At 42.0% G+C, this 288,358-nt stretch overlaps 3 protein-coding genes across 4 annotated transcripts in view; 1 reads left to right on the plus strand and 2 right to left on the minus strand.

Annotated features, from left to right (window-relative positions):
• LOC148016037 (NADPH-dependent aldose reductase GRE3-like) overlaps nt 1-1,136 on the minus strand; it is a 1,167-nt gene extending 31 nt beyond the window's left edge. The window contains exon 1 of the mRNA XM_087663862.1: nt 1-1,136. This exon is cut by the window's left edge and continues 31 nt beyond it. Coding sequence (XP_087519988.1) covers nt 1-1,136 — 1,136 coding nt within the window.
• Nucleotides 1,137-34,641: 33,505 nt separating this feature from the next.
• Nucleotides 34,642-226,630, plus strand: PHT4;5 (phosphate transporter 4;5). 2 transcript variants are annotated; one of them, XM_087664168.1, is made up of 15 exons: nt 34,642-35,161; nt 41,276-41,421; nt 89,575-89,674; nt 95,657-95,709; nt 119,576-119,650; nt 129,244-129,324; nt 129,528-129,580; nt 140,066-140,187; nt 168,717-168,832; nt 196,559-196,595; nt 196,671-196,766; nt 225,546-225,687; nt 225,792-225,844; nt 225,920-226,006; nt 226,099-226,630. In XM_087664168.1, exons 1-15 carry the CDS (start codon nt 34,775-34,777, stop codon nt 226,192-226,194), a joined length of 1,644 nt encoding a protein of 547 aa, XP_087520294.1. In that variant the 5' UTR covers nt 34,642-34,774; the 3' UTR covers nt 226,195-226,630. The 2 variants fall into 2 exon arrangements, with proteins under 2 accessions (XP_087520294.1, XP_087520295.1); XM_087664169.1 differs by having other exon boundaries at nt 225,546-225,638.
• A 61,480-nt stretch (nt 226,631-288,110) lies between these two features.
• LOC148016039 (small ribosomal subunit protein RACK1-like) overlaps nt 288,111-288,358 on the minus strand; it is a 1,353-nt gene continuing 1,105 nt past the window's right edge. Inside the window, exon 2 of the mRNA XM_087664134.1 lies at nt 288,111-288,358. This exon is cut by the window's right edge and continues 26 nt beyond it. Within this exon, the coding sequence (XP_087520260.1) occupies nt 288,286-288,358 (73 nt within the window). The 3' untranslated portion in view covers nt 288,111-288,285.

Here is a 288,358-nt window from a genome sequence, read left to right on the forward strand (position 1 = left end):
TTGATTATGGCATTGTTCTCTTTAACATGCAGCATATTCCGCATACCTACTAACGATGTCATTACGCCAGGCGTAGTCCGAGCAAATTGGAGGGCACATTGGGCATTTGTACGTCGATCCCCAATCTCAGAACACTTATTTCGCACCTCAAATGGCATAGTCTTGCAAAGATATGCCATACTGAGTGAACAAGAGGTGATAACTTGCACACCAAGTTGATGTGCTGCGTGAAGAAATGGTACCTTTTTGCCATTTACCATCTGGGTGGGTGTGGTAGCTACTTCTTTTAAACTTGCATTATATGGCACCTGAACTACTTTGAAATGATGATTCTCCCCTGCAATCTCTTTGGCAAGTGAAACAACTTCCTCTAAGGAAATGTGAGGCTTCCCAACAGGGTTTACCCTGAAGCCACACCAGGTGGAAATGCCATATGTGGATATCTTCCCTGTGGCGACACAATGCTCCATGGCTCGAAATGCCTTCCTAATTCTTTTCATAAGCCTCTCCATTGGAATGACACTTAATTGTGCTTCCGGATTGTGGATGTAAAAGATGTCGATTACATCCACTCCAAGGTTTTTTCTACAGACATCCACTTGATGTTTAAGGTAATGCCTTGAAAGACAGTGTTGATCTCCAAGAAAGTCCTCCTCTTTAATGATACCTGGACCAATGTACTTTTTACATATCCAGGAACTGGCACTCATAGGCTCCCTATAGTCTATAGCCAAGAACCCTGCCTTAGAACAGACAAGCACTTCATCTCTGTTAACAATCCCATCCCTAATAGCATTCGAAAGAGCTTTTCCAACAGCAAGCTCGCTCCGGGTGCCACGGTATGAATCAGCAGTATCAATAACATTGATGCCCATAGACAAGCTTTGGTAAACGGAATTAACATACTCCTTGTCTGCTGCATCTGTTTCAGGCCCATGCCAGGTGCCGATACCAAGAGACGAAACGAGCAATTCACCTACTCTGCCACCAACCTTAAAAGTGCGGAAGTGGCCTGGCCCTGCATCAGAACCCAGTCTCTGTGCAAAACGGGTAGTGCCTGCGAGATCAGCTCGACCAGGAATGAGACATGGACTGGCTGAGGCATCAGGAGCAGGTGCTTCAGGAGGGGATGCCATGGCTGCCATTGTGGAAAAGAACGAACATGGCCGTTGATGACATCTATAATGCAAAGTGAGTGGCGGTTGATAATGCTGCCCTTTTAGCCGCGAACATTGGTCCGCATAACCCTGCAACACTCCTCTTGGCTGTGTATGTTGGTGATGCTTTTGCTGCGTTTCTCTGAAAGCGGGTGGCTGGTTGTGCTCTGCAATGTGGGAGGCTCCTCTGTTCTGAAGCATAGAGCCTTCGTAATCCCACCAAGTCCTCGGATCTTGCTCGACCCGGGCATTGCTCGTGCTTGGTTGATGCCCACGCTGAGAGGCTGCCATTCCCCACGGAAGCTGCTGATAAGGCTGTAAACACAATCTGCTAGTTCCTGCAGCGCGCTTCACTGGCAACAAGGGTTTAGAAGCGCGACTGAGAGCAGCCATGACGAGAAACCACGGCTACAATAAAGGTCTTCCGGTTGCTCCTTCAAAACCTCAATTTCGGATTACTGCAGGGATTATCTTGCTGTCTGCACAAGAGATTGGAAACCTGCAAGTACTACCGCGTGTGACTCGTGAACAGAGCTGCCGTGGCACCTCTCGCTGGTATACATGCACACTCTTCACAGACTGCTAGCCTGAAAACAACTCTTGACTCCTAAGAATCAGTAGCTCTTGTGCATCTATGCTTGCAATGTTCTTGGCGGCAAGACTCCTATCGGTAACGCGGTCTCCTTCTCTGCTTATGATACGCCAGCACGCAGAAGCCATTGCTAAAACCCTAGAGACCAAGGAATGGTACCTCGCCTCAGTTTGGAACCTGACCCTTCAATAAACAATTTGATGCACTTACTAACAAGGGCCTCCCAAATAGGAGAAGAGACTAGGTTCAAAGGTTCAAAGGTTCAGGAAACAAGGTAATGTATCACATGTTACAAAGGGCCTGCCAAATGAGAGAAGAGACTAGGTTCAAAGATTCAGGAAACAAGGTAATGTATCACATGTTACAAGGGTCCTGCCACATGAGAGAAGAGACTAGGCTCAAAGGCTCAATAAACAAGGTGATGTATTACAAGGTCCTCTCAATTAACATGAATGTCATCACAATGAGAAATGGACTTAATGATTTAATTAAAATAAACTCCAATTCTAGTGCCCCTAGCTCCTGGCACCGTGTGACCATTGCACCAATAATGAAGGATTTGACACAGAGGCATGTGATGGACAATTGTTCATGCTATGTGGCGCAAGGACATCGCAAAACGAATAAGGTGCAATGTTAAAACTTTCATTACTTTAAAGTTTGCACCTTAGATTTTATTATCATTTGAAAATTTCGCCTAGTAATTAGCTCACTTAAGTTATAAAGCATATCTTGAGCTTAAGTTTGGTCTAGTAAGCAACTCACTTATGACTAATTGACCAATTCATTGATTAGCCCTTAATAAAAAATGAGATCGAATTAAGGAGCAACAAGGTACTCATTAAGAAAGCTAATCTTGGCTATTTGGGGCCTCTTTCTCCTTCATTTGAGAAGCACAAGTTTGGAAATAGCCATTCTTCTCTTTGCTAAAAAATTTGCAATTTTCAACTACAGAAGATGAGTTGACAGCATGTATGAAGTCAAAACAATTGCTAATCTTCTCCTCTCCGTATGGGGAATACATTGGGTGGCTCTATAACTTCATTTACAGCAAGGTACGTTGTTGTTTTTCTCTCTTATATAAGAAACACATGTTTAAAGATAACCATTCTTCTAAATTGCAATTTTCAACTACAAAACATGAGTTGATAGCACATATGGAGTCAAGGCAGCGACGGCCAATCTTCTCCTCTCTATGTGAGAAATCCATTGGGTGGCTTTATAACTCTATTTATAGCAAGGCATGTTTCTCTTTTTAACCTAATTCTCATTAAAATACGTTATTGCAACACTATATATTGGAATCCTCTCTTGCACTTTATGGACACTTTGTCATGAAGAAAGTGATTTTCTTACAATATTATCATGATGAGAAATCCCTTGTTTGTGAGAGAAACTGTGTGGAATGGGGACTATACAAGATTGTTGTCAAAGCAAATGTTTCATAAATTTGGGCTCCAATTTAGGCTATAATTTTTAGGATTTGGCAAGTTGAAATGTTCATGTGCATTTTTGAGCACTCTACAGTTGATTGGAGGCCAACATTGAAGGTCACAAAGTCATGGTGCACCTAGGTCATTTATGCCACATGAAATGGCTGAAATACAATCATTCTATTGCAATTATAGTATCGCAATCAATAGAATTCCATCACTATTTATCAATGGATTGTCCCATCTTTGAGATAATTGGGGCATTTACTATGCTTTGATGTATCTTACTAATCTTAGTTTGATCCCCAATGTCTCTTTTATGAGTTTAGGTGTACTTAAGTATTGTCTCCCTTTTCTCAAAGCATTGGTCAACCCTCAATTTGTAGATGAATGTGCTAGTCCTTATATCTGGATCATAATGAGGCCCTTGCATGTCATGAAGTGGATTTGAGTTCTTGTAGCTCTAAAGTAGTCAACTAATCCACAATTGCCTATCAATCCCCTGGTTGTCAAGTATTTGTTGATGAGGTTCTCAAGGTTTATCAATGCTCAAAATTTGAGAGGACGTACTCCCCACATCATTACTTTCGTATCAAATTCTTGTGGTTCTTAGGAAGTGAACACAATTTTATCTTCATTGAGGGAGTCCTTAATGAACACTAGAAGTAGTGTGACTATGAACTGAGGGGGTTATTAAGGGGGTACTATCTACATGACAACAAGCAATGGCCATCCTAAGAATTATCTAATAGAGAATATCCATTTCTAATATACTTACCCTTGTCTCGTTACCAGAAAATTTTATATTGTATTGGTAGCCAAGGTTTTAATGGTTGGAGAATTTCCAAACCTTTCCTCCCCCTATAGAAAATGATTCAAGCCTTTAGGTCGACTGGGAAGTTTTATAGTGCATGAGAGACTTTTTGGTTTTTTATTTTAAAACAATAATATTTCGTGTGTGTGTACATATAAGTATATTTTTTATTTATGTAAACCGGGTGAAAAAGCAGGTTTAGGGAGCCAACAATCATAAAAGTTAGGATTGTACTCTAGCTCAATAAGGGCATTCTAGATCAAAAGGTCAAGCTATAAGCACACATAAATAAGATATTAAGCCATTGAGCAAAGAGAGTCTCTTAAATCAACTCCTCTTTGATCAAGATTTTATCTAGTAGTGGATGATGTTCCAAATCCCGTGGTGATTCAAGTTTACATGATTATATATTAGATCTAAGAGACATTGTCTCATAATACGTGGGATCGTATGGAGCTCTCGAGAGAACACCAAAGAAACAGGGATCTTAATGCAAGAAAATCTATCTTGTATGCAACAACAAGCTTGTTTTCATTCTTTTGTGTAACCACAATAGGAAAAAGAACACCAACCACAACAAATCTTCATGCATCTTCATAAAACGAATCTCCCACGGCTTTATCTTCAACAAAATTGATCACATTCTTCATATTCTTCTTATAATCCATCAAAGAATCATGAAAACACAAAAGAATGCTCCACTTTGAATGGAATTTTATCACATAGTACTCATCTTCAATGTCTTCATAGTCTCCTATGTAGATACAATGTTTTTAGCATAAAAATGGCTATCTCTCACACTTGATCTCTCTCACACATTGTCAAGATTGTGGGAGAGAAGGAAGGAGTCTCACTTGTAGCTTTCTTGCTTGCACAATGGGGGAATACACACAAGGATGGAGGCTGAAAACAGTTTTCCTCTTCTTAGTTGTGTAAGCCAAAAGAACTCTCGTACAAAAGAAATAGAAAAACCCTATATATGGGTCTCAAACCAAACTCAACTAACTAAGGTGGCATACTAACTGAGCCACGAACTAGAGTAGATAAGGATAGTTGTCATCTAGCTATTATTCATGGGCGGTGTACCAACCGCATCTGCAACAACTGACAAGTCGGTGACATAAATGCACAACGATCACACTAGCATATCACGAGTGGAGCTCGATATCTCAACACTCCCCCTCGAGCTCAATCCCAATTCCTGCACACCAAGCAGGTCTCTGAACTTGCACACCTTCTCTGCGCCCAATGCCTTCGTAAATATGTCAGCTACCTGATCCTCTGTGCTGACATAAACTAGATCAATAAGACCTAGTAAAACCCTCTCCCACACATAGTGATAATGCACCTCAATGTGCTTTGTTTTAGCATAATAGACTGGGTTATTTGCCAAGTGTATACTGCTCATGTTGTCACAATAAATGACAATTGGCCCATCTGTAGGCTGATGCATATCATAAAGTAGCTTATGCAACCAAGCTACCTCACATGCAGCCATTGCTACACCCCTGTACTCAGCCTCTGTGCTCGACAAGGCAACTGTAGGCTGTTTCTTGTTGCTCCAAGTGACTGCAGCACTCCCAAAAGAGAACACATATCCACTGGTAGATCGTCTATCAGAAATACTACCAGCCCAATCAGCATCACTGTATCCATGCAACTGTATCTGAATCCCAGTCTCATAAAATAGTCCATACTGCAATGTGGACTTCACATATCTGAGTATGCGTCTAGCCGCATCCAAATGTGGTTTTCTTGGAGCCTGCATAAACTGACTTACCAATCCAACAGCATAGCTCAAATCTAGCCTGGTAATAGTCATATAAATCAAACTTCCTACTATGCGTCTGTACATAGTAGGGTCTTCGAGAAGCTCACTTGCATCTGTGCTCAACTTCACATTCTGCTCCAAAGGAACTGAAATAGGCTTACAGCCTGTCATCCCATATTTGGACAACATGTCCAATCCATACTGCCTCTGCAAGAGCCATATCCCACTTGGTGATCTAATCACCTCAATGCCCAAGAAATAATGCAGCTCTCCTAAATCCTTCATCTCAAACTTCTGCTTCAATAGCATTTTCACATGAAGGATATCTTCATCACTATCACCTGTGATAATCAAATCATCAACATAAATGACAAGCAGCATAATACCTTTCTCTATTTTTCTCACATAAAGTGAGAAATCTGCCTTGGAAATCTGAAAGCCAATGCTCTAGGTGCTTGCTTCAAGCCATACAATGCTTTCTTCAACCTGCAAACAAACTCAGGATGAACAGCATGTACATAACCTGGTGGCTACTCCATATATACCTCTTCTTGCAAATCACCATGCAAGAAGGCATTCTTTACATCCATCTGATGTAAAGACCATTCCTTTGATGCAGCCATAGCAATGACTGCTCTTACGGTTGCCATCCTTGCAACCGGACTGAATGTTTCTTCATAATCAATGCCATATGTTTGTGCATAACCCTTGACTACTAATCTTGCCTTGTATCTGTTCACAAAACCATCTGCATTGTGCTTCACCTTATAAACCCACTTACAGCCAATTGCATTCTTACCTTTAGGCAAAGGTACCAATTCCCATGTAGCATTTGCTTCCAAGGCATCCATTTCTTCATCCATGGCTTTCTTCCATTTTTATTTTCCCATGGCTTGCTCAAAAGAAGTGGGTTCTGGTTCTTGTATTACTTTGACCATATATGCATAGTGAATGGCTGTAAATCCATCATATTTCAGCCTATCCACAGGATACCTAGCTCTGGTAGACCTGTGCAAAGTAGGTTCACTCCCAGATGCTCTCAAAACATCCCTGGTCTTCCTTACTCCAGGTGTAACAATAGAAGGAATACCCAACTCATCATCAATGCTATGTTCTGAGCCACTGGATTCACCATCCACATAAGAGTGACCTGCATTCATATCAAACATGGGCTGATCTACCTTCTCTTTTCCTTTTTGTGATACCTGTATACCACTATCTGCATTGCTTTGAGAAGATTCTCCTGATCTCAATCTGCCTGTCCATGGCGAAGAATGTGAACCACTGCTAGAGGACGCTCCAGGTCCACTAATATCTTGTGACTGCTGCTGTGAATTCTGTGCAGCATTACCATTTTGTGCATCTATATTATCCATCACATTTACTGGTTTATACCAGCTACTCATCTCATAAAAAACAACATCTCTGCTCACTATAAACTTACGAGTAGAAGGGTTATAGCATCTATACCCTTTTTGCTCTACAGAGAATAACCAATAAAGATGCACTTTTCAACCTTTGGATCCAACTTGGATCCCAACTCATCTGGCATATGAACATAGGCAATGCAACCAAAAATTTTCAAATGAGAAATATCTGGTTTCCTACCAGTATACCTCTCCTCTGGAGTCATGCCATGTATTGCTGCAGTGGGAGTCCTGTTCATTATGTAGACTGCTGTAGCAACTGCCTCAACCCAGTAAAAGTCTTGGCAGGTCTTTTTCATTGAGCATGGCACGAGATACCTCTCCAATATGCCTATTTTTTCTTTCTGCAATTCCATTTTGATGTGGGGTATGACTGCATGAATATTGCTGCTTTATGCCATACTCCTGCAAGAACCTTGCAAACTCATTTGAGAGGTACTCTCCCTCTCCATCTGACCTTAGGCATTTTATTTGCAGGCATGTTTCTTTTTCAACCACAACTTTAAGAGTTTTGAAATGCCCAAAAACTTCACTTTTCTTTTTCATAAAATACACCCAAACTTTTCTGCTATAGTCATCAATAAAAGTGACAAAATAATGACAGCCTCCAAGAGATGCAGCTTTAGTAGTCCACACATCAGAGTGGATTAATTCCAATGGCTTCTTACTCTCTTGAACATGTCTAGGAAATGGTTTCCTTGCATGTTTTCTAAACTTACAGGCTTCACATACCTTATGCATTTCTGCAACCTTGAATTTTGGCAATCCTACAACAATATTTTGGGCCCGCATTGATTTAAGTCGCTGTACATTAACATGACCAATGCGTTTATGCCAGATATCAATATCTGCAACTACACCGGTCCCATATGCAAACATTGCTGCACTCAATTCAGGCATGTCTGCATCCAATGTAAACATTCTGTCCTTCTTCTTTCCTTTTGCTATCAAGCGATCTTTATTTTTCATATCCTCAACAAAGCATCCATGGGAATTAAATCTAACCTGCAAGCCCTGCTCAACCATTTGACCAACAGAAACCAGGTTCTTGGTGATATTCGGAACATGAAATACATCCGACATGTATTTCTTTTTCCCATCCTGCATAGACAAATGAATATTTTCAATCTGCACAATAGGATGTGCAGTATCATCACCAGTCTCCACAAATCCCCCTGCCTCTAGAGTTACCAAGTCCTCCTCCATAGGACTGGTTTTCTTGAGTTTGCTGCATATTCTGATTTCTACCACGGCCTCCAGATCGGCCTCCTCTACCTCTGCCTCTACCTCTTCCAGCATTTGAGTAGAAGACAACTTCTTTTGAAGTTCCTCCTGAAGAAGATGCACCACCATTTCTCTGCTCCTCAGAAATTAGAAGAGCAATCAACTTCTCAAAATCAGGAAATCTTTCACGGACGGAAATGGATGTTCGAAACTGTGCATAATCCTTTCCTAGACCATTCAAGGTCACAGAAACTAAATCATCATCTTCCACTGGTGACCCAATGGAAGCAAGTGCATGTGCAATCTTCTTCACCTTCATGTGGTAGTCATTGATGCTCATACTTTCTCTTTGCACATTGTGCAACTCTTGCTTGAGCTGCATTTTCCTGGCTTGCGTATTTGTGCTATACATTTTTGACAAAGTATCCCATGCCTCCTTTGGCGTACTTGCATCCTGAATATGCACAATTATAGAGTCTGAAATGCTGATAGACAGCCAATACATAACTTTCATGGCTCTCTCATGCCATGCTTTAAATGCCTACATTTGCTATTGTTGATTGGGAATATCGGGAAGAACTGGTTCTTCTTCATTTCCTACAACAAATTCCCAATATCCTTTTCCCATAAGGAAATTCATCATTCTAAACTTCCATGCTTGGAAGTTGTTCTTGTCAAGCTTTTCAGTGACAATCTGTGAGAGAGAATCAGACGCCATTACAGAACACTGCAAAAAATTCTGTCACTGCAAAGAACATAGCTTCAGCCTCACAAGGGCAAATCTGCAAAACTGACGAAAGTGGTATTTGACCACACAGTCACTTCCTAGTGACGATTTTGCATCAACATGCAACAAGGATGATTCTGTAACTCCCAATGTCTTTGCACACAGGCATACGATGTAATTTCTACAGTAACTTTTCACCGACCTGTAGAACAGTGGTCGCACAGCATAAAACTGGGCCTTTTCCTCAGTGTGTGCAGAAAACTTCCGCCTCCAAAACAGGCCTCGAAATGGCCTCAAATCAAAAAAATAGGGTCACCAAGGGCTAAAGCCTGTTTCCGCAGCATATATTGTCCTCTTACTTCACCGCGAAGGGCGTCTCAACCTGAGACAATGCACTCTTGCACTTTTCGGCTGTGCTACCTGCAGAGACTTGCTCCCAAAACAGAAGAATGAAAGCAACACTGGTCCTCTTACCAGAACACTGCGAACTTGGCTTGCTTTCTTGAGCTCCTTACCACGAACAAAGCTCTGATACCATGTCAAGATTGTGGGAGAGAAGGAAGAAGTCTCACTTGTAGCTTTCTTGCTTGCACAATGGGGGAATACACACAAGGGTGGAGGCTGAAAACAGTTTTCCTCTTCTTCGTTGTGTAAGCCAAAAGAACTCTCGTACAAAAGAAATAGAAGAACCCTATATATGGGTCTCAAACCAAACTCAACTAACTAAGGTGGCATACTAACTGAGCCATGAACTAGAGTAGATAAGGATAGTTGTCATCTAGCTATTATTCATGGGCGGTGTACCAACCACATCTACAAACAACTGACAAGTCCGTGACATAAATGCACAACGGTCACCCTGGCATATCACGAGTGGAGCTCGATATCTCAACACGCATATCCTCACTCAATAATACAATGGAATAGTCACTTCATTCTTCACTTCAAGTCTTCTTCAGCTACTTCTTTCGCTTCTTTGAGCTACTTTGAGCTTGCATTCTTCCTCTTCCAAGATTACAAAACATTCCCAAGCTAAACATCTATCCCACATAACATTCACAAAGCAAATAGAACAAAGACAAAGACTCTACAAAAGCTCAACAGAGGATCAATAGGAAGCATAAAAACCATACAGCTTCAACCAAAACCACTTCAAACCATCCAAATCCATTAAACCTGCTCTCAATCAATCCTCAAAAGACTTGTTCGCAATCTCAACCTCACCAACTGAAAGAAAACAAATCAAAACAAAGGCAAAACAGACCATAACAAAACCAAACTGACTCATCACAAGACCTATTAGAACATCATATCTCAACCAAAACCCATCATGACTCTTCCAAATATAATTAAACTATCCCAAAATGCTTCTAAAGTCATCCAAATTCAATCTACACACTCTCATATTAGCCAAAAATCAACAAAAATAGCTAAAAATACAGTTATTTCAACACTCAACATATCCCCACACTTAATTAGGGAGTGTCCTCATGACCTTAGAAAAGGAGAATAGAAGCTCAAAATACTAGCTCATCATTTTATCTTCATCATCGATCATTTAGAATTCAAGAACCAACCTCGACCCCATCAACCTTCAAAAGAACATGGATCTAGCAAACAAAGTGATGAAAAAAAATCACCTTAAAGTATAGATCAATCCTTAATATGCCAAACTAAAACCAAATAAATTAGTAAATGATATAAGAGTTTTCTGCATTGTAGCACATAGCCATCCAAAAAATCTTTAACTTCAACCTCCAACCAACTTTGATCAGCTTCAGCTTAAATCATCTTCAATAGCAACTTCATCATCTCCTCGTGACAAGGATAATATACACACAACACATATCATAGAACATAGAACACAACGCCCACAAATACACAACAAAATACAGTCTAAATGTCACCAATCCCCAAAAAAGGAAAGCTAAAAATGAGAATTTTCATAAAAAAGATGGTACATCTAAGGACTACACCACTGCTATGTAGGATGAAGATATTTCTTCTTAAACTTCATACTAATCTTGAGACATAGTAGGGTTTTTCTTTCATCCACAAAATGGAGGGTTACATTCTGAAGGAATTGCAGATAATACATCCGATCCAACAAGATAATAAATCTAGTAGGAAATGCCTGTGCAAAATAGTACATCACATCCATCTAAGCAACGGTCACGTCCTCATTAGGATTTATTGTCAATTTTGGAATGGTCTTCCGAGTGTTCAGATTGGACTGTTGATGCATGAAGGCAAGATACCAACAAAAATGTGCAGCAAGACGTACATAAGTATCTTCAGACTGAGCATGCACTTGAGCAAATTGAAGGTAGGATTTCAGACATGTCAAAGAGGTCTCCCAGGATGTAGGAATAATAGGCCAATTAAATACATGTCTTGTCACAGAATCATGTAAAGTCCACTACCGTCAATAAAGGATGTCATTATCAAATCCAAGAGTATCCAATACATACTAACATGGAAGATTCAAAAATTCCATAAGAGGTGGAATAGGAATGAGGGTAGAACATTGGAGGTGGATATGATAGATCATAGAAAGAGGGAAAGTGTAAGGATAATGATGTTGGAAATGGAGAAAATGATACTAAAAAAACTTTAGAAGATTTTGAACAAAAGGCGGAACGAATAGAAGGAATAATAAGATAAGGATTGGTAGGAGGAGAAGAGGTAGGAGGATCAGCAATATAAAAGGGCAAGGGGTAAAAACTGGAATATGAGGGAATGAAGCAGGGGTAAAATATAGAAAAGAAATGGAATCAGGATTAGTGGTAAGAATATGAATATAAGAATGAAGGCAAGCAGCAATAAGGGATAAAATAAGATCATGAGGATAAATAGAACAACAACTCCTCAATAAACAAGGGATTATCAACAATGTGATGCAACACTTACAACATGCAATTGCTGGATATCAGACTTATAAAAAGTGCTCTATCAACAGTGTGGACCCATGACAATATCATCCAGAGGAGGATGCCAATCAACTCCTCTACACCAGGCTGTGTGCTGATTAAAATTTTGAAGACCATCCACCCCACAAGATCGAACTCCACAAAATGCACATAGAATATAGCTTGCAAAACCACAATCCCCCACATAAATATTCCAATCCTCCTCATCTGGAATCTGCAAGTCTCCTTTAATATACATAAAAGAGAGAAATCAACGTCTAGAGAGATGAAGGAATTTGTGAATCTAGTGTATCTTTCCGTTGTACCACAAACAAATTAGGACATGCAAGGAACGGGGAAAGGGAGCTATCCGACACCCTAGGTATCTGATTCTATACCACAGGGGTTGGAACATGGACGAGATCAGAAGGACCCTGAGTGTGGTGCTTCTTTCGAATGATTTTGATAGGAGATACATTTGTTAAATCAAAATTGGCTTGCATAGAAGGAGACTACTATGGAAGTGGAACAGGATAAGGGACATGAATGCCACTTGGGGGAGGTGTCGATTAAATAATCTTCTGCAGAAAAACCCCATAGGAAATAGTACTGAGTTGACCCTTCTTTACACGTTGAAAATGTTGATCCATTTTAGCCAATAGAAAGGTTGTTCAATTGAACTTCACCCCCTCAAGGATTCTGATGGATGCAATGAATAGTTCTCTGGACAAACACTTGGATGCAGGCTTGCCCCGACATGAATAGGTCCTCGAGGAATTGACATAACTGCTTCCACAAGGGAGAGGAAATATGCGCCAATGATACTCCTGAGCTAGTGATAGCCTTATTTGCTACCAAAGGAGTGGAGGTCTCCTCAGCAACAATGCAAGGATCTCTGCAATGGACAATAAATGGTTACCACTAGGCACAGGGGAAGTTGCAAAGGGTAGGAACAAGGCCTCGTTGATAGTAGCAAGGGATAAACAAAATCGATAGCCATAAATCAAGCCCAAAAGCTTCTTGTAAGTCTCTAGAAAAGAGTAACATAGCTTCGCATCCACTAGAGGGAATTTTAGGGCCACAAAGAGATGAAGTCCAACCTTACAAATGCAATCAGCATCCAACAAGAGAGAATAGTCATGGACTGGAAGGGGAAGATGTTGGATCACAAGCATAGGAGTGTTAGAAGGTGGCAAGTAAAAACACAAAAAACTAGGAAAAGAGAATAGGAATTTTTTGCAAAACACCAATACACAGACCACAACTGAGATAAAAAACTTAAGATCGATAAGATTGAACCAAACAACCTCAAATAATCCTCAGCCTATGGAAAAATTTCGACATGACCTACACACACATGCGACCAAAAGCTTCATGCTTTGCAAACAAATAGGCACCCTAATCCCCCATAATCAAGCAATCCAAATAAAATACAATCAAGTCATTCCATATCCCTGACTCAAACTCAAGCAAAGAAACCATAACAGACTCATGACAGAACCACTAGCAAGGACTAGACCATTGACTGATAAATCCCCAACCCCGTAAGCGCATGTCATCAACCTAAGGTGTGGTGATGTGGGTGGGTGAAAACTACAAAAATTCCTTTTATGGGTGAAAATGTTACTTTGCAGTTTATTATTAAAGTACCCCTTAATGCATGGTGAATAGGGTTATGTAACCCAACCCCACTCAGACTTGGACTGAACTTTGGTCTCTACTAATGCAATTCCTTGTTACAACTTAAATGATGTTTGGTGCAAAGCACATGTATGTGTGATGGCATGGGTTCATTTTATTTACAAATTAAATGTGTCTGCAACATGTGTGTGCATGCACTGTGGACCATCATGAGTAAATTTTAAGTTACAAAATTATGTGGGTTATTGTGCCATGTGCTCGTGCAATGGCAGGGGTTCCTTTTATAAGTTAATGGTTGATTGATTTTAATTTTCAAATTTTATAGGGTACACTATGTTAATTTTGTGGCTGCAACGGTCAAGATAATTACAAATTACATGTGTGTTATGGTGCATGTGAAAAATGGAAAAGAAAATGAAACCTGGTAATGTGTATATGGCACTTGCAAAGTCTGATGAGCACAATGGAAAAGAACCAATACGACTCCCACGTCCCAAAAAAATCCATAAACAAGAGTGCAACAAGTTTACCACACAGAGAATCAACCGCTTGGACAATGATAAAAAACTCGAGGGCTGATACCCATCATTCAAAACAATAAGAGGGTTTGGTCTAGTTTGCGAGTTATGGTTTATCTCTTTTTATTTTTTATTTTTTCTGAATGGTGTTTTTTGTTTTCTTGGTAAGTGTATGTTTATGTTTTTGTTATTTTTCATTTGTGATTTCTTAAAATATTTAATTTTTTAAATTAAAGGGTGTGATTGTACTATCAGTTTGTTTATTTGAATGGATTTATTTATTTATATTGTATGTGAGTTAGGTTATGTTTTATTGGGTTTTTATATGTTGGTTGGTGTTTTGTTTTGCTTTGTTCTTTTTATGTCCTCATGCAGGAACAAGGGCTTAGATGGCATGCAGGCACGAACTAGAAAATCTATGCGCAAACGATCACGAAATAACAAACACACATAATCCACACGAACACCCACGATGTGAATGATCACGAGCACGACATAGAGAAAACCCTGTGGAAGGCGCACGATCCTGGTTGGAATAGGTGGGGCATGTTTTTTTTTCTTCTTCTTTGTCTTTTGTTTGTAAGGTAGGGGAGGAAATTGGGTTTAGGCGGGCCCGCGGGGGGGGGGGGGGGGGGAGGGGGTTGGAAAAGGGTTTTTGGGTGGGTGGGGAGCAAGTTAGGATGTCGGGCGGGTGTGAGGTTGGGGGTAGGCAGGCAGGGTAGGGGAGGTAGGAGCTGGCGACGAGGGGTAGTTTAGGCGGGGGAGGGCGTAGGCTAGCGGGTGGGAGGGGAAGGAGGGTAGGTGGTTTGGAGAAAGGCGTAGCATGGTGGTGGTGGTGAGGAGGAAAGGAGGAGTCGAGGAGAAAGAGGAGTCAATGAAGAGAAGGAGATGGAGAGAGAAGAGGGAGGATAAGAGGGAGGAGGAGGAGAAGAGAGAGTAGAGGAGGAGAAAAGAAGCAGTGTCTATGTCGGGATGAGAGAGAGAGAGAGAGAGAGAGAGAGAGAGAGAGAGAGAGAGAGAGAGAGAGAGAGAGAGAGAGAGAGAGAGAGAGAGAGAGAGAGAGAGATGGGTTCGAGAGGGAATGGTTGGGGAGGGTAATTATTTTTTTGGAAAGGTTGGGTGTTTGTTTTTTAAAATGAAAATCATAAAAATAAGTGTGCTCCCCCTGTCCTTTGCACCAACACAAGATGGGGGAAAAAAATCTTACAGTGATAGGATTAGACAGAAGCGGGGGAAGTAAGTGCAGACTGGATGTGACATGGTGGATGCCTCGACACATAGGACGATGCAAAAATTGGCCGTTCACATGGAAAAATGACTATAATGTGGATGAAAATACACTGGAAATTTAATAATGCAAAATTTGTCAATTGAATCAGAGTGCGAAAAAAAGAAAAATTGTCCCAACAAAGGTGCCTCACATGATTATTAAATTAGAACCCAGTTTTGACATGAATTAGGCACGTTCACATGAAAAAAACAAAGAAATAAAACTTTAAAAAGTAATAACAAAAAATTAGAAATTCAGAATGAAATGTAGCAAGAACGAAAAATGTTTGGATTGACAAGCTGGATAGGGCTATTCAATGGAAACATGGTTTTGATGACAAATGGGGTGGTTCACATGGAAAAAATAATAAAAACACACAAAAATCCAAATGAAGATTAATTCCAAAGAATCCATTAGGCGAAACAAGGGGCAAAAAGAAGGAAAAATGTCCGAGGAAGAGTGGGCAATAAGGCTCTTAGGGCAAAACACAATTCTGATGGAAGAAGGACGCGTTCACATGGAAAAAGGAGCAAAAATGCATAAGGAAACACAATTAAAAATTAATTACAAAAAATCGAGTGGTCGAAAGAAGGGGGAAAAAAAGAAAAAATGTTTAGGGGGACTAACAACTCAACAGGATGTTGTAGTCCACTCCCTTCATGACTATGAAGTTCATTGAGAACTAGACTCTCGATATCTTCACGAGCCAATCTTTCAGCACTCCAAATGGCCTACTTTCATTCCATTGGCCAGTGTGACATTAAACATTGCGTTATCCACAAGTGGGTTACCCCAACCCATTGCTTCAGCACTTGCCATAAGGTTAGATTCTCCCTAAGGAGTTCTCCCAAAGGAAGAATCACAGGGGCCAATATTAACGTCGTGAGCAAGTTGCTAATCGTCCTGCATGTGTGACTTGCTTCCCCCTAGTGGAAGGTTTCTACCTAGGGCACTCGATGTACAAGTATATGATCCCACACTCACAGCATCTCAGGTCGGCCTTGTCTCGATTGGCTTGCTTCCTTTCGGGGCATCGAGATGAGATGTGCCCTGGGGGGGTGACCGCAAGTTTGGGTTCTTGCATCTGTCCTCCTAGACCTCTACCTCTTCCCCTACCCAAGGCTACTGGCACTGGTATGAAATCCATCAAGTTGGGGTTACCCTCTTCATCGCATAAGACATAAGGGTTCATGTATGCTTCGTTCTCATTCAACTCCTTTATGTAATGTATCGGACCGTTGCTTGGTGGATGGGTCACGATGGGTCTAGGTAGTCTAGGTATCCTTGTGGGGTTGATGTCCATCCCAAGGATGGCTAGCTTTGAATCATTGGGTGTTGGGAGATCTAGTGAATTCCTCCTTCTGAAAGGTTATGGTATATTCCCTAAGTAGTAAGGTTGATTGTATGGCTATGAGTATGGTAATCGCCTTGGTAATCGGCAATGCATTGCATCATGGCCAAACCTACCGCAATTGGCAGAGGGTCTGGAACTAGGATCCATGCACTCAGCTGGAAGGTGGTTTCCTCTACAATGCACACATTGCACATGAGCTTGTGTCGGCCTTCTCATCATCTCTTGAAGCCTAGCCAACTCTAGCTTCACATCTACCAACTTCTGTCTTTAGTCAACACTCTTTCCCTTGTCTTGACCCTTCAGTAGCTCTTTCTGAGATTCTAGAGGCAACGTTGTCTCGATTTCTGGGTCTTGAGCTCCTCTCCTTGAGCAGGTCATCCACTCGTATGGCTTCTTCGAAGACCCTAGCCAGCACGTCCCTTTGTAGATTTGAGTTGCTCACTAAGGCCTTGTAAAGCTCTGCGCTTTATATTCTGCTTATGAACAAAGTGGAGACCGCTCATTCACTAGGTCACTCTGCAACAGCTGGCATTCTCTTAAAGAAACTCCACACATGGGCAATGTAGTCTCAAATATCCTCCTTGTCCTTTTAACTGACATTCATCGGCTTGATGGTGAGGTTTTCAGAGTATCCCACCTCAGAGAATCTCTTGATGAAGAGACTCTTGAGGTTATTGAAGTTATTGCGTTCGAGACTAGTGTACTACGTTTGTCCTTTGTCTCCTAACCAAAGTCTAAAAGCTTGTGTGCATTGAGCAAGGTTCAGGAGGCCATTTGCCTTGCACACTTGCGCAAACTGCTCCACAAAGCTATATGGATCATTGTTGGGCTGATACTTATCGAGTTGCTCAGTAACCACAAGTATCTCGGTCTGCCTCTTAGAATTTTGGGTGATTCCTAGTCCTCCCTAGCAATGAAGTTGCCAGGGTTGCTCCGCTCTGTTTTGCAACCGTGTTGTCTAAGAGTTGCTTCGTGATGATGAGTAGCTCGCTCGCAGCCTCTAGTGCTCTCTCTCTCTCTCTCTGTGCATTTGGTCATGTCCTATTTTGGTTGGTGAGTGATAAGTTGCGTTGGGCCTTGCGCATTTCTATGTGTTGTCTCATCTTTTGAGCTCGTTGCTCTTGATTGTAGGCAGCTATGCCTTGCACCACATTCCTTGCCAACTTTTGCTCTTCCTCGAGATTGTTTATGATGTCTTCAGCTAGTCTACCATGATACTCCATTTTAGTTTGCAGGTCATCCCGGGTTATCATTTGCTAGATTTCGATTAGGAATTCTCCCAAGTCATGCTCGTCATTTTCCTGGTTGATGCCGATTCTTGACATATTGCCGGTTTCTTGAGCAACTAGGGTGTCGATCATATTGATCAAGTCGGGTAGAGCTATGTCCCTAATCCTGCTTATCGTTGTTGCTTCCTAGCGGCTCGACGATTCAAGTCTCTCATTATTTAGTGATTGGGATCCTTGGCCACTGTTTGATTTCTGGGGTCTCCTCCTACTAGTGGGTTCTTTCAACTTATCTTATCTTGTGTGAATTCCTTGTTATTTAAAACAATCCTCAATGTTACGGGCACTCATATGCTAGTAGTGTGCTCCTCAAAGTGAGTTGTGCAAAATCACGCTTTCAACTTTTTTGGTGTGCATCAAATGTTCAATTGGTGTAGTTTGCGAATTCAATGAAAATAATATAGTGCAACACACACTTGTCCCGATCCTTTCATGTAGATGACAGCCACTTTAGATGGTTCATTCTAGTCCCTACGACATTTTAGATGGGTGGTTTGAGGGGTAGCACATTTGATCAGTTAGTCTGGGTCTTTATGAGAAACGTGGCTGGGGGTCATTGGCCGCAGTCATTTCTTGGGCTGTTAGGTTGTGATTCATGAGTTTGGTGGCATTGTGAGCCGTTCTACACATTTGGAGGCCTACGGGGGTGTTATCTAGCTTGGGCTTAGGATGTGCGTTCCCTAGGGTGGGTTGCGTAAGCTAGAATATGAAATTTGTACAATCTATTCGAGTGCATGACTCAAACCATCCAAGTTTGAGCAATCAGGATGAATGTGCGCACGGTCGTCGAAGGTCAAATATGCATGCATCTGAATGGACTATTTTGGGGTCTTCGAATTTGGCCCTCCAACATCGAGGTCAACTATCCGAGTCATAGTGGCCATTTGAGGCCAAATAACATTGTCCGAGTTCGAGCCTAGGACTTAGACTAGTATGGTTCACTCGAGTGGACTAGGGGTTTGGATTGTCTGAGCTGTGGTGGGACTCGCACGACTGTGGATCCATTTGAGTAGCGTGGTCGCAAAAGTTTCAAAATGACAAAAATCTTGCTGAATCTCACACGCATCTTGGATCAATCCTTCAACTATGATCCTGGGAACTATCATCAAATACGAAGGCACACTCAAAGCTTACTTGCGGGGCTCGAAGATGCGGAGGTGAAGATCGCCAAGTGGGAAATGGTTTCTAGCCTTGTAGCTCTCTCTCTCACTCTCAAGCTCTCTCTTGACTAAATGAACGCAAATGAGTTCTCTCTTTGCCCTCTTGGCTTCTTAAACCCCTCCTTGCCTAGTCTTTTACCTCTCGCTTCTCTCTCTTTGACATCATAATGCCTTGAAGCTCTCATTTCCCTATTTTGGGCTTGCTATTATAGTAGAAACCCTATTGTGTGTTTCTATGTTTTCCTTGTTTTTTCCTTACCTAAATGCATCCGAATCACAAGTAACCACTCACACTACTCCAACCTACTTACCTAAATCCAAAAACCCAGAAAAACTTACTTGCAAAGGACATCAAATACCTCTTCAAATCCCTCACTTCCTACCTATCACAAGTACCAGTTCGAGGTGAACCCTATTTCAATGCATGATTCGGAGCGCATAAACACTCGAGACTTGAATCAATTGGTCCCGCAATGGAACCAAAATGTGGGAGCCCTCGCTCTACCACCAAGACCCACAGACTGCTTATTGTTTCAAGCATTTCAAGCCAAGTGCAATGGCTACCTCTCACATAGATGTATGTTCTCTTGCACCTACGAGTGTAGTGAGCTTATCTCCATTCTTGATCGAGTTGCCTCCTCCCTCAAGCATTCCAGTAGCACCATGATCCAAGGTGCAAGCTCAAGTAAGCTCGATCCTCAAGCTCTAAGCTTCATGCTCCATTGCTGCACGCAAGAGAAGAGAAGAGAAGAAGAAGAGAGGAAAAGATGGAGAGCTTCTCCACCACGGTCCCTCACCCTCACACACTCACTCCCTCACACTCCCTCTCTCAAGCATAAGCTCAAGCGAGTAAGAAGAAGAAGAAGAAGAGAAGAAGAGAAGAGCTAGTTTTGGCCACACACAAGAACGAGCTTCTTCATTCACTTTTTGCCTTTTATACAAGCCCTAATTCCCTTTCGGCACCCATCCCTTTTTTAACATGACTAGCCATTTTAGCCTAGGTCCTCTTTCCCTATTCCCTTCCTATTTACATTGTTCCATCATCCATGCCCGTCTACATTTACAAACTGCACCACAGGAGGGAGTCTGGCGCTCTTTTACAAAGATTTAGGGTGCCCTTTTGTATTTAAGACGTGCCTTTTCCCTTCTGTACTTGCCTTGGGCTTTAAATTTTCTCCTTGTGCTTTTGGCCCTTTTTTTTCTTATTTTTTTGCCAATTTTCTCCACTTTGTCCTACATCTTTTTTATTTTCTTTTGCTTTCTTTGCACTGGGGTTAACATACAATTTTGTACTTTTTCTTAATTCCTTGGGGTTTGTTGGTACTCTTGAGGAGTACACACTCTATACTTCAGCACAAGTATTTGGATGTAAATTTTTGTTCGTTAGACAACATGGCACATTAGCAGAATAATGATCAAAGTAGCATTTCTGGTGTCCTCACTCCGGAGGACAAACTTGATGGCTCAAACTATCTGTTGTAGAGTTTTATGATCCACATCCTTCTTGTTACAAAGGATTTGTGGGGCTATGTTATAGGTGACTTGCAGTGACTACAAGATCTTGTACCTCAGACACCTCAGCGTCACGCTTGAGGACAAGTTGTTGCTCTACAACTACCCCTCCTTCCCCTCCTATAGAGAATCAGAGGAAATGGGATTCAAAGGATGTTCAGGCACTTTCTTTGATTGCATTGACAATAAAAGGGGACATTATTATGCACATTTGGTCGTGTAAGACCTCAAAATCAGCATGTGACATGCTTGAGTGTATGTTTGCAGCCCGCAATGATGCTAGGATCTCTTACCTTCATAGAGAGTTGGACAATGTGAACATGGATGAGGGTGATAGCTCAATGTTAATGAGATTGTTCGGGATGTTGAATTGGTGAACCTCACACTAAACTCTCTTCCACAGTCATCTTGGTTTCCATACCTCTTTGATATTGTCATTGAGGAGGGAGCAATAGCCCCTTACTTTTGTGGAATTGGAAGGTTTCTTGTTGTAAGAACAAACTTGGAAGAATGTTGCATTGTGTACAAGAGATGTGGCTATGCTTTTCAAGTTTAAAGGCAAAGGTAAAGTCAAGAAACATGCAAAAAATTAGCAAAGGGTAAACACAACTGTCCAAGACTCAAAAAAATCTAAAAAAAGGAAAAATGCCATTACTGCATGAAGCTCAGTCACTATATTGATGAATGCAGAAAGAGATTGGCCAAAGAGAAGAAGAAAGACTCCTATTTGGTTGTCCAAGAGGCATTGGCCACCACCACAGCAAAACAATAGATGGTGATGCTTCAACCAACTTTGTGGAAGAGGATTATGCATTTCTCACATGCAGTTATGATTCTTCTATGGCTGATTGAGAATTTAATGCTGCTAAAATGTAGGAAACATGGTATTTTGATAGTGGTGCATCAAAGCACATTACTTCCAAGAAGTGCTTGTTTACCTCTTTGGATTCAGTCCCTTGCTGGGAGTGTGTCACATGTGCGAATAACAACAGTTATGAGAGTGAAGGTTGGAGCAATTGGATTGGTCAATGCTATCAAATTAGTCTTCCTTCGATCTTGTTAGCCTTCTCACAGACCTTGGGTCACCAAGCTCTCATCCTTTGCATGGGCTCTCCTAAATTCACAAGCATTGATAGGTTTCCTTGGGAAGGATGGGCTAGGAAAAAGAATTTGTGCTCCAAAGATAAAAGACGAATCTTTTTCTTGTCTTTTTGTTGAGTTCTTCTCTTCTCCCTCCCTCTCTCTGAACCCTTCGTCTCAACCTCCCTCTCCCTCTATCTCCCTCTATCTCTATCTCTATCTCCTTCTCTCTCTCTCTCCCCTCCTCTCTTTGTCTAACTCTCTCTCTCTCTCCCTTTCTATCCCTCTCTATGTCTTTCTTATGTGAGCATGGATCTGCATAATGTGAGAGGGGCCCCTAAGACCACACAATACCATGAGGACACTTTGAGATTTTCGAATCACCCCTCCTTGTGTTATGCGGGTTCAATGCAACCATGGACCCACACAATGTAAGAGGAGCTCTCAATATTTTTAAGTACCTCCTCCTCGCATTGTGTGGGTCTATTGCCAAAACAATTCAAGGGGGAGCCCATTATTGTGTTTGAAAAGGATTTTTCGCATTGTGAGCATAATTATCACCTGGCTCCTTTATAGATTGATCTGCTAGTGTTCATTTTGAATAATTTTTAATATCCTAATGGGCTTTTAGAGCATTTAGGATATATCTAAATTTGGCATTTACAAATGTTCAAATGGATAACAAGACACTAAGATATCAGAAAATGAAAAAGATACATGGGAGAAACGGTACAATGTGAGGGGGTCCCCACCCATTGTGCCACTCCTCTTGGGTTGATATATTGGGTGGAGAAATTGGTAAAATGGATCATGCCATTACATCTCGAATAACCAAAACCATCGTCTCAGGTCTAAAAATGCTCAAAATGAACATAGGGAGGCCAAGATATGAGGAAACAGAAGTGTCACCTGAGAGGACCCACACAACACAAGTGGACCCCCAACCAAGACGATCCTCCTAAATTGACATTTTTGGTGTGGAATTTGGCAAAATCAATGGTGCCATTGTGTATGGAATGGACAAAACCTCTACGTAGGCTCAAAAAACACTCAAAATGGAGATTGGAGTCTAAGATATGAATGAAAAAAATGTCACCCAGGGAGGTCCCGCACAACACAAGGGGGCCCATTTGGAGGTCCCATACAACATGAGGGGGGCCCATCCAAAATTGGGGCTCCTTCTATTGTGCGAGATCTACATGAGTTACATTTTGAATATTTGGAGGTCCCACACAAGGCAAAGGGGGCCCATAGCATTGTACGGGACCTCCCTAGGTGACATTTTGGATGGGCCCCCCTTGTGTTGTACAAGACCTGCTTGGGTGACTTTTTTTCTTCATATTTGGTCTCCCAATGTCCATTTTGAGTATTTTTTTACCTAGAGAAGGGCTTTGCGCCATTTAAGATGCAATAGCACCATCAATTTTGCCAAATTTTGCACTAAAAATGTCAACTTGGTAGGACCGACACAATACAAGGCCCCCCCTCCCACCAATTTTGGTTAGGGGGCCCATTGCATTATGTGGGTCCTCTCCAATGACACTTCTATTTCTTTATATGTTGGCCTCTCCATGTCCATTTTGATCTTTTTTGGACCTAAGATAGGGGTTTCAGGCCATTCTAAAATGACTCGAGACGGGGCTTTTAGGCCATTCTAGAATGGCTCAAAATGTGATAAGATATTTTCAAACAAACTGATGGACCCCCCTCTCCCCCTCTTGCATTGTATTCTCTCTAGTCTAGCATCATGTGAGAGGGCCTTGGGCTAGTAGAACACGAGGGGGAACCCTCCAATAATCTTGGAGGCCCCTCTTTGCGTTGTACTGACCCAAGTCCCCCCCTCATGGAATTCACCTTTGGTCATGTTTATCTAAATATGTACTTTCCATTGAAATAGAAAACAAAGCAAATGAAAGCATTAAATGAAAAGTAGGAGTAAGAAGAGTAAATCACATACAAAATTTTGGGACAAGAGACACTTCATTTAGTACTTGAGAGTTTCAAGAAAAAGATAGAGATACTAGAATGAAGGGAGAGTATTTTGATTTAATATTTGAGAATGACAAGAAAAGAATAAGAAGAATAGAAGAGTATACTAGATGATAAAAAATTCATTATCTAGCCTCTTAAATTATTTAGGAGTCTCTTTGTTTTTGTGCCTCAACGAATTTGTCCCCAAATACACCGAAAAATGTTTCATGTTGAAAATGTTTAAGAATGAAATAATACATTTAAAAAATGAAAATTTCTATATTTACTATAACAGGAGCTCTCTCCTTATTGGTTGAGAGGCTTTCTCTCTCTAAAACTAAAAGGCCCAAATGTGAGTCCAAATTTCCCCTAATGCCTATTGTGACAGGTAAATGAGCCCTTTAGAGTGATCGTGCATGGCACGCATACCAAGAATATGTGAGGCTTCCCCCATATCCTTCATCTCAAAGCTCTTCTTTTGCAGAGTCTTCAAAGTATCTAGCTCTTCATGAGCTCTCTCAGCAATCAATATATCATCAACATTAAGTACCAAGATAATAAGGCTACCATCACATGCCTTCTTTATGTATAAACATGGATTTGTATTGGGACTATATCCCTATGAATGCATGAAAGCATAGAACTTATGGTACCATTCCTTAGGTGTCTTCTTAAGGCCATAAAGACTCTTTATTAATTTGCACACTAGGTGTTCCTTGCCCTTTTTCATAAAGCCTTAGGCTACTATATACAGATTTCCTTATGCAAGGTCGAGATCTAATTGTGCAACCAAGTCCAAGATCAATTGTAGGATAGTCATCTTGACTACAAGATAAGAGACTTCATCAAAGTCAATACCATCCTCCTGCAAAACCCTTAGCAGTCAATCTACCCTTATATGCTGGCTTGGGTCATCCAAGGGTACTCTTCAATATGGACACCCACTTGCATGGCAATGCATGTTTCCCACTAGGAAAATAAACAAAATCCTGTGTATAGGTTTTCTACATTGAATCAAACTCAAATTGTATGGCCCTCTCCCAAGAGTGACTACCACCTCTGTGCATCGTCTCCTCAATAAGTAAGGGACTCATGAGAATCTATCACCATAACATAGTCAATAAAGCATGCAAATCGATCAAGCTAACGTCTATCTCTAGTACACCATCTTAAAACACACTGGGGCATGTACATCCTATCCAATATCATGATCATGGGCTAGTGGAATATCAATTGTATGCTATCTAGCTTGTTGTACGGTAATAAGAGGTTCCTCTTGAAAGATCACATTGCATAGCTCAACTACATGCTCAGAACGCTTATGCATTTTCTCCTCATGGAAACAACATCAAAGTTGTAGATAACCTTCCCAACTTGTATATCTCATAGACAATAGCCCATCTCACCTACATCCCCATAACAAATAAATATGCATTTAATTGACTTAGGATCTAGCTTATTGCAATTATCCTTGGGAACATGGTAGAAAGCTTCACATCCAAAGAACTCAATACACACATATGAGGGTGGCTTTCTAGACCATACCTCCTTTGCAACCTGACAATCGATAGTATTGCATGGGAATCTATTTATAAAATGTAATGTAGTTGTAACTACTTTAGCCCAAAAATGTTGTGATAAGCCTACTTGACTAAGCATACTATGGATTCATTCCTAAATGGTCCTATTTATGCGCTGTGCAATACCATTTTGGGGCGAAGTGTATCGGTCGTTCAAGTATAAACTAACACTTAATGCCCCTCTCATCACAAGTTACTCAAATACCTTAGAAACATACCAAACCCCGATTGTCAGACCTTAGGTATTTCAGCCTATACCCAGGTTGGTTCTCAACAAGAGAAAGCAAAATCTAAAATATAGATAAAACATCTGATTTCTACTTAATAGGATATGACTAGATCTTACATGAATAATTATCGATAAACACAACAAAGTACTTTAGGCCACCCAACGATGATTGATAAAGCATGGGACCACTTCTTATAAGAACTATGGGTCTATTTGCCATAAAGATAATGGGTGCAAATATCAAAATATAAGATAATGGGTGCAAAGATCAAAATATTTGCGAATGAGTAAGCATTTCATTCCCTTTAAGGACATATACCCAAGGTGATAATGCCATAAAGTTACATGTGGTATATCAACCATTGTCCAAACATGGTCAAGAGACCTAGATACAAATAAAGAATAGAGGTTGCTAGCCTTGGCACCTCGAGCAAAGACAATATTCTTAAGCGTAATCTTCCTTACAAAATCACCAAAAGATACATAATAGCCTGCATCACCCAATTGTCCAATAGATAGAAAGCTTTTGGTCAAAGCCAATACATGACATACATTATGTAGAGAAAAAGCGCTACTTGAAGGAAACTCTAGGCATACATCCCCAATGCCAATAGTATCCAATCCCAAGTCTAGTCTCACAAAACTTATCATGCTATGATAGGACTAAAACCATTCCCTATGTGGGGTAACATGAAATAAAGCCTTGGAATCAAGCAACCAACATTGAGAATATGTAGGTGGAGCATCAATCATCTAAGAAGTACTAAGAGAGAAAGCTACTAAGATGTAATCATCATATGACTCAGGCTATACTATATTTATCTCTTCAATCTTTACACTGAACTTAGTAGGGACAATATGGTGATCATCAAACTTTTCCTGCACTTTGCCCTTGCCTTTCTATTTGCACTTATCATCATGCATCTTATGGCACTACGATCGAGTATGATACTACTTTCCACAATAATGACATGTTAGAGACAACTTAGGACCACATGAGTTACTGTGAGATTTCTTGCAAGACTAAGACCTATGTGAGTCTCTACCATGGTGGCCATTATCGCTCTTACCATCATGTCTTCCCCTAACAATGCATGAGAAGTACAAGAGCCATCCACATTCTTTCTGTTTATTTCCTCTATGAGTAAACACCCTCACTATACTAGAGTTTCAAACCATCCTTAGGTATATTAGCGCACATGATTGTATAGAAAGCATCCCATGACTTAGAAAGTGTCACGAGCAAGCATAAGGGAGGTAGATTATATTTGAACTCAATGCCTTGCAAAGTGAACTAGTTGAAAGTCGAATGAAATTAATTTAAATGTGAAGACACTCTAGTCTCTTCCTTCATGTGAAGGTCCAAAACTTGGCCAAAACAAGGGTAAAATAGGAGGGAATACTTAAATATAGAGCTATCCACCAATTGCAAACGTTACATTGCAACAATACAATATCTACTCTCTAAGACAATGCTGAAAATTATCATTACAATAACATTAAAATAAATACAATAGTATATGTCAATCCAAATGTGGGTGAATTGCCAAGAAAGTAAGCTTCCACTACTAGGGATATCCAAGTAGCAATTGGGATACAAAGAATGTAACTCACCAACAAGTGGAGAACAAAATTGGGAGCAAGCTAGAATAAGCCGAGAGAAGGGAAGACTCAATATAGACCTTGGGAGGAAGAAACAATGTTTTCCATGAAACCTTGAGCTAAAGCTTTCAATCCGGGTTGAAGCAACAGATGAAGAAGCTTCTCAAATGTCCACTCTAATATCGGCTGAAAGATAGAGCCTGAGTGGAAGCACACAAGTGGAAGCAAGAGCTATGGCAAATGGAATAAGAGACTAGGAGTGACAGACACCACATGTGGGAACTCCAAAAGTCATAATGGGTGATTGACCTTATTCAATAGTCATTGAAAGAATAAAGAATAAAGTAACAGTGATGGGCACCTGCCACTTGTAGTATACATGTGTGCAATCATGATGCGTGTAGGAAATATAGGGCAGCATAGGCAAAGCACCTTAACAATTAGGGTTTCAAAGGATGCCTACATGCTATAAGTTTGTATTGATGCTTTGTGAATAAGTCAAAAATGATCAATCGCTTCCTCACCATCTTTGTATCTCTCTCTTTCTCTTGAATCTTTGCATATACCCTTTGGGGGTGAAACCAATCCCCCCCCGGCTCCCCATCCCCCCAAAAAAAATACCAAGTTTGCTTTGCCAAGCATTAAAACATTGTACCTAATGATACCTACCATAACACTTAGTGTGAAATAAAACTGTAAGCCGAAAATGCCCACCTCCCAAATAGACTTAATTAAAAAATATTTTTCCATAATAATTTTGATAATAATTTTATTCTATGATATTTTTAAGCAAGAAATAGTTTTTTTTTTTTTTTTGAGAGAGAGAGAGAGAGAGAGAGAGAGAGAGAGAGAGAGAGAGAGAGAGAGAGAGAGAGAGAGTTATATTAATATCTACAAAATGCCAAATTGCCTATGAGGCTGAAATGTTACATTTGAGAAGTTTGGGAATTTTCCATGTCCCAAAAAAGCTGTCATCTAATGCTATGCCTAACTAAATGGAGAATAAACATGGAACAATACATAGTTGATGAGTACAAAATGATGTCCAAGCTAGTTACAATGTGGAACTACTCTAGGGGTAGTTATTCCAAAATGTCTCTCATGGGTCTATCTAGCATAGAGAGGTTGAAGCAATGAGGTAGGGTCCCCCGGGTGGCGGTGTAGTTTCCTCTGTATCTATAGATGATGCCTCCTGCAAGGGCATGGACTAGTTGGGCGTGTGTGACAAGCTCTCCACCTCTCTATATGGCTATGTCTAGGGCGGGTCCCCATGGCAGAGGTGTTGGTCGATTGACGAGGGCTTTGTGGTGGAGGGAGTATTTTGTCTTTGAAGAACTCCCTGAATGCATGTTGGTGTGTGCTCCGTGTCTTTGCTACTGCTAGGTCCATAAGAGGTACTCTTCGTGGTGGCGTAGCTCCAATAAGATGAGCCTGAGACGTCTCTCATTTGGGAAATCCATAACCCTACATAGTAGCCCAAATCCCTAACAAGAAATGGAAGTGCCCTCAGATCTCGTAGTACATTGGGCATCTACATAAGTAGTGCTCCTCCAAGCTGACAAAGGTGGCGAACCCTATCCTCCGAGGGGAGGGAGTCTGCATCGTATTTACTTGTCTCAATTTAGAGCTGATGTGAGGATGTAGGGAGCTATCCAATGGCACATCGTACACCATGAGATGTGTGCATCCATGTATCTTGGGAAGACAATAAAGCCATTAGGTGGTAAGTGTAGAAGATGCTTCCGATAAAAAGCCATCTTCGTCCCTAGCTCCCTAGTAGGCGTCACCCATGTCGTGGCAATGTGTATCTGAATAATGCCCATCTTGATGATGCGGTTTAGCTCCTCTTGACTAAGCTCCAAGTGAGGGCAGTCCAGGCTATACTATAGTGATGGAAGGTGATCCATGTGTAATCCATGCAATTGTAACCATGCCTCTACCTAGGCATACTAGCACCCAATATCCCCTTGTAATGCTAATTGTCTAGATGACTCTAGTGTGAGTCAAGAGTACCTTCGTCTCAACAAGGTCTAGAGCCTACGTAAGAAAGTTACCATCTTAAAGAGAGACTCTACCACTATGGGTGGCGCTCTCATATGTGTTCTCATAATATCATGTGGTATCGAGGGTTTACTTTGAATCATCTATGAAATCATTAGTACCAGGGGTCTCTCCATCTGCTCCCACCCCTCATATATCTCCTCCCCCTTGGGCAGTGGTTAATCATGTGTGGCTCTCCTCATGTGGTATAGAGGCTCGATCCTCATATGAGGGCCCCATATAGAAGTGTTGGTGTGACCAAAGTGTCAAGTAGCCATAGCTCCATTTGAGGCTTCTAAAGCTATATGCATACACCTTGGCTCTCCATCGACCCTAAAGCCACATAGCCTTGTGATAATCTATCCTCCATTGCTCTCGCCAAAGTGAATCTTGGCCCTGAAAAAGTAATCCCAAAGTAAACATATCTCTGGACCACCTCCATTATCTCTTCTTCGTATGTGAAATGGGGTATTGATTGTTGAATCCACTAGGAAGAAGTGTTGAATACTTAGTTTTGGTTTTCTCAAGATTCACTACCATGAGATCCTTGTCCTGAGACAGAATACATGTAGTGCATCTAGGTGGCATTGCAATCCCTCTAGTGTGCTAGAGATGAGGACAATGCCATCATCATATAGTAGTATGGGTATTAATGTCCCCTAGAGAGAAAGAGAGAGAGAGCCCTATCCTCTTAGGGTCTAGAGTTGCCTCTCTCTCTTTCTCATACATGTACATACACGCACACATAGACATTGGGAATATATATAGATAGGGAAAGGAAAAATAACACCTTGCATGTGTGTGAGTCATGCATGAAGCTATAAATGCACATCTATACTTAAGATGCATCATCTAGCATCATTGCCTTGCTTCTACCTAGTGGTTGTACTGCTCACTCCAAGTTCAAAATCCCATTGAAACTAAACAGTCATCCACTTGTAATATTTATATTCAAAGTGTCCTTGCACTTATTGAGAAAATCAAGCCTAATTTTGTGGGATGAGACTCCTGTGATGCATTGATATGCCTTTGAGGTAGTCATTGATGGATATTATGATGTATAATAAACCATTTGTTGGAAAGGCTAGTTTGTTCATAGGACATTTTAGAGTTGTGTTCTTAGTTTGTGATCAAGGGCTCCCACAAAAACATTGTTAATGTGAGTCTATGCTACTCTTATTTATGGCAATATGTTAAGATATTAAGATTCTTTGAGAATATATGTATATCTACAAATGCTTGTGTAAAAGATGATGGTTTTAGTAGTTGGATTCAAGGGATTGGGCAATGTGATAAACATTACATATGATTGTGAAAGTTGTAGATTCCATATAGCATGGTGTTGAAAATATTATCTATTGAAGCATTGGTTTAGTGTATATCATTGAGTGTTCAATTTGATTGATTTTGGAGCATATTTTAGAGAGTGTGCCATCCTTGAATCATGTAATATAGAGATTTCCACTTAAAATCATCATACATTGCAATTCATGTCGAGAGAAGTTACACAATATCATACTGCAGATTTAGTTGTAGAGATAGATGATAACTCGTGCTTGTATTTTGTAGAGTACTTGAATGCCCAGGATTGGAAGGTGGATTCTCTCCTCATTTTATATTGTTGAAATTGATGCACTTATAATTCTCCTTTGAAACTTGAATCTATGAAAGGGATTGTGTAATGCCATAGGATTGATATTTTCTGTGAAGTATAGAAAATGCCAAAATAAGTGAAGTTTTCATAGCGAGCACAAAAACTTTCAATAGGTAAAGTCTAGATGCTCTATAGACTCTATATGTTGAAACCAGCCAAGACTCTCTCCTTGAGAGGTTAAACTTGTGCATTTTTATAACCACCACTTGAACCACAACATTCACATCACATGCTTTGTCCTATGCATAGGAGTCTAGTCCCATCTCTCCATCTTTGATAGCTCTCAACACCTTGGGCTTCCCATCGCCCATGTGATCTTGAGCCTTGCTTAAGTTCTTCCCTTGCATGCACACCAACTATACATTAGAAGTAATGACAGCCTAGCCATGAAGCAATTCAAATTCTTAGTCTTAAGCTTTGCTCTCCTCCAACTCTTGGAAGGATTTGATTGATTTTTGAAAATTTTAGCTCTCTTTTGGCTTCTTGATAAGGATTCTTTTCCATATGGATTAGCATATTCCGTCTTCTAGAAGTGCAACATACTATCATATCATGATTGATGTTCATAATTGAGGTAAACACTTATTCTAGGCTCCTGACACTCTGATCACAAGTGGTTGCCAATTTGCTTAGTCACATACAAAACACCTTTGGTGATAATCAAGCTTTGAACCCCTTTTCCCTACGTAACATGTATAAGATCTAAAACCACAAGGCAAATCATCTCGTTATGCAATTATTATTAGACATTAAAAATAGGCATCTCATTTGCATGAGATACCCTTTTCCCTCTTTCCTTTATGAAGGTGGTTGCTCCAAACTTCCCATCAAAATTTTCACATTGGCCTTAACATCTCGAGAATTGCGTTGCTGATTTGGCTACATCACAGAGATTATGGGGGAAAAGGAAGAATATTAGAAGCTCCTCCTTATACTTGAAAAGGGGAGGGGACAATGGCATTTATTTTTTGTAGTTGAAAAGGGGGTGACATTAAACTATTCCCCCTTCTTCATCATACCTCTCCTCTTTCATTTACATGCATAATCTTTCCCATTACACTTTGCAAAAATTACATCCTCCCTATTACAAGGGTTTTATTCCATCTCTTTTTGCTCAATATCTTTTCATTATCTAAAAGTTTTGTATTATCTTTCATTGATCATTCTTCAATGCTTTTGCTTTCCCATATTGTTGTTTCCCACATATACCAAAAATAATTTATTTTGAGTGGTTCCTTATTTCTTGTGTACAAGCACATTCAAAAGTCTATGTGCATGCCAAGTGGCTCTAACTTGTAATCACATAAATCATCAAGCCTAAAAATCGAGTTTTTTTTCCATATTTGCTTATTATTGTCATGAGATTTTGGGTTTAATTCTTTCTTGTGCTCTTGGCTAATATTTGGAGGAGAGATGCCCCCCCTTATGGGTATTTAGAGGTGGATGTCTTACTTCAAGATATAAAAATAAGAAGAAATGTTATCCAATAGCTCCATCCCACTATAAGAAGATGTGAATTTTGATAAATGTCTCAAGGATGTGTCAAGTGTTTTAACTCAAGCACTAGGATAAATAAGTGATAAGTCTACATACTTATCATAGGGCCCATCTACAATCTTATTGCTATATTATTTTGGTTGTAGCTCTGAACCTCGAGAGGGCTTCCCAAACCTACCCCATTCGCAAACCTCTCCTTTTATCAAAAGCCAAAAGCATGCAAAAAGGTGATAAAAGTGATCAAAAGCCAAAAGCATGCAAAAAGCTTTTTATTTTTCTCATGTTTAATCACACACTCTTTCTTCCCCCTCCCCTTTTTAATTACTCCCTCCACCCCCCCCCCCCCCCCCCCCCCCCCCCCATCTTTTAATTTAATCAAACTTTTCACTAACGTCTCTTTCTCCTCCTATTTAAACCAAAACTCTCTCTCTCTCTCTCTCTCTTTCTCAGATATATTAAACTTTTCTTCTTATTTTTTTACTCCTCTTTTAATTAAATATTTTAAAAAACCTTTTTAAAAATTCTTTTTTCAAAATTAAACATTTTTAAAGTTGTTCTTTGAGAGAGAGAGAGAGAGAGAATTATGGAGAGAATAAATAAAATTTAAAAGAGATAGATAATTAAAAAGGAAAAAAGGATAAGAGAGAGAGAGAGAGAGATAGGAGAGAGGGGCAGAAGAAAAGGGGAGAGAGAGAAGGTGTAGAGAGAAGAAAAGGAGAGAGAGAATTATAGAGATGACAATTTAAACGAGAAAAAAGAAAAAAATGAGAGAGAGAGAGAGAGAGAGAGAGAGAGAGAGAGAGAGAGAGAGAGAGAGAGAGAGAGAGAGAGAGAGAGAGAGAGAGAGAGAGAGAGAGAGAGAGGGAGAAGGAAAAGAGAGGAGAGAGGGGGAGAGAGAAGAAAAGCATGGAGAGGAGGGAGATAAAATTTAAAAGAGAGAAGAATTTTTAGAGAGAGAGAGAGAGAGAGTACTAAAATAAAAGGGAGAGAGAAAGAGATGAAGGAGAGAGAGAGAGAGAGAGGGGGAAGGGAGAGAGAGAGGGGGCAGAGAGAGAACTATAGGAGGAAAAATCAAATTTAAAAGAGAGAGAATAAAAAAGGAAAAAAGAGGAGAGAGAGAAAAGGAAAAGAGAGGAGAGAGAAGAAAAGCAGGGAGAGAAGGGAGATAAAATTTAAGAGAGAGAGAGAATTATAGAAAATTCAAATTGAAAAGAGAGAGAAAATAAAAAAGAAAAAAGGAAGGGGATAAGAGAGAGAGAAGAAAAGTGGGGAGAAAAGGAGAGAGAGCAAAGATTAAATTTAGAAGAGAGAAGAAATTTTTTTAAAGAGAGAATGAAGAGAGAGAAAGAAGAAGAAGAAGAGAAAAAAAAGGAAAAAGGAGGAGAGGGAGAGAGGAGAAAAGGAGAGGAGAGAGGGGGGAGAGAGAAATAGAGAGAGAGGGGTCTCTTTCTTTCCCTTTTTAAATCAAAAGTTTCTCTCTCTCTCCCCCTCTCTTTTCCCCCTCTTTTAGGTAGATTAAACTTTTTAAGTTAAACTTTCTTCAATTTTTCTATTTTTTCTATTTTAAATAAATATTTTTAAAAGCCTTCTTAAATTTTTTCTTTTGATTAAACATTTTAAAAAGCTTTTCTTTAAATTTTTGATATACTTTTTCATATACTTTGAGTGAGAGGGAGGAAAGGGAGAGAGAAAATTATAGAGAGAGAAAAGGTAAAATTTGAGAGAGAGAAAATAAACCAAAATAAAAAGAAGTGAAAGAAAAAAAAATAGATATAGAGAATTGGTAGAGAGGGAGAAAAAGAGAGAGAAAAAATTAGAAAGAGAGGAGGAAACGAGGGTAGAAAAAAAGGAGAAATGGATTATCGAGTAATTGCACGACAACTTCGCTTGCTGCTTTGTGGGGGCTATCACGAAGCAGCCTAGCATTCTTAGTAGTAAATATATATATATATATATATATATATATATATTTATACAATGCATGAGACATGCTTCTATATTTGAGGGTTTTTAAAATTTAAAAGTAATTTCCTTAGTGAACCCACATAAACAATCTGCTGCCAAAGGGCCCCTCCTCGAGGGGAGGCCAAAAGGTTAAATAAAAAACTTTGACAAAAGCCAAAAGCGTGCAAAAAGGTTAAATAAAAGACTTCGATAAAACCCTTGATAAAAGCCAAAGCGTGTGCCCAAAAAGGACTTGTGGCTGAGACTACAGCTAACTTCGTGTGACACCACGTGTCAGCTCGTGAAACATTCAGAGAAATGCTGAGCCTGACGATCGATCAGACAAAGGTCCTTCCAGCTTCAGGCCGTCACGCAGCTCCAAATGGCTTACAGCAGCTTGCGCCCGGATTATCTGCACAAATTAGGGTATCCAGTCCCTCAGAACCAGCTGCTGCCACCACAGTTTTCCTGTATAGCCTACAGGAAGGGACATACGTACTCTAGGAAGCTCTCCTGCGGGCCTTTCCTTCCATTTCGTGGCTGCACAGGGAGGTCGAGGAAGCTTTTCGGCGTCTTTTCAGAGTCATCTGCACATCAGAGCATTGGTACAGGCTCCAAAATTAGCCCAGAAGCAGATGAGGAGATTGATGATCTGGGAAAACATGAAGAGGAGCTTACTGCAAATACCGATATTTGGGAGGGAATTCCTCACAGATACAAACTTATCTTCACAACATCGATTGCATTTGTTATTTGTAACATGGACAAGGTATATATAAGATGCTTTCTTGTATGTAAATGATGTGTTTTGAAGATTGCACAGCTGCTTTAGCAGTCTCAATTGTAATTTATCAGTTTGCTGATGCTCATGCCCACTTTTTAATGCATAAAAGAATGCACTAGCACAACTTTCACTGCATGTCATAGCTGTATGCTCATGATTGCATATGAACTTGAAAGCAACTCTCATATAATTGAACATTTTGTCAGCCCTAGGAAGCAAGAAGCTTTTGCTTTTCAGCTGTTCTAAGGACCCTTGCCTAGGGCTTGGTACTCTGAATACCATTGCAAATACTTGCACATCTCCTCGGCCCCCCAAACAACTAGCATTGGCTGAAAAACCTAGGTAAAATTACAACAAGAAATGAGGGAATAGGTTACTGGCAAGACATCTCAGGGAATGAGTGATAGGCATGCCTCTTGTCTTCTATGCATGATCTCTAAATTACCCGGGAGCTTGTTCCCTGTGTCTCTTAGGCCAGGAATATTCTCAGTCCATATGTATGAAGGTGTCATTGAGATGGAAGTACTCTACTGATCTATGGCCTCTTTGCATCTGGCCCTCCTTATATAATAATGCTAGCAATGGTATGGATCTACTGCATGTGTATGGAGATTGAATTCTCTCAGGTGGAACCTACTTTACTTCGGTTTGATGATCAGAGTGCTGTTGCTTGCATGATGCACATTGAGGTTCAATACTGCTATGTTCGAGGGTGGATCTTGGATTTTGAGTTGGAGGTGGTCTATTGTCCTACAGTGGATGTCTTCATGAAGCCTCTACCACAATCTTCCATGCTTCATCACATGCATCTCCTTGGCCTTCAGCCACTCCCCGGATTTGAGAGGGGGTGTTATCACTTTATGTATACATGCATGCCATCTCTTGGTTGTGAGCTTTATTAGAATTTGAAGGAGACAAAGGACCTCTTGCAGTTTTGCATTGCATTTTTGAGTACATAAGTTTGCATTTATGGCAATGTATTCACTTTGTACTGGACAGGAACCATTTTTTGTTTTGTGCATATGTGGCATGCTAGCGACTTTGGGCAGGAGACTCTTTGATCAGGTCCGATCTAATTTAATGCATTCAGCCGCATTCAGCCTGACACATTCAGTAGTCCATGCCTCCATGCTTTTGCATTCAGTATGCTTTCTCAGTATCCTACTGCCTGTTTCGGCGTCCTCATTGATGCACAGCAGCAGTGTGCAGGGACTAATCAGCAGTGTCTTGTATTCAGCCTTCTTTTTCAGATCAATGCAGCTTCATTTGTTCATTCTGTGCGTTCATCATATGTCTCTCCCCTTCCCTTTGTATGTTCGCGATCTTCTTCCATTGCGCACTCTCACACTCTTAGCTTGTCTTTGTTTCTTTGGGCTTCTTTGCTCCGGTCTTTGTCTAGCATTAGTGTGCACATGTTGTTGTTGATGCTGCCTCCTTTGCCTATGCACTGTCTTTTGCACATTGCATCACTTGTCTTGATACTGTTAGCATTGTACATCACTTGGGTGGTAGAGCTCATAGCTAGAGGGCATTTCTTATCTGAGTTAAGTGCATTTAATGCTGGCCAACTGCATTTCAAGCCAAATTTAATGCTGGCTGACCTGACCATTTATTTATATTTTCTCACCCTATTTATTGGCTGCCTCTCATTACTGATCACTGATTCATACAAGCACACTTTCCTTCCTGATGGAGAGAGGAAGATTGCAACTCTTTGCTGGTTGCCCACAGTCGGTGCCTTTCTACACACTCTTGAGCCTTGGTATATGGATTCCATTTCCTAAGTCTATTCTCTTTAAGTTCATGTGTTCTTGTTGTTCTACTCGGTTCTTTTTCTCAATGATAGTATGACCAATGGGCCTTTCTACATATATTTTCATATTCCAAAGTACTCAACTAGCAGTTTAATCAGCTCTGTCTCTTTGTTTCCATTGCTGCACACCATTCGGACATGGTGTCAGAGCTGAAGTTGCGTGTGCTAGTTGCTGTGTATGACTGCTGTTTCAGGTTTGACTGTACATGTAGACTGCCCTAGAGTTTGCGTTTTGCTGTTTTCTTGATCTGGCTGGCCTGGGTGTCAATTTCTATAGCACAGTGCCAGTTTTCAGCATCCAGACAGCCTGATTTTTCAGTGCTGAACCTGTTTTTTGCTGCCACAACTTCATAGATGGACCATCATTTTCACATTAGCTGCTGACATTTTGACATTCTATGCAATCATTTCCCAATTTCTTTTTTGCAGGCCTCAGTTACCTCAGCTTGATCTCAACACACTTCAAGGTAGGGTCACCTGTATTGGTTGAGGTGCTTTCGTCATTACACTCTCTTCACATGTGTGTTGCTATCTTGTCTAAATCGTTATCTTTTCTTGGACTATTGAACTCGTAGTATTGGGGCGTTCATCCTAAGTGTATTCTCTCTTATACCCCTTACCTTATGTTCTTTGCATCTAATCTACAATGGCTCCTTTATACTGCAATATCGATGACAAGTTTAAAAGGCATGGACCATCTAACTTGGGGTTAGCGATGAAAGCTTGGTTTGTGTAGATGCGATTTTGGTACATTGTTTTAGGATCTTCCTTGCATCCTTGAAAACCATCTCCTCTTTCAACCAATGGGATGAAGAAAACTATGACGAGTAGTTCTTGATCAAGACAATGATGCCACCAAGGCATACTCACAACTTTTCTTTGGTGCATCTCAAAGGAAACATTGTTGGTGGTTACATCCTGTAAGACATCGCCAGAGGTGCAAAGAAGCTTTAGCTTGTGTACGAGGCTTTGACGAACATGAGTGCTGTGACTCTCCATGGCCAATTGCAGATTATTTGATTCAAGATGACTAATACGATTCAGCCATTCCTTCTTAGGTTGACATAGATCTAGGATCAACTTTGCCACATGGAGTCGGCTCTTCTTGAAGCCGATCTTGTGGGGATTGTACTCTACAAATTACCTCTAGAGTTTGATGGCATTGCCAACATTTTATGAGCCCAAACATTGATGACACTTATTAGTTTTGGATCGTATGACTTCAATGCTACTTGAGCATGATGCTTCTTTGTGCTTAAAAGTGAGATTACCATCTCGTTTTGGCAATCACTCTTTAGATGCTTTTGTCAGAGGGGTGACAAGTAGAAGAAGAAAAGTTAGTGCTACCATTGTGGTGAGAATGGGTATCCTTGAAAGGATTTCAAGAAACTAGCAATGTTATTGAATGAGAAGGAGAAGTAGAAGAAGAAAAAGGATAAGGACTCCTTCAATGAATCATTGTTCTTAGATTTTGACTTCAACTCTTGGCATGCAGTGAAGACCATGCTGCCCTATGTTTTTTGAGCCCTAGTGGTGTTGTCATCCCTCAAAGTCTCTAGTGCTAGAGAGAGAGAGTATGAGATGGTGGTGGTGGTGCCTTATTTCAGCATGTGGAGGTTGGGAGAGGAAAAAAAGAGCTGTTGCTGCAATTTTCCAGCCATTGGAGGCTGTCAAAGAGTTGCTCCCAATCGATCAAGAGGCCATTGGAGGTAGGTGACAACCCCTATAGGCTATCTACACGTAGGTGACAACAATTTTGGGAACCACAAGGGTAGGTGACTACTTGTGGGGCTCTGGTTGATGGTGAATTGTAGTAAATCAGCCATTCACAACAAGGCAACATTAACTTTTAGCCAATTTTGGCGATGAAACTTTGAAATTTCTCTCTCTTTAGTTTCCTCTCCATTCTCTCAGCCAAATCATAACTTGCCTTCAAATCTTAGCCAAATTTAGTCCTAAGACAGTGCAATTAAAGAATTTCTATTGCTAAACCCTAATTTACAATAGAAATTAGGGTTTACCAGCCATCTTGGGAAGAGTCGTTAGAAATTGGGGCCTAATACTCAAAATTCAGTAGCTGAAATTTTGGGATTTCAAAGAATTTCAAGAGACCAACCAGCCAACACTAAGTTTGGGGCAGAATTTTTCATTCAAGGATTGTATATGGGGCTCTTGTTGATGGTGGGCTGTAGTAAATCAGCCATTCACAGCAGGGTAGCAATAAATTTCAGCCAATTTTGGTGACGAAACTTTGAAATTTCTCTCTTCGGCTTCTCTCCATTCTCTCAGCTAATTCAGAGCTTCCCTCAAGAGTTCTCAGTCAAATTCAGTCCCAAGAGGGTGTAATTGAAGAATTTCTGCTGCTAAACCCTAGTTTATAGTAGAGTTTCTAGCTACCCTAGGAAGAGTGGTCAGAAATTGGGGCCCAGTACTCGAAATTCAGCAGCCAAACTTTTGGGATTTTGGAGAATTTCAAGAGGTTAGCTAGGCAACATCAAGGTTTGGGGCTAACTTTTTCATCAAAGGAGTGGATTGAATGCCAATCGCCAAGAAATTCAAGGAAAAATTGGTTTGAAGACTTGCTTAGTTGCTATGGACAACAAAATGTATTGAAGATTGAAGGAGATTGGGATGAACCTTAGTGTATTTTAACCTTTCGGAATACAAGTTAAAGAAATACCACAAGGGGCGCTAATTTTGGGGCCAATTGGGTGTCCAATGTCGAAGATCAAGTGGTAACATTTGCATTTTCAGTTTATGCAAATATTATGCTTGCTAATTAGTTCTTAATTAGATTATTTACCACCCTATCTGAGAAGGAAGGCTAGTTTCACTAGTCACCCACAGCATGTGTCTTTGTACACACTCTTGTGCTTTGGTATATGGATTCTATTTCCCAAGCTCATTATCTTTGAGATCATGTGTTCTTGTTCTCTTTTTTAGTTCTGTGTGTGTATAATAGCTCTATCTCTTTGCTTCCATTGCTCCACATGATTTTGACATCTTTTGCTTTGCCCTTTTTTATCCTTCCTTTTTCCTAGAAGTATGCATGTTTTGAAAAATTCTTTTGAGGAGCTTTGCTTATCCAAAATAGAATTTTGTGGTGCTCTAGTCATCCAATTATCTAGTTTATGTTGATAATTTCTAGGTATGGTATATTTTGCATGTGTGAGAGTATCCTTCGCAACAACATCAAAATCACAAGATTGATTAACATTCATTAAATGCTAACACACTTGGCTGTTTTTATTTCCTCTCCAAAGAGCCAACGTCCATAGTCTTGAATTACCATTTGCATACATTGTACAAAATGAAACCAAGCAATGCGTATGCCTTCAAAAATCTGTTCATGCAAATAGCACAAAAAGTATAATGCTAATATAACCATGACTTGTTAAGAAAAGGTGCCTATCATATAATGGAGTATCCTTCATGTCCATGCCAAAGAAGGCCCAACTGTAAAGGAGCATGATCAGAAAGCCACTGATCATGATCAGTACACAAATACCAATGATTCAATTTGGTCCATACATAGTTAAGAGCTTCATGATGAAACATAAAGCCTGATTAACCAGGATGCACATGTTGCCATAAATCTAAAGCATTCAATAGAGCATTTCAGCCCCATTTATGCCTTACCAAAATGAGAATATGGTCAGGGCAATCCAAAGTAAGTGCTACATTGTTTCCAAAGAATGCAAGCATATCTAGGGCAAGGTTCAGAAGGGATTGCATGGGGTAATTGTTGCAAAGGGAATGTTTAACATAAACGGAAGGGCTGGTATGATAGAGTCAATGCACGTATGCATTTGTACATGCTTGGTTGTATGTATGTAGAGATATAGGCTTTTGCATGTAGACATGATGTATGCAACCGTTTAGGGTATGAATGGATGTATGCATGCAAAAGATGCATGATGCTGGACACATATATGCATCATTGTGCATATTACTTATCAGCATGTTTCTTTCTTTAATTTCTTTTGCCTCCATTGGTGATTGCAAGTGAGAGTAAGAGAGTTGCTCTCTTTCCATTTCAATGTTTATTAGGAAGGCTTTGAATTTCTCAATTGTAAGATTATAGCTTGAGATTTGCATATATCATCACCATCCTTCTGATAGAAAATGTTGGAGAATCTATTAGCTGCCACAAATTTGTGTGTTGTCTAGATTCAAACAGATAAGTAGTTTCCTGTCGTGCCTTTGTTGCTCGTGTGTTTTTGTTTGTGAAGGAACCACACTTGGAAGATTCTTTGAGTATCTATTCTATTGGTTGTCTTATGAAGGTTAATATGAGCATTGCAATCATTCCCATGTCAAATCAGTTTCATTGGAATGCTTCAACAGCAGGGTTGGTGCAGTCTTCATTTTTTTGGGGTTACGCTTTGAGCCAGTTGCCAGGAGGATGGCTTTCAAAAAAATTTAAAGGGGAGTAAGTATCACTCTCATCAAAATCTCAGTTGAAAGATTTCAAAGTTATTCTATGAACAAGGTTTAGAGAATGATTTCCAAATAGCAAACACCTATTCTTTTAGGTTGTGCTAATTCTGTGAGGGCTAGAAATCAGAGAAATGGTCTTTAGATGGAGTGGAAAAACTGAACTCCTAAATAGTTTAACACTGTTTAGACACAAATAAACAGTTTTCTTTTTCCCCTTTTCGGAGACACAAATAAACAGTCTTAGTAGATTATAATTCACATTTCCAAAAACTAATGTGGGAGTTTCAGTCCATTGCTTTGACCATATATTTCTTTGATCTTAGTTTCATGTTGATAATTCTTTGTAGCTTCACATGCTTTGTTGTACATGTTAGTTATCCTCCAAGGAAAGAAAGGTGTTTTCTGATAAATTGTTGTTTTAGAATCAAATTTCCCCACATGTTTTAGTCATGTTGTTGCTTATATCCCTATAGTTGTGTGCAATTTTTTCTTGCTGAATTTACGGTTAAGCTGAATTAAGTGTTTGCTAAAATGTGGTCTATTGCCCTTTGGGCTTCCAAAGGCCTATTTCATGGCTTTGTTGCCGGGACATCGCTATCTTTGTAATGGAGGTGAGATTGTGGTCATCTGGAGAAGCAAACACATGCATTTTGGCTTTGCTCTAATTGAATTACAGCAAGGTTTTTACTCGCTGAATACGGTGTACAGCAAGGGGCAAATAGTAAAAGATGTCATATAATAGTGGTAATGGGAATGAGGAACATGAATCCCCTCCTAAAAGGCACTCAACACATGGTTTTGAGTCACTAAATGCTGAAAGTGCTTCAAGACAATGAGCAACAAATGCGATCAGTGAGCATTTAGCTCAATCACATGTAAGTCCAAGGTGCTCAAGAAGCCAATGCAATGTTTAGGGCATAGTTGGGCAAGTGCTGTTATCAACTTGCAGTAGTTAATTCAGCATTCCTAATTTACTGAATTTATGCAGTCAGTTCCTGATGTTAAAGGGAAAAAGGTTGCTTCACATTCTAAACGGCCAAATGTGGCTCATGGGTCATCTTTTCAGCTAGAAGTATTGCATACACCGGCACTTGTAATGCTGAATGTGCTGGGAACTCTAGTCCAACAGCATGATTGTCCTTTAGGGAATAATGTGTAGTGTATTCCTCGTGAACAACAAACAAATCCTCAACCATCTATGCATCTAGGTTATTTTGGGGATGGATCAGTGTTTGAGGCTATATATGCTACTACACCCACAAATGTTGGCATGCAAAATGCAGCTGGTTTTCAACCACCTATGTTAGGTGTTCAAGGAAATTATCACGTGGCATTGCCACCCGAAATGCACACCGGCATGTATGGTAACATTGGTATGCAACTAGGAATACAAAGATGTTTGGTCAATTGGGAGGTCCTGCTATGGGCATGTGGCTTGCTTGGGTGCAATTTTTTCGAGCATTCAAAAGTGTCCAAGGCAACCACTTTCTTAGAAGGGAAAGCGCTTTAGTGGTGGACAACCCTTTCATGCAAGCCAATGCATTAGTAACTAAGGTGCATTTTAAACAAGTTTTCTCTTTCCAATGGCTCATAAACACATTTGAAGTGGATGTGATAACAGCTTTGCCTCAAATTGGATGTAATTCATTATGTTGAATTGGAACAGTATACAAACAAATTTTGGGCAGCTTTGCTATTAGTTAGCTCTTTTCACGAGGTTATGATGGTTGAAATAGAGACCCACTGTTGTGGTCTACCCAAAGAAATCTGCAACTATTGTACTAGAGAAAAGTGAACAACATGGGTTAATTGATTGAAAATGCAAATATAGCTTATGCATTGATAAAAGGCCATGCCATAAGATTTAGGGGCAACAAAGATGCTCAAAGAACAATGCTGAAAATAAAAGCAGCAAGATTGAATTTTTGGATAGTAAGTTTAAATCCTCAAAAAAGAGTCAACAAGCTGAATATTAGTCATTTTTTCAAAAAGGTAGATAAGGCAAAAGGTCATTTGCTAGTGCTAAGAAATCTAGCAGAAAAGAAGGCATTGTATGATGCAAAGAAATGCTATGTTTGTGAAAAAGAGGGACATATAGTATGTGAATGGCCTGAACGTTAAGTCTAAAAACCATGTAGATGACAACAAGAATAAAAAAGGCAAGAAGCATAAAACTTTAGCTAGATTGGTATTTGATCTTATTGGTGAGCAACTGTTGTGACAGAGTACAATGGTGTGTGAGACAGGAATGGAGCAGGAATAGAGCTAAGAGTGAGAGTGAGGGAATCCAAGATGAGTGTATCAGTGTGTACAATACACAAAGAATAAAAATGTATTTATATGTTAGGGTACAAATAAGGCTGTGTTCACATCCATAAGTTTATACACACGGAGATCAATGGGACTTTACACCCAATAATCTCCCACTTAAAGGCCCGAAGTGGCATCTTTAAGCTAGCCAATTTCCACTAATCGAATGCAATGCTCACGTTGCAAAACTTTTAGTGAGAACATCTATAGGGCTATCTTGGGTTTTGACCTTAGTCAGTGTGACAAGACCATCATCCAAGACTTGTCGAATGAAGTGATACCGAACATCTATGTGTTTGGTATGTTCATGAAACATGGCATTCTTAGCTAGACATATTGCACTCTGGCTATCACAACCAAGCACTAGAGTATGTGAAGAAAGGCCAAAATCCTTGACCAAACGGCCAAGCCAAATAGCTTCCTTGGAAGCTTTTGTGGCTGAAATATATGTCAGAGGTAGAGTCATCCCCTAGTCAGACAGTGTTAGGGTTTTTGCACAGTACAATAGTATACAACATACGGCAGAGGACACGTCAGCAGCAGGATGCCACGTCAGCACAATAGCACAGCAGCACAACTGCAGTCGGACAGTTTTTTATTGTTTTTTAATGCAATCATTTAATGTAGTCGACCTAGTGCTGGTATTTTCTATTTTCTGGCTATAAATAGCCAGTTGGTGGCACACTCAGTCATTCATTCATTTCAGATTCTGGTCTTGAGATTTGTTGGTTGAGACAGACTGTGCTTGGGCTGACGGAGATCGAGGTCATCAAGTCGGAGACACACACAGATATTTCCTCTGCCCCCGTGTATATTTCTGCACTCTTATACAACATATTAGAGTGCAGATTTTCTGCGTTTACAGTCTCCTTTCTCTCTCTCCTCTCTATGTTCACTCTCTCACAATCTATGTTCTACGCTTCCGCATCGCTGCACTGTGACATGGTATCAGAACGGTGAAGATGGACTGACTGAGGGCTGAACCTATCTGAAGAGGAGATCTCAGTGTGACACAAGACTGCGTTTCCAGGATTCGAGGGCGAGCGGGAGGGCTGCGCATTGGATCAAGGTTGAAGCGAGCGTGGGCGTGCGGGAAAGGTGTCTAATCGGTGAATTTGTTGCAGGTTATTGTTGTTCGAAGGGGAGGAAGGCTGCGTTTGAGGCCTTCCATTGCAGATTTTACCTTTTCATTGCCTCCAGCAGGTGAAGAAAGTTTGGGCAGCGGAGGAACCAGCCCTAGAAGGCTGTGTTTTCATAGTCAGAGGGGGCTGATTTTGCGTTTGTGCAAGTATTGCAGGTTAACATGTCTATAGAGATTGATTTGGAGTTCCAGGTGATCATGGATAGGAAGATGCTTGTCCTACCGGCTCTTCCATTGGATCAAAAGCTTGATGGTGACAACTACCGCATCTGGCGGGTGATGATGTTGGCCATTTTGGAGTCTTATGATTTGGCGGAATTGGTGATGGAGGAGATTAATAGGCCCTCGGTGAGGGATGAGTCCAAACTCTCTTCCAATTCTCGTGCGGAGTTGACCAAGGCCCAGTCTCATTGGGATAAACTGACTGCCAGGATTCGATCTTTTCTATTTCTGTCTTGCACTACAGCCGTGATAGCTCACATCGAGCACTTGACGGTGGCTCGAGAGATATGGCTGGAGCTTGATCAGATGTACAACCGGATGACCCTCATGAAGAGGGTTTCTTTGGAGGTGCAGATGCGGACCTTGTTCGTGAATAAGTTTTCTTTGCTTCGGGAACACATCAACAAGCTTCGGCAGCTTCAGATGCAGGTTCAAAATGCGGGGAAGCCTATTTCCTCCGAAGACATGGTGATTACTTTACTGTCCCAGTTGCTGCCACGATTCGGTACCTTTTATTCCGGTCTTATTGCATCAGGGCGGGAGTCAACTCTTTGGTGGGAAGAGTTGGTTCCTATGGTCTTGGATCAGGAGGAACGGTTGAAGGGACATAATGCTTCCAAATCGGAGGCTTTGGTTGGTCAAGCCTCTCAGAAGAAGGGGAAGGACCAAAAGAAGAAGAAGGAGGAGGACAACAAATCTAAGAAAGACAAGGAGAAGGAATCGACTTGCCGTATTTGTGGAAAGACCAGTCATTGGAAGAAGGATTGCCCTGACAAAGATAAGAAGGACACCAAGAAGAAGGACACAAAGGATTCTGGAGCAGTGGCTGCACCCTCATCAACTGCTTTTCTACACTTAGCCATCATTGAGGACTCTACACTGAAGACTTCTGATACTGCGATGACAGCTCCCCAGGCTCGTGAGTGGATCATGGATAGTGGTGCCTCCTGGTACATGACTCCTTCTCTCGTTGGTGTTGCCCATTTGCGACCTTCGCGTGGGTAGATTCTCATTGGATACAGCTCTTCTGTGTCTATTGCTGCGCGGAGTGAGATGCAACTTATTCCATATGGACGTGGTGGTACCCATACTTCTGAGGTGTTGGATGTGCCAAGTTTGGAGTATCATTTACTTTCGGTCCATAAGATTTGTGCTCTTGGCCTCTTGGTGGAGTTTGATAGTGATACTGTTCGAGTCCTTGATCGTGGATCGAGGAAGGTTCTCTCTATAGGGTATGAGGAGAATGGCGTCTACAAATTGAAGTCTTCTTCATCTCTTACTTCTCTTCTTCTTACTTCTCAGACACAGTCCAAGCTATGGCATGCTCGGTTTGGCTACCTGAACTACGAGTACCTTCGGAAGGCATCGTGAGGGTCGTTTGTCCGAGGATTGCCGGACATAGTGGTGAGCCATTAGCCATGTGTCTCTTGCATTTGTGGGAAATTGCATCGGGATGTGATTCCTAACAAAGCTTCTAGGCGGTCTATTTCACTCATGGAGCTTGTATCTACGGATCTTTGTGGCCCGATGAGGACCGAGTCCTTGAAGGGGAGCTTGTAATTCATGTTAATCGTAGATGACTACAGCAGGATGACTTGGGCCTGTTTCTTGACTTTGAAGTTGGAGGCTTTCTCTCACTTCAAGGATTGGCTTCTCTTTGAAGAGAATCGTTCTGGTCGGCGACTGAAGACCTTGCTTTCGAAAAGAGAGGTGAATTTATGTCTAATGAGTTTGCTCGTTTTTGTTCAAATAGGGGTATTTACCAGGAGTTTGCTAACACCAACACTCTCCAAGAGAATGGTATTTTGGAGCGAAAGAACCGAAGTGTGATTGAGATGGCGTGCACCATGATGGAGCACCGATAGACACCTCAGTTTCTGTGGGCCGAGGCAATGGCTATTGCAGTTTACATCCTCAATCGATCTCCCACTTTGGCTGTTGACAAGATGACACCTTTTGAGGCTTACTTTGGGACTAAGCATGATGTCTCTTATTTCAGGATCTTCGGGTGTGACGCTTATGTACACATCCCGAAGACATAGCATGACAAGTTCGAGGCGGCTTCCCGACAACAGGTTATTGTTGGCTATAGCTCCCAGTCCCAAGGTTATTGTTTGTTTGATCCTGTCAAGTGGGATGTCTACACGAGCCGCGATGTGCGGTTCGTGGAAGTTCCGACCACAGAGGGGAGTCAGGAGCACCCCGTTCTTGGAGATCCAAGGGAGAATTGGGCTCCTGAGACAGCTCCTTTGGAGCCAGAGTCTTTTGATGGATATTCTTCTTCTGATTCCGAGTCTTCCCTTCCGTTGGCCACCCTCGAGGAGATTCTACCAGGTGGATGTTCCTGAGTCTTCTGCAGATGGAGAGCAATGGGGAGAGGTTCGTCCTCCTCCTCGTTGGGCTTGTGACACACTCCGTGATTCAGGGATTGAGGCGGTCCTTGAGGAGTGGGAACCGCAGGATGGACCGCGGAGGTCATGGAGGAACCGGGCACATTCTTCGGAGCTTGTTTGCTCCAACTATTGTTTACTGACCCGTGTTATGCAGGATCGAGAGCCCACTTTAGTGAAGGAGGCTTTGTAGTCTAATCATTGGCGGAAGGCCATGGAAGCTGAGTTGGAGGCTATTGAGAGGAATGGCACTTGGTCTCTTGTGCCTCGTTCCTCTCACAAGAAGGTGATTGATGTCAAATGAGTCTTCAAGACCAAGTACCTTAGCGATGGTTCTTTGGACAAGCACAAGGCTTGCCTTGTTGCTAAAGGTTTTGCTTAGCGCCCAGACATTGATTTCCATGATACTTTTTGCCCCCACTGCTCGGATGGCGACTATTCGAGCTGTTCTTGCATTGGTTGGCCATAGGAGATGGCCTGTCTATTAGTTGGATGTGAAGTCGGCCTTTCTGAATGGTGACTTGTAGGAGGAGATCTATGTTGAGCAGCCTCCTGGCTTTGGATCCTCGGATGGGAAAGTTTACAGGTTGAAGGCCTTGTATGGCCTCAAGCAGGTTTTCCATGCATGGAACGAGAAGATTGACTCGTTTCTTCGGTTGAAGTTGGGATATTGGCGCTCCAAGGCTGATCCGCAGCTTTATGTACACACTTCCGAGGTTGGTCATGTGTTGTTTGTGTTGTATGTTGATGATTTGATTCTGATAGGGGATCATGCACAGAAGGTCCGAGAGACCAAGACAGCTTTACATTAGGCATTTGAGATGACGGATTTGGGGCTTCTTCATTTCTTCTTGGGTCATGAGATTTATCAGTCTCAAAGGGGGATTTTCATCGCTCAGCAGAGGTACATACAAGAGCTCTTGGTGCCTTTTGAGATGTCGGCCCATTACTATTCCTTTGGATTCGAATTGGAAGGCCACTTCACAGTCAGATTCTCCCGTGATGGATGCTTCACGCTACCGTCAGTTGATTGGATCCTTGATTTGGCTTCTCAACACTCGCGTTGATCTTTGTTTTGCTATGGGTCTTTTGGCAGGGTTCATGACTGAACCCAAATAGGTGCATTGACAGGCTGCCATGAGGATTCTTCAGTATTTGAGGGGCACTTCTGACTTAGGGATTTCTTATCCTGTAGGTACAGATGCTTCTGATCTGGTTCTTGCAGGTTGGAGTGACTCGGATTGGGTTGGCGATGTGGACCACCGATGGTCTACTACAGGCTATTGTTTTACCTTGGGTACAGGTGTTATCTCTTGGAGTAGCAAGAAGTAGCTCACGGTAGCCCTTTCTTCTACTGAGGCGGTATCGGGCCGTGTCTTCCACCACATGTGAGGTTGTGTGGCTTCAGAGATTGTTGGAGGAGCTTGGCTGCCCCTAGACTTGTCCTACTCTTCTATGGTGCGACAATGAGAGTTGCATTGCCTTGGTGCGGAATCCTATATTCCATGCCCGGACGAAGCACATTGAGATCCAGTATCACTTCATTTGGGAGAAGCTTCTGGATGGGACCATTGATGTGGAGTACTGCAAGACGGAGGATAATCTTGCAGATTTGTTCACGAAGGCGCTTCCCCAGGCTTTACTTCATCAGCATTCCAGATCCCTCGGTCTGATGCCTCGTCCAGGATCTGAGAGGGGGTGTTAGAGGTAGAGTCATCCCCTGTACAGGCTGTGTTAGGGTTTCTGCATAGTATACAGCATATGGCAGAGGACATGTCAGCAGCAGGATGCCACGTCAGCATAGCTGCAGTTGGACTGTCTGCAGTTGGACAGTTTTTTATTGTTTTTTACTGCAGTCAGCTGCATTTAATGCAGCTGACCTGGTGCTGGTATTTCCTATTTTTTGGCTATAAATAGCCAGTTGGTGGCGTACTTAGTCATTCATTCATTTCAGATTTTGGTCTTGAGATCTGTTGCTGAGATAGACTGTGTTCAGGCTGATGGAGATCGAGGTCATCAAGTCGGGGGCACACGCAGATATTTCCTCTGCCCCCGTGTATATTTTTGCACTCTTATACAGCATATCACACTGCAGATTTCCTGCGTTTACACTGTCTCCTTTTCTCTCTCTCTCTTCTGTCTGTGTTCACTCTCTCTCAGTCTATGTCCTACGCTTCCGCATTGCTGCACTTTGATAATATATTCAGCCTTTGTGGTACTCAGTGCTATGATTTTTTGCAACCTTGAACACCAAGAAATAGCCCCACTAGCCAAAGTAAAGACATACCCACTGGTAGATTTTCTAGTGTCAAGATCTCCTGCCATGTCTAAATCACATAATTCCTATAACTCTTTTGTACCCTTTCCATATCAAGTACACTTGTCTTGTGTACCTTTTAAGTATCTAAAGATACATTTTACAGCTTCCCAATGTGGTTTGTTGGGGTTAGACATGAATCTACTAATAACAACTCCCACTGCATGAGCAATGTTAGGATGAGTTGCAACCATGGTGTACATCAAAGAACCACAAGTTGATGCATAATGTATGCCCTTCATAGTAGTAGCAGTTGCATTATCTTTTGGGCAATTAGCTTTGCTAAGCTTTGTATATGGCGGTAAAGGCATACCAAGAGGTTTAGCATCAGCCATATTAAATCTGTCAAGTAGTTTGCTAATGTACTTATCTTGTGAGAGAAACAAGTGTTGCCCTCTATATCTTTAATGCGCATGCCCAAAATGTGTTCAGCTACTCCCAAATCTTTCATTGAGAAGGCTGAACTCAGCTGACTTTTAAGAGCATGTAGAGTACTCTTATGCTGTCCTGCAATCAGTATGTCATCCACATATAAGACCAGCATAATAAGGCTTTCATCAGCAGTCTTTTTAGTGTATAAGCAATGATCTGCATGACTACGTTTGACTATGTTTGAATCCATGGCTGAGCATAAAATTATTAAACTTTTTTCACCACTGTCTAGCGGCTTGTTTTAGCCCATATAAGCCACGTTTCAGCTTACAAACTAAATGCTCTTTCCTTGGAATAGCAAAACCTTCGGGCTGTTTCATGTACATATCTTCATCTAGGTCACCATGAAGAAAATCAATCTTCACATCCATCTGATTCAACTCTAACTCCAAGGATGCAGTGAGAGCAAACAAAACACGGAGCGTAGTCATCTTTGCCACCGGTGAAAAAACCTGGTGGAAGTCTATGCCTTCCTTTTGTGTATAGCCCTCAGCAACCAAGCGTGCCTTGTATTTAGGCTTCCCATCAATACATTTCACCTTATAAACCCATTTATTAGGAATAGCTTTCCTATCCTTGGGCAAAGGTACAAGCTCCTATGTGTTATTCGCATACAGAGACTGCATATCTTTCTGTATCGTAAGCTCCCACTTTCTCTTGTTTTCACACGATCGTACCTCTGTAAATGTTAGAGGCTCACCTTCATCAGTCAATAAAATGCAATCCAAAGATGGCTGAAACATCTGTGGCTACCGTCTAACACATGTAGACCTTCTTACCTAATGATTTGTATAGTTAGGCAATGGGCCTACATCCTCAAGTATGTGCACACCATCACCTGGTGTGGCTGATTTTCAGCATTTTTTTGCTGCTGTAACCTGTTTTCAGCATGTTCTTCTTGCTGTCCTATTCCATCTTGTGCCTCTATTTATTGTCCATTATCTTCTAGCTGTAGCACAATGTCAGAGTGCAGCGGTGTGGAAGCGTAGGACTGAGAGAGAGAACGCAGAGAGAAGAGAGAGAAAGAGACAGTGGAAGATGAAGATCTGCTGTATAAAGTGTGTTGTATACAAAGATATGCAGATATATACACGGGCGCAGTGCGCTGGACTGCGTGTCTCCACCTCGACAATGCAACCTGTTGTTCACCTCGAAGTCCGCTGCAGTCTGCACCATCTCCTGTCTGAAATCTGTGAACAGAGACGGAATCTGCGCGAGCCTCCAGTCTGTAATCTGCGAGCAGAAGAGTGTAGGCAGAAGGCTGAAAACTCGGCTATAAATAGCCAGAATCAGGACGCATTAAATAGGCAGGTTGACTGCCGACTATACTAGTACAGGTCGGACTGCCACGTGGCAGTCCGACTGTGAATGTACGGCCAGTCTCTGATCTGCTAACACCCTCTCTTAGAGCCTGGGCGGGGCAGAAGCCTGAGGGATCTGGCATGTCTCTGAAGTAGAGCCTGGTGTAGCACCTTCGTAAACAAATCTGCAAGATTATCCTCCGTCTTGCAGTACTCCACGGTGATGGTCTCATCCAGAAGCTTCTCTTTGATAAAGTGGTACTGGATCTCTATGTGCTTCGTCCGGGCATGAAAAACAGGATTCCGTGCCAAGGCAATGCAACTCTCATTGTCACACTGCAGCAAAGTAGGACGAGTTTGGGGGCAGCCAAGGTCCTCCAACAATCTCCGAAGCCACATAGCCTCACATGTGGTGGAAGACGCAGCCCGATACTCCGTCTTAGTAGACGAAAGGGCTACCGTGGGCTGCTTCTTGCTACTCCATGATATAACACCTGCACCCAAGGTAAAAGAGTAACCTGTAGTAGACCGCCTGTGGTCCACATCACCGGCCCAATCTGAGTCGCTCCATTTTGCAAGAACAAGATCTGAACCACCTCTGCTTGTTGGATAATGAATCCCTAAATCACATATCCCCCTCAAATACCGAAGTATCCTCTGGGCAGCCTGCCAATGCACCATCTGAGGTGCACTCATGAACCCCGCCAAGAGCCCAACAACAAAACAAAGATCAACACGAGTGTTGAGGAGCCAAATCAATGATCCAATCAACTGACGATAGTGGGAAGCATCCGCCATGGGAGAAGCTGAATGGGAAGTGGCCTTCCAATTTGGATCCATAGGAGTAGAAATGGTCCGACAATCCTCCATCGCAAAAGAAACCAAGAGCTCCTGTACATATCTCTGCTGAGAGATGAAGATCCCCCTCTGAGATTGATAAATCTTATGGCCCAAGAAGAAATGGAGTAGACCCAAATCCGTCATCTTGAACGTCCAATGTAAAGCTGCCTTCGTCTCTTGGACCTTCTGTGCATGATCACCTGTGACAATCAAATCATCAACATACAATACAAAAAGCACACAACCAGCCTCGGAAGTGTGTACATAAAGCTGTGGATCGGCCTTGGAACACCGATATCCCAACTGTGACTGAAGGAACGAATCAATCTTCTCGTTCCATGCACGCAAAGCTTGCTTGAGGCCATACAAGGCCTTCTTCAACCTGTAGACTTTCCCATCTGAAGATCCAAAGCCAGCAGGAGGCTGCTCGACATAGATCTCCTTCTTCAAATCACCATTGAGGAAGGCCGATTTCACATCTAACTGGTAGACAGGCCATCTCCTATGGCCAGCCAAGGCAAGAACAGCTCGAATAGTCGCCATACGAGCAGTGGGGGCAAAAGTGTCATGACAATCAATCCCTGGGTGCTGTGCAAAACCTTTAGCAACAAGGCGAGCCTTGTGCTTGGCCAAAGAACCATCACTAAGGTACTTGGTCTTGAAGACCCATTTGATACCAATCACCTTCTTATTCGGGGGACGTGGCACGAGTGACCAAGTGCCATTCCTCTCAATAGCCTCCAACTCGGCTTCCATAGCTTTCTTCCATGGTGCGGACTGTAAAGCCTCCTGCACGGAAGTGGGCTCTCGATCCTGCATAACACGGGTCATCAAACAATAGTTAGAGCAAACAAACTCTGTAGAATGTGCCTGGTGCCTCCGTGACCGCCGCGGACCATCCTGCGGTCCCCACTCCTCAGGGACCCCCTCGATCCCTGAATCACGGAGTGTGTCACGGGCCCAACGAGGAGGAGGCCGGACCTCTCCTCGTCTCTCTCCATAAGCTGAAGACTCTGGGATATCCACCGGTGGTAACTCCTCGGGGGTGACCGGTGGAACAGTAGACTCTGTGTCAGAAACAGAATCAGAATCAAAAGGCGTGGGCTCCAAAGGAACTGTCGCGGGAGCCCAACTCTCCCCTAGACCTCCAAGAACGGGATGCTCCTCATCCGCTGCTATGGTCGGAACCTCCACGAACCGCACATCTCGACTGGTGTACACATCCCGCTTAACGGGATCATACAAACGATAGCCTTGGGACTGAGAGCTGTAGCCAACAAACACCTGACTTTAGGAAGCTGCTTCAAATTTATCACGATGAGTCTTGGGAATGTGAACATAGGCATCACACCCAAAGACCCTAAAATAAGAAACATTGGGCTTAGTCCCAAAGTAGGCCTCAAAAGGTGTCATCCCATCAACGGCCGAAGTGGGGGATCGGTTAAGGATGTGGACTGCAGTAGCCACAGCCTCGGCCCACAGAAACTGAGGTGTCTGTCGGTGCGCCATCATGGTGCGCGCCATCTCGATCACACTTCGGTTCTTCCGTTCAAGAATGCCATTTTCTTGAGGAGTGTTGGTATTGGCAAACTCTTGGTGAATACCTTTATCTGCACAAAAACGAGCAAACTCATTAGAAACAAATTCACCACCCTTGTCGGATTGCAAGGTCTTCAATCTCTGGCCTGATCGGTTCTTCTCAAAGAGAAGCCAATCCTTGAAGTGGGAGAAAGCTTCTGACTTCAATGCCAAGAAATAGGCCTATGTCATCCTGTTGTCATCTACGATCAACATGAAGTACGAGCTCCCTTGTAAGGACTCGTTCCTCATAGGGCCACAAAGATCTGTAGATACAAGCTCCATCGGTGAAGTAGACCGCCGCGAAGCTTTGTTGGGAATCGCATCCCTATGCTGTTTCCCACGAATGCAGGAGACGCATGGCTATTGGCTCACCACTATGTCCGGCAACCCTCGAACAAGCTGTCCACGTGACGCCCTCCGAAGATAATCATAGTTGAGGTGACCAAACCGAGCATGCCATAGCTCTGACTGTGTTTGAGAGGTAAGAAGAAGAGTAAAGAGGGCAGTAGAAGACTTCAATTTGTAGATGCCGTTCTCCTCATATCCGGATGAGAGAACCTTTCTTGACCCACGATCAAGGACTCGCACCGAATCACTGTCAAACTCCACCAAAAGTCCAAGGGAACAAATCTTATGAACTGACAGTAGATGATACCCTAAACCTGGTACATGCAAGACCTCTGAGGTATGGGTACCACCACGTCCATCTGGAATAAGCTGCATCTCACCCCGTCCTGCAATAGACACCAAAGAGCTATCTCCAATGAGAATATGCCCACGCAAAGGTCTCAACTGGGCAACACCATCTGATGAAGGAGTCATGTGCCGGGAGGCACCACTATCAACAATCCACTCTCGAGCCTGGGGAGCTGTCATCGCAGCATCAGAAGCATTCGGTGTAGAGTCCTCAATGACAGCTAGATGAAGAAACGCAGCTGATGAGGGTGCAGCCACCACTCCATAATCCTTCGTGTCCTTCTTGTTGGTGTCCTTCTTGTCTTTGTCAGGGCAATCCTTCTTCCAATGGCCGGTCTTTCCACAAATATGGCATGTGGATTCTTTGTCCTTGTCCTTGTCCTTCTTTGACTTGTTATCCCCCTTCTTCTTTTGGTCCTTCCCCTTCTTCTGAGAGGCTTGATCTGTCAGTGCCTCCGACTTGGAAGCATTGTGTCCCTTCAGTTGTTCCTCTTGGTCCAAGACCATAGGAACCAACTCTTCCCACCGAAGAGTGGACTCTCGCCCCGAAGCAATGAGGGCGGAGTAGAAAGCACCGAATCGTGGTGGCAACTGGGACAAGAGTGTGATCGCCATGTCTTTGGAGGAAATCGGCTTCCCCGCATTCTGAACCTGCATTTGAAGGTGTCTAAGCTTGTTGATGTGCTCCCGCAACGAAGAAGACTTGTTCACGGACAAGGTCCGCATCTGCACCTCCAAAGAAACCCGCTTCATAGGGGTCATCCGGTTATACATCTGATCAAGCTCCAGCCATATCTCTTGAGCCACCATCAAATGCTCGATGTGGGCTATCACGGGTGTAGTACAAGACAGAAAAAGAAAGGAATGAATCCTGGCATTCAGTTTGTCCCAGTGAGACTGTGCCTTGGCCAACTCCGCACGAGCATCGGAAGAGAGTTTGGACTCATCTCTCGCCGAGGGCCGGTCAATCTCCTCCTGTACAAGCTCCGCCAAATCATAGGACTCAAGGATGGCTAACATCATCACGCGCTAGATGCGGTAGTTGTCGCCATCGAGCTTTTGATCTGCGGGAAGAGCCGGTAAGACAGGCACCTTCCGGTCCATAATCATCTGGAACTCCAAGTCAATCTCTGTAGACATCTTCACCTGTAATGCCTTCGCAAAAGCAGCCCCCTCTGACTGTGAAAGCTCAGCCTGCTAAGGCTCTTCCGCGTCCCGAAACTTCTTCACCTGCCGGAGGCGATGAAAAAGCAAAACCTGCACTTGAAAGCTGAAAACTCAAACTTCCTCCTTGTCAAACAGCAGTAAACAGCAGCAAATCCACCACCTGGACTCCTTTCCCGCGTGCCCACGCTCGCTTCAGCCTTGTTTCGAGGCGCAGCTCTCCTGCCTGCCCTCAAATGCTGAAAACGCAGCCTTGTGTCGTGATGGAAACTCCTCTTCAGGTTGGTTTTGCACTCAGTCAGCCCTTCAATAGTGCTCTGATACCATGTCAGAGTGCAGCGGTGCGGAAGCGTAGGACTGAGAGAGAGAGAGAACGCAGAGAGAAGAGAGAGAAAGAGACAGTGGAAGATGAAGATCTGCTGTATAAAGTGTGCTGTATACAAAGATATGCAGATATATACACGGGCGCAGTGCGTTGGACTGCGTGTCTCTACCTCGACGATGCAACCTGCTGTTCACCTCGAAGTCCGCTGGAGTCTGCACGGTCTCCTGTCTGAAATTTGGGAACAGAGACGGAATCTGCGCGAGCCTCCAGTCTGTAATCTGCGAGCAGAAGAGTGTAGGCAGAAGGCTGAAAACTTGGCTATAAATAGCCAGAATCAGGGCACATCAAATAGGCAGGTTGGCTGCTGACTGTACTGGTACAGGTCGGACTGCCACGTGGCAGTCTGACTGTATAGTCCGACTATGACTGTACGGCCAGTCTCTGATGTGCTAACACACAATAGGTTGTTGCTCATTTTCAGCATCAAAAGGGACAGAATCTTCAGCTAATGGTTGTTGAATGGCTGGCTGTTCATGTAGAAATTTGACCTTCTTTTTGTCAAGATCACTTTGTGTAGTATTTTCAGCAACTTTGCCTCATTAAATACTATGTCTCGACTGCGTACTATCTTTCTATCTTGAGGAAGCCAAACTCTATAACCCATTTCTCCCTCATCTCCATATCCCATGAAGATGCCCTTGATGGATTTCATGTCTAGTTTAGTCCTCTGATTTACAGGAATATGTACAAAGATATCACAACCAAAGACATGCAAATGGTCATATGAAGCAGGTTTGCTAGACCAAACCTCTTCAGGGATACCATTTTCCAATGCACAATTGGGAGAGCAATTGTATACATGAACTGTTGTTTTAAGAGTCTCTCCCCAAAACTGTTGTGGGAGATTAGCTGTGGACAACATGCATTTGAATCTCTCACAAAGTGTGCGATTATATCTTTTAGCCACGCCATTTAATGCAGGATTGTAAGGGGCTGTCAACTCTCTCTTAATGCCATGCATCTTATAAAACCTTTTGAACTCATTAGAAACATATTTGCCCCCATTATGTGTTCTTATAGCTTTTAACTTGAGCCCTCTCTATGTGGTAACAAAAGTATGAAACCTTTTAAAAGCGTCAAATACTTCCTTTTTGTTCTTTAACACATACACCCATGACTTTCTACTGAAATCATCAATAAAAGTGATAAAGTACCGTGCATTCCCATGTGAATTAATAGGCATAGTGTACACCCATGTGAAGTAGTAGGCCTTTGTACACATTAGAGTGTACTAAGTCGAGCATTAGACTTCTTAATGACACCAGAGTGATAAGGAGACTTCACATGTTTCCCATATATGCAATCATTACAAAAGTCGAGACCAGAGCCTTGTGTATCAAATATCCCTAAAGAGGAGAGAACCTGAAGGCCTTTCTGGCTCATATTGCCAAGTCTTTTGTGCCAAAGTTCCATCTGTGAATGAACTTCAGCCATGGCCAAAAACTTGCCAGGTAATGATTTACAATGCAAATAATACAAAGTCCCCTTTTTGTTGCCTTTAACAATCGGCATAGAGCCTTTGTGGACCTTCCATGATCCATCACCAAAGGTAGTAAAGTACCCTCTTGTATCAAGTTGCCCAATTGATAGTAGACTTTTCTTTATGCCAGATACATATCTAACATCTTGCAAAATCAGCTCTTGGCCATTTTCATGGACCAAGTGAATGGTACCTACACCCTCTATTTCACATGCATAATTATTGCCCAAGTAAACCTTGCCTAGGTAACCTATAGTGTATTTAGGAAATGACTCCAAAGTGTGAGTAACATGAAAAGAGGCACTGTTGTTGACTATCCATGATTGAGACTGTCCATCATGAGCTGAAAGTAAGGCGTCAATTACGTCCTTTTAGTGATATGCATATCACCTGCTATTGCCATAACATCTACACTATTACATGAGGTTGCAACAAGTATCTCTGCAGTGTCAGAGAGCTCTTCAATGACCACACTAGATGCAACATTTGCCTTTGCAACTTCTTTTGAGGGAGAGCTATCATCATCTTTCTTGTCATCCTTCTTTTTCTTTCCTTGCTGTTTCTTTCTTTCTTGCTCTTTCTTGTAGTATTGACAATCAAGATTTTTATGCCCTTTACGTCCACATTGATAGCAAGTAACATCCTGTTGTTTACTTTTGCTTTTACTCTTGCTTTTGTCTTTGTTAAAGCAGGGCTGTTGCTTAGTGAAACAACCAAAGACTTCTAGCTATCAGGCAAAGTCATCAACAAGAAAATAGCTTTCAATTTATCATTGAAGGACTGCAAACCAGAGTCGTGCAACTGACTCAAACTCCCTATAAAAGCACTCAATTGCTCTGATGCTAGCTTAGACTCATCCAACTCCATGTTTACAAGCTTGCGCATGAGATACACTTGATTTACTGGAGTTGTATTTTCATAATTGTCCATCAACTTTTTCCATATGGCATGAGCTGTATCAAGATGCTTAATGTCTGTAAGTACATCATTAGATACAACCATTTTAATATATGCAATGGCCTTCTTGTTGAGTCTAGCCCAATCCTCATGTGTCATAGCTATAGGCTTAACTTCCAAAGGAGCATCATCACAATCCTTGAGAACAAAATGCCTTGCATCCTGTTCTTCCAATAGTCAAAGCTAGTTCCATCAAACCTCTTGATTTCAGGAAGGGATTTAGTGTCACTGCTGCTAGAAGCATTTGCAGCCATTTTTCAACAATGCACCCAAAACATTGATGTTGCAATTTATGACAGCAAACAATGAGCTGAATATTCAGCTAACATCAGCCCAAATTTTCAGACAATAAGTGTAAGATTCAGTCCAAGTACATGTACAGCAGTAGAAGGGCTGACTTTCAGTAGTATAACTGAAATTTCAGCATACATTACATGCATACATCATTGCCAGGTGACTCCCACTTTAGCAATATCACAAAAAATACATTTGCAACAATCTCAGATTTGCAAGTGATCACTAAGACTGCTGCACCATGAATATTCAGCAATATATCAACTCAATGGGAGCTCCCCAATGTACATTTCAGACATCAATTTTTCCAAAATTCTCAAATTTCAGAAAAATCCCTAAAGTTTTACTGACCAATCTTCTCCGATTGCATTAATACATGATCTCAAGAGCATAAAATGAGCAAAATTTGCCAAAATCTTGCAAAATTCCCAAATTTCTCAGGTCCAAATGTGCATGAATGTTAGTAAATCTGGCACAATTGAGCAACAATTCACTGATATAAGAAAAGCCCCAAAATTTTCAGAGCCAATATGCACAATTTTTGCAACTTTTGGGTCAGATTTCCTATTCTGGAACACAGTTCCCAAATCCGGGAAATGCCCTAAAATTTTTGGCCAAGATGGCAAATAGTCCTTGTGCACGCGAACACCTGGTAAGGAGAAGAAAAAATTGTAGATGATTAAAAAACGGAAGATAATGGGCTTGTCAGGTCTTTGACTAGGCTTCGTCACTTGTCGGTTGTGGACATGTGCACACGGTCGCCCGTCTGCACATGCCCCCATGCTGTGGTGTCCATCTAACCTGGCGCCGTCGACCTGGCCTGCATCATCGTTGGCCTGATGCGTGACAGTTTGCCTGTTGTGCATGCCATTTGCCTCACGGGAGTTGTGCTGGTTGTCTTCACCCATGATTTGTGACACTTGGTCCAGTGACCTGTTGCGCAGCTGCCTGTCTTGCGACCTGACACCTATCGATTGCTGCTCTTTATGACTGACAAGAAAAGTGAACGATTTCTTTTCGCATGCAGAACTGACTTACACTCTTGGGAAGTGCGAACACTATAACGGGAGCTTTGATACCAGTTTGTTGTGACAAAGTACAATGGAGTGCGAGACAGAAATGGAGTAGAAATAGAGCTGAGAGTGAGAGTGAGGGAATCCAAGATGAGTGTACCAGTGTGCTATGCATGGTTACTTGGAGTTTCGGAAACGACGAAACGGAAACGGTGGGGAAACGGTAGAAACGGAGTTTCGTCTCCAGGAAGAAACAGGGAAACGGGGATACAAGAAAATATGTAACCCTGATTTAATATATAATATAGATAATAGATGACAATAAGCCACACTTGTCACTTGATCGAGAAATACTTGACATACATGATTAACATATAATTGATTATTGACATTGAAATTTGATACTTGACCACCACGTCCATCTGGAATAAGCTGCATCTCACCCCGCGCAACAGTAGACACAGAAGAGCTGTCTCCAATGAGAATCTGCCCACGCGAAGGTCGCAAATGGGCAACACGTGAAGGTCGCAAATAGAGAAACGTAGGCAGGTGAAAAGTTGACTGGAATGTGGGAATTTGGGGGCACTCACGCGCGGGCCAAAGTTTTGCCCCAAATCACAGTCTACAGAAACGCCGTTTCTTGGGCGTTTCCGTTTCCAGAAACGTTGTAGCGTTTCTAAAACACCAGAAATGGCATTTCGTGTAACTATGCTATGCTCAAAGAATAAATATGTATTTATATGTTAGGGTACATATAAGGGTGCGTTCACATCGGTAAGTTTATACACACGGAGATTAATGGGACTTTACACCCAACAACAACAAACCACAGGTGCTTCAAAGTTATGTTGTGCATGGGACAAAGTGAGGGATCAACATGCTTTAGTTTTCTTTGATGCAAGTGCTCGTGCCAATTGGAATTGGTAGCCAAGTTAGGCATCAAAGATGAGGAGATGGGTCCCATGGGCGAGGCTGGTTTGGCTTGTCTTGGTTGGACATGCAAAGCCTGTCACCCCTACCATTGTAAAATTTTGTATTCATTTGTACTCATATGTGGATAGTGAGGATTTTCATAGTATGCTATTGGAGGGCTGTGATGTATTTTTGGGTATTCCATTGTGTCATAGAGTGCATGCTATGATTGTTGCATATGATAGGAAAATTGCTCACACTCACAAAGGAAGGGAACATGTTCATGATGTAAAGCTAAAGGGAGAGTCAATTCCTCTAGCAATTTCTTCAGTATTGAAATATCATAGTTTTGCGTACTTGGTTTTTGCAAAAGGTATTAGTAAAGATAATGCTAAGTCTCAGTGTACTAGTGACTATAGTTGGTATGCAGATGGGTATGGTTTTTATTGCAGCTCTGAAACTGTACATTTGCATCAGTGTATGATCATTAGAGTATGGTCATCAGATTATGATCATTAGAGGCCAATTATCAGTTGCGTTTTCAGCATATGGTCATTAGTTTTCAGTGGTATTCAGCTGGTTTTATGGACAGCAGCATGTGAAGTAATGCCACTGATAGTTTATGCTTAGTTTGCTATGGATGTTTTGTTAGAACACTTTTGAGATAAAGTTAATGGATGTATCCATTGTGGTTCTGACAGCAATTAGGGTTTCTTTTTGGTCAGCTATGACTTACTTATGAGGGCTGGAAATTTCAGCATGAGTTGGGCGGTAGCATAGTAGAATAGCAGCAGTCAATGTTCTTTGACTATGATGCCTATGCTTTTTTCAATTTAGTATTAGTTTTCTTTCATCACTTGGTGTGCGATTGAGTATGATTGCAAGGATTTCAAGGGGGAGTTATATCATGAGGAGATGTATTTTTAATGCTCAGCAGTGGCGTTACTAAGTTGTGTGCACATTTGTCACTTGATAGCTTGTTTTTGTCATTTTCGGGAAGTATTTATTGCCAAAGGTGGGATGCATTTTATTGGGCAAGGACAACATTTTCTGTACATTTCATTTGTCATTTGTGGGTATTTATGTTGATCCAACTTGCATCAAATGCAAATTGGCCAGTTCTATCATTTTGTGCTATTTATGGCTGTCCTCTCTTTCCACCAATCAGTCATTCAGTCATTCAGTCATTCTTGTGCCATCCCTCCTCATTATTATGTTCCTCATTCTCTTGCCTTTGGCGCCCTCATTGGCTCTCTAAGCTGCATGTAGGGGTTGATTGAGACTAGCCTTGTACCATTCAAAGTTTGCTAATTTGTTCCTTTAGGTCACTACATTCCTTTTGTCTCGTTATCTTTCACTCTGTGTTCATGGTTCCTCTTGGTTGTGCACTCACACAGTTTATTCCGTTGTTAGCTGCATGGCACTTAGACCTCTTGATTGGTTTTCATTAGATCTTGTAATAGACTTCCCCTCATTGTACTTTTTTTTGCTATGCAAGTCCCTAATATGGCTGTATTATACGTTGTATTGTGCCTTGGGATACTTTGTTTTGAGAGAATTTATCAAATTTCCCCCCTTGCAAAAGAAAAATATGCTTTCAACAAATGGCACCACTATTTGTATGGTGCCAAAGTAATGCTTCTATTTGATTAGGATAGCATCAAGTGACTTGCTGATTAAGCTAATATAAAGAGCCTAAGGCTAGATTGGATAAACTTCTTCAAGAGTTATATGATGAATTTAGATATAGAAAAGGGAATTACGTTGTTGTTGCAAACTCTCTTAGTAGGATGCCTATGATTAGCAAATTGAGTCTTACTCAATTCTCTTATGTTCTGCTTAAATCCATTGAAGGGTCTTACATCTTCCAAAAGATGGGAGAGCATAGAACAAGGGGATCCAAATGAAAGGGCCTCAATGGAGAGAGGAACATTGAGGGATTTTCAAGATGAATATTGGTGGAAGAACGTGGCCATAGACGATGACTAACCTTACAAAGGTAGAGTATGTGTCTCAAAAGATCAAGAACTTAGGTGATGGATACTCTTTGAGTGTCACGATAGTTCTAGTGCAAGACACCTCAGGGTTAATATGACTTATGCTCTTAATAGGCATGTTTAGTAGTGTTGAATGTCAGTGCCAAATTACTAAAGCTGAAAGATTAAAATTGGGATGTCTTCTCCACTAATTAGAAATTCCTTTTATTGGTGGATTATGTAGGATATAGAGGGGGCATGATTCCATGTGGATAATTGTGTATAGGTTTGGCTAGGTTTATTGCAAACTCATCTGATCTTAAAAATCAAGGACAGGCTAGATTATTTGTAGAGAACCTACATCAATGTATGGCCTTTCCTAAAACATTGTTTGTGATCAAGATAGAATCTTTAATAGTCACTTTTAGAGAGTTGTGTTTAGGAGGCTGCACACTAATTGTAGCATGAGTACTGTAAATGATCAGGAAATTGATGGGCAAACCTAGAATATCTGCTTTGTGTTTATGTAACTAAAAGGAAAACTAATTGGGAACAATACTTTCTTATAGTAGAGTTTGCTTTTAATAGTGTTAGACACCCTTTTTTTTCCAATTTTTGTCAAAATGTCTGAGAGGGAAAATAGATCTTTCATGGAGATAGCAAGGTGTATGCTATCACCCAACAAGCTGCCCCCAAAATGTTGGTTGGATGCTGTCACGTGTGTAGCATATATACTCAGTCTTTGCCCCATATAAGCATTGGCTGCATGTATGCCTTATGCCTTATGCTTTATAAGGCATGGAAGGATGAAAACCATTGGTGTTACCTATGCACAAATTTGGTTGTTTGGCATATGCTTTGGTGCAACACCCATGAAGAGTTATTTTAGTTACAGGCAAGACTATTAGATTTATTTTTATTGGATATAATGTAGAAAGTAAAGGTACTCTTTGAATCAACCCTTTCGAAACAAGAGTTTCGATAGTAGAGGTGTGGTGTTTACTGAACATGTTGGTCAGCCTTACATGGACTGCACGAATCAGCCAAATGTGGGTCCCAAGGACGTGTTTGACAGTATGCAGCCTTTATTTCAGCAAGGTGCACCAATTTCAACAACCTAATGAGGGTATACAACAGCAAAATGAGTAGCATTCACATGCTGATAAGCAACTTGATTTACAGCCCATTGATTATAGTATTGCTGATGATGAGTGGCCAATGAGAGGGTTGCTATTTTGAAAGCAAAAACAGTCCCTAGATGGTTGTTAGATTCATTATAGGACAGCAAACATCCCGTTCCAGTTCCTGTTAGAAATAGAGCAGCCACTTGCCATGCATAGGATATCTTGATTGCACAGATACTTGTAGCTCTTGCATGCAACAAGGAATCTGTTGCTTTTGAGGATGCTTCACAAGATGAACATTGGATGGCAGCCATGCAGTTGAAGTTGGACTCCATTGACAAAAATGTCACATGGGAGTTATGTGACTTGCCTCTTGGCAAGTGTGCTATAGATACAAAGTGGGTTTACAAGGTTAAACACACATTTGATGATAGCGTTGATTGTACAAGGCAAGGCTCATTTCGAAAGGGTATGCCCAAAAGCATGGGATTGACTATGATGAGACCTTTGCCATAACTTCAAGTATAGCTATCATTTGTAGTATCATTGCTATGGTTGCTCATTTTGATTGGCATATGCCTTAGTTGGATGTGAAGACTTGTTTTTTGAATAATGATTTACATGAGGAGGTTTATGTCACTCAACCTCTAGTCTTTGTTAAAAAAAGATTAGACGACAAATTGTGTTGTTTGCACAAGGCCATGTATGGTGTGAAATAAGCACCTAGGCCTTGGGGCATGGTATGAGTCGCTCATTAGATCACTCTTAGATTTAATAACTCACATACTAAGAGCATGCTCTATGTTTGCATGAATAGAGATGTTTTGTTAATTCTCATTTCTTTATGTGGACAATATGCTATTGGCTGGGTCCATGAAACACAAATTGCAGCCTTGAAGACTGAATCACAACATTCATTTGATGTTAGCCCTTTGCATTACTATCTTGGCATATAGTTTATTCCAGTTGAGGGGGCATTGTTTTGACATAATCTAAGTACATTGAACATCTCCTTAAGGGTTTTAGATGCAAGATTGCAAGCCTATCTCTATTCTAGAGGCCACAACTTTACACTTTGAAATGTAGGAGATCTACTTGATATTCTCTCTATTAGCAGATTGTTGGTTGCCTTTTGTATGTACTTGTGTAATACATGGCCAGATATTCGGTTTAGGTTTTCTAAATTGACACACTTCATGTACAACCCCACACTAAGAATTGGCAAGTAGTAAACATGTATTTTGATATCTCAAAAGCACTTGGTTATTGAGCTTCTTCTACTCTTGAGGCAGTTCTCTTTGCTTGTGTGCATTCATAGATAATGATTGGGCTGGTTGCTTTGATATCTAAGTATCCACTAGTGGTGATTGTTTCGTGCTTGGTGGTCCATTAATCTCTTGGCTAAACAAAAAGCACTCTATAGTGGTCACATCCATTTGTGAAATTGAATACAAGGGCAACATTTACAGCTACAAAGGAATGTGTATGGCTTAGATGCCTTTTGGTTGATCTTAGTGTCAGATAATAATCACCCACTCCTATCTATAATAGTAGTCAAAGTGCCATGACACTTGCGAGGAATCTAGTGTTTCATGTTCACACTAAGCACATTGAGATGCATTATCATTATGTCAGAGAGAGGCTTCATATGGGGGAGATTGACTTGCTTTATGTCTCTACGCATGACAATTTAGCAGATGGTAGTTACTAAGGCTCTTTCAAAAGAAAAATTTAAAGCCATTTGCAAGGCTTTAGGCTTACGATATTTGGGGATTGTTCTACCCTTGTATACATTCACGTCATTTATTCCAGAAGGGTTTGTTATACTTATCATGTCCTCCATTCTTTTGGGGCGAACGTTTCATCATATACAAGCGGTTTTACCTTCTAGTTGGAGAAGGTTTTTTTTTCCTTGTGTGAATATCATCTTTGAGTATAGTACTATAGTACCTTATGGATTATACTTTTAGTGTTTGGTGGTGGAGTCTCTCTATTAGCAGATTGTTGGTTGCCTTTTGTATGTACTTGTGTAATACATGGCCAGATATTCGGTTTAGGTTTTCTAAATTGACACACTTCATGTACAACCCCACACTAAGAATTGGCAAGTAGTAAACATGTATTTTGATATCTCAAAAGCACTTGGTTATTGAGCTTCTTCTACTCTTGAGGCAGTTCTCTTTGCTTGTGTGCATTCATAGATAATGATTGGGCTGGTTGCTTTGATATCTAAGTATCCACTAGTGGTGATTGTTTCGTGCTTGGTGGTCCATTAATCTCTTGGCTAAACAAAAAGCACTCTATAGTGGTCACATCCATTTGTGAAATTGAATACAAGGGCAACATTTACAGCTACAAAGGAATGTGTATGGCTTAGATGCCTTTTGGTTGATCTTAGTGTCAGATAATAATCACCCACTCCTATCTATAATAGTAGTCAAAGTGCCATGACACTTGCGAGGAATCTAGTGTTTCATGTTCACACTAAGCACATTGAGATGCATTATCATTATGTCAGAGAGAGGCTTCATATGGGGGAGATTGACTTGCTTTATGTCTCTACGCATGACAATTTAGCAGATGGTAGTTACTAAGGCTCTTTCAAAAGAAAAATTTAAAGCCATTTGCAAGGCTTTAGGCTTACGATATTTGGGGATTGTTCTACCCTTGTATACATTCACGTCATTTATTCCAGAAGGGTTTGTTATACTTATCATGTCCTCCATTCTTTTGGGGCGAACGTTTCATCATATACAAGCGGTTTTACCTTCTAGTTGGAGAAGGTTTTTTTTTCCTTGTGTGAATATCATCTTTGAGTATAGTACTATAGTACCTTATGGATTATACTTTTAGTGTTTGGTGGTGGAGTGGCTCAAGATAATTCTAGCTGATCAAGGTGGCAGCACTTGTGGAAGGAGTGTGCATTGTGGAGGGATCAAAACATAGTCATTTGTGAAACTCTCCCTAGGATCCAACGTGTACATGAGATATTCACAAATATAGAGAACTGGACATTAGACTCATCACTCACCTCGTAATCATAGAGCCAAATGGGCTCACCCTTGAGCTCGAGAGCTAGTAGCACTTTGGTTCATGACCATACCCCAAGGGTTGGCATCCCATACCTCCAACCCACATTTGTCCCAAAAGTTCTTTGAAATGACTAATGCGGAATATAGGGCGAACTCGGATTTTTGATAGTAATTAAGCTTGTGATATACACTACTTATATTCTTAGTGGAATCGATTAGGCACGGAGATAGAGGTAGACAGACCTTACGCTCAGTGAGGGAAACAGAGAGAGTGCGAGTGAGCAGAGTAGAGAGTAAACACGTTTTTTCGGTATAATGACAAGTGTACCACTTTATGTTTTAGATAGATATATGTATGAAAGTACAATGTGCTAAGGGTGTGTTCACACCCGTGCACATATAAAAGGCACGATGGCCCTTTATTCCCAACAACCTTCCACCTAAAGGCAATGTGCCTTAAGAGGAGAAAATAATCAGCTAAGTCTAAGTATGTACAAAGCTGAAATAAATATATCTATCCAACTCTCATCATCTGTCGGCAATGAGCAAACCGCTCTGTTGGAAGACCCTTCGTGAGAAGGTCTGCAGGATTATCATCTGTATGCACCTTGACAAGCTCAATGCTCTTGCTGTCAAGTACATCTCTAATGAAGTGATACTTTACCTGTATGTGCTTTGTCTTTGCATGAAAGACAGGATTCCGTGCTAGCATGATAGCACTCTGACTATCACAATGGAGAACAGGTAACTCTGTGATGCCAAGCTCTCCCACCAAACGTGAAAGCCATAAAGGCTCCTTGCATGCCTCAGTGGCAGCTACATACTCTGCCTTTGTAGTAGACAATGCAACATACTTTTGTAGCTTGGAGATCCAAGAGACCGCTCCTCCTGTGAAAGTAAACACATATCTAGAAGTGGACTTCCTGCAGTCCGCATGACTAGCATAGTTTGCATCCGTAAAGCCAACAACAAATGCTTTTTGCTTTCCAAAGCAGATGCACAACTCCTTTGTGCCTTTGAGGTATCTCATAATACCTTTCACTGCATCCCAATGTTTCTTGCGAGGGGTTGCTATGTATCTGCTATCCACTCCCACTGCAAAAGAAATGTCAGGACGTGTAGCAACCATAGCATACATCAAACTGCCAACAGCTGAAGCATATGGTATCTTAGCTATTTTAGCCTTCTCATCATCAGATGTAGGGCTGTCCTCTGCACTGAGTTTCACATATGGAGGTAATTGGAATGGAACCCCAATTGTTTTCCCCCTCTCCATATTGAAACGTTGCAAAACTTTGGAGATATACTCCTACTGAGATAGAGAGAGGAAGCCTTTAGATCTATCTCTGAGTATTCCCATGCTAAGAATGTGATTTGCATCACCCAGATCCTTCATGTTAAAGTTGCCATGAAGACTTTGCTTCAATGAATCCAAGGCATGAGTATGCTTGTCAGCAATGAGCATGCCATCAACATACAAAACCAAGATAATCAGGTTGCCATCTGCTACCTTCTTGGTGTACAAGCAGTGATCCACTTGACTTCTATGAAAGCCTTGGGACTGCATGAATGTATCAAACTTATGATACCATTCTCTTGGTGCTTGTTTCAGCCCATACAAACTCCTCTTGAGTTTACATACCATTTGTTCTTTTCCTTGTTCAACAAACCCTGAAGGCTGCTGCATATATATGTCTTCATGCAGATCACCATGTAAAAATGTAGTCTTTACATCCATCTTTATGAGCTCCATATCCTCAACTGCAACCAAGCCCAAAATGGTTCTCAATGTAGTCATCTTGACTACAGGAGAGAAAATCTCATCAAAGTCAATTCCATGCTCCTGTTTGTACCCCTTTGCAACCAATCTTGCTTTGTACTTTGGTGAGGAACGAGAAGTGACCTTCATTTTGTAAACCCATTTGCATGGAAGGGTTTTCTGCCCTTTAGGCAACTGCACCAAGTCCCAAGTGCCATTTTTTTCAAGAGATTCCATCTCTGACAGCATGGGTTTATACCATTTCTTGCTGTCCTGTCTGTCCATTGCTTCCTTGAAGCAAGACGGTTCACCACAGTCTGTCAACATGACATACTCAGCCACATTAATTGCACCAGGAACAAATCTGTTGGGTTGTCTAGTAGCCCTAGACGATCTCCTAACCCAATGGTCATTGTTTGCTGGCTGTTACTGCAAATTTCCATTTTCAGCATGCTGTCCTGGCATTTCAGCGTGCAAATCAGCATTAACAACTTGCTGTCCTGGCTGTTCGTGCACATGTAATGTCTCATTTTCATGGGCAATAGCTGGCTGATCATTTCCTGCATTTACAGGTTCATTTACAGCAGGTATTTGCTGCTGTACAGCGGGCACATTTTGCTGTCCAAAAGGTATTTCTTCCCGGAATACAACCCAATGGATCTCCTCAGTCTTTTCGGGTTGTTTGTGCATGCGATCTTCTCGGAAGATAACGTCATTGCTGCGTACTATTTTTCTTTTCTCGGGATCCCACAATTTATAGCCCATTTCACTCTCGTCACCATATCCTAGGAAAATGCATTTACAGGACTTTGACTCAAGTTTGCTGCGTTTTTCTTTACGAATGTGCACAAAAGCCTTGCAGCCAAACACTTTCAAATGAGCATATGAAGGTAGCTTGCCCGACCACACTTCTTGGGGAACTCCCCCCCCAAAGACCTGTTTGGTGACTGATTAATCAAGTGAACGGCTGTCATGACAGCCTCTGCCCAAAAACCATGGGGTAATGCAGTATGAGATAGCATCGTACGGACCTTATCCTGAATGGTCCGATTCATACGCTGTGCAACTCCATTTTGGGGTGGATTATGAGGGGCAGTGAGCTCCCTCTTTATCCCTTTGCTGTCACAAAATGCCTGAAAGGCTTTGGACACATATTCCCCACCATTGTTAGAGCGAAGACACTTAAGTGTCTTATCTGTCTGATTTTCAGCCAATGTCAAGAATTTTTTAAACTTGTCAAGCACTTCATCCTTGCTATGAATAGGGTACTTTCCGTGTAGCATCATCGACAAAGGTGACAAAATATTTATTTCCCCCTAAAGATAATCCTGGCATTTGACATATATCTGAATGTACTAAGTCTAGAGGAGAAGATTTCAAAGAAAGAGACTTTTTGTGAGAAGTCTGTGCATGTTTGTCATAAATACAATGATCATAGTGCTCAAAATCAGCATAACAAAGACAAGGCAAGTAACCCAAACGAGAAAGCACTTTCATTCCTGTTTGACTCATGTGTCCCAACCAGCCATGCCACAAAGAAACACTTGGCTGCTCGGTCACGGCAACAACATAGTCACACACACTAGATACATGAAGTGGTTACAACGTATCACTCTTGCAACCTTTGGTAATAACCCTAGATCCCTTACAGATCTTCCATTTTCCATCACCAAAGGTGGTATGAAAACCATCATCATCTAGCTACCCTGTGCTGATCAAGCTCTTCTTGAGCTGAGGTACATGTCGTATATGCCGAAGTGTAAAGACAGAGCCATGCTGAAACTGTAACTGCACATTGCCAATACCTGCAATCGCACATGCATAGTTGTCCCCAAGATGGACAACACCATGTCGACCCCCTGTATATGCGGAAAACCACTCACGATGAGGGGTGACATGAAAGGAAGCACTTGAATCAAGAATCTAGGTATGCATGTCATCATCTGTATCTGCAAGTAGAGCATGTGCACCAAAATGTGAAGAGACAAAGAGTACATCACTCCCACTGTCACTGTCATGAGTGACTACATTCACCTCTTCAATTTTTACACTACTTTTCTTAGGCTGACTGTCCTTCTTCTCTTCCTTGCAATCATCTGTCTTCTTGCCTTTTCCTTTCTCTTTCTTCCATTTGTAGTAGTCACGTTTAAAGTGACCCTTCTTGCCACAATGATGGCATTCAACATCTTTGCCACGTGATTTACTTCGTCCCTTGTCATCATATTTGCCCTTTTGCTGTGATCTGCCCCTAGTATGCAAAGCACTGTTTCCCTTGCCATCATATTTAGCACGTGATTTACTGCGTCCCTTGCCATCATATTTGCCCTTTTGCTGTGATCTGCCCCTAGTATGCAAAGCACTGGAAGACTTACTGGATGCATTGTTCTACCGATTCATCTCTTCCATAAGTAGAGCACTCTCTACATCAGCATATAAAAGGATCACATTAGAATTGCTCATAGCAGTCCTGAATGTATCTCAACTCTCTGGTAGAGTGGAAAGCAAGAAAGTAGCCTTAAATTCCTCATCAATCATGAACTTCAAGGCAACCAACTGGCTGAAAATGGAGTTAAACTCACTCAAGTGAGTAGACATTGCTGTACCTTATTTTATGCACAAATCCATAAGTTTTTTCAGCCAATACACTTTACTTGCAGCGCTCTTCTGTGCATACAGTTCTTCCAGTCTAGTCCATATAGCATATGCAAAATCCAAACCTTCAATGTTGAAGAGCAAGGCATCAGAAATCGATAGCTCTATGGTTGAGCGTGCAAGCTCATTCAACTCATCCCAATCGTCCTGATCCATGTCCGCAAGCTTTGCCCCTTTAGCTTTGATCGGCTTTGCCTGCTTCTTTTGTAACAGGATATTGTAGTATTGTTTTTGCTGCACTGCAAAAGTATGTGCGCCTTCAAGCTTCTTTATATGCATCAAATTACTGCTGTCATTGCTGCCAGCCATGGTTTTGAGCTCAAAAGTGACCAAAAAACCAATAAATGCAGGCCCAAATTGTCACCCAAGTGACCAAGGTACAAACAAGTACCAATCAACAATAAATGACCATGCAGAAGTATAGATTTCAGATCTGTAATTCAGTTTTCAGAAGCACCAAACCAAGTGCTACAGCATTATCCAACTGATTACAGCTGTTCCAAAGGGCATGTGCATCACATTACATGAGAAATCCCAAAATTTCAGATGCAATTTCTGTTGTACGTGTACCCATGGGCATAAAATTTGACACGAACGGTTAAAAGTCCCAAAATTTTGTGCTCAAAAGCATCAAACACACATCTACATTTCCTCTGTCATGCATAGGACAGTCCAATTTTGCCAAAATAAAGCAATTTCAGCAAAACCCCCAAATTTCACCAAGTGTTGATGTCCAAATTGCGCGGAATTCAACCTGCATGTACATAAAATGACCAAATGCTGCACAAATTTTGCCCAGATCGCAAAAGCCCCAAATTGCACGGGGTCCAATGTGCCTCAATGTCAAGAAATTGAGTTAATTTCAGCCCAAATTGCACATATACATTAAAAGCCCCAAATGTTGGGGACACAATGTCACAAATTCCTGCAATTTCTGAGACAGATTTGCTTGTCCTGCATCGAATTCCCCAAATTTGGGAAAAGCCCCAAATCTCTGGCTTAATTTTGCACAAATCTGCACACTGTGCTTGCGCGCGCAAATGCCTGGAGGAGAGGAGTTTTAAAAAAAGATTTTATAAAAAAAAATTTGGATGACGGGCCCGTTGACCCATCAAGCCTGTCCTCGCCTGTCCCACTGGTCCTGTCACGTGTCGCGCGCCCCGTCAGGCCTGTCCTCGCCTGTCCTGCTGGTCCTGTCACACTCGCCCGATGACGAGTGGCCTCACTGCCACTTCAAGGCAGCGCGTCTACCATTCCGCCACATTCGCCCAAGCCTTGGCGCACAGCTGGAGCCTGGCCCTCGCACACTCTCCAGAGCCTATGCGCTTTCTGCAGCTTACGACTGCCTCAGCCTGACTGACGATCGTCTGCAGCACCTGCAACACCTTACGCTCTGATACTAGTTTGAAGGAATTGATTATGCACGGAGATAGAGGTAGACAGACCTTATGCTCAGTGAGGGAAACAGAGAGAGTGTGAGTGAGCAAAGTAGAGAGTGAACACGTTTTTTCGGTACAATGACGAGTGTACCACTTTAGGTTTTAGATAGATATATATATATATATATATATATATATATATATGAAAGTACAATGTGCTAAGGGTGTGTTCACACCCGTGCACATATAAAGGGCACGATGGCCCTTTATTCCCAACACTTAGTAATTTGGAAAGGACCACAATACCTCGAAGATAACTTATAGCACCTATTGGTGGTCATAAAATGAGAGCCCTTTAGGAGTTTAAGGTAAATCCACATGCCCTCCTGGAGCTCTCGAGGAGTATGATGTTGGTTAGTATAAAATATGGTAGGATCCTAGGCCGTTTTAAATACTTTCATTTACAATCGTTAGAATTTCTTGTATATCGTGTAGAAAGTTGACCATGGGCTGCATTTTCATTCCCTTGAGCCCAATAACAATCTTGGTGGTTTTGGCTTATAATTGTATATAGGCATAAACAGGCTATAACTAGTAGCTAAATGCTTAGCATTGTTATAAGCAAACTCAATTTGAGGAAGGTAATGATACCAATTAGATTGTCCACAGGAGACATATGCATGTAGCATATCCTTCATCGTTTGATTTGTCGTCTCGGTATGTCCATCGATCTTAGGATATACTTTGATGATGATGTGGATAATCTTATTTTCAATTTTGAAAAGGTGTTTACTAGAAGTGGTCAATAAACTTAGAATTGTGATCATTGACTATTTTGTTAAGCAAACCATAAAGTTTGTAAAGATATTCAATAAAGAGACCAACTAGCTTGTGGCTTTTCATGGTTGTCTTTATAGGAATGAATCAAGCCATTTTTATCAATCAGTCGATCACAACTCAGATTGCATCATGACCTCAATTGGTATGGGATAATCCCACTACAAAATCCATAGAAATGCTACTTTACTTTCTATTGGGAATTTGTAGAGGATGTAACATCCTTGCTTGTTTAAGTTATTTAGCTTTATTAAGTTGACACTATGGGCATTGACATACCTAAGACTTGACTATAGTCTTGATGTGTGACCGATTAAATTAGGGAGTAACTAAGGCCAAAGTCAGTTGTATGTTAGATGTCCAATGCTCGATGCATCATGATACTCGTATAAAATTTTATTGTGGATGTCTTGATCATCGGACATACACTTTTGCCTTGTTTAAAAAGTATTCCATTATGAATAAATTACCTTTTCACCATCTTTCTCTCAGTAGCCAACTTTTGGCATCTAGACAGCCAAAGCCTTCTGGGCTACTAGGTCCCTTTTGAACTAGTTGCTAGGTTTTACCAAGTGAAGATTATTTTGGCGATGCCCTTTGAGAGAAAATAGAAATCAATCAAAATTTTGGAAAAGAACAAAGCATTAACTTCAAGAATCCGACCAAGGGCATCAACAACTATATTAGTTAGGTTATTTTGGTAATGAATCTTGAAATGAAATTCCTACATAAGCTCAGCCTCTTGCCTTACGGCCTAGGAGATTGGGTTGATTACGAAGGTATTTTGATGAATAGTGGTGAATTTTCCAAATTCCAAATAATGAATCGAGTGCTCTAGAAATAATGATGCTATATTTTAAGCTCATAGATGATCATTGACAATTCTTTTTGTTGGGTAGTGTTGGTGTAGTAGTGATCAGTTGTTTCAATGTTTGAAAACATTCATTGAGCTCACTAGTCCAAAGAATTGGCAGATTAATGTGATTTTTCTTGCTTTGGATATTTCTAAGCAAATGTATTAAGGGTTTAGCAACATGAGTATAGTCCTTAATGAACTTCAAAACTTTTGGAGATCAATCCAAATGCCATAAATTAAGATGAAATATCCAAGATACAATAGCTTCGTGTGAAAAAATTTACACTTGGATATTTTTGCAAACAATTGCTTCTATCTTCAGAAACTTAAGACCGTACACAAATGGTTTGCATGCTCCTCCAATGACTTACTATAGATAAGTATGTTGTTAAGGAAAATGACTATCCACTTTCTGAGATGAAACAAATTATTTATCATTTACTAGACACCTATGGGAGCATTCGTTAATTCAAAAAGTAAAACAAAAAATTGAGTATTCATACCTCATTTGAAATGTAGCTTTTGGGACATTCTCTGAAGCTATCTGTATCTGATGGTAATTTGGGCTAAGATCGATCTTGGTGAAATATCATGCACTACAAAGCCGATCTATAAGGTCATCCATCCGAGGTAAGGGATATTTATTCTTGACAATCATCTTATTGAGACCTTTGTAATCAATAGAGGCGCATCGTGGCATCCTTCTTTTTAGTAAGAAGGATAGACATGCTCCATGGAGATTTAATTTGTTCAATAAAACTCCTAGCTAGGTAATTGTGAAGTTGCCTAGCTATTTTGTCCTTCTCTTTTGGGTCAAACCTATAAGTTGGTGAGAGACGGGATGGCTACTGGTCAACCTCTTGATCCTATTGTCTAATGTACCACAAGATAGTGGAAGTTTGTCATTGCGGACTAATTTAGATAGAGAGATATCAGCGCACTCATATAAAATTAGATCCAAATATTTATTCATATTTGAGTTCACATCAACATTATTATTAAAATAAATGGAATTATATTGTAAATCAGATGATTAAAATTTTGTAATGAAACAAACATGAGTAATAATATCTGGTTTAGAAAAACATCTACGAAATCCCAAATATGATATTATATATTCATTAGTTTCAGTGATCTTCAAGGGTAAATAGCTCAATCAGTTGAGAGTGACCATCCAATTCAAAAGATAGTACATGAGTTTTATAGTCAATGTTCAAAGAGGAATATTTATAAAAAAAGCCATCCCATGGCAAGAATGACATTGACATAGGTCAAAGCTCATTAGTTGGAAGTCCAGGGGGTCATGGTATTGTTGGATTGGAAGAACTTGGCTTGGCACCATCTGATTCCATCGATCCACAGTGAGGCCCTCTGTATAATAAACATGATAAGATCGGTTAGCGGGTATTGTGTGGAGTTGCAATTTTTGCATCAATTGAGAAGAAAGAAAACTATAAGTAGAGACATTATGGAACAAAATTGTAACTTCTTAGCTATTAATATAACTCGTGATCTTTAAAAGGTCATGTGGATCAAAAAAAAATCTATCTATGAAGCAACCATTACAACTACTCACATTAACAAAATAGTCTTTGAATAAAAATTCAAAAAAATACTTGGAGCTTTTGTAATATTTACTGAAGCCTTTAAAGTAGACTTTGCCTTCTTATTCTGAGGACACTCTTTGTCACCATGAAAGAGCCTCATTTGGTGGCAAGCAAAGCAATGACTCTTAGAGTGATCCTTGCCACACGTTCCTTTGCGCTTACCATTCATATTCTTGTGCAACTCTGAAAGTGACTAATGAATTGCTACTGGGATAGAAGATTTTTTTGGCTTGAAGGTGGAAGTAGCTTGATAGGAGCCACCCGTTGATTGGCTACCTCTACTTGCAGCCCAACTATTATTTAAGTTTTTGGAGTACCTATAAACGTCCTCTAATAAATGTAATGGATTGTGGAGAACTCATTCTGGTAGTCTGATGGCAAACCGAAAAGATAACACATGTAGAAGGACGCCCAAGGATCATGCAAAGTCTTTGTTTTATGAGAAAGATCTTTAAATTCCTATGCATACGCATCCAAGGTCTTCTTTCCCATATTGAGCTTAAATAATATATGGGGATTTTCAATCCGATCATCGGTTGTGAAATGTTTTCCAAAAATGGATTGAAAATCTACCCATGTTTTCGGCTCGGGGTGTAGCCACGCCCACCAAGCATATGCCTTCCCCTATAATACAATTGATATTTATCCAATATGTTGAGCCTCATTGAATTGAATCAAAATAAGCCATCCATTTGGCTAGCCATGAGTCGATGTTGGTCTCATCACATCCCTTCTTCTCCCCTTTAAGTTGATCGGGCTGGAATTGAAGAGGCAACGTCCTCCTAGCTATGGGCACAAATGGAAAATGAGGGGTCAGCCAATTGCCATTGCATGTATTTAGGTTGAGCTTGGAGAATCATCACTAGCGATGAATCGCCATCAAATTTCATGAAAGAAGATCCTTCGGGATGTTGCTGGTGCATGTGTTTGGGCTCGGGAGAAGTTGGATGAGCATTGTCCATATGTTGAGGTTCAATATGATTAGATATATCAAAAATAGATACTCCGTGGGAAGTCATGGTGTCCATAGAACAAAGGATTGTAGAAAACGAAGAAAGTTTGGAAAGATAGAGAGATGTGAGAATTTAGAGGTCAAAGTATGTAAGAGAGGAGAGTAGAATATAACAGAGATAATTTGCATTTAATGTGAAATTGGGCCTTTAAAAACAAAAAATAAGCAAGGGTGGGGGGCAGGGGGGAGCTTAAGAAATTAAGCAGTTAAGAGAAGGGAGAAGAAGAAACATTTGTAAAAAGTATTTTTAATTCTCATTGAATTGTGATATCTACGTGTCATATAAAACCAAAGGCCAATGAATCACATCTGCTTGCCATGTGTCTCTAGACTCTCCTAATTACCTTGAATAGTTGGATCATGAAAGATCTTGAAGTCAGTATGGCCTTGTGGCCATATTCTGCCTAGCCACTGAGGGCTAGGCTAGCCACCAAGCCAAACGCCCGAGTAGGCGCACAATGTGGCCAAAAAATCCCACAATATTTTCTGTTCTCTTGTCCCTTGTGGAACTTCTTGCCAATTACTCCCTCACTCTTTTCCACACATCATCCTCTCTCGCTCTCTCTCTAGACATCACTCTCTTTCTCTCTTTTCGATATCATTCTCTCTCTCCCCGAGACCTCTCTCTCTCTCTCTCTCTCTCTCTCTCTCTCTCTCTCTCTCTCTCTCTCTCTCTCTCTCTCTCTCTCTCTCTCTCTTCGAGACTTCTCTGTCGTGACGGGCGAATGCTCTGACGTGATGGGCGTGACGAGCGTGCGTGACAGGCGAATGCTCTAACGTGTGTGACGGGCGTATGCTTTGACGTGATGGGTGTGACGGTCGTATGCTTTGACGTGTGTGACAGGCGAATGCTGACGGGCGTGACGAGTGAATGCTGACGGGCGTGACGGCTGCTGTGTGACGTTGGCGTGACATATGACACTGACATGACAGACGTGTGCCTGGCGTGACATGTGACGCTGACGTGATGTGATGTGTGCCTGGCGTCACGGATGTGTCTATCCACCCTCTCTCGCTCTGACGTGATGGGTATGCTTTGACGTGACGGGATAGGTTGTCAAGTCTGATGCAGGACAGGTCATCAGTAATGCAAGCGTGATGCAAGATAGTAATGCTGTATTGACGAATGTCGTGTGATAAAAATACATGTTGTGACGAATGTACTGTGACAAAGGAGAATGCTGTAGTGAGAATGTTGTGATGAAGGTACTGATGCAGGAGCACTGAGAATGCTGTAAATGTACTGACGCAGGAGTACTAAGTGAACAATGACGGGATGTATCTGCAGTACAGTGGTGGGCCTTGTGAATAGTATCTGCAAGGATGTGCAGTGATTGATAGGACAGTTTTGTGTCGTGACTATGACTGTATAAAAAATATGTTGACTCTTTCAGATTGACGTGAATGCTGACATGTGTGAATGTACTGAGATTGCAGATGTACTCAGACTGATGTGAACCTTGCCGTGCTGTGTAGACTGGAGACCTACGTGAAATCAGACTGACGCACATTAACATTTCATGCTACAGTGACAGTTTAGGTGAGATTGACAGTTCTATGCTACATTGACAGTTTATGCTACAGTCATATTTTATAATGCAGTCACATTGACAGTTTATGATATACTGACAGTTTATGCTATTTACTGGTTTACTACTCTAGTCAGTCTGTAAACAGTTTTATGCTATAACACATACTATAATCATAATGGAAGAAACTGACAATGAAGGAATCACAAAACCAACCATGGAAACAATGTTCTATACACCGCCAAAGAAAATGAGATACAAAACCTATGGGCGTAAAACGCGAGATTGGAATGTCTCTCTAGGGTCAAGTAGATATGGGAAGACATCCCGCAAAATTAATGAAACACTATATGAGGAGATGTTGACCATACTCCGTGCTGAAATGCGTACCATGAGGAAGGAAATGGAAAATGATATACAAGAGTGGGTTCGAGCTGAAATGATGGAAGAACTAAAAAAGGAGATGCAACAAACATTGGATGCACACATGGCAGAGAAAGACTCAATGATCTCTAATCTACAAGAAGAACTAGACAAATGCAAAAAGAAACTGGACGCACAAAAGGAACCACAAATCACACCGGAACTACAAAAAGAAATGGATGTTTTAAAAAAGGATATGCACACCTATGCAAGTGTGGTGGAAGGCACCCAAAAGAAAATGGAGAATGTTGAGAATATTGTCAAAGAAAATGCAGAATGGATAGATGTGGCAAAAAAGAACAAAGGAATGCATGGCAACAAAGTGGAAGTTATGAATGCCACCTTGGAAGAAGAGGCAAAAAGACGGGTACGCGCACTCCACGTAAGAGTGGTTGGACTAGATGAGAAAAGCTCCCCAATTGAAGATGCTACAGCTCTTGCCACCAAAATTGGGGCTATAGATGTACCCATCATTGGGGCTTGGCGAGTCGGGAAAGCTGACACAAAAGCAAAAGTCCTCATCTTGAAGTTTGGAGACTTCGAAAAGAAGAGAGCCTTCCTCTCCAAGAGAATCCCTCTCAAAGGAGAAAAGATCTACCTAGATGAAGACCTCACCCCAGAGAGGAGAGAGAGAGAGAAGAAAAGTGCAAAGAGAAAAAAAGGAGAGAGAGAGAGAGAGAGAGAGAGAGAGAGAGAGAGAGAGAGAGAGAGAGAGAATAAACTAAAATATCTTACTACTATATTATTTTAGCTATAGGTTCGGAAAGCCCCAAACCTCTAGAGGGCTTCCCGAACCTACCCCATTTTCCAAACCTCCCTTCCTTTCCCCTCCCCTCTTTCTCATGTGTAATGTCTTATTTTCTCTTCCTCCTCCCTTTTTTTAGTAAAGCTTCCCCTCCCTCCCCCCACATCCCTCTCTCTCTCTCTCTCTCTCTCTCTCTCTTTCTCTCTCTCGGAGAGAAGAATTATAAGAATAAGAAAGAGGAAGAGGGATGGGAAAAAAGAGAAAAGAGAAAAGTCTTTTTAAAATTTAAATATTTTTTGAGAAAGAGAGGAAGGGAGAAAGAAGGAGAGAGGGGGGAAGAGAGAGAGAGAGACCCAAGAGCACTCCGAGTCACAACCATACCCCAATGGTTAGCGTCTCGTACTACCAACCCATACCATCTTGGTGTATAGATGTGTTTGCCAATGGACCAAGAGTCCAAGAGTGGTGATCACACAATGAATGCACAATAGGGCCTTGAGTCCTATAAATAGGGCTCAGCTACCCTAACCCCGAAGTGTCCTTAGTGCATTCGCACTTAGTCACTTCATAACCAATGTTAACAATGCTACTAGCACCCATCCGGGTATTTAAGGATATAAAAATTTGGGTAGGTGGATGTTGAAGAAGACACTAGATGAATGTGGAGAGTGGTGAAGGGAGTGGAACTGTAACCAGCCTTGCTCCTCGGATAGGGTGGTAAATAACCTGATTAAGCACTAGCACAAAGCTTTGGCTTGCAATCAGGTGCTTCGGACCCACCAAATCAAGGGATTGAGTGGTATCCTGGCAATGAAACCATGTAACCGAAAAATTAATCTAATAATTATTTTGGTGCCCTGAAAAATAATCTGACTGGCCAATAATTAAATTGACTAGGCAACTTCCATTCCTGAGTATCTCTGCGCCATCTTTGACCATCAGATTGGTGTTAGGTACCATTAAACGCCACTTCTCTAGTGTCACCAATTGACACTTATGGTCAAATAAATGACCTAGGCCAACAATTGGCACTAGATACCACCAAGAATCTGTGCGGCGGCATAACTCATAGCAACTTTTGCCTTTGATATCCTATGATTTCCTCGGGTCCCCGGCTTGCAAATTTATTCTAACCCCAGTTACACCTCACATGTGCAACAATTACTTAACCATGTGATTAAAAATTAATCCACATGTTAAGTGAGGTTTCAAAAATATATGTCCTCATGACAACCCTCCCCCTTAAGATCCTTGCACTCATCATTGATCGCACTGCCAAATGCATTAAAAGCAAAATAGTCGATTGGAATTTCCACAAGGCATCATAGTTAACACAACATTATACACTGTTGCTCAACCATTCCATACTCCCAACACATGCTGAAAATTACTAGCAAATCATAATATACCATAAGACTCACAAAGAATCTTATAAAAAACATTGCGAGATTATCATGTGACATGTCTATTTCTCATGAACCTCATCTGGCAAAACCAAACCATCATAAACTGATCACTTGCTGATCTGAGGATTGATCACAAACTGCTGCAAATGTAACCCCAAACTGATCACAAACTCATTGCAAAAACTGATCAGCAATCAATGCAAAAACTAATCCATAAAGTGACCATAAACGGTTCTCAAGCTGATAAAAAACTGAGTTGAAACTAATCAGAATTTTTGTCTCAAAATTGAGGCAAAATTCTTGCCAAATTGATCATAAATTGATGTAAAATTATAGTTCTAGTGCTCGGGTGAAACTCACACTCATTTGCATACATCTCACAGTGAATAGTACACTAAGTAGTGACCTCATGGCAAACATACTGTCAGCACAATACCTTGGATGCATGTTGAATATATCCGAGATCCACTACATATGAGAGCTATCCATAACTAGAGGAGTGGAAGTGCTATCTCCCCCTTGAGCATCAAGTAATACTCCGGACCCTTGCTCTGCTAAACCTAACAGAGCCTAAATTAAAGTCAGCTCTAACTGAAAGGCATTTAAGTAAAGTTGCACCAACTGAGAATGGTTTGCCAAGTCATCCTCTTCCATCCATTTGGCATCCATTGGTGAATAATTCTAAAATTTCACTAAGTATCTCCTGGAAACTTTATCTTTGAAATTTTTTTCCTTATGTGCCAAAATCTACTTGGGTACGATAATCTCATCTAGCTTCTGAACCTCAGGCTGAATTTTAGCAGACATATCCCTTGGCACATTACCATAAAAAGGCCTCAACAAATTGGCATGAAAGACATTGTGTATCTGCCAATGTGGACGTAATTTCAGCTGATATGGCACATCACGGATATTCTCCAACACCTGGAAGGGCCCATAGTATCTCATACTCAACTTGTGATACAATCTTTCTCTTCCTTTCATCTTTTTCAGTCTTGCCTTTTCAAAACGCAACAATACACTATCATCCTCTGCAAGTTGCAAAGTACGTCTGTGGCGATTAGCTATCCTCTTGCTTTTCTTGCAATCTCTGAAGTGCATATTTTATCTTTGCATAGGCTACATCCAAGTTTTCCACATAACGATCAGTCTCAAAGATCTTATTTTTAGTTTGGAGAATAGTGGTATCTTCTTGCCACCCTTAACCACCTCAAATGAAGCTTTGCCGGTAGAACTATGCACTTTGTTGTAAGCAAACTCAACCAAGGGCAAATACTGCTTCCACTGTGTCTTGTGGTTTGAAACATAGCACCTCAAAAGATCTAACACTGTGGAAATTGCTTCGTGAGACTAAGCATCTGTATGCAGATGGAAGGATGATGAGAATTTTAGCATGGTACCCATATTCTCAAACAAGCCCTTCCAAAATAAGTTGGTCATTTGGGGGTCTCGATCACTAATGATTGACTCTGGCATACCGTGATACTTAAAGATGTGTTGCAAAAACAATCGTGCCATATGATTAGCTTTTATTTTCTTCCTCACCGGAATGAAATGGGCTTGTTTGCTAAACTTGTAAATGATAGTCCATATCCCATCATTTCTTGTAGATGTCTTAGGAAGCCCAAAAATAAAGTCCATTGCGATTCTCTACCAAGGCCTTTTTGGAAGAGGCAAGGTTTGTAACAAACTTGGTATCTTTTGCCTATCATGCTTTACGTTCTGGCATACGACGCATGTCTTAAAAAACTATTCTACATCATGTCTCAAAGTTGGCCAATAAAAGAAATGCTCCACTGCCTTGACCATGGCATCAATACCTTTGTGTCTTGTATACAGAGGAGCATGAATTTTAGTGATAACTCTTGGTCTTAATTGCTTTGTGACATAGGCATCCATGCATCATCAGAAATCCATCTCTTAGCACAAAGTGTTCATGCCTTTGGCCATTGCAAAGCTGATCATAAACATTAGCAAAGTCCGAATCAGCAACATATTGCTATTTCATGGCATCCAACTCGGTGTGATAAACCATATTGATGGCTGAAATTTGTGGCTTACGTGACAGTGCATCAGCCACAACATTCTTTTTACCATCATTAATATGTACAATCTAAAAATGAAACATAGAGAGAAAATTTTCCCATCTCATATGCTTCTCTGACAACTTTGTTTGCGTTAGAAAGTATCTCAAAGTTTGATGGTGTGTTTGCACTGGAAAATCAGCCCCCAACAAATAATGTTTTCATGTAAATAGTACATGAATTACAGCCAAAAGCTCTATCTCATAGACTTGCAACTTCTTTTCTTTGAGTTGGGTTGAATCAACCCTTTTTCTAATAGCTCATCTCCTTTTTGTTCTCCAGTGCTTTTGGTGTAGAAAAAGGATGGTTCATGGCATATGTGCATTAATTATCGTGCTTTGAACAAGATCACAATAAAGAATCACTTTACAATTTCTCGGATCGATGATGTTATGGATACATTTAGCCATATAGATTTGAAAAGTGGGTGTCATCAGATACATATTAGACTGGAAGATGTGCCTAAGACAGCTTTTAGGATATCTTTTGGATTCTATGAGTTTCTTGTTATGCCTTTTGGACTTACGAATGCTCTTGCTACTTTTAATCAGATAATGGATCGTATCTTCAAGCCACATAGAGGATTTGTGGGCACTTTCTTTGATGACATGATTGTCTATTCAAAGAACGAGGCAGAGTATAGAAAATATTTGGACATTATGTTCAATGAACTGTGTGAGCATAGACTGGTTATCAACAACAAGAAAAGTGAATTCTTCTTGCGTGAAATCCACTTTTTGGGACGTATTGTATCGGCTGATGGTATTCCCATGGACCCTGCAAAGGTTGAGGTAATACGATCATGGCCACCTTTGAGGAATGTGCATGAGATCTGCAGCTTCTTGGGTTTATGTACTTACTAGAGGAAGTATGTACGTGGGTTTGCTGAAATTAATCTCCATTGCATGCCTTGCAGAAGAAGAATGTGCCATTTAGATGGACAGTAGTGGAAATTTCAGCATTTGAAAAGTTGAAGGAAAAGATGACTTCAGATCCTATGCTTGTGTTGCTCGATCTAAGGAAGTCATTCATAGTTCAATGTGATGCCTGTGGTAACAACATTGGGGTTGTTCTTATGCAGGACGGTGGAGTTGTAGCTTATGAGAGCCAAATTCTTTATGGTGCAAAAAAGAATTTGCAGGTCTATGAGAAAGAACTTTTGGCTGAATGCACTGTCTATGTGGAAACATTATTTGTTGGGGGCTGATTTTACGGTGCAGAAGTATGTACGCTAGCTTACAACAACACAGTGAATAGTTCTATGGGAAAAGCTCCATTTGAGGTGGTTGAGGGTGGCAAGAAGGTACCACCTATTCTGCAAACCAAGAATAAGATCTTTGAGGCTGATCATTATGTGGAAAACTTGGATGTAGCCTATGCAAAGATAAAATATGCACTTCAGGGATCGCAAGAAAAGCAAAAGAGGGCAGTTGATTACCACAGATGTGCTTTACAATTTGCAGAGGGTGATTATGTATTGCTAAATTTTGAAAAGGCAAGATTGAAAAAGATGAAAGGAAGAGAAAGATTGTATCAGAAGTTGAGTATGAGATACTATGGGCCCTTCTAGGTGTTGGAGAATATTAATGATGTGGCAAATCGGCTGAAATTACCTCCACATTGGCAGATACACAATGCCTTTCATGCCAATTTGTTGAGGCCTTTTTATGGTGATGTGCCAGAGGATATGTTTGCTGAAATTCAGCCTAAGGTTCAAAAGCTAGATGAGATTTTGATACTTGAGCAGATTTTGGTATATAAGGGGGAAAAAGTCAAAGGTAAAGTTTCCGGGAGATACTCAGTGAAATTTCAGAATTATTCACCAAGGTATGCCAAATGGATGAAAAAGGATGACTTGGCAGACCATTCTCAGTTGTTGCAACTTTACTTAAATACCTTTCAGTTAGAGCTGACTTTAGTTTAGGCTCTGTTAGGTTTAGCAGAGCAAGGATCTGGAGTATTACATGATGCTCAAGGGGGAGGTAGCACTTTTCCTCCTCGAGTTATGAACAACTCTCGTATGTAGTGGATCTTGGATGTATTCAACATGCATCCAAGGTATTGCACTGACAGTATGTTTGCCATGAGGTCACTACTTAGTGTACTAGTCACTGCGAGATGTATGTAGATGAGTATGAGTTTCACCCAGGCATTGGAACTATTCTTTTGCATCAACTTATGATCAATTCAACATGAATTTTGCCTCAATTTTGAGACAAAAATTCTGATTAGTTTTAGCTTAGTTTTTGATCAGCTTGAGAACCATTTATGGTCTCTTTGTGGATTAGTTTTTGCATTGATTGCTGATCAGTTTTTGCAATGAGTTTGTGATCAGTTTTTGGGGTCACATTTGCAGCAGTTTGTGATTAGTTCTCAGATCAGCAAGTGATCAGTTTATGATTAGATTATGCTCAGTTTTCAATGGTTTACATTTGGTTTCATGGACAATAGCATCTGTTATGATGCCATTGATGTTTTAGCCATGGTTTATGCATAGTTATGCTATGCTATGGTTTGGTTTGCCAGATGAGTTGAGCTCATGAGAAATAGACATGTCACATAATAATCTAGCAATGTTTTTTTATAAGATTCTTTGTGAGTCTTATGGTATGTTATAATTGGCTAGTAATTTTCAGCATGTGTTGGGTATATGGAATGGTTGAGCAACAGTGCACAATGTTGTGTTAACTATGATGCCTTGTGGAAATTCCAATCTACTATTTTGCTTTTGATGCATTTGGCAGTGCAATCGAGGATGATTACAAGGATTTTAAGGGGGAGGGCTGTCATGAGGACATGTATTTTTGAAATCTCACTTAACATGAGGATTAAATTTTAATCACATGGTTAAGTAAATGTTGCACATGTGAGGTGTAATTGGGGTTAAAGTAAATTTATATAACCAGCCTTCCTCCTCGGATAGGGTGATAAATAACCTGATTAAGTACTAGCACAAAACTTTGGCTTGCAATGAGGTGGCTCGAGCCCACCAAATCGAGGGATTGAGTGGTATCTCGGCAATGGAACCATGTAACCAGAAAATTAATCTAATGATTATTTCGGTGTCCGAAAAATAATCTGACTAGCCAATAATCAAATTGGCTTGGCAACTTCCATTTCTAAGTGTCTTTGCACCATCTTTGACCATCATATTGGCGTTAGGTACCATTAAACGCCATTTCTCTAGTGTTACCAATTGACATTCATGGCCAAATGAATCACCTAGGCCAACAACTGACACTAGATACCACCAAGTACTCGTGTGGCATAACTTATAGCAACTTTTGCCTTTGACATCCTATGATTTCCTTGGGTTCCGAGCTCGTAAATTTACTCTAAACCCAGTTACACCTCGCATGTGCAACATTTACTTAACCATGTGATTAAAAATTAATCCACATGTTACGTGAGGTTTTAAAAATACATGTCCTCGTGATAGGAATAGTTTTTTTAGATGAACAACGATGAAGATTAACTTATAGGAGCTGCAATAGAAAATAAAAGCTGCCTGCTGATAGAGAAGACCCACAACAACAACATAGCTATCTACTGATGAAGAAGGCCTCAAGAAGGTGCAACTTTTGCAAGCATAGCATGTGAGTTATCTTGAATGTGGACTATTATAGCAGCTGATGGTTGCCTAACACTAGAATTTAAAGAAACAACAAACATCCCTTGGGCTGGTGGACGGCAGTCAGTGGAGCCATGGGTGACAGCTTCAGAATGCTCCAAGGTAGGCAACAGTAGCTCTAGTTGGGACAGCTTTTAGCAGGTGCTAGAGCAAAGGAGAGGAAATATACTTAGTGTGGAGGGAGAATGACTGAGAGGGAATGATCTGAATGAAAAAATGAGAGTGTGGGATGCCCACAACATGTCCTGTTATAGGGGTGTTTTTGGACATTTGTTCTATTGCATGAATTAAGCCCTTTTAACATAAATAAAGCTTTTTGAGTGTGTTTTAAGGAGCATAATTAGGCATTAATGCATGAAAATTAAATGTTAATGCAAGCCTTGATTTTGGTGACTCAACATTGTTATGCAAGAGTAGGGGGTGGTCTTGAGGATGGTTGTGATGCAAAGGGCTATGTGGAGGAGGTTGGTGGAGGTGAGGGAACAAGTGAAGGTGAAGGTGCCAAGGAGGGGTGTGTGCGTGCGCGTGCGCATGCGCAGAGAGGAGGGGGGCCCAAAGGAGTTTATGGTAGGGGCATAGGGCCGGCAGCTAGAGTGGGGTGTTGTGGAGGAGTTGGGGGGGGGTCGTTGGTAAAATGTATCCAAAGTAGCCATCCTGTTGAAGCTATCAACTGATGAAGAAGGCCTCCAAGAAGGTGCAACTTTTGCAAGCATAGCAAAGACCTGTCAAGCTGAGGAGGCGACTGGCTGAACGAGGTAGACAGCTGCTGCAGAAGATACACGAGTTATCTTGAATGTGGACTATTACAGCAGCTGATGGTTGCCAGACACTAGAATTTAAAGAAACAGCAAACATCCTTTGGGCTAGTGGATGGCGTTTAGGAACCATGGGTGGCAGCCTTAGAATGCTCCAAGGAAGGCAACAGTAGCTCCAGTCGGGACAGCTTCTAGCAGGCACCAGAGGAAAGGAGAGGAAATATACTTAGTGTGGAGGGACAGTGACTGAGAGTGAATGATCTGAATGAAAAAGTGTGAGTAGGGAATGCCCACAACATGCCCTTTTATAGGGGTGTTTTCAGACATTTGTCCTATTGCACAAATAAAGCCCTTTTAACATAAATAAAGGTTTTTGAGACTGTTTTAAGGAGCATAATTAGGCATTAATGCATGGAAATTAAATGTTAATGCAAGCCTTGATTTTGATGACTCAACATTGTTATGCAAGAGTAGGGGGGTGGTCTTGAGGATGGTTGTGATGCAAGGGCTATGTGGAGGAGGTTGGTGGAGGTGAGGGAACAAGTGAAGGTGAAGGTGCCAGGGTGTGTGTACACACATCCCTAGATGCATTTCCTGCTTACAATCAACAACCATATCAAAAAGCTTAGTCATGTACATAGAAAAAAGATCTCAGAGCAATAAGAGAAACCTTGCCCATCCAAATCAATGCATACTCTAATGGGAATATGAAATGATATCTAAACTATATTGTTACTCATGGAACCATATTGTTACTTATCAAGAGATGGAGACAAATTTGCCCATCCAAATCAATGCATCCTCTAATGGGAATATGCAATGATATCTAAACTATCAAACAATAAGATTTACCAAAGATATATTTGCCCACAAGATAGAAATCCAACATATTGAAGTATCATACCAAGTCAAATTGATTTAGCTTACAACTACATGCAAAATGGATATCAAACACACATGTTCAGAGAGGAGGGGGGCCCAAAGGAGTTTATGGTAGGGGCTTAGGGCCTGCAGCTAGAGTGGGGTGTTGCAGAGGATTGGTGGGGTGGTTGGTAAGAAGTATCCAAAGTGGCCATCCTGTTGAGGCATTGACTTCTATGTAGTCTGTTGTCCTTTCAGCTGAGTGTCCTGCAGGGTGGCCTTCCAACCTGAATACATTATCAGTCCGATGACCAAAATTATGCAAATGTATGCACTAATTTGGCTGAGCAATGATTATAGTTGGTTGAACATTTGTGGTGTCACGTGCCATGCCACGTTTTTATAGTTGATGATATTTGCTAGGTGGGTTTTACTGTCACCCAGAACCTTGGCACACCTGTGCTAGTCACTGGTTGAAGTTTGACAGTCAGTAATTTGAAGCATGATGATGTTATCCACTATTTCAAGGTTTTCTGAAATTATGATTGTTTAAATGTATCAGATATGTTTTTAAAAAAGTTTTATGACATTACAGTTTTGTAAGTTCCAACCTTGGTGGAATCATTTTAAGCTCATTTTATTTAGGCAGCATAGAATCTAAACAATAATTTAATGTTGATTTTATCTTGAGCTGTGTATGCATTGTATGTGTACATATTCCATGTAAACACGATTTCAAATCGATCAGCTTTGGCTTTTGATAACTACATTTGGATTTTGGATAGTTTTATACCATCAAATATTGTTGACTGTTTAATGTGTTTATGGGAAATGTAGTAATCTAGATTATCTGATATCATTTTGTATTCCCTGGGGAAAATTGTCATACTGAGTTAAACTTATTATCTCCGTGCTCAGAAAGGATCACTGGTGCCACATCTGAGACATGTAAAATGATCCTTTACAAACAATTTCTGCGGGTTTTGCAGGAGCTCTGTTTTAGGTATAAAAATGTGCCTGACATGCAGAGTTTGGTTTGCAGGGCAGTTTTAGGTGTAGGTGTATTCGTTTGGTCCATGGCTACAGCTGCAGTACCATTCGTAACATCTTTCTTACCAGCTCTTCTCTTTTCACGGCTAATGGTTAGTGTTTATTGTCTTTCTATAAAGTACATTTCCAAATAAAGAAGGGATTTTGTAAATGACAACCTTATAGTTAGACTTCTAGTTTGACAGGTTATAAGTATTTTACTCGCATGTAATTTTGCATATTGATTTCTGGAAGTGAGATAATTTTACACACTCACATCTGAAGTTGAGAGATCCATATTGAAAATCCACTAAGCCCTTGTCTTAAACTGAATTTCCATACTGGGAAGTTTTACTGGACCCTTGTAAAACTTATCCAGTTTTTGTAAATTTGAAGATTCTTTTAGCAAAATATTTAAGGCTTATAATTATTCTAATTGTTATACTTAGAGTTACTAAACAAATATCTGGATGCTCAAATTTTAAGCACTATTTTTTGACAGCCAAAAGAGGAAAATATTTATTGTTTTTGAGAGAAGAGGACTACAAAAAGTCAGATCAAAATGGGATTGCAAGGCCTCATGCATAGTTTTTTATATGTGGAAGTGCCCCACCCTGCCATGAAACTCATGCAAATGATGCAGCTTTTAACTTACCAATCATCCCAGGGTTTTTACCACTCTTTTGGAACCGTTGATGTACTGGATTTCCCAACAGAGCTTTGGACCAGGAGATGGCTGTATAAACATAAAGGCTGGTTCTGCTATGTCCTATTACTTATGGTCTAAGTGTAGGATATGGCAGCTGTTGATTGGGATCTGGACCACATCTGGTTGCTGGTAGGTAGATAGGGACCAACGATTGTTGATATCAACTGGTATTCCTGCAGGAAAGAGTCTAGACATGTAGATAGTCCTGCAGTAATTCTCATGGCCATAAGTTTGGTCTTACTTGTCATTAATTTGGGAAAGTAGATCATATTTGGCAACATTGCCATAAAATGGAGACAAGTGTAAGGAAAAGGGAAAGGGTAAAGTGCAGGACAAGAATGATGATTACAACATTGTGACTAGCAAGTCTAACATCAAGTTTGAGGAGATTAATCTGGTACAGCCTAATGTGTTTGATGATCTCATATTGGCAGTCTCTTCCTTAGATGCTTTACAAAGCTGGCTGATGCTTGACTGTTTGTTTGTTTGTTCATATACTGGTAATCCAGCAATCACTTTGTACTTATCTGGACAATACTATTTTTCTCTCACAGTCCTTATAGGATGTCTCAGCTGCAAAGGCCTTTGCCCTCTAGCTCAAAGGCGACAGGGCATTGAATTTTAAGGAATAGATACGGTGCTAGAGAGGATTTGTGCCTGACCAAACTCTCTAACCAAAGGTACGCTCCCTTCTGGCCACCAAACTCATTCATCACTGCAACTTGTACCAAGTTGGCATAGGCATCCTTGAAATCCAAGAAAAGAACTGCATTTTTGGCCATTGCACTGTTGGCTCAAAACAATTGTGGGTATATTGTGTAGTATGCTTCTGTTCTGGAGAAAACCTGTTTGAGAGTCATTGGTGATGTTTGGAAGGAGGGATTGAAGTCAGTTGCTTATGGTCTTTAGTTGTGTCTTAGACATCACCGAAGAATGAGTGAACCGTGATAAGCTGCCAAATGGCTCATCTTGTAATCTCTCTCTCTTGGGAGTTGAAAATTAGCTGTGTTGATAAAGGTCTTGCTATTGGCTGCTAGCCATCATACACTTTGCTCTTAGGGCTGCCCCTTTCCATGTGCAACATGCAGACACATGTCACATTTTACCAGCAGATTGAAGGCTCACCGTTCGGGAGTGGTCATGGCTTGATTGTGAGCAGGTAATATAATCACTTGATATTTTAGCTGCAAAAGTGCAATCAAGGCCAAATCAGCCTTGACACTGAAATCCTTTTGTCATGACATATGAGGCTTGCCATTTGTTGTCCAAAAATGCACAAATTCAGTCTATTAGAAACTTTCACTGATGTACATTTGCCAATGTCTGAGCTGACATCAAAAATCCCAAAATTTTGACCCAAAGTTCATAAGATCTTTGCAATAAATGTGTCCCACACACGTGCAGGAACAAAGATATGTTGCTTGGGCAAAAGCCCCTTCCAGAATATTAAATTTGAATAAAATTTTGATAAAATTTTCCCTTTGCTACCTTTGATATGGTTGGTGCAGAGACGTGGTGGACTTGGTGGAGGAGGAATGGAGCACAAGTTGCTGAGCTAGCAGCTTAGTTGGTGGCTGGGCGGGGAGCGCAGGTGACGGACAGGGCAGGCGAGGCATCTGCTGGCAGTGGCTTAGCTGGAGGCGGCATCACACATGACTAGAGGCGTCGGTTGCACAGGCCGCTGGTGGGCGGTGGTAGTGCAGATGAGGGCGAGGCGCTGTGGTGGTGCAACTGTTAGACGAGCGTCGGGCAGGGAAGACGAGGCGCTATTTTTCTCTTTTTCAGATGACCTCTGGCCGAGGAGGTGCTGGCTGATCACGAGTGCTTGGGTTATTTACCCTTATCCATAGGCCTCTGTGGAGGGGTTTCACCATCCTTTGGCTCCTCATCTAACATGTCTGCAACTACTATAGGGGCAGCATTTCTATCTGCTTTATCAGGACACTCAGACATAAAGTGGCCCAACTGCGCACAAGAAAAGCAATGCCCTGCAAAGGTGCCCCATTTGATCCAAAAAAGCAATGAACGCATGCCAGAGCAGTTTATATGCAGCCAATTAGGCCTCTTGCAGGTAATGTCCCACAACATACATAAACCATTCTGATTGGAAGCATGCAATGTAGGTGGCACCAAAACAGTGCCAATGGCAGCCATGGCTTCCTTCAACAAAGGCTAATATATTGCTGGGAAGCCTTCAACTTCCACCCAGATGGGACATCCAGGCTGAAGCAAACATCGGAAATTCACGAAAGGCCTTCAAGGTACAACATGAACCAAGAGATGGTCAAAAAACAAAGGCAACTTCACCAATAGAGCATCCCACATCTGAGGAGGATGCAGCAGCACTTCATAAAAGCCCCTAGACCCAAGCATGTAATACAAGTTTGATGAGATCTCATCATAAGGCATATAGAATTTTACAACAATTCTAAAGAGCATTACGAAATTGTATAAACTATGATAGTAAAATGAAATGAAATTAAACTAAAGCTGATGAGTCAAAGAATCTGATATAATACTCTCTCAAGGACAAAAACTATGGCATCATATGTCGGCCTAGCCTCTTGTAACCATCTCATGGGCTAATAAAGTATCTACTCCATCATGTTGAGGGTGAGATGTCTTAATGGGTGTCTTCTATGGCTAGCGATGATGGCCTACATTTGTCAGTTGTAAGGGGGGCATTGTTGTCTCCCAAGGCTTTGTGCTGTCTTGCCTTCGAGGGAGTTCTGGGTTGATTGAGGGTAAGACCTTGATGAATACCTTTTCAAGCCCACAGACCTTGTCCCCTCCTTGCTCCAATTCTATATCCATCACACTTGTCAATTATCTTAGGCTCCTACTTCAATCCCACCCACTATCCAACTGAAGCTTATTCTTTGACATTGACACTGAGATAGACCCATCAGCAATAATGTGGCTTTATCTTCACACTTTTGTGCTACCCCAGGATTGTCTAGAGCTACTTGAGGACATGAATGAGAGTACGTTCATTGTGTGCTATCATTCATTTAAGTTGGAACTTCTTTTTGAGAACTAGGTTGCCAATGAGTGTATGGAGACATTTGAAAGAATATTTGGTGTAGTGTCCCATATATTGAGCTAGATGAGCTTGACATGGGGAGTGAGTATGAGTACTGTTAGAAGAGGGCAAGGTTTTTGAGATAGATATTGTTGCATGGTGGCTCATATAGACAAGTGACCAAACATAGACCTAAATCCCTGTTTTAGCTATCACTCAAGCTACAGAGTTTTCCAGATTACTAGAGGAGACCTCTTCATGATTTGGAACCAACCAAATGGGTTTGGAGAGATTTATTTGAGCAAGAGTCCCTGGCTGCATGATGAAAAAGGAGGAGGATTTACATTTTTATGATCTGGGCCTCTCCAAGACAGCACCTCTGTGGTATAAATATAATGTACCGCAGCCATTCCTTACTGATCTCTGGGAGATTGGATGATAGCTTTCAAGCATCAGAAGATATCCTTATTTCTGTGGTTGCCGACTCACAGGAGTTCAGGTTGACTTGGTTTGGCTAACCTTAGATTTTATTACCTTGCTTTAGGTGTAAGGCAGCAGAAGAGACTCAGAGACAGAAAGACCCAACCTTGTAAGTCCGCTTACTCCATTCTCTGGGCCAGAATTTTCCCCCTTACTATAGGCACACAATCCCCTCCCTAAGGTTGCAAACCAGTCCTATTAGGGGTCCAGCAGAAAGTTTATAATTTCTGTAATGATGGAGAAACTGCCTGCTGTTTCAAACTAGAGGTATGCCCTTGAAGTATGCTAGGGGTCTAGCAAACAGGGTATGATTTCCGTCACAATAGAGAAACCGGATGCTGTTTCCAACTAGAGGTATGCCTCGTGAGTATGCTCAGAATGAGTAGCACTTGACCTTGCAGCTCAGAAGGATGGTCTATTCAGGCTGCAGACTATCTGCGTTGGTGCCACTGTGCAGGCTCTCTTGCCATATATGAGGCATGTCCATAGACCTTGGATGCTCCATACCGGTCCCTTTTTGCATGCAACAGTTGATGGTTTGAGTCATTTCTTTCTCTGAACCTCACTCTAGGATGCCATGAAATTTCTCCTTTCCTACATTATTGTGCTAGAATGTGAATTCAAGTTCCATATGCTGGCCTGCTCTGATACCATGTGACATTCTAAGCTCTTCAACTTTGAAGCAATCCATGAATTTTGATAGATAATGTGGACAATAGCAAACAAACATATTTGAGAATATCTGGTTTCGGGCTTGTATAATCATTGTAAATCAGAGGCCAGATAATAACATCCTTTAGCACGTGGTGCAAACTATATTCCAGGACTGGCTCTAGAGCTTCCACTCTATGATGCTTATGATCTTGCATTGGATGCACAGATGGGTTCTGAATCCCGATTTAACCAAGGTAGCATTATTGTTATAATCCTAGTTAATGATGTTACCATAATCAAGGACCTGCTTTCCTCAAGACACCACATGCCTTGCCTGATATAGCATTCATGGTCACAGTATTTTCTGTGTGGACCAGTGGAAGGGGAGACCATTCTGCCAATGTGGACCCTGCCACGGCCTCAGCTAGATTACAGTTACAGCGTAGTACTGGGAGAATCTGTGCGACACATTAATGTGGCTAATCTGCAGTGTGCAGACTGGTGCCATGTCATTTGTAAATTCTAGGGAAACTAGACTCTGACTAAGCCTAAATGTGCAGACCTGTGCAAACATTATGCATCATACCCACAAGCTTAGCGAAAGAATTGGAGTGAACGAACTGAGGGTGGACCTTCCAAGATTCTTCAGGACAGGAGAGAGAGAGGTGCATACCTGACCTATGGGGAGATGAGAAGAACCAAATTTCAAACCCTACCCTTTAGGGTTTTAGGATGCAACTATTCTTCTAGGATTGTTAAAATTTTCAAGCTCATATGTCTAAAGATAGAATCAAATAGCTGTGTGGAAATTTCAAGTATGGAGTATTTCTTCAAAGTTTAATGTGTCTATCTGCCATTGGAGTCTGGAGCAAAGATATGAATGTTTTGGAATAGCTAGTATTTCAGCTTCTTACACAGGAATTAATCTGAAGGTTGGAGAGAAGGTAATGAAAATTGTTGCAATCAAGAGGCGAAGAGAAACATGTACATCTTAATTTTCTACATCCTGGGGCCCAGCAGAATATGTATATTGTCATTGAAGTGGCTCAATGTATAGGCTGCACATAAGCTAACTAATAATATATGGTCAAGCAAAGCTGTAGTATTGGGTGAAGAAAGAAACTTGTGAGCATTCTTATGTTGATAATCTAATGACACTTTGTGCCGATTTTTGAATTTTGCATATATGTTTTCAACACAGATGATGTGAAATTGTGGGCTGCAATGTAGGTGGGGCTTGGTGAAGGTGTGTCTCCTTCAGCTGCTACAGACTTGATTGCAAGGTTATTCATGCACAAAGCCTGTCTTTCTAAGCTCTCTTGTCATTGTAGTAGCTGGAAAATGAAATTGAAGTTTTGCAAAGTATATGTACTTCACAATATGAAATTATTCTATTATATGTGCAGAAGTTGCATGTTCATTTTTATAGGGAAAAGAAAATTCTAGTAATAACACGTCAGAGGGAATACCCCTGAAGGTAAAAGGCAAAGTACAATTAACCCTAACCCTAACAAGTGGCAAAGTAGCCTTCTCGCTTGGAGAAGACCCTTGACAATGAGCTTAGCCCATAAGGGTTTGCTTTGGCTATCTAGGTCTATGATCCCCAAGCCTCCTCTAGATCTAGACAGTATGATGACATCCAATCCACCTTCACTCTAGCTGGGTTTGCATCTTGTCTTGACCAAATAAAGTTTCTGATTAGGGGCTTCACTTGCCAATGCATGACCCAGAGATTGCCTAACAAGAAGTGATGTAGCACATGGTTTCAAGAAGAACTTGGTTGGAGACTTCTACTCTTCTTGCTAGTAAAAGCCTTGCTAAGCTCCAATCCTGCTTGATGCTCAAAAAAAGAGTTACCAACTGTTGCTTTGAAGTAATGTCAAGTCCACATGGCATCCAAGATGTGTCATTATGGTCCTAGGGGGACCTAGGTGAAGTCCTCATGAGATTGTTATTTTGGGTTCATAGTGTCACATGCCCAAAATGAGCCCAAAATCCCATAGGACTTGTGCGAGTTAATTAAGGAACCTATTGCTTTGCAAAATATCTCCATGGCTTCTACAAGGCCCTAAAGTTACTCTCATCCTTATGTGAATAAATTGATGTGTCAGTAACGAACTCCACATCAAGAAGCTCCTCAAACTCAGGGTAACTGGATGCATTTGATATTGTGGATTCGCTTGTTAAGAAGGAGCTCATTGTCTCTATTACAAATAGGAACAAGAAGGGGACTAGTGGAGAACTGTGTCTAATTGATCGTTGGATGTTGAATCTCTCTCCTTTTGCCCTATTGACCCTGACTTGGCTTTGTAGTGAGGATTAAAGAACTGCAACTTGCTAACCCACTACTTTGGAAATCCTAATGCTGGTCAATGACAAATAAAATGCCAAAAAAATAGGGGTGACTATAGAAAACATCCTAAATGACACTGACAATGTCCGGTAGGTGTACGTAGATTGTGGAAAGTAGTAACTACCCGGGAAATGCACACAAAATCCCGATGGGAGGAGAAAATGCACTTAAAGGCAATAAATTGAGTGCTCCAGAATGAGCTACCTCCTCTATCAAAACAAGTGACAAACAAGTTAGAGCTCCTAAAGCCCTCATCTGACTCAAACTAAGGTTCACAGACAAGAGTTGACAAGGCATGACTTGTTCTAATACAAGGGTGTCCAATAGTGGCAATTGTTTCATGCTTGGTGATTCATGCATTTCTTGGTTGAGCAAGAAGTAGACTATAGTGGCCACATCTAGTTGTGAAGCTAAATACAGTGCAACATTTATAGCTACATTGGAATGTGTATGGCTTGGACACCTTTTGGTTGATCTTAGTGTGGGATAGTAGTCACCCACTCCTATCTACATTGACAATCAGAGTGCCATGGCAGTTGTCAAGAATCTAGTTTTTCATGCTTACACTAAGCACATTGAGGTGCATTATCATATGTTAGAGAAAGGCTCCATGCTGGGGAGATTGACTTGGTTTATGTCACTATATAGAGCAATTTGGTTGATGTGTTTACGAAAGCTCTCTTTAGAGAGAAGTTCAAAGCCATTTGCAAGGCTCTTAGCTTGATACCATTTGGGGATTGATCTGTCTATTCCTTGTATACCTTCATATCATTCACTCAAGGGGGTTTGTTACACTTATCGTGTCCCTCCTAAGTTCTGGTGTGAAGGCTCCCTTATCTCACGAGCACTCTTTACCTTCTAGTTGGAGAAGGGTTTTTCCCCATGTGAACATTTATTAGTGGGTGTGGTACTTAGTACCTTAGGGATTGTACTTTCATTCATTCTCTCATAGTAGATGTAACCTTCTAGCACTCTCTTCTCTCTTGCTATTCACTTGTTCACTGTGAGAGTGTGAGTGTGCATGTGTTGCTTGAATCCTAATCTAACAAAAAAGGCCCCAAAACATGTAATGCACCAAAAATTTCATTAAATAGGGTTCGGTTCTAGAGAGTTTCTATGTCCCATATGCAAAAACCTAATTTGGGAGGATCTTTCCACATCTATAAATAGACAAGCTAACCACCATTCAGCCTCATCCTTGTCTTGCAGGTTTCAGCTGTCACCCCTCTTCCACTTGTTGTCCAGCCCCAACAACTACTGCTATGTGGTCTATAGTTGTCGGCTAGCCATTGCTGCCAGTGATCAGCTTCCATCATCTACATCAAGACGTTTTTGTGTTTTCAGTAGTTGTCTTCATTAGCCTCTGCTCTGATTGGTAGTTATTGCTCTTGGGATTAGTCTTTAGGGGATGATACATATCAACACCTCCCTCAGCTTGCTCCCATGAGAGCCATTGGTTGTTGGAGAGCTCTGCCCTTGAGTGTCTTTATATTCTCTCCTTCATTTACAACATTCATTCATTCACTTTAGAGTTCTCTATCTACTTTGATTGTGTTTTGCATTTAGGGTTTGAGTTTGACATGTCACTATCCGAGTCTTTGTGTTACAATCGTGGTCGTACTTTCTTTGTTTCCTCAGTGCAAACCCTAGCATATCTTCACATGATATCAAAGCCGGTACTCTTGTAAAGTGTATCCTATGGATATTGCAGAGACTTGGTTTTGTGCAAGGCACAGGAATGACACGAATCTAATTTATAATGTCTCAGATACCTTCGTGGGATCCCATGATGTCTTATTAGGCTTCTCCATTATTGGAGGCCCTGAGGAGGTATTATGGACTTGGTGAGGAAGATGACACCCCACCTTCACTCACCTTCTTTTTCTTCTCATGTTTCAAATTTTAGTCACTTGATAGAGGAGTTTGAAGAGTACTTGTGCATCACAGATAATCAAGCTTATACCACCCCTACTAGCTTTGCTACTACATCTAGATTGGTTGGTGAGATTGATCACCTCTCCAATCAGGGAGTACCTATGACTCCATCTTAGCTAGATCCAATGTTAGGTTGGTGCAACCCCTTCAAGTCGTATGAATCAAAACCCTGTCGTGTTTCTCCTTTTGGTGTAAGATTTGGATGATTTTCAATATGTAAACTTCAATAGAGGGGGCTCTCAAAGCAAACATTCTTCAATAGGCATGTCTACATCTTTTGTTTCATTTAAGGATGTAATCCACTGTTCTCAAATCCCTCCCTCCCACCCTCTTCTAATCCGCACCTTGATTTCCTCTCTTGTTCATTCCAAAACCTAGGATTGCACTTCACTTCCACATTCAGCACACTAGGAGTTGGACCCTCCGTCTCTGCTCCTAGCACTCTCTCTTTCTCCACATCATTTTCTATCCACCCTTCACTACTCTTTGCACCACAATATACCGTTAGGGGGAATGCTACCCTTTAACATAGTGCCTTCCACATAGCCACACATGAGCACTTCTTTTCACCTTGGGACAGCTATGACGGGCATCCCCCCCTCCACACCCCTGACACACACACACACACACCCACCACCACCACCCCCCCCACCCCCCACCCCCAAACCACTTAACAACCTTCTAGATGCAAGCATTTCCATCCTTTGCTTACGGTGTGCCCTCATCGATGTATATGGAGTGTGATTCATCGTATTAAAAATTATTATTTTTTGTTTCAAAGTGCAGTTGCATTGCACTCAATCAGAAAGCCAATTGTAGGAAAAGCTTACAGACACATGAGTTTTAAGTTCATATCGATTTTGCAATTGAAGTTAGAACTCTCACCAAACGTTATGCAACCGATAATATTTTGGTGCGTATCAATAGTGACCATAGTCCATGGGTCACTCTTACGTAGGGACTTCCATTGTCTGCCCCACGTATTCCTATCCATCTCTATGTCCTACCTCTTAGTTACAACACTTTCCCCTTGCATCTAAGCATTGGAGTCATCCCATTGATGGATATGCGGCAAGAGATTGCACTCGGCGTACTAATCTCAATTTGAGCTTCAAGAGTTTTCCTTTAAGAAAGGGGATGTTTTGAAAGTCAAGTTGGTTGAATATCGGCGGTTTCTCACTAAAATAGTCACTATTGGCTCACCAAAGCTAGATAACAATTAGGTTATGTTCTTTTTGAATAAGTTGCCCGAGAAATACTTCATTCTTTTTGGGCTTGAGGGGGGGGGGGGGGGGGGGGGTATTGAGAAACCCATTCATTTACTACATTTCTTTTCATTAATTCATGTAGGTTTTACTATTACAACCCAAAAAGTGTTGGGTGCCCACATTTTGGGGCACCATCTTAGACTCTGTGCCTATAAATAGGGCAGTGACTTCATTTTACACATTGCCATTCATTCATCCATTCACTCTTTCTATCAAGTCACTCCATTCTATACGTCTTTTTCTCTATTCCTCAGACTCTCCACTGTTGTTTACACCCTGAACAGGAGGACAAGTCAGTTCGTGGGTGATCCTTCACAGCTGTCTAATGCATGATGCATATACTCCCACGTTCAGCCAGATATGCATGAAATTCCTTAGTTATATATAATCCCTCCCCCCCCTTTCCCCTAGGGCAGTGACTTCATTTTACACATTGCCATTCATTCATCCATCCACTCTTTCTATCAAGTCACTCCATTCTATCTGTCTTTCCTCTATTTCTCAAACTCTCCACTGTTGTTTACACCCCAAATAGAAGGACAAGTTAGTTCGTTGGTGATAATTTGCAACTGTTTAATGCATGACACATATACTCCCATGTTCAGTCAGATATGCATAAAATTCCTTAAGACATATACATCCCCCATCCACCCCTCCCACACACACACACGCGCGCACGCGCGCAATCAGAATGGAGAGTGACTACTTTATATCCTAACAAATTTTCAGCTATGTTGATAGACTCCTTGAAGCACAAAAACACTTAAGACTTACCTTTTGAACCATATACCCATGCATGCTTGGAGTAGTCATCAATGAAAGTCACGAAGTACAAGGGGTTGCCAAAAGATTCTCTTTGCATTGGACAATAAATGCCACTATGTACAAGCTACAATTTGCGAACAACTCTCACCAAATTATCTTTTGGAAATGAAGCATGCTGCATTTTACCTGATACGCAACCTTCAAAAATCTTATTTCTAGGTGTCTCAAGAGTAGGCAATGAAGATACTGTAAAAAATAATAGGTGTCAAAATAAGTAACGGTGCAAAGAGACAGTAGGGTTTGCGCAGAGTAACATAAGAGTGTTTATGGCAACACTGAGAGAGAAGAGAAACTCAAAAAGAGAAGAATACAATGATCATGCACTGAATCATGCTATGAGAAGAAAAGCCAATATAATAGAGCCGAAGCTCAGAAGATAGCTGCACTATCTTGTCTAAATTAGTCGGTGGTACTAGTGGAAAATCTACACAATGAAGGGAGCGAAACGCAATCCTCTAGGCAATGGGCTATTGAAGTAATCACTGAAAGGTGAAGGACAGTTGTTGAGGGAGCGAATTGTAGTCCTCTAATGCTCTCGGAGATGTGGAACATGATCACTAGTTGTTGAGGGAGCGAACCACAGTTCTCTAATACTGGGGATTGACCTCGGCAGCAAAATGCAAATCCCAGAGTGTTGGAGTTGTCAAAGGTAGGGAGAGCAGCCCAAATGTTGACGTCAAGTGGATAATTGACATGAGGACATGCATTTTTAAAACCTCACTTAACATGTGGATTAATTTTTAATCACATGGTCAAGTAAATGTTGCATATGTGAGGTGTAACTAGGGTTAGAGTAAATTTACGAGCCCGGGGTTCGAGGAAATCACAGGATGTCAAATGCAAAAATTGCTACAAGTTATGTTGCACATGTACTTGATGGTATCTAGTGCGAGTTGTTGGCTTAGGCCATTCATTTGGCCATAAGTGTCAGTTGGTAACACTAGAGAAGTGGCATTTAATGGTACCTAATGCCAATGTGATGGTCAAAGATGGCACACAGACACTCGGGAATAGAAGTTGCCTAGCCAATTTAATTATTGGCCAGTCAGATTATTTTTTTAGGGCACTGAAATAATTATTAGATTAATTTTCAGTATTTAAAGACTGAAAATTAATATTTAATTATGGATAATGCTGAAAAAAACCATTTGGGAAGGTTGCCACTTGCCAAAAATTCCCATGCAAGACTGAAAAACGTTTTTAGAGGTTGAAGAGAAGCATTTGAGTGAATTCAGCCTGCAAGAGAGAGAGAGGAGATATTGCTGGTCTGATTTGCAGCCATTGGAGGACCTTTTGAGGCAGCCAAGGGTAGGAGAAGACCGATCAACAATAGATGACAGTATCTATAGGCAATTGAGACAGGGTAGTAGTAGTAAATGACTGATTTTCTTCAATTCTTTGCATCTACAAACTATTGAGACAGTGCAATAAAAGTAAATGATAGATTTTCTTCAATTCTTCGCGAAGAAAGTCTGAATTTTCTCTCTCTTCAGCATTCTCTCCATCTCCTAGCCATTCTATAGCCTTGCTCCAAAGATCATATCATTGAGATCACCAGAGGTTGAGAAATTTCTGATTTCTCTGTTGTGAACCCTAATTTGAGCAAAAAGTAGGGTTTATGAGCAGCCTTGGGAAGTGTGCCAGAAATTGGAAGGTCCAAGACTTGGATTCAACAGGGCTGAAGCTGTTTTAGTCAAATTTAAGTGGAGGGACCAGCAAATCAATGAATTTGGGGCATTTTCCATCTTCATCAAAGTAGGTGAAGGCCAATTGACTGCCCGAATCAAGGGGCAAATCAAGACTTGTTGGTCATTTTGGACAGCAAGGGGAGTTGGAATACCGAAAGGGATTGGGAGAATCCCATTATACATCAACTTCTTCTTCAATTAAGTTAAATAAATACTGAAAGGGGCGCCAGATTTGGGGCCAACAGGATGTCCTATGTCCAAGATTATATGGTAAAGTGTGCATTTCAATTTTTTGAATTTGTTAATTGCTGTAAATTGTGCTTAATGAGATTATTTACCACCCTATCTGAGAAGGTTGGTTTCAATAATGATGACGCTAGATGATGGAGGATGAGCGGGGCTGCAAAAATACAGGTCCTAGCAGCCTCTGTGGTAGATGAGTGATGCCAGGTGATGGAGGAGGAGTGAGGCTACAAAAACGTAGGTTCCAACAGCCCCTATGATAGATGAGTGACACCAGGTGATGGAGGAGAAGCCATGCTGCAAAAACGTAGGTCCTAGCAGCCCCTATGGTAGATGAGTGATGAAATCACTAATGCTCGATGATGTAGATTGTTGCTAGAGGCTAAGATTCTAATTTCAAGCCGGAGATGATGATGCTAGGCAAGGAGAAGATCTCCATACTGAAAAACATAGGTGAAGGTGGAGCTTGATGGAAAAGGGTGCTGACGCCAAGCAAATGACGATGACTCCAGGTGAAAGATGCTCCAAGCGCAAGGCTTGATGATGGAACAAGGCATTTGAAGCAAAAGAGGAAGGGTGAAGGCAACCACGAGCCACGAACCACAATGTCCTCCTAAAGGGGTGTAAGGGCAGTGGAAGGGGTTGGTGAGAGAAGGGAAGTGGTGGTGGTGATTGAAGAAGGTGGTCAAGAATGATTGAAGAGAGAGGGAGAGAGAGGTGGTAATGAACAAAGTGACTGCTTATTTATAGGCATAAGCTGTCTAGGTGGAGTACCATTATGTGGGTGCTCATTGAAAAAGTGACCAAAATGTGGACAATAGCCCTTTTTGGGACTGTCTGTGAAACCCTAAAATGAAGCATGTGAATTAAAGAAGTGGTTTCTCAACAGATACCATATTAGATTTTTGCAAGTGCAAAAACTAGCAAAATTCAGATGACCAAAACATACATGCTAAACTTTTGTATCTGAAATTGCTTGTGAATTCACAATAGCATATGCCATTTCTTCCACCCATTTCCCATAGTTATTGAGCTTATGTAACTCATGGCATAGTGAACGAGATGCAATATTTGTATCACTACAAGAGAGATCATTAAGTGTACACCAGTCATCGACAAACTTCACAATCCAACCAATCTTGGCAAGTGCAGAAACTGATAACAAATTTTTTAATAATCTTTGATAAATACAAATATCCATTAAGTGTGAAAGTACTGTCATTAACAACAGTTAGTACTGTTTTGCCAACTTCTTTGATAGGATAAGAGGAGTCATTGGTACATGTCACAATACTATGCTTACGAGGTAGGCTCAAGAGAAGTGAACAGATTGTGTAGAGAAGTAATATGCTTCATGGCATCATTGTATCTGAATCCACAACACACATGCATCTAAATCCACAACACACACACATGGAAGAATCATGTAAAGAAGGGCCATAACTACATTGTGCACTAAATGCCCATTATGTATCTTGCACAACATTTGCAAATTCTATCTTAGAAGGAGAGACATCTGCAATAGCCGTATTAGCCTATTTCTTCTTAGCCTCTTTCATAGCCAATTTAGGACCCAATCCTTTATGGCATGATATTTTGCCTTACAATACTTGCAAAACTTCTAACTCTCTTTTTCATTCTTATCCTTATTAATCTTCCTTGTCTAAGTAGCATTTGTAGATTTCTACTTAGTACTTACTATCAAAAGAGCAAGCTTTAGTTTTATCTTTACCTTTCCAACTAGCTTCAAAAGCTTGATCTACAACACACATAATGAATGTGTTTTTTTTTGCAAGTAAAATGTGGCTGATTATATTACTCAGAAAAACTGATTGCAACGGAGTGCTCATGCTCAACAGAGTAGCTGGAGCTGATGAAAATCACAAGTATATCATATATACAAGTCTCACAAGGTGGTCTTGGGGGGGGGGGGGGGTGGGGGTAAGAGTCCATGGAAGGGGGTGTATCGCCATTTGGGGCTGCCTGCCTGCATCATGAAAAACAGGTCATGGCCGCCCCAAGTGCGCATGAAATGACATCGGAGCTCCTAAGGAGCCCTGGATTCGCCCTGCACTTGATCCCATCGACCGCGGAGGGAGTGGATGATGGAGGTCTAAAGCTCTGCTAAGGTTGGTTGTACTAAAAGTCTCTCTCCGCCGAAAGCCTCCTGAAACCGCGCCTTCTAGATATGCCAACCAGTAAGACGCCCTATGATCTCCCATACCTCAGAGTGGTCTGCTGTGGGCTCCAGAACTTGGTAGATGGGTACAGTCTCCAAATCCGCCACTGTGCACGACCCTGCCTCGATAATGAATATCGTGTCTTGCATCCTGGCCTTATAAAGGTGGCGGCCCTGGCTGATTGCTTGCTAGCAGAAAGCTCCCCATGAGATACATCCAAGGCTGAGTGCTATACGACGAAGGATGCGGCATGCACCTCTCCACACGAGCTGTGCCGCCTCACACGACCAAAGGCAGTACTTTGGTGTTTCCAGAGGTTGTGTGCAACGCATACAACCTCCCTCCTCCTGCATCTGAACAAGCCAACTTCCCATTGCCAAGCCTCCATGTGCCACCAGCCATAAGAAATATGATACCCTCCTCGGCCTTCAACTATCCCAAAGGCGGTGCCAGAAGGTCCGTCGGAAAGGCTTCGTGATGCGGTGCTCTGCCTAGTGCCTGCTACGAGATGGCGCCCAATCCATATCCTCTTGCATCAGTATGTGTCTGCCAATCGTAGCTATGCACTCGAGGAACCTCGATGGCTTCTTGGCGATCGTTGTGGCCGGCCATAGCCACTCTCCCAGGTCCCACTCTAGCTCATCAAGTGGCCTGCCCTTCTAGATCCAAAGGGCCACTCCCTGAGCTGCTGCCAGAAGACAAAAGGGTCCAGCCGCCATGTCTTCCCCTGAAGGCCAATCACCCGGATCCTCCTCCATGAAAGGACAACTATCCCCTCATCCTGCTGTCCTCTGTCAAGGGCCAGATGGCCCCCCTGTTGTACGGTGAAGAGGGTCCCAGGTGGAGCGCCGCCCATTCTACCTGCCACTTGTAGGGGGATGCTTGCTGGTGAAAACCTAGCGACGCATACCTCCCCGAGCTCTATCGGCTCTCGTCTCGAGGGAGAAAGCCACTCCTGAGGTATTGCTGCGTCTCTCTCTCTTCTCCTCAGCTCCACTCCTCTCTGGCAGCCAGATACTCGCTGCAGCACCTCGTCCACCATCCTATACACCTCCCTCAATGTCCTGATGGTACGAGTCGGACCGGCCTCCCAGCCAGCCCACTGGATGTGGGGGCACTCGCCAATCTGTGCCCCTTCTCGATCTTTGATCTGGGAGTTTCAGATTATCGGCTGACGATCTATCTTCTCCTGGTAGCTTGGGGGCTCTGGATTAGAGCCTTACAGAGGCCCTGCCATACGCGGAGTAAACTGCGCAGGGAAGGTGCTCTGAGCGGGGTGATCTGGGCTGACGTGAAGATCCATCTCAGGGATGGCCTGCACTTGCCGCCAAGCCTCGGTCTATAGTCCTGAATACCCTCCTGCAGTAGGACCTTCCATGTCTGCCCTGTTGGAGTGAGGCTGTGGACAACTAGCTTGCCCAAGAGGGCCATACTTTGATACTCTGGGTCTAGGATCCCCAGGCCTCCCTCTGACTGATGCCGTATAATGGTCGCCCAAGCCACCTTGGCCCTGGAATCCTTGGAGCCGTCTGACCCGGACCAAAGGAAATTTCGCACTAGCTGGCGAAGCTGCAGTACACAAGACTTGAAGAAGAACCAACACGAGGCGATATACCAGGCCGTCGCTAGGAGGATCTGGTTAACCACCAGGGCTCGGCCTGCTAGTGAGAGGCGAGCCGTACCCCAGTAGGTCAGCTTCCTCTGAATAGAATCGAGGACTGGAAGAAACTGCTGGGCAGGAGTGATGTCGAGTCCCACCTGGAACCCTAGGTAATGGATGGTCTGCCCTCTGCTCACCTATCTAAATCCCAGGTGGATGTCCCACTCCATGCTAGAGTCCGGGTCTATGAGGAAACCAAACGACTTTCGCCACTTGATTTTCGCTCCCGCTGCAGAATAGAACACCTCAAGAGCCAACCTCACTTTCTCTAGCATCAACTCATCGTCCTCTATGTAGAGTGCTGTATCATCTGCATACTCTGAGTCTAACAACTCAGTCTGCTCTCTCACGGGAAGTCGGAGGCCGCGTAATCCACTCATGCGTTACTGGAGGAAATGAGTCATCACCTCTGCAAAGAGTAGAAATAGGTACAGGGCGAGGGGGCAGCCCTGCCGGACTGAACTCTCCAGTCGAAACTCCACCCCTCACCTACTAGCTATGAGAACCTTGCTGGTGGCCGATCTGTAAAGTGCGGAGAACCCATGAATCCAAGCCTGGGGAAAACCCAGTCTCACCATGGCGCCCTTCAGGTAATCCCAGTTCAGCCTGTCATAAGCTTTCTCAAAATCCAAGAGTAGTACGACCAGCCTCTGCCCACTGTGCTGCGCCCACTTTGTCGCCTCAAAGAAGGTGACTACATTGTCTAGGATACTTCTATCCTGGACAAAGCCTGTCTGTGTGTCATGGATGATATCTGGAAGCACGGTGTGTAATCACCTACCAATCATCTTTGCCAGTGCCTTATAGGCCACTTACAATAAGGTGATTGGTTTCCACTGGGAGAGCTCCAACCGATCTCCCTCTTGGGGAGAAGACTGATAAGGCCTGCGAAGAGACTGCCTGGCATCTGTCCTGAAGTGTAAATCTCCTAGAAGGCCATCAGTAGGGGGTCCTTTACTAGCTCCTAGTAGGTGGTGAAGAAAGCCTTTGAGAGGCCATCCTCTCCCGGGCATTTTTACCCTCTTGTGTATGGAAAGCCTCCTCTAGTTCCTTCTTTGTGAAGGGGGACTAGAAGGGAGCGTCCCATGTCCTCTATGATGAGGGACGGGATGTGATCCTAGACTTGCTGTCTACATCGCTACCCTCTAGCTAAGGCTGTCTCCTGTTGGAAAAGACGCCTGTAGTAGTCGGTGGCAATCTCCATCACCTCGTCTGAGGGCTAGAATGAGTCCTCCCATACTGATATCGAAGGTTGCGTATCTGCTCTCCTAAGGTGCGAGGCTGGTGCACCTGGAAATACTCCTTGCACATTATATCCCCCTTCCGCGCTCAGAACGTTGCTGAGGTGCGGAAAGAGAACTTCGAGTGTTTGTCCTCTAGGCCAGCAATGACTGCTTGCGTGCGCGTCTCTTGTTCGTTGAGGGTGGGATCCCTTGGTGCCTCTTGTAAAAATCTCTGCATGGCTACAAGGTCCCGCCGCAGTGCTCTCTCCTCCTCCCAGCTTTGCTGTCTGGCTTGTATGGCTGCCTCTTGGCAGATCGTGCTCGACTCGGCTAAGACCTCTGCAACCTCCTCTGCGATTTGGTCCCTTGTGCCCCACTCCCTATTCGAAATCTGCTCTATCTGTCTCATCACCTCCTCCCTCCTATAGGTCGAGTCAGGGATCTGACAGGATCGTGTGTCTAGGGTAGATGTTGGGGAATCAAGTGTCAGGAGAATCGGGCAATGGCCCGACAATGTGGTACCTATCAACTGCCCAATCTGGCCTCCACGAGAGCCTCCCCACTCTCCCACATAAAACCTGTCCAACCGCTCTAGCAGGACTCCACCTAGCCGCTTGTATCCCCAAGAGAAGTCCAATGACCTCTCCCTCCTGTGGAAGGCAGGGTCTCTCCAGGCATCGCGTGCTCCTACTGCCAGTAGAAAGACCTTCCATGGCTCCTGCTCCTCCCCAACCATGCCATGGTAGTTTTTGTCTTTGCTCTCTGCTGGTCCTCCAAAGCCTCTAGGTTGTTGAAGTCTCCTCCAATGATCCAAGAGTCCACCTCTGGGAGTCCCTCCGCGATCTCCACCCAGAACCTACTGCGTGCCCTAACCTCCGTAGGGGCATAGACATTGAGGACTCTAAGGCATGAGTCCCCAATATCTAGTTTGATCCATAGAACCCTCCCTGCCACTATCGTGCCGTGGTCTCGTACACAGGTGGTGAGACTCGGGCCGATAGAGGTGCATACGCCTCCACTCCTGTTGTGGGCACCTATGACGTGCTCCCAAAAAGTGCGGGAGCTGCCCGGGAGTACCTTCCCTACCCACTGGGCCTGGGTGGGCGTGAGCTTGTGCTCCTGTAGAAGTAGAATGTCGATCCATCTTGCAAGGGCAGGTTGCAGCTCCTGCCAAACAATCAACTTCTTGGACCCACGTGCCCCACTGTAGTGGAGACTGTTCACATTCTAGGATACAAGGTGTAAGCTCATGGGGAAACCTATGACTGACTGAACAGGCATCTATTCGGAGTGGATGCTGCTGATGAGGAGGAGAAACTATGGGGCATGCAAGTACGCTTTGCCGGAGGTCTGGATGGTGAACTCCAATCCCCCATGGTGACCCTTGGCCGAACCATATGGGTGATAGATACTGCAAGTGGTACTATCAATGCATCTATTAGCCATGCTGAGAGTCGTGACTCTGTACACTAGTAGAAACGGGCCGCTTGTGCTAGGGCCACTCGATCACATCCCACAGAGCTCTCCACTGTGGAGGGGCTCAAAAGATAATGCTCAAGTGTGGGACCTCGGCACCAGGCCACTAGTTAATGTCCATCATGCAGCCAGGCCAGTGCTGTGCAAACAGTGCTAGTCCTTCTTGTTAAGAAGATTGCTAGGGTTTGCACTGAGGACACATACAATGTACGACCACGACAGAAACACAAAGACATAGAGGGCAAAACTCAAACCCTAAATGCAAAACTCAAAACTCAAACCCTAAACGCAAAACTCAAAACTCAAACACAGAAACTCAAACACAAACAGAAGAAGGGAGAGAGAGAACACAACTCTCAAGTGAATGAATGCTGTAAATGAATGTAAGAGTGTACAGTGTGCTCAAGGGCAGAGCAATGTTGGAGTGTGACGTCCACCGAAGACAGATCCCAAGTCTGTGACCACCAGTCGGAGTGTGGGAGTGCTAAATAGAGAATGGCAGCAGGTTGGTCACCAAAACGTAGCAATCTGGAGGCTGGAAACTGGTCAACGCAGCAGTGTACCACCGATCGGGAGCTGGAAACTGTGCACAGTCTGCTGTAAACAGCAGGCTGAAACAGTATTTGAGAGTGTCAGGGCCTGCAATGCTGAAAATGCAGGCTGGCTGACCCTGACGATGATGGAGAGCAGGCTGAACAGCAGTCTGGGACAGTTTGGAGCAGTCGCCAGCAGCTGAGAGTCATCACCTACAGCAATGGACAGGCTGAAGATGATGTGGCTGCAGTCGATGATGGCTGAACAACAGATGGAGGCGGAAATTGGGCGCCAACAGCAGCAGAGGCTGTGTAGGTGGGTGTAACCTGCAAACAAGGATGATTGTTGAATGGGGGTAGCCTGTCTATTTATAGATGTGGAAGGGCACCCCAAAAATTAGGGTTTCCACTAAACTTTCTAGTACCACTCCTTGTTTTAGGGTTTCCATTGAACTCTCTCGAACCACTCCCCGTTTTAGGGTTTTACTCTAAAATAGCATTTTTAGTGTGTTTTGGGGCTGTTTAAGAGGCAAATTAGCAAGTAATGCATATTTTAGCTCAACATCCCCGCTCAGGCCCAAAACTGAGCCGAAAGGTTAGGCCAGCCATTGTGATGGTTACTTACCCCAAGGCTTTCCACCCCAAAGCAGCCAGGGTATCGGACAAAGGGTGCACGTTGGCTGCCCAGTGGCTTACCAAGACTATAGAGGGGATGGTTATCTTACCAAGGGAATCCAAGTAGTCACCCCAGAGAGGACAGGGCATCGGACAAAGGGTGCACGTCGGCTGCTCAGTGGCCTACCAAGCCCTACAAAGGTGGATGGAACTACATGGAACTTTTGTTTTTGTTTTTGTTTTTAAAAAAAATAAGTATGGTAAATTTTATGGGATACGGCCAATTGAGTAATAGTGATCCAGAATACGGGAGTAGGGAGGATACACCCAACACATCACAAAACAGTACAAGTTAACCCATACACTCAGGGTGTCGATGACGAGAAAAAGTAGGTGATGAGGTATCCATGTGATGAAGAAGGATGGTGGTGTGGTAACAACAGCCGCCAGTGGAAACAACTTAGGATCTGCTCAAGTGGTGTTCTGCACAATGAGATGCAACGTATGTTACATGCCGAAGAATGCTCATGCAGCAGGTGCCACTTGGACAGTGTCCCTCATGGGGAAATTGTTCACTTGCCCAAGTGTCCTAATACAAAGATGATGAAATCATGCAATGCAAAGGGTAAGGTACAACAGGGGGAAGAAGTCGATGCCGAAGACAAAGTGCTGAAGCTTGCAGAATACCAAGAAGTGTAGGAACCCCCTCTCAACCTGGATGTAGATTCCGAAGAAGGAAGAGGAGCCTGATGTCGGTCTTCCTGTGGTGCCGAGAACCATAAGGAATGAAGAGGAGGAGGAAGCATCCCAATTGGAAGAAACCGCCATGATAGCATCAAGAGAGATGCTGCACGATGCGCCTCGGGAGGGGAAGCCTCCATGCTGGTAGAAGAGCAAAACTCCAAGGATGATGAAACCATGAAGGAACGGCGTGCATCCCAAGTCTCCACCCCAAGTAGGATTGGGTAAACCTGCATGTTAGCCCTACACTGAAAACAAAACCTGCAAAGGAGATCAAAGTCTGCAATCACAGAGGTCAGTAGTGAGATGCTCCAAAAACAAAACAAAACAAAAATGAAAATCTAATTGAAGGAACAAGTGCAAAGATGTAAATGTGTGTGTGTGTGTGAGTAAATGTAGCGGAAGACTTAGAAGAAGACTTAAAATGTAGAGACAAAAATCCTATGGGCCCGACTCTAAGAGTGCGAAAAATGAATGCTAAACCGACCTAGGGTATCGGAAAGGACCTAGAGACATGCTAGTCTAAGAAGGTGGCCACCATCACGTACGTCCAGTAGCAGGGCTCTGCCAAGGGAACGCCTGACGAGGTGGGGAGAAAGGTGAGATACATGTATGAAGTGCAACGGAATCGGAACCTGCAGACCAATCAACCAGTCCCTCAGGGGTAGTGAAAGAGATGGGCTGCTGAGGCTGTACTCGAGTCACATGTCCAGCAGCAATAATAGGTGCTGAAGGACCAAATGAAGCAGGAGCGGAAGGCGTAGCCCCGTTGGATTGTGGCATCGCAGCGGTCTGTTGAGGCTTTTTAGGTGGAAGACCTTGGGCCTTGGAGCGACACTCCTCATCCACATGGCCTGCTCTCTGGCAGTGTGTGCAAAACCGGTTTTTCTTAGGGAGTTACTGCCAAATAGGTCTTGATTCTTTGGTTCCATCTGAGGAAGAGGAGTCACCCTTTGATTGGCTTGCCTTCGCATCTAGCGAGTTCTTCCCACTGGTGGTTTTCCCTCCCGAAGAAGAGGCAACCAACCCTCTCTGCTTTGAATAAGGCTGTGATGAGGATTTCTTATGGACTTGATCATGCAGCCTTGCGTAATGCAAGAACTGGCACTCAAACTTGTAGAAGGTTGGCAATCGAGGTTGGTAGATGATGTGTTGAATGAAATTGAAGTATTTTGCGGGCAACTTATTCAAGAAAAATGTAACTTGATCATCGTTTGACTTTGGAGAGCCAGTAGTGGCGAACTCGGCAAGTAATCGCCTATAGTCAGCTAGCTTGACTTTCAGATCATCCCCTTCCTTAAGAGAGAACTCTTGAAGCTCAAAGTCGAGATCGATGCGCCGAGTACGATCACGAGCCGCATAGCGGTCGAGAAGGTGACTCCAACGCTTTGACGCGAGCCGGAAGTGCTGCAACTGAGAGTAAAACTCAGGAACCAATCTCTGCATTAGCTCAACATTGGCTGTAGCATTGGGGACTCTCCATTGACGGATGCAATCGGGGTGAGCTAGTCGAGGGCCCGGCATAGGCTCTAGACCAATGATGAGGTCCCAAAGACCCTGAGACTCAAGCACTTGTTGCATGAAATTTGACCAAGTAGTGAAATTTGACCCGTTAAAACGTGTCTTATCCGTGAAGGCATTCTTGGCCATTGCAACAGGAGTGGTAGTGCTCAGAGATGGATAGTGTGAAAAAGTGTAGTGGGGGTAGGATGGGGGAGTGGAGTACACTTGGGAATGGGCCCTAGAGTGCCCTCCAGGCATGCATGCAGTGTGCAAGGTGGATCCATAGGTGGGGATGGGCTGACTAGGCATGGGCATGGTAGCCACATGAGGAACCCAAGGAGGTGGGGTGGGAACACGGGGAGCAGAAGATGGGAATCCCTGCATAGGTGTAACCCAAGGAGAGTGTGAAGACGCACCATAAGTTGAGGATGGATACCCCTGCGTATGAGTGGTCATGGGAGATGTGAAGCTGGGGATAGTGAGGGGGATGCCCATCACAGTCGACCCAGGAGTTATGGGTATGCTCATTTGCTGAAAGGTGAGAGGCACTGTGTTAAAGGGTGGCATTCCCCCTAATGAAGTACCATGATGCAAAGAGGTAGAGAATGGGATGGAGAAGGAAAAGGTACTAGGAGCGGAGATGGTAGATCCAACCCCTAGGGTGTGTGATGCAAATGTGGAGTATAATCCAAGATTTTGGAAAGATGATGAGAGATAATGAAGGTGTGATATAGAAGAGGGTGGGATGGGAGAGAAGTGAGAAGTGTGTGTAATATGCTCAAATGAAACAGAAGCTGTAGATGTACTTGAATTTCATCTGCTTCGTGAGCCCCCTCGATTGAAGTTCACATATGCAAAGCCATCTAGATCTTGTACCTCAAAAGAAGAAATAGGCGAGGGTTTTGATTTATGCAACACAAAAGAATTGTACAAACCTGGCATTGGACCTGGCGGAGATGATGAAGATGGATCGCCAGATGTTCCGAATGCCGTATATCCTCCATGATCAGAGAGGTGGCCAGCCTCACCAACCGGTCCGAATGTGGTAGCAAAACTGGTAGGATGGGTGTAAATATCACCGTACTTGTTGCGATAGTACTCCTCAAAGTCCTTCTCTGTTATGTTAGTGAAATCTGGTGAAGGTGGAGTGTCGTCCTCCTCACCGAGTCTATAATGCTATCTTAGGGTTTCCAATGATGGAGAAGCGTAATAAGACATCATAGGAATTGGAGAAGGTGTCTTGGACATTGTTATTCGGTTACAAGTGGTATTGTGTGCCTTGCACAAAGACTAGCTCTCAACAATATCCGTAAGATACTCTTTACAAGAGCACCGGCTCTGATACCATGTTAAGAAGAGTGCTAGGGCTTGCATTGAGAATACACAGAGTGTACGACCACGACACAAACACAAAGACACAGACACAGACACAGAGGGAAAAACTCAAACCCTAAACGCAAAACTCAAAACTCAAACACAAAAACTCAAACACAAACAGAAGAAGGGAGAGAGAACACAACTCTGAAGTAGATGAATGCTGTAAATGAATGTAAGAGTGTATAGTGTGCTCAAGGGCAGAGCAATGTCGGAGTGTGACGTCCATCGAAGACGGATGCCAAGTCTGTGACCACCAGCCGGAGTGTAGGAATGCTGAATAGGGAATGGCAGCAGGCTAGTCACCAAAACGCAGCAGTCTGGAGGCAGGAAACTGGTAAACGCAGCAGTGTACCACCGATCGGGGGCTGGAAATTGTGCATAGTCTGTTGTAAACAGCAGGCTGAAACAGTGGCTGAGAGTGTCAGGGCCTATAATGCTGAAAACACAGGCTGGTTGACCTTGGAGATGATGGACAGCAGGCTAAACAGCAGTCTGGGACAATTTGGAGCAGTTGCCAGCAGCTAAGAGCCGTCGCCTACAGCAATGGACAGGCTGAAGATGATGTGGCTGCAGTCGATGATTGCTGAACAGCAGATGGAGGCAGAAATTGGGCGCCAACAGCAGTAGAGGGTGTGTGGGTTGGTGTAATCTGCAAACAAGGATGATTACTGAATGGGGGCAGCCTGTCTATTTATAGATGTGGAAGGGCACCCCAAAAATTAGGGTTTCTACTAAACTTTCTGGTAGCGCTCCCCGTTTTAGGGTTCCACTGAACTCTCTTGAACCGCTTCCCCTTTTAGGGTTTTACTCTAAAAGAGCATTTTAAGTGTGTTTTGGGGCTGTTTAAGAGGCTAATCAGCGTAATGCATATTTTAGCTCAACACTTCTCCCATCCACTAGGAGATGTGGTCCTCCACCAGACTCTTCAACTCCTCCTCTATCTGTGTAATTGTCCAATCCCCTGTGTGAGAGGATTGAAAGAAGAAAGTGTAGTTTGGTCCAGTTGGTGGTGCTAGTAGATGGAACTTGCCCCTCCTTGACTTACAAACCACGAAGATCCCCACCACTAGAGGTAGTGGGAACTCTGTTTTCTCTGCAACTCTTAGGTAGGACCACGGGCCAGTGCAAAAGAACTCCTATGGCAATAGCTGTGCCTGTCTTGCGAAAGTGTGACGGACGGTAGGGGCAGATGAGCTAGTGTCTGTGTGGGAGAGGGAGAACTGCTGGTGTGCGGAGGATGTAGCCGTGAGTGGCTCATCATCTCCTGTGGGAGGAGGGGGGTTGGGTTTGGGGGGGATCACCTCAACCGGGGGCGGATTGGGGGGGGGGTGCTCGGCAGGGGAGGTGGTGGGGGTGAAGAAGACCGAGGGATGGTGGGGTGGTCGAAGGTGCGTGGTGTGTGTTTGGAGGGGGGAAGGTTGGGCTTGATAGGGGGGAGCCGTGGGCTTGGGTCAGTGGGGGGGGCATGGGAGGTGAGGGGTGGGTTGGTGCGGGGCTGTGGGATCTCAAGTGGGGTAGCTTGTAGCGCGGGTGGTGGATGTGGGGGGTTGCGGTCTTGTCGGGTGGGGCGGACAGGGGGGGGCTGTTGAGTGCTCTGCAAAGGGGGCGTCGCTCGCTCTCCTACTCCCTGTTGTTGAGGTTGCATTTGAGGAGCTAGCTGCGGCTCCCCCTACCGTCTCCCTCCCTATTGTCTTTGGACCTGTGTGAAGCCATCAGCGTCCACCTCTGGGACTGTCGGCAGAGCCTTGGCTCTGAAGTGCGTACAGTCTGTTGCTTGATGCCCAAAGTCATGGTAGCGTAGGCATTGCCCTAATTGCCCGGTCAGAGGGACCTGTTGCCTATTGGAGTGAGCTCCTGCCGCCTCAATCTCCAAGAACTTGGGTATACTCTTTGTGTCTTTCACGGCCACTCGTACCTTGCGGACTCCTGCAGCTGTCATTGCATCCGCAAAGGAGGCAGGAAGAACTGTGCCGAAGAGCAGTCCGAAGTCCTCCACTAACTAGCGGTACTCTGCTGCCAGTTCGGGGAAAAGTAAAGTGATTGGGTGTCAGAGAAATCTGTTGTGGAGCTCAAATGATTCCACTTTGAAGCTGCTGTACCATGGAACCATGTGAATGACCCGCTTCGTAGAGGCATAGAGCGAGCTCTCCACTAACTCATGAGCTACGTCCGCAGAGGTGAGACGAACCATGAAGATCCCTTGGCCCATGTGGACTGCCTCCACGATCTGCGCTGTGCCAATGCGCATCGTAGAGTGAAGCCAATCCCGAAGCTGGGCCCTGGATGGAGAGTGTCCTATTACCTGACCGAATATCACCGTTTCTTTATGCTCCAGCTCTATGGCATGGACGGCCAAGAGCTGTTCCTCAGAGAGGACAATGCGCAAGGTGTTTGATTGGGGGGCACTCGCAGAATGCACTGGCATTTGACCAGGGGTTTCCATTGCGTAACCTTGTTGAGGACCTGTTGATCCCGCTACTGTGCTGCCGAAAGGGGAAAGGTGTTGCTACAAGTGGAGGGAGCAACGGTATGGGGGGGGGGGTGGAAATGGGAGGAGAAGGATTTTATGAGGGAGGGGGGGTCGTGCAGCATGTTAGAGGGGGTGCATAACACTACAGGGGGAGGTGGGGAGACAGAGGGGGCACCAGCGGAAGGGGGGGGAGATGACTAGAGATGGTGGGAGAGGGGTGGGCGTAGCGCTCCTGCTGTGAAGCAGCGCAAGGCAGAGGGGGAGGGTTGACTGGGTGGCGGGAGGAGGAGGGGGCGAATGTTGAGGAATGTGGGGGGGAGCTATGGGTGAGTGCGATGGAGAGGGGGACATAGGAGATGCTGGCGGAAGAGGGGGGAGCTGATGAGAGCTAGCGGGAGAGGGGTGGGCGCAGCGCACCTGCTGTAAAGCAGCGTAGGGCAGAGGGAGAGGGATAGTTGGGTGGCGGGAGGAGGAGGGGGACGAATGCTGAGGAAGGCCGGGGGGGGCAGGGGACTCAGGGTGACCGCGATGGAGGTGTTGGGTGGGCGCGATGGTAGTGGATGCGTGACGCGGGGGCAGCGTTCGTGATGCGATGGGCAAGAGCAGTTTTACAGCAGCTTTCTAGAGTAGCTTAGAGAAAGAACTTGCATCTTGCATAATGAATGTGTTTTGCTTAGATTGTTCTTCTTTTAGCAAAATAGAAGCCAACTCATCAAATGACAAAGCATTCAGATTGCCTTTCATCATCAAACGAAGACTAGATGCAAAACTCTGATAAGAATCAAGAAGACCATTGAGAACAATTTGCATAAGTGAATAGTTTGGCAAAATCTCATCTGCAGCAATCAACTACACCTGAAGATCTTTGATCTTTGTTCAAAAACTATCCATTGAGTTACCTTCATCCATATGCTCATTTTCTAATTGCTTACAAAGTATGAGCCTCTACACCGTGAAACACCATTTAGACATCTTAGAATTCCATGTACAATATTCTAAATCCCCTTTGCAACTAATACATGATGCATCATATAAGCCCACAACAGATAATTGGTTCCATCAAAATTGTCCTCAAGAGCCAGCATATGGAATACACCATTGTTTCTAGCCATGGCCATTAACTGTACTTGATGCAAAACTTGACTATATAGAGGAAAATGTGCACAAAACCAACCTGTGCTATGTAGCATAGCATAAAGAAGACTGCAAAGGCATTTACATTGCAGAAATAACTGATGTTGAAATTTCTGTGCAAAAGGACGAAATAGCCTATGCAGTATTGGTAGTAGTACAAATGGAGGCCAAAATGAACCTGATAAAAAATCTAATGATGCCAAGTCCTAACTGGGCTTCCTACAGTATTCATCGACTCATGAACACTCATAAAATCTTTTCCTAATTTGAGGAAATCAAGTAGAGGGCTTTGACAACTCTACCCAAGAGGTTGAAGTCTGCTCTTATACCAATTGTTGGATTTAAGGGTGCAATTATGCAAGTACAGAGGTTCGAGAAGAAGAAGCTTGAGAGAGCACAAGTCAAGGTGTATTGCGAGGTATCAAGAGAAGATTTACAAGGCTTATTATGCCCTAAAAGTGAATAGGCATTTAACAAGGCCAATGGATAAAAACCTCCTAAAGAGGGAAAAAGGTGCCCTGGCGGTCCTAAGTGGATTCACACAGATCACTACCAAAATATAGTAACAGAATGAAGAGGAATTAGATGGAGCATTCAAAGCATAGTTTTTAGTGTAGTGAGTACTCTAACTCAGCTTACTCAGAATCTTCAACCTCTAAAGTTTTGGAAGCCCCTTCTATGCCTAAGAAGAAACATGTGCATCCACAATATAAAAAGCCTAGTGAGTTTCATGGCAGCCATCTCTTCCTATGTCTTTCAATGGGCAGATTCCAAAATGCACAGGTAGCTCCATTTCAACGATCCACATTCGTCCAAGGGGCCAATTTGCATTGGCAAAACTGTAATTTTCAACATGCAAATTTTGGAGAAAGTTGCCACATTCAGCAAAGGGGCCAATCTGCATGCTCAAAACTGTAATTTTCAGCATGCAAATTTCAGACAGCCAATTTTTCCTCAACCCCCACACATCTAGGGGACAAATCTAGGCTACGGATCCAAAATCAAAATGGGTGTCATAACTCGAGCAACATTGGCTATTGGCACCCAATCTATGTTTGTTATTTGAAACCTTGTCAATGTACAGCCATATGTGGATGGAAATGGCCATCCTTGCTTCAGATCCAATGATGCTCGTTACAAATTTTGATGGGCCATTTGTACCACGCACTCTCCTTGTCATGCCTCACATAAATCATATATAGTCCTAGCCTAATATGCAGGATGATGTTAACAGCTTTATGAAAATCTACAAAGAACGCTAGCTTCTTCCCATATGCTCAGCTCTCCTCAATAAGAGTTGTGACAATTAGTCAGTACGTGATCCAGTGTGGTGTATCCTCTCTAGAACCCTGCCTGTCCTAGTGCTCTGTGTCTATTGCATTATTCACATCCATTAAATTCATGTTCTAAGATGGAGCCATATATCTTGGGCAAGTAGTCTCTGGTAACAATTGTCTGGTGACTGTAGGGTACCGTATAATCTTTGCTTTTTGAAAATGAGTATGATTTTGTGGTGACCAACTAACTGAGAAACCCTCATAAATCAAGCATCTATAGGTTTGCATTTCCAAAGGCTTGTTAACTACTTAAAATTCCTATGGGTGTATAGGCTATGCTTCAATCTACTTAATATAGTGTCACAGCAACTGAGTACCATTGTAACATAGTCTATACAAATTAGGGGCCGACATGATGAAAGATTGCATCATACAACAAGAGCTATATAATACATCAAGTTGGGGAACAACAATCAGTTAAATACATTTTCTGTCAATTCTGAGGTGAAACATTAATGTTACAATTTAACTGGCCTTAGTGTGGTGAATTTGAAACAAAACTGTGTGATTGTATGACATTACCTTTTTCTTTGGTTCTCTTTTCAAACTTCTAGTTTATTCATAAACAAACTGTTTACATGGTTTTAGGATTGTTCCTGCAACAGAACGATCTAGAGCAGTGGCATTTGTCTTTAATGGGCTGAATGTGGGCAGCATTATTGGGTAAGAACCTTTGGTGATTATGTGCTAGTTAATAGATTAGTAAAAGAACAATTAAGAAAATAGTGAAGTTTATTCAATGCCATATGATCTGGGATGCTTACTTATGTTTTAGTGTCAGAGCAAACTTAAAATTTTTGGCAGTTCAGGTGTAACAACATGTAATCAATAGTAATACTACAGCATGTATACGATGTTTTCTTCATGTGTGGTGTGGTTGTAAAGCTAGCATAACGTTCTGAATTGAGCCAGGACAGGAATTCACAGTTTATTACATTTAATTGAATAAGGGCTTAGGAATTTGTATGACTAGATGATAAAATGAGGATCTTGTAATAAGAACTTTACGGACTTTAATTTTCAGCTTTCCACTACTGTCAGGAGTACCTTTTCTAGTATCTCTGGAGCTAACCCCCTACATTGGCAGTGTCCATCAAGCTCAGGGCCTTTTTAAGCTATTATAGGATGCTCTTTTTTAGTAAGGTTTAGCAACTGAATTAGTTTGTTTGACCACTTACACAGCTCTTGCTGCTCATCACAAAGTTTTCATAAGGTAGCTGACTGTTCAACTGTCCCCCTTTGTTAGAGATTTGGTCACCTCCAGGATGGGCACAAGCATGTACAGGGCAGATTAGGACAGATTATTCAGTTACACCATGTTCAGGATTACGTCGGGCAGTAGTTTTGTAGTCGCTAGCAGTTTGGGCATGATTCCAGGCAGGTCACGCAGGCTGGACAGGGGGGAGAGAGTTGCCACGAGACTGGCTGCATTTCTCACAGCAGTTTATTCTTATGTTATTTTGTTTTATTGAGTCAGCTATATTCAGCAGCAGTCGACCAGATTTAACTGGCTGACCTGATCAGTTTATTGCATTGTTTCCTGCCTATTTGGGCCTTCCCTCCAGTCATAGTCACTTCATTTTTTGTGCAAGTTGAGAGAGATTTTCATTTGGTTACTCTCACACAGCCCGTTGTACATGTTTGTGCCTGTTGAGATAAATTACAATTAGCTCTAGTTAAACAGCCCCAAAACTCAAGTTAATTAATGAATTTTAACCATTCTTTTCAACCAGGAGCGGTTCGAGAGAGTTCCAAATGTTCCACATGTAAACCCTAATTTGGGAGACCCCAAACTTTCTATAGATAGACAGCATGACCTCCCATTCAGTCAATCTTGCTTTTGCAAGTTTTAGGTGATCTAGCTTTGCTGCCCATACCCCATTCGCGGAGGACATCTTAGCTGAGGCTGCCCGACATTGTCTACATCCATTCAGCACCTGTTTCCAACCTTCTTGCATAGTTTCCTACCGCATTTTGCTGCCGCCAGCAGTCAACTCCTCTGCAAAAGCTGTGTCAACCTGGCAACCAGCCTGCTGCCTGCATCTGTGGTTCATACAACTTGGCGACTGCCTTCTACTATTGCATTTGGCATTTGTAGCTGCCACCCTGCACTCATAACCTTCTATGTGTTGCATTTGCTCCTTCCATGAAGCTGTCACCTACCTCTAGAACTCTGTTTTGCAATTCTCTCTCCTCTGCTTGTTTGTGATACTAATTCGGCATCACTATTGTTGCGTTTGCTACTATTAGATGTTTTAGAGGCTGCCTTGCTGCATTTTGGGATCCATCAGGAGTATGGCACACTCTTTAGCTTAGTACCTCTACCTCAGTCTTCGAGACATTTGAGTTTGGGATACAATATTCCTTCACTACATAATGTGTTTGTTTCATGAGCATTATATTCTATAGATTCATGTATTTATGATCTTCATTGTATTTATTGTCTCTATATTACCTTAATCCTAATTGTGTTCTATTCAGTTTATGCTTTGCTGTACACTTGTATTTGGGTTTTTGCATTAGCGTATTTCTTTACATGGTATCAGAGCTAAGATCTCTTCAAAGAAATTTGGGCTTTTGATCTGCAAGCCCTTCGCAAGTAGTAGGAACAACAAGAGGGTAAGATCACTTCGAATATGACATTATTGCATCATTCTCTCAAGCCAAATCCATCAAGAAATGAGCAGAAGTAGGCTACACAACTTGCTCCGCCATCCTCCGACATTGCCCGGCGGCAAAGAGACGTTGGACTACCATGGGAATCCATAGACCATATGAGATTTCAAGAGGCGAATACAGCCTCATCCTCATGTATCGGGCTACCATGGAGTCCATAGGCCATATGAGATTTTAAGAGGCGAATATAACCTGATCCTCATGGTTAGGAGAGATGTCGGACTACCATGGAGCCCATAGACCTCATCCTCATGGCCGGGAGAGACGTTGGACTACCATGGAGTCCCTAGACCATATGAGATTTCAAGAGACGAATATGACCTTATCCTCATGTATCGGGCTACCATGGAATCCATAGGCCATATGAGATTTCAAGAGGTGAATATGACCTGATCCTCATGGCCTGGCGTTGGACTACCATCATAGTTGTCAGTTACGAAAGGTACGGTACGATAAAATACGGTACTAATCGGTATCTTATGTTTTTATAAGGTACGGTACAATATTAGTACGAAAAAAAAAAGATGATTTTTAAAATAACAAAAACCATAAATCATTAAATGATAGATCATAGAATACATGTTTAAAGTGGAAATAGCCATTTCATTACAGAATAAGATGAATATATGAGGGTGACCATCGCGGTCGCATGGGCTATGCAAAACATATGATACATCATACAACTACAGTCTTGTATATCTGATACAAAAAAAAAGAGAGACCTATGTCATATGAATGATAAATCTATGATGAGGCATTACTATCATCATCATCATCGTCATCAAAACCATTTGAGTGCTCATCAAGAGAGTCTGAAGATGACTCCTCGGCATCCGACTTATACTCATCCTCACTGATGAGGTTACCATCATCATCAAATGATGGCTCCCTAGGTGGCAGCTATGTAGGCGGGGAGGGGGGGGGGGAAATATCATCATGAGGCATAGGATGTGAGCTACTAGAGCCCCGCCTTACATATGTCTGCAAGCCACTCGAACCACCCCTCCTTGATGATGGAGAGCGTGGAATGACCATGCCTTTGCTACCACCTACTCAAACTCCTCGCCCACAAGCATACTGACTGCAAGTGTTACGAGTATCTGTTGCTATAAGCTCTCTATAGAGCTTTGCAAAAATCATCTCCTCCTCCTCGTCCACCTCCTTATGTATACTCAGAAGAGTATCGCAACATCCACCTATACAATGCAGTGATGCACGTAAGATTGATCATTGTAAATGCTGAAGTCTAAATTGTAAAGTATAAAGTTTAAACTTCAAAGTTCAAAGTTTAAAAGTTGAAACAACAAATTTTAAATATTATGGTTAAGTGTTTAAGCTTTATCTGCTTCAGACTAAGCATGCTCATCATAGCCCTCATCATGCGTAAGTTAGTGTAGCAATAGACTAGCCGCTCTAACTATCGCGTGCTAAGCTGATTGCGAATCTTTGTGTGAATGAGAGAATAGACACTCAAATTTCTCTCACATGCACCCAAAGAGCAATCATGGGCAAGGACCTTCATGGCTAAGGGCTAAAGGGTCTCCAGTGCGCATCCAAAGTGGGAGAAATTGGGAGTAATCTTGTGCAAGGACCCTCATGGCTAAGGGCTGAAGGGTCTCTAGTGCATATCCAAAGTTTTGCTACCAAAATAAAGGCTTCAGAAGTGACTCTCTCCTCCAACAAGTGGGAGAAGCAAAAGCCACATGCTCTGATCTGCATAGCATCCTAGCTCCTCTAGCACTGCATTGTGGTCATCAACAAGGACCACACGAGTCAAATAAGCAAGCTGGTCTGAACGGAACTCTCTATCATCCATGACCGTTGGTGACTTGTAGGCCGGATGTACCACTGCGGCAAAACCATGGATGGGCTTATGCATCCACGTCAATCTCCTCTCTGCTATTGCGAGGAGCAGAAGAAACCATAGCATGAGTAGTGTGCTCTGAAGACAACATGTCTTTCCTGCGCATATAAGTATGCAAGGAATCTTGTGAAGCATTAGGCACAGTATCCGCCATGCCAACATCAAACCTTTTACCTTTCTTAGCACGTGCATCTACCCAGTCATTGTCACGGGAATCCAAACCCGAAACATGTTGTTTGCCTTTATCCAAAACTTTAGGTGGCTAGGTCGCATCCTGCGACGGAGCATTAAGCACCATATCTTCCATGGGAGGCAAAACATGCTCAGCATCTGAAGTCGGTTGCTTCGCTGGACATTCGGCCGTAGAATGCCCCAATTTTCCACACGAAAAACAATGCCCTGCAAAGTTACCCCATTTCAAACGAAAGTGCAAAGGATGCAAGCCAGAGTAATTAAGACGTAACCAAGCAGGCCTTTTCCAAGCAGTGTCCCATAACATACACAAATGGTTACGATTTGTGGCCCTTAGGCTCGGGGGAACCAAAGCAGTGCCCACAACGGCCATGGCATCCTTTAACAGTGGCCAATAGACAACCGGACAGTTTTCCACTTCAACCCACACCGGGCATTCGCGTTGAAGCAAGTGCTGAAAATCCGCCATTGGGCGCCATGGCACAACATGGACCAAACGGTGATCAAAGAACATTGGCAATTTAGTCAGCAGATCGGCACAATGCTTCTCGGATTTCAACAATACCTCATAAAAGCCTTGGGGCCCAACAAAAATCTCTTCAACACACACCCCTTGTAGTAGACTTTGCAGCCACTGGCGAATATAGGAAAGCATTGGGATCCTACCAGTGAAAAAGAGTATAACAGCACGCTCATAAAACACTAAGAATGAGCGCAAAACATTTTTAGGATCCACAGTGGCTTCTAGAACATCTTCAGTTTCAGAGTCAGAGAACGCTTCATGATTATGTTGAACATAATCACCAAGCAGAGTGTTGGCAAACTCCAAAATGCTCACAGTCAACATCCTGAGAATCCACAGAATCAGAAGCAACCTGAGCATAAGAACGTTCCTGATGACCCATTGTATCTTCCGAAGTATGCTTGGTGCGTTTGATCGCAGGCTGGAAGTCAGGACCAAATGGCATCTCCTCTGTGCAAGGAACCATATCCTCTGGTTTCTCTGTTTCAGAATCCGGACGAAGGGCTGCCACCGTTTGGTCAATAAAGGCCATGTCCAGACCAGCCATGTTGTATCACCACTTTAACAAGAGATCTGAAGCTATTTGTAGGGCGCTCTCTCTCTCTCTCTCTCTGCTGCCACAGTCTGCCTGCTGACTTGTGCAGGGTCATAGTCGCGCGCTCCCAGATCCTGACAGTTCTATGGTACGCCGACTCCCCTCTCTCTCTCTCTCTGTGTCAACCGCAGAGTAGGGCTCCCCAGGAAGGATTGACGCACGCTAGTTTGCAAGATAGGTCAACCAGCTGTTCACAGGTAGGCGAGGGTAGGGCTTGAACAGGGCAGAACGGACCCTGCATTGGTCTGACAGAAGAGCTCATGCAGCGGACGAGGCAGGTACGCACGCACGCTGGTCAGGGGAAGCACGTCTGCAGGCAGATAAGCATGTCCCCTCTCTCTCTCTCTGTGGCTGCCTCAGCCTGCGTGCAGAAGCAGGGCAGAATTGCGTAGGCGCAGGCCCGATAGAGCCACCACAAGAGGTCAAGTCGCTGCAGTAGAAGGGTCATGACAGGTCGCCATCTCTCTCTCTCTCTCTTTCTCACAGACTAAGTCATCAAAATCCCTCTCTTTTGCCCCTAAAAACGTTTTTTCAGTTTGCATGGGCATTTTTGCCAAGTGGCAGCCTTCTAAACCCATTTTCTAGTATTATCCAGTCATTAAATAATTTGAAAATTAATTTCATCCCTTCTAGCCCTGCCTATAATTAAATATGCCCATCCATAATTAAATTGGCTAGGCCAATTTGCAACTTGGAGTGGTCCCCAACCTTTGTTGACCCTTAGATTGGCATTAGTTAATTAATTAACACTAGTCCCTCGTGTCACCACTAATACTTATTGGCCAAACAAGTATCTTGGGGTCAAAATTAACACCAATTGACCACCAAAACTCAATCGGTATATCTTATCACAACTTTTTCCTTTAACACCCATTGCATCCTCGGGGTCCTTGGCTTGTTACCATGAAATAACTACCATGTGCATGACATGTGCTTAAAAAACCTTGCATGCTTGATTAATAATTTAATCAAATGTTATTGGCAAGATTAAAACATCTTAAAATTTCATGTCCCAATGACAAAATCTACAACTTTCGCACGATCTAGGGGACAAAATCTCATTGTTTTGCTTCTCAATTTTGAGAAGGCCTATGATAGAGTTGATTGGGAATTTCTAGAGGGCACCATGCTGAGGATGGGTTTGCTAGAGCAATGGATCAGAGGTTTATTGGCTCTAGATTCATCAGCTCATAGCCAGGTCCTCATTGGTGGGATTGGAGGTGCTGGATTCTGTATTTAGAGGTTAGTGCAACAAGGATGCCCCTTGCACCTCTTCTTATTTGTTGTAGAGGCTATGAGCTTCTCCCTCAGGGATAGGAATATAGGTATTCGAGGCATGAGATTTCTGAGAGTTGGAGTTGCTGCTGGATGTAGAGTTTGTAGATGACACGTTTGTTTACCTGGATGGGAATGAGGAGAATTTTATGGCCTTTTTAGCTGCAATGGAGATCTTTTATAGGGTCTTAGGAGCTCTTATTAAATGGCACAAATCCTATGGATTTTGGGTTTGTGATACTTAGTAGATAAACTGTAGTTGGGTCCCCCATGGCACTTCTATGAGATACTTGGGCTGCCATACAGGCATTGGTATTTCTTTAGAGCAGCAGCTGGCATCCTTATTACTTAGCGTAAGACAAAAGCTACTATATTGGAGCATAGAAGACTATCACTAGCAGGCAGGGTGGTAGTTGCAACTTAGGTTCTATTAGGCACCATGTGGTACATAACTTCTTGTTGGACTTTCTCTAGGTCATGCATTGGCCAAGTGAATTGACTCATCAGGGATTTCATTTGGTCAGATGGAGATGGTAGTCTTCTGAGGGCTAAGGTAGCTTGGGATGTTATCATCCAACATAGAGTCAAGGTTGGTTCAAGGGTTATTGACCCAGATAGTTAGAGCACTGATGGTAAAGCTCATTGCGAGGAGCCATGGACTTCCAGGCGAGGAGCCATGGAAGAAGCTACTATTATGGAGATTAGAGACCATTGCTACTGCTCATGGAGGACTATGGCAGCTTAGCAAACATTGGCTATTTCAGCATATCCAAGCTATAGGGCTTGGGACCAATTTTGAGGTCAGATTTGCTGCATCTATTATATGGGCATGGAGATTAGTATCTACAAGACTTCATCAAATTGACCCAGCCAGTGTTGAAGAGAAGTCGCGGCAGCCAAACTTGGTCTAGTCACATCATTCAAGATGCAGGGAGGGCCCCGTAGGAGTGAGAGAGTGATAGAGGAAGCAAGCTGCTATGTGTGTGTGTGTAACACACACACACACACACACACACACACACACACACACACACACACACACGTGTGTGCGCATGCAAATCCCACCTCTCTTCTACCTCCCTTTATTAAGGAAAAATCAACTCTCAACTCTGAGTGCCTCACACACTCAGTTCTGTAATGAAAATGAAGCTTCAGGATCTTCAATGGTCTACTCCTATATTGCGATATGCTTGAAGATATGTACATCATGCTTTATGAAATAGATGTAGTTGATGTGTATGCATATAAGACAAAATTCTAATGCATAAATGCCATGTGATATAGATCGAGAGGTGTATGTGTTGGAGTGTATGTCTAGGCTATCTAACCTATGAGTCTATGTGCTTTATACACAATGTACATACAAGTGTCCATTGGTTAAGGATAACTTTCCTTACTAATATCTCGCCTCTCGTTATGACAAGGACCAATTGACTCTAAACATCTCGTCTTTCAAGCCACTCATTGATGAGGTTCATGGCAAATTTCTCTCCTTCCCAATTGTGTAAAAGGTTCACACAATGCTGCCGGATCCTCGATGCAAATTATGAACCTAAAAGGAAGCGTGATTGGATGTATAACACGATTGCCATATGATAAATGCCCATTAGAAGATAACCTTTGTGCAAGAGATGATAACAAGAATGCAATTGAGGTATGATATATATACTGCAGTCATGCATGCATTGACAAGGTGCCTAAGCCCTAACCTAAAAAGAGGCACATCATGCATATGTAAACAAGGCTCCTTGGTCAGTTAGAGTTCCACTTCTCTCATTTTACTTCCTAATGAGTTGAGGGCGAAGCCCCTCTCATACCATCTCTCTCACAATCACTATTGATGTGTTGAGAAAAATCCATGGCAATACCTAATATGGGTGCAATATTTGCATGTCCCTCTTTGGCCAAGCCCACCTTACCCTCCCAAGTGACTTGAAGGTGCTCTCTCATAGTGTGTAATGATGAACAGTGGCTCCCAATGTGATGTGATCTGCTGTTGATTAGCTGTCACCACCCTCCATTGCATCGCCAGCCCAAAATGTCCCTGAGAGGCTTGGATTGCAGTGAAATGCCTATACCCCTAGTCTGCCCAATGTGCAAGCATTTACAAGGGCAAAAAAGGGCCATTTTACAATAATGTACAGGTTGTACAATGGTTTCACTGTAGGGTGAGAATCCTTAATTGCTAGAGCTAGATCAAGCTCACTGATTGAAGACTTAAAAGAATTGTCATTGTTAGGGTCTAGACTGGCCTAAGATATCTACAAGGCTTTATTCCTGGAGTTTCCAGAAATCCTATCAACAGAAGATGTGAGCCTGGGGAACAACTTTACCTTGCCAACCCAAGGCAAAGAGATCCCAAGAGTGCAGCAAATCAAGGGGAATTATTGTACATTATCATGTAACCCTGAAGCAGTAGGAAATAAAGACCACGTGTAAATTGCCCTTTGTACATAGTGTTGGTCATCCCTCAAGGACAAAAAAGACCATGTTGTTGTCCTGATGCCAAAGTGAGAGCCATGATTTCTCCATTTAGAGGTAGGTGTGACAACATAGTCAACATCAGACATGTGGCAATGGCAAAGAGTGATGGACTCAAGGAATAGCCCTGTCTAACTGAACGAGTAAGCAGGAATGGCTTAGTCGCTCTCAGGCCTGTGGGCTCTGTTTGTCTGTCTGTTCAGGCCAGTAATACAAAGATTATTTATGATTTACCAACTCAGGAAAGGCCTCAAAATGGTAAGAAAGTTCAGTTGAGTGAATTGCATACTATTGTCTACATCATTTCCTGTGCTTGGCATCTTCCAACTTGTTTCAAAAAGAGTGGCATGCACGTAGCAGAAGAGAAATGCGCCATATGAGGACAATCAAAGGGGTACAGGCATGATAAGGATGTAAAGTCAGTCTGTGAATAACAAGAGGGGATGCCTACAAGTGTTGCCTCATGCTAAAGCTGTTCTTGGTTCTGTGAGATCATCGGTTTCTTATGAAAGATAGGAGGTTTGTTGATATGAATTATGTGGCTTCTCAAATAGATGATTGTGTTTGCCCGTGGTTTTGTTTAGCACTAGACTTTTCTTTTCAGTTAACAAATTCTACAAGATATAACCCATTGCGGTGCTTGTGTGCAGTTTAATCTTGGCTCCTGTTTTTATTGAACATTTCGGATGGGAGTCAGTTTTCTATGCTTTTGGAATACTAGGAGTTGTTTGGTAAGTAATCCCTTCACTACCTTTTTTTCTGGAATGTATCAAACATTTACAAAGGAAGCAACAAACAAGTAACGCACATGCTTCTTCCTTGGAAGATACCAACGGTCATTGCAGATCTTCTCTACAATAATGATCTCCAACCCCTCCTAACACTTGAGGGATCATTTTAGTTAGAAGTGTAATGATAGTATCTATGGTGCTAGGTGTGCTGGCTTCTCTTTGACCATGTTGACCAAGGAATCAAACTTGGGCCAAGGTGAAATTCTATCTGCTGTAGTACTATGTTCTAATTCTTCACATTATAAGAATAGTAATCTGAGCTAGCTCTTTGACTTGTAATGAAGGCCTTTATTCTGTGATTGCTTGATAGAAGAGGCTTTATAGCATTTTAATTGAGATTATTGAAGAATAACAGCTTGTCCCAGATTATTGGCTTGTATACAGCATCTTTTTTCCTTTTATCAATATAATTTTCTTTTCTTGAAAAAACATTCAGCATCTTTTTTTCCCACTATTAAATCCCTGTTATTTGAGTGTCTTCAAACCAGTATCTTCAATCAATTATGGTCAAACAAGTAAGATCCTACAGTTATAAACAACAAACATGTACAGAAGGTTTGAAAAGCTTATATGCTGTACAAGATGAATAACAAAACAGTATCCACACGCTAGGCAGGATCCATGTCAAAAACTTCTTCAAAGCCAAAACATGTTTAGGAATTGATGGCTATACTGTTGGCTTGCAGTCTAGAATGATATCTAGGTGGGACTAAAACTTGATTGGTTAATGGCCATTTGTGCCATATTGATTGCAATGTTATTTACATCTGTGATTAAGGGGTTGCTAGAAGAAAAGGGATCCTGAGGGGGTTGCCCTAGGACCCTCCTGGGGTTGCTTTTTCTTGGGAGATGGGTGGGGGCCAGGGGCGGTGTGTGGGCTGTGCCTCTTCCACAAGATGGCTTCCTAGCTATGTAGCACTACATGGGCAGCCTTCAAGGATGAGAGGCAGATCATGAGGATCCCATTTGCTAGGAAAGCAGCCTCTTCCATGTGGCTTGCTCTAAGGCCTGGGAGGCTAGCAACCATGTGTTGCAAAGCTAAGACCTCGATGGGATGTGTTCCATGTATACCCTAATACTTGCTGTTCGTCTATTCTGCAATGCCTACACTACCCATTTTGCTCTTACCAATCTGCAAGGTTGATGCCTGATTGGAAGCTTGAGACTGCCCTTATTTTGGATCATGGTGCCATACCAGAGACTGCCATAGCATGCATGTTGAAGCACACATTCAAGTTGGAGTATACAAAATTTCTAGTGTGTTGTCACTCAGCCGAAGTACGACTGTCAAAGAAATACAGAGGGAACTGCCGGCATGTGCTCTCAGCCAGGTTAAAAAGGTTGGTTGGGCTGTCAGTGTCCTCATATCTTCTGTAGCAACCTGCTTTTATGTATTCCATACCAGCAGCAATGGTTTGGGAAGCTATTGCTTTGTCTGGGGACTGCCCTGCATAGACAAGTTCCATTTGGGAAACTTTCTAGGGAAGCTTTCAGGGCATATCTCAATTTTAGGTGAGCTTTTAGGGCTATCATGATTTTAGTTGGCCTACTATGCAATTCTTAGAATTACCAAGCATTATCAAAGAAAGTGTACCCTTCCCTAAGAACTCTCCCACATGTCAATTATGCCACAATTCTCAAAATCATTATATGAGAGGTGGCCTGCCAATGATACATATGCTCATGAAGCATGCAAAGGTATTGAAACCATTATAATTAGAAAATGACACATGCTCTTTCTCTATTGTACTCTTAATTCCAAAAAATTTGCAACAGCCTCCATTGCTCTCTCTCATGAGATATATGTACATGTATCTTGCTATTATGATTGTAGATTTAGAGTGGTCTAGCATGTAAAGAAATGCTCGTCTATAGATAACAAATAGAATCGCATGACAAAGCATAGACTGATAAAATGAACACAGTTAGGGTCAGGGTAACACATAGACAATGCACTTAGAAGCTGAATAATGAATGATGAATAAATACAATGCTGAATGCAACAAACACACTATGCAAAGGTGAATACTAAAACCCGAACTCCCATGTCTCTTGGACTAGGGCAAAGAGTATGATCTAGAGAGTGTGTCGTACTTTGATGAATCCTGCAACGTAGCAAACGGCCTCCAAAAATGTTTGGCAGCAGCAAATGCAAATCTTCCACCTACATTTGTTCAAGGTCTTTTCATGTGTATCAAGGACCTAGAGTTCCATAGGACTGTTATTGACTTTGATAGCTATGCTGTCAAGCAACCTGCTGATTCTGAAGCACTCTTGCTGCTATAACTTGGCATTGCTGAGTGGTTATAAGATGTACCATATGCATTTTACTAATCTTGGTAGAGAATGAGCTAGAGAGTGTGTTGTACGTTGACAGATCGTGAAACGGAGGAGAAAACTTCTAAAGATGTCTGGCAGCAGCAACTGCAGGTCCAAGGAGGCTGGATCAATGTGTGATGGTGTACAACAGTGAGAGAATTGTCTAGAATGGCCAGGCTATAGCTGTTGCAGAAAAACACAACTCCTATGATGACGTGGAAAAATGTATGACTACAATGGGCTGTAAATGCAAGTGCATAACATGATGTCAATGGCTGGTAGCAACAGATCTATGTCAAACGCAGGCTGTAGAGTGGTCTGTAGCAGTAAACACAGCCTGCAAGGTGATGTAGATAGGCTGAGAGCAGTCACTAGTAGGTAAAAAGGGCTGGACAGCAGGGGCGAGGTGTAGGATAGGATTAAACAGCAGCTCAAATTGAGATATCCTCCGCAAGCGGGGTGTGGACAGCAGAGATAGGCACTAGCAATCTGCAAAACAAGATTAAGGTGGAGTGGTGGGCAGCCTATCTATTTATAGGAATGTGGATCCTCCCAAATTTCGGTTTGGCTTATGGGACACAGACTCTCTCTTGGAATGTGCACCATTTAATAAAACTTTGGTAATCATTGAGTTTTGGGGCTGTAAAGAGCTATTTTGAAAGCTATCATATGGTGATTGACATCGAACAAAGCACCTCCTTCCAACTATTTTGGAATATTAACATGTTGCCAAGATATCCACACTTGACCTGAATGATTCCCTTCTTTTCCACAACATAGAGTGGATGGGCTGCACCAATTCCAAGAGAGACTTCTTGGTCCAAGGAAGCAAAGGCAAAAAGTAAGAGACCATACTAACCATGATGGATTGAGCCGCTTTTAGAGAAGAAGCTAGCATTGAGATTTCCAATACATAAATCCATTATGAATGCAGGAGGACATCCAATCAAGCAAGACCCAAGGAGCTACATCCACACCAATGGGTTATCCCGAGTGTTGGGTAATTTCACCTTTAGAAACAATGGCTCCTTGCCAACTCAAAACTTGCAAATCGGTCTCCATGCAAGAAATCAATGTAGATTTATGAGCATTAATATGAAGCCTTGAAGCTAAAACATAGAGTTTCGAAATAGTCATTGCCTAATTCACATTGGTAAGAAACATAAAGGAATCATCTATCAAAGATTACCCAAAAGTTGAGCACCACTATGAAAAGTCAAGCTAATGATCTCCCAACCATCAACCAACCTATCCAACAAAGAGAGGATTGGGTGAATGACCAATACAAATAATTAAGGACTAAGAGGGCATCCTTGACAAAGAGAATGAGACAATGCAACCTTATACGTAATATGTGCCATAGCATCCCACCTGGTGGTATCATTAAAATAAGTTATGCGAGGATCAAAATCCATGGTAGACATCAATTGTCATAAGAACAACCAACTAACATGATCAAAGGCCTTTTTAATATCTAGTTGGATCATAATAACCTATTGGCTAGAGGCTTTGGCATAATTGATCCCCGTTTGAACATTCAAAGTATTATGCATGATGTTGCATCTCTTAATGAAACCATAATGAAGTGGATGAATAATCTATGGCCATTTGTGCGTTCAAGATATTGTCTAGAATGATTCTATCCTTAATAAAATGATAATGATGAGGATGCATAAGACCACGTATGTGTTTATGAAGATGATTTGCCAACACCTTCACAAAGATCTTATGCACAGTGCCCATCAAGGAAATTAGTCTAATGCATAAGCTTCAAATGGGAGGGAACTCTACGGATCAACTTAATCACCCCTTCTTTCCACAATAAAGGCATGCTACCAGAAGCTTAAACGTGTTGGCACATGGCTATCAATGATTTTTCCAAAAGAGATGCATGGATTTCAAAGGATTCATTGGTAATACCATCCTAGCGAGGGTTTTTATCATTAGGAAAATGCAACAAAACTTCCATAACTTTACCCTCACAGATATCAACCTCCAAGGTGACTTGCGTGTCCTTGGGAACTTGATCTTTGACCAAGATACAAAAGGTTGCACAGGCATAAGGATCCTAAGGAGAACATGCTTGCCACGAATCTAAAAGATTTGCAAAGTAGTCTCGACACATACATACAATAGAGCAGGGGTTCGTGACATGTGACCATTTGCATTTTGCAACCTCACTGTATTCTCTTGTGCAAGGGATGCATGCAAGGCTCGAAAAAATTTGAGTCTGTTAAAAACTATCCCAAAGACCCTTGGTCAAGTCCTAGAGCTTGGCTTGCTGTCGGGACCACAACTGAAAACATTGAATAAGTTCAGCCAGCTTTGCCGATAATGAGACAAAAAAAGCATCATGCGGAGAATCAAGCAACATTAGACAAACCAAGGCCAGCTAGGGTATCCTTTGTAGCATGCAAACACTACCTAGTAAGCGAAACATGGTAAATCCTTTTTTGCCTCGACACCATTTGCACATTAAGAAGCAGTCTTTCAAATGAGGCCAAGCCTTCTAGTGGAAAATCACACAAAAATCTTTCAAGCAATTCGCTCATGTATCCCTTGAAGATAGCATGACTTGAAAGAGAAGAGTTAAATCCCAAGGGCAGCTTTCCCAAGAGACCTGTGAAAGCATCCACAAGCTACCTAATCATTTCAAGCTATAAAGGAAAATGATCTGATAAGACAACTTGCTACAACACTTGCATTTCCAAAAAATTTTGGTAAAAAGGAATCCTCATGCAAAGCATAGATATGGTCCAATTGAGAGCACATGGCCAAGTATTGTTTGAGGACTACGATGAAGAAGAGTTCACATACTACTCTAGACATAGGATCAGAGTAGTGGCATACAGTGAGAAGAGATGGAACATTGATTAGGATCCAATTGCTTAATTAATGAATGAATACATTTGGCTTATCAAAGGAGGGTCCTACAAAGATTTTAGTGAGACCTAGGTGAGGGGGTTTAGAGACACTCATTCCTTTACAAACCATGCGATGTAGCTTTCAGTAGCTACACCACCAAGTTGGAAAGGAGGGTACTCATGAGAAGGAAAAGCCGAGCCAACACCAGCTTATCACTTGCACAGACAGGATATCTTAGATACTTTCTTGGAAGACTCTTGGAGGAGGTTGGATGACTATCTCAGGTGTAGGAAGGTTTCTCTCTTACATGGCTAATAGCTTATAGGAGTTTGGTGGTTGGTAAATGGATCAGTTATGGCAAAGGCCCCAATGGCATGTGTGAGATGTGTAGAATTAGAGGAGAAACTATCTATGAAATTGTCCCAGAGCTCAAGAGATGTGGAGGAGAGCCCTTAAAAAGGTCTTTCATGACACAAAAGAGAATAGCGACTTTGGGGGCTGTGGCCTAGGTTACTGATATAGACCTAGCATGTGGATATGAGAATTTTCAAGGGAGCCACTCTTTTCTCATTATTTTCCTACATTTGAGTAAGATTTCCACTTAAGATGACTCACAAACACAATGGAGTGAGGGACACTATCATGGATGGAAGCTTATTGCTAGCATCATTGCTTGCTTCATTTGGGCTGCGACATGTAGCCATGCTATTAACCTTTAGAATGTTTCCATTGCAAAGATTTTTTTTTGGGATTTGGACACAGATCATTCACACACTTGAGACAGGGAAGGCTTCAAGGTTATTTTGAGAGGATGAGGAGGAGAGATGAAGAGAGTGAGTCTTGAAGTGAGCACGGAGCGGAAGCAAGAGCTATGGTGGAAGGGGCAAGAGCAAGAGAGAGAGAGAGACATACAATGTGGGAACTCCAAGAGTCACAATGTGTAACCGGTGTTTTTTTAATTCAAATGTCACTGAAAGAATGAAGAATGAAGTGACAATGATGGGCGCCCACCACCTCCAATGTACGTGTTTGAGTATGCGAATACTGTTAGTGTAACTAATACATGGGTGGCTAGGCACATGCGCCTTTACCCCCAACAACCTTCCACTTTAAGGCGAATGTGCCCCTAGTAAGGAGAGAACAAGAAAAATGTGACAAAGTACAAATGTATATAAGTACATTAGGATGAGGAAAGGCGCCATCTCATCCAACGGCCATCAACTTTCTAAGAAAGGAAAAACACTACTCCGAGAGGCTTTTAGTGAGCAGATCTACAGGATTTTGGTCAGTTGAGATCTTGACAAGCTCAATGCACTTGTCCTCAACAACCTCTCGTATAAAGTGGTAACACATCTCAATGTGCTTCGTCTTTGCATGGAAGATTGGATTCTTGAGGCCAGGCACCAGAGCTGGGAGGAGGAGAAAGAGCACTCCGGTGGGATCTTGCAGCCACGTAGAGATTGTTATAGGAGGCACCAGGGGATCCCACCCTCCACGCGCAAGAGGTGCACGTGCGAGCAGCCATTGCTGGCCTAGAGGATAGGCGCTCGGAGTTCTCTTTCCGAACCTTAGTAGCCTTCTGGGCACAGAAGGGGGACACGATGTGCAGGAAGTTCTTCCAGGTGTACCAGCCTCGCACCGTAGGAGAGCAGATACGCAGCCTTCGGGATCAGTATGGGAGGACTCGCTCTAGCTGAGACGAGGTGATGGAGATTGCCACCGACTACTACAAGCGCCTCTTCTAGCAAGAGAGAGCCTCAGCTAGAGGACAGAGATGTAGACAACAGGTCTAGGATCACATCTTGTCCCTTGTAACAGAGGAGATGGGACTCTCCCTCCTAGCCCCCTTCACAAGGAAGGAATTAGAGGAGGCTTTCCATACATAGGATGGGCAGAAATGCCCGGGGGAGGATGGCTTATCTAAGGCCTGCTTCACTACCTATTGGAAAGTGGTGAAGGACCTCCTTTTGTTGGCCTTCCAGGAGATTTTCACTTCAGGACAAATGCTAGGGAGAATGGAGGCCGTCCTTGAGATGGATCTTCATGTCAGCCGAGATCACCTCCCCCAAATCACCTTTCCTATGCAGCCTACTCCGTGTGTGGCAAGGCCTCTATAAGGCCCTAATACAGAGCTCCCCAAGCTGGCAGGAGGAGATAGACTATTAGCTAGTGATCTGGAACCCCTACGCCAAAGATCGAGAAGAAGCACAGATCGATGAGCGCCCCCACATCCAGTGGGGCTGGTTGGGAGGCCGGCCTTCTGGCTTGTACCATCAGGACATGGTGGGAGGTATACAGGATGGCGGACGAGGAGGTGCTGCAGCAAGTATCAGGCTACCAGAAGGGAGTGGAGTTGAGAAAAAGGGAGATAGATGCAGCAATACCTCTGAAGTGTCTTGCTCCCCCGATATGAGAGCCGATAGAGCCTGGGGAGGTATGGGTAGCTAGGTTCTCACTAGTAGGCATCCCCCTACAGGTTGCAGGTAGAGTGGGTAGCGCCCCACACAGGACGTTCTTCGTAGTGCATGAGGGGGGACGTCTAGTCCTTGATAGAGGGTAGCTGGATGAGGGGATAGCCGCCCTCTTGTGGAGAAGGATTCAGATGGTGGGCCTTCAGGGAAAGACATGGCGATTGGACCCCTATGTCTTCTGGGAGGAGCTCAGGGAGTGCCGCCTTTGGATCTAGGAGGGCAGACCACTTGATGAGCTGGAGTGGGATCCAGGAGAGTGGATATGGCTAGCCACGGCGGTTGCCAAGAAGCCACCCAGGTTGCTAAAGTACACTGCCAGGATTGACAGATACATACTGATGCAGGAGGATATGGATAAGGCGATGTCACGTAGCAGGCACTGGGCGGAGCACAGCATCACGGAGCCTTTTCGACCGACCTTCTGGCACCACCTATGGGATAGCTGGAGGTGGAGGAGGGTGTCATATTTCTTATGGCTGGTGGCACATGGAAGCTTGACAGTGGGAAGTTGGCTTGCCTAGATGTAGAAGGAGGGAGGTTGTAAGCGCTACACACAACAACCTCTGGAAACCCCAAAGCACTGCCTTTGGTCATGTGAGGAGGCACAGCTCGTGTGGAGAGCAGCTTGCCGCATCCTTTGCCGTATAGCACCCAGCCTTAGATGTATCTCATGTGCAGCTTTCTGTTGGCAGGCAGTCAACTAAGGCCGTCACTTTCTGTATGAGGTCGAGATGCAAGACACGATATTCATTATCGAGGCAGGGTCGTGCGCAATGGTTGTTTTGGAGGCTCTACCCATCCGACAGGTACTGGAGCCCACAACAGACCACTCGGAGGTATGGGAGATCATAGGGAGCCTTATTGGATGGTAGATCTGGAAGGCGCGGTGTCAGGAGGCTTTCAGTGGAGAGAGACTGTTAGTACAAGAAACCTTAGCAGAGCTCTGGACCTCCATCATCCACTCCCTCCACGGCTGATGGGATCAGGTGTAGGGCGAGTCCAGGGCTTGTTAGGAGCTCTGTTGTCATTTCATGCGCACTTGTGGCTGCGAGGACTTGTTTTTCGTGATGCAAGTAGGCAGCCCCAGTTGGTGACACCACCTCCCCTCCCCCCCCCCCCAACACATGGCTTTTTGCCCCCATCCTCCCCAGACCGCCTTGAGAGGCTTGTATACATGATGTATTTGTGACTTTGCATCAGGTCCAGCTTGTCTGTTGAGTATGAACATTCTGTTGTAATCAGTTTTTTTGAGTAATATAATTAGTCACATTTTACTTGAAAAAAAAAAGATCGGATTCTTGGCCAATTGAATAACACTCATAGAATCCGAATGTAGTGTGAGGACCACATCAGTAATGCTAAGGCCTGCCACCAGACGGCCTAACCAGAGAGGCTGCTTGTAAGCCTCAGTGGCTGCAACATACTCTGCCTCTATAGTAGATAGGGCCGTGCATTTCTGTACCCTGGACATCTAAGAAATAACATCTCCAACAAAAGTAAAACATAGCCAAAGGTGAACTTCCTACTGTTTACATGTCCTACATAATCAGAGTCAGTGTACCCCACGACTTCTGTATCCTAGCCACCATAACATATGCACATATCTATTGTACCTTTCAAGTACCTCATGATACCCTTGACGGCATCCCACTGTCATCTGCCAGGTGTAGCTATATAGTGTGCCACAACTCCCATTGCAAATGCTATGTCGGGATGAGTGGCTATCATGGTATACATCAAATAGCCCAGTGTGGATGCATAAGGGATCTTGGCTATCTCAACCTTCTGCTTATTAAATTGCAAACAATAAACTTGACTCACCTTCATGTGAGAAGGTAAAGGACAGCCAATAGGCTTAACATCCTATAGATGAAACCACTCAAGGACCATTTGGATGTACTCCTTTTGTGACAAGTAGAGGAGCCCCTTAGAGCAATCATACATAATGTGCATCCTAAGAATATGTGAGGCCTATCCCATGTTCTTCATCTCAAAGCTCTTCCTAAGTTGACCTTTCAAGGCATCTCACTTATCATGAGCACTCCCAACAATCAATATATCATCCACATAGAGGATCAAAATCATAATTTTGCTATACAAGCCTTCTTTATGCATAAACACGGATCCATATCAGTGCGGGAATATCCATATGAATGCATAATGGCATCAAACTTGTGATACCATTTCCTAGGTGCCTACTTAAGGCCATGAGGCGCTTCCTCAATTTGCACACTAGGTGTTCCTTTATTCAAATGTCATTGAAAGAATAAAGAATGAAATGACAGTGATGGGCGCTTGCAACCTATAGTGGACAAGTGTGCGGGTATGCGAGTACTGTCAGTGTAACTAATACATGGGCAGCTAGGCACAGGCACCTTTGCCCTCACCCCAACAAAAGGTGCTTTCATGTAGACATGGGACTCCGGCACCTTTTTCACCTAGCTCCTCATAAGGTCTGCCACTATAGCCCAGCAGATTGGTAGTTCACTTCACCATTGTACTTATGATGTATCTAGATGTATTTGAGTTTTTTGGGGGGGCGGGGAGCGGGTTTGGGTGATGTGTGTTGGGGTGGTGGTGGGCTGCTGGGGTTACCGTTTTCTGCTTTGAGGTATCATTAATAGGATTTTTATTATCTCTAGGAAAAGAAAGCAGCAACAGATTTGGCAGCTGTTACTGTATTTAGAGGTATCCGTGGCGTAGATGGGCCTCATAATCTCCCATTTGTGTCACGTGTCTATAGGCATGCTGTATCACTGGATTTGACTGGCTTACGGGCTTTCTTGGGGTCTCATTAATATTTCCTGGATGGTAAATTTTTGGCTAATAAAATTTATGCTATCGGGCTATAATAGATTCCATATAAAGGAATGCTAGAGCTGAAGGCTCTGTCTCTGATACCAGTGGTTTCTGCAGTATTAAAGACATCGATTGTTAGCTTGCAAGTGCTTATCATTGAAATGCTGTTGAAATTGCCACAAATATGAAGTACTCAAGTAAAATCTTCTGTCTCTGTCTGTGGAAAGGTCAAGCCAAAAGATTAGGGGAGCACAATGGAGCAATAAAAGATCACGGTGTCTCTTTGAAGATCGGGAAAGGCTTGCAGGACAGGAAAGCATCTGAGTCTCCTACTTGGGAGTACAGTGAGGTAAATATCTTGAAAAGCAACGCAATGAACATACGTAACAAACCTGCACAAACATGAGTCATATTAGTTTCTCCTCTTAACAGAGATTTCTTCTTTTGAAACAGTACCGTCCATGATAAACATGTGTACAGCTGTATGCTCTGTTTTATCATGTAATGACCCTTGAATTAATAAAGCTAATGCTACTTCTCTTTCATAGTGCAGTCTCTAGAACGGGTTTCACACTTTTTCTATGGTTCATAATATCTAAGGTATGTAAACATGGAGGGCATGCAGATGTGTTTTTTTATCCTTTTTTATTTCTATTTTTGTGGCTGATTGGTATTATGGTTGAATGGAATGCTATTTTCCCCCCTCGGAAATATGTGTGCACAGAGCACTTAGAACGGGGGGCTGCTTTCCCCTTCCAAATATTGGCTTGGGTAGGGGGTAAGAGCTGCGCGACTTTGCACATGATGAAAAACTGATCTAGCTAGAAGCACAACCATTGTGTCAAAATGCTTTGAAAGGCAACAATGTTATTTGGCATAGCCCACCACAATGTCTGCACCTATTGGACATTAACCTGCCCCATAAGGAAGAAAGCTCTAAGCTTTAATCGTGAGGCAGTTGTTTAAGCTTGTTATCTGTATGTGATAGGAAGACCCAGAAATTTGGCATTTTCAAGAGTGATGTATTCTTCACAGTAAAGGTAAAGGTGCTTGCGATGTATCGTGAGCATAGCACAGTGGAGTTGAAGAAGCCTTCTTCAACTCGCTTTGCTTACATGTGGTTATTGCTAGAGTGCCTTTATGAGGTGCGGTCTGCCTTGTGCCAAATAGTGGTGTCCACTCTATGGAATGAGTGGGATGAGTATGAGACACGAGGCCAAAGCTATACAGTGCTTGTGCCTTAATGAGCAGTTTTGGCAAAAAGTCCGTGCCATTGTCATTGTCGTGACTCCCTTTTATAAGGTGTTACGTATGAGTGATTGCGAGGGGTTCACCATGGGCCTTCTCGTTCACTTCTTTAGAGCGGCATTGGCGGAGACATGTGCTTGTAGAGTGATCACAAAGCACAGCGTGCACATGTTTTAGAGATAGCAGAGAGGAGTTGACGTGGATGCATAAGCCCATCCATGGTTTTGCCGCATTGGTACATCCAGCCTACAAGTCACCGGCGGTCATGGATGATAGAGAGTTCCTTTCAGACCAGCTTGCTTATTTGACTCGTGTGGTCCTTGTTGATGACCACAATGCAATGCTAGAGGAGCTAGGATGCTATGTAGATGAGAGAGGGCATGTGGCTTTTGCTTCTCCCACTTGTTGGAAGAGAGAGTCACTTGTGAAGCCTTTATTTTGGTGGCAAAACTTTGGATACGCACTGGAGACCCTTCAGCCCTTAGCCATGAGGGTCCTTGCCCAGGATTGCTCTTTGGGTGCATGTGAGAGAAATTGGAGTGCCTATTCTCTCATTCACACAAAGATTCGCAATCGGCTTAGTAGACGACAATTAGGGTGGCTAGTCTATTGCCGCACTAACACATGATGAGGGCTATGATGAGCATGGGTAGTCCGAAGCAGGTAAAGTTTAAACACTTAATCATAACATTTAAAATTTGTTGTTTTAACTTTTAAACTTTGAACTTTGGAGTTTAAACTTTATACTTTACAATTTAGACTTTAGCATTTAGAATGAATCATGATCAATCTTACTTGCATCACTGCATTGTGTAGGTGAATGTTGATACATTCAAGTTGACGGGAGACACTTTTCCGAGTGTACATAAGGAGGTGAATGTGGAGAAGGAGATGATTTTTGCAGAGCTTATAGCAGCACATACTCGTGACACTAGCAGTCAGCGTGCTCGTGGGCGAGGAGTTCGAGTAGGTGGTAGCAGGGGCATGGTCATTTGACACCCTCCATCATCGAGAATGGGTGGTTTGAGTGACTTGCAGACATATGTAAGGCGGGGCTCTAGTAGCTCACATCCTGTGCCTCATGATGACATCCCCCCCTTGCCTATACAGCCGCCACATAGAGAGCCATCATTTGATGATGATGGTAACCTCATCAATGAGAATGAGTATGAGTCTGTCTCATCATCAGATGCCGAGAAGCCATCTTTAGACTCTCTTGATGAGCACTCAGATGGTTCTAATGATGATGATGATGATAGTGATGCCTCATCGTAGATTCATCTTTCATATGACACAGGTCTCTCTTTTTTTTTATATCAAATATACTAGACTGTAGTTGTATGATGTATCGCATGTTTTGCCTAGCCTATGCAACCGTGATGGTCACCCTCACGTATTCATCTTATTCTGTAATGAAATGGCTATTTTCACTTTAAACATGTATTCTATAATCTATCATTTAATGATTTATGGTTTTTGTTATTTAAAAAATCATCTTAATTTTTTTTCGTACTAATATCATACCGTACCTTATAAAATCATAAGGTACCAATTAGTACCGTATTTTATCATACCATACCGTATTGTACCTTTTGTACCTGACAACTATGGCTCTCACAATTTGCACTATGCTACGGCCGTATCCTTGTTGATAAATAAGTGATACAAGTCCTAGTACTGTGTCTCCTCGTATGCCCACTGCTTAGGGTGGGTCAAGATCCTTTTCTATTTGTGGGCCTCCCTCTCTGTGATAAATCCTAGCGCTCTTTCGATTTGGAGGTGTCTTCATAGCTCCATGGACTCATAATCATACCATCTATTTTGGAGACCCCTAGTTTTTGTGGAGTGCGAAAAGTTGTGGAGGGTAGCTGAGTGTATGATGCAAGTGAGCTAGGAGATGAGTGTCCCTAGGGTAGTAGTGTGCTCAATTTTTGTGTCCATTACAAACGTGACGAGTGGATATGCCGGCTAGCCCATGTGTGAAGGGGTTTGGTGTGAGTAGTGGCTGGAAGTAGTGGGTGTGGGGGGTGGATATGGTGGGGGACAAGTAGGTATGATCTACTGCTTCAATCGGGCATGGGGGGGATGGTGAAAGATTTGACTAGCTCCACCGCGGATGGACCCTAGGATGTAATCCATTATGCTAGAACTTGTGGGCTGAAAGCAAGTCAATGCTCTAGATCAAAGCCGCTTCCTCATGGTGTTATAAATAATGAAATAGTGTCATTACCCTAGCTCTAGTAAATACTAACCATATTGGGTACTATCCTCTGTGGTATTAGCTGATACCTTGCTTGTACTTGTTTCCTTCACGTCAATCGCCTATAGCCTCTAGATCAAAGCCGCTTCCTCATGGTGTTATAAATAATGAAATAGTGTCATTACCCTAGCTCTAGTAAATACTAACCATATTGGGTACTATCCTCTGTGGTATTAGCTGATACCTTGCTTGTACTTGTTTCCTTCACGTCAATCGCCTATAGCCTCCTTGGGTCCTGAAAGTCATATATATTACACTGCCCGGGTATTAAATTTTTCTACCATGAAGACCTTTCCTAGTCCAGAGTAGTGTAATCTCATCTAATCGATTGGTAATAGGTGACTCCCCCTCTACTCCATCTCCCTCTCACTCTTCTTGTTGAGGCTTCCTAGTGGTATATCTTGATCCCCTCAATAGGAAGTAGTGATGAAGGGCAATGTAAAGCATCTGATCTTGTGAGACCTCCACTCTAATCTACATGTATTGTGCCTTTGTATCTCATGCCACGATGTGGACTCATATTTCATTCATATTTGATCAATATTCATATTTGATCAATGTTTCTACTCCTCTTGATCCCTCGGGTGGTTGCATGATGTCACATGCATCCTCTATATGTGGACTCCTAAATGTATTCATGTACTCTAGGTAGCCCTCTCTCAGGGTTTTGATATAACGTTCTAATCATAATCTGATCAATGTTCTCCATCACCTCCATCCTCCTTGGATGGTCTAGAGTGAACCGCTATAGTTTTCTTTTTCAAATAAAAGGTGGCTGATTATATTACTCAAAAAAACTTATTACAACGGAGAGCTCATGCTCAACAAATACATCATGTATACAAGCCTCTCAAGGCGGTCTGGGGGGGATGGGGGCAAGAAGCCATGGAGAGGGGGTGTATCGCCATCTGGGGCTGCCTGCCTGTATCACAAAAAACAAGTCCTGGCCAACCCAAGTACACATGAAATGACAACGGAGCTCCTGACGAGCTCTGGACTTGCCTTGCACCTAATCCCAACAGCCGCAGAGGGAGTGGATGATGGAGGTCCAGAGCTCTGCTAAGGTCGCATGTACTAAAAGTCTCTCTCCGTCGAAAGCCTCCTGACACCGTGCCTTTCAGATATGCCATCCAGAAAGACTCCCTATGATCTCTTATACCTCAAAGCGGTCTGTTGTGGGCTCCAGTACCTGGCGGATGGGTAGAGCCTCCAAACCGACCATTGCGCACGACCCTGCCTTGATGAAGAATATCGTGTCCTGTATTCCGGTCTCATACAGAAGGTGATGGCCCTGGCTGGCTGGCTGCCAGCAGAAAGCTCCCCATGAGATACATCCAAGGCTGGGTGCTATACGACGAAGGATGCGGCATGCTCCTCTCCACACTAGCTGCACCTATGCGCCTCCTCACATGACCAAAGGCAGTACTTTGGGGTTTCCAAAGCTGTGTGCAGCGCTTATAACATCCCTCCTACATCTGGGCAAACCAACTTCCCACCGCCAAGCCTCCATGTGCCGCCAACCATAAGAAATACAACACCCTCCTTGGTCTCCAACTATCCCATAGGCGGCGCCACAAGGTCTGTCAGAAAGGCTCCGTGATGCTGTGCTTCGCCCTGTGCCCGCTACGTGACGGTGCCCAATCCATATCCTCCTGCATCACTACGTGTGTGCCAATCCTGGCAGTGTACTCCAGGAACGTGGATGGCTTCTTGGCAACCGCAGTGGCTGGCCATAGCCACTCCCCTCGATCCCACTCCAACTCATCAAGTGGTCTGCCCTCCCAGATCCAAAGACGCCACTCGCTGAGCTGCTTTCATAAAACATAGAGGTCCAGTCGCCATGTCTTCCCTTGAAGGCCCACCACCCGAATCCTCCTCCACGAAAGGGTGGCTATCCCCTCATCCTACTGTCCTCTGTCAAGGGCTAGATGCCCCCCCTTCTGAATAGCGAAGAAAGTCCCCCCTTGCAAGGCACCGTCCACTCTACCTGTCACCTGTAAGGAGATGCTTGTTGGTGAAAACCTAGCTGCCCATATCTGCCCGGACTCTATCAGCTCTCGTATCGGGGGAGCAAGCCACTCTAGAGGTATTGCTGCGTCTATCTCCCTTCTCCTCAACTCCACTCCTCTCTGGCAGCCCGATACTCGTTGTAGCACCTCCCGCCATGTCCTGATGTTACGAGCCGGGCCGGCCTCCCAACCTGTATATGGGGGCGCTCGCCGATCTGTGCCCCTACCTGATCTTTGACCTCAGGGTTCCAAATCACCGGCTATCTCCTCCTAGCAGCTTGGGGGGCTCTGGATTAGGACCTTACATTGGCCCTACCACACGCGGAGAAAGCTGCGTAGGAAAGGTGATCTTGGGGGGGGGGGGAGGGTGATGTGGGCTGACGTGAAGATCCATCTCAGGGACGGCCTCCATTCACCGCCAAGCCTCGGTCTACAATCCTAAAGACCCTCCTGCAATAAAACCTTCCAGGTCTTCCCGCCTGGTGTGAGGCCACGGATAACTAGCTTGCCCAAGAGGGCCATACTCTGGTACTTTGGGTCTATGATCCAAGCCCTCCCTCTGACTGGTGCCGTATGATGGTCTCCTACGCCACCTTGGCCTTGGAATCCCTGGAGCCATCTGACCCTCACCAAAAGAAGTACCGCAGTAGGCGGCAAAGTTGCACTATGTAGGATCAGGAGAAGTACCAACATGAGGCGATATACGAGGCCGTCACTAGGAGGACCTGGTTAACCACCAAGGCTCGGTCGGCTAGTGAGAGGCGAGCCGTGCTCAAGTAGGTCAGCTTCCTTCGAATAGGATCAAGGACAAGAAGAAACTCCTGGGCGTGAGTGATGTGGAGTCCCGCCTGGAACCCTAGGTACCGGATGGTCTACCCTTTGCTCACCCATCTGAATCCCATGTCGACGCCCCACTCCGTGGTAGAGTCCGGGTCTGTGAGGAAACCAACCAACTTTTGCCAGTTGATTTTCACTCCCGTTGCAAGACAGAACACCTCAAGAGCCAACCTCACTCTCTTCAGCATCAGCTCATCGTCCTCTATGTAGAGTGCTGTGTCATCTGCATACTGTAAGTCTAACAACTCAGTCTCCTCTCTCACTGCAAGTCCAAAGCCACATAATCCGCTCACACGTGACCTGAGGAAATGGGACATTGCCTCTGCAAAGAGTAGAAACAGGTATAGGGCTAGGGGGCAGCCCTGCCGTACCAATCTCTCTAGCCGAAACTCCTCCCCATGCCTACCACATATGAGAACCTTGCTGGTGGTTGATCTGTAAAGTGCGGAGACTTGGCGAATCCAAGCCTGGGGAAACCCAACCACGCCCACTAGGAAGTCCCAATCCACCCTGTCATAAGCTTTCTCAAAATTCAAGAGTAGTACGGCCAGTCTCTGCCCATTGTGCTGAGCCCACCCTGTCACCTCAAAGAAGGTGAATACATTGTCCAGGATGCTCCTATCCTGGACAAAGCCTATCTGTGTGCCATGGATGATGTCTGCAAGCACGGGGCGTAGTCGCCTACCAATCATCTTTGCCAGTCGCCTACCGCTCCAGCAGGACTTACCTAGCCGCCTATATCCCAAGGAGAAGTGTAGTGACCTCTCCCCCCTGTGGAAGGCAGGATCTCTCCAGGCATCACATGCGCCTACTGTGAGTAGAAAGACCTCCCATGCCTCCTCTCTACCCCAGGCATGCCGTGGTAGTTTCTGCCTCTGCCCTGCTGGTTCTCCAAAGCTTCCAAGTTATTAAAGTCTCCTCCAACGATCCAAGAGTCCACCTCTGGGAGTCCATCCACGATTTCCACCCAGAACCTGCTGTGTGCCCTAACCTCCATAGGGGCTCAGACATTGAGGACTCCAAGGCACCAGTCCCCAATATCCAATCTGATCCATAGAACCCTCCTTGCTACTATCGTCCCGTGGTCTTGTAGCTTGGCAGTGAGACTCGGGCCAATTGAGGTGCATAGGCCTCCACTCCTGCCGTGGGCACATATGGTGTGCTCCCAGTAGGTGCGCGAGCTGCCCGGGAGTACCTTTCCAACCCGCTGGGCTTGGGTGGGAGTGAGCTTGTGCTCCTGTAGAAGTAAGATGTCAATCCGTTCGGCAAGGGCAGGCTGGAGCTCCTGCCGAACAATCAACTTTCTGGAACCACGTGCCCCATTGTAGTGGAGACGATTCACATTCCAAGATGCAAGGTGTAAGCTCATGGGGAAACCTGCGACTGACTGAACATGCATCTATTCGATGTGGAGGCTGCTGATGAGGAGAAAAAACTATGGGGCATGCAAGTATACTTTGCCGTAGGTCTAGATGGCGAACTCTAGTTGCCCATGGTGGCCCTCGGCCAAACCAAAGGGGTGATAGATGCTCCAAGTGGTACTATCAATGCATCTATTAGCCATGCTAAGAGTCGTGACTCCGTACACTGGTAGAAACGGGCCGCCTGTGCTAGGGGCCACTCGATCACATCCCTCGGAGCTCTCCACTGTGGGGGGGCTCGAAAGATCATGCTTAAGTGTGGTACCTGGGCTCCAGCCCACCAGTTAATGTCCATCATGCCGCCAGGCATCTGCTGTGCAAACAGAGCTAGTCCTTCTTCTCCCATCCACTGGGAGATGTGGTCTGTTACCTGACTCTTCAACTCCTGCTCAATCTGTCATCGTCAAATCCCTTGAGTGAGAGGACTGAAGGAAAAAGGGGTAGTTTGGTCCATCCGGTGGTGCTAGTAGATGGACCTTGCTCCTCCTTGACTTACGAACCACGAAGATCCCCACCTCTAGAGGTAGTGGGAACTCTCCGCGCTCCGCAACTCTCAGATAGAACCATGGGCCACTGTGGAAGAACTCCTGTGGCAATAACTGTGCCTGTCTCGGGAAAGTGTGACGGGCAGCATGGGCAGATGAGCTGGTGGCTGTGTGGGATCGGGAACACTGCTGGTGCGAGGAGGATGTGGGCATATGTGGCTCATCGCCACCTATGGGAGGAGGGGGGGTGGGTCTAGGGGGGATCTCCTGAAACGGGTGTGGATCAGGTGGGGTGCTGGGCAAGGAAGGTGGTTGGGGGGAAGAAGATCAAGGGATGTTGGGATGGTGGGAGTACGTGGCGAGTGTGGGGGGAGGCTGGTGGACCTAGAAGGGGGGGCTGTGGGCTAGGGTCAGTGGGGGGAGCCTAGGAGGTGCGGGGGGGGGAGGGGGTGGGGGTGGGGGCTATGGGATCTCAGGTTTGGCAGCCTGTGGCGTGGGTGATGGCTGTGGGGGACTGCAGTCTTGACGGGTGGGGCAGGTAGAGGGGGGGGGGGGGGGGGGCTGCGGAGTAGAAGCTGGCTACGGCCCCCCTTGTCGTCTCAGGACCCTTGTGAAGCCGTTAGCGTCCACTTGCGGGCTTGTCAGCGGAGCTGCCTTGGCTCCGAAGTGTGTACAATCTACTGCTTGATGCCCAAAGTCGTGGCAACGCAAGCATTGCCCTAGTCGCCTAGTCACAATGACCTGCTGCCTAAAGGAGTGACCTCTTGCCTCAAGATCCGGGAACTTTGGGATACACTTTGTGTCTTTATACCACTCGTACCTTTGGGACTCTTGCAAGCTATCACTGCATCTGCGAAGGAGGCAGGGAGAACTATGCCGAAAAGTCATCCAAAGTCCTCCACTAATTGGCAATACTCTACCGCCAGTCCATGCAAAAGTAAAGTGACTGGGTGGCCACTACATTAGGAGGCCCTTGCCCTCATGTTGTGCAACTCACGGCCACCGAGGGAATTGCACAATGTGAGGGCAAGCAATTACCCCACAAAGCGTGGTTGCCTCAAGCAGTGCAAGATCACTTGTAGATTCTTTTTGTTCTTCTTTTCTCAAAGCACACATAAATACAAACCAAAAACGCAGGTAACCAAAGCTTTATATGGCCAAGTTTCATGCCAATTCAGCTGCTACAAGCATTTCATTGTTGTAGACATTCCATTACTACAACAAAATAGAGTTTATAGTGCGCCTCCCTGTTGGGAACCTACCTATCACGTTGCTATGCTACCGGGGGGGTTTGCTGCAAGGGGGAGGGAGAAACTGGGGGGGGGGGGGGGGGAGAGAGGGCACAGTTGACAATCGAGACGGGGGAAACATTGCGTCGCGATGGCAGGGAGCGTTTTTTGTAAAATGGAGAACCGCTATAGTTCCACACTGTCATCCATATATTTGGGGTGTCTGTCTCATAGGTGCCATATCCCTATTCAAGTACCTTGCCATTACAAAATATTTACAAAATAAGATGAATTCATGAGGTTAAAAGTCAAAATTGACATATCCTAGGCTCTCACAATCTCATGTGTAACATGTGATAGAACTAGTACATACATGAAACATAGTGGATACAATGATACAAAAGAGAGAGAGGCCTATGATGAGGCATCACTATCATCATCATCAATGCCATCTTCAAAACGATCTAAGTGCTCATCAAGAGAGTCTGAAAATGACTCCTCGACATCAGATGTGGTGAGACACTCTCACACACATCCTCACTGATGAGGTTACCATCATCATCAAATGATAGCTCCCTAGGCAATGGCTCTTACAATTACTCCATGAAACAAATATATTGATGATGCCCTGTTTCTTATGATCACTTCATCCATCAGTGAGAATAGAGCAACTATATTTTGTCCATGCAACGTGAATAGGATCAAGGGCTCTATCAGTCCTCTCCTTCTCTTTATCAATCTTCTTTCTCCTCATGCCATTGTAGATGATACTAGTCCATCCTTTGCATGGACCCACATTGGCAATGGCTTTTATGATCTTCTTCCATTGCTCTGACATTAAATGCAAGATTGTACTTAATCACTATGCATGTAATCTCAATGTCAACAAGTCATTGCCTTTCTCCAAGAAATGCAACCGACCCACACACATGGTTGGGGGCTTAAGAAAGAGAGGATTGCCTCTCAAGTGTTGTATGAACCTCCACTCTTTCCCTTTTGCCAGATCTAGATGCAGATGTAGACTTGCCATCGCCCATGGTAAAGGCATCAATCGAAGCTAAGCCTACATTTGAGGCTTCCTCACGAGTAGCCATAGATATTGGTATCGATGCACGACTTCCTCTCTACTGGATCCCCCTCTCAACTTGGCAAGAATCTTGTCCGTAATGCTTTGAGGGATTTCCTTGCATTGAGCAACTTGCCCCTCCCATCTTGGAATTATGCTAGAGAAGTCAAGCTGCACCACTTGTATAGTGCTTTCCACAATACTTTCACGTTCAATGGTGAAAGTTTGACTTCTTTGTGCTCCTCTTCACATGGATGGCATGCAAATTGATGGCCTCGTGCCTCTTAGGAGTCATGATGCCAATGTAGGGCCAAGGATTCATGCTTGGAAGTTGGAAGTTCGAGACCCAAGTGGGGGAGAGGAGAATAAACAACCTTATATGGAAACTAGGGGGGTCAGGTTGGGGTTTTGTCCTTGGGTAAGTTCCCATAATCCTTGTGAATCCAAGACATGCCTCAAGATGTTGGACCAAATGGTAAAGTTTGACCTATTAAAATGAGTCTTATGTGTAAACGTATGCTTAGTTGATGAGGATGAATGGATAGCTAGAGAAGGTGGATGAGAGGAAAATGGATAGGGTAGGTAAGTAGAAACAGGTTGAGAGGGACCTATAGGTGCCTATGAGGGCAAGCCGACTCTTAAGCCTTGCCCAACTGTCAACTAAGATACTAAAACATAACTAGAAGGTCCACTAGGCATAGCTAAGCTAGCTAATTGTGGTACTAAATGGTCGACACCTAGGATAGCTTGGGATGGTATCTCATGCTACATATCCCCCAAAGGTGCATATGATGGAGGTCAAGCCTCCCCCATAGGTGCATAAGCACCACCCGGAAACGTAGGTGTAGAGATCCTAAAGGCCATGCATATGAGGTGTTTGATAGGGGAAGGCGAATGGTGTAAATGGAAATTGTGATGCAATGGAAGAAGAGGGTGGGATGGGTGGATTTTGAAATTGTGGTGTGAAAGATGAAGATGCACTTTGAGAAACAAAGTGAGAAAGAAAGAAAGATCTATTAATGTCTCTAAAAGGCCAGAGTGACCTATGAGACCATAACCAATACAACTGGTATCATCATCTCTCATCAAATAAGAAGAGATAAAATTTATGTGTAAGTTTACATGGTATATTGGAATGAGATATATGGAAACTGAAAAAGTTGGAAAAAAAAAACTAAGTTTAAAAAGATCAAGAGTGTAGGGTATCTCCCCCTCAGTCTGGAATCCACCAAGACTCTCCAAGCTACCTCCGACTGAGTCACCGTGCCAATCTGCCTCTGTAACGAGCAATTGTGATCGAATGTGGCGCATATGGGCACGCCTATGTTGCTGAGTAGGTACTCTAGGGCGTTGTGCTCTGCATAGCGTTGTAGCTCTATCAACTGTGATGCCTCCTAATGATGTATCTCGGCAATGCCTATCAATAGGAGATGTAGTGTCTCGGGTGGTCATGGCTGGGGGTTCAGCTACACTGAAGTAGTCTGTAACTGCTCTCTGGAGGGATGGATAATGCTGGGGTCGCCTCCTATCCCATAACAATAATGCTTTGCATCGTTGGAGCTCCAGCAAGAAAAGGCCCAAACATCTTTGGTCCTCATAGTCCATCACCCTTCTTAGTGGTCCAAAGCCCTCCTTAAAGAGGCAATGATAGCGGCCTCGAATATCATATTATACAGTATATCTAGAAATGTAGTGCTCCTCCGTCTCTAGCTCCCATCCACAAAGCTGGCACATCCTCTCATCAGCTGCATTATGGCTCCATCGATCTGTCTCATTCATCAGCTGATGCGATGAGGTGCGGATCTAACCAATAGCAACTTAGAGTCCATGGGAAAGTCGAGCATCCATGTATCTAGGCCTCACTATGAAACCATCATGAGAAAGCTGCAAGAAGTGACTTTGGTATTGTGCTGTTTTTGTGCCTTATGGGAAAGGGGGCTTGGACCAAGTCCTTTCTATCTCCACTTTAGTGATGTTTGCCCTGATCACACTATTCAGTTGAGCGCGACTAAGGCTCAAAGTAGGGCAGTCGAGGCTGTAATCAAACGGTGGTAGTCTATTTGTACTCATGCCATGTAAATTCAGCCACATGCTCATACGTGCATATCAACACTGTCTATCTCCCTCTGCTGCAAGCTGTCTTGAAGAATCCAGTGCTAGTCTAGGATATCGGTCTTTAGGGAGCTGCCATATCCTCTAAAGGAAAGTAATTGCTTGGAATAATGCCTCAACTACCATGGGTGCAGCACCTAATTTTTCCCGGATGATCTCGTGTGGTACTAAGGCTTTTGCCCTTATCATACGTGCTATCATCATGACCAGATGTCTTTCCATGTGTTCCCAGCCATCATAATGTTGTGCTTTTGGTCCATCACAGTCCATAAGTGGCATCCGTCTAGTATGATAAAGGCTTGGGCCCCAAATGGCTGCCCCATAGAGTAGTGTGGGCTTAACTAAAGTGTCAAAAAGCCACAATTTGGTACGAGCCTCTTGAAACTGTATGTGTGCACACTGCCGCTCTAGAGTACCTAGAGCTGCACATGCTTATGCAAGCCTAGCCTCTAAGGTCTCCTTCCATGAAAACTGTGGCCCCTTGAAAGTGACTCCGAGGTATGACCCTGAGGTATACATATTGTCTAACCATTTACACAGGCTGGCCGTCATACATAAAGTAATGCTCTGAGCGTGCCACCCAAGCTACCGAGTCATTAAAGAACATGATTTTAGTCTTTCTGAGATTAACCTTGAGACCTTTATCTTCACAGAACACATGCAATGCATCCAGATGCCGTTGTAGTCCCTCTGGTGAATTGGAGATAAGCACCATATCATGAGCATATAACAGAATTGGTATCAGTACCCAGCCAAGCTAGCTCCCATACCACCCCATCTCTGCATGTAATCGGAAATCTCATCAATGTACAGTCCAAACAACAAAGGAGAGAGGGAACAGCCTTGCTTTACGCCCACCATACTAGAGATTGAGTCTGTTGTGCCTCCAGGCACTCGTACTCTCCCTTTCACAATTTCATACAATGCATAAATACACCATTGCATATCCTCTGGGACCCCAATGGCTCACAATCTTTGCATGAGTCTTGCACATGGCACAATATCAAAGGCTTTGCGGAGTCCACAAAACAACAATAGATTCTTTGCCTCCATGATCGTCCCTCAATCAAGGCCCTTAGCGTGAATATATGGTCTAGCTTATTGTATCCGTGGCTAAGACCAGCTTGTCCTGTAGATCATATTTTCTTTGTTTCAGCCCACCAACTCAACTCATACTCCACAATAGAGGCATATATATTTTCTAGCATATGGCCAATCATAATAGTACAGTAGTTGTTAGCGACCAATGGATCTGCACTCTTAAAAATCGGCACTACTATTGTGTGGTCACAGCAACTTACTGGAAACCCCTCACATATAGCTCTATTGAAGAGATTCGCCAAGATAGGGGCCAGTGCATAACATGCGTGTGCAAAATGCTCTGCCACAAGGCCATCGTGATCATGTGCTCTCCCATTCTTCAACCTACAAATGGCATATCTCACCATCTTTTCCGTAAAGAAACCGCACTATGTTGGCCTAGAGTTTGATGGACAGGGTATCTGCTCTTGTGATGGAACATTGTATAGTGCCCTAGCATGTTCATGCCAAACCATAGGTCATGTCAAGTGGATTGGGGGTTGTCTCCCATGAAATTTCTTCCATGCCCTCTTGCTATCCCTGCTCAAAAAGAGCTGATACATCTCTGACTCTAGTTTGGCTAAATAATCTCTCTTCTTTCTTCACACAAGATGACAAAAGGCATTCTGTTCCTGCTTATGTGTGCATGTCCCTAGTGTAATATCCCTTTGTAGGCGGGTCCTAGTCTTTCTGCACTCATCATCATACCAAGCATTTTGAGGGGCAGTACAATTGCGTATTGGAGCATGGCCCATCTTACATGGGAATGCCTCTGAAGTTGCAGCATGTAAAACCTTTGCTAGAGATCTCGTGGCATCTTGCAACGGTTCATGTTGGTCTAGCTGACTTAACCCATCTCGTACTGCATCACTATAGATGTGCGACATTTGCTCTAGAAATTCATAATGCAGGAATGTGTGTGACTGTGTGCTTGTTTCTTGTCTCTGACTACATGCTAGAGTAAATTTTAAGATCCCATGGTTGGCCGCTACACTCATCGGCTTATCAGATATCTTGAAATCCTTAATTTCTAGAATTAACGTTGGCGAGCCCATTACATAGTCCACCACACTGGCCCCTTTTTTGCTGTTCCAACAAGTGAAAGTATCCACTCCCGGCCATCTTAATAGGCCATTGAATATAGCCAATCCATGAGCACTTCCCAAAGCTAGCAGATGGGATCCATATGCTGTCAATGCCTTATCTTGAGATGTCCGGGCAAGCCCTAGTTCATCCAAAGCCAATTCCTTAAACGTTTCATGTTCAATATCATAAAAGGAAGACTGCTCACTTCCTATTCAAGCATTAAAGTCTCCCACTAGTAGTATGTCCCCAATACTTGCATATCTCATAATATCTTCATGTAGTACCTCAAATGGTGATCCCTCCCCAATAGCAAATGTTGAAGAGGCAGGTGGAAAGTAGCATACCGCAACATATAGATCCCTTGGGTGCCCTATCCTTAGCCTTACCCACATGTATCTAGCATGCACATCTCGTGACACCACATGAATCATGTCTTGAAGGCTCTCACGATAAAGAATAGCCACCCCTCTTGATCCCTTGGTTCCTCCTGGTCTACGGGGTTGAGGTCTATATATGCTCTCTCATTTGTATCCCACAACATCCGGTAATCTAGAATTTGTACACTGATGTGTCTCTATATACATAGCCATATCTATCCCACGAAAAGTGTCCTCAAAATAACGTGTATCGAGTCTCATTCAACCATTACAATTCCAAAGGGACATCTTTAACGTCTCATAGGCCTTGTATCGTCTTTGTGACCTCCATTCTTCTGCGATGATTACTCTGGCATCTCTATACATAGCATACTTGCCTTCTTTACATGCCTCCAACACTTTTGGCATGCAAGCCCTTCTGTCCTCTAATTGTGTGGGTGTGAGATCCTCATCGAGGTAAATCTTTTCACCCTTCAAAGCCTTTCTTTTTTATAAGAAGGCCCTTTTGCTATCCATGTCCCCAAATTTCGGCATGAGGATCTGACCTCTTTTGGCCATTTGGATCACCTATCCTCCAAGCATCCATAATGCATGTCTCGTCTGCACCCATCTTAGCACAAAGTGTTTTAGCGTCCTCTTGGGGGTTTCCTTTTTTAGTCCACCCCACCACACGTACACGCAATGCACGGAGTTTCCTCTTTACTTCCTCCTCTAATGTTGCATTCATTATTTCTACTTTGTTTTGAGGCACCCCTTTGTTTCTTCTAACTACCTCGATCCACTGTGTATTTTCATTCACTGTTTGCTGAACATTTTCTACTTTCTTTTGAGCTCCCTCTACCACATTCACCCATGTGTGCATGTCTTTTTTTAAACTTTCCACCTCTTTCTTTAATTCTAGTGCATCTGGCATTGTTGTTTGTGCATCCATCATTGACTTGTATATCACTAATTCATTCTTACATGACTCTAACTGCCTTTTTGAGTTCAGCAATCTCCATGACCTTGGTTGCTATGCGTGCATTTGTATCAGATTTCAATGCATCCATATTTGCTTTCCAAGCGTCCCTTACCTTGTTCAAATTATCTATCATATCCATTTGCAAGTTAGCCTTGATTTCTTTATATTTTGCATCATCCCAGCCATTAGAGCATGATTTCCTATTTGGTTCTACAACATTACTTAGTTCTTCCCTGAATGTCTCCTGCAATTTTCAATATACATATTTTTGCTTTGTGTCCATGTCATTCGTGACTTTTTGTTGCATGTTGCCACACACCCTCATGCACGCATTCAAGTTTGCATCCATTTTAGCATTCAAAATTCCTTTCCCCATGTTTCATGAATCACATTCATGTCACTTGTCACCTTGTCAAACATTGGCATACATATTGCTGCAATCTCAGCTCTTATGAGGGCTTTCATGTCATCCAAACCATTTGTTGCAGTCAACCTTTGCATCTTTGTCCATCGCTTGGCACTTGTGGGAGTGGCATTTTCACAAGCTCTCCTTCTGTTTTGTCTATAGTAGAACTTTTTGTCCTTAGTGGGGATCTTGCACCACCCTTCTGATGCAATCCCTCTTGTGGTTGGCCCAATTGGTTGTGTATCAAGTTCAGTCTCATGTCCACTAGTTTCTTTGTTAGTAGTCTCTGCCATCTCACAGTTTAGGACAGCCACTCAGTGTGCTTGCATTGACCCTGCAAACCCTCCTTAGACAACTCCCAATACACAGCGACTTCCAGGGTAGCCAGAGTCTCCCTATGTAGAGACGTGACTCTGTAGGACAATGATTGTTTCTCTGCGCAGAGACGTGCCCCTGCAGAGCAACGCCTTCATGTGAGCACTCACGTCAATGTTGTCAAAGCTCCCGCACTGCACGTCAACACCCGTCTCATGCCAGCATCCAGTCGGGTAGAGAGAGTAACGTCCACTGAGAGAGAGGGGGAGAGAAAACAATAGGGAGAGGGTGGGGAGAAGAGAGAGGGATATATATATATATATATATATATATATGGAGGAAGGGAGAGAGGGAGAAAGCAAGGAAGCAATGAATTGAGAGAGAGAAGTTTAGTGATGGAAAATGAAAAGATGAAGATGCACCATGCAATGAAGAAGAAGGAATACCAAATTCATTCTAATTTTGAAAGATATACTTGGCTTTTTCTTATAATCACCTCCGCATGTGTTAACATACAAGAATTGGTCCTCAAGAGATCCTTTGTCGTAGTCAATAGGATGCACTCTTTCTTTCTTATGATTTCTACCAACATATGGCAAAGTAGAAGTAAAAGCAGGATGAGTCCGAACTAGAGTGGATGGAACAGGATGGAAATAGGGTACATGCTCCAGATCTCCTTCTATAGGGGGGCTATTCATGATGGAGGTCTCGACGGCCATGCAACATCATCAAACCAATGTGCAACATTTAAAGAGAAAAAATTATGTATATCTTCATTAAGTGTTGTTGAAGGGCAATCCTTCCATCAAGCTCCTCGATCTTCTTTTGTATATAAGCCATGATTACTTGATATTCCTCATGAGTGAGTTAATATAGCTTAGTTTCTCCCATCTAGTTAGAGGTATCTCCACCCATGTCGAAACCTTGTGGGGTGAGCTACTCAACCCACTCTTGCTCTGTTCTTGGCACAAATGGTTTTGGAAATTGAATCGGTGTCAATGTGTTCAAAGTCATCTTCCATCTGTGATTTCTATTTCTAAAGATGAGCTCTCTGATCTAGGGCCTAGGTTTCTTCAACAATGAGTACCTAGCTTTGATACCATGTAAAGAAATACTAGACAACAAAAAATAAACCCAATTGTATGACAAACGCAAAGACTGATATAGAAACATAGTTAGGGTTAGGGTAACTTAGAGACAATGAACACAATGAATAATGAAATGAATGAATTTGAATAGAATACAATGCTCAATGCAGAAACACACCATGCAATGATGGATATCAAACCTCGAACTCTCGCGTCTCAAGGACCGGGACAAAGATAATGAGCTAGAGAGTGTTTCCTACTTTGACGGATTTCAAAATGCAGCAGGCAACCTCCAAAGGTGTCTAGCAGCAGCAAACGCAGCTCAAGTGTGGCTGAATCAGTGGCAAATGGGCTAAATTAGGGTAGAATCAACAGCATGCATATGTGATGATGACATGGCAGCGCTAGCAGTGTTAAAAACAGCAAAACGTGGAGCTAGCAAGTGACGCCAGCATCAATTGCAGGCTGCTTGGCAGTAAACGCGATCCAAAATATTCCTGCATGTAAAGAATGCTTTTTTCACAACATGAAGCGTGCATGCTTCATAAGGACATTCAAAGGGGCAGTAGTCCTAGGTAGGAGTGGGAGGAAGTAAGTGAGCATTGGCAGCATGATGGCATGTGCAACTTTGAGATGCACATGGAAGGGCCAAGCTTGGGATTTCCAATAGACAAATTTCACCTCTCTCTTTCATGAAATCCAACCCAACAAAACTTTGGGCTGAACATCCACCTCCTAGGGATACCCCAGATATCTGACAATATTGCCATGAGATATGATCAACCCCTACCATCCCATGGATGGAAGGTCAAGTTCAGTGCAACTGACAAGAGAGGACCTTCGCAACATTGACATGAAGACTAGAAGCATAAGCAAGGAGGTCTCAAACATCCAATGTCTTATAAAGATTGTCCCTTTCTACATTAAGGATCATGAAGGTGTCATTGGTCAAAGATTGAGCAATAAAATGTTGTCCAAAAGGAAGGGACAAACTAGATAGCTCCCCAATGGCCACCATATGAGATAACATAGTAAGGAACAAATGTGTTGCCAAGGCAAAAAACAAAGGACTCAAAGGGCAGCCACCATTTAACATCGATCAAGAGAATGCATCAACACTGATCATGTAGATCAACTGGGGCATACATGGCCCAAATACCATAACATGCATAAGTTTTGCAATGAAGGACCAATCTAGATAATCAACTGCCTTTTCCAAGTCTAGCTGCAATATCACCACTTTTTAATTAGAATGCTTGACATAGTCAATCCCCATCTATAAATTTAGTACATTATGCAATATGTTCCTATCCTTGATGAAGCCATGCTAGTTGGGGTGCAAAATGTCTAGGAGGCACTTGTGGAGGTCATTAGCCAAGACTTTAGAGAAGATTTTATACACGTGACCCCATTAGAGAGATGCGTCTCCAATGTTTCAACATGAAGGGAGAAGGCACTTTTGAAACCAATTTAATGACTCTCTCCTTCCATGATGTTGGCATAAATCCTATTTCCCAAAGTTGCTAGCACATGGCGATCAAGGGTTTCACCAAAATAGTGACATAAGTGTCAAAAAACTCACTATTGAGGCCATCCCAACCAAGACTTTTATCCATGGGTAAATGCAATAATACATCCATCACCTCATCCTCATGGATGTCACTTTCCAAGGCATCATGGATGTCGAGTCAAACATGATCCTTGACCAAGTGATAAAAAGCCGCACAAGTGTCAGAGATTTGTACAAAAGGGATATGAGCCAAGCCAAGAATATCTAAAAATTAGTTTCGGCACATTTGAACAATAGTCTGTGGATACGTAACCATGTTGCCCTGCGGATTCTAGAGTCTAACCATATTCTCCCCCACAGGGGAAGGGTGCAATCCCCGAAAGAATTTATGGGTCTAGCAGGAGACATCTTGCAAATTTCAGACAAAGTTTTGAGTTTCGCTTGTTGGTAAGATTTTTACTGTAATTGTTGAATAAGGTCACAGCCAATCTTGTTGCCAATGAGGGCAGAAACGCATCATCTAGTGACTCAAGAAGCAATGAACAAATGAATGCTAAAAGTTCTTCTACTGCTCGTCGACATTATCTACAAAGGGATGCATCATGAATACCATATTGTCAAGCACCCTACTGCATAGTACTAATTAGTTGCTCAAAGGATCGATTGCCACTCGTTGGAAAGTCTAACAAAAAGTAATCAACTATCCCATGTAGCCATTAAAAACTGGGTGTTTCAAATAAGAGGAATTAAAGCACAAAACAAGCTTTTCCAAGAATTGTGCAAAAGGTGCAACAAATTGTGTCTAATTGGGAAGGAAAATGATTTGATCAAACATATTGATTCAAGACTTGCATATCCAAGATCTCTAGCAAAGATCATCATTGTGCATGACATACAAGCAATCCAATCTAGACCATGTAGCAGAATATTGCACCGAATGAAATGTGAATCCCAATTCCAATAAATGCAGCCAAGACCAAAGGTCTTATTGAAGAATATTGAAGGCACTCCTCTACTTCTCCAGATTAACAGGGAGAGGGTGCTTCCCTCTTACTTCTCCTTCCAGTTTGAGAGGGGGTGGTTTACTTCTCTTGATTGTCACAATGATGATGTTTACAGCTTTTTACTTTTAGACGTTCATTTATTATGTATTATCTATTATGGACATTTGTAACTTCATCTGTACTGTCAAGATAACTTGATTGTAAAAGGGCACTTGGGCAAGTGAACAATGTTGGGTTTGACTCATGCCTACACTCATAGAGGAGTGTCGGTGCTTCATCGTAAGAGACTGGGGCACTTTTTACTCGCCTTATGAGAGGTTTTTCCCCCTAGTTACATTATCTTCTATTTTATGTGCTTATGTTACACACGTCGGTCACTTATCGTGTTTTACACCTTTCAGGTTCATTAACAACCCTAAGGTTTAAGGGTTGTACTTTGTACTTTCATTAGACTCTTGGCAATTATATTGGGAGTCATGGTGTGTCTTCACTCTCTCACTCTTCAGTGTCAACTGTGTACTCTCAGCTTTGCTTCGATCCTCCATATCTCACATTTGGTACTAGAGCTTAGGCTTTGTACGATCCATCTCTTCAAGCTTGTCAGCCTCTGTCTTGAGTTGTCGCCCTTCTGTAGCTGCTGGTCCCAGCTGTAGCCCCGCCATCAACTGACACAGCTCACACCATGAGAGTCGGCTCAGCCCCCCCTAGATCCTCCTACGGTACCAGCAGTCAGGTGGCACTAGTGCCAATGCTTTCTATCATGCGCCCTGCACAGCCCTATGCGCCGCCTGCCCTAGCGTCTCCTGTCCCAACGCCACCTTCTGACCAGCATCACTACCCACAATGCTTGTGCCGGTCCTCCTCGCCACTGCTTGTACATGCTTCGCCTATTGTCCACCACCTGTCAACTATGCTCTGGTTCACCCTCTACCAACTCAGCATTAGAGGTAACAGAGACACATTTTTCTTATTAAAAATTTTGGATTTGAGCAAGGGGCTTTTTTCCTAGGTAGTCTTGGATACACTTATTGCAAAGATTTATTGAGAAGCGAGCCAGAAAATTTGGGCCTTTTTGGTTTTAAGCAGACATTCGCACATGTACTATAGGTTCAGTCTGAAATAGATTGTAATTGTGCATTTTGGACAGCAAAATTTTGGGCCTTTTGCATTGGTTGTGTTGCTGAGCACTATTTGTGCATTGGACAGCATGTACATTGGATAATTTTGACAGTGTGACACAAATTTGTCAATTACAGCGTGGTGCATGCTGTAATTTCTGGAAATTTCCAGATTTCCAAGTTGTTCCAACTTTAGCTCTTGCTTTTGTGTTCTTTGAAAGAGTGACATTTGCTATGGCCAATCAGGGACAAAGTGATGTATTCACATATGTATCTAAGGAGAATAGATTGGACGGCAATAATTATTCTCTCTGGTCTTTTATGATGAAGAATGTGTTAGTTGCAAAAAATCTTTGGGATTATATTAGTGGTGAGGAAGTCCGTCCTGGAGTTGTGGTTCCTGCAACACCTCCCACAGTAGGACGTGGTCAAAGGCACGCTCTAGCTAAGCCACTTCCCCAAAGATCAGCAACACAAAAGACTTGAGACACATGGGATGCTCAATTATTGTCACTGATTGCATTGGCAGTTCAATGGTCTATAATCTTGCACATGCAACTTCTTCACGCGAAGCATAGCTTAGACTTGGGCATATATTTGCTTGAAAAAATGAGACACACATCTCTTTCTTAAAGAAAAAGCTTGAGAATGTGAAGATGGATGAAGGTGATGCTATGTAGGATCATCTTAACAAAATTCAAGACTTATGTGAGTAGTAATGAATGTAGATGAATATTATTCTAATACACAGTTGATCTCTACTACTATAAATTCCTTGTTGCCTACTTATTTGGCCTTTCACACGGCTTTAGATCTCACTATGAGAATTTCTCCAGAGTCACCCTTCTTCAGTTCGTTTGTTTGCTCCTAGAAAAAGAGCAAACAAGTAAGGACAGTGGAGTGGATGTTATAGCCTCTGAACAGGATTTTATGGCGAGGTGGAAGGGTAAGGATAACCAATCTAAAAATGCTCAATAGAGTTCTCAAAGTTCAGGTATTTCACAGAGTAGCAAGAAATAGGGGGGGTACATAAGCCAAGAAGAGCAAGTGCCACTATTGTAAAAAGCCAAGTCATTACATCACGGAATGTAAAAAGCGCATTGCCAAGGAGGAGTCGTGGATGTCTATTTTCGATGCACCTTCTATTGCTACAGAGTCTGCATCTTTTGTTGTAGACCATGACTATTATTTTTACTCTTACAGTTCTGACTCTTCTTGGGTTGATAGAGCATTTAGCTCTACTAAGGATGCTTGCACTTGGTTCTTTGATAGTGGTGCTTCTAAGCACATTACATCCCGCAAGGATTTGTTTCCCTCTATTATTGCAGCTCCTGTTGGCAAGTCTGTGTAGTATACCGACAATGCATCTTACCCTATTAGAGGTGTTGAGGAGATTGTCTTGAAAGACATTGATGGCTCTACTCTCCATTTATAGGATGCATTATATGTGCTAGGAATAAAAAGAATTAATTGTCCATTTCTTCTTTAGCAAAGTGTGGTATGCAGGTCACATTGGATGATGACAAATGTATGGTCAGGGATAAATTGGTTTTAACTGGCACATTATGCCATGGACTCTATGAGTTAGATGTCTATTCGATTGATCAATCAGTCTATTTAGCTTCTGTTGAGCTAAAATATGCATTACTTGCTGATTAGCCTCTTAAACAGCCCCAAAACACACTAAAAATGATCTTTTAGAGTAAAACCCTAAAACGGGGAGCAGTTCGAGAGAGTTCAGTGGAAACCCTAAAACGGGAAGCGGTTTGAGAAAGTTTAGTGGAAACCCTAATTTTTGGGGCGCCCTTCCACCTCTATAAATTGATAGGCTGCCCCCATTCAGTCATCATCCTTGTTTGCAGGTTACACCAGCCCACACACCCTCTGCTGTTATTGGCGCCCAGTTTTCAGCCTACAGCCTGCCTCCAACTACTTTCCAGCCATCATTGACTGCAGTCACATCATCTTCAGCCTGTCCATTGCTGTAGGTGACAGCTCTCAGCTGTTGGCGACTACTCCAAACTGTCCCAGACTGCTGTTCAACCTATTGTCCATCATCTCCAGGGTCAGCCAGCCTACGTTTTCAGCATTGCAGGCCCTAACACTCTCAGACACTCTTTCAACCTACTGTTTATAGTAGACTGTGCACAGTTTCCAGCCCCCGATCGGTGGTACACTGTTACGTTTACTAGTTTCTAGCCTCCAGACTGTTGTGTTTTGGTGACCAGCCTGCTGTCATTCACTATTCAGCACTCCTACACTCCGATTGGTGGTCACTGACTTGGGATCCGTCTTCGGTGGATGTCACACTCCAACATTGCTCTGCCCTTGAGCACACTATACACTCTTACATTCATTTACAGCATTCATTCACTTGAGAGTTGTGTTCTCTCTCTCCCTTCTTGTATTTGTGTTTGAGTTTTGAGTTTTGCGTTTAGGGTTTTCTTTGTGTCTGTGTTTGTGTCTGTGTCTTTGTGTTTCTGTCGTGGTCGTACACTTTGTGTGTCCTCAGTGCAAACGCTAGCAGTCTCATTAACAACTTCTACTTTTGCTCTTGCTATGTCACAGGCAGAGTTATAGCGTGCTCGCATAGGGCACGTCAACTATGGCAGTTTGGTGGTTATGCAATGTACTCAGATGCTAGATGGCTTACCTCTCTTGGAGACACCTCTTGAGCATATTCGTAAGGGATGCATTTTGGAAAAAATGCATCAATTCTCGTTTCCTCGTGATGTTGCTTTTAAGGCAATAGTCAGATTATAGATCGTGCATTCGGATGTATGTGGGCGTATGCAGACTGAGCCATTGGGTGGATGCTATTATTTCATCCCCTTCATTGATTACTTTACTCATTTTTGTTGGGTCTACTCATTAGTGAAAAAGCCAAAGGTGTATGATACATTTTTGGCTTTTTTTGCACTTGTTGAAAATTAATCTGGCTGCAGGATTAAGACTCTCCGCTCGGACCAAGGGGGGGAATACATGTCTTCCTTGCTGAATAATTTTTGAAGTAGAAAGGCATTGTCCATCAATATACTATTGCATATACTTCACAGCGGAATGGAGTTGCAAAAAGGAAGAAATAGTCACTCATGGAGATGGCTAGATGTATGCAAAAAGCTAAGAGTTTGCTACATGGCTTTTGGATAAAAGCAGTTATGTGTACTTGTCATGTTTTGAACAGGTGCCCTACCAAGGCATTAAAAAATGTCACACCTTTTGAGGCTTGGAACAACCGGAAACCTTCAGTTGGCCACTTGGGTACTTTTGGGTGTCTTGCATATGCTCATATTCCCAAAGTACTTTTGAGGCTTGGAATGGCTGAAAACCTTCAGTTGGTCACTTTTGTACTTATGGGTGTCTTGTGTATGCTCATATTTCCTAAGTACTAAGAAAGAAGTGGGACAAGGCTGTCAAATGCATTTTAGTAGGGTACAGCAATGAGAGCAAAGGATATAGACTATATGATCTTGTTTCCAAGAAAGTCTTTGCAGTATGAATGTGATTTTTGATGAAAAATTAGAATTATCCCTTGCTGGTTTTGATACATATCAAGCTGCAAATGATGTGTTTGAAGTGCCCCAGTGTCCTACCGCAGATCACCGACACTCCTCTATTAGCATAGACATGAGTCAAACCCAACACTCCTTTCATGATCTCAATGCATTTGATCCACCTATTCCCAAGGCCTCTACCATATTAAAATCCTCAATGATCATGCAAGGATCAACCCAAAGTAGAGACCAAGTGAGAGTAGTCCAAAACATGCCTCTCCAATTGTCCACTAGGGGAATAAATGATCAACAATCTGATAAGTCTCATGTACCCTCATGGAGACCACCCTCGATTTAGAGTAGAAAACCCTCCCAAACTATAGCTACTCTCCTCTCATGATGTAGATGCATTTTCCCCTCTTGTCCTCCAAGGCCTCTACCATATTAAAATCCTCGTTGACTATCCAATTATCGACCCAAGGTGGAGACTAAGTAAGAGCAATCCAAAACTCGCCTCTTCCACTATCCAAGAGGGGCATAAATGATCAACAATATGATAAGTGCCTCATGTACAGTTAATCAAAACCTATAAGGCCCTCCTCCACCCTTAAAGCCAAGTGAAGCTCCACCCTGCAACTACTTCTCACCACATTGGGAGATCCTCTCTTCCAAGAGGTGATGCTCTTGTAGCATAGGAAATTTGATTGGTCCTCCAACCAATGCTCCATGAAGATCCTATCTCATGAGTCATGAGGCTCCAACCTTGATAGAACAACTACCAAAACCTCAAATGTTCCATGCGAAGATCCTCATGGGAGCACCTAAGTCTCTTGCATCAGTGTGGCTCCACAGCTCATGCCTGTCTCCTCTATCACCTGGTATAAAATCTAACATGTTTCCTTTCTGCAATCTCCACAGCCTCATAAAAAGAAGGGAAATTAGTGGAGGCTAGGGAATGATCTGAAGCTGTTTCTAGCTCCTTGCTGTATCCCATTATCTGATGGGGAATATGTAGACCCAGCTCATCCTTTTTCTTCAGAAGGGGAATGCCTCCCCCTTGCTGAGCTCCTGGGACTCCAGACACTAGCAAACTGGTATCTGTGACAGCAATTGGTGCATCTAGCACTGCTGTAGGAGACTGAGGTGGAGGGTAAGTGGGCTGAAGTGGCTCAGTTTGATAGCCTAGGAGAAGGAGGTGCAACTGCAGCTGTCAATGTCAGCAATGGTCCTAAAGGTACTGGTGTGACTTGCACTAGTGCTGCTGAGTGGGGTGATAGGTAAGGAAGTCCTCAGTCACTGATGGTCTAGGAGAGAAGGAAATGCACACAGATATCTCGGCTGCCACTGATGCCAGTGGTGCAGTGATTTTGGCGTTAGACAGCCAGGAAAATGGCAGATGGCTGCGGCGATTCAGCCCTGCAGGGACAGGCAGTTCGGTGCTCTTTCAGGACAAACTTTTAATGAGGGAAATACTTGCCTTCACTATCTAAATTTGTGCCTATAGTCCTCGTTCGATAGTGTTGGTCACACCTACGCTTACAAAGGAGCGTCGGTTTTACTCTCCTTACGAGAGGTTTTTTCCCCCAAATTTATTCTCTTTTATTTTATGTGCCTGTGTTACACAGCTTGGGCACTTATTGTGTTTTACACCTTTCGGGTGCGAACACACTCTAGCAACCCTAAGGTTTAAGGGTTGTACTTTGTACTTGCAGCTTACACTCTTTGATTATTGCATTGGGTGTTGTGCTTGTGTGAGTAAATGCAGTGGAAGACTTAAAATGTAGAGACAAAAATCCTATGGGCCCGACTCTAAGAGTGCGAATTGAATGCTAGACTGACCTAGGGTATCCGAAAGTGCCTAGAGACATGCTTGTCTAAGAAGGTGGCCACCATTGCGTACGTCTAGTAGTAGGGCTCTGCCAAGGGAACGCTTGACGAGGTGGGGAGGAAGGTGAAATAGATGCATGAAGTGCAACGGGATCGGAACTTAAAGACCAATCAACCAATCCTTCAGGAGTAGCAAAGGATGGCCGCTGAGGCTGTCCGGGTGCCACATCACTCTCACATACTCTCTTCTCTGTCAACTATACTCTCAACTGAACTTGAGCTGTGCACTCTCTCCCCTCTCACATTTGGTATTAGAGCAGCCACCTCTCAGCTGTCCTCAGCTCGAAGTCCCAGCTTCTCGGCATTCAACTCCAAGTGCTAGCTACACAACGTTTAGCCCCATCAGCAACTCAGCTCATCAATCTGCCTGCGCCCACCCCACCAGGCAGGGTCATCACCTGCACCTGCCACTCCAACACTTGCAGAGCCGCCCCCTATCCAGCGCCAACAGTGCCACCCCCTATCTGTCTCCAGCAGGCGCCGCCAACCTGCTGCCGGCCTCCTGCGCTAGTTCCCAATGCTGCCTCCAGCAGCACCCACCACCTGGAACGCTGCCCGCCTGGTCCTATGCACCGCTGCCCACCTCCAGTTTACCTCCAGCCACACCCGTCACTCCAGGGGGGTTTATTGGGTTTGACTCACGCTACGCTCACAAAGGAGTGTCAGTGATCCTCGGTAGGACACTGGGGCACTTTTTACTCTCCTTATGAGGGGTGTTTTTCCCCCAGATTTATTCTCTTTTATTTTATGTGCCTGTATTACACGGTTTGGGTACTTGTCGTGTTTTACACCTTTGTACTTGCATCTTACACTCTTTGATTATTGCATTGGGTGTCATGCTATCACTCTCTTCACTGCCAACTGTACTCTCAGCTGAGTTTGAGCTTCAATCTCTGTGCACTCTCTCCCCTCTCACAAATAGTGTTTTGTTGAGACTTGGTAATTCAACAACATTGAGGTCGGAAACCAACCAGCATCTGCTTGAATCCAAGACCAAAAAATCAGTTACTGCATTTCTTGTCTGCATTTCATTGGACATGTTACTGCAGAGTGTTAATCATGTGTATGTCACATCACTGGGGTTCTCAGTGTCAAAAACCCAATGTGTCGTTTGCTGAGGTTAGTATACGGACTGGCACAAACTTATTGATGTTTGATAGTGGGGTCTCATTCTTGGTGAGAGAAGGTATTCTGGTCACAGAAAGCATGGCCATAGTAATAAATACACCAGGCTAGATTGTGTGGCATGAACTTGTTTATCTGGAAATGGGGTCTCATTCTTGGTGAGTCAATGGCATGGTAGTTACAAACATCATGGCTGAAGTAATAGATGTGCCAGACTAGATTTTTCAAATAAGTGGGTTCAGGAAGTCAGAGGGGGAGTGATATGGCTGAAATGTGAAGGCGGAAGGATGCCGGTGCTGAGCAGAGAAGAGGCGAGAGGATGCAGGCAGCTGGGGCAAACTGGGCAAAGCGAGAAGTTGAAGGCTGCTTGAGTGACACCAACAGGGTCAGGGCAAGGGCTGGGAGGAGTAGGCAGTGGGAGGTTGCAGGATGGCCGTGGAAAGACCGGAATGGGTTTGAGTATAGGTCTAGAAAGATCCATCAGAAATGAACTCTAATACAAGAACTGAGTAAATGGCCAGTCTGTTATGTGTAAACACTTGAAAGCAATAAGATATGGCATGGTTTACAGATAGTATCATGTCTGCAAAAGGTATCATACTGTTCAGAATTTATCTTCTTCATTTAAATGTATTGATTTGCTTAAAATGAATATGGTTCAAGAATATTCTAGGTGACATAGTGATATTTCAGGCAAGACAACTTTCTGCTGCTTTGTTTTTGTCATCACTGTAGAAACTCAGAAGTGTTGTGCATGCAGAAAGTTCCTTGGGAGCCTATGCTGAGAAGTCCAGCTGTATGGGCTATGATTTACACGCACTTTTGTGGAAATTGGGGCCATTATTGCAATTTGGCATGGCTTCCTTCCTATTTCAGGTCTGCGCAAAATTAATGGTCTTCACAGATTTTGACAGAAATTGCAAATTCCATGAATAAGATCTTCAATTGAATATCTGAAGAATTGCCTATCACATTGGTTGATTGGTTTTACTTTTAAATTTTGCTAAGGACGTTTATGCTAGAAATGAGGAACTACACCCTTAAATAATGCCTAGAATTAAATGATCAATAATTCCTCAAATTCACAATTGAGATGTCCATGAACACTTGTATAGAGTTGAGTAGCCAAAGAAGCTCCCTAGGTGTCATGTGTAGATTAATGTGTGACTGTTTCTGTGCCAATTTTAGGCTAAAAATAATGAAGCCATCCACTGCATATAAAAGCATGGATCAAGATAGTGTAAATGAGTCAATGTAGAGTGTGAGGAAGCCAGGCAAACTATACACACACACACACTCACACCACCCCCCCCCCCCCCCCCCCCCACACACCTAAGACCTATAGTTTGAGAAGTAGAAGATAAGAACATGAAAAAAAAGAATTAGTTTGCCTCCATCTCTTTGTGTAAATGAGAGAGTGAAAAAGAGAGCTTCTAGTATGTTTCAATAGTGAGAGAGAGAACCATAGCACAAAGGAGCACATATCCCCCATATTTTGACATGGTATCAGAGCATGACAAGCAAAAAAGAAGCTTCATAAATTGCAAAATATTTAGAAGACAAGCAAAGCATAGGTACAATACCATTTCTTTGAGGTTTCTTGTTTGAGTAAGGCTACATGTACAAGTTTAGTCAGTCTCAGATTGAGACGACATTTAGTTATCACAACGAGGGTATTAAATTTTGCAAATAGGCCACCGCTATTTTTTTGAACATCTAAGATCATTTCTTCTTCTATTTTTCACATGCAAGATTTCTGCAAGACATTTCTAGAGATTTTGGAGAATGCACATTTTGACTAGTTTTGCAAATTGTATAAGCTTTGTACATTATTGGATGTTATAAATTGTGGGATTACAATGTGTATATTAACACAAATTCAGGATTCTAGGTGTGTTTGGAATTTCTGTGCATGTATAGAACTCAAATTAAAAGGGTGATCGAGTTGTTGCATACAAATGGGTTAGAACAACTGCAACGTCAACATAGACGAGTCGGATAAAAGTAACTGTCAGCCATGGAAGTTCAAGTCTCAAGATGAGGAGTTTTTTGAATGGTAAATGGTTGTGGGATATGTGAATGGAGATGAGAAAGAGTGGATGATCCTTGACAATCCAATAGAAGAACAGCAAAAGGCATGGAACGACTAGAATGAGAAAGGCAAAATGTCATATTCTTAATATCTGCAAATGTATCTAATGGGGTGATTGGACACATATAGGACCTAACTACTGTAAAAGAAGTGTGGGACACTTTAGAAAAGTTGTACAATATCAATACAAATGCATAGAACATTCAACTCAAGTATGAGTTGATTAATACAAATGAATAATTGAGTATGTGCTGAAAATCAAAGAGATTGTAGATACACTAGGCTCTGATGGTGTATTTGTTGAAGATGATGATTCGGTTTCTACTATGTTGAATTGGTTGAATGATGAGAATTGAAAGAGTTTTGCCACTTTTATTTATGTATGTGAAAGTGTTTCGAGATTTTGGAGATCGAATCTCCCTCTTGATTACTGAGGAAATGAGGATGTAGGGAAACAGTCGAGGAAAAAGAAGAGGTGCAGGAGAACAAGCACAAGGTTTCTACTTAGATTTAGGTAGAGGCATGGGGAGATCTTAAACGCGATGATGTGATATAGGAAGAGGAGGTGGTTATCAGCAGTATAACCAAAATCAGTAAATTTTGGAATATGGAGGTCATGATAGAGGTAGAGGAGATACAATGGAAAGGGGAGCCATGGAGGCTGAGGTGGATGGCAATTTAAAAAAGCAATAACGTTGCATGTTGTTGAAATTGTGGAAAGTCTAGTCATCTTTCATACGAGTGTTATCATAGACGAGGTAGAAATCATGAACTTATGTAGCATGATAGTTATGCATCTACTTCTAAAAGAGATGATGAGTGTGTCTGCACATGATGAGTGCTACGTCACAAAATGCAGAGAATGGTGATGTATGATATGTGGACTTAAGTGCATCAAATCACATGGCATATCATAAAAATTGATTTAATGAGATACATGTACCAAGAATCAGCCTACGTGCAAGGGATGATTCAGTCCATCCTGTTGTACATGTTGGGAAAGTTCTCTTTTCAATGCATAATGAAAAGACAAAATATATGGCTAATGTGTTGCATGTGCTAACAATTACAAAGAATCTTGTTTCTATTGGTCAAAATGTTGACCAAGATTGCAAGCAAAGTTGAACCAGCATGGTTGCTTTGTTGAGGACATTTAAGATAAATGTAGATTGGTTGCGAAAGAAAAAAGAGTTGAAATAATGTTTACATTAGATGTACATATGCCTACAAAAAGTCTCACAATCTATGCAAGTGGCAATGAAGTCATTGTAGACATGGATATTTGGAATAAACACTTTAGTCATGTAAATGCATAAAAGCTGAAAAAGATACAATCGCAGAGTATTGTTACAAGTACCAAATTTCAAGGTATCATGAAATGTGGAAAGTGTGTAGTGCAATATCAATTTGGAAATCAATCAAGGCATTCATTTCCACAGGAACAAAATGTCCCCAACGGGCCTCTTGATTTGATGCATTCCAATGTATGTGGGTTCACTAGGCTAGCTTCTCTTGCATGATGTCATCATTATGTGACATTTATTGATGACTATAGAAGAAAATTATAGGTGTATTTCATGAATTTAAAAAATAAAGTATTGAAAAACATTTGCATAGTCCATTATTTTATTGAATTTGTTTCCTTTGTAATTAAAAGATATCTAGGAAAGTGCAATCGATCACTTCTTTTATCGGCCAACATTACAAAGAGATACGTACAACTACATTGAGGTTTGTCTAGCATATCAAAAATCTAAGTATGACAAGCAAAAGACTCCAAAATTGCTACAATCTCTTCCTTTGCTTGATGCTCCAAGGGAATCTATCATAATCAATTTCATCTCACGTATTACAAGAACAGCTCAAGATCATGATATGATTTATATCATAATTGATAGATTCAATAAGCAATCACATTTTATTCCATGTCATAAAACATTGAAATACTTACAAGATGCAAGACTTTTCATTCAACATATCTTCAGACTACATGATATGCATTTTGAAATCCCCTTGAATAGAGATTGCAAATTCACAACTTTTGATTGTTGCTCTCAGCTTGATTGATTGCAACTAAGTCCATCTCAACGGAACTTCAGTTGAGCAAGAATACATTCCTCAGGATGTCTCAAGGGCAAGGGGTTTTCCCATTTCCAACCCTTAGGTTGTCTCCATTTCTTTTGTGTCTATGGCTGTGATCTTCTAAATAATTGTCATATTTGGCTTTAAGAACTTGTTTTTCTCCTTTTCTTAAAATGCTAAGTCTTGAAAATAAAATAACATTATAATTGCCAAGCATACTATGTTGTTGAGGGCATTTACAAGGTGAATACTTATCTAATGACTTTGGCAAGATTTTAGATGAGTATAATGTAAGGAGGGGATCCATATATAGGTACATGCCATAATGAAATGGAGGTGCAAAAAGGAAAAATATATATATTGCATAAATTGTATGTGTGTGTGTTTGGGGGTTGGGGGGCGGGGGGGGGTTGTTCGGGCGGGGGGAAAGAAGAGATGTTTGTTGGGTTTGCCTATCTTCAATCCTCAAGTTGTCTCCATTTCTTTTGTGTCCATGACTATAATTCTCTAAATAATTGTCATATTCAGCTTTGAGTATTTATTTTCTCCTTTTCTTGGAATGCTAAGTCTAGAAAATAACGAAATATTGGGATCATTTAGATGGTGAATATTTCTCTAATGACTTTGGCAAACTTTTGGATGAGCTTGGTATTAAGAGGCATCTATAGACACCCCCTACAGCAAAATGAAGTCACAAAAAGAAAAAACAGGCAAATTGCCTGATAAGTGAGTAGATTCACAAGTGTTACTGAGTTAAGGCTGTACACATAGCATCTTATAATGAGCAAAACCCCTCTCTAGTCATTCATGAAATGACATTTAAGGAAAAATATATAGGTAGAATACCTAATTTGTCACAATTTTTTAAGTATTTAGATTTATTTTATATATACACAAACCTGGATGAACTGAGAACCAATATGGATTCAAAAGCTGAAAACTGTATTTGCATTGGCTACTCCCTTGAGTAGGAGAGTATCATTGTGTTAGCTCTTCTACATGTGAGGTCAGAGTGAGCATAAAAGTTGTTTTATGAGATAAGTAGTTGGTATGGCAAAAAGAAAAGTGTGACTCTTGATGTAGGAAAACAAGATGTTGCTGCAAAAGAAGTGAAACCAGCCTTCCTTCTTGGAGAAGGTGGTAATTCCCTGATTAAGTACTTAATTACAGCAATCAACAAATAAACATAAATTGAAATGCACAATTTACCTTAATAATCTTGTACAATAGACACCTGGTTGGCCCCAAAACTAGTGCCCCTTTAGGTATTTCTTTAACTTTAATTGCTAATGAATTGAGTACAAGTTGAGATTTCACAATCTCCTTTGCTGATCCAAAAGCCCCTTGTTGTACATACAATCAACAAGCAATTTAGACCGATTGCCCCTTGATTTTCACCCAAGAATTGCACAAATGGAACCACCAACTAGCCAAATGTTACCCCAATTCACAATGGATGGCTTGGCATTTGAAATCCCTATCAATTTCACGAATTTCAAGTATTGATTTCAATGTACGATGTCTTCTTCTATTGGCACAGGTCCCAAGGTGGTTGCTAAACCCTAATTTTTGCAAAAATTTAGGGCTGAGATCTCTCTGCTATCCACCAAATTTGGTTGAAATTTGCTCAAAATGGCTAAGAAATACTGAGATCTCTTAAGAATGGGTTGGAAAAGGTGAAAGAAAGCCAAGATGAGAGAGAAATCTGATTTTCTTTGTGAGAAAACCATAAATTCTGCCTATTGCCTGCTCCAGCCTGCATTTAATGCAATCACCTACTACCAAACACCTCCAAAATGTTGTTACTTGATCAGCAATGCTATTGCTAGCCCTTGGAAGGTAACTCCTTGTTGTCCCCTAGCTACTGAGGCCCCCACATGGCTATCTTTTGTAGCAAATTGCTATTCTCTGATCAAAAAATGGATCAACAACTCTCTTTTTTCATGAAGATAATTGAATTAGATAGTGAATATTTACATCAGACCATCAGGTCAACATTCTGTCTGTAGCAGTTATTTTCTATTACATCAGACCAAGAGATCAGCATGCTTTATCTCTCTCTCTCTGTGTAACTAATATTTACATGAGGCCTGCAAGCTATCCAATTAACCAGAACAACCTATTACATGAACAGTACTATCAGATCACACAGAAGAAGCAGCTGGAGTAGAGCGAACAATCGCCATCCAGGGAGCAGCAATATTCGGAAAAACCAGGTCCACTGACATCATAGAGGAGATTTGCCATAACACTATTCCTCGCACACGGCCACATGCCCATGGATACCCGATGCTGAATCAAAAATAAAGGCATTGCGAGTACGCCATATATGCCATAGGGTTGTCCATCTAAGGAAATGAAATAGGCAGAAACAATCTAAACTTAAAGAGGGCATAGAGAACATATCTCCCATAATCCACGAACGAACTGATAGACGGTGCTGAGTCACCAAGGACCAGACACGGGAAATGAAATTCCAGATTTGTCGCGCAACAGGGCAGGTAACAAAGAGGTGAAGCAGTGTCTCATCACACGCAGTGCAGAAAACACAACGCCCAGCAGAGATCTTTCGGGCACGGAGCACTTCGCCCGTTGGAAGACCCCCAATGAGCAGCCACCACATGAACACTTTTCCTTGATACGAGACCTTAGACTTCCAAAGCTGGATAAATCTTTTCCTCAACTTCTTTTTACTGTCCCTACGATGCCATAATCTATTCACTTTCCCCATGACCCATCTCTTGGTTTCCACCATCTGATGATATATCTGATTAGCTGACCTTTTCCCAAAATCATCAGGAAGTAGAAACATCTAGTCACGCCAAGGATCCAATGGCTGTAATACAAGCAAAGGAAAGAACCTCTGAAGACTGTCGTGTATGGACGACCAAATGTCCCTATATCCACGAGGCACCCGAAAGTACTGACGAATACGCCTAAAGGAAGAAAGACGGGTCTACCCACGAATAACACCATCACTGACTATCTTCAACCCCAACCTAGCCATCCGATTGAACTTGTCTCATTGCAAATCTTTTTGTGGCCAATCCAATAACCTTGAGCAAGCCAGTATTTCTCATTGCAGCAAATTTTCCTCTTTACAAATATCCGAGGGACGCCAAATTGCAAAACGAAGCATCTCCTGCCAGGAAGCTATCAAATGAGAAAGAAGAAAAGACTGGGAGACCTTTAAAGGCCTCATAGAATTAAGCACATGCCACCAAGAAGCATGAATAATAGTGCTACCATGAGAGATGCCAATCTTTTCTATGAAGAATTTGGCAATGTTTGACCAAGGATGGCACTGAGTACATAGACTCTGCAACAGGGAAAGCCTCAAAGCGGCCATATGCAAATTGACATCTAGCAAAGCTGCACCCCCCATCCTTTTCGGAGTGGTCACATGCTACCAGGAGATCCATACTTGTCCCAAACGATTGCCTTTCCTTTTCCAAAGCATAAATCTGATAGGCTGAACCAAATCCAAAATGGACTTCTTTGTCCAAGGAAGTGGCAAAAAGAATGAGATCATATTGATCACTATACATTGAGCCACTTTTAGTCTAACATGTAGTGGCCAACTCTGGGATTTCTAGTACATGAACCGGTTGGGAGGCCATCCAATCCAACAAGGCTCGGGGAGCAACCTCCACACCAATAGGGTATCCCAAGTGTCTAGTTATATTACCCCTTATAATCATAATTCCATTCTAGCCCAAGGCCTGCAGATCATTCTCCGTACAGGAGAGAAGGGTGGATTTCTAAGTATTAATGTGAAGACCCGATGCCAAAGCAAAAATATTCTAGGCCACCATTGCCCGGTTAACATTAATACCATCCGCCTTAAGGAACATAAAAGAATCATCCGCCAAAGATTGACCCACAAGCTGGTCACCGCCAGGAAGAGTTAAGCCAACTATCTCACCTTGAGCTACCAACTTATCCAGTAATGAGAGCATGGGGTGAGTAACCAAAGCAAACAGCAAAGGGCTAAGAGCACAGCCTTGTTGAAGGGACCGGGATAAGGCAACCTCCTCAGTAATCCCTCCATTAAGAGCAATATGAGCCACAGCACCCTGACTGATAGTATCAACTATAGAAATCATACGGGGCCCAAAACCCATTGTAGACGTTAATTACTGCAAGAAAGACCACCTAACATGATCAAAAGCCTTCTCAATATCCAGTTGAAGCATAACAACCTGCTGGCTAGAGCCTTGGCATAGTCAATTCCGAGCTGAACATTCAAATTGTTGTGCATAATATTCCAACCTTTAATAAAACCGTATTGACGTGGATGAATGAGGAGCGGAAAAACTTTTTGCAATCTGTTGGCAATAATTTTGGAGAAGATTTTATATAACGATCCCATAACAGAAATGGGTCTCCATTGTTTCAAAGAGGTCGGAGAGGGAACCTTGGGCAACAATCTAATGGCAGCAATCTTCCAATCCATAGGTATCATACCAGAGTTCCACACCTGCTGACACCAGAGTTGCACATGGGCTGAAAACAGCTCATTAGGAAGCCCATTCCATCTTGGACTTTTCCTTCTAGGCAAGTGAGACAACACCTCTTCCACTTCATCTTCAGAAATATCAGCCTCCATTAGATACACCCATTCTGGTTTGACCTGATTGCTAACCAGGTCACAAATATATGTTCAAGCCGAGAGAATAGCATCGGAAAGAATCTCTTGCGGACCCAACAAGGCCCTATAAAGGTCAACAGTCATCCGAATAATGGAGGTAGGATCGGTCACCATATCACCTTGCCCATCTTTTAAGCGCACAATATTTTCTTGGGCATATTTCTGATGGAGAGGAGCAAAACATTGATGAGTTTGACAGTTGTTACCATGTAAAGTTTCAGCTCTGGCCAACAGTTTATATTTTGCATATTCCTCTTCCTGAAGAGATTGGACCCTACCTTTCAGCCAATCAATGCATGTGAGCAAGTCATTGTTAGAGTCCCTAGTCTGACACAAAGACAAGGAATGAGCTAACAAGGATTGAGCATACTGCAATTCAGCTCGAAACAAGGAAGGATGTTGAATACCATATTGTCGGGATAACGCTCGCGCATTATCCCTAAAAACTGCCCATGCTTCCATCCCTATAGAGAGGACCCTGGAGCTAAAAGAGGCTATCAGTTGCTGAACACCTATCAAAAACTGATTGTGCTGCAAAAACGATTGATTAAACCGAAGAGGCAAACGGGCAAGGAGGGCCTTAAATGCATGAACAAGTCTGTGGCTCATTTCCAAGACCAAAGGGTAATGATCTGACAAAACATGCTGTTTTTCCACACGCATATCAATGACTGCAGGAAGAAAAGAGTCACTTTGACAAATGTATATCCTATGATCGGCATCTCTCTCTCTCTCTCTTCCTGAAGATAATTGAATTAAGTAGTAAATATTTACATCAGACCATCAGGTCAGCATTCTCTCTGTATCTCTTACTTTCTATTACATCAGACCATCAGGTCATCCGAGAATCTCTCTCTCTCTCTCTCTCTCTCTCTCTCTCTCTCTCTCTCTCTCTCTCTCTCTCTCTCTCTCTCTCTGTGTGTGTTTACATTCTGTTACATCAGACCATCAGGTCCTCAAAGAAAGTGACGAAAGACTATTTAGTATTAGGACTATGACACAAAGAGAAAATCACATTGCTGGTGTAGAGTGAACAATGGCCAGCCAGTGGGCAGCAATGTCAGGAAGAACTAGGTCAGCTGATATCATAGAAGAAATCTGCCATAGCACTAAACCTCAAATACGGGCCACATGACCATGGATGCCCGAGACCAAATCAAAAAGAAAGGCATTCCGAGTTCGCCAAATATGCCACAAGACAGTCCATCTAAGGAACTGGAACAGGCAGGAATAATCAGAATGCAAAGAAGGCTCGGAGGGCAGCTTTCCCATAATCCATGACCGGGCTGTTATCCGGAGCTGAGTCACCGAGAGTTAGATGCGAGAAATAAAACACCAAATCTGTTGTGCTACTGGACAAGAGGCAAAAAGATGAAGCAATGTTTCATCACATGTAGTGCAAAATATACAACAACCAGCAGAGATCTTTCGGGCACACAGCACCTCTCCAGTTGAAAGACCACCAATCAGCAATCTCCACAAGAAGACTTTTCCCTGATAGGGAACCTTAGACTTCCAAAGTTGAATGAGTCTTTCCTGCCACTTCTTTTTGCCGTCCCTAATATGCCATAATTTATTCACCTTTGTAGTGACCCATCTCTTGGCCTCCACCATCTGATGGTATATCTCGTTAGCAGACCTCTTCTCAAAATCATCTGGAATCACAAACTTCCAATCAGGCCATAGATACAATGGCTGTAGCACTGGTAAAGGAGAGAACCTCTGAAGTGTCACTTGTATGGATGACCAGATATCACAATATCCGCGGGGTACCCAAAAGTGTTGATGAATACGCCGAAAAGAGTAAAGACGGGACTGCCCAAGAATAACACCATCAAAAACTGTCTACAACCCCAAACGAGCCATCCGATTAAACTTGAGTCTATGCATATCTTTGTTCGGCCAATCCAACAACCTGGAGGAGACTAAGACCTCTCCTTGCAGTGAATTCGCCTCCTTGCGAATCCTAGGAGGGCGGCAAACTGAAAAATGGAAGATCTCCTGCCAGGATGCAATTAAATGAGAAAGGAGAAAAGAGTGGGTGGTCTTAATTGGTCTCAAGGAGTTAAGCACATGCCACCAAGAGGCACAAATAGCCGTATTACCATGAGAGATACCAGCCTTTTCAATGAAAAATTTTGCAATATCTGACCAAGGATGACTTTGTACACATAATGCCTGCAAAAGGGCCAACCTCAAGGCTTTCATATGTAAATTAACATCCAACAGGGCTGCTCTCCCCATTCGTTTAGGCGTAGTCACATGCTACCATGAAATCCAAACCTGACCCAACCGATTCCCCTTCTTTTTCCACAACATAAACCTGAAAGGCTGAACAAGTTCCAAAAGGGACTTCTTAGTCCAAGGAAGGAGTGGCAAAAAGAACAATATCATACTAATCATAATACTTTGAGTAACTTTCAATCTGACATGTAAAGGCCAGTCTTGAGATGTCGAGTACATGAACCTATCATGAATCTAAGAGGCCATCCAATCCAGTAAGGCCCGGGGTGCTACCTCCACCCCAATAGGATATCCCAAGTGTCTGGTTATATTTTCCTTTGGGATCACAATTCCATGCCAGCCCAAGGCCTGCAGATCAATCTCCGTACAGGAGAGAAGTGTAGATTTTTGCGTATCAATATGACGACCAGATGCCAAAGCAAAAAGATTCCATGCCACCATTGCCCGATTAACATTAGTGCATCAGCCTTAAGAAACATGAAAGAATTATCTGCCAAAGATTGACCCATAAGTTGAGTACCACTGGGAAGAGTCAAACCAACTATCTCGCCTTGATCAACCAACTTGTTCAACAATGAGAGCATCGGGTGAGTGACCAAAGCAAACAGCAAAGGGCTGAGAGGGTAGCCTTGCCTAAGAGATTGAAATAAGGCAATTTCTTCAGTGAACCCTCCATTAAGAGCAAAACGAGCGACAACTCCCTGACCAATAGTGTCAACAAGAGAGACCATGCGAGGGCCAAATCCCATTGTAGACAATAATTGCTGCAAAAAAGGCCAGCTAACATGATCAAATGCCTTCTCAATATCAAGCTGAAGCATTACTACTTGCTGTCCTGAAGCTTTAGCATAGTCAATTCCTAGTTGAACATTCAAGATGTTATGCATGATATTCCGACCTTTAATGAAACCATATTGACATGGATGAAGCAGGTGCGGAAAAACTTCTGCAATCTGCTCGCAATGATTTTGGAGAAGATTTTATATAATGAACCCATAACGGAAATAGGTCTCCATTGTTTCAAAGAGGTAGGGGAGGGAACCTTGGGCAACAACCGAATGACAGTAATCTTCCCATCAAATGGCATGGTACTAGAGTTCCACACTTGCTCGCACAAGCGAGTCAATGGGTCTTTAAGTTGCTGCACATTAGCTGAAAACAGCTCATTAGGAAGCCCATCCCAGCCAAAGCTTTTCCTTCAGGATAGATGGGATAGCACTTCTTCCACTTCATCTTCTAAAATATCCGCCTCCATTAAGTCCACCCATTCTAGTTTGACTTGGTTGCTTACCAACTCGCAAATATAGCGGCGAGCAGAGAGGACAGCATCAGAAGAATTCTCTTGCGGACCCAACAAGGACTGATAAAAGTCGACACACATACGAACGATGGAGGCCGGATCCGTCACCATGACACCCTGTTCATCCATTAAGCGCACAATATTTTCCCTAGCATATTTCTAGTGCAAGTGAGCAAAGAATTGATGGGATTGGCAATTATTATCGTATAAAGCTTCTGCTCTAGCCAACAGTTTGTATTTTGTATATTCTTGTTCTTGAAGAGAATGAACCCAGCCTTTCAACCATTCAATGCATGTGATCAATTCATCATTAGAATCCCCTGATTGACTTAAAGACAAGGAGTGGGCCAATAAAGATTGGGCATTCTACAATTCAGCTTATAAAGAGGAAGCCTACTGAATACCATACTGACGGGGTAATTGTCGAGCATTGTCCCTAAAAACAGCCCATGCATCCCTCTCTCCAGATAGGACCTTCAAGCTAAAGGAAGCGATCAGTTGTTGAACATATTCTAAAACTGATTTTGCTGTAGAAAAGATTGATTAAAACGAAGTGGGAACCGAGTAAAAAGAGCCTTAGATACATGAACAGGTCTATGGGTCAAGACCAAAGGGTAGTGATCTGATAAGACATGCCGTCGTCCCACCCACATGTCAATAACTGCAGGAAGAAAGGAATCACTTTGACAAATATATATCCTATCCAGTCTAGCCGAGGTATCAGGATGTTGTAAAGATCGATAGGTATAACGAGATTGTGATGGATACATCCAAGACCACATGTCTTGTTTCAAAGATCCAGCTGCAAGGGCATCCCAAGCCTGTCGCTTAGGACCGTCCATAACTGAGTGCAGAGAAGTAGCTTGATCCCAAGATAGACATGCATTAAAGTCTCCCATGACAAAACATTGGCGAGCCATGGAAAGGCAGCGCAGGTCATCCCAAAGTTGACGACGCTCCCTTACCATGGAAGGAGCATACACACCCACCAACCACAAAACCTCTCCCTCATAAAGTATCTCCAGAATTACAAATCGACCTCAAGGGTCTTGAGAAACCAGCGATGGCTGCAAACAGGATTTGACAACCAACATAACTCCAGATTTCTATGGAGCTCGACCACTGAAAAAAACAACATAATCCTTATAAACATAGGAGGATCCAGCCAAAGCATGTTGTTTATGCTCCACCGCACAAAATACATCCCACTTTCTAGCAAACACAACTTTCCACAACTGATACTGCTTACTATGCGAAGAGATACCTTTCACATTCCACAAAGCAATTCTCATAATAAATTGGAAATGAGAGAACTATTGAACCACCGCTTTTCCTTTCCCTTTTATATCTATAGCTTTGGCTGCCTAGAATCTTTCCATCTCTCTTCGGATTACATCTACAAGGTCCGCCCTTTGCAAACCAGCAATCAACGCACGAGAAGAAAACTGTTGTTACTGTGGATGAAAAACATCCCTAGGAGACACAAGCCTCCCTTGCATATCAAAGCGCAAAGCAGAATTGGAATTCCTTTTATCATCCCTGGTCGGAGCACGTGAAGTTTGAGGGTTCACATAAACCCCCTACCTCTGCGTTGAAAGGTCTGAGTGATAGGGTGTGGTGATGGGTGGGCAAGAGCCGAACAAGATGCTTATCTTGCATTACGTCTAACCACCGATACCCAAGAATTTTCCCGAGAAGACACATTCTGGTCGACCAGAAGGGAAGTATGCTCAGGGCCCACTTGAGGAACCTCCTTTTTACCTTCATCACGACCATGTTGGGGAGGCATCTCAGGATCAGCTTGAAACTGCTGATGTATGTGGGGAGGATGGTGGTCTTACATATCCATGTTTGAATCTATAGATCATTGCAATACCTTCAGACTTTTGTCACATTCCGAAATAAAATGGCCCAATTGGCCGCATCGAAAACAATGTCCTGTAAAAGTATCCTATTTCAACTCATAAACCGAGGTTTGTAGTCCTGGAACTTGAAAATGAATTTTGGTCGAGCGAGGTTTTCCTGTGTCCCAAAGCATGCATGCCCTGTTCCGATTGCGGGAAGCCAAGCGAGGCTCTACCAACATGTCGCCTAAGGTTCTCAAGACCAAAGGGAGGAGTTTCCAAAGATGCGCAGGGAAATCAACCATCTCCACCCAAATAGGGCATGCTTGCCTCAACACCTCTTGAAACTTGGCCATGGGCCTCCGAGGAACCATGTGAACCATTTGACTTTCAACCATAGAAAAGCATTAATTCAGCATTAAGCACGGCTGAAACTATTAATGACATTTACTAACATGTTGCTGTCCATGAAACAGTTGTAAACCATTGAAAACTGAGCATAATTTGATCATAAACTGATCACTTGCTGATCTGAAAACTAATCACAAGCTGCTATAAATGTGACCCCAAAGTGATCACAAACTCATTGCAAATACTGACCAACAATCAATGCAAAAACTAATGCAAATTTAATTTCAAAAGTGACTATAAATGGTTCTCAAGCTGATCAAAAATTGAGCTAAAACTAATCAGATTTTTTTGTCTCAAAATTGAGGTAAAATTTGTGTCAAATTGATCATAAGTTGATGCAAAAGTATAGGTCCACTTCCTGGGTGGAACTCATACTCATCTATGTACATCTCACAGTGACTAGTACACTAAGTAGTGACCTCATGGCAAACATATTGTCAACATAGTACCTTGGATGCATGTTAAATACATGTGAGATCCAGTACATACGAGACCTATCCACAACTGGCGGAGTGGAAGTGCTACCTCCCCCTTGAGCATCAGGCAATACCTCGGATCCCTACTCTATTGAACTTGACTGATCCCAAACTAAAGTCGACTCTAACTGAAAGGCATCTAGGTAAAGTTGCAACAATTGAAGATGGTCTACCAAGTCATTCTCTTCCATCCAATTTGGCATCCATTGATGAATAATTCTGAAATTTCACCAAGTATCTCCTAGAAACTTTACCTTTGACCTTTCTTTCCTTATGTATCAAAATCTACTTGGGTACCAAAATCTCATCCAACTCCTCAACCTCAGACTGAATTTTAGTAAACATATCCTCTGGCACATCACCATGAAAGGACCTTAACAAACTGACATGAAAGGCATTGTGTATCCATCAATGTGGAGGTAATTTTAGTCGATATGCCACATCGGTGATCTTCTCCAACAGCTGGAAGGGCCTGTAGTATCTCATACTCAACTTCGGATACAATCTTTCTCTTCCTTTCATCTTTTTCAGCCTTGCCTTCTCAAAGGCAGCAATACATAATCCCCTTCTACAAATTCCAAAGCACGTCTATAATAATCAACTACTCTCTTGTGCTTTTCTTGTGATCTCTGAAGTGCATACTTTATCTTTGCATAGGCTGCATCCAAGTTTTCCACATAACAGTTAGCCTCAAAGATCTTATCCTTAGTTTACAAGATAGGTGGTACCTTCTTGTCATCCTCAACCACCTCAAATGGAGCTTTGCCAAAGTGGAACTATGCACGATGTTATTGTAAGCAAACTCAACCAAGGGCAAATATTGCTCCCACTGTGTCTTGTGGTCTAAAACATAGCATCTCAAAAGATCGAACACTATGGAATTTGCTTCCTCAAATTGACCATCAGTCTACGGATGGAAGGATGATGAGAATTTCAGCATGGTACCCATATTCTCAAACAACCCCTTCCAAAGTAAATCAGTCATCCAAGAGTCTCAATCACTAACAATTGACTCTAGTATACCATGATACTTAAATATATAATGCAAAAACAATCGTGCCATATGATTATCCTTTATCTTCTTCCTCAACATAGTAAAATGGTCTTGTTTGCTAAACCTGCAAATGTCATATCCCCATCATTCCCTATAGATATCACTGTTTTTCGAGCCCTTTCTTTGCTATTTTGGCCTCTTTACAAGCTGATTTTCAGATCTTCCACTTTTCTTAGACTTAAACAACTTTTTATTCGGCTTCTCCCCACTCTCTAGGAAGCGTGAATCCTTCCCACACAGCAAAGCATCAACAGTAGCAGCAATTTCTATGAGCCGAGACATGCTAGACATGGTGGATTTAATGCAAAAATCCCTAATTTCTTTGGGCAGCCCACAAACATATTTTTCCACTTACTCATGAAGGCATATGGAGCGATAAGAAGTGATAGGCAGCAATGCATCTCAAAACTTCTTATTATATTGCTCCAAATTCTTGCATTCCTTAGCATCTAGCTTATTCCAAGTTGTCATAATGTCCACCTCAAAGGTACTTGTCAACCAATTTGATGCAAACATTTGTTTGAATTGTACCCACGTTGACGGTGCTCTACCTTGCATTAAAAGAGTGGACCACCACTGCAATGAATTCCTTTTCAAGAAAGTGGTTGCTTTTCGAATCTTTGAGGACTCTATGAAGGTCCCCCTGAATAGGCTGCATCAAACTACTGAATGAAAGTTGAAGCTTTCAGCCTATCTTGTGCAACTGCTTTTCCACCCTTATCATAGTCTCTTGCTGCCCCTTTGGGTGTCATACACTCATTGCTGCAAAAAGGGTGCATTTGCTGAATTTACATGAAAATCAGCACCAAGCGGAGCATTTGCATGACCAGCACTCATTCCTTGAGCCCCAAAAGCATTTGGGGGTGCATATGTATTATCAAACATGCTACTTTGTGCCACAAGCATCGAACCAATGCTGCTATACATAGGGTTTTGCACATTTCTAGTCATACCCGAATACATTGGACCTTGCACACCATGCATTGGCTATTGCATACCATAGGGATTTGTGCCATACATTCCCATACGTGGTGCTTGTCCAACCATAGTATGAGAAATTGTGCTTCCATCAAAGTATCCATGCTACCCCATTATAGCACGCATGCTCAACTATCCAAAATCCATTGGATTGGCACTTCCATGATGGCCTTGCATTTGCAATCCCTACCCCGTAGGTACCAATTGTTTTACTTCATTTGCATCTCTGGGAGCTTCAAATGAAGGATTTGGCATTATCTTCCGTGCACCTTGCTATCCCAAGGTATAGAAGATGTCTTCTTCTTCTTTCCTTTACTGTCCTTCTTCGGGACATTCAAAAATCAAGTAAATTGAGGATCCTTTTGCCAATTGAGTAAAGAGATTTACTGTTGTCCTCATCTGATTCTTAAACTAGTCATCAAATATCTCTTCACTTTGTTGGTCATGAGCCTCATTATGCCTTGAAGGCCCTACATCTTACCCAACAACAACAACATTTTCAGCTTGTTGTCCATGGTTTGAGCTTTGCCCAAGGTCAGACATTGCATTTCCTTCATTCCCTTATGAATGTTCATATTGAGAGGCATCATCAGTGCTAGAGTTTATCTCACTGTATGAAGACATATTGCTGTAATTTCTCAGCTGAGAGAAAAAATCAACACTAGCACAAAGCTTTGGCTTGCAATTAGGTGCCTCAAGCCCACCAAATCAAGGGAATGAGTGATATCTTGGCAATGGAACCATGAAACCAGTCTTCCTTCTTGGAAAGGGTGGTAATTTCGTGATTAAGCACTTAATTAGAACAATCACAAATGAAGATAACTTAAAATGCACAAATTACCTTAATAATCTCGGACATTGAACACCCTATTGGCCCCAAAACTGGTGCCCCTTTCGGTATTTCTTTAAATTGATTGCTAATGGAATAAGTACAAGCTGAGATTTACAATCTCCTTTGCTGTTTCAAAAGCCTCTTTGCTGTAGCAACAATCAGTAATCAATTCGGGCCAATTGCCCCTTGATTTTTCACTCAAGACTTGCACAAATAGAACCTCCAACTAGCCAAATGTTGCCCCAATTCACAATGGGTTACCTAGCATTTGAAATCCCTGTCAATTCCACGAATTTCAGGTGCTGATTTCAATATATGATGTTGTCCACCAAATTTAGTTCAGTTCTAGTCAAAATTGCTGAGAAATGCTGAGATCTCCTAAGAATGGGTTGAGGAAGGTGAGAGAAATCCAAGATGAGAGAGAAATCTAATTTTCTTCGCGAGAAAACACTAAATTCTGCATGTTGCTTGTTCCAGCCTGCATTTAATGCACTCACCTAGTGACAGACACCTCCAAGATTCTGTCACCTAATCAACAATGCTATTGCCAGGCCTTGGACGGTGACTCCTTGTTGTCCCTTGCCTGCTGAGGCCCCCTAGATGGTTGTCTTCTGCAGCAAATTGATGTTCTCTGATCAAAAAATGGACCAGCAAGGGCAAGAAATAAATCGATAACGGGCCGATTCCACAATAGTGGTGCAGAAGAAACAATTGCCGTTAGAGATTCGACGCTTGGAAAGGGCCAAGGCAAGAGGAAGACCACCAATCATTACCCTCCAAAGAAAGACCTTGCATTTGAAAGGTGTCTTGTTCAACCAGCCCTCCATCACAGTTGCCTTCCACCATGACTGAGATTTCCGCAACCCCCATACAGTATTAGCTTTAGTAACGAGCCATTGATGATCTTTAATCAGAAGATGGTACACCTGGTTAGCTGAGGCCTTTTCCAAATTCAACCGACCTGCAAGGTCCCAGTCCTATCCATAGCAAGGGCAGCAAAGGGTTGCCTGCTCTGGAGCACTAACAAAAGCTGTTCCCATAAATCACGGTATCTACGAGGGATTGTGAAAAGCCTCCTGGCAGTATGAAACGAAATGAAGACATTATGACTGGCAAGGGTGGCATCTGCAAACTGAAGTCAAGCTCTCAAGCTATAAACTAACCGAATGGCTAAGACCCAACATCCTAAAAGGTTTTCTCAATTTGCATGGGCATTTTTGCCAAGTGGCAATCTTCTAAACCCATTTTTCAGCATTATCCAACCATTTAATTAATTTTCAAATTTAAATAATCTTGAAAATTAATTTCAACCCTTCTAACCCTACCCAAAATTAAATGTGCCCATCCATAATTAAATTGGCTAGGCTATTTACAACCTGGAGTAGTCCCCAACCTCTGTTGACCCTTAGACTAGCATTAATTAATTAATTAGTGCTAGCCCCTAGTGTCACCACCGACACTTCTTTGTCAAACCACTACCCTAGGGTCCAATTTGATACCAACTAACCAACAGAACCCTGTTGACATAACTTATCACAACTTTTTCCTTTAACACCCACTGCATGCTCGGGATCCTTGGCCTCTTACCATGAAATGAATGCCATGTACATCATATATGCTAAACAACCTTGCACATTTGATTAATAACCTAATCAAATGTTATTAGAGAGATTAAAGCGTCTCAAAATTTCACATCCTCATGACAAGAAGTGTGGCTTCAATCATGTAGACAACATGGACCTAGTGAAAGTTCTCATGGTCCTACAAAAGTAAACCCATGGTTGGATAGAACAAGTGTCAAAATGTTAGTTGTAAGTGCTAAAAGTGGCATCAGGTCAACCAAAGGAAAGGAGAAGATCGACTGATCCATGCCATATATTGATGTAAGTGTAGGACGTTCAAGTGGTGAAAAAAGCTTGGATGAAGAGTTTGAAATACTTAGTTTGAAAACACCAAGTGTATAGAAACCATAAGCTATAAAAGATGCATCAAATAGGGATACATGAGTACGCTAATCAATTCGTGTAGAGTATCCAATAGGCAAGTTGAGATATGATATCTTTGTTGCATAAATCATACATACATGGTTAAACTAAGACAAAGTGTCCACATGTTTTAACAAGAGAGTTGATAAAGCTGAATGGGGTGCAACTATGGATTAAAAAATGGATGATTTGGATGTAACTAATACATGGGATTTAATGCCATCGCCAGAGGGTAAGAAGCCAATTGGATGTAAGTGGATGTATAAGAGAAAGCATAATATAGAAGGTTCAATAAGTAGGCACAAGGAAAGACTAGTTGTAAAGAGGTATGTTCAAACGTATGTATGGTATAGACTATGAAGAGACTTTGGCCCTATTGCAAAACATGGCACCCTTTAGAGCTATTATTTCTATGGTTGTAGCAAGATGTTGGGGATTATAACAAAATGATGTAAGGAATAGATTGTTGAATGGTGAGTTACAAGAGGAGGTATACTAGAACACCCAAAGGGTCACGTGTATCAAGATTTTCCAAATTATTGGTGTGAATTGAATAAGGCTTTATATGTGCTAAAGCAAGGCCCTCATAATGGACAGATAGAATTAGCGAGTTCTTGAGAAGAATTGGGTCTGAACTCAACAAGGTTGTTCAGTCAATATATGCAAAGAAGACAAGTGCTGGCAATGTCATAATTGTGATCTATATACATGATTTTATCATCACAAGAAGTGATATCGAAAAGGTTACAAGGGTAAAAAATATGTTCAAGGCTGAATTTGACAAAGACTTGGGTGAGATCCACCACATTAGCTAAGGCAATTATCCTCCACCATAGAATATTAGATAAAAATAAAATGTACAAATCAAATATGAAATAGTAATTTCAAAGTTATAATTTGTCACGGGGACGTAAAATTTTGAGATGCTTTAATCTTGCTAGTAACATTTGATTAAGTTACTAATCAAATGTGCAAGGTTTTTTAGCACATGTGATACACATTGTAGTTATTTCATGGGAACAGGCCAAGGACCCCAAGGATGGAGTGGGTGTTAAAGGCAAAAGTTGTGTTAAGTTATACCAACTGGGTTTTGGTGATCAGTTGGTGCCAAGTTGGACCCTAGGACAATTGTTTGGCCATTAAGTGTCAGTGGTGACACTAGGGACTAGCATTAATTAATTAATTAATGCTAGTCTAAGGGTCAACAGAGGTTGGGAACCACTCCAAGTTGCAAATGGCCTAGTTAATTTCATTCTAGATGGGCATGTTTAATTTTGGGCAGCGTCAAAAGGGCTAAAATTAATTTTCAGAATTAATTCATTGTGAAAAATTAATTTAATGGCTGAAAATGCATTAGGAAGGCTTCCACTTGGCAAAACTTTCCCATGCAACTAGGAAGAAGGTTGTTGGAGGGTGGTGGAAGCTCAATGGCAGCCATTCGGAGCTTGGTGGAGAGAGAGGAGGTGATCAGATTTGGCTCTGAGAGGCGACGATGACTGATCGCGCGCCGCGACAAGACAGGGGGCAACAGGTTTTCTCTTCCGCCTCAAGAGGCGGTGGTAGGAGAGGAGGGCTCGCCAGTGGAGCTGGTGTTTTACCCCCCTTTTGAAGTTGTTGGTGCCATCAGATTTGTCATCAGAGCTATGAATCAGAAGATACATTTCAGCTGATTTTCTCTCTTTCTACAGCATTCTCTCATTTCCTCCAGTCTATGCTCAAGTATTCTCAGCAATTCTCAGCCATGGGTAGCAGAGTACAGCCAAATTTGGTGGACAGCAGAGAGTTTACTGCTATAAACCCTAAATTACAGCAGTAATTAGGGTTTAGCAGTACACCTTGGGACTCGTGCCATCAGTCAAAGGCATTGTACACTGAAATCAGCACCGGAAATTCGTGGAATTGGGAGGATTTCAAATGCCAGCCCATCTATTGTGAATTTGGGGCAGCATTTGACCAGTTGGGGTTCCATTAGAGCAAGTCTTGGGTGAAAATCAAGGGGCAATTTGCCCGAATGCTTTGCTGATTATTGGAACAGCAAGGGGCTTTTGAATCAGCCAAGGAGATTGTGAAATCTCGGCTTGTAATTTATCCATCAGCAATTGAAATTAAAGAAATACCAAAAGGGGCGCCAGTTTTGGGGCCGACAAGGTGTCCACTGTCCAAGTTTATGAAGGTAAAGTGAGCATTTCAGTTTATGTTCATTTGCTAATTGCTGTAATTAAGTGCTTAATCAGGTTAAACCACCCTATCCGAGAAGGAAGACTGGTTTCATAATTACACCAATATCTCAAGAACTAGATAATGTTAGATTGTACTTGACAAATTTTGTAGCTATAATATCTTGGAGTTTAGGGTCAGGGTTTAGTAGGAAACCCCAGTTAGTTACATACCTCCTTACTTCTGACCAAAAAGATATCCAATATTTCTTAGCTATAACTTGTAGTCAGCGGTCAAAGTGAAATGTAGTGTATCTTAGCCCAAACTTCATTAGATTACAAACAACTTTGGCTGCAAACTTTTCCAATCCAGCCATCGTCTAACTTGTGCCTACAAAATCCAACTATCTAGCCAATCAAATGCATTTGACTCATGCAAGCAATTTGAGCCATCCAATTGGCACCAAGCCCTCAACATGTCTAGTGACCATGCCATCAAGAGATGTCTACCTAGCCATGGGCTTAAACCTGCCTAGGCAATAACTACTCGCACATGGGCAGCACTTGGGTGCTTGCTGACTCCCCCCAATAGCTGTTTTAAAGGTGTGATTTTATCTCGGACATTTTTGGGTGAGCTCTTGTAGAATTTTATGCTTCTATATCAATGATAGCTCCATCTACGCCATCAATAAATGTGGCGATTTACATGATTGTGAGCTTCCTAGGGCCTTACCCTTAGTGCATGTTTTTAGCATTCAAGCTAATAGCCCTCCTTGGCCTAGTTCCTATGTTTGCAAATACCTTAAGGGGGCACTAGTCCTAAACACTTGGCTACATCTAGCTCCCTCTATGACCCTACCTTGGTCTCTACAAGAAACCTTGGCATGAAGGAAAGTGAGTGAGGAGATATTGAGCATGGCTTTTTGTAAGCATACAATTGTGAAGAAGCCTGCTTCTTATTCAACATCCTACTATTTAGCCTACTGCCCTAATGGGGTGGAAGGAGAACCTTCTAGCTACTTCAACTCTACCCTTTTGCTTCTACTTAGAAAAGCGCTCATACTTACTCTTAGCCTGCTCCCAAGGGGCCCTTATGCATTTGTTGTGCTTCAGTATACCTTTGGTCAACCATAATATGTCTTTTCACCACAAACTTGCTATATGTTACTAGCCCTTCTTTGAGCCTTTGCAACAGTTGATTTCTTGTGCCTTGTACTACACATCTCTATCCAACCATCTTCCTATCTTTGTTGCTCCCGGGCACCTTTATGAACACCCTCCACATACTCCTCAACCTCCACTCTACCATCTTGGCAAAAGCAAGGACATACTCTCACCATGTGTTCAAACTAGTGATAGTAGAGGCATTGGCCTAGCAATCATCATTTTTCTTAGCACCTTTCTTAATGAGACCACAAAGGGGAACTCCTACCTATCAACAATAGCCATACATGTGTAGTAAAATGATCAACTACAATTTATCTGGAATGCATCCCTATTATTTGGGCTAGATTATATATTTTTGTGAATCTTAGAATAGGTTTATAAATTTTGAGTTAGAAATTATTAGACCAAAAGCATAGTGTTCAAGCAAAGAAAGCAAGAAGCCACGTAAGGATGCTTTTTCAATGTATCTTGAGCACAAAAAGATAATGCAAATCCATAAATACGTTCATGGGGGAAAAACGATGATTTTTCAACGTATTTTGAGTAAGAAAGATAATGCAAATCCATAAATATATGCATGGAGGAGGTATACACCCATCCATGGAGAGAGATTGCACTCAATGATTGTGTCTTGTACTCTTCTTGTATTTCTTTCTCTTGCAATCTGTGAGTTCACCTTCAATTTTCTTGTGATTAACTTTATCGTATGGTGAAAGGTTACAACATTGGTATCAAAGCAAGGTGATTGTTCTGTGCCTCAAATATCATTGAGAAGTCATACATCCATTCTTGGAAGCAATATCCAGCATCAATCTTTTATCTGCACTGGATAAAAGCTTTGTACAGTGGGTTTGGGTTCAAAGGCTTGGTGTTATTATCTGTCTTTTCCTCTTCTTCAATTTGAGTGAAATGTCCCTCTCCAAACCCATCAAACAAGTTAATTCTTTTTCCCTTACAATCAGTTGATCATGTGCAGTAGAGATTTTCAGGGGGGGGAGGGGGGAAATGACGTATCGCCAACTGGGGTTGCCTGCCTGCATCATGAAGAAGAGGTCCTAGCTTCCCCAAGTGCACATGAAATGACAACGGAGCTCTTGACTCGCCCTGCACCTGGTACCATCAGCCGCGGAGGGAGTGGATGATGGAGGTCCAGAGCTCCGCTAAGGTCACTTGTACTGAAAGTCTCTCTCCACCGAAAGCCTCCTGACACCGTGCCTTCCAGATATGCCATCCAGTAAGACTCCATATGATCTCCCATACCTCCGAGTGATCTGCTGTGGACTCCAGTACCTGGTGGATGGGTAGAGCCTCCAAACTAACCACTGCGCAAGACCTTGCCTCGATAATGAATATTCAATATGGTGTCCTGCATCTCGGCCTCATACAGAAGGTGACGGCCTTGGCTGACTGCTTGCCAGCAGAAAGCTCCCCGTGAGATACATCCAAGGCTGGGTGCTATACGGCGAAGGATGCGGCATGCTTCTCTCCACACGAAGTGCACCTCCTCACATGACCAAAGGCAATGCTTTGGGGTTTCCAGGGGCTGCTGTGTATAGCACATACAACCTCCCTCTTTCTACATCTGGGCAAGCCAACTTCCCACCGCCGAGCCTCCATGTGCCACCAGCCATAAGAAATACGACACCCTCCTCGGTCTCCAACTATCCCATAGGCGGCGCCAAAAGGTCTGTCGAAAAGGCTGTGTGATGCTATGCTTTGCCCAATACCTGCTACGTGACAGCGCCCAATCCATATCCTCTTGCATCAGTACGTGACTACCAATCCTGGCAGTGTACTCCAAGAACTTGGATGGCTTCTTGGCGACCGCAGTGGCTGGCCATAGCCACTCTCCTGGATCCCACTCCTGCTCATCAAGTGGTCTGCCCTCCCAGATCCAAAGGTGCCACTCCCTAAGCTCCTTCCATAAAACATAGGAGTCTAGTAGCCATGCCTTCCCCTGAAGGCCCACCATCCGAATCCTCCTCCACGAAAGGGCGGCTATCCCCTCATCCTGCTGCCCTCTGTCAAGGGCCAGACACCCCCCCTCCTGAACAACAAAGAAAGTCCTCTCTTGCGGGGCGCCACCCACTCTACCTGCCACCTGTAGGGGGATTCCTGCTGGTGAAAACCTAGCTGCGCATACCTGCCGGGCTCTATCAACTCTCGTATCAGGGAAGCAAGCCACTCTAGAGATATTGTTGCATCTATCTCCCTTCTCCTCAACTCCCCTCCTCTCTAGCAGCCCGATACTCGCTGTAGCACCTCCTCATCTGCCATCTTGTACACCTCCCGCATGTCCTGATGATACGAGCCGAGCCGGCCTCCCAACCAGCCCAATGGATGTGGGGGCACTCGCCAATTTGTGCCCCTACCCAATCTTTGACCTGCGGGTTCCAGATCACCGGCTAATGGTCTATCGCCTCCTGGTAGCCTGGGGGGGCTCTGGATTAGGGCCTTATGGAGGCCCTGCCACACACGGAGTAAGTTGCGTAGGAAAGGTGATCTGGGGAGGGTAATCTGGGCTAATGTGTAGATCCATCTCAGGGACGGGCTACAGTCACCGCCAAGCCTTGGTCTACAGTCCTGGAGGCCCTCCTACAATAAGACCTTCCACGTCTGCTCACCTGGTGTGAGGCCGCGAACAACTAGCTTGCCCAAGAGGGCCATACTCTGATACTGTGGGTCTATGATCCCAAGCCCTTCCTCTGACCGATGCCATATGATGGTCGCCCACGCCACCTTAGCCCTAGAATCCCTGGAACCATCTGACCCTTACCAAAGGAAATTCCGCACTAGGCAGCGAAGCTGCACTACGCATGAAGAGGAGAAGCACCAACACAAGGCGATATACCAGGTCGTTGCTAGAAGGACCTGGTTAACCACCATGGCTCGGCTGGCTAGTGAGAGGCGAGCTATGCTCCAATAGGTCAATTTTCTCCGAATAGAATCAAGGACAGGAAGAAACTGCTAGGCAAGAGTGATGTCGAGTCCCACCTGGAACCCTAGGTACCGAACGGTATGCCCTCTGGTCACCCATCTAAATCCCAAGTGGATGCCCCACTCCGTGCTAGAGTCTGGGTTTGTGAGGAAACCAACCGACTTTCACCAGTTGATTTTCGCTCCCGCTGCAGAACAGAACACTTCAAGAGCCAACCTCACTCTCTCCAGCATCAACTCATCGTCCTCCATGTAGAGTGTTGTATCATCTGCATACTCTGAGTCTAACAACTCAATCTCCTCTCTCACTGGAAGTCACAGGCCGCGTAATCTACTCACATTGCCTCGTAATCTACTCACATTGCCGCGTAATCTACTCACATTGCAAAGAGTAGAAACAGGTATGGGGCCAGGGGGCAGCCCTGTCGAACCGATCTCTCCAGCTGAAATTCCTCCCCTCACCTTCCGCCTATGAGAACCCTGTTGGTGGCTGATCTGTAAAGGGCGGAGACCCCGCGAATCCAAACCTGGGGGAATCCCAACCTCACCATGGTGCCCTGTAGAAAATCCCAGTCCACCCTGTCATAAGCTTTCTCGAAATCCAAGAGTAGTACGGCTAGTCTCTGCCCACTGTGCTGAGCCCACTCTGTCACCTCAAAGAAGGTAAATTCATTGTCGAGGATACTCCTATCCTGGACAAAGCCTGTCTGTGTGTCATGGATGATGTCTAAAAGCACGAGGCGTAGTCGCCTACCAATCATCTTTGCCAATGCCTTATAGGCCACTGACAATAAGGTGATCAGTCTTCACTGGGAAAGCTCCAACCGGTCTCCCTCTTTGGGGAGAAGACTGATAAGGCCTGCCGAAAGACTCCTTGGCATCTGTCCTGAAGTGAAAATCTCCTGGAAGGCTATCAGTAGGGGGTCCTTCACCACTTCCCAGTAGGTAGTGAAGAAGGCCTTAGAGAGGCCATCCTCTTCCTGGCATTTCTGTCCATCCTGTGTATGGAAAGCCTCCTCTAGTTCCTTCTCTGTGAAGGCGGCTAGGAGGGAGCATCCCATCTCTTCTACGATGAGGGATGGGATGTGATCCTAGACCTACTGTCAACATCTCTCCTCTAGCTGAACCTGTCTCCTGCTGGAAAAGGCACATGTAATAGTCGGTGGCAACCTCCATCACCTCATCTGGGCTAGAACGAGTCCTCCCATACTGATCCCAAAGGCTGCGTATCTGCTCTCCTGCAGTGCGAGGCTGGTGCACCTGGAAGAACTCCCTGCACATCGTGTCCCCCTTCCGCACCCAGAAGACTGCTGAGGTTCAGAAAGAGAACTCCGAGCGCCTGTCCTCTAGGCCAACAATGGCTGCTCGCACGCGCATCTCCTGTGCGTGGAGGGTGGGATCCCCTGGTGCCTCCTGTAATAATCTCTGCTCTGTTTAGCTTAATGGCAATTATCCTTCAGCTTAGCAGATAGTCTTTGATGCATAAACTGGCGTGAAGCCAGTCTCACTGTTTTCCACATAGGGGATTCTTCAGCTTGGCAGATAGACTTTGATGCATAAACTGGCATGAAGCCAGTCTCACTGTTTTCCACGTAGGGAAGTGTTCAACAATGCAGCCATAGATAAGGGTATGCTAGAGCATCTTGGCACAGGAAGATGGCCCTCCTAAATATGGTCCTTGACTCATGAACTGGCTGATCTCACAGTTTCAAATACAAAGAAGTGTTCAAGGATCTGCCTATAGAAAACAGCGCAGTGGAGCATCTTGGCACATTCCTTCACATTGACAATCTCTAATTGAGCAAAAGAAAGTTGGGGGAATATGAGCTTCCTTAGACTGCTTGCTGCCATGCTAAGTTTGCTTAGGATAATATGGATTCAATCCATGATATAAGCTGGTTGAGAAATCAAAATTGTGTGATTTCAGATCTAATTGGCTGAGAGACTTTACTTCTGGTAACCTTTTAACAAGCAAATGTTTCATACTTGTATGACCTATTGCTTAGTTTCCTCAATATAAGACGTTTATTTATTAGAATTCTTGCAACTGGTGCTTTCCTGTAGAGAAGAATTTGCAATTTAACACTGGATTTTATCATAGAGTGCCAGACATTGAGACATTTACAATGCCATGCCAATTATGCAAGGTTCACTCTCTCCATGTGTTTAATTACCACAGTTTTTGCATGATTCCTACTTGTGAAAGTAGTTTCTGTATGATTCCTTGTGAAACTAGTTTTTGCATAGTTTGCTCTTGTGAAATTAGTGCATGGATAGACTAGTCTTTGATTTCAAAGCATACTTTTGTTAACATAATGAAGCAAAGATTTTCTAAAGTTTCCGTAAATGGCTCTAATATGTTTGCATATTTTTGTTTGTCAATGATTTCTTAGTGAGGAGCTCAACCTGGATCTGGAAAATGCTGCATTGGTGAGACTTAGATTTGTCCTTCTTGGGTTTTTGGGGAAAAGGATGTGTGAATTGAAGGTCATATTTTCATGCCAGGTTTCAGTGCTTCCACCTTTGGGCGGAATGTTCGTTTCTGGAGTTGCTGCATCAATGGCTGATTACTTGATTTCAAAGGGTACTAATATTACATTTGTAAGTCATCTCTCTGCTCAAGTTTCCAGAACTTCTGTAGATTCAGTTGCACTTCGTTGGACTTGGTCTATGCACTTTTTGTTTACTATGTGCATGTTGTCTGGCCATCCTAGCTTTCACAGAGGCACATCTGCAATTCAATAAGTTAAATGGGGAGACTACAGGGACAAAGCTCAGACACCCTCAAGCCCAAAGAGTATGTGCAATGGTAATTATTTGTGTGGGGCTCAGCCTTGACCTAAATCTTTATAGGAACGTATATGTGGAAAGCCTCAAGCAAGCTACCGCAATCTTTTAGACAGTCCATAGTGAGCAATTATGAGATTTTCAAGGGAACCTTATCTTATCATATCAAGGCTCAGCAGATGAATATCATAAACACTCTAGACTCACTGAAATAAAGTGGACTGTGGAACTTTTCCATAGGAAGTGCACAACCATCCTAGTCTTTTGATCTTTTTCTAGCATAGCAAAGCTGATGTTGCCAAATCACTTTTTCCAAAGCTTATTATTGCCCTCCCTAATGTGACTATGGAGATGTAGGTTATGCCATCTTTTGTTGACCATATTTCTAGCTTCATCAAAGACCTTTACTCCCACAAGTTGGGAGCTTGAGGCCACAATCCACAACAGGAACTATTGATAACTAGTTCTTAATCTAAGGTATGTACAACACATCTAATAGCTTTTTAGATCCAAGATTGCGGGCAAGAGATCAAACAATTCCATTGGGGATATTGCATCTCTTTATTCTTCTTTTGCTTAGAGGATAGAATTCTACTAACAACAACTTGGAGAAAATCCCCCCAAGTTAAAATACAAAGTACAAAGAAACCCCGTAGAGAGCAGCTAAGTGCATCATAAATACATGATTGTGTGAAAGACCAACCTGGTGAGCTATAATACCAAACCATTTGAGGGGCTAGGTGAAAGAAGGTGCCAGAATCCCAAGTCCTCAGAAGGGCATCTCTCCTCCTCATCCTCTCAAAGCCAACTTGCAACTTCTCCCATATTGCATTGAGAGTACTGATAATCTTTGTTCAAATTCTTGGGAGAGTCTCTACAATGGATATTGTGAGAGTGCACAACGGAAGAAGGAACACAAACATAGAGACAAAGGAAGAGAGAGAGACTACAAGAAAAGAAGAAAGAAATCTGCACTGAACAAGGAAAGAATGCTGATACAGGAGGACTAATCAATCCCTTCATGCAGCCCACAGTGTCAGTGAGGGCACTAGATCAGGCTGATGATGATGGCAGCACCAAAGACAGAGGAAGATGACGGAGTCAAAGTGTGCATGTGTCAAGGAATGAGAAAGGTATGTGTTTGCCAGTGAGAGAAGTGCCAAATAAGTAGGCAAAAACTGTAAAAATTGAGCAACTACAGTTTGGGGCCAAAAATATGGACAACCAGTATTCAATGCTGGTAAAATGCCAGAAAAATTCAGAAAAAATCCTAGAAATGGTGGACAATGTCCAACAACTAAGGCAGACTAACGAATGAAGAAACTGCTTAGGAAATGCACACAAAATTCCGACTGGAGGAGAAAATGCACGGAAAGGCAATAAACTGAGCGCTTTAGAATGAGCTATCTCCTTCATCAAAACAAGTGACAAACAGGTAAGAGCTCTTAAAGTCCTCGTTTGGCTCAGACTGAGGCTCACATCTAGGAGATGACAAAGCATGACAAACATGGCTGCCAACACCCCCTCTTAGATCTTGGATGTGGCAGAAGGCAAGGAAGAAATGGATTCTGGGGTGGCAAGAGAAATGCCAATGTTGATGGAGTCCATTGATGTAGACTGCCGATGAAGAAGCTCCTCACAATCCTGGGAAACCCTCTCTGAAACACGAGGGGCTAGGGAATCCACAACCGCATCAATGAGATCATCTTCCTCTGAAAGGGATGGAGGGAATGAGGGAACCACCGGAGGAGTGGGTGGGGGAGGGGAAGGAACCTGTGCATTGAGAGCGCGGCGGAAGTAGCAAAAGAGTATACAAACACAGAGCATAAAACACAGAGAGAGTGCAAAGCATAAACACATAGATACTTCAGGTGCAAAGAGTGGAGACCAGATATATGTGCTTGAAGCTAGAAGGCTTTGTATTTCGTATTCCACCTTCAAATGAATTACAAGGGATGCTATTTATAGGAGAAGATAGTGGAATCACTCATGAGAGTGGAATGATAATTGCGCATCTTTTTAGTGGATGTTGATGCAAGGAGCATTGAATTGCTTGTGCTCTTGGAATAAAGGCATGTCCTAGTGCGGGAGGAATATTGTACAATCATTTTACATGTGTCAGGGTGGTTTGACATGACAAAAGGTCAACTATAGTGTTTTGGATGCCTGGAATATGTTGAAAAGTAACATCAAGGGCATAAAAAAAAGGGACCACCTTAACAGGCGTTTATTTCCTATTTCATTTGGTGCCTTTTTTCTCAGGTAGCTAGGTACATGTTTAAGATATGTGCGAATAGTAAAAGGGACAAATTCCACAAAAATACAGAAAGCCTTTATGGCTTTGATCATTGCCAAGATTTCCCGTTGATATGATGGATAGTTTTGTTGTGTGCTATTGAAGATTCCTAAGGCATAGCGGCATGGTTGAAGTGTTGAGGGTGTAGTAGTGGAATCTTCTTCACAGAGACATGCACCCCACCCGGAATCAGAAGCATCGATGTAAAGGGTCAGGAGTAAACTAGTAGGCAGGCGAAAAGGAGGGAGATGCTTGAGGAGATTCTTAATATTCTGTATAGCCAATGTGTGAAGGGGTTTCCATTTGAATTGATCTTTTCGGAGAAAATGATAAAATCTTTGTCTAAGTCATGATCTTGCAATTTACAGATTTCTAAACCTAGAAATGCAACAAAAGTCTGGAACATTACTGACTTTGTTGGTGATAGTACCATTCCAACATCTTTCACTACATTAGCAAATTGATGAAGATGATTAATATGATCTTTAATGGTTTCTGAAAAGACTAAAATATAATCAATATATACGAAACAAAAAAGAAGTTTCACAAACACAAAATCAGTCCACCCTTGAAACTGTGTAGGAACAGTTTTGATACCAAAAGCTAATATTGTCCATTGGTAATGTCCTTGAGGGACACAAAAACTTGTTTTATAGCAGTCTTCAGGTTTTGAAGGGAGTTGCCAAAATCCTGATTTAAGGTCAATCTTATTGAAGATATTGGCTTTTTTAAGCTTTTTTATCAACAAATCCTTTAATGGGATAGGATGACCATGGCCTATAAGATATTTGTTTAGTGGCTTATAGTTAATCACCTTTCTTTTCTTTTCCCTCTTTTGTTTAGAGTGTTTATTTACATAAAAGGCTTGGCATGCCCATGGGGAAGTATTAGGTTAAATCAAACCTTTATCAAGAAGAGTTTGGATCTCTTCTTTGCATGGAAGTGAGTCTTCTTCCTTCATACCAAAATGAACAGCTTTAGTAGGTATGGCATTAGGGTGTAAAGGAAGAGAAACAGCATATGAAACCCTTTTTTCCCTGTACATTAGAGGGTCTTCATGCATAAAAGATTTGAGATGATCTGTAATCTTTTGAATTTCTAGGGCATGAGCTTGTAGTTCTCCATTGATCCAATTTTCTCTGGCAAGAGCCTTTTGCTGAGGGGGTAATTCTGCAATTGAATATATACTGCGACCGATTTTGGGTAGCAATGGCATGTCTGCCTTTTTTCCTTGATAGGAAATAGTAAAGTGATCAACCCAAAATATATATGGAACTAGATGTTGTAGAATGTCTGTTCCAATCAACAAATCATAGCGCATTTGTTTCATGAGTTGAATCTCAATTGGAACTTTGATGTGGCCAAGCTAGAGGAAAGCTTGTGTGACATGGATCAATGTGACCTTTTTGTTATTGGAAAGTTCTACAATAATAGGAGAAGTTATTTTAATACAATTTGGAGGAAATAGTCCAAATGGGGCTATAGCTAGACTAGATCCAGTATCTAAAAGAGCATATTTTTTAATTGGACACATACCATAGGAATAGGACCACCTGTGGTTAGGGCATTTACTTTTTGTACCTAGGGATGAGAAATTCTTATTTGATTTACAGGTTTGGCAAGGATTTCTAGGGAAGAGTTATGAAGTTCTTGTAGAATAGCAGTTGTTCCCTATGCCAGCTCTTTTTTTTCTCTAAGCATTCTCTTGTAGACCTTGCATAGAGAGTGTAACTCTTGTTGCATATGGGTAAAAGCTTGTAGTATCTTTGTACCTGCTTGTTGAGTATTGGAGGTTGTAGGAGACAGGGAGTGTAGTAATTGTGTTGCTGTACGGGGATGATGCATTTGATCAAGAGTATAAGGAACAAACATATTAGCTTGTCCTTTTGTTTCAGGCCTTAGGATACCCGGTTTAGGTAAGTCATATGGAGTAGTAAAGATTTCTTAACATACCTTGTCCTTATTTTTCTTTTCAAAAGAGCTGGTAGTAGTGTTAGAAGTATCAAAATCTGATGTAGATTGTTTCTATTTGCCCTTGTGTCTTCTAGAAGATTCTCCTCGTGCAGTAGAAGTAGCTCCAAGAAAAAATTTGTCTTTGCATCGTGGGAAGATTTGTCTTTGCTCCAAGAAACATATACCATCTTGAGTGAAGCAAGGTAGTCAGTGACGTGTGAGGTTTTTCTCATTGTAAGGTAGTCAAGGTGGTTGTGCTGTCCGTGTGCCGTGTTTGAGCATTTTCACCCTCAAAGTCCCGTAAATCCTTATGGCTTCCTCTTAGCATGTTGGCAATCTGTTCAGTTCTGCATTCAAGACTCTCTCAAAGCGCTAGAAGTCTTTGGGGAATTCTATGATCATCGTTGATGAAGCACATCGGAGTTCCAAGTGGATACCTCCTGACATAGGTGGTGCACATCTTTATGGTGAGAACCAATTATTCAAGTTCAAGGCTTCTACTGTGTATATAGAAGACCAAGGAATATTAATTGTTGGAAATACATTAGCAGAGGATCAACATGTTAATTTACTAGCCTTAGTATTACCTAAAATCCAAAAACATCAACATAAGAAAGATTATTCCTATTCACATTTAGGCTATATTGCCATAGGCATAATTCCTCTTTTCTGTCAAGGACTCAATGTTTCATGTATGGCTACTATACTTGATACACGTCATCTTACATTACAAGATATGATAGTTGGAGCTGTTGTATCCCCTTTGTCAAATGGTCTCATTTTCTTTGAACCCCATCCCAATTATGTTATAGCTATGGATGATCCCTATTTAGCTGAACTTCTAATGTTACATATTAGAACTATGGGTCTGCAAATGAAAGCCTCATTTGCACATTTAGCTTTACAATATAGAATGGTTTTTCAGTGTATGTCCCTTGCTATTCCTAGAGTGGTTGAAGGAACTAACTCCTCTAAAGATAAAGGCCAAACTATTATAATGAAATCAGATGAAAGCACACGACGCTTTCTTCTTAAATGTGTAAATTGATCTGAAATTGAGCTACCCCATGACTAGCAAATGGATATCTCCTCTTTAAAGAAAAAAGAACTTTTGCCTCCCAGGATTATCAAAGTGCAAAATATAAAAGGCAAGATTCTCCATCTACCTCAGTATAATGCTCCTGAACTTCCAATTCCAGAGAATACAGTAATGACTAGGATGCCACCACAACCTCAACTAAAGGTTTCTCCTTCACAAAGAGCCAATGTTCTCAAATTCCATACACATCCTTATCAGCATGATCAAGTTGTACATGGAATCTGTCAACATTTTAAAAAACTCATTGAACAAGTTTCCTCTTCTACTATCATCAATGTCATCCAAGAATTTGAGTATGAGCATCATAAATATAAAGCTGCCCCATACTTGAAGGCCCCAAGATGCTGCTACTTTGACAACAGAATTACAAGCTGTTAATTGGACTAATTTAGCCCTTACCGGCTTAATTGAGAAGGTTGATACATTGCAACAACTTTGTGATCAGATTGTTGTATTATGTCAACAACTAGTTAAAGCCCAAACACCAAGCACTTCTGCCAGTACATCTGCAACTATTTCTACTATATAGTTACCTACAACTTATTCATTGGTTGCAACATCTTCTACGCCAGACTGGGCTGCTTTCTCTACAAAACGACTCCAAAAAGGTTGAAGTTCATATTTTTCTTCTCGGTCATCAGGTACACTTAATATGCATCATGTTTGTTCAACAATTGCTACTAAAGGCAAAGGCAAAATGGTTATTTCAGAATAAGGCCCCTCCAATGTTCCATCTACTTCTAGGGCACCCTCTACTTCTTCTGGGCCTGAGATAAATCTTTATTGTGATGAAGTGCATTGTGATGAAGATTCAAGTGATGAAGATCCAGATGAGATCTTGAGAGAAATTCAACATATATATTGTCCCTCCTTACAGGATGTCCTCAAAGGTGAAAATACCTCTACACAACCTAGCTTGTATCAGACACCTTTAGAACCAGGTGATACTGCTGAAGCTTTGTCAGAATACCTTGAGTTCATGTTTTCTGATTGGACTGAAAGTGATTATCATCTTGCTTTTGACTATATTGATGAGTATGATCTTTCTCGCATCAAAAGGCAAAGAGAAGAAAATTAGGTCATTGATCAGATGCCCTTATGTATTGCTCTTGAAGATCAACATAAGGAAGACCTTCAACACCATATTGAAGCCAGTGTTGATCCACAAATGATGGGGGAAAGTATTGAACAACATCCTCCTCATATCCCTCCAAATGAGCTTCGTGCATGGTATTACAGAGATCAAGCTGCTTTTCAAAGACAAGCTGCCTACACACTTTCCTCTTCTGATGAAGATTCGTGGATGAGGATTTTGTCCCAATTAATCCTCATAGAGCAAATATTTCTCCAGATACAATACTGCAAGCTTTCTTAAATGCACATACAGCAACTACTGTAAGTAAACCACCTCCTCTTTCAGTAAATATTGTGAATCCCTCTACTGTACCCCTTAATGCATCATCATCATATTCTAAACCTTCCTATACAAACTTCTACAAGAAAATTGGTGTCCCAGAAAAAGTTGGTTCATCTCCATTATGGTCTATAGATGGAAAATCTTCTGAAGAGATCAAACTTCTTATTTACATGATGTATGTTTATGTTGTGCAAAAGATAGTCGACAAACCCCAAACCAACAGAATTTATATTTTAAATGCCATGACACATGGTTTTGTTGGTGGACTAAAACAATGGTGGATCTCAATACATCTGCAAGTGAAATTGGCTATTGTACAGTATGCCAATCTAGTTCAATTATTTTTTGAGCTACTTCTTGGCGAATTAGTCAGAAATAAACTGGATGATGTCTTGGAAGCTCCTGAAGCTTTCTTCAAATCAAAACTCTGTGACCCAAGGTAGTATAAAGAATACCTCATCTATATGAGAGATCTTCTTTATGAAGGTTTAGGCACCCATGACAACAGTATATAGGAACATTTGGTATGTTCTTTTCCTGAGCCTATCCCTTTTTATTGTAAGCAAAAAATGAAGACAGAAAATAGAGACTTTACAAACATTGTGGGCCAAATTATTCAGACTATTGAACAAACCATTAAGACAGACCTTCTTCCGAAGATTATTCTTCAAACACTAGAAGTCACTCTTCTTCCGAAAGTGACAATGATAGTGATGCCTCTTGGCTTACTGCTGACTCAAATACCCCAGAAACTGATACAGATGCTACTAGTACTACACAGACAAATGTTTCTACAAACTCAGATACATATGTTTCTGAGGATTATAAAATTCATCCTAATACATTTGAGCCAGTCAATGCACATGTAGTCCATTTTCCAGGACGCAAAGACAAATTGTTTCTTGGAGCTTCTTCTACTGCACGAGGAGAATCTTCCAAAAGACACAAGGGCAAACAGAAACAATCTACATCAGATTTTGATACTTCTAACACTACTACCAGCTCTTCTGAAAAGAAAAAAAGAACAAGGTACGTCAAGAAATCTTTACTAATCCATATGACTTACCTAAACCGGGTACCCTAAGCCCTGAAAACAAAAGGATAAGCTAATATGTTTGTTCCTTATACTCTTGATCAAATGCATCATCCCCGTACAGCAACACAATTACTACACTCCCTGTCTCCTACAACCTCCAATACTCAACAAACAGGTACAAAGATGCTACAAGCATTTACACATATGCAACAAGAGTTACACTCTCTATGCAAGGTCTACAAGAGAATGCTCAAAGGATAAAAAGAGTTGGCACAAGGAACAACTGCTATTCTACAATAACTTCATAACTCTTCCCTAGAAATCCCTGCCATAAATCAAATAAGAATTTCTTATCCCCAGGTACATAAAGTAAATGCCCTAACTACAGGTGGTCCTATTCCTATGGTATGTGTCCAATTAAAAAATATGCCACAATTCTCATTGTATATGGTTGCTCTTTTAGATACTAGATCTAGTCTAACTATAATAACAAAAAGGTCACACTGATCCATGTCACACAAGCTTTCCTTCAGCTTGGCCACATCAAAGTTCCAATTGAGATTCAACTCATGAAACAGATGCGCTATGATCTATGGATTGGAACAGACATTCTGCAACATCTAGTTCGATATACATTTTGGACTAATCACTTTACTATTTCCTATCAAGGAAAAAAGACAAACATGCCCTTGCTACCCAAAATCGGTCGTTGCAGTATATATTCAATTGTAGAATTATCCTCTCAACAAAAGGCTCTTGCCGGAGAAAATTGGATCGATGGAGAACTACAAGCTCATGCCCCAAAAAATCAAAAGATTACAGATCATCTCAAATCTTTTATGCATGAAGACCCTCTAGTGTACAAGAAAAAAAGGGTTTCATATGTTGTTTCTCTTCCTTTATACCCTAATGTCATACCTACTAAAGCTATTCATTTTGGCGTGAAGGAAGAAGACTTACTTCTATGCAAAGAAGAGATCCAAACTCTTCTTGATAAAGGTTTGATTGAACCTACTACTTCCTCATGGACATGCCAAGCCTTTTATGTAAATAAACACTCTGAACAAAAAAGGAGAAAGAAAAGAATCGTGATTAACTATAAACCACTAAACAAATATCTTATAGGCCATGGTCACCCTATCCCATTTAAGGATTTGTTGATAAAAAAGCTTAAAAAAGCCAATATCTTCAGTAAGTTTGACCTTAAATGGCGATTTTGGAAACTCCCTTTGAAATGTGAAGACCGTTATAAAACAAGTTTTTGTGTCCCTCAAGGACATTACCAATGGACAGTATTAGTTTTTGGTATCAAAATTGCTTCTACATAGTTTCAAGGGTGGACTATGGCAGCTATGGTGGCTCATAGATAGACTAGATTCATATAGACACTGACATGACAAATACCAAGAGACTTGACTCAAGAACAGAGAACATGCAACAAGTACACTATACTAAAGAACAAACTGACAATGACATTGCACTCATCTCATATGAAAATGACAAGCAAGTACAATGATATATAGAGCTAGGGAGGTGCAACCTTTCTTCTCTATGCCTATGGGATTCAGTTACCTACATGTCCTTAGCCCAGGACTGCCTCATACAAAGAGGCTATGATAGGTATGATTGCAAATCTCAACACCCCTTCTCAATCACAACCAGAAGTACAAAATGTGTAGAGGCTTTAGTGAAAGCAACACCTACAAAGTATGGGCACACTATAAACATGGCAAAACACCAGAGACTGTCGCAGAAGAAACTAAGTGTGGGTACCACAAACATGGTGGGCATCCAGAGGCTGTAACAGGGGCCTCACAAAGTGTATAGAGGCTGTAGTACAAGGTTACATGAGAAGTTTACAATCTTATGATAAAGACATTTGGGTTTTAGACATTACAAGGCTAAAACAATCTATCAGAGTAAGCATAGAAGGACTGATGAGGGTTGTCCTTCTCCTAGTGGTCGTCGTCGTCGTCTTCTTCTTCTTCTTCTTCTTCTTTTGCTCCATGGTCTTCTTCTTCTTTCACTGTAGCAAGATAGGCCCTCTGGGACCTCTTTTTGGCGTGGCAGAACTTCTCGGTGTGTCCGGTCCTTTTGCAAAAATCACAGAAAATATGATCCTTCTTGCCTTTGAACCTGTTGCCAACATATAACACTTGTTCATCTCTAGAGGTGCTTGGTTCTTAATTTTTAGCTTCTTTTCCTCCTCTAACAATGATGCCTGGATATCAACAAGCTTAGGGTTTGGCATATTGATTAAGATTGTTGATACATTATTATATTGAGGAGGCAAACTTTCAAGTAGAACACCAATACAAACATCTTCTTCCATTTTTTATGTTGATTCCTGCAAGCTAGGTTAGAAGTCTTTCCATGTAATTTAGATGTGTGGCAAGTGGTGTGCTGGACTTCATGTCAAGCCTAAAAAATTCAATCAAGACACCATACTTTGATGACTTGGACTGTGCACCAAACAAGGTGTCCAATCTCTTCCATGTATCATGTGAGGTCACATAGTTATCCACATGGTGGATGTAACTATCATCTAACTCCAGTTTGATAATGGCCTGTTTGAGTAGCTGTATAGCCTCTCCCATCTCCTGCAAAGGGAGTGGACAATCTCTATCCAAATCTTGGAGGGGAAGCTCAGAACAAAGGAATGAGGAAGTGTGAGCTGATCTAGGAAGACAATAGGCAGTTGGTGTACACTGGAGAGTGCATGAGCAACATGGCACCAAGAAGGCTGGGAGAAACAGGCAGTGGGAGGAAACTAGAGCAGGCTAGCGCAAGGGTAGGCAGAGGTTGGGAGGGAGGCAGAATTGATTCTAGGCTAGCACAAGAGCAGCCAAGCTCTGACAAGCTACAACAAGGGAAGGGAAGCTAGTGGACTACAGGCTGGGAGGGAGGCAGAAGAGGTCAAGCTGGTATGACAATCAAGTGATGGCAGGCTGCACCAAACCTGGACAAAAAGCAGACCAAGCCAGTTGGCAGCTGATGTGACAGCCAAGTGATGGCAGGCTGCACCAAACCTGGGCGGAAGGCAAGGGGATCCAGTTGACAGGGGAGCAAACAGATAAGAGGTGGCAGTGGCAGCGCCTGCTCAGCCAGTTGACAGGGGAGCAAACAGATAAGAGGTGGCAATGGCAGCACCTGCTCAGCCAGCTGTGTCAGGCAGTTCAGCAATCTCTTAAATTTAGATTATTTACATCCTTAGATGCTAATAAAAGATAACAAGGTGACTTTGAGCATATGAACAGGAAACAAGAGGCCTTTCTTAACATGTGGGTTATAGGCACCTTCTGCCATCTTATGACTCGTATATGGTTTGGCATTATAGACCACCAAACTGCTCTGTTTGCAAGCCTTGTACTAGACATCTTCCTACATTATGGATCCCGATACAGTATGCAGGGCTAGCTTTTGCTGCTGCATGCATTAGATACTAGGAAGAACTGCTGAAAGCATCTAAGCAGAAAATCCGGGCACTCAAGATAGCAGGCAAATCCTTAGCTCAAGGCACTAAGGAGGTTTGATAAGTGGCCTCAAATTACTACACCCTGCTAGGATCCATGAATAGACTTCCAAGATATGTGTGTGTGTGTGTGTGTGTGTGAGAGAGAGAGAGAGAGAGAGAGATTAACGTTTGCAAAAGGCCAATGTAACCTATGAGACAAAATCAAGGTACATCTATGTCCTATGTCTTTTCATCATGAAAAGTGAAAGAAAAATACATCCTAGTATAGTCTAACATCCAAAGTCTAAAGATCTCAATGTCTAAAACTGTGTGTATAGAATATCTAGCTATAATAACTCCTCTCTATATCTTGAGGTCAGCACATGATCCCAGCTACGATGTGGTCCAGGGTCGCTTTACTAATGTGTCAAAGGGTGAGTCTCCTATGTCTCACAATGATGGCTCTAATCTGACTATGGTGTGGACCTCTCCATCATCAACCGGGTGGTCAAGGTCGTCGTGCTCAGCAAAGTGCAATGGCTATGTCTAGTGTAACTCCACAATATGGGGTAGGTCCAGTATGGCAGGATGAATTTTTGTCGGTTGAGCTAGAAAGCCTATGGTGTCTAGTCTATGGAAGAATTCCATCATTGCTCCCTATCTGGGTCCCTCTGGGCAAACTGGTCTCATGTCTCGTATCAGTATTGTGCAGTGCCTCAGGAGCTCCAAAAGGAAAATCCCTAGACATCTTTGGTCCTCCTATTCCTCGTATCTTCCTCATATATCATAGTACGTTGTACATCTACATATGTAGTGTTCCTCTATCTCAGGCTCTCTATCATAGATGCAGCATATCATATCTTCTACTGCAATATCTCCCCATCTACCTATCTCTATCCTCAACTAATGGGAAGAGTGCACACGTGTCCAATAACAGCTTGCATACTATGGGAGAGGTGCGTATCCATATACTGTGGTTGGACAATAAATCCATCCTCAGAGAGACGTAGGAAGTGGCTCCGTTAACATTCCATCTTTGATCCTAGAGGGAGAGGTGGCCATATCCAAGTCCTCTCTTTCTCAACTCTTAGGACATTGGCTCTGATGACTAAATTCAACTTAGATCAGCTGAGGGGGAGTGTAGAACAATCTAAGCTATAGTCAAAGAGCAGGAGCTGGTTGATGTCCAATCCATGTAAGCCCATCCAAGTTACCATCTCTGAATACCAACATTCCTTCTCACCCATCTCTGCTAGCTGTCTAGAGAAAGTCAGTGCTAATCTGGGGTATCTGTGGCATGGGAGTTCCCGTATCCTATGTAAGAAAGTCACTACTCTAAAGAGTGCCTCGACAACCATAGGTGCTGCACCTAACTTTGTAAGAAAGTCGCTACTCTAAAGAGTGCCTCGACAACCATAGGTGCTGCACCTAACTCTACTCTAGTGATAGGGGGTGGGGTGGAGGGCTTACTCTTGATCATATGTGATATCATCATCGCCAATGGCCTCTCTATGCAGTCCCAACCATCATAGTGCTCTTTCTCTGGTCCAGTATGGTCAATGAGTGGGCTCAACGGTCTATGATATAGATTGCAACCCCAAACCTCAATTCCATACAAGAGAGTAGGTGTGTCAAACAACCATAGTTTGGTGCAAGATTCCTGAATTTGTATGTGGGCACACTAGCTCTTAAGGGTCCCGAGGGTTGCGTAGCATCACGCCAACCAGGCCTTAGCTCCCCCCCTCAATGAAAATCTCAGACTAAAGAAAGCGACTCCTAAGTATACATATTCTCTCATATGCTCCACTACATCTCCCCCAAAGGTAAACTGATATATATATATATTGGGTCACCCATGCTGCGGAAGTGTTTAATACCATGACTTTGGTTTTCCCAATATTCACTATGAGATCTCTATCTTTGCAAAAGGTGTATAATACATCCAAGTGACATTGCAAATCCTCTGGTGAATCTAAAATGAGTACAATATCATCGGCATCTAATACATATTAACACTCCAGCTAGGGTAGCTCCAGATCCACCTCCCCTGTCAATGTAGTCAAACACCTCATCTCTGTATAGTCCAAATACTGTGGACGAAAGTGAGCATCCCTGTTTTACGCCTATGGTGCTGTCAATCCTCTTACACATCCCTCTAGGCATGTGCATACGGCCTGTCACTCTCTCGTATAATGCATAAATGTCCCACTACATAGGTCCAATCTCTTGCAATCTCTACACAAAACGTGCTTGAGGTACTGTGTCAAATGCTTTATGAAAATCCACAAAGCAACAATAAATCCTCTTGTTTCGGGCTCAGCCCTCCTCAATGATTACCCCAATTGTGAGCATATGATCCATTATGGGAAACACTTGTATCGCAATTTTGCTATTTTGCTATGCTATTCCAAAATAGCTAGTATATATCTGTCTTGATTTTTGGCACATAGTCTTGCTTGTTTTTCCTCACCAAGCATCTAAAGAGTGTCCTTGCTTGGCGATGTATTGAAGTGCTCAAAGCAATCTCTCTTCTTGCTTAGAGAAAGAAAGATATATTAACGTCTACAAAAGCCAATGTGGCCTTTGAGACAAAGTCAAACTACATCTATATCTAGTGTCATCTCATCATGAAAAGTGAGGTCAACAAGGGATCCACACCATAGTCAAATTATAGCCATCATTGTGAGACATAGGAGACATCCTTCCACACATTAGCAGAGCGACTTTGGACCACATTATAGTAGGGATCATGTATTGGCCTCGAGATATAGAGAGGAGCTATTATAGATAGATATTTTGTACATACACTTTTATGTGAGATTGAGAGAGGATCAAAGCTCAGCACAGAATGCGGTAGACAGTGTGAGAGTAAAGCACGACACCCAATGCAATAGATTGAAAGAGTGTCGACTGAAAGTACAAGGTACAATCCTTAAACCTTAGGGTTGTAGGGGGTGTTCACACCCAAACACGATAAGTGCCCGTAAGTGTGTGACATAAGCACATACGAAATAAGACAATAAGTCTAGGGAAAAAAACCTCTCGTACTGAGAGTAAAAAGTGCCCCAGTGTCCTACTAATTACCGACACTACTATGTGAGCATAGGCGTAAGTGAGGCGTAAGTGAAATACCCAACAAACCCCCTTGGAGTGAAGATTGATCAAGAGTACAAGGATCATCCGCCACCAAAGGAGATCAAATTTAAAGCATTGCAAAATGCTTCAAATTTATCACAAGGAAGAGCTTTAGTGAAGATGTCTGCGACATCACTGGTGGTAGGACAATAGACAAGGTTGATATCACCTACATGTAGCCTCTCTTTGACAAAGTGATAATGTATGTGTTTTGTGCATGTATGAAACATTGGATTCCGTGCCACTGCAATGGCACTCTGAGTGTCAATGAACAAAGGAGTAGGCTCCATAACAGATACATCCAAATCAGCTAGCAAGCATCTAATCCATACGCATTCAACTGTGGTAGTGAAAGCTGCCTTGTATTCAGTTTCACATGATGATGTGGCAACAATGGATTGTTTATTGCTAAGCCAAGATATACAAGATGAGCCAAGAAAGAAACAATTGCTACTAGTGGAGTGATGTGAATCATAATCACCAACCCAATCAGAATCACTGTACACATGTAACTGCAATGGTTTCCCCTTGGCATAAAGCAATCCAAGAGTTCTAGTATCCTGCAAGTAACGAAAGGCATGCTTAACAGCATGCCAATGTGACATGCGTGGCTGATGCATATATCTGCTCAGGGCTGAAACTGCAAACTGTATGTCCGGCCTAGTGTTGCATAGATAAATAAGACATCCAACTGCTGGAGCATATGTGTGTATATCAAACAAATCACTCATCATGTAATGACAGCTTTAGTCCAGGTTCTATTGGTGTACAAACTGGCTTGCAATCCTATAAGCCAAACTTCTCAAGAAGTTTACCAATGTATCTTGACTATGATAAACCAATACCTATAGCATCATGTATGAACTAAATGCCCAAGTAACAATGCAAAGACCCCAAGTCTGACATGTCAAAATTTTGCTACAAATTTTGTTTGAATGCTGAAATCTGATCAGCATGTGTCCCTGTAAGCAAGAGATCATCAACATATAGACAAATAATCACCATGGATCCCTCCTCTTTATATACGTAAAGGGTAGACTCAAATGAGCTGTTTATGAACCCTTGGCTAAGCAAGAAAGCATCTATCTTTGCATACCAAGCTCTAGGAGCTTGTTTCAAACCATATAAAGCTTTTTTCAGCTTGCAAACCAAGTGTTCCGATCCCTCAACTGCAAAACCAATGGGCTGCTGTACATATACTTCCTCATGAAGTTCCCCATGTAAAAATACAATTTTAATATCGAACTAATGCACAGTCCATCCATAATGGGCAGCCAAAGCAACCATAGACCTGATGGTCGTCATTCTGGATGTAGGAACAAATGTCTCCTTATAGTCAATGCATTTCTTTTGTGCGTAGCCTTTATATTTGTCAATGGATCCATCTGCATTCCATTTCAGCTTGTAGACCAATTTTGTTCCAATGGCTTTCTTCCCAAAGGGCAAAGACACTAAATCCCATGTTTTATTCTTAGTGATAAAATCCAATTCAGCTTGCATTGTTGTCATCCAATGCACACTCTGTTGTGCATCCTCAAAACATTCAAGCTCCTCATCATCAAGTGTGCTTGCTGCCATAACAAACTCCATGGTATGTGCAATATCATGCATACGAGCTTGCCTTCTAGTATGACCAGCCATGGGTGCATCCAGATGACTATCTTTCATAGTTTGTAAATACCATCTATGTATTTGTTTTGCCTCCTGCTTGTGCATAAGCTCTTACTGAATTTCAGTTTCAGCACTTTGCTGAATTTCAGTTTCAGCACTTTGCTGAATATTCAGATCAGCCAATGGCATTTCTACATTTTCCAATGGAGCAGCTGGCTGAACATTGAGTTCACTTGCTGAAACTCTAGCTGAATCACCCAATGTAATGGGCAGCAGCCCTTCAAATACATCACAAGTAGCCTGATATGTGTCTAAACTAGCAAGGGACAATTCTGATTTTTCATCAAATAGTACAGTCCTACTGACAAACACCTTTTTAGAGACAGGATCATATAGTCTGTAGCCTTTGCTTTCACTACTATATCTCACAAACACCTTTTTAGAGACAGGATCATATAGTCTAGCCTTTACTTTCACTACTATATCCCACAAAAATGCATTTGACAGCCTTATTATCCAACTTTTTTCTAAGTACCTGTGGAATATGTGCATATTCAAGACACCCAAAGGTAGGAAAGTGTCCAACAGAAGGTCTCCGGCTGTTCCAAGCCTCAAAAAGTGTAATTTTCTTTAATGCTTTGGTGGGGTATCTATTCAAAACATGGCAAGCATACATGACGGCTTCCATCCAAAAACTGTATGGCAAGCTCTTTGCTTACATCTGGCCATCTCCATGACTGACCGATTCTTCCTCTCTGCAACCCCATTCTACTGTGGAGTGTAAGCAGTAGTGAACTGATGGATAATGCCCTTCTACTTCAAAAAAGAATTCAGCATAGAGGACATGTATTCCCCCCCTCGGTCCGAACGGAAAGTCTTAATTTTACAACCAGATTGGTTCTCAACAAGTGGAACAAAAGCCAAGAATGCATCATACACTTCTGACTTTTTCACCAAAGAGTAGACCCAGCAGAATCGTGTAAAGTCATCAATAAAAGTCTCAAAATAGTAACATCCTCCCAATGACTTTGTGTGCATAGGCCCACAGACATCTAAATGCACTAACTACAACCTTATTGTGGCTCTAAAAGCAACATCACGGGGAAACGAAAACCAATGCATTTTCCCCAACATGCATCCTTCGCACAAGTGCTCAGGAGGTCTCTCCAAAAGAGGTAATCCATCTAGCATCTATGTACGTTGTAAGAGCATCAAGCGACCAAAGTTCACATGCCCCATCCGAGCATGCCATAACTTTGCATGTATCATGGTAGGAGTAAGAGCAGATGCCAAGTACGCTTACTGATCAACTGAAAGAGCATCCAACTCGTATAACCCATGACATAAAGTGTCAGTCAAGACCAAAGTCATGTGTTCTTTGTCTCTCACCATGCATCTGTCATCATCAAATGTAACCTGCAATCCACAACGTGCCAAAGAAGAAATAGAAAGCAGATTCTTCTTTATGCCTGGCACAAACAAAGCATCCTGTAGGCAAAGAATAGAGCCATCAATGGTTGTGAGCACAATCTCCCCAATACCTCTAACAAGGTATGATGCATTGTTGGCACACTGTACAGACTTGCCAATTGGAGTTGTACCAGTAGAAGCAAATAAATCTCTGCAAGATGTAATATGCCTAGAAGCACCACTATCAAAAAACCAAGTGCCTGCATCCTCAATAGAGCTAAATGCTCAATCAGCCCAAGAAGTGTCATAACTGCATGTGTAAAAGCAATAGTTCCTGTCTGCAACAAGGGACACGGACTCAGTAGCAGTGGAAGGAGTATCAGAAACAGACATTCTTGACTCCTCCTTCTCCTTGGTGATGCACTTTCTACACTCAGTGATGTAGTGGCCTGGCTTCTTGCAATAATGGCATTTGCCCTTTTTGACTTGTGTGCCCCCTTGTTTTTTACTTCCCTGTGAAGTGCCAGAAGTCCCAAAGCTCTGCGGAGCATTCTTTACTTGGCTGCCTTTGCCCTTCTATCTAGCCATAAAAGCGTGCTCAAAGGCTATGACATCCACACCACTATTTCTTCTTGTTTGCTCCTCTTCTAGAAGCAAACTGACTAATTGAAGAAAAGTGATCGGTTGTGCAGCAATCCTCATGGTGAGGTTTAAGGCTGTATGAAAAGCCAAGTATGAAGGAGGTAATGAGTTCAATGTAGTAGATATCATCTGTGCATCTGAATAGTACTCATCAACATTCATAAGTTGTTCATGCAAGTCCTGAATTTTGTTCAAGTCATCCTGAATAGAATTACCCTCATCTATCTTCAATGTCTCTAGCTCTTTCTTTAAGAAAGAGATGCGAGTCTCATTCTTATCTGCAAACATCTGCTCCAAAGTTAGCCAAGGTTCTCGTGAAGAAGTTGTTGAACGAATGTGAGGGATGGTGGACCGTGGAACTGCCAATGTAATTAGCGACAAAGCATGTGTATCCCATGTATCCCATGCTTTTTGAGTTGTGATCTTTGGGGAAGTGGCTGAAGTGGAACAGGCTGAGGTGCCCATTGTCCACGTCCACCTAGAGGAGGTGTAGCTGGAGCCACAACTCCGGGCCTAACTTCTTCTCCACTAACATAATTCCAAAAAATTTTCACCACAAGCAGAGTCTTCATCATGAAGAACCAAAGTGAGTAGTTGTTAAAATCCAATCTGTCTTCCTTGGATACATAGGTAAAGACATCTCCTCCCTGATTTGCCATGATAATCAATTATCAAAAGAAGCAAAAGAGCAATGTCAGAGTTGGACCAAACTAGAAATCTCAAAATCTCTAGAAATTACAGTAATAACTTGCTGCGATTAGTACACTCAAGTGCACTCTGTCAAAACTGTCTGTAATGCATGTAGTCCAAGGTGCATTCAATTTTCAAAAATACTGTATGAGCAAAGTCCCTAAAATTTCTTTCCCCAAATCTGTCCAAAACAGTCTATCACTGACTAAGGCTGCAATACTCAGTCAATGACCTCAAAAAAGTCAAAAGCCCCAAAATTTATGATAAATTTGCCCAGAAATTTGCATCAACCGTGTCTCTTGACACGTATTCAAACTGCTGTACCTTTGAAATGTCGAGCTGGAGGCAGTTGATGCAAAGATAGGCGCAAATGCAGAGATATGCTTTACTGGCCTCGTGTACAGCTCACCGCATGGTCAGGCGCTGCTAAGGAGTGACGGAGGGCAGGTGACAAGTTTAGGCGGCTCTAACAACGCTGCACAGGCAGACAGGAGCAGGACACCGGCTAACATCGCTAGCGGGTGTGGTGCAGGGAAGGTGCAGGTTGATCAGTCACAGGCAGAGACGAGTGGCACAGGTCCAGGCACAGGCGACGCTGCTGACGGGGTTCTGAATCCTGACGGATGGGCTCAAGGCGAACAGGCGGCGCTTTAGGTAACACTGCAAGCGCAGGCGGCAATGCTCGGGCTGTAGACGCAAGGTCAAAACGGCGCAGGGCAAGAGTCACAGACGACGGGTGGCGCTCCCAAACGAGGTGGCAGGCTGCTGCGCAAAGTCACTAGCGGGCATTGGACAGGGCATCGCAGCCAGACTAGTGGCAAGCTGTCTGGTGCAAGCAGTCTAAGCGGGCAATGTGAGTAGTGGCCTGGCGGGTGTAGGACGACCTGGTTGACGGACTCCTTTGCTGACTGGTGTTGGCTGGGAGATTGCAGAACAAGCACCAAAGGGTGGCACTCTGCAAGTGCTGGGAGCAAAGCTGAACCTGAGCAGAAACTGAGTTGAGCCGAACAGAGCCAATGCTCTGATACCAAATGTGAGATTGAGAGAGGATCGAAGCTCAACACAGAGTGTAGTAGACAGTGTGAGAGTAAAGCACGACACCCAATGCAATAGATTGAAAGAGTGTCGACTGAAAGTACAAGGTACAACCCTTAAACCTTAGGGTTGTAGGGGGTGTTCACACCCGAACACGATAAGTGCCCGTAAGTGTGTGACATAAGCTCATACGAAATAAGACAATAGGTCTGGGGAAAAAACATCTCGTACCTAGAGTAAAAAGTGCCTCAGTGTCCTACTGATCACTGACACTCCTATGTGAGCATAGGCGTAAGTAAGGCATAAGTGAAATACCCAACATTTTAGACATTGAGATCTATAGATTTTGGATGTTAGAGGCAGAGTGCAATGGCCCTATCTAGTGTGACTCCGCAACATGGGGTAGGTCAAGTCTAGCAGGATGAATGTGTGTCTGCTAAGCTAGTAGTGCCTATGGTGTCTGGTCTACCGAAGAAATCCGTCAGTGCTATCTGTCTGGGTCCCTCAAAGCAGACTAGTCTCCTATCTCATATCAATGATTTGTGGCGCCTTTGAAGCTCTAAGAGAAAAATCCCTAGACATCTCTAGTCCTCGTATTCCATGACATGGTAAAGGGGTCCACAGCCCTCACGGAAGAGGCAATGATATCTTTCTCATATGTCATAGTACACTATACATCTACATATGTGGTGTTCCTCTATCTCAAGCTCTCTATCACAAAGTTAGCATATCCTTTCTTTTGCTAGAATATGTGTCCATCTACTTGTTTTTATCCTCAGCTGATGGGAGGAGGTGCACATATGTCCAATTGTAGCCCACATACAATGGGAGAGGTGCTATCCATATATTGTTGTCAAACAATAAATCCATCCTCAAAGAGATGTAGGAAGTAGCTTTGATAAAACTCCATCTTTGATCCTAGAGGGAGAGGCGGCCGAATCCAAGTCCTCTCTATCTCAACTCTTAGGACATCAGCTCTAATGGCTAAATTCCTTCCCACCGAATCAAAGGGTGGAAGCCAATTGATGTCCAATCCATGTAAGCCTATCCAAGTTGCCATGTGTGAGTACCAACATTCCTTCCCACCATCTCTATTAATTGTTTGGAGAAATTTTGTGCTAATCTGAGGCAAGGTTGTCCATGTCTGACAGACGGGTCAACCCGTCTGACCCGTCCTGTCCCGTCTGCTGCGTCCGGTCCCGTCCGGACCCCTCCAACTACGCCCCGCCGTGACCCGTCCAGTTCCCTGTGACCCGCCGTCCGCTGACTATGACCCGCCGTGACCGTTACGCCACACGCAAGTCCTGACTCCCATATGCCTGGGCCTTGCAGCCAATAAAGTTGTAAACAGTCACTTTTTTTACCGTTTTTCTTATTTTTCTTACCTTTCTTTTCTTCTTTCTTAGCTTTCTTTCTTACGTTTCTTTTCTTCTTTTCTTTCTCACCTTCTTTTTCTTCTTTTCTTTCTTGAATCTTCTCTATTCTTTTTTTCTTTCTCTCTATTCTTTTCTTTCTTTCATTTCTTTCTCTCTATCTTTTCTTTCTTTCTCACAAAGACTCAAGAGAAAAAATTAAAGATTAAAGTTTTAAACTAACAAGTTTAAAAACTCTCCCTCCTTTCCTCTCCCTCTCTCTCCAAACATTAAGTTTATGTTTTAATTTGTAAGTCCAAACATTAAGCATAGACTTAATGTTATATGTATTTTTTCTTTCATCGAATGTAAGTCCAAGATTTATTAGTCCGATTAGTACCGTACTAGTATCGGACTGTACTAATCGGACGTCATCGGACGTGACAACCATGATCTGGGGCATCTATGGCATGGGATACCATATGTAAGAAAGTCACTACTCTAAAGAGTGCCTCCACAGCCATAGGTGGTGTGGTCATAGTGTGGTGCTTACTCCTAATCATTTGTGATATCATCATCGTCATTGGTCTCTCTATGCGGTCCCAACCATCATTGTGGCCTCTCTCTAGGCCATTCTAGTCGACAAGTATGATATAGGCTGCAACCCCAAGCCTCAATTCCACATAGGAGACTAGGTGTAACTAGTGTGTCAAACAACCATAGTTTGGTGCAAGGTTTCTGAAACTATATGTAGGCACACTAGCTCTCAAGGGCTCCTAGGGCTACATAGCCTCGTGCCAACCGAGCCTCAGTTGCCCCACTCAGTAAAAAATCTCAAGCCAAAGAAAGCGACTCCTAAGTATTCATATTCTTACATGCTCCACTACATCTCCCCCAAAGGTAAATGATATATAGATCGGGTCACCCATGCTGTGGAAGTGTTAAATACCATGACTTTGTTCCAATATTCACCATGACATCTTTATCTCTACAAAAGGTGTTTAATGCATCCAAGTGACATTGCAAATCCTCTGGTGAGTCTAAAATGAGTACAATATCATCGGCATATAATACATATTAATACTCCAGCTAGGCTAGCTCCAGATCCACCTCCCTTATCAATGTAGTCAGACACCTCATATGTATATAGTCCAAATAATGTGGGCGAAAGTGGGCATCCCTGTTTTACGCCTATGGTGCTGCCAATCCTCTTAGACATCCCTCTAGGCGTGTGCATACGGCCTGTCACTCTCTCATATAATGCATAAATGCTTCACTACATACCCTCTAGCACTCCAATCTCTTGCAATCTCTACATGAAACGTGCTTGAGGTACCATGTCAAATGCTTTACGAAAATCCACACAGCAACAATAAATCCTCTTGTGTCGGGCTTGGCCCTCCTCAATGATTGCGTCAAGTGTGAGTATATTGTATATGATCCAATGTGGTGTATCCACATCCAAAACCAAGTTGCCCCCATGCTCTCCTGCTCTATATCTCAGCCCATGCACCAAGCTCATGCTCCAATATCGATCCATATATTCTAGCCAATGTGTGGCCACTAGACCATCCTTACGTTGATCCCTCCCATTCTTTAGTCTATAAATAGCCTCTCTAACCATCTTACTAGTGAAGGACCACCGTGTTGGCCTATGGGCCTGTGGAGGTTGAAAGGGTGTTTGTCTTGATGCATCATACAACTGTTTTCCATAATGGAACCAAGTATTAGGCAATGTAATCTATATGGGTGGCTGTCTCTCATAAAACATTTTCCATGCTCTTTTGCTATCCTGTCCCAAAAATAACTGGTATATCTCTATCTCAATTTTTGTCACATAGTCTCGCTTCCTATTCCACACAAGGCATCTAAAGAGCATCCTTGCTTGGCAATGTGCCCAAATTCCCAAAGCAATCTCTCTCTTTATGCATGTACAAGTATCCCTGCACTCATCCTATATGTAGGGTTTTAGGCACATGCGCAGAGAGAAGCATGCAGACTGACCAGCGGACAGAACAAAGAGAGAAGAGAGCAGATGACCTGACCAAGTGCAGACCTGCATGCAGACAGATCTCGGGCAGCAAATTTCCAGACCTGCGCACACACAAAACTGTGCCCAGATGACCTGCATATCCAGACAACCTGCAGAGCTGCACTAAAAAAACCTGGGTACATATGCCCAGACAGAGGCCCAGTTTCCAGCAACAGGGCTATGTAACAAAGTGTAGACTCGGACAGGGACTGTAGATAGGAAAGTGGTCCACAAAGGTACGTTTTCCAGCAAGCAAAGTGCAAATCCAGACAGGGACTGAGGACCAGATGTCTGTATCCCGATGTCTGAGCTTAACACCGCCTTCATTGATGAGGTGGCAGATGTCTTGGGGCCGGTATGGATGAGGACGAAATGGTTGTGAATTCTAACACTGAACATGCTGAGCCAATTGTAAATGACTCCAAATACGTTGAGGCCACCCCTATAAGTGGGACAAATGCATTTCCTTGTGGGGAATCACAAACATTGCCTTGTGGTCAGACTTTGTCCTATGCTCAAGCAGCCGGTCAGATGACTCCCAAGACTTGGATTGGGAGCATATTTTGGAGCTTGCCACACATTGCTGAGGGAGTATGTGATGGGAATGATGCTCTCATTATTACTACTGTGGATACAAAGAAGGTGCTGCACTAGTTTTCCTCCTTTCATGAAAAAGGGATCATCCTATTTTTTTACCGCCAGAATTCCTATGATGTCTTCTATACAATCATGGTTGATGAGTGTTGTGCAAGAGGACTGTGTTAAGGATATTTTTTGGGTTCAAAGGGGTTTTATGAGGTCATGCTCAGATCCCCTCATCATCGTGTTGTACTTTTAGGCAAGCTACCATTGTTTTATAATTACAAATTGGTGCATGTTGCTCCATAGAGGCCAGTGGCAGACTTAATAGAACTATCAAAGCAAGATTGCCCAGTTTGGGTGGAAGTGGAGGGTTGCCCAATTGTGTATTGGCCTCTTTTGCTTGCCATGTCCAGGATTGGCAAAGTGTTGGTTGGGGAGCTTTCGTAGGACATTGCTTCAATTGTGGCCAATTAGGCCATTTTACAGCGGAGTGTACTAAAGGGAAAGATGTGACAAGACATGCAAATGATGTGCCTGTTGTACAACAAGATGGTCCTGCCTCACATATGCATATAGATGCCCAGCATAGTTACCTGGAACGGGGAACGGGAACGGGAGCGGGACCCCCTGGAACAGGGGGAACGTCCAAGGTGGGGGAATGGGAACGGGGGGGAACGGCACATATCTTAAGTGCCCCAAATATGCCCTGCATGATCAAGTTGCCCCAAAGAATGTCCCTCTAATTGCCCCAATACCCCTCAATGCTCCAAATTGACCCAAATGTTCCAAAATTGACTCGATTACCCCCACAGCTCCAAATTGCTCATGAATTGCCCCAATTATTCTAGTTTCCCTTGAAATTAGACAATATAAATGGATAATTACCTTGGAATTGAGAATAGGCTGAAATTTGATTGTGATTTACAAGAGTTCATAATGCATCAAATTTGAGCTTTGCATGGACTCCCAATTGGCTTGTGGGTTGTCTTGACACTTTGAATATGAGAGAGAGAGAGAGAGAGAGAGAGAGAGAGAGAGAGAGAGAGAGATTAGTGTGTGCACATTAGGCAATGGAGATAGGTGAACATGTAGTAGAAGGAGTGTGATATAAGCAAAAAGAAAAAACATGGAAAAATGTAAATTTTTGGTCAACAGGCCTAGAATGGCCATTCCAAATAGGGAACGGCAGGGAACGGTAGGGAATGGCCTAGGGAACGGCAGGGAACGTTCCCTGGCCGTTTCACTCCCTCCAAGGATCTGGAACGCGTTAAACCGTTCCTATAGGCTAGAACGGCCGTTCCCTGTTTCTATGATGCCCAGCCCATGGAAGAAAATTTGGACAAAGGAAACATCATCCTCTGAAGACCAAAGTACATCGATGTCCAATGTCATCTCATCATGAAGAAAAAATACATCATAGTATAAGGCTAACATTTAAACATCTAAAGATCTCTAAGTCTAGAAATTGTATGTACAAGATATATAGATGCAATAGCTCCTCTCTAAATCTCAAGGTTAGCACATGATCCCAACTATGATGTGGTCCAGGGCCACTTTGCTGAATGACGTGTTGAGGGGTGAGCCTCCTATGCCTCATAATGATGGCTTTGATCTAGCTGTAGTATGGGCCCCTCAATCGTCTACCAAGTGGTCAATGATAGTACATGAGATATAATATAATCCATCAGACTCAAAAAGTTTTGAGCTTTGAGTTTGAAATAACAAACTTGGGATTGTAGTCTGGGCTCATAGTAGTGTCGTGCAGCACCTCTAGAGCTCTAGGAGGAAAAGCCCTGGACATCTTTGATCCTCGTACTCCATGACATAGCAAAGAGGTCTGAAGCCCTCACAGAAGTGCCAATGATACCTCCCGAGTATGTTATAGCACACAATACATTTGCCTATATAGTGGTCCTTCGACTCAGGCTCTCTGTCACAGAGCTAACATATCCTAACCTCTGTTGGGGTATCTTTCCATTTGCCCCTCTGTCCTTAGCTGGTGGGAGGAGGTGCATATCTGTCCAATAGAAGCCTGCATACCATGGGAGAGGTGTGTATCCATATATTGTGGTCAGATAATAAATCTGTCCTCTAAAAGACGTAGGAAGTGGCTTCGGTAAATTACCATCTTCAATCCTAGAGGGAGGTGGCTGGATCCAAGTCCTCCCTATCTCAACTCTCAAGAATTGTCCCTAATGATTGAATTCAGCTCAAATCAACTTGAGGGGAAGTGTAGAACAGCCCAAGCTGTAGTCAAAGGGCAGGAGCTAGCCAATGTTCAGCCCATGTAAGCTCATCCAAGTTGTCATCTGTGAGAACCGGCATTCCCTCTCACCTACCTCTACTAGCTATCTAGAGGAGGTCAATGCCAATCTGCGATATGTGGTGCAGGAGCTCTCATATCCTATGTAAAAAGTCACTGCTCTAAAGAGTGCCTCCACAACCATAGGTGCTGACCCTAACTCTGCTCTAACGATAGGGTGTGGGGTGGAGGGCTTACTCCTAATTATGCATGATATTATCATCATCAATGGTCTCTCTACATTATATATATGTGAAGGCTCCTCTACAAAGTGATATCTGGGTTGTTTGGGCAGATATGGTATTGTGACTCTCATGTGCCCACAAGAGATTATAAAGGTCAAGATGGCATGATCTATTAGTATTCCAATCAGTCTTCTCAAAATATTGAAGTTCCTAATGAGTGGTATTAGCAATGGTGACCTTATCAAGTAGTCTATTGTACTTGCCCCCCCTACTTGTGGTTCCAACATGTCAAGGCATCTGATCCTAGCCAACATGAGAGACCATTGAAAATGGCTAATCTATGTGCGCTTTCCAAAGCTAGCAAGTGAGTCTCATAGGTGCTCACTTCTTTGTCCTGGGCCATCTTATGTAGACCCACCTCAGCTGCATCCTCCTGTATGTAAAAGTCGCTCTATCTGTGCATTAAAATCCCCTGTCAACAGTACATCTCCCAAGCTGGTATATCTCATTATATCCTCATATAGTGCATCAAATGGTAACCCATCTCATGAAGCACAGCCTGACTTTGCAAGGGAAAAGTAGCATATAGCAGCATTAAATCCCCTGTCAACAGTACATCTCCCAAGCTGGTATATCTCATTATATCCTCATATAGTGCATCAAATGGTAACCCATCTCATGAAGCACAGCCTGACTTTGCAAGGGAAAAGTAGCATATAGCAGCATTGCATGGTCTCCTTGTTTGTACTCTAACCCACATATATGATGCATCTTCATCTTTGAGTGTCACTACTTAAAGAGTTCGAATTTGGGCATGCATGCCATGTCTTCAGGCCATGCAAACACTGGCAGTGCTGTGTGCTGAATGGTGAAGCATGTTGATGCCTGATAGAGTCATCAGTTCACTTTTTGTAGTGCCAAAAAGCTATTGTTTGTGAGAGAAGCAATCAACAAGGTCAAGGGGATAAAGCTGGATTTATTTGGAAGAGCATGCACTGAAGATCCAGAGACAGAATATGGCTGATTCACTGCTGTATATTCTGGTTTTGTAGGGCGATTAGTTGGACTCACTAATTGTGATTGTTAAAACTGGTATTTGAGCACACAGGCATTGGGAAATACAAGTCTAGAACACCAGCTGAGCATCAGATTCTGTATTTTCAACTGAGAGCTCTTCAGCAATTTAAAGAAATACCAGAAGGGGTGCCAGGTGTCATCTTTTTAGTGCAGAGGCACTCTAGCTCCACTATTTGTGAGGTATTTATTTGCTGATTTACAGTTCTTGCCACTGGCCTTAAGTACATCTAAAGACCAATTTCATGGTTCCATCCTAGGGATTTCCATGTATCCAAGGTAGCCAAAGTTTCTACCTCCACATATGTAAACAGCTCCTATAATAACTGAGCTTCTTTGGGAGTGACAAATTTCAGTGGTAAGTAAAAGAAGCAGCCTGAAGTGACCACCAAGTCATGAAATAAACTTTGTGTTGGAACCTGATCCAACACTGCTTTCGTTTACAACCTGATCCAACACTCCCTTCCGGCCTTGCTCTACCTTCATTTTCAGCAATTACGATTATCATATGTCACCACAGTGCTTAGAGAACCTGCATAAGATCTTCAACCCAGCCTTCTCCTAAGGTGGGTAGGTCAGTTACACTGAGCGTGTCCAGCATGCTTAGATGAATACCTTTGACTTTATCCCTTTCTAGGCATATCAGTTGTCTGCAATCTGTCCACATGGCCTTTCTTGTCCTACCCCCACCATGCTTTGACACGACCTGTCTTTCTGCATTTCTAGACACATACAGATATGTGGACGATAGCAATGCCTAGGGGTATACTTAACACATCCTTAGATTAAGGACACCAGAAGGAAAAGCCCCATACCTTTGCGAGTAGAAGGGACACAAACCAAAAGGGATGTTTCATGGAAAAGTAAGTAATGCAAGGTCTATTTCTGTCTCCCATCATCATAGTTGGACACATCAGCCTGAATATACTATCACTAAAGGTTATGTTGCCATATAATTGGATGGAAATTTCACAATTGCCAGCACTACAGAACCTGTATGCACAACCTGATAGTCTTTTATTTTACCAACATCACTTGGCTATGGTATGGTTTCATACTTTTGGGAACCAAGCCAAACTTAATGAAGTCCCAACTCCTCCCAAGTAGAATCTTTTTTAGTTAGAAGTTGTAACCAAGTCTATAAACTGATTCATGTCCTGTGTGCCTGGTATCAAAGTCTGTTATTAATCCAACATGTGCTGGGTGGGATCACCATGGTATGATTTTATATCTCATCCAAATTTAGTAGTATAACTGATTTCTGTACCCCTTTGTATGATGCTCACAGGTCCGTAAGCTTTGTCAGACTATTGCATTTCTTTCACCAGCAGCATGTGTAACATTAGCTTCCATCGACATTGGGCTCTCACATTGGACTATAGTAACCATTATCACCTCTGGTCTAGCTCTTTCAAGTTTTGCTCTGGGGGGTATGCAGCAAACTCTATTAGTGCAAGGATGAAAGATATATTATGCTAGATGGTAACTCTAGGCTCTGATTGATTTTTCTCAATTTTTATTTTCCATATCACAGGCCTGTACTGTACACATCAGGATATTTCACCAAAATATGCAAGCATACTTCTGGTTAGTCATCTGGACTAGAGCTTCATCATCTGGCAGTAAGAAGTAGTTTTTTGATGCCCTCCTGCCTGTCACCAGGGCATTACAAATACTGCAGGAGCCATTCCAGGAATTCTTGGTGTATACTTGACAGGTCGTCTACTTGATGAAACCCATTCATGGACAGTAAGTCAACAAACTTGTGGTTGCTCAAGCATCATATTTACACAAGAACTCTCTCCTTGAGTGATCAGTACTTGCAACTTGCTCCGATACAGCTGGCGCTTTTTGCTCCCTGTATCTTTTTTTGGATTACAGGTGCAATTGTGTGGAATACCCATGCAAGCAGTGAACCTCAAGACTTCGACAAGTAGAACAGAAATGCGGATCACCATGTAGAGCATATAACGAGCAAGCGATATTTCCCCTTAAAATGGTGCATCAGAGAGAATACATTGTGCTTGATTGCTTGATGCCCAAAGTTTGGCATTCAATCCATGTCAAAAGAGATGCAAAGCAGCAAAAAGGATCCCTTGTCCAGGATGGTCCTTAGTACATTATACAAGTTACATGCAAAGGAAGCCACTTTCTGCTACATAAACACCTGAGATGCAACAAGGGACCCAGTTTTGAAAGGGCCCCATTCAGGATAATTTGAAGAACAGTTTGGTGTGATTCATTCTGAAGAAGTACAGGTGACACTCTTCAATTCTCAAAGGTTTGATACTCCAGGATTGACAGGACTGTAAAGGATACTGTACAGCACAATCTATTTTCTTCAAAATCATGACATTCCTATGACACCTAGTAGATTCTTCCCAAAAAATTGGTGTTATTTGTGAGCACAAGTCAAAGGCCCAATCAACATCACAAAAGGAAAATGCACTCTTATATTAGAAATATACAGTGAGAAGAGAAGGGGGATGGGTGGTATAAAAGCTCATTGCTGAAATGATAGTTCATAGAATTAGAGATATTCCGCATAGAGGATGTAATTCAAGACAATATGGCTTCATTCCTCAATTTAAGCCAAATAATTGAGAATTGAACCAACACTTTGATTGCTATTAAGTATGCTAAGTATACCTGACAGGATGTCTTGATTTTGCAAATCATGTGGCCAAAGCCTTTGATACAGTGCAACAAGATTTATATATCTCAAACTGTGCAAAATGCCATTGATCCTATAAGCTCATTGCTAACGTGAGAGTTTATAGAATCAAAGGTATTTTGAATAGAGGATTGCATCCAAGCCGACATGGCTTTGTTTCTCAAAGAGAAATGAACAAGAACAAAGGCAACACTTTGATTGCTATTGCTATTGAGTAAGCTAAGCATACCCAGCATGAAGGTCTTGATGACGCTGACGCAAATGGATGTGGCCAAAACCTTCAATGTTTCAAACTATGCAGAGACTATGCTTTACTCGAGAACTGTTCGTGCCACATGCTGCTTGGACTTTGGACTCTTACCGCCCAAGATATCTTTGGTGGAGACTTGTCCCAACCATAGACTTTTGGTAGATCAATTGTGCTTTGAGTACATTCTTGAGGTGGTCTCGACAGAAATGGTTGTAAGACTACCTTAGACTTCATGATGTGTTGGAGTCAAATTCGAACATTTAGAGATTGTAGGAACTTTTGAAGTTCTTAAAGGAACAAATCTTTAAGAATATCCAAAGCCTAGATTAGTCCATTTCTATTCAAGCTCTACACAAGGAGGATCAAATTGAAGGGTGAGAATACATCACTTATATTGATACTAAGGTAGTAGATTGAAGGGTGAGAATACATCACTTATATTGATACTAAGGTAGTAGATTGAAACCTTTAACTACTTGTTGCACATTCAACTAAAGGTCACTTCTTACTTATCTTTTTTCCCCTTTTTTTTTTTGAAAATTAGTTTTTATAACTTCTCTCTCTTCAAAACAAAACTATGTGCCAAGAATAAAACTGAAGAAGCAAGAAAGTACATATATAGTGGAGAGTGCACTAACAAACCCCCCTGGAGTGATGTGTGGTGTATGTACACATGTTACAGGGTATGTAGCTTAATCACCAGGTAATGGGATTAAGTTTAAGAGCTGTCGAAAAGCCTCGAACTTATCACGTGGTAGTGCCTTGGTGAAAATATCAGCTACATTATCGTGTGTAGACACGTGAGACAAGCATATCTCTCCTGCTGCGAGTCTCTCTCTGACATAATGGTAATGTACCTCTATGTGCTTCGTGCGAGCATGAAACACAGGGTTCTTGGCTACAGCCAAAGCACTCATACTGTCAGTGAGAATGGATGTAGAAGCATGCTGCTCCAATCCAAGATCTGCATAAAGCCTCCTGAGCCAAACACACTCAACTGTGCCTGTGAAAGCAGCCCTGTACTCTGCCTCACAACTGCTAGTGGCCACCGTAGGTTGCTTCTTACTGAGCCATGAAATGCATGCATCACCCAAAAAGAAACAATAACCGGAAGTGGACACCCTTGTGTCATAATCTCCTGCCCAGTCTGAATCACTGTAGCCCTGCAAGCATGAAGCATCCCCCCTGGGGTAAAACAATCCAAGATGCATAGTACCCTGGAGATATCTAAATATTCTCTTCACAGCCTGCCAATGTTTTGTGCCTGGACAGTGCATAAATCTGCTCAATACGGATACCCCATACTGTATGTCTGGCCGAGTGTTGCATAAATACAGTAATGATCCAACAGCCTGCTTATATACAGTGGCATCAAAAAGTTCTCCTGCATCCTCAAGACTCAACTTTACACCTGATTCCACGGGAGTGGCAACCGGTTTGCAATCCTGAAAGGAAAACTTCTGTAGCAATTTCTGAATATACATAGATTGCTGCAAATATATGCCCCCTGATGTCTGCATAAACTGTATACCCAAATAGTAATACAACGGACCAAGATCTGACATTTCAAAGCGGTGCTGTAATTCAGCTTTAAAAGCTGCAATATGCACTTTCTGTGGCCCCGTGAGCAGCATGTCATCAACATATAGAACTAAAATCAGAAACATATCCTCTGCACTCTTGACATATAGAGTGCTCTCAGCTGAACTCTTCAGAAAGCCTTGGGAAGCCAAGTAAGAATCAATCTTCTCATACCATGCTCTAGGGGACTGTTTCAACCCATATAGAGCCTTCTGCAATCTGCAAACTTTGGCTTCCTGCCCCCTAACTCTAAAGCCAGTGGGCTGCTGTACATAAACTTCCTCATGGATATCACCATTCAGGAAAGCTGTAGTAATGTCCAACTGATGGATAGTCCATCCAAACTGACCAGCCAAGGCAATCATGCATCTGACTGTGGTCATGCGAGACGTGGGTGCAAATGTCTCATCATAATCTATGCCCTTCTCCTGAGCATACCCTTTTGCAACCAAACGGGCTTTGTAGCGTGACACTGTGCCATCTGCATTCCGTTTGATTTTATACACCCACTTAACCCCTATGGCCTTCTTACCTAGAGGCAAGTCTGTCAGATACCATGTCTCATTCTTCATGATGCTATCATATTCTGATTGCATGGCCTGCATCCAATTTGGGTCTTCTGCTGCCTCCTCAAAAGAGACAGGCTCATCCACCTGAGTGGGTCCATCCTCACTGTATGTGCCCTCACATGCATGATAATCAATACTCATCCCATGAGCACGGCGGGATCTTGTCCTGGTAGGCAAAGGAACATCAATGTGGCTGTCCCGCAATGTATCTAGCAACCACCTAGGCACCCGTCTGGACACTTCAGGGACTGCCATGTGCTCGGATGATGGCTGTGGCAAATCAGCCTGTGACTGTACTAAATCATGAGCTGCACCAGTAGGATCAATAACATTTGTTGCTGGCTGTATACCAGCTGTACCGAGCTGATTTTGGGGCTGAATTGCATCTGCTACAGGCCCCACAATGTCAACAACCCGTGGTAAATTTGTGGCTGCACTTCTTCCCTCCTGGGGCAGGAGCAATTCGAAGACATCATGACTGTAAATTTCTGGTTGCCTACGGAGCGTAGACCAATCAAAATTCTGCTCCTCTGCAAATGTAACATCTCTGCTGGTTAGAATCTTCTGTGTACCAGGATGGTACAGCCGATAGCCCTTGCTTTCACTGCTATAACCAACAAAAATGCATCTTACAGCCTTGTCATCCAACTTACCCCTCTGATGCTGTGGCACTAAGGCATAACTCAAGCATCCAAAAACCTTGAAGCCTTTGACAGAAGGCTTCCTGCCGGTCCACATCTCAAATGGAGTCATCTCATACTTCTGCAAAGCTTTCTTTGGGCACCTATTCAGCACATAATTGCTGCACTGCAGTGCTTCCATCCAAAATTTGTTAGGGAGGCCCTTCCCCTTAAGCATGCATCTGGCCATTTCCATCACAGTACGGTTGAACCTTTCAGCTTTACCATTCTGCTGGGGTGTGTATGGCACAGTGCACTGATGGGCAATACCCTTGCTTGCCAAGAAAGCATGAAAAGTATGAGACATGTATTCCCCCCCTCGATCGGTACGAAGGGTGGCAACCTTTTCCTGTGTCTGATTCTCCTGCAACAAAATAAAGTCTTTGAACCGTGCTTCCACCTCCGATTTATGCCTCAGTCCATAAACCCAAGAGTAGCATGTAAAATCATCAATGAATGTAACGAAGTATGCACAGCCACCTATGGACTTGGTCCTCATAGGACCGCAAACATCTGAATGAACGAGCTGCAATTTCCTGGCAGCCCCATATGTGGACAACTTAGGCACTGGGGTCCTGTGCATTTTGCCCAATATGCATCCCTCGCACACATGACGGGAGGGTAACTGTATGGGTGGCATGTCCTCCACCATAGAATGTGCCTGCAATCTCTGTAAACCCCTGAAGTGTAGGTGGCCCATCCTGGCATGCCACAGCTCAGCAATGGCCAACTGATCACTAGTAATCACAGCACAAGCATCATGTACTCCAGCCCTGTAGTGATCCAATCTATACAACCCACGACATAAAGTACCTGTTGCAACAATGCAACCCTCATCAGAAAGGTCATGCACTGTGCATTTCCTTCCAGAAAATGTCACCTCAAGTCCTCCCATGGCAATAGCAGGGACGGAAAGGAGATTCTTCTGGATTCCTGGAACATAAAGTACATCTGTGAGTGTAAAAGATCCACCTTGTGTGGCTGTAAGTACAATCTTGCCAACTCCTTGTATAGCATAAGCGGAGTTATTGGCACATGTAACTGTACCTCTCTCGGAGGTAGCATCAAAAACTGAAAATAAATTCCTCTGTGAGGTAATGTGCTTACTAGCACCTGAGTCAAAATACCAATCCTCCTGAGAGGTCACAGAGAGGCATGATTCATCTGTAGTGTGCATAGAAGGGTTGTACGAGCATGATACTGTACAAGCCCACTTATCATCAAAGTCCTCGTCTCCATGCGAGACAATGGACAAATTGGCTGTCTCCTTCTTCTCTGCACTAGATGCATTTGCCTGTGCTACATTTGCTTCCTTCTTTGTGCCCTTTTCCTTCTCTTTTGCAATTCTTTTCCGGCATTCACCAATATAGTGACCCGGTTTCCTGCAATAATGACATTTCCCCTTTTTCTTGGGCTGATTTTCATCTTTTTCCCCACTGACAGTTGGCTGGTTGGCTGCTGTTTTTGGTTTATATGCAGCCCCAGACACAGCTTTACCCTTGCCCTTTTGACTTGCCATGAAGGCCTGATCACCCTGCTGAAGTATGCTCCTGTTTTCTCTTGACTGTTCCTCCTGCAATAGTATCTGCACTAGGTTGTCAAAGCGAAAGGAATCAGGATTCCCTTGCATGATTAACCTCAATGTAGAAGCAAGAGCCTGATAAGACTCAGGAATACCATTCAGCATTACAGTGACCATAGATCCATCTGTCATGTCTTCCCCTAAGGAAATCAACTGCTCACGCAAGTCCTTAAGCTTGGTAATGAAGCTATCCATAGTCTCTCCTTCATGCATCACTAAATGATCAAGCTGCCTTTTAAGATAGGCTACCCTGGCTTCATTGCGTACCTGATAAAGGTTAGCCAGGGTGTCCCATGCCTCCTTAGCGGACTTACAAGACCGTATGTGAGGTATAAGCGCAACTTTGACCGACAATGCTATCATAGCATGTGCTTTAGCATCCCTCTCATCCCACTTCTGCTGTGCATCTGTGGTGGGAGCTGGGGGTGGAGCTGGAATACCTCTTCTGCCAGTGGTACTAGTGGAGTCCTCATCCATGTCTGAGGTCACACGAGAGCCAGGACGAGGTTCTGAACCCTCCACAATCTTGCTAAACCCGTGTGCCACTAGTATGTGGTTCATCATATATGACCACAGTGGGTAGTTGGAGCTCCCATCAAGCTTGTTCTCAACAGAGAGCAAATCCAACACACCATCCTTGCCCATTGCGTAGGGTGTATTGCACAAGAATCACCTGAAAGAAAAATAAAAGGAAAATCCCAAAACAAAATATCTCTTCCGAGATTTAGACACAATCACTTGCTTTACTCTGTCCCACTGCATAAGGGCAATGTCAATGCATACAAATCTGTCCCAAAACTGTAATCCCTTCTCAGTGTTCAAATTGAGAGCATAGCATCCACACACACTGTCACACAGTGTTCCTGTTCTGCTGCACCACAATAAAGCATAAAATCCCCCAATTTCTCACTCAATTCCTGAGTGGATAGGCACAATCTTGTTGTACCAAGTGTAAACAAGGCATACACACAAGAAATGTCGAAAAGCCCCTTGATTGGAAGGGTAAATCTGATCACAATTGTTGCGTACACGCTGCCCAATGCATAAAATCAGCTACAGCAACACCCTGGTGGCAAAAGCCCCAATTTTTCACACTTGTATCGGTCCTCGGGAGAACCCACAAGTCACGGGAGAGCTGGTAACAGCAAATACAGTCGTTTTCACAAACCCACAGGTTGTTAATCACTGCTGCGCTGCAAATACAAGCTGGAACAGATCAAAATTGAACTGTTTATTGCTTCTGGAAGCTGTTTTCAGCAGTGCGCTCAATCGGAAGTGATACTGGGTTGATTTAATGACTGAATCAAGTGTCGACACAGCATGTACAGGTCTGTACAGCCCTGTTAACGAGGCGCGATCTGGCGAAACAGCTCCTGGAGCTATTTTCCCTGTCGATTTGACCTGAACAGGCTGAGAATGACCTCGAAACTGTTCTAAAACTGTGCGCGCCTGAGCTTATCAGCTTGTAGGCTGTCTTGAGCATGTGTATGAGGCTGTAGAAGCTTTCAAAGACCCTCGACAGGGGGCGACTGCAGGTCTAGAACTGAGCGCGACCACACGTGTGAGAGTCTGGTGCTGATTCCCGCGACCAAATCGAAGGTACAACCTCCCATATGCTGAAAAGAGTGGCGGCGGCCTGTTTTGCAGCAGTTCCTGTCAATTCCAGAATGTCTTGAGTCGATATGAAGCTCACGAGCTGAGGGTACGCGATGGGATGCTCACGGGAGTGATGGGATGGCTCTGATACCAAATGAAGAAGCAAGAAAGTACACACAGAGTGAGGGAAGCAAGAGTGAGCTAAAGTTACGTGACGGGAAAAAGTACATCATCAAAAAGATACACCTCAATCATAAGCACACAACCCTAGATTAGGGATTTGTGCATAATAGGCACTAGTGCTAATACTGCCCCTAGCCTCCTGATGAGGTCACATGGGCTATTATTAGCCTGGGGGAAAAAACCTCCCTTAGGGGGAGTAAAAAGTGCCCCGAGCCACCTACAACCACCAATACTCCTATAGGGATACACATATATAGTGGAGAGTGCACTAACAAAAACAAGAATAGAGGTGCTCGCTTTTCCTGCACTTCGTGTCACGTAATGTTCGTATTAAACATATCAAAATCCCATCCCAACCATGCTGTGTGGAAATCGGATGAGAGGAAAGGAGGATTAGTGGATCCGGGAAGCATGTGCATGTGAGGTTGCTTACTGCATCAAGAGTTGGTCATCGAATAGGATCACCATTATTGCAACAATAGGTTGGTGGGCCAGGGGAAGGCATCAATGACGTATAGGTAGCAAGGGATGTGCCTCCTCAACACCAAATCCTTCTCAACATGGGTCAGTGGGGTATGGGTCAGCAGGGTAGTGCCAAGCCTCAATACACATCCGTGCCACCTCATTACTGCCTTGGCATACATGGCTATGGCCTTGTGTTGCTGCTAGCTCTATGATTTGTCAATGGACAATCGGATGGGAATGTACTCTTAGTTGACTCAAGGTTTTGGGCTTTACAGACTTCGCAATCTGATCTTCTATTAAGCATGGTAGCTAAGTATCAAGCTCTTAATGGCCAAATAAAACTCATGACTCTTTTTATGAGGTTAAGTTCTTGTGTGGTCTTGTCTTATGTCTCCCTCTTCTCTTGCAAACCTCAAGGCTTCTTAATTTTTCTTTGGTCTTTTAATCTTCTCTCTTCAAGCTCTTATCATTCAATTTTGTCTCCTCAAATTCTTGACTTAGTATCCTTCTCTTTGCTCTTGCACTAGGTGCAATTGTCATTGGGTTTTCTTTGATATATCTTTGTGCCTAGCTTGGGGTCATATGTTTCTAGGCCTTGGAGCTCTATGTTTGTTGGCTCTTGTGATCAATGTGCCAAAATGTTTCTACAATTTTTTGTCCATTGTTAGTGGATGAGAGACAAGAGATGAGAGCTAATGGATGATAGCTTGTGGATGAGAGACGAGCTAGTGGGTGAGTGGTTGTGATAAGAGACAAGAGCTTGTAGACGAGAGATTAGTAGTTGACATGGCAACTTGTGGACAAGAAGGAGTGGATGAGAGGTTAAGACGAAAGTGGAGAGCTTGTGAACGAGATATAGTGGATGAGAGTTTGAGACAAGAGACATGAGGTAGTGGATGAGAGGTTGAGATAAGAGACAAGAGCTTGTACACAAGAGATAGTGATGAGAGACAAGAGAGGAATAGGGAGGGAGTGAGTGAGTGAGATGAGCAGGAAGCAAGTAGGGAATGAGTGCGTGCAAGTGCAAGTAGAGAATAAGTGTATTGTGTAGGAGTAGGTGTGAGTGTAAGTAGTGAGTATGATTGAACTCTACATGCAAGAATAAAGTGCTACATGCAATAGTGCAAAAGATGGATATCGACGAGGAGTAGTGTGTAAGAAGGGTTAGTGTGGAAGTCAAGTAGGGTGGGAGTGGAGTATTGTGTAAGTGTAGTGTGGGAGTGCAATTGTTGTGTGCGTGGGAACGAAAAGTGTGGATGTAGAGATGTATATGACAATGCAACAAGAGAGGGTGTCAATCGGAATGAAAGCAAATAATAAGGACCAAAAGTTATTAACCAACTCAACATATGAAAAGAAGCAACGACCAACCTAACAATGAAAAAAAAATGTACGTGTATTTTATTCTTGCATTGTGAGTTTTATATTTTTTGTGTTTTTATCACTTCCTTTCCTTCAATGCACATACAACCAAACAATTATGATAAGCATAGTGTATTTCAATCCATAATAGTGTCACACAAATTGTTCGAGGCGGATTCGACTTGTGTGTTTTTTGCATTTCGAGTTTTGCGCTTTTTGAGTTTTTATCAATTTTCTTCCTTGAATGCACACACAATCAATCACCCATAACAAGAAGATGCATCTACAATATTAACGAAGAGATTATTCAACCAAGAAGGGTTGAGTTTTGAGTTTTGTGTTCTACGTTTTGTGTCTCTGTATTCTTTTCACTTCAATGCACACACAATCAAACAAAAGTTACAAGCATGATGAATCTTCAATCCACAATAATGTCACATGGTTTGTTTAATAAGAAGAGTTTGAGTTTTGAGTTTTGCATTGTGTTTTGTAGATTTTGTGTTGTTTTCACTTCAATATACACATAACCAACAAAAAAGCATGTCAAGTATAATGCATTTCTACATTTTTGTGTTTTTGCATCATTTCTCTAAGTTTTACTGTATTTTTCAGTTTGAGCTTTTGTTTTCTTCTACTCTAACAAATCTAAACTTTATAATCTCAATCCAACAAATTGGTTCTTTCCAATTCGATATTCCTAACCTAGCTACATCTATTTTAGAGGATGCAAGTCACGAGTATGGACGATCGATATTCTAACAATCCTATCATACTCAAGCAGATAAGCCTCTAATTCCACCACACATTAGAGTGTGAGAATCTCAATGAATGCATTGCCCTCTATCTCAGCAACAAAACCAAAATGTTGAACTAAACATAAAACAGTCGAGATATTGGATAGATCTCTATTCTTTCAAAAGTTATAACTCACTTTTGTGTCAATCTGTCACCTTGTGTTCTCGATCTTCTATTCTAACTAATCTTATATTCTTTATAACCTAAGAAAACAAGAACACAAGACTAGCTTTGGGGCATAGTAAACTCACCAACTTACCTTCTCGCATTGTAGTCCAAAAGCTTCAAGACTGAAAGATGGTTCCATGACCCAAGCAATATAGTCTAATGATATCACTCCTTTGCATCCACCACCAAGTACACCAATGATGATACGAAAAGATGGAGAAGAAGAAGGAAAGAAAAAAGATGAAGAAGAGCTTCACTACGTTGGATACCTCACTCTCGAAACCTCATAATCTCACACACTTCTAAACCCAAGCCTCTTACCATGGGTGGAAAGAATAAGAATAAGAAAAGAAAAAACATAATATATATAGTATCCTCAGTCTCTCACTCAACACAACTCTCAATCTTACTCTCAATCTTACTCTCAACCATGAAGAGAAGATGATAGAATAGAAGAAGTGAATAGTAAGCTTCAATAGTTACATTGTCAGAGCTTTCGCAACATTGGTATACACAAATGCTAAATATAATTAAAACCTCACATTCTAATATAAACCAAGATTAGGTTCAAATTAGGTCACTTCTTTAGGGTGGCACCCAATTTGCGTTTTAGAGTTTGTACCCCACTTTATGTTTTAGGGCTTGCATCCCACTTTGTGTTTTAGGGCTTTCACAACTGTAAATTAGGGCTTATACCCTCTTTTCTGTGTTCTACCCACTTTGTACGGTCCATGCTAGTTAATCCTTGAAGCATGCTTCTGCCTTAGCCTAATTAGACCTAGCCAATGCTATTCTAATTTCATTTCCATGTACTCAAACCACACAACAATTATGGTGTGATAAATACAAGTGTGGGAGATGATACAATGTGCATGGGCATGAGCCATGCTTTTATAAAATAACACAACCATGATAATAATGTGTAGATGATGTACAAAAATAATACAAGTATCCAAAAGTAATACAATGAAGCTCCAAAAGTAATTATGTCACTTGTGCTTTGATTATCATTGACCTTCTTAGGTGTTGCCTTCCCCATTTCATGTTAACATTATCTTCCTCTCATATGAGCACCAATCCCATGGCTCTCTTATCAAAGGTAGATATGAGATATTGGGATGGTCCTAATAAAGTAGCTCTAATGCAGTAATGGTCCTAGTGATCATGCCTTGCTAATGATATAGATAATATTGCCGGTACTGTAGTAAAGGGTGACTACGACTAACTACATATAGTAATTTTGGCCCAAAGAGTGAAGTTGTGCATTGAAGTGTGCATGTTCAAGATTGAATACTAAGCCTAGACATTAAAAGCACAATGCCTCATTATTGTTAAAGTTATTGTTGAAGAAGAACTAAACTGTTGATAAAGACTTGGGTGCTCATAGATGGAGCAATGTGAACTTCTCCCACAAAAGTAAATCATCATTGTATATTGTCATTGTCTCTTGCTAGAGACTCTCAGATGATCTTGGATACTTGACATTTTGATTATCTAATGTCTAAATAACTCTAGGACTATAGATTTTCAAGAAATTTTTTCAAGCTAGTGCCATCTTCAAGTCTTGGATATTCATTTTTGGGCTTTGTCACCAATGTGATCTATCATGTTCCTCCATTCACTTGATAAAACTTTGAGAGTACAACACAGTGCCCAAGATAGAAAGAAGTGATGAAAACTTTGTCATGTATTTTTTTAAGGAGTAAGCATGAAATTATATTAGCAATAAGATCATGGAAATTTCCAAGGATAGGGTATATAACCTTTCACAAGTTAACAATAAAGACATTGAGATAGAAATGTCACATTTGGTGACTCTAGTATCTGTTTACCATTCTCTAAACAAAACCATGGATCCAGATCTATTTACAATATGTCTTATGGGTACAATCTTGGGGACACCACAAACCCATGGATTGGTTATTATACAACTAAAATGCTATTCTTGGTGAAAACAGGCTTGCTTTAGTGCTTGGTAAAGAATGTCTCCCGCTTTTTCATCTGGATTCTACACTCTTCATGAAATCTAAATTTCTTCAAGGTGATGGATTCCTCTTCCTCATGTTCCTCCCTAACCCAAGTTAAGAAGTCTTCAACTATCACTTCCAAGCACACTCTTGCAAAGATGGAGTTCTCTTTCCTTTCTCAATTTTTGCAGCGATCATTTAATTTCAATTTCCACTAATTTTTTGGCAATCCCTAACAATGTGAAGAATCTACAAGAGTAAAAGTCTAAAGTTAGACTCCTAGAATTACCAATAACATTCTCCATAGAAACTTTGCATTCTTGCAATCCAAATATGTCAAAGATAGAGGCCTCTGATGCATATCAAAAGAAGGGGTGGTAAACCATTAGCTTTCCCTAATAACAACTCCTCCCAACTGAAGGAGTAGGGATGATATGTCCAAGTAATTGTGTACAACCAACTTAAATAAATTGTATTTTCAAGGCATCCAATGAATAAGTGGGGAATTGTTTCCGCGTCAAGGGCATAGGCCTATGCCTAGGTCCAAGCTAATTTCTTTCGCTTGGGTCCATAGATTTTTGTGCAAAAGAAGGCACATGAGATAGGAGATCCTTAGCTGCATGCATGGGAACTAGATTTGTAGAAATATATATTCTCATTGTCTAATTTCCCATTGGATAAACCACGTGTTATTTAATTTCACAATCAAAGTTGTGTTGCTAGAGGGGAGAGTAGGCAACAGGAAAAGTTTAGCTTACATTGACCAACAGCATTTATGAATACTACCTCCAGATTACACTAAACAATTTTGGGATTGGACTCAACCCAATAGTCTTTCCTTGCATTAATCAATTGAAGATCCCATGCATTGAGTCTAAACTTAGCTTTGATTTTCCCACCCTATAGCCGACAATTAAAGTCATGTAAGTCCCCCCACGTAGACATACCTTTCCTATTTAATTGAGTTGTAACCTTCCATCTCACTACATCACTATATCCAAGAAAGATGCATTCGATGAACTTTGGATCCAGCTTAGTGCATTTGTGTTTGGAAATATGGAAGAATATCTCACATCCAAAGACTTGCAAAATGAGCATATAAGGAAGATTTATTGGACCATATCTGAGTCTATAACTCTACTACCAAGAGTAGTACACGAGGATCTATGAATCAAGTGAATAGCACAACTAACTACCTCAGCCCAAAATGTATGTGGTAAGCTTGCTTGACTAAGCAATGAGCTCTTTCTTGAATAGTCCTACTCACCTACTCATGCACTCTACAATCCCATCTTGGGGTGGGATGTCAAGGTTGTATGATTCTTCTACAGTGAATCAAATTCACACTGTATGACGCTATCCCAAGTGTCACTATCACCTCTATGCATAGCTTTCTCATAAGTAAGGAGTTCAGCAAAATCTACCACCATGACATAATGCATAAAGGGCTCATAATGATCACAAGAATGCAAAGCTCTAGTAGAGTGTCTCAAGACTAATTAAGGACATGTACATCCTATCCTCTTTGACCAACATCATGATCTTGCACGATAAGTGAATCTTGGGCATTACATCATTAGAAGCTACGTGCTATCTAACTAGGGCCGCTAACTAGGGCCGATGGTATAGTAATACAAGAGGCTCCTCCTAAAAGGTCAACCTACACACCTCAATCATTTGCTCTAGTTGCTTATGCATCTTGCCCTCATGAAAGATAGCATCATGGCTATGAATAACCTTTTGAGCCTACAAATCCCAAAGGTGATAGTACATCACATGCATCGCCATATCCAAGAAAGATGCATTTGATAAACTTTGGATCTAGCTTGGTGCATTTGTCTTTGGGAATATGGTAGAATGCCTCACATCTAAAAACTTGCAAAATGGCCATCTGAGGGAGGTTTCCTAAACCATACTTCCTCCTGTAACTCTACCACTAAGAGCAATGCACATGGATCTATTAATTAAGTGAACATCAGTATTAACTACCGCTATCCAAAATGTATGTGCTAAGCTTGCCTAACCAAGTATACTATGGACTCTTTCTTGAATAGTCCTACTCATGCACTTTGCAACACCATTCTAGGGTGGGATGTAAGGTTTAATCATTGAATGCTTAATACCTCTCTCACCAAAAGCTTCTCAAAAGCACATGAGACTAGTTCTCAATCATAGCATGAAAGCATTGAAAAGTAGGCAGAACCTCTAGCTTCTACTTTATGGGATATGCCTAGACCTTAAGTGACTTATCATCAATGAATGTAATGAAGTACTTTGCACCACCCAAGGACTGATAGGGCATGGGACCACAAACATCCAAATGCATAAGATCCAAAGGCTCACATGTGCACATAGTGCTAGACTTTTTATGTGTGTTACGAGTCTGTGTTCCATATAAACAATTATCTCACAAATCAAAACATGAAAATTCCAAGGACGAGATGTATTGCAAATGAGTCAAGACTTTCATTCCTTTGAGGAACATATGCCCAAGATAGTGATGCCAAAGAGATATATGTGAAAGGTCAGTCATAACCAAAACATGATCGGTAGTGTCAAATACAAGGGATAAAGATTGATTGTCTTGGCACCTCTAGCCAAGATGAGGTTGCGACAAGTGGTTTTCCATGCAAAATCACTAAGGAAAACATGATATGTAGCATCATCTGACTCTCCTTAGAGATAAGGTTTTTAGTCAAAACCAACATATAATGTACCCCATGCAAAACAAATGAAGTACAAGTAGTAAGCTACAAAAGAACATCATCAATGCCAACAGTATCACAAACATGATCATCTCCCAATCTCACAAAACTTAACATAGGATGATAGGTATAGAACCAGACACAATGTGGAGACACATGAAATGAAGCCCCAAAATCGAGTAATCAAGTATTAGAGAAAGATGATTGAGTATCAATCACTTGGACATCAGATGAAGAAGCAACCAAAATATGCTCATTAAAATTGTACTCCAATGCATTTATCTCCTCAATCTTGAAAGTAGACTTTGCATGCTAGAATTATCCATAATCTTAGCATTATCTAACACTTTTCCCTTGCCTTTATCTCTCCTATCTTTGTGCATTTTATGGCACTGCAATCGAATATGGCTCTATTGCCTACAATAGTAATAAGAGAGGACTTGGGGCCACATGATTTATCATGATCCTGCCCACAAGATCTAGTTGCCCTTCTATGTATCTCTACCACGGTAGTCATTACCATGTCTGCCATCATTACAACCTCTAACAATGAGTGTATGGGATGCATAAGCTACATCAATATTCTTTCTATTTACTTACTTAGTAAGCAAGGCACGCTCTACATCTTTGAGCTTAAATCCATTTGTATGAGCAATAGTACTTATAACAATGTGAAAACTATCCCAAGACTTAGGAAGAGTGATAAGCAAGAACATAGCCATGACATTTTCCCAAGAACATAACCCAAGTCTCAAGATTTATATATTCAAATGAGAAGACATAGCATTGCATTTCTTGATACAAGGCTCAATGAGTGTCTTAAGCCAATAAAATTGCGAAGCAAAAATTTTCTTATCATAAAGATTGTGTATTTTCTCCCATAACTCCTAGGCACCACCCTCAATCTCAATGACATTAAACTAAACCTTCTTTGACAAAGACAAGATAAATGTGGACTTGCATAGCTCATTAAGATCTGCCCAAGCTTCCACATCATACTCTTTAAGCTTTATCCCTTTAGCCTTAATTGGTCTAATTTTCTTCTTTTGAACCATAGTTGAAGTTATTGCCATCCAACTTGTTTATGTTGAAAATGGCACTACCCCTAGAAGCACTTGAAGCAAATGCCATTATGACTATAAAGAAAAAAGTGAATAGACTATTTTTATAACAATAAAATAGCCCCAAAATCAACCTAAAGCTAAATGCAAGAGGCAAGATGCAATACAATGTATAGTTATCTCATAGCTATTCACAAAATACATACACTAAAGTGCTCAAACCAAGTGTCTGCTCTCAATAAAGTGTCTCAAAACTTTAGCACTACTATCCATAAAATTGTAGTAAAAGAGTATGCAATTGCAATAAAATAACCAAAAATACAAAGCTTCACTACTATGAGGGAATTCCAAATAGCAACCAAGTTGAAAATACAACTAGTAGTGTACAAGAATGAGCATAAGCCTCCAAGTACCAAGTATTATCAAAGAACCAAAGTATGTCAAGTACATAGATGCATCTCAACCAATAGGGTAACCATGTACATAAGCTGTACATAATAGATCTCTCAAGCAACAGGGAGATCCAACAAACTGCAACCAAACTTGCTGCATATGAACAATGAAGCTCATGTACATAAACATAGCATGTATCCACCACATTGACAACATGTCTAATAAGAGTAAGTATTGGGCATCAAATCAAATCTAAATCAGCCCACAATCATCAATGTTTGCAAAGATAGTGTATGCATAAATAAACCAATGAGCATATAAGAGTCTCCCACACTGACTCAAGAGTCCAATCTCCCAAATAAAATTTCAAAAGTACTCCCACTCAAACTGGGATAGGCAACGAGAAAATCAAGCTCATAAATTTCAAAGCATCAAGGAACCCAAGATACATCAAACATATATCCAGGAGCATATACATCCAATAGGGTAACCAAGCTTGAAAGTGGAAAATCATTGAAGCAAATAGCCACTACAAAGTGTATGCAACCAAGCTTAATATCAAAGCTCAAATCTCAATGAGAACATAAACCATGCATGTAATTAGTTTAGCAAGCATCCATATAGCCAATAGATATCCCTAGAGAGCCTATAGGCATCAAATACATAAGCATTCACTATGTATGTTTGCTGCCCATAGGGTATAATAGCAATTAACCTTCGAAAAGCTTTAATTGATCCAAGAAGCTTTCTCGAGCATCAACACATCATTTGGGCATCAAAATCTCTTTAGATAAGCATCACTAGAGTATTAAAAAATCAAGTGTATGCTACCCCAAACAGTGAACAATAGTCTATCCACAATTGTGAAGCACTAAGCGATACCTCTTCAAAGAATGCTCAATACAAAGTCCAAGAGTCTAAAGAAGGTGCCCAATAGGTAGCAAATTGCCTGCAAATTGCCTAAGCAATGATTTACATGAGATATGAGTAGTGAGCCAAGGGTAGATCAGCCAAAAATCAAGCACAATCAACATGGGCTATCCTAGGGTTTTACTAGCTACTACTAAGCTCAATGAGCACTTCGCTATGCTTTGGAAGTCCTTTTAAACCTTGGAATATGCCAAGAACAAGCAAAGATGAAGGCCAATATTTCATTACCTCAAATGGATGAGGATGGGGCTGCCATGGAAGCTACACATGAAGCTCTCTTCATGGGCTAAAATGAATGTTAATGAAGCTCCTTGAATGCTTATATTGATATAGCTAAAAGGTGGAAAGAGTGAGCAAGAATGAGAGCACAAGAGGAAGCAAGAAGCAATAGCTATGGAGGTTGGAGCAAGAAGAGAGAGAAAGACCGTATGTGGGATGTCCAAAGCCACAATGTGTGACCTACCTTCCCCTATTCTATTGTCATAATAAGAATAAAGAATAGAGTGACAGTGATGGGCAAGTACCACTTGTAGTGTACAGGTGTGTGAGCAGTAAGTATAACATAAATATAGGTGGCTAGGCAGCAACATTTAACCTCAACATCTTGTCCAAATCCCTAAAGAATTTTTTAGGCTCTCAGCCTCTATTATCTCTTCTCTAGGCATGCCCACTCGAACATGCGAGAGACTCTTGCAATTACAAATCCCCCATGGTAACACAAGACTCCAATTTTGTCACAAGCCTTTTCCCAGCATTGCTATCTTATTTTAGTAGTGTTTTTTTTTAATTCCTACAAAACATCCTGAGACTCTTTGAGATCTTGGGTCCAAGATTGAGTAGGGCTTCCTTGGGAGGGAAAATATTTACTCCAAATATCCATGATACCTTTTTGTGTATGTTGGAATTGGAATAGGATAAGGTCAGCATCATGAAACCATCCAATTCTTATGTGGTCAAAATAGTTCAAATTGAGGGAGGTAAGGACAGGGCAATGATCTAAGAGGGAAATAGACTAAAGGATCCTTTGTTTGCAATTGACATAGAAACTAGGTAGCCCTGTCAAGATATAACATCGATCCAATAGAGCCTTGTAGAGGTGAGGGGATCATTGGTTATCCTCCCATATGAATCCGGAGTAGGATCATGTGTCTACTAGCCCATGCAAAGACTAGTCCACTCCTTTTCTTGCCCGAAGATTACTAGCTCTCTTCCTTCAAATTTTTTCTCTAACATGGCCTAGGGTGGGGGGCATCAACAACACATCAAAAGAGTAGTGCGGCTAAGGAATGGGTTAAGGCAGTAGTGGTAAAGAAGCTCCATTGACCTTTGACAAAAAATATGGCCAAATCTTTTTAGAATTCCATGGGATAAAAAGAAAGGATCCTCAAAGGTTCATCAAGAAACTTGAACTACGATACACTTTTAGAGAATCGCAAACCTTGCATTAAAACTCCAAATTTTAAAATATCAATTGTATGAGGGAATGGAACCTTCTCACATCTTTATAAAACAACAAAAAGACGTGTTAACTCTCCTCGACATGCTACTTGTATAGCAACTTTATGTACTTTTTCTTTTATTGGTATACTTTAACAAAGTTATTAGTTCTTGACCAATAAAAGGAAAGTAATATTGTCTAAAAGAGATATTTCAATTTGCTTAGATATGTTTAAAAACATATTCAATTCAGCAAGATTAATATCATATATAAAAAACCATACACAATCCCATTACCTAAACTTGGCTAAGCATGTCAACCTAGTTCTTTATTAGGTGTTAGAGCTAGCACCCAATTTAGATCCTTGCTAGTTTAGCTTAACCTGATTATGACGTAGTATATACATGATATGATATGATAAAGGATAGTAGCCCAAGGGGTCCACTAGGATTTACCATATGGTACCACGTCAGTGTAAGGGAGGGGGTTATTTAAGGGAAGAAATGTATATTTTATAAGGTAAGGTCCCATAAATAGGGGGTAGATAAGGGGTATTTTCATATATTTCTTGCACGTAGGTGATGTCTCCTTATTACTACTAGTGAATCCCCCGTGGATAGTAGCAATAATCTTTTGGTATAACTTAATTAGTTCAGTCATAATTAGGGCCAAAAACGCTTCAAAAAATGCACTTTTGTTAATCACAGGATTAGGGAAAGGGCCAAAGAGAGTTTTCCATGTATGCAAGAATATGGTATTCTTGTCTCCTCCTTTTTGGAGATAGTAGAGTCCACTTCGTGATTCTCTCCTCTCTTTTAGCCAAAATCTCCAAACTCTGACATGTTTTGGTAGTCGCGAAGTCCTTATTTACTTTTAAAATCTAACAAAATCAGTTATGATAAAGATGTTGTGAAGTTAATAATGAATTTTTTGAAAGTCAGGAGCTTTTGGTGCCCCCAATATATTTTCATTAGTCTTTTCAGTTTTTTTTTTTGTTCATTCATCTTTCTCGGTGAGCTTCTTTCTTTGCTCATTTTCCTTTCATAGTGAGCGCTTTTCTCTGTGAACTGAATCTAAGTATGGCATCCAAAAGGTGCCCATCTCGTTTAATAAACTCCTGCAATGTCTATAGCCAAGGAGTAGACATAAATTGGGAGCCCAAAACATTTTGCATAAACGATTGGGTGACCATGTTGCCCTTTTGCAAAGGCTCTCACAAGGTCAAAATAAGAAAAGAAGAGGATATAAAACATCACTGGAAAGGGCGTATCATTGCTTTCAAAACTACACATGAAGGGTGGTTAGTCAAAGTGCAACATGTTTACATGGCCAAGGATATGCACTTGTCTCCTAACGAACGTGTTTGCCGACAGACATATTGTAAGTATTAAGTTGATAACATGTGATATTTTTTTTCATTTAAGCAAGTATTAATATCAAATTCTTGGTTGTAGATATATTTCCATCAACAAGTACTGAATGGCAACCTGTGGAGAGTTTGAGTGGAACTTTCAATGTGATTCATAAGGCATTTGTAGACATTATGTATGCTAATGAAACCGTCGGTTCTTTTAGTAAGAGAAGAATTGTTATATATTATGCACAATATGTGGTTCCGTCTAAAGAGGATATATGTGGAGATATCAAGGATTTGCCATTGCCAAGTCTCTCATCTCTAATTTTGGGAGGTTCCTGATAATGCAACCATGCATAGTTTTAAGTTCAAAATATGTCAATATGTTCAAAAGTCCATGATAGCTAGAAGAATCTTAAGAAGAATATGCATGTCATGGTTTATCCCCTTACGTATCTTTGTGGGTTGCTTCAAAATAGCAAACTTACAAAGAACAAAAGTATCTTGGTTAAGTAGAAATTTTACAGACGCAGAACTAGATAACATTATAGGAAAGATTTGGAAATCTAGAGAGGTTGACCATAAGGGTGACACCATGAGGTGTATTGTATGCCCCCAATCCTTATCTCTGTGTTATAATATAGCACAGCAAACTCTTCCTTTGGGCTTTGATTATAGGAGATATAAACTTAAACTAGGCATCTAGATTTCCTTGGATTCTGATACAGATTGCATGCCCTTCAAACTTAAGGTGCAAGTTATAGAAAATGAGGTAAATATCACTTCCAATTGGAATCTTAAAGATGTAAGGGATACCTTGGAGATGCTAGATTGTACATCCCCAGAATATAAGTTTAAAGTAAACAATAAAATAGTTGGGAAAAGAGCTGAACGCTCTTTCTCTTGTATGAGTTGCTTGCCTCCCACAATTGTAAGCTTCAAGCCATAAATATGAAAACATTGATAACATTTACATTTGACAAAAATCTTTTCATTGAATGAAGAGTTACAAAATTGAAGTGTAGATATATAAGGATCTTGCTTCATTTGCATCTATTTGTCTTCTTTCAACTTTGTAACTTCTTCGTCTTTTTCTGAAAAGATATCTAATCTCCTTATAGGGGTTTTTTTCTTTGGTTGGTTGAAGAATTTGCCTTGGACAAGGGGCCTCTTCTCTTCAAGGGGCTGATGAGGAGATGGATGAGAAAGTGTTGGCATTTCTGTCTTTTTGGAGCTTACCTTACTTGTCTTTCCAGATGACTTGTATTTTGCCTTACTCTTACTCTTAGTTAAGGATTTAAGTGGAGGAGAGTCGGGGTCGGCTGGCGTGATTGCCTTGTCCAAAATTAACTCAATACATCTCTCTCTTATCCACCATGTGTCTGAATCGAGGTAATCTTGGCACTGCAAGGAAAATTGTAATAAGTTGGAAATTGTACCCAACATGTATCTTAAAAAGTCAAAAGTTGTTAGGGCAGTGATAGTTCGTACTTGTAGGGAGTTAAAATAAAGAAATGGAATGATTATAAAATTTGATGATAATGTAGCAGTTGCTATGAAAACGGAAAGACATGTTGCTCAAAAAAGAATGTGAAAGATACTTATATTAGCCCTATCTATCTTGAGAATCTTTGAATCTATTGTCCTACAAACATTTGAAATCAAGCGTGGATTCAAAATCAAGCTACTCGCACCGTATTTGCAGATGACCGATACGGCACGATATGAGTGAAGCGTGGATTCGAAATCAAGCTACTCATGCCATATTTGCAGATGACTGATACGGGACAATAGGAGTGAAGCGCGGGTTCAAAATTAAGCTATCCGCACCATATTTGCACATAATAGATATGGCGCGATAGGAGTGAAGTGCGGGTTCGAAATTAAGCTACTCGCGCCGTATTTGTAAATGATCGATACAGCACAAAAGGAGTGAAGCAGATGTTCCAAATTAATCTACTCGTGTCGTGTTTACAGATGACTGATACTGCATGAAACAAGTGAAGCACGCACAAAATTAACTTACTCGCGCCGTATTTGCAAATGATCGATACAGCGCGAATGCAGTGAAGTGCAGGTTCAAAAATCACCTACTTGTGCCATATTTGCAAATGACCAATACAGGGCGATGCGACAATCGTTAAACTCGACGTTGATGTGTATTCACGCTCGTGGATACGAAAAGAGAGCCATGTAAGCTGGCATCAATCTTTTATACCTATGGGATAAGCAACACGTGGCACTATTTTATTGGCTAGGGTTTGTGCAGTGGGCCATCCATGTGGTTGTCTACATGGCTTTTCACATGGCAAATACTTATCAGCCTATATAAACAAGTAATTAGACATTTATGATTTTTTTAGTAAATTATCAAGCCTAGCTAGAGTTGAGGTCCATTTTCTGTTTTTCATATGTCAATTTGCACAATTTCATGCACCCCTTAATACAAAGCGAGGAGGTATTGTTCTTGAGGTTACTTGTCCACTTTCGCACCGTATCGTAGATCTGCAAATACGAAGCGAGGAGGCATTGTTCGTGAGGTCAGGTGCATACTTTCACGCTGTATCGTGCTTTCACTCATGTCTAAACCTAAGGATGTTGCAGGATCCCAAGAGCAGGTAACCCCTAATAAGAAAAGAAGAAGATTGTCATCAGGGTCAACAAGGGTTTTTGGTTGTGTTGCCTTCTCCCCTGAAACTCCCACAACTTCCTCCCCTTATTCAGCACAGCAAGTGTGGGAATGTCTAGGAAGTCTCTAGTCAAAGGCAAGTCACCCTTGAGGATTTTCGGATTGTCTCAGACCACCGAGGTTTCTCCATCAGAAAGACTCCTGGACTTTCTTCTTCAGAATGGCATGGAGTTATCTTATTACAGAACTGCAAAGGATATTTTCAACCCTAACTAGGATATTGACCATGTATTGAACTCATGCAAGAAGTTTTTCCTAGAGGAGTATGCTAAGTTTGAAAGTCTTTCATTTCTGGTAGTTGAAAAGGATGCAAAGGAATATGTTCACGTACCTATTGGGAGCTCACCTTCAAAGAAGGCTTTGTTTTCAAGAAAGTGTACATATCATTCTCTTGACCAGTTTTGTACCTCAGATTTGTTTTGTTCTGCTCATTCTAGGAAATGCAGGCTAATGTCAAAAACAGTTGCATTCATTGCGAATACTCTTGTTAAATATCCTATTAAATTTGATTAACAACAATTAGAGGGTCCAAAATATTCCAGCTTCTGCCTTTTAGATGAGGTGCCAAATGATAAGGATGCAAAGAAATGTTTGGACTCTAAGCAAGAAGCATATATTGCTGGCAAACTAGATGTTTCCCAAGTCAAAGCTGAGACCATTATTGAAGAAAACCATGCAAATACAGATCTTGTATGTGACTCTTCTTTTTATATTGTTGCTTCACTTCCAACTTTCCCTATCAAGGACAAGGAATACATACTATTGGTAGACATCCAAAGGCTCTTCAATCTTAGGGAGGATTATTGTTTAGCGATCATTGCAAAGGCTTCTGATGCTATAAATGGCATTGTTGACGTCGAAAATGAATCGAAAGAAGAGTTACTTAAACTTGACACCGAAATTATAGACGACAAGTTTATTGAAGCAGGGGATGCTCTTTCTCTTTGTTTTCGTAAGGCAAAGAATGCTGATAAAGAGTATGGGATTACTGAAGAGGAGTTCCATGGCCTTCAAGACCAACTTGGAATTTCCAATTTTGGAAGAGAAGAGTCGCAATATGTTAAAGAATTAGAAGATACCAATGAGGCACAATCATCAATTAACATATGGAATCCAACTAAGCTAGAGAATGATGAAAATCAATTGGTACTATTATCTCGAATTCTATAAGATATACATTAATATGTTTGATTTCAATATTCATTTGACATTTATATTTGTTTACAGTTGGAGATTGAAGATTTTAATAACTTATTGGGACAGGGTAAAGGGACAAGAGTTGGTATTAGTTCATTGAAAGATGTTGCACTTGCCCATTACTTAGCAAGGATTAATCTGCATGTTTTCTTGGTATTTCATAGCATCTTCTCAGAGGAAGCAACATGGCCTATACTATGTATCAAGGCACTTACAAGACTACTTGGTTTCTCTAGGTGACAGTACAATTCACACAATGTGATATTTTTGGAGAAGCCTACGGCAATTAGGATTTTTGGTTATGGTCCTCGTTTCTCTACTTCTAGAGCAAGATACTTTCTGGCCCTCTCATCTTATGCATTGGCAGCAAACCAAACTGATATAAAATCAATAGTTGGCTACAAGAGAAGAAAATTTTTGCATTATAGAGGAAATATCTCGAAGGGGGAGGATAATGTAAAGGCTCCTAAGAGCTAGCTTTGTACTTTTCTTTCTTGAAAAATACTAGGAATTCTCAAGTTGAAATATTTATTCTTTGAAGCTGTTGTCGAAAAAACCAATCATTAGAAAAAAAAATGAACTCACAAATGGGCCTTTTAGCCCCCCCCTCTCTCCTCCTTAAAACAAGGAAAAGAGGGGAGAAGAATAGTAAAATAATCATCCTCTCTCTCCACTTTTGCAATCTCATTTTGCCTTTTTTATATTATCTACAAATATATACTCAGATTCATTCTCTCCTCATTGAAGAAGTCTTTTTCAACCAAATTTTATATTCAAAAAGGAGTTAGTTACGGGAGTGTGGTGCTTCGTTTTCAATGCAAAATGATTAGTAGATACGAGGTAATTGATTTTTTAATTGAGAACAAGGAAAATAAAATTTCGGAAGTTTCTTTTAAGATATTTTGGGGATTTTTTATATCCTAGCTTTTGGTCAAAAAAAAACCAATTGGTCAAATTTTGTGTTTTTTGGAGATGTTTTTGGAGGCAAAATAGAAATATCTAAAATACGAAAATTCTTGGGCATCCCTACCCTCTGAGCTATTTCCCCCCATATCTATACTCTCTCATGGCTCTATTGTGACCTCTTCTCTGTGTTTATGCAACCTTCATTAACAAAGTGAATTACTTATACCCTCATTTTCCTTGGCATCTTTGTGTGCCTCTTTGTGCATCTCCATTCTACCTCTTGTGACAGCCAAGTAGGCTCCCCATTTCTATTAATAGTAAAATGAATATAGGAAAGAATGAGCTGCATATTGAGGTAGAGATTGAATATGCCCCATTAGAACCTAGCGTACCAATGTCAACCCTTAGGTTTTGCAGAGTTACAGGTAAATGGGATTAAAACATGTGGATTTTTGTGTTGATGGGGGGAATCTACCCAATTGACCCCTTAAACAATAGACCTCCAACTTTCTCAGGAATCACAAATTTACTGAAGTATATGTGCGAGGGTGAAAATGGGTTACTTGGTTATACTAGGCAGCTCAATGATCAGCCGTTCAAAGTATTTACAACTTGCTAGGCAACCATAAAAATTTGCCATGATGTGATCGCTGCACATCAACTTCATATACAGCAGCTCATAGGACAAGTGATACAACTGAATGACACTATAATTCAACAAAACAATCAAATTATTTCAATGCAGGACACTATCCATGACATTGGTATCTCACATGAGGAGACAAAGACACAATTGGAAGACTTGAAAAAGATCAACAGCAAGCTAACACAGGAGCGCAAATGAAAGAAGAAGCCAATCAATGAGTTAATTGTGAATAGTGGCCAATGGAAGCAATGTATCAAAGCATGTAAGATGGCTCAGAAAGAGAACCTAGGTGAGGGCGAGGTTGGATCATGTATTAGTAGATTGTTGAAGCCAAGTACACTGGAAAACGCTTTGAGCAATCGTAAGTTTAAGGCTGTGAAGGAAAAGGTGATTGAGTGCACATTAAAAGATGTGTCAAATGAGTCCTCAGCTGTGGATGCACAATCTATTTGTGACAGGGCCAGCATTAGCACAACGACTTACTCAAAGATATTCAAAGGTGTGAAGGCTGGGTTTGGTCATGTGCTGAAGAGAAATAGAATTGTACCTCTTCCTCAACCTTCAAAGTTAATAGAGGCCCGATGGCAACTTAATACAAAGGTTTTGGAGTTGATAGGAGATCCCATGCATGTTCAATGTGTGGAAACACTAAAGGTTGGGACCAAAAATGCATATGAGGTAAAGTTCACCGAACTCAATAATTACTATTTAGATTTGAACAAGGTGCAGTCGACAATGGTAATGTACTACAATATGTCTGTTGAGGAATGTAATGGTAAATTGCAGTTTGTTATAAAATTAGATGAAAGTGAGGTCATCAAAGGAGTAAAGCTTGAAAGAGTTAGTGTAACTCTGATTAATAGAGCTTTACAATTTGACAAGAATAACCCAGGGAACTTTAGTGTTCAATCTAAGTGCCACGTTTGGTGGCTCGCTGCATTTGAAGTTCCTAAGGAAACATTTGAGGTGTTGCAGCTATTCTTTATGCACACAAGCATTCCAAGAATCATCAATCGTCAGGAACATGGTGAGATGCTCTCGGTTGAAGGGTATGGTCAATACTTGGTTGAATGGCATCTTGCAGGAGACTTGAAAATTTTAAATGCATGTATGGAATCTCCAATGGTGCAAATACAAAGAATCCATGCCTATATTGCTTGACAGAGAGGGTGGAAGGAAAGGACGGAAAGAAGAACTGGCAAAAGGTGACAAGTACTACACCAACGCACAATAGAGAAGATCCCACTTGGAAGCCCATCTTCAACATTCCCTTGGATCGTATTCACATTTTTTCATTGCATGCTTTTGTCAGAATCATGGAGAAACTTGTATATGAGTACATTTGCTTTGCTTACAGATGCAACCAGAAAAAGAAGCCATTGCAACGTGTAGGAATGTGGAGCAAGTGCTATCAGAAATTGGGCTACACAAGCATCAAGTGACGATTGAAAAATATGAGAAGAGATCGGGAAAATCTGGCAACTTGCCAAAAAAGCCTTGCTTTTCAGGAGCAAAGGCTAGGAAGTTTCTCTCAGTACCCATCAATGAGGAAGGGAATGTCATGGTTCGTAGGCCGCAGAACTACGATGGGTGGAAAAGGTTACATTTTGCAGTTTATGATCGAAGTAATGGAGGAAAAACAAGATTGGCCAAAGCTAAGGTTTGGATAAGTCTTAACAAATTGGATCCCTTACTTCGCAAGATGGTGTTTAACAATGAAGATAAGCAAGAATTTATCAATGTTGTGCATAGCTTCTACGGAAACATGGTGGAAGCATGGGGCAAAAGCTCTATCACACATTACATGGTGCGTACTAAGTTAATATTTTAAAATTGTATGAATTGTATAAACTATTGAGCATAGTTTTACTCATGTGTGATATGTGTCTTTGTAGCATATCCTTGAGGCACATGGGCCATACTTTGCACAAAAGGGAAGCATCGGAATTTGGTCCATGCAAGGTATGGAAAATTCACATTGGATAGCACGTGGTGCATACCAAAGAAAAACTGATCATGGTGGAGGGGTGAATGGTAGCAATCCAATGATCCAATTGCTATCTTGGTGGTATAGGATTATAGTAGCGGATGAAGAAAAAGAGAGCAAATGAAAGTGCTGATGAATCAGCTGCAGATATGATGGAATCACATCGTGTCACTAAAAGACTGCGTTATGAAGCCTCAAGTGCCAAAGAAAACCATGCCAAGTGGCTAGAAACAAGGCTTCGACAAGGTAGCAAATGGGTTCGAAAAGAGCTAAGATAGTAAGATGAACAATGTGAGTCAGTGTGAATGCAATTCATAGTTTAAGAGAGAAAGAGAGAGTGTGCATCTATGTGAATGAGTCTCATAGTTTAGGGTTATATAAAAGAGGGTTTCACTTTCTATCTTATTCATTGAATTCTCGCATCTCTTGTGCAGGAAAGATGGCTAGGTCTAAGGTAGTTGCAAATAAGCTTCCGCTCAGAGCCCCATATCGTGTTCAGCCCCTTGGAGCATCTACTAGCTCAAAAGCACCTCCTTCTCAACCTAATCCACCTTTCTCAAGTCGCCCTCACAAGGGTCCTCCTCAGCATCCCCATAAGAAACGCAAGTGAAAGCCAGATACAGTGTCCTTGAGAGAAATTAGAAGGTATCAACGCTCTTTTGATCTCATCATTCCGACAAGCTTCTCAAGACTTGTTCGCGAGATTGTGCAAGACCTCTACCGCACAGAAATCAGGAGGTGGTTTTTGGCACAAGGTCAGGATAGACCTGATCGTTTCACAAAAGAATGTCTTCATGCTCTACAGTGTGCTGCAGAGGCCTTTTTAGTTGACTTGATGACTAATGCTCAACGTTGTGCAATACATGCAAAGCGCATCACTGTAACTCCCAAGGACTTCCAACTTGTAAGAAATCTTCAAGTAGTGAAGAGTGCATTCGTTCCAATGGAATGAACACAGTTTGCAATGTTATCTTTTTTGGCATAGTATTATCCTCATGCATTGGACATATGACTATATCCCGATGCAAAACTATTGTATGCACCCTTAAAATATGATTTAAAATTTCTGGAGCCACTTTCCTCCATGAAAGTGGCTCCAGACGCCAGACTTCGGACCCAGGGGTCTGCATGCACTTTTTTTTCAAAAATAAATAAATTTGGACTCTTGGCCACCTAACGAGTGCGCATGTGAAGTTTCATCGCATTCCAATACAAGGTTATGGATTTACGATTACATGATGGACAGTGCGTATGAAGCTCCATTAACCCAGTTTTGGGGTTTAAATGGGTTAAAGGTTCATTCTTCTTCTCGTTTTCACATCTTGATTTCTTTGCTTCCTCCATTTTCACATCTCCAACCTTTGTCTCTTCTCCTCTTGCCCTCCTTGAGCTTGCATGGCATGGACCAAGGCAAGCATGTCGCCGTTTTGGCCCCAGAAAGACATCACGCCAAGGCCCGCCACCTGGAGCACAAGATGGAGCCTCCTCTAATGCAGCGACAGGTGCTCCCCGTAGAGCACAAGGACCACCACAGAAGAAGAGGAGATGGAAATCGGGCACTGTCACCCTTCGAGAGATAAGGAGAATCCAACGCGGATACGAGCTTCTCATCCCGAAAAGTTCTTTTCATAAAGTTGTTCGAGAAGTCATGCAAGACTTGGAGGTGAAAGGGATGGGAAGATTTTGGGCACGAGTGTGGGATGGCCCACCAGTAGGAAGGTGGACTGTTGTAGCCATGGAGGCCCTACAAACCCTTGCAGAGGGATTTCTCATCGACTTGTTCGATGATACACAGCTTGCAGCCATCCATGCAAAGCGTGTTAGAATCACAGACAAAGACATGAACTTTATCATTCGGCTTTGACATGGCAAGGGGACCCTGCCATAGTTTACTAGATTAATGATGCAAGGTTTGTAATGAGTGTTACAGCTCCATAACATCTTGGAAGCCCAAAAAATTTCGTATACTCTGCCACATTGGAATATTTATTTATATATAAATAATATCTCATGCGATGTGTACTGAATTCAAATAATTGAGTAAAGTTGTTTTGTTTTGTTTCTTGAAACGCATGACTCTTAATTTTTATTTAACGTACGAACGCATCAAAAGTAGTAATACGTATGGATACAAGTTACATTATTGCTTATGCACAATCGCAAGTATAGTACTATGCATTGAATTATGTTAATATATGCGGATGCGTCATTCACATACCACACCTTATCGTCATACTTACACAATCGCAAGTGTAGTACTACGCATTGAATTATGTTAACGTATGTGAATGCATCATTCATGTATCACACATTATCGTCGCACTTATACGAACCACACATTTATTTAATAAATATTTATTTATAGGGACAAAGTAAAGTATCTTATATTCATCAAGAAAAATACATGTGATGGTTGTTAATGATGGTAGATACAAAAAGCTGATAGCCAATAAGAACTCTCAATTGTTCCTTGGCTTTTTCTTTGGTGGAGAGGAGGGGCCAGCTTCCGATGAAAATATAAGTTCCTTCTTTGCTTCAAAAATGATGCTCTCCCCCTTCAGCTTTTTCTCCAAGAGAAGCAAATCCAACACTTTAGCGAGGTCACCTAATGTCGCAAGCACACACATAGCTCCACCCAGCGTTTGATCAAACAGATAAAGAAGCTTTGACCACTTGATTAGCACCACCTTCTCCAAGCTAGATGTCACAGGTATCGCTTGAAAAGGTCCAAACTTGGTCAAAGCTCGAATTTTCATGATTATTTCTTGCCCTCCTGGTGAGCACTTCTTATGGAAGACCACCAAATATGTAACAATGTTACCGATATACTCCTTAAGAGCTGAATCCTTGCATCGATCCGCATGTCAAGCTCCTCCTTGCCTTGATGCAAAGTCACCTATATACAGTATGTCCTGAATGACAAAGTTAAATCAAACAATATATTTAATGACTAACTTAGAGTTATCAAAAAGTGATGAAACTTGATGGTAGGGTGTGTCGGGTCCCCCGGAGTCCACCAATGAAATCTTGGCCAAAAATGATGCCTACAGCTACCCTGTCCGAAGTCTGGCGTCTGGGGCCAAACGCCAGACTTCGAACAAGGCAGCTGCCGACGCACCCTACCATCAAGTTTCATTGCATAAAAATATATGGTAGTTAGAAATCTCACCTTCTCCAGATCATCTTGTATCTTCATACCCTAAATCTCACCTTCCAAGATTACTAAAGGGATTTTATAAGCAAAAACTTTCGTGATGATCTTTTTCTTTTCTTTTTTACAGAATTTTGTTGGTCCTTGTCTAGTGATAACTCACTAGATCCAAAACCTTTAAATATTTTATTACAAAATGTATTCTAATAATTCCATCTCATGATTAACTCACTAGATCCAAAAATTATTGATTGAAGGTTCCATCAATTTGGTACAAATCAGATTCAAAATTGTAACTACTTAAGTATTTCTTATTGCAAAAATCATAGTCCCTCAATCTAGTTCTTAGTAAATCCTACTTAATGCAATAAAATCATAAGTAGTGTAGTAATTTTCATGTGACCTATTAATAATAAATCTTGTGTAATCCAAATTAGTCCTTTTTTGAATTTGTAATTATGAAGGTAAAAGAATTCTTTTCAATAATTTTTCTACGCATGAGACTATATGTAAAATTCTACTCTTACTATTATCATGGAAGCAATTTTTCTTTGCTAGTTCATGGAATGATGATTTATTTGTCGTATGTAATATTTAAAATAATAATCAAATATGGCACCTAGGGATTTACGACAACGTTTGGTTGTTGTTGGTATTTGCAGTTTCGTTTGTAATTCCAGTACTTGCCATTCTATTTTCAGGTGATCTTCCTTCAATTTGAGCCTCTTGTCGAACTAAGAAAAGGGGGAGATGGTTGAAGTCTTTTGTTGAGACAGGGAAGGGAGATCTCATGCTTCTTTTTTGTCTTTCAATTTTCCAATTTTAGGGAGGAGAGGAGGATGGCGATGGATTTATGACAAAAAGGGGGAGGAGGGCGCATTCTAGTCATCGTTTCCTTCTTCTTAAGCTTTTTTTTCCTATACCTTATGTTTTCCAAGTCAAGTCTTGACTTGCCTAAGTCATTAAACATGTTTAGTTTGAACTAGATGTATCTAGCCATTATGGTCATACATATGGCATTTTTTGTGTTGAGATATTCACAACCATATTGATCTCGAAAGGTGTGGAGGTACTGGATATAGATTATTTTATTTAGACACTATTTTTGATAGGCTAAGCTCTTCAAATTTAATGTATGGGAAGTCAGGAAAGTCAAAATACCACATTGTACTTGGATTTGTTCCTACTTGGCTACTATGTTTACGTATATCACAATTGACATTTGATGGTAGGAAATCAAGGAAGCAATACATATGCAAGGAGTAAATATATACAACTCCATCATGGCTAGACTAGATTTCAAAAGACAATATCATGCCACCCTTTTCGAAGGTGATGAAACCATAGGAGAAGGTTTAGGCCATCAGACGTTCCCCTCGCCGAGCTTGCTCCCTAGACGAGTGGGAATTCTTGTCACCATCATGCATCCGAGAGGTGTGAAGGCCCGTGGCATAGACAATACTGAGATTGACTTTGAGAAAAACACAATTGTGCAATGGCCAATGGAACAAACAATAAGCAACCCCTCTCTTGATTTTTGTTATGGCCGATTTATCTCCCCCTCTTACCTTATTTTGGATCACTGTTTGCAAGAAAGAGAGTGACGATCGAATGAGTCTCTTGAGGACTCTAACTTGCCTCCATGACCTAGATCATGAAAGGTTGTTATCACTAGCAACATGCAATCGCAAGGGGGGAGTCTCCAACCAAGAGTGAGGGGGAGAGCAATACAAATGCAATCATTGACATCCGTCAAGCTGCATGCAGTCATTGCACTTGCATGTAGGGAAGGAGTGACATCAAGAGAAGGTGGACATGCTTCTCGATGACACAGATGAGGAAGGGCAAGAGAAAGTTGGTGGTATCAAAGAGCGATACTGACGAGGAGAGCGATGACCACCAAAGTCCTTTAGTGCACAACAAGGGTATGGCTACATCCAAAGCAAGAAGAAGTGAATACAAAGAACTAAAAAGGAGCACATGACAAAGGATGGGAATACGACTTGGCAAGACTTCTCTCATAGTCACTTGCGATAAATATATTGTGCAAGCTTACATCGAAGACCAGTTAAAAATGTTGACATTAAGTGCTTATAAGAGATGGTGACATGATATTGATTATGGTTTTTAATTCTTTACATTGATGTGGGTATTACTTCATCATTTCATACAGATGCGAACATCCATCCCTTTGCCACCCATCCCATTATGTCATTTGGTCTCCATGCATACAATAAGATAAGTCACATCAAGGTACAAACAACTCTTAAAGACCTTTTTCAACAATGGGTACGTTACAAGGATGGATATATTCGTAGTATCATTAGAGACTCCAAGGCACTAGTGCAAGGAGGTTGATGATACAATTAGAAACAAGTGGGACCCCCATTGGCTAAAGAAGCATGAGGACTTTGAGGCAAAAATCAGTGGCACCAATTGGGCCTTTTTGTCAAATTGCATGTTTTATGTTTGGGATGGTAACCATCAGCTCACAGCATGGATGAATGAGATACACACATGTGAGTGGCCCTAACCTGTAGGACCTTAACATTTTCCAATGTATTTTTTGTTCATGCCATTCTTAACATAATTGATTATTTGCAACAGTATTTTCACATAACACAAGGCAACATGTGTGCATTGATTGTCGCCTTGTGAAAGTGACAAGAGTGGCAAAGGGGAGATTTTGTCAGCTATATCTCATACAAACATGTATGTAATGGACCATTTTCTCATATGCTTGGAATGAATTTGTGTGCTAAAGGTCATGTAGATGAAGAAATATGCATGAGACCCTGATGTAGAATGTACACAAGCTAGCACAAAAGGGGGTTTTCCATATCTTGTATCTAGACATTGTTCGCGAAGCAAGGATGCTAAGGCAGGGCTAACCACACAACTATTTTTGACAAGTTAACTAATGATGCAAAGGCATGGGTGCAAGCACACAAAAAGTCATCTCCCATTCCTGTATAGTACAAGGCACCATTGATTGCACTTGCCCACGTCATCTGAAAGGTATGTAGTTCTTCAAGCTAACTTAACTATTCATTTCACCCTGATACATTTTTTTCCAATGCAATGACATTGCCCTTAATTACTAAGTGCAGGACGAGTATGATACAGCGATGCGGCCAATCAAATAGAAATAGACACGACTCTCTAGCTCTAAGTTTAGAACCAAGTGGGACGAGGCATATTACGGTATTAATGAAAATCTTGTCAAGAAAACTTGACATTTCCTAAGAGTTATAGACCCCAACCTTTAAGAGAAGTGGTATCAGTAAGTTGCTACCTTTGTGTACTTGCAGTTGATATGTACTCAAACTACATTGGTCTACAATAACAATGTTTGAAGTGGAGCTTCAAGACCCAGGGGTTGTTTTGAATGAGGAGAGAGTATACACATTGGTTTCCTCAAAGCTAAATGAGGCAAATCGCATAAGGATATTAAAGGCTGTGGAGAGTTCTGACAAGAAAATTTGAATGATGGGCATGCTTGAATGTAGGTTATTCTTGTTATGACTATATTATTGCATCGTAAGTCCATGACGAATTAGTATTGAATGACATGACTTATATTTTAGCATATGGAAATGCACCATTTCAAAGTTGGGTGAGACAAGAGACCTTTTGGGCCATGTTGCAAGACGGAAGAAGGAGAGTACTCTTGAGTTGGGAGGAAAATTGTAGCATTCAAGTGGAACACAATTTGTTCTTCCAATACATGCAATAGATAAAGAGAAAATATAATGAACAAATGTTTCACACCATCTTTCATGATTTCAAGCTGAATGAAAATATAGAGTCACAGAAGTCATTAAATTTGGTAGTATGGAGGCTTTTGTATAAGTAATTCACAATATCCTTCTCTTATAGCATGTTTGCAATGCTATCTTGCCAATCCATTCTAAAAATGTAATGGGGTGACTTTGATTGTTAGGTTCATATATGGGCAAATGGAGAGAGGGGCTATACAAACTTTGCCGAGAGAATGCAAGGGGACTGGGTGGACTTGCACAATGATCAATGCATGTATGAGGATTACCAAAATAAACCAAGAGTGGGATGAGGATGTATATCAAAGATGCCCTATCTTCCTCAACTACTCAAAAGTTGAATACCCCTCCAATGAGAAAGGTTTGTACCATAAATACTCAAGGAAAAAACAAATGTAAGAGACATAAGGTTCAAGAGGCATGATAAGTAAAATGAGTTACATTCTTAGGAATATATTGCACTTTGATGTCTCCTAATAAAGAGACTATGATTGGTTTATAGGAAACTGATACTAGTAGTACAGTTGTCAAAAAAAGAAAACATAAGAGCAAGCACACACCTAATATCGTCAAAGAAAGGCCAAGCAAAGATCGGCCCTCATCATCAATTAATTTGGTTTCTCCACACCCCAAAGGTTTGATGTTTTGAAGCACTATAGCCTAGACATCTCTTGTATTCCTATAATGAAAATATTTCACTAAACATGAACCGTAACCGCCAGACTATGTAGGTCCCTTGATTGATACCATTGGAGAGAAAATCACAATCCCAGTGATGCAACAAACAAAGCACTCAAGCAATAGATGTAAAACAACTAAAAGTTCCAAGTTTTCCATTTATTATATGTTCATCCATATTGTTCCAAGGGATCTGTATTGTTCCATCCCTTGATAAGTTTCCAATGGACTTGATTTGTCGTGGAAAGCACCACCGAGGAGGTCTGTGTCATTGGCATGGATAAAAGGATAGAGCAAGTTCTTCAAGATCTTGCAATGGAGAGGCTTACCTTACACACCATTATAGAGAGATGCACAACAACGATGAAAAGCAGTGAGGCAATAATCGAGGGCAAGCATCGCATCCCACTAATACACGTGTTATAGAGCACCGAAATGGTAAGCTTGCTTATGCAAAAAACTCATGATGTAAAGGCATGCAACCATTGTTTATCATCACTGAAGTAAACAACAAGAATTTTTTGTATTGTGCAAATGGTGAAAGAATTGAAGGTCTTGGATTCACAATGACAGCAGATGTGGCCCATATGCAAAGAGGCAAAGAAATGATGATTATGAATTTCACATTCCGTGATCAAATAACGTGAGAGCTTAAAAACATTCTATCATTATACAATATTAATAGTGATGTGCCTCCTTCTGTAGGAAAGGAAAGAATGCAAGAACATAGACTAGCCATGCCACGGGACATGGCAACTATCAATAAACAAGCGTGACTTGTAGTTTTTCTTTTCCATAATACAATGTTAATAAGAATGGTCTGTCTTTTTGCAAAGGGGGATACAATTCAAGATTATGAACCTACAATGGTGGAGGTGTGCTAGCAAACAAAGGTGAACTAACGTGCCTCAAGAATATTATCTATAGTAATATTTTGAAAGAAAAATATGTTGCTAATTGTGAGGTCATCGTGCAAAGGGCCATACTAAAAGTCACATGGAAGTCCCCCTTGCAAGGCACTATCTCTCACAAACCTACAATGGTGAACGATGTGCCATCCACACACACAAGTAAACAAACATGTTTCAAGAATATTACCTATAGTAACATTTAGTAAGAAGAATATATTGCTAATCGCAGAGTCAATATGTAGATGTCTATATTGAAAGCTGCATGGAAGACCCCTTGCAAGTCGTTATCTCCTATGCCACTACGATGGCAAAGGTAGAGTGGTGTATTGTTCTTTGCGATCCATTTGAGACAGGATATGCATTACAAAGTGATCAGCCAAGTGAGACATTCTCCCAATCGGCAGAGGTGTTGGAGGAGGTCAACCAACACAAGATAGTCGAGGTTGACAAAGAAACCACAAACGCAACATAAGATATCATAGTGGTTCATCTCCCTAAAGATAGTGTCATGCATGGATTAGGGGATGGAATTATGTCATGGAACTCCCATACTAAGGTAGAGTCAATCGATGCCATACATTTGGATAATTTTGTACTCAAGGATACGATGATGTTACTTTTCCTTGCCACAACACACTCTGTGGTATAGCTCGTTGAGAAAGTTGTGGAGGATGGATACCAACGGATGAAGTCAAGGTAGAAGTATTGGGCCTTATGCATGGCACAGGTTGTCATTGCGGGACACATGTCTATGTCATTAGAGGTAGAGAGGTGAGAATTTTAAAATCATGATATAGTCATCCTGGATACTGTTTGCGTATTACACTTGCTAGCTCCATTCAATGAGTGCAATTGCTAAAATTAGTATTTTATGCTTTAAATGCAAGTATATGTGATATATATTCTAGCGTACATGCATTTGAATGTTGCTTATAATGGAATTATTCCTTTGGAGTTCACAAAAGATAACATTACTATGAATGAGTGGGTGTGAGATACATCAGGATCCCTAGTGAGAGGTTAGTATAAGATCCAATGTTGTTAAACCACTATAGAGATTTTTTGTAGATATCTAGTAGATTCCTAATCCCTTATATGAATACCACATACTATAACTGGCATGCAACGTGGCAAGGCTTTTTGGAGCTTGTTCTTGCAAACATACGCAAAATAAGGAGGCACGATTTTAGATTGTAATGCAAGATGTGGTGACCTTACATCAATAGCACTAAATTCCAATAGACAAATTGCATATCTATATCACTTTGCCAAAGATGGAAGATTTCTAAGAGCAAAGGTAACACATTTACATAAACTTGTATAACATTTGACTGTAATGGAGTGCTCTTTTTTATCATACCAATACATGGGTGCTCACCTTTCCATCTGTGCATATTCAACTACATCCCAACCCAAAAATTAATTGTGTTTGATGTGAATGGAGGGCTTCTACATAGGCCGCCAAAGTAGAAGGGATTGTTATTGGTGAAGCCCCTGGAAGTGGGCAAGTATTGGGTGATTTTGCAAACAAGGCTTGCAAAGTCCTTGAAGGAAATATCCATATTGTTTGACATTGCCATTTGGAGCTCAATGAAGGAAGACAACTTAAGCAAGCTACTCCAACTGGTTAGAAGTGAATGTGTGAAGTCATCAAAGCAAGTACCAACCTTTTTCAATATGGGGACAAGGCAAGTGCAGAGCAACTCCCACAACCACTTCTTCTAGGAGGAGTTACACAAAGCCCCTTTTCTTCAAATGTTTTGATGGCATTGATTGGCTACACTTCAACCCCCCCAACAACAACACTATTTGTGGACGATAGAATGGAGAAGATGCAGAGGAACCAACCCAATGCCTTTATATGCCTACCCCCCATTTGAGGGAAACCCCATGGAGACAATCCTCCTGGAGCACATGCTTCCCTACTTGATCGAGCTAGTGTGCTTCCATGGTTCAATCTCCTAGACTTTGTTTAGGGATCACCCATTCCACCCTCCAACAATGGAACTTGATTGATATGATGAATATGTACTTTCAAAATTATTTGATTGTGTTGATTTAGAAGTGCAGTGAAATGAGGATGAGAGAGAAGAGTAGAAAGAGAGAGAAATGTGCAAGTGAAGGAGATTGTGTACAGACCTTCCCTCAATTGTAGTATTATAAGATGTGTAAATAAAGCATGTGCAAATATCTAGGGAAGAATTGAATGTAGATACATCCACGCATGTGAATGTATATATGCATAGTGGATTGAGTAACAATGAGGTAATATTGTTGTCTCGATATTAACTATTTGAATAATTTGAAAACAACAGATATCGCACGTTATTACAATAAGTGTAACAAACTATTTGATATCATATCCTCTTGTAGTAAGTCCACACAATAATGCTCAATTGAATGTAGTGAAAACATGTGCGACATAGTTTCACTTATATGTGCGCAATGGAAATGATGATATATCAAGATGTAATAGCAAATCACGCACATAAAAGAGAGAGGTATGTGAATGTATATATGCATGTAGGAGTAACAATGTGATATTCTTTTTGTCCTTATGTTAACTACTCAAAGTGTCTAAGACCATAGATCTCATGCAAACCCTTGACCCTTGCAAAATTAAGAGGGGGAGAAAGAGAGAAGTTGCTAATTGTGAGATATATATATATATATATATATATATATATATATATATATATATATATATATATATATATATATATATATATATATATATATATATATATATAGAGAGAGAGAGAGAGAGAGAGATAGATAGAGAGAGAGAGATTGAGGAGGAAAGGAGAGGAAGAGAGAGAGAGAGAGAGAGAGAGAGAGAGAGAGAGAGAGAGAGAGAGAGAGAGAGTGTGTGTGTGTGTGTGTGTGTGTGTGTGTGTGTGTGTGTGTGTGTCTTTGTGAGTGACACAAGGAGAGAGAGAAAGAGAGAGATAGATAGATAGAGAGAGAGAGATTGAGGAGGAAAGGAGAGGAAGAGAGAGAGAGAGAGAGAGAGTGTGTGTGTGTGTGTGTGTGTGTGTGTCTTTGTGAGTGACACAAGGAGAGAGAGAAAGAGAGAGAGAGAGAGAGAGAGAGAGAGAGGAGAGATCAAGTGAGAGAGAGGGTGAGTGTAAGAGAGGGAGAAAGTGAGAAGTTTTTGATTGAGAAAGATAGATTGCTACATGGGACTAGGAGAGAGAGCGAGAGAGAGAGAGAGAGAGAGAGAGAGAGAGAGAGAGAGAGAGAGAGAGACACCTATACTTGAGGTACTTAACATGGGGGAAGAAACATGGGTGGGGATAGTGGTGGTGGAAGTCCTGGAGGTGGTAGTTACAACGGGGTGGTGGTGGTGGTGGTGGTGGAGGAGATGGTGGTGGCAATGGGGGGAATAGTGGTGCTTAATATATGCCCAGGAGAAGAGGAGGAATAAGTGGACTATGTGGAATAAGAAATGGAGGTTGCCCAAAAAAGCTCATTTCTCGCACGCACTTCCCTTGAGAACACAATTAATAAGTAATTTTTGTGTAACGAATCCAAGGAGTTAGGTCTTTTAGGCAAGCTTGGTGTCATATCATGTCCTTAATGTGCCCTAGAGTGATAGCAGAGCAAAGGGCTCTATTTAGTGAAGGAGCAAAATCATTGAGGCCATCAAGCATCACCAACCTAAGGTAGGTGCAATGAGGATGTGCACAATTTGAAGGGATAAAGAGTTTGCTCACTTTTTAAAATTTTACTTCCTATTTTTCTCTCTCTATTTTTCAAATATATTTTATACTCTCTTTTTTTATAATGCAACTAGGAAGATTAAAGCTAAGGAAAGACCGATTGAGGTTTGGGGAGGAATTTTAAGCTTAGGAGGTTGTCACAGATAGGGAGGTAGCAATAAGTGAAGTTGCTAGGAGGAATAGATGAGATTAGGTGGTAAATAGCATCTTATTTGTTGAGAAATAGATAAATGATGTATGCTCCAAGAAGCGCTATCCTGAATCCCATATGCACAGTGAGGAGAGTGGAGAAGTTGAAAAGCTATAAAGACATGTACTTGGTTCACTTTTCATATAATGCTATTTTGTACTTTGTATTTCACTGTGAGTCTCTATCATGTCCTACTTGGGATTGTGATTATGAGTCCAAGTATTCTATCTTGGAACTAATTCAACCAAGTAACAGTTAGTGTCAGTTACCTACATTGTCATGGTTCTAGTCAATACATTCAAACCTCCATAGCTATAGCCATGCTCAAGATCCATGTTTTTTCACATGGTATCAGAGCCATGGTGGGCATGGTCTAGCTTTTCTCACTACTCTCTCAGTCCATTACAGTCTCTCACCAACTCAGTTCCAATATTTGAGTCATCTCCTACTTCATCTTCACACTCTCTACTTCTGTCTACCATAGCCAGCCAAACCCTGTCACCTTTGAGCTTCTGGATCTCACACTACATGCCATATCTTCAAAAGTTTTATTCTGTGTCCAACTTCTCTAACTCTGGATGCTTCTCCCTTTCACGTTGAACCTCAACATTGGTCCTCCCAAAAGGCGGCATTGTGTGATCTTCAGAAACAGCATAGTCTACAATAGTGTGACGATTCGTACAGTTGTGCTCATGGTACACAACGCAATTCTTGCAATCACCATAGGACTTTTGTAGAGCTTGAAGAGAGCTACATTTCCATTTAAAAAAATTTGGAAATGATCCACTGTAGCTCATGAAATTAGTAAAAAACCAGACCTATGTCTAAACCCTAATCCAAGAAGCCATAGCCAAAGCTTCAAAATTCGACATTTTTTCATAGTTTCTTCTCATTGAAGTCATCAACAGTGATTTTAATCACTAAGCAATACTCTCTAAAGTTCATTACAGTTTTGGAAGTACCTGAGGAAGCTCAGAAGCCATCCACGAAGTTCGTGAGAGAAAGCAAATCAAGTACCGACTAGTATCCATTAATACTCAACTAGTGTCAATTTGACACTGGTTCTCTTATGTCTCTTGACACGTTAATATACAATCTTTTGCTGGTTAACTGAAGTTTAGCAACATGGCAAAGCCGGAGCAAATAGCTAAATTCAATGGTGAAGGATTTCATGCCTGGAAGGAGAAGACCATGTATCACCTGATGCGAAAGGACTTGTGGGACTTGTTTAAAGATGATGCAGATAGCAAGGGGAAAGATGATGAAGACAGATTTGTTGAAGAAGACCATCTCAAAACCAAAGAATGGAAGGAAATGAATAACAAGGCATTAGGCATCATTGTCTGGGGACTAAGTGATGATGTGCTACATCATATATCTGGCATTAGAAATGCTAGAACCGCTTGGGAGGAACTTGACAGAATGTTTGGTACCCAAGCAAAGAACTCAAATGTAAAATTACTCATGCAGTTTTATAAACTAGATATCAAAGACAGTGCTTCTATGACCATACACATTAACAAGTTCAAGAGCCTGAAAACCCAGCTTGCAACTCTTAAGAAGAATATTGATGAAGATGAAGCAATAGCCATATTGCTTGCAAGTGTAAACAAGGATCCATATGAGAACCTTGTGTCCACTCTATGTTCCCAGTCTCTCACTCAAAGATATTGAGCACTCACTGCTTGATGGAGAAAGTGAATTTAAAAGCAAAGATGTAAAAGAGACGAGCTCAATGGAAAATCTCCTATACACCAAAGGAGCTACTGGACCCAAAGGAAGAGGTCGAGGATTGAACACCAACAACAAAAGTCGGATGCAATATCATTATTGTGGTAAGACTGGCCATATTGCCAGTGAGTGTTTTCACAAGAAAAGAGCACAGCATATACAAAATGACCACTACCAAGGTCAATTCATGAATGAAGAAAAAGAAAAAGATACTTCCACTACCATCAACAACCTTGATAGATTGTTCTAAGGAGTTTGGTTTGCATAGTGGATTTAAAAACCCTACCAGGATGTAAAGTTTCAAGCCTTAACTTGACTAGGCTGCCAAAGAGCTAGTCTCCTGGTCTATGTACACATGCAGGGGGGCAAAAGCCAGCAAGGGTAGAGACTCATCATTTGAGGGGGGGTGTTGAGAAATAGACAAATGATGTATGCTCCAAGAAGAGCTATCCTGAATCCCATATGCATAGTGAGGAGAGTGGAGAAGTTGAGAAGCTATAAAGACATGTACTTGGTTCACTTTTCATATAATGTTATTTTGTACTTTGTACTTCACTGTGAGTCTCTGTCATGTCCTACTCAGGATTGTGTTTATGAGTCCAAGTATTCTATCTTGGAACCTAATTCAATCGAGTAACAATTAGTGTCAGTTACCTACATTGTCATGGTTCTAATCAATACATTCAAACCTCCATAGCTGTAGCCATGCTCAAGATCCATGTTTTGTCACATTATTCATTCCTCTAGGACTTAGAAGGGAGGAGTAACACACAAAAGTAGAGTTTTCCACATGGCTAGTGGATCCATTCCTACTTTACATAGAAAACGAGAGGAAGGAGGCAATCTTGAGGGATAGTGGAAGATGTCTTGAGAAGAAGGAAAGGAAGATAAAAGATTCACCGTGGTTACAATGCCAACTTGGGAAATTCATTCAATTTAGGTACAAATGAATGGTAGGAGATTGTGGGCTATTTAAGATAGAAGATATTGGTTAGAAAGTTAAAGAATCTATCTATCTGAAGGTTAAAAGAGGGGATAAAACTATAATCAGGGCAGTAGAAAGCATTATAATAGTTATGGCTAAGTAGATAGAGATCATAGATGGTATTATCCGAGCCTCTAAAAGTGAGTTCCACTAGGCCTTTACTTGATTGGCAACTATGGCTTGAGCTTGTAGGGTGAAATCACACTTTCTTTCCTCTTCTAGGATGTATGTTAGCTCTAATGCTTGAGTCCTTACTTCTTGGAGCTCCTTTACTACTTCCTCCTTCTACATTTCTTTCATGTGTGGAGTTGAGTTCATAACTCCATGATCATAGTGGTGGCCTCATTGTTGGCTACAATAGCCTCCTCCATTACATCCTCTTATATTCATGCTACCTTGATAGACCTCTCTTGGAAGATGAGCTCATCTTGGTTTGCGATGGGATATTGCTTCGATGACATCCAAGTTAGACATTTGGTGTGGGGTTGCCATTTCTATGAGATATATAACATGGTTTTGATCATATTGGAGTTATGTTCATGGTCATGGGTTGCCACCTTTGGGGGTCTCAATATTTATTATGCTAGTTGTGGTATAGGTTGTGAAAACAGGGGATCTAGAGCATGGCAGCTACTAACATGACAAAGACCAAGAGACTTGACTCAAGAATAGAGAACAAGCAGCAAGTACACTATACTGAAGTACAAACTGACAATGACATTGCAATCATCTCACATGAAAATGACAAGCAAGTACAATGTTAAAAAGAGTTGGGTAGGTGACAGAGTCTTTCCCTCTATGCCTATGGGATTCCTACAACGCCTGCATGTCCTCAATCCATTTGCTCTTACAAAGAGTCAACATGGATATGATTGCAAATCTCAACACCCCTCCTCAATCACAACTAAAAGTACAAAGTGTGTACATGCTTTAGTGAAAGCAACGCCTGCAAAGTGTGGGCAGACCATCTTCAGAAGGCGAACTTTTAAGCAGGAGGTGAACTTTTAAGCAGAACTTTTAAGCAGGTTGTTAATACATTATTATATTCAGGAGGGGAACTTTTAAGCAGAACACCAATACAAACATCTTCTTCCATTTTAATGTTGATTCCTACAAGCTAGGTTAGAAGTTATTCCATGTAATTTAGATGTGTGGCAAGTGGTGTGTTGGACTTCATGTCAAGCCTAAAAAATTCAATCAAGAGACCATACTTTGATGACTTAGACTGTGTACAAAATGGGGTTTCCAATCTCTTCCATGTATCATGTGAGGTTACACAGTTATCCACATGGTGGATGTAGCTATCGTCTAGCTCCAGTTTGATAATGGCCTGAGCCTTATCATCAAACTTTTGCCAAGTGACTATAAGATCCACCTCACAAGTCTTCTTTTCTTTGCCACTTGTGTAGAGACCCTTCTTCATTAGGATAAGCTTGATGTGGGTTTGCCAAGTGTGAAACCCAACCCCCTTAAAGTGAACTGTCAAAGAGTCCTTGCCCATATTGGAGTTGCATGAACAACAGCAAATCAACTCCAAAATTCTCAGATTTCAATAGTAGAAGAAATGATCCTGAGTGTGCTAACAAGCACAAGTGCCCAAAAAGCACTAAGTGACTAGTATCAAGAGATACTTGTGGAGCCAGATGCTTGGAAAATCTTCAATAGGTCTTCAAGAACTTCAAGGATCTTCAATGTTGTATTCCCCTCCTTGATTTGATGCTAGAGTAGCCCAAAAAATCTCAGATCTCATGTAAGCCAAAGCAGACACAAGTGACAAGAGTCACTAGATAAGTGTCAAGAGACATTATGCTTGAATCTTCTTGAAATGCTTCTAAATCTGCCAAGAACTCCCCTTCTCAATGATTTAATGTGAGAGTATGTGCTGGAACTTCAATATTCAGTCACATCACGATGGTAGTGGATTGATTTAAGTGTCAAGAGAGGGAAAATGAAGTTAAGGATGAGCTTGGAGTTGAGAATGGCGATGGAGTCTTTTAGGGTTTAGTAGGCCTGACTGTATTTTCAGCTATTACAGCATGTACATGAAGTACTACACAGAGATTCTTTGTGAGGAGTAAGCTTACTCCATGGCCTCCAAATGCCCTATGCAAGTCGTCAAGATTGCACTGCACACAGGAGCTGACAGGAACACGTGCAGATCTGGACATCGAGTGACAAATTACAAAATGTTGAAGCTATAAGTCACCAATCTTAGGGATTGAGGTGCTGAGATGAAGCGCCTTGATGTGTAGAGCAATCCCTTAGAAGAAAGCGTGTGAAGTTAAGGCTTGTATCAAGAGATTTGAGAGCTCCATCAGAGGTAGGTACTGTGTGGCTATGGAAGGTTGATGAAGATAGAGTTGAGAAATGAGGTCATTAGTTAGCCTTGAGCTGGGGCAATGATGGAGGAGAGCTGAGAGAGCTGAGAGAGGACCTAAGACATGCTAAGCCATGCTTAACTATGCTCTGATACCATGTGAAAACACAGGATCTAGAGCATGGTAGTTATGGTGGCTCATAGACATAGACGATTCATGTAGACACTAACATGACAAAGACCAAGAGACTTGACTCAAGAACAGAGAACAAGCAACATGTACACTATACTGAAGTATAAACTGACAATGACATTACATTCAACTCATATGAAAATGATGTCAATCAAGTACAATGTTAAATACAGTTGGGTAGGTGACAAGTCTTTCCCTCTATGCCTATGGGATTCCTACAGAAGACATGTCCTCAGCCCATCTGCTCTTACAAAGAGGCAGCATGGATGTGATTGCAAATCTCAACATAGATAAGGTAGGTTCAAAGGAATTCCATACACTCCTAATGAATATTATGACTAAAGGTCGTGATGTATTGGCTCAAATTATAGAAGTCATGAGTTGTTTGGTTGCAAACTATAGACCGTGTTGTCCTTTAGCATCTTGGCTTCTCAAAGCATGCACTCTTGGCACTCTTTGAGATAGAGAATGAGTCTAAGTTGTCCCTACAAGTATATTAGTGATTTTTGTGCTTATTGATGAGACAATTGTCAAGAATCGCGTAGTGGGGGGACTTGCTCAAGATGTTGTGCCGAACACACACAGAATGCACAAGGAGAAGCTCACTCAAGAGACAAGAAGAGAGATGGAGGCCAAAACGTTTTCTTGCTGGTTTCTTCTTCTTCTTCCACACACTTTACAAGGTACACAAAGTATAGATAAGATACAACATAAAGGAAAGTGGCCTACTAAGTCAAACAATGCATAACCGACTACACTAGTCGACTGGCACTATAACTATGCCAGTTGTAAATAGGTGTAACAACCTGAATATAATAAGTAATGAGTCAGTGGCCATGTGAGAGTCATAATGACCACTGACGTGCTAAGTATAGATGTGTGGACCCATCTAACCAGGCGGTCCATCATCAATGTCCGCATGTGTTGAGCTTGTCATCTCAACACTCCCCCTCAAGCTCAACTGCATCTCTGCAACTCCAAGTAAGCTTTGAAACTTTTGAAGCTTCTCTATATCCAATGCCTTCGTGCAGATGTCAGCTATCTAATCCTGTGTGCTGACATACACCAAGTCAATCTCACCTGCTAGTACCTTCTCTCTCACCAAGTGGTAGTGTACCTCAATATGTTTTGTCCTGGCATGGAACACAGGGTTCCTAGCCAACTGTATATTGCTCATGTTGTTACAATAAATGACAACTGGACCTTCCATCTGCACATCTAAATCAGCTAATAACTTTTGCAGCCATACTACCTCACATGCTGCAACAGCAGTACCTCTATACTCAGCCTCTGTACTCGACAAAGCAACTGTAGATTGCTTTTTGCTGCTCCAAGCAACTGCTGCACTACCAAGAGAGAACATGTATCCATTGGTAGATCTTCTATCAGACATACTACCAGCCCAATCTGCATCTGTGTATCCAAACACTTGTACATCTATACCTGCCTCATAGAAAAGTCCATAATATAATGTGGACTTCACATATCTCAATATGTGTCTGATTGCATCCAAATGTGGCTTTCTAGGTACTTGCATAAACTGACTCACAAGACCAACAGCGTAGCTCAAGTCTGGCCTTGTAATGGTCATGTAGATCAAACTCCCCACTATCCTCCTAAACATAGTAGGGTATTCTATCTCATCCCCAACATGAGTACTCAGCTTTACATTCTGCTCCAACGGGACTGAAAGTGGTTTGCATGTTGTCATACCATACTTGGACAACATATCCAAGCCATACTGTCTTTGGGACAGCCATATAGCATCATCACATCTGATCACCTCAATGCCAAGGAAGTACCTTAGCTCACCTAGATCCTTCATCTCAAACTTCTTTTTCAAAAAGTCCTTGACTTCAACAATCCCACTATCACTATCACCTGTAATAATCAAGTCATCCACATAGATGACTATGATGACCAAACCTGCATCTCCCTTTCTCACATAAAGTGAGTGATCAACATCAGAAACATAAAAGCCAATATTGATAAGATACTCTCTGATCTTGTCAGACCATGCTCTAGGTGCTTGCTTGAGCCCATAGAGCGCCTTCTTCAACCTGCACACATACGTGGGATGCTCTAAATCTTCATAACTTGCTGGCTCATCCATATACACTTCTTCCTGCAAATCACCATGCAAGAAGGCATTCTTCACATCCATTTGCTGCAACCTCCAACCTTTAGCTGCTGCCAAAGCAATCACACATCTGACAGTTGCCATCCTAGCAACTGGACTGAAGGTTTCTTCATAATCTATGCCATATGTCTAGGCATAGCCTTTTGCAACCAGCCTAGCTTTGTACCTACTAATAGAACCATCTGCATTGTGCTTAATCTTATAAACCCACTTACATCCAATAGCTTTCTTGCCCTTCGGCAATGATACTAGATCCCAAGTCTTATTGGCCTCTAATGCAGCCATCTCCTCATCCATTGCTGCATCCCAATGAGCATGACCAACAGTCTCCTCAAAACATGTGGGCTCAACATCCTCAACTAGTTTCACCATATAATCATAATGGTGAGCTGCATAACCTTCAAAACCAAATCTTTTAACAAGGTATCTGACCCTGCTAGATCTGCATACCACCGGATCACTTAATGGAGCCTTTACATTACTATGAGCTCTCTATACACTTGGTGTCCTGACAAAAGGAATACCAAGCTCATGATCCAAGCTCTCTGAGCCACTGGAGTCTCCATCAAGAAGTGCATCAATGCCATCTGACACTTTATTCTTTCCTTTGTCTTTACCTGTAGTGCTACTAGATGCACCTGAAGATGTAGAGGTACTCCTTAGTCTCCCAGACCAAGGACTATCAGATGACATCTCTGGTCCACTAAGAGTCGGTGATTCTTGCTTTTCAACCTGCATATGAGTGTCATGATCATCATCATCATCCAATGCATCACCACTAGATGCATACCAGCTGCTTATTTCATCAAAGATGACATCCATGCTCACTCTGAACTTACATGTAACAGGGTTATAACAGCGATATCCTTTCTGCTCTAAAGAGTATCCAATAAAGACACACTTTTCAGCCTTTGGATCTAGTTTCTTCCGCAACTCATCTGGCACATGAACATATGCAATGCAGCCAAACACTTTCAAGTGTGAGACATCAGGCTTCTTACCTGTAAAACATTCTTCGGGGGTCATACCATGAACTGCAGCTCTGGGAGTTCTGTTCATAATATAAACAGCAATATGAACAGCCTGAGACCAAAAATGCTTAGACATATTCTTTTCAGCCATCAAGGTGCGTGCAACTTCTGCAATATGCCTGTTTTTCCTTTCTGCAACCCCATTTTGCTGTGGGGTATACCTACATGTGAACTATCTCTTTATCCCATGAGACCTCAGAAAATCACTGAACTCATTCGAGAGGTACTCTTCCCCTCCATCTGACCTTAAGCACTTTACTTTCAAGTCTATTTCTCTTTCAACTGCAGTCTTGAAAGTTCTAAAGTGCTCAAACACTTCACTCTTTTCCTTCATAAAATATACCCACAGCTTTCTAGAACAATCATCAATGAATGTGACAAAGTATGAACTGCCTCCAAGAGAGACATTTTGTGTAGACTCCCAAATGTCTGTATGCACAACATCAAGGATATTTCTGCTTACATCTCTGTCATGTGAAAAGGGTTGTCTTGTATGCTTACCAAACTGACATGCTTCGCATACCTTATGAAATTCTGCAACTCTAAATGTAGGCAAACCTATAACCAACCCTTTGGACTGCATTAATTTCAACCTTTGCACATTTGCATGTCCAATGCATTTGTGCCAAATTTCAATATCTGCAACAACACCTTTTCCTTTAGTATACATAGCAGCATTCATAGTAGGAATTCCAGCATCCAGAGTAAACATATGTCCAACTCTACTTCCCTTTGCTACCAACCTGCACTTGTCATTGAAGCCTTCTACAAAGCAGCCCTTTGCATTAAATCTAACTTGCAGCCCTTGCTCTACCATTTGACCGACTGACACCAAGTTCTTTGTAATAGATGGCACATGTAATACATCTGAAAGACTCTTTATCTTACCATCATACAAGGACAAGGGAACTTTTCTAATGTGTGAAATTGGGTGGCATGAATCATCACCCGTCTACACATAACCTGCATTTTGCAAATCCTACATCTCTCCAAACCATTCTGCATGGCTAGTCATATGATTGGATGCACCTGAATCAACATACCAAACATCATCATGTGTTCCCTTTCCTGTAACAGCATTCAGCATTTGCTGCATAACAAACAGACGTTCATTTTTGTCTTCATTCTATCATGAAGACGATGCATAGTTTCCTTGCTGCAACTTACCACTGCGAATATCATCTTTCTTAGCATAACATTGGGCTGCAATATGACTTGTTTTGCCACAGTAGTGACACAATACCAGAGTTGTTAGAGCCTCTATTTTGCCATCCACCTCTTCCTCTAAAGCTCCCCCTGCCTCTAAAGTTACCACAACCTCGTGAAACCTGCATATCGCCAAATTGCTAATTCAATCTATTTTATTGGTTGTCACTACCACGTCCTGTACCACGGCCTCTTGAAGAGAACCTGCCACGTCCCCTTCCTGAACTGGAGTAGAAAGCTTGGACCTGTTCACCACTTCTTTCAGATGTCTCACTCTGCATATTGATCTCTTCAGTGATCATAAGGGAGACCAACTCATCAAAATCTGGAAATGGCTTTCTGACATATACGGAAGTTACAAAAGACTTCCAAGCCTTTTCATTGTTAAGTCCACCCAAGGTAGACGACACCAAATCATCATCATCGGGCATTGCATCAATCGCTGCTAATGCATCTGCAATGCTCCTTACCTTCAGTGCATACTCATTGATAGACATCTTCCCTTTCTTCAATGTGTTCAACTCTTGCTTGAGTTAAATCTTTCATGCCTTTGTATTTACAGAAAACATACTTTCAAGTATGGTCCAAGCTGCATATGAATTCTCTGCATTTCTAATATGTCCCAGCATATTATTGTCAATTACTGCAGACAGCCAATACATGACCTTTTTGTCTTTTGCATTCCATTCCTTCCGTGCCTTTGTCTCTTCTGCAATTGGAGGATCACTCACCTCCGGCTCCTTTTCTTCACCTGAAACAAACTCGTAGAGGCCTTTTCCAATAAGGAAGTTCGTGACACGGAACTTCCATGAAGGGTAGTTGTTCTTGTCGAGCTTCTCAATGATGGGGCTTCCACTATTCTCTGCCATTATCACAAAACTAATACCAAATAGCAAGCAAATCTTCTGCAATCCTTGACATGCAGTGCACAACAATACACCAGACAACATTTTTTATTGTCTGCTCAACAATACATGCAATCTGCAACCTGTTTTTTAGATTAACCTTATGTTTACTTCCTGCAAACATCTCAAGAATTACAGATTCGAAATCTCTAACCTGCGCACCTACTTTTGGTCAAAACAGCCGAAATCACAGTGTACCCCGAAACTGCTGTCCGCAACCTTGCGGCTCTAAAATGGGGCCTGAAACGGCCTCAGATGCCCAAAATCTCACTGCAATCTGAGATTTTTGCTCTTCGTGCACACCAAATCTCACTGCAATCTGAGATTTTTGCTCTACCTTGCTTCTGGTGCCTCCACATGCACTATCCAAGAGAAAGAGTGGAAGGATGGGAGAGCTTCTTACCTGTGGCTTGCTTGCTCGAACATTGCTTCTTCTCCTTCACTTCAGCCTTCGAAATCAGCCTCTCTCAGTGGCACGGCTCTGATACCATATCAAGAATCGCGTGGTGGGGGGACTTGCTCAAGATGTTGCACCGAACACACACAAAATGCACAAGGAGAAGCTCACTCAAGAGACAAGAAGAGAGATGGAGGCCAAAACGTTTTCTTTTTCCAAGTTCAACCTTGTAAACTTTCCTTTGTTGCACTTATGTCATTAAGTTCATAAGACCTCACTAGCACCTTATGGGATAGATCTCGTTCATTGCTTATAAAGGTGAGCCTTTCTTGCTTCTTGCTAGCAAGGTCTTAGGTAAGTTGAGTAATTTTTCATGTCTTATGGTCACAACAGAGACTAGAAGGGTCAAGTTAGAGAGGCAAACCTTCATTATATTTTGTTCATCATTAGATTTGATAGGCTTCTCCAAGCACTACTCTCTTGATTACACATACCTTATGCCCCCTATGATACTACTTTTTTTCTTGGGGTTTCACATTTTGGCTAGTGCCTAGCTTGTATTGCCAATTAGGCTCCTTACATGAAGTTGATTTTTGTGGTACTTGCCTTTCTTAGGACCCCTGAATTTTTCCTTTTGATTCTTTCTACTCACTGTCCTTTTTCCAAGCCTTCTTGGCCTCACTTGTTGAAGGTTCCAAGGGCTACTTTGACTTTTGCGTATTTAGCTCTAACAACTTTAACTAGCTTGTGCATGCCGATTGTGGTTGTTGTACTTGAGTGGTGAAATTTGTGGTGGGTTGTTTTTCTTTGTAAACTACTACTTGCTTAGGGATATCATCTTCTAGGTAGGTAGTCTTGGCTACATTGGGTGGATGTGAAGTTTCTACTAGATTGGCTAATGTTTTCTTTTTGGGATGACTAGTACCTCCTTGCTTGCAATTCTTGCATCATAGGCATGATAGTAGCTTGTCTTTTGATTTGGTTTTGACAACCAGAGGGTGCCAAAGCACTCATAAATATCTTGGTCATATGGCAACCTTTTGGGTGATCACTTTGGGTTTGTGTCACTACCTTTTGTAGTACCTTCTTGGTTTGTTCTATTGTCTTTGTGGTTATCCCCTTGTCTCCTAGACCTTAATCTCTTCTTAATAATCCCATGGCTGCTCTAGCAAAATTACACCACAAAAATGGCCCCTAGAAAACATGGTGAAAGGAAGGAGTCATCAAAGAAGGAACCTCTCAAGAGTTTGAGGACAACCCTCTAAGGACAATCCCCAAAGACATCATCAAGGATGTAAAGTTTTTCATAACTAGTTGTGATAATTGGATTTGAAATGTTACCTCATAGATACTTATTATTGAAAGGTGAGTTCAAGTTGAAACAAGATAAGCACTAAATATTAACATAATGATTAGAAAGATGGATATATATTTTCATCCACTCCCCCTTGAAAAAACTTGAGATGCCCTTGTCTCTAAAGAACACAAGTAAAGTTCCTATGAATAAAATCGTCTAGGATGTACTATGACTTACTCTATTGTTTCTTCTAAAGTAGGTTCTTCAATGTAAGCTAAAGCATTGGTTATGTGGCCACTTAGACTCATGGGACAATGATCAAACAAAGTTTTGTTAAGGTCAATACTTGATTTAGATATCCACAAACATTCAAATCTAAAATCTCATCATTAGTTTCCCTACTCATTTCTAATCAATCTATCTTTACCCTTTCCTTAATATTCGAAGCTCTTCCTTCACCACAAGCCTATTCAACTTTGCTTCTCAACCAAAACCTTCTTGGAAATGGCGTGGACTAAGTTTTCACAAAGTACTTCTTATATAATTTCATTTTTCCAAATATTTCTTTGAAATATGCTAGTGACTTGAACAAGAACACGATACTTAGTCACTTATGCTTATATCACATGTAAGGTACTTGCCCCCTAGCTAGGTTAATGAAGGAAACCTTTAGTGGTCACTTGGACACTTCTTTGTGACAATACCATGTAAACCCCTTGGGATGCACCAACTTAGTCGGTCAGGTGGTCTCTAAGTTTATCTCAAAGCAAAACGCCAATATCTCAACCCAAAAGGATTGAACTTAAAGGTCCCTAACTTCTAAAGTCCTCTATGAACATTGTGCCCTTCATGGTCAATGTGTGTTCCATAATGACGAGTGAAGTTCATTAGTGGTGTAGTGACCATGGTGGCACTGGTGAGTTCCTTCGGGGGTACTCCGTAGAGATCTACGACATAGGGATACCACCATTCTACCCAGCGTCATGGCACCAAAGCTACAGGAAACAACCAGAGCATCTGATTACTCTGGTCACAATTCTAGGTCCAACCTCAATAAGAAAAAAGAGACGATCGAGAAGGAAGAAAAAGATTGGCGCAAATGTCACTCTTAAGATTGAGGGTGAGACAAGGCTAGTGACCAGCAAGAAGGTCACGAATGCAGTAAAGACTACTGCTAGAACTTTGTTACATGATACCCTAAGCATAAAACATCAATCAATCAATAAAACATTGAAGAAGGAAAATCCTTTTTATTTGTTTTTTTATGGTTGAGTTCGAGTCCCACTGGCCCCAAACCATGCGCCACTAGCCATAAACCACAAGTCCCAATGTGCACCAATAGCTTCCTCTTCCTCACTTTCTTCCTCAACCCAAGCCTCCATCTCTACTTTAGCTTGTCCTAGACATTAACAACCACCAATTTGGACACGGGAGGAGGTACTCTTGATAGCAAACTTGACAGCATCCTAAACTAGTACATGCCTAAGCTAGAGCTCCAATAGTAAGTTTTTATTATTTGTTATTTGGGAATCTTAATCCTTATTCTCATTAGATATGTCGCCTTAATCGTATTTATTTATCCCCCTTGTTTTTGATAACTATGAAAAACTTTACTACCATCAAAGTTTCAAAGTGCCATATATTCTCTTGGCCTACTATAGTAAGGCCATTTATAAATTGATCTGATCTCATTTTTGAAACTTTTGAAGCTAATTCCTTATAATCTACAAATTCTTTTCATGCCCTACCATCAAGATTAAGTGCTTGATCAAGAGCATTGCTTGTTGCGTACACTATCTTCTTCTATCTTAATTTTTGTGTTGATGCTTTGGATTTTTTTTCTAGTTTGATGATTGAATAGGAATCACTAGAGTTTGATAATCTACTATGCACGTACAAACACATGTTATTTTGCAAATACTACTTGACAAGAGCTACCATAGAATAGCCCAATAGTAGCTACCTACATCTCTCCTTTAAGATTAGTTTGTGTTCTTTAAAGATGTCATCAAAAGAATTAATTTGGCCTATGTCTCTAGAGATGCATGCAAACTTGTATGCTACATGGAGCACCTTGTGTTTGAGGGTAGCCATGTAAATAACATGTCTACATAGATCGTGTGAGTCCCACAACAAATCACTCGAGACATCAATTCTGGGTGAAGATCGTGCCTTAATGCATTTATTCTCCTGAACACTATATATGAACTTCCAAATGTGTGGTTTCTATCACGCAAGCTTATTTTGCCAATCGAAGCTCATCTTTTGTAACTTTGGTTTTTACGTAAGATATTAATATATAAACATACTCCCATTTTGATTTTAAAAATTTCTAAGTCAAAGCCCTCCTTCAACATTTGTAGCTTCAATTGCAAAATACCACAAGGAGGAGGTGGTGCGAAGAGATAAATGTGTGTGTGTGTGTGTGTGAGCAAAGATGCAAGACAAAGAAGCCCAAGTAAGGGCTGTGCGAGCATAAGAAGAGTCCATATGGAAATTTGATATCAATATGACAGACATGGAGGAATGGTTGTAATCAAGGGCACCTTTGGAGAAAGGGTCACAAGCAAAGGAGAGGGTCGCAAGCGAAGGAGATTGAGTTGCAAGGGGTGTAGAGGGACTCGCAAAGATTGGAAGCATTGTGGCATGATATGGAGAAAGCAACATGCCAATCCTCCCAATCCCAACCACCACCTTGCCACTAACCATAATCTCACTGTCCACACAATAGCCTTTGCCCCTGAGCCAACCGTCGATCCTAGCCTTCAATGCCTTTACACTATATTTTGAAATGGCTCATTCATCACCTTATACAAAACATATGAAAAAGTGAAAATGCAAAAAAAAGTACACTAGTATTACCAAACTTCTTGATTATATTGTCTTTCTTGAGTACAAAACAGCCAATGAAATGTTTGTCTTATGTGAAAAGGGCATGTGAAGTGGCCTCTATATTGTCTTTCTTGAGTACAAATGGCCCATGAAATGTTTGTCTTATGTAAAAAGGGCATGTGAAGTGGCCTCTATAGATACATACATGTAAGTCATAACTAATTGCTTTTTAACACAAATGCACAATATTGTTTTCTATCTCTTTACACGTAAAGATCATCTCTTTTTTTATTGGGACCTAGAAACATTAAGAGTAATTAAAAATAATGTGATGCAAATAAATCCTTTGATCGTATAAATGTAAAGCAAAATAAACAATGTAAATAATAATGTACATTTTTATCATCAACATAGATGGTAAATAAAGTTGAAATTTGGATATCTTCATTCTGCAAGTCTCTCCTCGATTTTAATGTGCACATTGACCCTAGCTTCATAATTATCAAAAGTTGTAATGGTATCAACTTTTCACAAATATGGTGCCATCTTTTATATAAAAATATCATGATGATGTTTTGAGTGGCAATTGTATACTTACCAACAACAAAATCTAGTTGCACCTTGCCGATGATTCCATCTCGTACCTTTGTATCCTAGCCTGCATCCATAAACTCTAGGGTGCTATTTATATCAAGACACTTCACTAAGAACATGGCTCTTGAGGTCCGAACTTAAGTACTAGAGAAGTTCACAAAAATAGCTACGGTAGTAAAAGTACATATTTTTATTTACTTACTTAAAATGTTGGACTTTAGGCATTTCCTCACCTTGTTAAAAGAAATGCACATATAACTCTCACTTGTTTTTGAATCTAGCAATGATTACACTCCATGCTTGAAATCTAGAAAGGAAAGGTCGGTCAAGGTTTCCCATTGCTCACTAAAGAAAGGTGGTATGTAAAAATAATCGTAAAAGAAGATACCTCTCTCAACCAATGCCACTTTAGTTCTTCCCTTGTAAATCTCTTCATAGTCAAAGGCATGGATAACATCTAGAACATCTACCACACATTTCACTAGCTACCACTCATCATTGCTTGAAGGATACAAGTATGTTTACATCAAAGGGTCTTATCAATTGCATGATGAATAAGAAACAAATGCCTTCAATCATACAAAAAGGTAGATGCAACTTGAATGTTAGAGGCATCGGGCTTAAAATGAAGCTCCATATGCATGAAATCATGTTACATATACACTTCTTTGATTGTCTTCTTGGAGCCAGCAAGCCTAAAATTTGTTACCTTGCCTCCCTCATGATGAGAAAGGACTGACTATCGAGGATCTCTTTCACTTTCTCTTGCATGATTATCCAACTTCACTTTGCTATGGTCAAGGAAACCCATCCATCTTGCTCATCAAGTGTATTGTAGGTGACTATGGACTCAATAGAAGCCCTAGGTCTTATGCATCCAGAAAATGCCTCCATAAAATAAGAAAATGGAGAGTAGAAATGTGCGATGGAGTGGAGAGACAACAAAGAGAACTCCAAAGGGTGTGGAGTGAAGGAAAGAGAGGAAAAGGATACTAAAACATTTCAAACAATGAGAGGTTTTCACCATCTTTTTTTCACTTAGTAACATGAAGTGCTAAAACATGATAACAAAACATTACTATCAAAAAATAGCAATCACTCTATTTTATCTCAACAAAACTAACAATTAAACCACTTTACTACTAGAAAGTAGCAATTAATCTAACTAACAATTTCAAAAATACCAAAGTTATTTTTAAAATATCAAAATCATTTTTGGAAAAAAAAAAAGTTTCGTAATGGAAGCCTTATTCTCATTGGTGGAGCACATTCTCACTTTAGATGCTAAAAGGTCAAAAGTGACCTCAAACTCCTACTAATGGAGAAATTTGAAAAGGAATCAAAATATTGGAATTTCATCAATAGCCACTCCATATAAGGTTTAACTACTCAAGATATTTATTTACACCTCCAATCACTTGCTGAAACAAGGGTGTATAGAAGCATTGGGAATCTTGAATGTAAATATTTATGGGAAAAGTATGACCAATCTAGGTACAGCTCCCATAGGAATGGATAATCTCAAAACAAATCGATCAAAAGGACTATGATTATTAAGCATTGAAGAGAATATCTGATGTGGTTAGTTGTTAAAGAGAAGTGGGCGGCAAGACATGCCTTAGGCAAAATGCTAATTGAAATGTAATATTGCAAAAACAAATAACTATGTGAAGCTTGGGGACTGACAACATTAGAGGCAAGAACAAGTCCTTAAGAACATGCAAGTCCTTAAGGACATGCAAGGGCACAACTTGATTGCACATATGCTTTGCTATGTGAAATCAAATATTGCATGGATGTGCTATTAATAAGAGGGAATTAGGAGAAAGCAATCATGTGGGATGGCAGACGAGCATGTGGATGCAAAGAAATTGCGAAGCATCTATTTTGGGATAGGCATCTTACTAAAGATGCATGGAGAGCATACTTTCCCAAACTAGGCTTGGTAAAGTGGAATGAGAAAAAGAGGGAACTAGGAGAAAGCAATTATGTCGGACTGCAAACGAACATGTGGATGCAAAGAAATTGTGAAGCATCTATTTTGAGATAGGCATCTTACTAAATATGCATGGAGAGCATACTTTCCCAAACTAGGCTTGGTAAAGTGGAATGAGAATATCATGGCGTTGTCGATATTTGGCACTAAGCACTCCATGCTTAGATTCTACCAATGTTTAGATTCACACTAGTACTAGTAAGAATTAGGGTTTCGCTTCCTTGGCTTCTTCCTCTCTAAAGTTTCAAATTTTCAAGGTCAAGATTGTCCCTCATCTTGTTATTTCTCCACAAAGGGGAAAAAAAAAATCTCTCTCTCTCTCTCTCTCTCTCTCTCTCTCTCTCTCTCTCTAGTTTCAAATTTTGGGGTGTCAGAACTATCCCTCATCTTGTTATTTCTCCACAAAGAAAATCTCTCTCTCTCTCTCTCTCTCTCTCTCTCTCTCTCTCTCTCTCTCTCTCTCTCTCTCTCTCTCTCTCTCTCTCTCTCTCTCTCTCTACTTTCAAATTTTGGGGTGTCAAAACTATCCCTCATCTTGTTATTTCTCCACAAAGAAAATCTCTCTCTCTCTCTCTCTCTCTCTCTCGTAAATGTCTTGAGTCTTCGCATGTCATTGTCCCCCACCCGCCCACTACCATGCATGTGGCTACATCACATCACCTGTAGATGTTGCTAAGCGCACTCCCCCACCCATTGGCACATTACCACCCACCCACAACAGATACGTGTTTTGCCATTGTTGTGCCCACCAACTCACGCACCTTGCACCCAACTGGGTGGGGAGAGGCCTACTCATCGACTGTGACTAGACTTGTTGCTAGTTCATAACTCACCCAACTTTGCCACACCAAACTAGCTTTGTTTTTTGCATGTCCTACACTACCTCCACACGAGAGAGAGAGAGAGAGAGAGAGAGAGAGAGAGAGCTTTGAAAAACGAGAGACCGTGATAGACGTGGTGCATCTTCTCTTGTTGTGCTCAACCGTCATGCACTACCTTGCCATCTCAACCTTCATCGTCAGCCATCCCTTGCCAAAAGCAATCTCCCCCACTATCCTCCCCCAACCTCTTCTCATTGATTAATACCTGAGAACGTGCTCAACCGTCATGCACTACCTTGCCATCTCAACCTTCATCGTCAGCCATCCCTTGCCAAAAGCAATCTCCCCCACTATCCTCCCCCAACCTCTTCTCATTGATTAATACCTGAGAGCAACCACTACTCCCACCATCGTCTTCCCTCCTCATGCCCAATCCTCCAACCATCACTCCAATTTGAAATTTGACTCAATCCTTTAACCCCACCTCCCTCCCTACCTTTAATGCATTCATGCAAGCCTCCCTTCAACATGTACCAAACTACACCTCCCCCTTGTCCTCCAATTGCCCAATAGATACCCAAGCAAAGAGAGAAACAAAGTTGCCCTGCAAATTGATGAGTCACTATTCTAGCTCTTTCTTTGCTCTCACTGCACAATAACTCTCAATGCACAATCTTCTCTTTGACCCACATTCTCTGGAGGCTTTGCCATGTCGAACTGTCTAGAGCTGCTGTCTCTTCCTTAATATGCCACATGTAAACCACTAAAAAGCTCTGTGTAATATAGATAAAAGAAAAGGTACATAGAAACTAAAACAAGTTAAAGGAGCAATCTTTAGAGTCACTACCTTGCACAACATATGGAAGGCAAAAGACTTATTTTTGAACGTACAAGGGAGGAAGTGAACCGGGAAAAAGCAGTGTACAAAGTGAACTGATTATGCTATGGCCAACATGGCAGGAAAATTAGGTAAAGGAGCAAGGCTAAGAAAACTCATATTCTGACCTAACCTGGCCCACATTTGTAACTCCTGATGTTGTTTAAGTTCAATACACTCATTTTGCTTCTAAGATGAGCATAAACAAGAGTAACAATAATAGCTAATAATTTCAAATGTAACCACTACCTTGCATACCATAAACATTTCACAGGGATGGTAACCTACCACTTCGTACCTGAATGGGTTGTTGGAAGTTCTCAAGGATCATCCTAGATTGTGTGAACTGGCAAGTGCATCTGTAAGGTTGCAATTAGCAAATCTGAAGTTACTGTAATCAGCAACACATCATAGAAGATTTTTAAAAAAAAGGGAAAGAAATGCGCATCCTCAAGCACACTTCCTGGTCCTCAACTTTTTTTCATATAATGAGGTGTTATATTGAATTAATCAAAAAAAAGTTTAAATCTTCCAAAAAGAGGAAGACAGATCTAACTGAGATGTCTCAGTTACAACACTTGAGAGCTTCGAAACAGGCTCTATAAATAGAGGCCTTCTTTCCTAGACCTTGCAATGCAGTCAATACATCATACTTACATTGTTGCAGACTAAGAGACCCTTCTTGTTCCTATGGTTCCAAACGCTTAGGAGCTTCGAAACAGGCTCTATAAATAGAGGCCTTCTTTCCTAGACCTTGCAATGGAGTCAATACATCATACTTACATTGTTGCAGACCAAGAGACCCTTCTTGTTCCTATGGTTCCAAACGCTCCTAATGGCTATAGCCCTGATGACATTCCAGAGAGCAATGCAGTCAATACATCACACTAGCATTGTCGCAGACTAAGAGATCCTTCTTGTTCCTATGGTTCCAAACACTCCTAATGGCTTTAGCCCTAATGACATTCCAGAGAGGCGCCTTGGCTCTCAAAGGCCCGAAAAATGCATCGATATCAGGTGGCCGGTCCTCAACCCTTATCCATATAGTAGCCCATATATGGTTCACTTTCCATTTGAGTTAAAAGTGTCACTAAAAATGTAAATGTTCAAATCCATTAACACTGCATTTAGTTATGTTTAATGGTCTAGATTTTGGGTTTAATTGTATCAAACCCATATCCAGTACTGATCTATCGACCCATAGACTAGAGTCATTGACAGGTCAAGATGTGAAGTTCCAGCCAGTGGTGTGTAACCTTCCCACCTGCAGACAGAAGCAAGGAATCCCCAGGGGCAATTTATTAACATTCACAGTTCAGGCAAAGACAAAACGCTCTACAGAGGTCAGAATATGATCTACTGACTAAGTCAGCTGACAGACTAATATTCAAGCCTTGACTTCTTACAGTTGGATAAAGTCACTCACAGTAAGAGGCTTGCTACAGCATCAGAAAGTAATCCTGACTGAAGATCAGACCACTGATAAGACATGAATCACTCTTTAACACTCACATGATACAAACCACCTACCAACATCACAAAAGTCCATAGCAAACAGGATGAACATGAAAAAGCCAACGCTATCAAACATCACTAGAGAGTGGCACTTGCATATACCCCAAACCACTGATAAGACATGAATCACTCTTTAACACTCACATGATACAAACCACCTACCAACATCACAAAAGTCCATAGCAAACAGGATGAACATGAAAAAGCCAACGCTATCAAACATCACTAGAGAGTGGCACTTGCATATACCCCAAAGGTTATGCATTAAAGACCCACTTAAATAAGCATCAAAAAACAAAACGTAGCACTTAATTGTAACACAAAACGTTTCCATGAACAATAAACTTGGCCATTAGTCCCACTTAGACATGAGCTATAATGTGTCCAAATGCTACCTCTGCCTTAGGAAACATGACCTGAATATTAAAAAGTATCATACCTAGTCTTTTTAATCCTGACACATGCTACTATTGACTAAGTTACCATATTTCAACCTACGTATTATATTATTCTTGTGCCCAACAAACTACCTTATTTGCAATCTGTAATACATTATGCATGCACCTACCATCTACTAAGCTACCTTACTGCAACCTATGTGATATGAAGCATGTGCTCTGGGTCATAATTACCATCATTATTCTCCAGTGGAGCACAGTTATCATCTTTGAATTACAGGATGGCTGCCAAGCCACTAACTGGCTAGCCACACATAACTGCACTATAAATCCAGTATCTTCCCTGCAAATCCAGTATCTGCATGTAAACTGGGCACCCTTTTAAGGCCACACACACACCCCCCCTAACAAACACCTTTCAGGAAATGCCATTAACTGACCACTGTAGTAGATGCAACATCCCACATGGCACACACCTTTTAAGAACTACCATAACTGAGCACTACAATGGATGTGACTTCCTATGTGGACATCCTATGTGGACGAGCATCTAATGAATACCTTTTAGTGAACACCATAACTGACCACTACATAAGAAATGACACCCCATGTGGATAAAAGGCAAGTCCCTACATTTTATGAGCACCAGGAATTGCATTAACTAAGCTAGTTATAGATACTAACCTAGCAAAAAACACATGCAACGTTGAAATGTTAAGGCTTCCACATTCACTAGCTCAGGGGATCATGTCCCTGAGGCATCAAGTGATTTCAAAGTGACAACTTGACAGGACATAAGAAGTGCAAGCAAATGTAACACCCATTGCAGTGACGTGATAACTAAACACAAATAAGCCATGATGCCAAATTTTAGTAATCAACCACATTAGCAGCAGGACAGGCTCTTTAAGTAAGCTCACACCATCACACACAAAACATTTGACTTTAAAAACCAGGCGTGACTAGCCAGTTCAATTACTGGGAGTTGAAATACACAATTTAACCGCAATTTCTGATGTTCAATGGTCCCAAAGAGAGCCATTTGACATTAGTAGAAAATAATCTTGAGCATTTTGCCATCAAAAAGTTCAAAACAACCTTTGAATACAAAGGCCATAAAGCTTACAACCAGTCCTCTGTACTAATAACACTAACAAAACTGGTAACCTAACTCAGCCAGCGCATTACCGACCCACAGTCCACACTCTGATGTTGCCATCAGTGTAACCAGTGTACAAAGTGCTTCCATCAGCACTC

This window comes from Lygodium microphyllum, chromosome 23 (assembly GCF_053477565.2).
Source record: "Lygodium microphyllum isolate KBCC chromosome 23, Lygodium_microphyllum_v1.1.10, whole genome shotgun sequence".
NCBI classification, from domain to species: Eukaryota; Viridiplantae; Streptophyta; class Polypodiopsida; order Schizaeales; family Lygodiaceae; genus Lygodium; species Lygodium microphyllum.